This window comes from Archocentrus centrarchus, unplaced genomic scaffold, assembly GCF_007364275.1.
Source record: "Archocentrus centrarchus isolate MPI-CPG fArcCen1 unplaced genomic scaffold, fArcCen1 scaffold_30_ctg1, whole genome shotgun sequence".
In the NCBI taxonomy this organism is placed as follows: domain Eukaryota; kingdom Metazoa; phylum Chordata; class Actinopteri; order Cichliformes; family Cichlidae; genus Archocentrus; species Archocentrus centrarchus.
In genome coordinates this window covers 2,816,222-3,104,579 of record NW_022060259.1, presented here as the reverse complement: position 1 = coordinate 3,104,579, position 288,358 = coordinate 2,816,222, and the positions used below count along the sequence as shown (strand labels likewise).

Sequence of the window (288,358 nt, the reverse complement as noted above, 5' to 3'; positions counted from 1 at the left end):
TTAGTAAACTGTGGTAGCCTTGATCCATACTTGGTAGCTCATTTAGGCTCCAGGATGTAATTTATAGAGTTTTGGCCAGTTTAAAGAAGAGATGATTCCAAGTAGGTGATTGTTTGTTTTGTATCAAGAGAACGTGGGCAGGTTGGAAGATTTTAACGTATCAACCTTCTTCACCTGAAGGACACAGGAAAGCTGGGAAGTTCGTTCAGCCAGTTCTTGTGCCACGAACTTTATTATGATCATGTTGACTGCAGATTCTGACATGTAGAAATCTTTGATCAAAACATTTAACAGTTACTTAATAGTGCTTAACAGTGTTGTGTACACCAAGCTGCTCCTTATACTAGTGTCAGGTACACAACCTGAAAGGACAAAAGGCTGTTAGACCTCACCAACATGCCTGCTACTAATTGTGCAGACAATGGGTGAAGTAAATGGCTGATCTGCTCCACCTCAAGGTGGTCAAGCCTGCTTTATACTTGACTGACCCCTCAGTGGTCAGAGTAGGATGACATAAAGAAATGTTTGCAGAGTTTTGAAGAGCTTCATCGTCTCCATAAAAGAAGTTTTAAGGATGGAGAAAGAGAGCCCAGAAACCAAATTCAAAGACATCCTGCAAACCCTGAAGACATGTTTCATCCAGCTGACATCTTCATCACGCAGCGACTTTATCTAATTATAGTACACAGAGATCTTATCTGGGGCAAGGTCGCAGGGGCATCAGCCTAAGCAGAGAAACCCAGGCTTCCCTCTCCCCAGCCACCTCCACCAGTTCATCTGGAGGGATCCCAAGGTGTTCCCAGGCCAGCTGAGAGAGATAATTTTTCCAGTGTGTCCTGTGTCTACCCCAGGGCCTCCTCCCAGTGGGACATGCCCGAGGAGGCATTCTAATAAGATGCCCAAACCATCTCTCTACTCTGAGCCCCTCCCAAATGGCCGCATTCCTCAAGTTATCTCTAAGGGAGAGGCCAGCCACCCTTCAGAGGAAGCTCATTTCTGCAGCTTGTATTCGCGATCTTATTCTTTCAGTCACTACCCAAAGTTTGTGACCATAGGTGAGGGTAGGAACGTAGATCGACCGATAAATCGACAGCTTCGCTTTAACACTCAGCTCACTCTTCATCACTGCAGACACAGCCTGGATCCATCTGTCGATCTGTTCCCTTCTTCCATCACTCATGAACAAGACCCCCACCCTGCAGGCAGGCCTGGGGAGGGAGCTCAAGGAAGACCTTCTGGTGGCCGGGCATTAGCCCGTGGTGCCCGACCGGGCGCAGCCTGAAGACACGACATGGGTCCGCCCTCCTGTAGGCCCACCACCCGCAGGAGGCATCATAGGGGTTGGGTGCAGTGTGTGTCGGGTGGTGGCCAAGGGCACAGGCCGTGGCTGACTGATCCCCAGCTATGGAGACTGACTATGGGGATAGAATATGTTACCAGCGCAATGATAAGGCCTTGTGATTTCAGACAGCTACACATCAGGTATATTGCCCTGATTATATTTTCTTACTCAAGTTCTTCTTTTGGCCACTTTTTCTTTAACATGGGTTGTTTTCAGACTAATTTTAACTGAAGTTGTTATTTTTCTTTAGTAGTTTTCACCTTGATCAACTTGTGATGATTATATGTATGATGTCACTGATAATGGGCTTACCTGAACACTTAAGTTTTGTGTCGAAATGTGATCCCTGTGATGTTAAACACTCCTTTAGAGAATATTGGCTCTGAACACACTCAGCGTTGATTTCCCATACAGGTCTGTATGGAGACTCAGAGCCTTTTTCTGTGAGAATAGCTGAGCCACAATCCAGATGTGCACAGAAAACAGCTGCTGTCTTCAACCTCCAGTCAGAGACTTCCACTGGTCTCCACTCTCCCAGATGTTTCAGCTCAAGTGTACCTGTACAATGACTGGTTCCTCCCACCAACCTGACATGATAAACCTCTAAATAGGAAGGAGAGAGTCATCAGTGAAATATGGAAGCTTTTTTCTGAATATTTGTTTTGTTCAGTGGCAGAAACAAGCTTCCAAAGTAAAAAAAACAGGCTCTGAACAGAAAGCAGAGAGTCATCAGTAACAGAATAAAGTTTGAACCAAATCAAAGCTGCAGCTCCTCTTCTACCTGAGCAGGTGAGTCCAACAGCTTTGCCAGGTGAGCAGCTGCTTCTAGCTGAGCCTGAGCTTCTACAGTCCAGGAGAGCAGACTCATGGCCTCCACACTGGAACTCTCTGCTCCACACGGGAGCCTCCACTTCTCCATAGAGCGCCCCCTGGAGGACCGAAGGAGGCCCACAGCCAAGCTCCCTACAGACCACCTCTGCATCCTGCTGGTCAAAGTCAGCTTCACACACTGAGGACCAGCTCTGGTTAGACTTCACCTCCAGTCTGCCTGAACACAGACTGGAACCATTCAGCAGCCTGACAGAGTCTGGAGAGATCAGAGAAGATCACACAGAGAGATCAGAGAAGATCACACAGAGAGATCAGAGAAGATCACACAGAGAGATCAGAGACAGCAGACACTGTTGGAGTTATGGTATAAATTCCATTCTATTTATTATAAATTATCATATCTTCTGTTTGTATATTTTCTATAAGTTGTTTTATGTACATATGACTGTTGTTTTTATGTTTGAAATGGGAACACGTGGTGACATTTCTTACAAAGGAAGTTGTAGTTACCTGCAGGCTGTTTCAAGCCTGCAGAGAACACATATAGGATATGTGTCTCGTAAACGCCATGTTACATACGCACATTTCACAGTATGCTTACGACCATATATGGTAAGGAAAAAGCCAAGAATGTTGTTTATTACATGCTGTAAACTGCGTTTGGTGTAACCCACGTGATCTTATTGTGAAAGTCCGAATAAAAGCGCTGCGCAGGAAGCGGTCCTTCAGGACAGATAACTTCCGCTCAGCCGCGAGCTGAGTTCAAGGAACGGATCTCTCCTCCTTGCGCATGTTCAAAAGAGTTGTGTGTTTGTTCTCTGAGTTATTAAAATGATCTGAACCTATCATTTTTTGGTCCTTCGAGAGCCGGAGCGGGACAGTTTGCTGACTGACGCTGGAGGAGAAGAACACCGCAGACTGTCGACAGCCAGGATCATCAGCTGACCTGAAGAAAGTCCTGAAGCTTGAATTCGTGATCAGGCCGGTGATTAGGTTCGCTCCTCCAGCGCCGTTCATTACTCTCCCGGAGTCCGAGGGGACGTAACACCAACAGTAACAAAGGTATGTGAAAGCCGCGCGTTATAAATTAGGTAGACTCGCCGAAAGGGGTCCGTTTTACTAGCAGTTACCGCTGTGGTCTTAGGTTTGGGGACGCACAGGTCTGCTCGGGCTGGAAAACGTAAAAACTCCAGCGGTTACCGCTATACTTTCGAACCTAGGCCCAGAAATTAATTTCTGGACCAGTGAGGTATAGGTCTGCTCGGGCTGGAGAAAATTGGTTATCTTCAGTGGTTACCGCTGCACTCGGGAGGTGCAGGTCTGCTAAGGCTGGGAAGACGGTACTGTGGTTTTACTTTTGTTAAAAAGATAAAGTAAATTGGTAACTCTCGCCGGAAAGAGAGGTTTCCCAAATTCGGACTTTAGAAATTTAAAATAGGCGCCGAAAATACGCGTATGTGTGTGTGAATGTGAGTGAATGAGAGCGTGAAAGCCGCCTTTTGAAGTGGAAGTAATGGCACAAAGGGAGTACACAGTGATGGGAGGATTTGGTATTAGGTCCCAGAAAGACACGTGGTCGGATCGGGACAAAGCACTGGGAGTAAAATGGGGAGTATGGATAGCAAACTGAGTAAGCCTGCCCTGGAAGGGGATTTAAAATATATGGAGAGATACTCTCCGGGCAGCACAATATTTTGTGATAAATGGAAGAAAAAGTATGGTTTTAGTGGAAAGTTGGAGTTAAGGGAATGTGAAGATTTGGTGGGAATTTTAAAAATAAGTGTGGCAACAAAAAAAGGGAAGAGGAAAGTTGAAAAAGAAAGACAGTTAATGGTGAAAAAACGTGGTTTGAACAGGCACAAAAAAGGGCCGCGTGTAGAGAACAAAAGAAGGGAAAACAAACTTCCTGCAGTGGGAATGCTGCTTTGTTAAGGCCTGAGGATGTAGGGTGCAAACCCCACCTCAACCACCTTTTCCAGCTCAACCACCTCCCCCACAGTTACAGGGGGAGTTGGTGCAGTAATTAAATTTAACAGCAGGAAGGATGGGGCGACATCTAAGGATATCTATCTTTTAGGAAAAATAAACTGTAGCATTATTGAGCCATGGGCCTTACCATGCCTCAACAGGGGGGAATGGTAAAGATAAGTAAATACTTCAATGTAAAAGGCTTTAATAACTATTTTAAAAAATAATAAATTGTAGAGCATGTTTAACTTGCTGTAAAAATAATCCACATGCATTCTATAGAATTGAATCAATGTAGGTTGTAAAAACTGTCCAGATGAGCATTCCCTTATCTGTAACCTACACACACCCTTCCTCCCTCAGGATCTCATGTGTTAATGGGGGTCACATTAGTTAGTTTTATTGTCCTTTTGGTTAGTCTCTTTTAGGCAGGAACATGTAAGTGGGGGAGGATCTCCTCTTCTTTATGGTTGGGTTAAGGAGGGGGAGAACATGGGGGTGTAAAAGGGTATAAGTGCATTGTGTTTCTGGTAAGAGGCAGAACTCATATACATTCCTTGGTATGTATGTGACTTCTCCTCGTACGAGTAATAAAGTATGTAAAGGAATCTTCTCTCCCTCATTTGATAAGTAAATTTCTATAACAATTTTGGTGATTGTTGGTAAGATCCAGTGAGTTTTTCCACAAAGATTGACGAGTCTCTGGCCCAGCTGAAGAAAAAAAAAAGCTTCAGTCCTCCTGCATTTGCAAATTATGGAGGAACTCGAATTTTCACTCTTTGCTGGACAGCCACCTGGATTCAAGGACCCTGCCTTAGAGGCACGGCCGTAACACATCGAGTGAGAAAGATTCCAAATAATTTAAAAATAGGAATTAAAAAAAATAAATAAATAAATTATTTAAAAAGTAAATTAAAATTGCATCTGTCACTGTCGGGGTTGAATAGACATTGGGAGTCTGCCTATAGGGTAACACCCATCGCTGAGCGGGTGACACGCAGACTGGGTCACATGTAAAAGAGGTCAAAGACAAATTGTGTTTAACCTAAGGTGATTAGGCTCCTCGAACGTGTCCTTTTTCTCTGTTTTCTTACACGTAGAAAGAAGAAAACCTGTGAGAGACGTCTCACTAGGAAAAATGGGATCTTAGAGCAGTGATGTTAATCCTTCAGTGCCACATGCAAATGATATAAAGAAGAGATATGGATCCAAATAATTTGAATGAGTAAATTATTGGGTTAGAGTGTGCATAGGGAAAAAGTGAAAATCTGTAAAATGGCTGAATATGAAAGATAAATGAAATGTTTGGGAAAATGGAAATGGGAACGTAGGAATAGAAAATTAATAGTTAAAGAACTCGGCGGAGAGCGAGATCTTAGCAGAGCTTGAGCAGCAGAACAGCTGATGCTCTAATTAATGGAGTGGCGGTTTTGGGGCCACCTCCATTTGTTGTTACTTGTGATAACTCATCTCTCTATGCCCTTTTTGCAGGCAAATTTATAAGCGCTGAAAATCTCTGACCCAGATCTGGACTCCAGCCCTCCAATCAGACATCGTCTGGACCAGAATGATTGTCAGTAAAAACGAGACCCACCACCTCCACCTCTTCATTGAGTCGCTGCTGCACCACAACCTGCAGACAAGCAGTACAGCTCCACCTCAGAAGAGCCCTCAATACTGCTCTCTCCTGTATGGAGACAGATCAGATCGGCTGCTCAGAGCAGAGACCTGAAGTGTGACAGCCGTCACACTGAACTGAGCGTCATGTGCAACATGCGCAGGAGATGGTTAATGAGAAGAAGAAGAAGAAGAAGAACCACTAGAAGAAAAAAGGACAAATAAGATGCTGACAGAGAACAGCAACATTGACTCTGTACTGAATCGTTGTCACTAGGTAAAGTGTTGCCCGTGGAAGAAGAAGGGGTGACTTTTCCAGGTGTGTCGAGATGACAGATGTTACAACTGCAGCCTGACGGATCATTGGGGAAACGAATGCCCAAGACTGGTGAAGGGAACACGGAGTAACCAGACTGTATCACACTGATCGGAGAGAAGGACTCCAGACAAGTCAGATGAAGGCGAGTTGCCTGATCAGCAGAAAAGGGAAGTGAGATATCACCATCACACACACACACACGCACACAACTCACACTCATTACTGACGTATGGCGCCTAACACGCACACACAGCTTAACACACACACACACACAACCTGCTCAGCAGGCTTCTTGTAACATATTATTTCAATGCATCCATGCACAGTTGTATCAGAATCGTATAAGGAAATGCCTCGGTTGAATCTAATCATAAATGGGGAAATTTTTCTTTTTTGGTTGATTCGGGAGCAACAAATTCTACTGTCCGTGAATATGCATTATTTGTTTCATTTAAGTTAAGTGGACGCCACATCTATTCAATGTCCACATCTGGGAATACAGTTAAATAAGTTTTGCAGTTCCAAGCTCTGGCAAAACAGTCAGGATAACTGTTCACCCAGTCTTTTAGTGCCTAAAATGTTTTAGCTTTCAGGAGTAAAATTTAGTCTGACTTTGTCTGATTATATCTACCAGTGGAAACTGAGCCAGAACTCATGTTCCAAAATTTATTAGCTGAAGTACATAATCTGGTGAATCCTAATTCTGATTTCATGCCTCTTGATGAGCTACATTGTGCTGCTCATTTCAGTGAAGGCCCCTCACCGGACTTGAGGAGATATGGTATGGATTTCTGTCTGATAAACATACTTTGTCCTGTCTTTTCTGGAGCAGTAACACTTCTGCTTTACAGATCTCCTCATGGTGTCATCCATGTTGGCTCTGTTTCTCTACACAGCCTTTTAATCTCTCTGTTTCAGCGACTCAAGCCTTTGCTACTCAAGGGGAGGGTCATCTTTGAGCTAAGTGTACCTCCACCCTTCGTGGAAAAAAAAAAAAAAAAAAACCTTGTCTGCCTTCCCGTGGTTTGCAAAAATGGAGTCATGGGTCAGACCATGTCTCCAAAGGGGGAATACTAAGAATGATACTTTGAAAAACAAACTAGCCAAATGTTGTGAGGAGACGGGACTTTCTTGGGTTAAAGCTTTGTTATTAGTGGAAATGTACAGGCACATAACACCATCAGAATTAGTACTTACTCCATATGAAATAGAATAGAATGGTTTTACTGTCATTATATAGGATGTACGATGACATTGGAGGGTCACTCCTGTTTAGTGCCATATAATACGAAGTCAAAAATTACTAAAATGAAAATAAAATAATATAATATAATCAAAAATAAAGAAAATAAGAGATGTATAAAATAGACAGTGGTGCATATATACATTCATAAGAAATATATTCATTGTAAGAGAAGGCAGAAGAGAGCTGTGATTTGAGCAAGTGGATGAGGAAGTTTTTATAAAGCTAACAAGTAGCTGATGCTAACAAACTGCCAGAAGCATCTTTTCTCTCCACAGGTGCCACTGATACAGCCAGGAGACTGGGTGCTGGTTAAGGTCATCAAATGGAAGTGCTGGTCGAACCCGAGGTGGGACGGCCCAAATCAAGTTCTACTGACCACACCAACAGCAGTGAAAATCGCTGAAAGATCTACGTGGATTCATTTGAGTCACTGCAAGAAGGTGGAGCCACTTACTTCGGAGTAAAGGTGGAAGTCTGGTTACAAAGGGGGAAATTCCTTATAGTGGTTTTTCCGTCTCAACCCAGTGAAGACAACAACTGATCCCTACTCCTTTAGAATGGCGCCCTTCTGCAGCTTCATAATTATTTTCAGCGTGAGCACACTGCTAGTTTTAGGAGGAACATCTTCATTAAATTACACCCACATGAATATGCAACCAATGAATGGTGGCAGTTAATGAACGTCACAGCTCATGTTAATAATTGGACAAATTGTTATGTGTGTGCACATGTCAGTGGCAGGACACAATACTGGACTGAGGCCTTACAATGTTAGCTGGGAGCGCTCATGGCGTCTCTATGGGTTGGCTACACACCCAGGGAGAAGAGCTAAATGGAGTAAAGCAAATCTTATTATAATTTTTAAAAAGTAAAGGGGGTAAGTTCTCCCATTAACCCCTTAACTGGCAAGGGCCCGCTGACGGGCCGTTTGTAGTCCCTTTTATATGGCAGGCTAGACCCTCCCATTTTTACTGACACCTCATTCGGCCAATCATCTAACTGGCTGCACCAAATCACCTGACAAAGCTACGTGACGCCCTCTGAGTATCACTGGCTCTAGCAAACCCATTTCTTAACATGATTGGCCGAATGAGGTGTCAATCAAAATGGGAGGGTCTAGCCTGCCATATAAAATGCACTTCATTCAGCCGGCGGACCAGACGCGGCCAGTTAATAGGCTATGAAATGGGTTTTTCAGAGCCAATAATGACCAGAAGGCGTTATGTAGTTTTTGTCAGGTGATTTTTTTGCTGCCAGTTAAGGGGTTAATAGTAATTATTTCATGTTAACAGATTTGCCCACCAGGCATCAGGTAGCAACCCCCCTGTCTGATGTGCTAATGTTGAATCATTTGCCAGAGAAAGCTTTTCCAGCATGTGTTATAGATAATGGAACCACCAAGAGGGAGGACTGTCAGTCTGACCTGGCCTACAGAATACAGATGGACGCTGGAGAGCTGAGTCAGTGCTCACGAGTAGCACCAGGACCCAAGGGAACAAGAGTGTTAGCGGACTGGTATTTCATCTGTGGTCACAAAGCGTACGTGTCCCTTCCCTCAGGTTGGGGAGGCCTGTGTAGTGTTGCATATGTGTCAGATCATGTCTTTTTCATGCAGTACCAGGCCAGTCATCCACATCACAAGACGAAGCGACAGGTTGGAGAGTGGCTCACGAGCCATTCAGAAGTCCCAGAGGAGCTCCGGATCTGGGGAGTCGGAGCGAAGATTGCCCAGTCTATCTTTCCAGGAATTGGACTGGGATTTGTGCGTGACCAAGTGGAAATAAATCACTATGCACTCTTACGTCTGGTAAATGCAACCATTGCTCTAGGACAAGGAACTTTAAAAGAGTTAAGTTCACTCAGAGCAATGGTGATGCAAAACAGGATAGTATTAGATCTTTGGACAGCTTCCCAGGGTGGAGTGTGTAAGATCATTGGTAAGACATGTTGTACTTACATCCCAGATGAAGATAATGCTGGTGGAGCCATAAGGGAGGCACTCGACAGACTGACTGAATTACAAAAATATGTATAGCAGCACACTCAGGAAAGCCAAAGTGATTGGTTTTCCTGGCTAAATGCAGGTATTGTTGAAATGCCTGACTCCTGTTTTGTGTGTGTTAGTGTTGATTTGTGTGTTTGCAATGTGCATTCTTCCCTGCATCAGATCCATGATAACAAAGGTTTTCACAGGTTATGTTGTGTCATATTTGCAGCTTCAGATGGTCGACCAAGATGCTGAAATGACTGCAGATATTTTGTAAATATGTAAATATTTGGCAGTGAATGAAACCCACACTGAAAATGTGCAAGCAAGTGGTGTGGAAAAAAGACACCAGTGAAGTTATGATAAACAGGGGGGAAATGTTGGAGTTATGGTATAAATTCCATTCTGTTTATTATAAATTATCATATCTTCTGTTTGTATATTTTCTATAAGTTGTTTTATGTACATATGATACTGTTTTTTTTATGTTTGAAATGGGAACACGTGGTGACATTTCTTACAAAGGAAGTTGTAGTTACCTGCAGGCTGTTTCAAGCCTGCAGAGAACACATATAGGATACGTGTCTCGTAAACGCCATGTTACATGCGCACATGTCACATTATGCTTACGACCATATATGGTAAGGAAAAAGCCAAGAATGTTGTTTATTACATGCTGTAAACTGCGTTTGGTGTAACCCACGTGATCTTATTGTGAAAGTCTGAATAAAAGCGCTGCGCAGGAAGCAGTCCTTCAGGACAGATAACTTCCGCTCAGCCGCGAGCTGAGTTCAAGGAACGGATCTCTCCTCCTTGCGCAAGTTCAAAAGAGTTGTGTGTTTGTTCTCTGAGTTATTAAAATGATCTGAACCTATCAACACACAAGAAGAAGATGGCAGAAAATGAAAATGCACTGATTGAAATCTGAGACTGTTCAAGCTGGGTCCTATTCCAGGAAGCATGTTCAACAAACTGAGTTTAAAATCATAGTCTGAGTTGATCAACTCTGAGATCAGCAACTCTGAACCACCACTCTGATCAGCTGTTCCATAACAGCTGATCAGAGTTAGGTCAATCAGCTATGAGTATGATCACCCTGAGTTAGCGCATACATGAGTAAGGAAAGAAAGCCATCATCAATGCAGTGCCAATACCTGGATTCACCATGGCAACAGGTAAATAAAGGGTGGAGCCTCCATTTTAATCCGATGATGGAGGATCGCACGTGTCAGTGTGGAGCATGACGAGTCACTTTAATCAGCCTGACCCACTCTGACATCATCATAGACAGAATAAAAGTTTGTTATCAAATATATCATTTATTTTATAATATCTGCTGTCATCATTTACACAACTTGAATCTCCATCAGATGAAGCTGAATCCTAATTTCACATTTGATTTATAAAATCTAATAATTCAGCCTGACGGACAAACTGCAGGAGACAGAAAGTGAAGATAAAACTGTGGAGAAACAGTTCAGACTGAGTTTACTGACCGACCTGTGTGTTAGAGACAGCAGCAGACCCTGGAGTGGGCTGACCTCAGGTCAGTTTATTTAATAAAAACTGTTTTTGCTGCAGTTTAAGACTGTTCAGTTTATGACAGTTCAGTTTAAGACAGTTCAGTTTAAGACAGTTCAGTTTATGATCATTTAACAGTTTAAATAATTATTCAGTAAAAATGGAATCTATTGATAGAATATCAACCTCATTTTATTCTTAATTTTAAAAATGAGAATTTCATTATTTCTGCCATTACTGGATAAAAATGAGATTTAGAGAAAAACTGCTTTAATGTTTTTAAAAATGTTTCAACCTCATACGGTGCCCCCTACTGGGCAAAGTATGAAATGTTTTTTTCCTCACATGTCCTATTGTTTTTCTGTTGTTTCCTTCTTATCAGCGGTAGTGCTGTAAAACAGCTGCATGACTGCAGACACCTGTCTCCCAGGACTGTTTGTCTTCTCTTGGACGGGTGTTCTGAAACGGCAAATTTCATTGTATACTTGTGTACAATGACAATAAAGTTCAATCTAATCTAATCTAATCTAATTTAATATTTCCCTAATCTGATTTCAGATCAGCCTCACTGATAGATGACGGCTCTCTGACAGCCACAGCAGAGATGTTTCCCTGAGTTCCTGTTAAAGGTCAGAGGTCAGTCACAGTTTCATGTTCTCAGAAATGTCTCAGCTTTATAGGTTTTAAATATTTCAGTTTGGGAGGATGAGACATTTTAATTAAAGAATGCAGATCGTGTCAGGAAAATGAATCCATTATGAACGGATCCAAACTGGATGAGCTGGGAAATGACTGGAGCCTGAACTGGATCTGGACCTTATCCAGTCTGAATCCCTGATCCTGATCTGTTTGGATCCTCCTGCTGTGCAGATGGACTCAGACACAGTTTGCTTAGGAGATTTTCAGTGAAAATATGCTGAGATTCATACTCTGAATTTCAGACAGCAGAACTTTCAAAATGTTGATTTCAGTCACTTTAAATCCATTTAGTTCAGTTTGAAGTCTTCAGATCATTTCAGCCTCATCTTCACTCAAACATTCCCATCATCTCCAGGATCAGACATTTTCCATCAGTGAGCTTTTCCAACACGACCAATGATCGATCATTATCATTGATCAGTGTGTTCTGTGTCAGCAGCTTCATCCAGATCAGTGTGATGTAACAGTGATGCTGCAGTAACTACAGTAAATGTTTCAGAGGAACTGACTGACAGTCTGACAGCTGCAGCTGCCTCATTATAAATGCGTGACATCATCGCTGTCTCCGTCCTTACAGCCCGTTGACGAGTGAACGACTGTAAAAGCTTCATGTTACAAAAATAACAAACTAACGACTAACTGGGATTTCAGAGCTTGTAGAAACATAAACGTCTGCAGATGAATTCGCTCCTCTGACGCTCTGACAGCCACTTTATGAAGGAGGAAATGAATGGGAGTGTCAGACAGGTGGGTCAGGTGCAGCAGGAGGGGCGGAGTCAGAGAGAGTTTGTTAAACCTGCCAGGTGAGGGTCACAGAGTCTGTTACCATGGTGACTGACTCAGAGTTGGGGTTAGCTCTCCTCCTGAACAGTTTCCTTATTTTAGGGGTACAAACCCGGAGTTGTAGCTAAACCTGCTTCCTGGAATAGAACCTAGGTCTCATCTCCAGAGTCCTTCCTGACACACAGCAGCTCATTACACAACGTGTTCAGCCAGTTCTTGTACCATGAACTTTACTATGAATGTGTTGACTGCAGATTCTGACATGTAGAAATCTTTAAGAAAAACATTTTACTCTGATTAACAGTGATGTGTACACCAGGCTGCTCATTATACTAGTGTGAGGTTCACAACCTGAAAGGACAACAGGCTGTTAGAACATGTTATTGATGCAATATTTAGACCTTGTGATTTCAGACAGCCACACATCAGGAATATTGACCTGATATTATCATTTTTTTTTTTTTTTTGCCTGTCATGTCTGGCAGATCTTGCAAACAGAACTGTGATCTGAATGCATTGTTGTGCCAAACATATTTGCTATTTCAAGATGAGCTCTATAGGTTATCTATAGGCTCCTCTTGTTACTGTGTAATCCTTTATTTTATTTGAATTATTTTTAACATGCTATTTATCAAATTGTGCCATAAATGACAGGCTTAAGAAATAGAAAAGAGAAGAGAAAGAAAAGAGAAAGGGAAAGAGGAAGAAGAAGAAAGGGAAAAAAAAAAGGAGAGAAAATAGAAGACCAGGAAGGTGGGAAAAAAAAAAAAAAAATCCCACCCAACCTGGAAGAAGAGAGCCAGCAGTCCACTGGCTCAGTAGGCACCCCGACCTCCCACACCCCAGCACAGGGCAGGGAGGGGTGAGCCCGGGGCCATGGTGACAGCATCTCAGAGCACTGCAGCACCTGAGACTGGTGCCACCGCCCCCATCATAGAGGGTAGCCCACTCTCACTAGACGCCCATTCACTCAACAATAGACACAAACAAGCGACAGGACATGCTGGCCTGAGTTGGAAATACGGTGCCCCGTCCCCACCAACCACCCCACCGCCGTCCCCACCCCCCACCCCACCCCCGGCAGCGCAGGCACCCCAGGGCCCCAAAAGCGCAGACCGGACGTCCCAACGCAGGTTAGGTCAACCCACCCCACCCCACCCGGTGGCGCGCCCGGGACAGCAGAGACCCCCCAGCGCCAGGGGGGACCCACCGAGAGCCGGCACGGCCCCAGGCCCGGGGCCCCAGGGCCCAGCCCCCAAGCCACCCAGGTAAGACCAGCCAACCGACCGGGGGCCGGAACCCATCACCCCAAACACCCCGGACCACACCCCAGGACCGCAAGGCAGCACCATCCAAGCCCCCACCACCATCAACTAAAACAGGCACACAGACATCACCAGAAGGTTGCCCCAGGACTCCAGTCTCAGGAGGCTACCAGCTACACAGGCCCCCAGAGCTCCCACCCGACCGCCTACAAAGCACCTCAGGGGCAGAACCAACAGCCAACCACCCCCACTAAGTAATAGAGCTGATCAGTGGGAACCAAAGAGAGTCAAATTCCTCCAATTGATCTTTAGATGAAGCAGACATTCTCTCTAAACTAACATAATCTATTAATAAATTTCTGTACTGAGTAATACATAGTTTATTTTTTGACTTCCAATTCATAAGGATAGTTTTCTTAGCGATGCACAAGGCGGTGAGAACTATGTGTGACATATTTGACTCCATCACTAATTCACTGATGTCACCTAAGATGCATAGTCTGGGGGAAGTTGGGACGCGACAGCTAAACCAGGTGGATAGGTCTTTACATATCCTTTGCCAAAATCTCTGAACAGGTACACAAGACCACAGAGCATGTAGATGATTATCCTCTGAATTGCTTGTACAGTGGGTGCATATGTTTGAGTGTGTAAGGCCCATTTGGAACATCCTTTGTCCAGTATAGTGTGTTCTATGGAGAATTTTATATTGTAAAAGTTGTACTTGGGGTCTTTTAGTCATTTTGAAGATATTTAAACATATTTCTGTCCATAAATTTTGATCTAGGTTAACAGAAAGATCACGCTCCCATTTTGCAATTGGGAGGGAAACTGAATCATCAGTTTTCAGTAATAATTTATACAATTTTGACAACAATTTTGGGGTATAGAGGTTAAGAAATTCTGTTACCCATGTAGGTATTTCTAGATTCAACTGATTATGGTTAAATCTTCCCTGTAAAATGGACTTAAGTTGTTGATATTCCAGAAATCTACCGTTGCCAATTCTATATTTTGACATAAGTTCTTGGAATGTAATAAGGTTTCCATCTTGGATAATATGTTCTAAAGTATTTACACTCTTATCACGCCATAACGGAAAATTCAGCATTTTCTTTTTCTGACAAATATCTGGATTGTTCCAAATCGGTGTTAGCTTACAGAGGATAAGTGAAGATTTAGTTATTTTCAGAAATTCCCACCAAGCTGTCAGAGAAGTATTTATACTAAGGCTTTTATAGCAGTTATGATGTTTAATACTAGGGCTAATGAAAGGTAGATTCGAGATTTTTATTTTTCCACAAAACTCCTGTTCTAGATCCAGCCATGGGTTGTCTAATGAATTGGATTTGATCCACTTTGAAATATACTGCAACCTATTGCTTAAGAAATAGTAATAAAAGTTTGGTAATTCCAGACCTCCACTTTGTTTTGGCTTTTGTAAAGTTTTTAAGCTTATTCTTGATGGTTTGTTTTTCCATAAAAATTTTGAGATGTTTGAATCTAGTGACTTGAACCAAGGAATAGAAGGTTTATTAGGGATCAGTGAAAATAGATAATTAATTTTTGGTAAGACCATCATTTTAATGGCAGCAACTCTCCCCATGAGTGATATAGGTAAACTATTCCAACGTGTGAGATCATCCTCTATTGTTTTTAATAAGGGGATATGATTTAATCTTACCAAGTCTGAGAGCCTGGCGGAAAAATTTATGCCTAAATATCTAATATTTCCTGACTTTAGTGGGGCCCTAGGGGTTCTATGGAAATTACAATTCAGAGGCAAAACTGTTGATTTACTCCAATTGATAGAGTAATCGGATATAGATGAGAATTTATCTATCAGTGTGATAGTCTTCAAGAGAGAAGCTTGTGAATTCCCCAGGAAAAGTAATACATCATCAGCATAAAGGCTAATTTTATGGTTCATATTTTCAGTTTGAATCCCTTTAATATTTGCATTTTGACGGATTGCTGCCGCTAGTGGCTCAATGAAAATTACAAAAAGAGAGGGAGAGAGTGGGCAGCCCTGCCTAGTGCCCCTCTGCAGACTGAAGCTTTGGGAAATGAGATCATTTGTCCTAACACGTGCATTTGGGGAGCTGTGTAGTGTTCTGATCCAGTTTATAAAGGATGAACCGAATCCAAATTTTTGTAGAACTGCTAGTAAGAATTTCCAATTTACCCGATCAAATGCCTTTTCTGCATCTAAAGACACGACTGTCGTCTCTAATTTGTTAATAGAACAATAGTCTATTATATTTATCAGTCGACGTGTATTATTGGCTGAGTGCCGACCCTTGATAAAACCTGTTTGATCTGGATGTACAATAAATGGAGTAATACTTTCTAATCTTTTGGCAAGGGCTTTGCAAATTTTTTTAAGATCTACATTAATGAGAGAGATTGGCCTGTAGCTGGATGGGAGTGTGGGGTCTTTGCCTGGTTTAAGAAGCAGGCTAATGTTAGCAGAGTTTAGGGTTGGAGATAAGATGTGATCACTCTGAATCTGAGTTACCATTCTGAAAAAAATGGGAGCTAGCTCTGACCAAAATTCTTTATAAAACTCGGCTGGAAAACCATCTGGACCTGGGGCTTTATTATTTGGGAGGTGCTGTACTGCTTCACTAAGTTCAGATAATGAAAGAGGTAAATCCAGAGCTGCAGCTTGATCGTCATCTAGTTTTGGTAGAATTATATTTTTAAGAAATTCTTCCATTTCAGTATCAGATGGGTTAATCTGTGGTGAGTATATAGCTTCATAAAAGTCTTTAAAAGAGTTATTTATTTGTTGTGGGTCATGAGTAATGTTACCAGTTGAATCTTTAATAGAATAAATAGCTGTTTTTTCTTTATTTAGTTTTAATTGGTTGGCCAGGAATTTTCCAGATTTGTTTCCATGCTCGAAATTTTCCAAACGCAGCCTCTGCAACATAAATTGTGTCCTTTTATCAGTTATTTCATTTAACTCCAGTTTCAGTTTCCTCAGGCTGATAATTGTATGTTCTTGTGGTGAAGCGGCATAGGCAGTTTCTAAAGATTTAATTTTCTGTTCTAATTCTAACACAAGTGTTTTTTCTTTTTTTTTCATATGCGAGCAGTAAGATATTATTTTGCCCCGCATTACTGCCTTTCCTGCTTCCCAAAGAACACATGGTGATATTTCCGGAAGATCATTATTTTCTAAATATGCTGACCACTCCTTTTTGAAATAATTAGTGAAATCTTGTTCTTTAAGTAATGATGTATTAAATCTCCAGTTCCTGGTTGGTGGTGTAACTTTTTTCTGTGTCAGAGAGAGAGACACCGGTGCATGATCACTGATCGTGATAGGATGAATCTGTGTGTCTGTAATGTCCATCATCATGGAGCTGCTAACTAGAAAGTAGTCTATGCAGGAGTGAGAGTGATATACTGGTGAGAAAAAACTATAATCCCTCAGAGTGGGGTGATGTGAACGCCAAGCATCACAAAGACCAAAATCCTTCATGTACTGTTTAAGAATGTCTGCAGACTGCCAGTTCCTCTGATTCACTGCTGCACTGAGCCTGTCAATATCTGCATTAAGTACCAGGTTGAAGTCTCCTCCTATTACTAGTGTAGTGTCAGAGTGATCAGATAGTGAGGTGAAGAAAGTATGAAAGAAGGAGGGGTCATCAACATTTGGTCCATATATGCTAGCAATACATAAATCTGTATTCTGAATAGATAAATTAAGTATTATAAATCTACCTTCAGGGTCTATTGTAGTGTTGCTAATGTTAAAGTTTATCTTCCTGTTAATCAGTATAGCTACACCTCTTTGTTTGGAGTTGTAGCAGGCTGAGTAAGTGTGAGGGAACTGTGGAGAGGAGAGAGTGTGCACAGATATTTTGGACATGTGTGTCTCCTGTAAAAGAACAACATCTGCTTTTAAGTCTTTTAACTGATTAAAAATTTTTAGTCTTTTTTCCCTCGAACCAGCTCCGTGTACATTCCATGAGACAAATCTGAGTGTGCTCATGTTTAACCTAACTAATGGGCTGTTGTGTGCTCACTAAAGATGTGTGTGTATATGCGCTGTATGTTGGTGGGTGTGTGTGTGTGTATGTGTGCGTATGCTCTGTATGTTGGCGTGTTGGCGTGCCAATTGCAGAAATAAAAAAGACGTGAAAAAAGTGACCTGAGTGACATAAGACTGAAATAAGAAGAGGAGGAAAAAAGAGGAGGAGAAGAAGAAGAAACATCTTTTAAACAAAACAAACAAGTGGTCACGGCACTATGCTCATTAATCGGCGTTATTGGTACTATTTAGACAGTTGAATATACATTTAGAGAACTGCAGAGAAAGTAGAAAAAGAAACAAAAAAAAAAAAAAAAACTCAGAAAAGAGCGTTAATATGGACACAGATCACCTGAACGATCAGTAGAGCCATGGCGTGGTGCTTTTGTCGCGGTAAAGCTGTCCGTTTACATACAGTTTGTCCACGGCGATTACAGCCCGGGAGCCTCCCTGCATGAGCTTCTTCCGGATGGGGAACAGGACCTTGCGTCGCTCCAAAATCTCCTTCGGAAACTGGTCGTTGACGCTGAAGTCCGTCCCTCTCAGCTCCCGGCCGCGGCTCTTCACCAGCTCTTTTTGTTTAAAGTGTTCGAATTTGGCCACGATCGGTCTGGGTCTGCGTGCTCCGGGTCGCTTTCCTCCCAGGCGGTGGACTCTATGGAAGGCGATGGTCTTCACGGTGTCATCCGGGAGCTTCAGGTGAGTTTGGATAAACTCCTTCACTGTAGCCTCCGGGTCCTCCTCTGCCTTTTCCGGAATACCTGAAAACACAAGATTTTCTCTCATGCTGCGGGCATGAAGCTCGATAATAGATTCTTTAATTTTCTTATTTTCAGCTGAGAGCCGGGTCGTTTCCTCGGTGAGGGAATTTACCGACTCTCTGAGGACAGCGTTTTCAGCAGCCAGTGTTTCCACCTGATGCTGCCTGAACTCGACTGACTCCCGCAGGGCCTGAAACTCCTTGTGGAGGATTTCAACCAGGGCCAAGCGGGCGTCAAAGCTTGACAGCTTGTTGTCAATGGACTCCAGAATGCCCACAATATTAGTGGTGGGTGGCGATACCGCCTCTAGGGAATCTTCGGGGCGGCTTCTTTTCGTGCACGGAGTTCCCTTGCTGGTGGAGGGAGTCGACGTCTTGTCAGGTTTCCCCATAACGACTCGCTCAAAACACCCGTCAATGTAACGCAACAGACTGTCCAGGTCCTCTTCACAGTCCTCCAGATTGCTGCAAAAAATTTAAGTTAGGCTGAAAAAACTATCTAGATTTGTTAGTTTTAAGCCTGTCTACTTTATAAATTGGCGGAAAAAAAGCTAATCACTCAAATGTTTGCAAATGGAATCACGCCGCCATTGGCGATTCTGCCGAGATTCACAAAGTCTCGCGTGACTACAGCATAGCCTCCTGACTACAGCATAGCCTCCTGACTACACTGCAGTGCAGTGACTTCTGACTTCTGATGTTATCATTTTTTTCAAATGTACTCAAGTTATTCTTTTAGTCATTTCTTGTCTAACATGAATTGTTTAATTTCACACTACTTTTAACTGAAGTTATTTTTCTTTAGTAGTTTTCACCTTGATCAACTTGTGATGATTATATGTATGATGTCACTGATAATGGGCTTAACTGAACAGTTAATTTTTGTGTCGACATATGATTCCTGTGATGTTACACACTCCTTTAGAGAAGATCGACTCAGAACACACTCAGCTGTGATTTCCCATACAGGTCTGCGTGGAGACTCGGAGCTTCCTTCTCTGAAAACAGCTGAGCCACAATCCAGATGTTCACAGGTAACAGCTGCTGTCTTCAACCTCCAGTCAAAGACTACCAATGGTCTCCATTCACCCAGATGTTTCATCTCAAGTTTACCTGTACAATGACTGGCTCCTCCCACCAACCTGACATGATCAACCTCTAAATAGGAAGCAGAGAGTCATCAGTGAAATATGGAAGCTTTTTTCTGAATATTTGTTTTGTTCAGTGGCAGAAACAAGCTTCCAAAGTAAAAGAATACAGGATCTGAGCAGAAAGCAGAGAGTCATCAGTAAGAGAATAAAGTTTGAACCAAATCAAAGCTGCAGCTCCTCTTCTACCTGAGCAGGTGAGTCCAACAGCTTTGCCAGGTGAGCAGCTGGTTCTAGCTGAGCCTGAGCTTCTACAGTCCAGGAGAGCAGACTCATGGCCTCCACACTGGAACTCTCTGCTCCACACCGGAGCCTCCACTTCTCCATAGAGCGCCCCCTGGAGGACCGAAGGAGGCCCACAGCCAAGCTCCCTACAGACCACCTCTGCATCCTGCTGGTCAAAGTCAGCTTCACACACTGAGGACCAGCTCTGGTTAGACTTCACCTCCAGTCTGCCTGAACACAGACTGGAACCATTCAGCAGCCTGACAGAGTCTGGAGAGATCAGAGAAGATCACACAGAGAGATCAGAGAAGATCACACAGAGAGATCAGAGAAGATCACACAGAGAGATCAGAGAAGATCACACAGAGAGATCAGAGAAGATCATCATCTACAGATTTCTTTATTCTGTTCCTTCTGCTCAGCTACTACAGAATCTGTGCTTTTAGCCCAAACAACTTCAACAGTTGGCCTCAACGTATTTCTGAGAAGAAAATTCCAGAGTTTTATTCAGAATAAAACTCTGTTTAGAAAATGCCAAAGATATAACCATGTTGATTTAAATAGGTGCTCAGGCTGAAGGAGAAAGTGCTGATCGGAGCAGATGAAAGTTGTGGCTAGTAGGTCATTGATGCCTGTCACCATGGCAACTAAAGGAGCTGCTGCTGGAAACCATCAGCTAAGAAAGCTGGTGTATGTGTCAACCTGGAGCATTAATATCAAACATGATGACACAGATTATGTAACTAATGGGCTCACCTGAACAGGTGAGATCCAGAATTCTAGAAGAATAATCTGATGCTGCACACTCCATCAGAGCAGATCCAGAATCAACACAGTCTGGTTTAATCTTCCACACAGATGTGGGGTGCTGGGGTCTCCGTCCGAAAGTGAGAGCAGAGCCACAATCCAGATGTGCACAGACAACAGCTGCTGCCTTCATGGTCCAGTCAAAGTAGTCCACTTGTCTCCATAATCCCCGATGTTTCACCTCCAGTGTTCCTGCACAGCGACTGGCTCCTCCCACCAGCCTGACATCATCAAACTCTGAACAGAAAGCAGAGAGTCATCAGTAAAGAAATGAATTTACAAAGATTAAAGTCAGACTTTCCCGCTGATGCAGAGTCTTTATTTTTCTCAGAGGTCTCTGTTTACCTGCTGAATTGTGTTTCCCTTCAGCTCGGACTCCTGAAGAGAAAAAACAATTAATATTGACTCGGTGTGTAACTTTGCAAAAACAATGTCGGACTCTGTAGTTTTCTCTGGGCTCATTCCAATCGGACCAGGAGCGACATGTTTAGCTGCATTTTCTCCTTGAATCGCTGGCTGTCTGAGCGGTGTCCAAAAAACTACGTGGACTTTATAGGTAATTGGGAAAGTTTCTGGGGAAAACCTGGTGTTGTTGGGAGAGACGGCATCCATCCCACTTTGGATGGAGCAGCTCTAATTTTTTTGTGTCAAGACGCTTGTCTCGGTCACTTGATATGTTACCGCTTAAATGAAACTCACTGGTTCCCATCCCTGTCTAACACACTAGGTTGATTGACCTACATAACACATGTACTTAAGTCCTCAACCAGAGCAGGAAAGTGTTATTTAAGAACTAGTCCATTCACACGGGTATAGTACTGAGGGGGACCCGCTCTGCAGTCACTCTCCACGTGCTGGCTGATAGTTAGAGAGGCCGATCCCAGCCAACCCACAAGCTAACATAAATGAGTTGCAGAGAAACACGCTCAGGGCTCACACTGATTCAGTGTTATGGTGAGTTTTGTTTTTGTTTTGTTTATATCTTATTTTAAAGGCATTTTAAATGTTACCATGGCTACCAGAGAGCATTGGGCCAGAGAGGATGTTCCTCATGTTGTTGGCACAATGTTATGAGGACGCTGCTGATAATGTTGCATACACATACACAGTGGTTCACATTTATTATTATTTTTAGACAATATTACAGTTTTTATGCCGGTCGTATCATTTATTTGGTTGTGTTTATCTGCCACATCTTAAAGGCCAATCCATGAAAATATTGTCTGGCATTAAACCGGTCGGTGGTGCAAAAAGGATGGGGGGGCCGCTACTCCAAGCCATCAACATATCTATTAGACCCCATTCCTACAAGACTGTTCAAAGAGATCCCACTTTTAATCTTAAATGTGATCAGTCTGTCTTTATTAGTTGACGATGTACCACAGGCCTTGTAAGAGCCATATACAACTTAGTGGTGTTATGGTGGACATAGAGCGTTGCATGTATATGCCTGGGATTACGGTAGGCATGTAGGTCACGTGGGAGGTGTTTGGTTAATGGGTAGGAAGTATAATCACCTGGGCACTGGTGGGTCGACATGGAGTATCGGTGAGTAGGGAGAATGTATTTTTGTTGACTGCTTTTCAAGGACTTTCTTCATGTTTTCTATGTACTTGTCAATAGTGATGAGAAAATGAAGCTTTTGTGAAGCACTGAACCACTTGAGCCAAATGGTTTGAAAATAGATTCATTACTCGAAGTTTCAATTATAGCGCCCTCTCCTGGAAAAGTGCAATGCTTTCAATTACACACTGTTACGGCCACTGCCGTAGTGTTAGTGGTATGTGTTATTGGTTGTGTACGTGTCTGTGTTTCAAGCATGTTTCCGCAGGGGTTTTGTTGTGATCGGTGGTCCCGCCTCCTTCGCTGATGGTTGGATGACCTGGGGGGATTGGCGCTCCATCTGGCGTTTGGTGATTGGCTCCGAGGACCAGCTGATGACCAGCTGATGACCAGCTGACAGCTCAAAAGCTCTTTGCGTCTGACATCCCAGGAGGGCGGCCCAAGCTGAGCATATTGTGCGCCGGACCTTGCCTCAGCTACCTAGTCGCCGTGCAGAGTACTGTGTTTTTCTTTTATGTGTTTTAGGTGCGGAGCGGAAGGGGTGAGCTGCCATTTCGGTTTTGGGATTGTTTCTCCTGTTTTTTTGATTAGGGAGTTAGGGGTAGTAATTGTCATTTGTTTGTTTTGTTTGGGTAGGGTTTAGGTAGTTTTTCTCCCCTGGGTTAGCTGTTTTTGTTTGTTGTTTTGGCCTTGGCTCACCCCCGAGCCAATGTTGTCGCACATACAATAAATTACACATGGATGTCTGACTCGCTTGTGATGTGTGGTGTTTTGGGGGCTGAGGCAAGGGGGCCGCCTGTCTAACCTCTGGTGTTATGCCCTAGCCCTAGACCGGGGGCGTAACATTAAGTGGGGGCTCGTCCGTTTGTTTTCTCTTGCGTGTGCTGGGTTGTTGTTGTTGCTTTCTGCTTGGCGGTTTTTTCTTTTGGTGGGGGCGGTGGTTGGGTATTGGTTTTTGTTGTCGGCTGGTGCGATGTCGTTTGATATGGATAGCTTTGCGCAACAGCCCACCCTCGATAAGTTGGAGCGGTGCACAAAGGCGGATTTGTTGTTGGTGGCGAATTTGTTTAATGTTGCGTTGCCGTTAAACGCTCGGGTGGCAGAGATGAAGCAGTGTTTGTCTGAGCAGCTGGTTAAGCGGGGGATTGTCGGCCTGTCAAAAGAGGGGGGTGTTTCCCCGGGGTTGAAGGCGGAAGAGGGGGTGGAGGCTGCCGCACAGGCTGCCGGCGGACAGGTGGCGGCTGGTGGGGAGGCTTTCGAGACCAGTCTGGGTACCGCCACGGGCCCTGCCAGTCTTTTGCAAGCAGGTATGGGCACAGAGGGCCTGCGGTTAACATTGCAGCTGAAGGAGGTGGAGCTCCAAACGAAGGTTAAGGAGGTTGAGTTAATGCATCTGCGGTTGCGAGCTATGGAGCTGGAGCCGTCACGGCATTCTGACGTCACGTCTACACCTGTAAGTGTCCCTTTTTCTGCAGCTGTCCCTGAGCAATTCAGTGCCAGCAAAAACATTGCGTTAGTGCCACCTTTTAGGGAGAGCGAGGTTGATTCCTACTTTAGCGCTTTTGAACGTATCGCGACTGCACTGCGATGGCCTAGAGATGTGTGGAGTTTGCTGTTGCAATGCAAACTGGTGGGAAAAGCGCAAGAGGTATGTGCAAGCCTATCCATTGGCGATAGCCTGGATTATGACCTCGTTAAGACCACTATTCTGCGCGCATATGAATTGGTCCCCGAAGCGTACCGTCAGAGGTTTAGATCATGTGAAAAATCCGCCAACCAAACGCATGTGGAATTTGCCAGGGAAAAATCCCACTTGTTTGACAAATGGTGCTCCGCTTTTAAGGTTGATGACTTTGCTAAGCTACGTGAACTGATCCTCCTGGAGGAGTTCAAAAAGTGTTTGCCGGAAAGTGTGGTGTTGTATCTGAATGAGCAAAAGGTGGAGTCTTTGTCAAAGGCTGCTGTGTGCGCGGATGAGTTTGTGTTGACGCACCGCGGCACGTTTTTATCTGCGCGTCCCGAGTTTACACCGGCGTCCAAACCCGTGAAACAAGGGAAGATCTCACCTGTACCCTGTACCCGTGGCTAACCGTGAATGTTTTTATTGTCACGAGATCGGGCATCTAGTAGCTAACTGTCCCTCGCTCCAGCGTAAAGAACATGACCAGAGTGCTAGGAGGCCAAAGAGCATGGGTTTTGTCCAGTCTGCCCCCGTAGCTCCGCTGGGCCCAAACGGTTGCGAACCGGATGGAGGCAAGGTGGGGGATGGCTATCGGCCTTTCGTTACAAAAGGGATGGTTTCACTGACGGGGAGGGAGGACGATCGGGTACCTGTAACCATCTTGCGCGACACTGGGGCTGCGCAGTCCCTTATGCTGCAGTCCGTGTTACCTTTTTCTGATGAGTCGTTCTGTGGGGCTGACGTTCTAGTGTGGGGCTTGAAAATGAGTGTGGTGAGAGCCCCGTTGCATAATATTCACTTATGCTCAGCTATTGTGTCGGGTCTGGTGAAGGTTGGGGTGCGCCCGCAATTGCCTGTGCCCGGGGTTGCGCTAATTCTAGGTAATGATTTGGCCGGAGAGAGGGTGTTTCCGTCCGCCGAAGTGATCGATAACCCTATTGATTACGTTAACATGCCAGGCTGCGCTGCTGCGGATCCATCCCCAGCGTTTCCTGCCTGTGTCGTCACGCGCGCGCAGAGGCGTAAATACGGTGATGTTGACTTGTCTGACACTTTTTTGGGTTCGATAGATGGCCCTGGGGAAAAGGAGCGTCCCACAGAGAAAGCGGTGTCAAAACTCCTGTCGCCTGCCGAGGTTGATTTCACTTTTGACCTAAACAAGGCTGAGCTTGTGCACGCCCAACAGTCCGACCCCTCGCTGGCTAAGTGTTTGTCTGCTGCGCTCTCCAGCGCCCAGAATCCTTGTGTGTACAGGTTTGAGGATGATGTGCTGATGCGTATGTGGCATCCTCCTTCATCTGATGAATTAGGCTGGAATGTGTTTCGCCAAGTAGTGGTACCGCAGAGGTTTAGACTCCAAATTCTTAGCCTCGCTCATGATATGTTCTCCGGTCACTTAGGAATAAAGAAGACGTATCACCGAATTTTGTGCCATTTCTTTTGGCCTGGGCTTAAGAGTGATGTGGTTCAGTACTGCCGCTCTTGTCATGTATGTCAGTTGGGGGGAAAACCAAATCAAACCATACCCCCCGCACCGCTGCATCCAATCCCTGCGATCGGAGAACCATTTGAACGCGTTCTGTTCGACTGTGTGGGTCCGCTTCCACGAACAAAGTCAGGACACCAATACCTCCTGACTATAATGTGTGCTGCCACGCGATACCCTGATGCTTTTCCATTGCGCACTCTGAAAGTCAAAGCAGTGGTTAAAGCTCTCGTGAGGTTTTTTTCAGTGTTTGGGTTACCGAAATCGATCCAAACGGATCAGGGTTCCAATTTCACATCTAGGATGTTTGCCCAAGTCCTGCAAACATTATCTATAAAACACCGTAAGTCCAGTGCATATCACCCCGAGTCACAAGGTGCACTCGAACGTTTTCACCAGACACTAAAGTCGATGATGAAAAAGTTCTGCCTGGAATCCGGCAGGGAGTGGGATGATGGTCTGCCATTGCTTCTTCTAGCTGTACGGGAGAGCGTGCAGGAATCCCTTGGATTTAGTCCTGCAGAGCTAGTGTTTGGGCACACGGTACGTGGCCCCTTGCAGTTGTATAAAGAGCAATTTTTTTCGGATCCCGTGTCTACCACGCGAAATGTGCTGGATTATGTGAGTACATTTCGGGAGCGCCTGCATAAGGTGTGTGAGCTGGCGCGTAGTGCTCTTTCGTCTTCCCAAGGGAGGATGAAAAAAAGGTTCGATAGGAAGGCAGTACCGAGACAATTCCGAGTCGGGGACAAGGTTTTGACTCTTCTGCCTGTGGGTGGATCGTCCCTCCAAGCGAGATTCTGCGGACCCTATACGGTGGAAGAAAAGTTAAGTGAAACAGATTATGTTGTGGGTACCCCAGATCGCAGGAGGAAAACGCGAGTCTGCCATGTTAACTTAATGAAGCCCTACGTTACTCGTAGTACAGAAACGGAGACGACACCGTCCCGAGCGAAGCCCTCGGCTATAGCTGTGGCTGTACCAGTGGCTCCCGCTCAGTATAATCCTGAAAGTGATAATCTGTATTTCGCCAGCGCGGAGACCGTGTTCCGTCTCCGGAACTCAGAGACAACAGCTGACTTAAAATCTTACTTATCTCACTTAGACGAGTCTGCACAGCGCGACGTGTGCCACCTGTTTTTTTTTTTTTTTTAAAGCCTGTCATGTCTGGTAGATCTTGCAAGCAGAACTGTGATCTGAATGCGTTGTTGTGCCAAACATATTTGCTATTTCAAGATGAGCTCTATAGGTTCTCAATAGGCTCTTCTTGTTGTTTTAACCCTTTATTTTATTTATCTGAGTTATTTTTCCACATACTATGTAACAGCCAGAGCTGACAGGCTGAAGAAGAGGAAAATAAAGAGAAGAAAAAGGGAGAGAGAAAGGGAGCAAAAAAAAAAGGGGAAAGAGCACAAGTCTATTAATCAGATACTTCATCACTTTAACATATAAAAAAATACTATCAATACTTGCAAAAATAAATTTGTGTGTGCAAAACAAAACTAACAAAGCATGTTACGCACACCAACAATTTTGTTGAGTTGTGATTGAGTGGGCGTTTGTGTCTGTGTCATGTTTGTGTCTGTGTCATGGAACGTACTTACCAATGAGGGCAAAACGCTGCAGCTCCACCCATCAGAAGCCAGAGGCAGGTACGGAAAGCCCCCGGAACCCCAGGCCACCAGCAGCCCACCAAGAGCCAGGAAGACCCCCGGCCACTCAGTCCAAAGACAACCGCACACCTACCCCAGCAGACGGGAGAGGGTGGTCTCAGACGGAGCCCCCCCAGTCGAGGAGCGAGGGCTCCAGGGAACCCAAGGCGATGAGAAGCCAGCCCCCCCCCCAGCGGCCAGCCCCCTGCACTGGCCGGCGGCAGGGCTCCCGGGCCCACGGCACCCAAGGACCGCCCGACCCTCCACAGAGCCCCCCCCGACGCCGAAGAAGCCAACGCAGCCCCGCACCGCACCCCCAAGGGGGGCAGGCCAGCACCCACGCCAGAACACCCAGCCCCACCCAGGAACCCCGAGGCACCCCCATCCCAGGGGGGTAGGGGGGAGGAGGCAACCAGCAAGGAGCGGCCAGGAGGCAAGGCACAAGGCCCAGACCCAGGTCCAGCCATACGTACAAACACACCCAGACACCCGTGTACACATTTATACACAGATACTCATACATGCCCATACATACTTACCCACACACAGATATGCCATACATACACATTCACTCACCCACCCATACTCACGGAGACGGTGACAAATACACAAAGACACACATTCATCCATAGCTACCCACCCTCTGAAGGCGGGGCAAGTGGAAACCACCCCAGGGCCAACAGCGACCCCAGGACGCCACCAGCCCGGTCCCCAAGGAACCACCCGACCCCTACCCCGGGCGAGACGCAAGAAATCGGGGTGTAAGATGACCCATCCACCCCTCCTCCTCCCCAACTTGTAGGTCTATGTGTTAATGTTTGTGAGTGAATGAGGTGTATAGGGTGCAGTTAAAATTGAGGGGACAGTTATGCCACAAGCGCTAACTGTTGGTCGTCAGTGCTTGCCCACACTGCCCCCCCAAAACCCTCCATGTCTAAAGTGCAAATAAAATTTGGAGACAGACAGTGACGAGGATCCGAGTGGGGCCACCTCAGCGGCCCATCTCATCAACCTCTGAGTAACATGCCTGCCCCAAAGGTCCTATGTGTATCAGGTTGTAAGTGTGTATGTGTTGTGAGTTATAATGACTAAAGTGCAATTAAAACGGAGAGGCAAGTGGTGGTGCAGCTCTCCACGTGGCCTCTCCATCCTACATCTGTGAGTGATGTGTATTCTGTGTGTGTGTGTGTGTGTGTTTGTGTATGGGGAGGGGGGGGGGGGGCATATGACCAGGAAGAATCCTGGAAGAAGAGAGCCAGCTGTCCGCTGGCTCAATAGGCACCCCGACCTCCCACACCCCAGCACAGGGCAGGGGGAGGTGAGCCCGGGGCTGCGGTGACAGCATCCCGGAGCACTGCAGCACCCGAGGTTGGCGCCCTGGCCCCCACTGCAGAGGGCGGCCCGCTCCTCCTAGATGCCCATTCACTCAACAATAGACACAAACAGGCGACAGGACATACTGGCCTGGGCATGGAAATGCAGTGCCCAGTCCCCACCAACCACCCCACCGCGGCCCCATCCCCCACCCCACCCCCCTGCAATGCAGGCACCCCAGGGCCCCAAAAGCGTAGACCGGACATCCCGACGCCAGGCCAACCCACCCCACCCAGCGGCGCGGCCGGGACAGCAGAGGCCCCCCCCGCGCCAGGGGGGGCCCACCGGGAGCCGGCGCGGCCCCAGGCCCGGGGCCCCAGACCCCAGCCCCCAAGCCATACAGGGAAGACCAGCCAACCGACCGAGGGCCGGCACCACCCCCCCAAGCACCCCGCCCACACCCCAGGACCGAAGGCAGCACCATCCAAGCCCCCACCACCATCAACCAGGACAGGCACACAGACATCACCAGAAGGTCGCCCCAGGACCCCAGTCTCAGGAGGCTACCAGCTACCCAGGCCCCCGGAGTCCCCCCCCACCCCCCCACAAAGCACATCAGGAGCAGAGCCCGCAGCCCACCACCCCCACTAAGTAATGGAGCTGAGCAGTGGGAACCAAAGAGAGTCAAATTCCTCCAATTTGTTTTTAGAAGAAGCAGACATTCTCTCTAAACTAACATGATCTACTAATAAATTTCTGTACTGAGTAATACATAGTTTATTTTTTGTCTTCCAGTTCATGAGGATCATCTTCTTAGCGATGCACAAGGCAGTAAGAACTATGTGTGATATATTTAACTCCATAATTAATTCACTGACATCACCTAAGATGCATAGTCTGGGGGAAGTTGGGATACGACAGCTAAACCATGTGGATAGATCTTCACAAATCCTCTGCCAAAATCTCTGAACTGGTACACAAGACCACAGAGCGTGTAGATGATTATCCTCTGAATTGCTTGTACAGTGGGTGCATATGTTTGAGTGTGTAAGGCCCATTTGGAACATCCTTTGTCCAGTGTAGTATGTTCTATGGAGAATCTTATATTGTACAAGTTGTATTTGGGGTCTTTTAGTCATTTTGAAGATATTTAAACATATTTCTGTCCATAAATTTTGATCCAGGTTGACAGAAAGATCACGCTCCCATTTTGTAATTGGGAGGGAAACTGAATCATCAGTTTTTATTAATAATTTATATAATTTTGATAACAATTTTGGGGTACAGAGGTTAAGAAATTCTGTTACCCAAGTAGGCATTTCTAGATTCAATTGATTAAGGTTAAATCTTCCCTGTAGGGCGGACTTAACTTGTTGATATTCCAGAAATCTACCATTGCCAATTCTATATTTTGATATAAGTTCTTGGAACGTGATAAAATTTCCATCTTGGATAATATGTTCTAAGTTATTTATACCCTTATCACGCCATAACGGAAAATTCAGCATCTTCTTTTTCTGACAAATATCTGGATTGTTCCAAATGGGTGTTAGTTTACAGGGGATGAGTGAAGACTTAGTTATTTTTAAAAATTCCCACCAGGCTGTCAGAGAGGTATTTATACTAAGGACTTTATAGCAGTTATGATGTTTAATACTGGAACTAATGAAAGGTAAATCTGAGATTTTTATTTTTCCACAAAACGCCTGTTCTAGATCCAGCCATGGGTTGTCTAATGAATTGGATTTGATCCACTTTGAAATCTACTGCAATCTACTGCTTAAGAAATAGTAATAAAAGTTTGGTAATTCTAGACCTCCACTGTGTTTTGGCTTTTGTAAAGTTTTTAAGCTTATTCTTGACGGTTTGTTTTTCCATAAAAATTTTGAGATGTTTGAATCTAGTGACTTAAACCAAGGAAGAGTAGGTTTATTAGGGATCAATGAAAATAGATAATTCATTTTTGGTAAAACCATCATTTTAATGGCAGCAACTCTCCCCATGAGTGATATAGGTAAACTGTTCCAACGTGTGAGATCATCCTCTATTGTTTTTAATAAGGGGATATGATTTAATCGTACCAAGTCTGAGAGCCTGGCGGAAAAATTTATGCCTAAATATCTAATATTTCCTGACTTTAGTGGGGTCCTAGAGGTTCTCTGGAAATTACAATTCAGAGGCAAAACTGTTGATTTACTCCAATTGATAGAGTAATCAGATATAGATGAGAACTTATCTATCAGTGTGATAGTCTTCAAAAGAGAGCCTTGTGAATTCCCAAGGAAAAGTAATACATCATCAGCATAAAGGCTAAGTTTATGGTCCATATTTTCAGTTTGAATCCCTTTAATATTTACATTTTGACGGATTGCTGCTGCTAGCGGCTCAATGAAAATTACAAAAAGAGAGGGAGAGAGTGGGCAGCCCTGCCTAGTGCCCCTCTGCAGACTGAAACTTTGTGAAATGAGATCATTTGTCCTAACACGCGCATTCGGAGAGCTGTGTAGTGTTCTGATCCAGTTTATAAAGGATGAACCGAATCCAAATTTTTGCAGAACTGCTAGTAAGAATTTCCAATTTACCCGATCAAATGCCTTCTCTGCATCTAAAGACACGATTGTCGTCTCTAATTTGTTAATAGAACTATTATAGTCTATTATATTTATCAGTCGACGTGTATTATTGGCTGAGTGCCGACCCTTGATAAAGCCTGTTTGATCTGGATGTACAATAAATGGAGTAATACTTTCTAATCTTTTGGCAAGGGCTTTGCAAATTATTTTAAGATCTACATTAATGAGAGAGATTGGCCTGTAGCTGGATGGGAGTGTGGGGTCTTTGCCTGGTTTAAGAAGCAGGCTAATGTTAGCAGAGTTTAAGGTTGGAGATAAGATGTGGTCATTCTGAATCTGACTTACCATTCTGAAAAAAATGGGAGCTAGCTCAGACCAAAATTCTTTATAAAACTCGGCTGGAAAACCATCTGGGCCTGGGGCTTTATTATTTGGGAGATGCTGTAGGGCTTCACTAAGTTCAGACAATGAAAGAGGTAAATCCAGAGCTGCAGCCTGGCTGTCATTTAGTTTTGGTAGATTTATATTATTAAGAAATTCTTCAATTTCAGTATCAGATGGGTTAATCTGTGGTGAATATAAGGCTTCATAGAAGTCTTTGAAAGAGTTATTTATTTGTTGTGGGTCATGAGTAATAATACCAGTCGAGTCTTTAATAGAAAAAATAGCTGTTTTTTCTTTATTCAGTTTTAATTGCTTGGCCAGGAATTTTCCAGATTTATTTCCATGCTCAAAGTTTTCCAAACGCAGCCTCTGCAACATAAATTGTGTCCTTTTATCAATTATTTCATTTAGCTCCAGTTTCAGTTTCCTCAGGCTGATAATTGTATGTTCTTGTGGTGAAGCGGCATAGGCAGTTTCTAAAGATTTAATTTTTTGTTCTAATTCTAACACAAGTGCTTTTTCTTTATTTTTCCTATGCGAGCAGTAAGATATTATTTTGCCCCGCATTACTGCCTTTCCTGCTTCCCAAAGAACACATGGTGATATTCCTGGAATATCATTATATTCTAAGTATGCTGACCATTCCTTTTTGAAATAATTAATAAAATCTTCTTCTTTAAGTAATGATGTATTAAATCTCCAATTCCTGATTGGTGGTGTGACTCTTTTCTGTGTCAGAGACATAGACACCGGTGCATGATCGCTAATAGTGATAGGGTGAATCTGAGTGTCTGTGATATCCATCATTATGGAGCTGCTAACTAAAAAGTAATCTAAGCGGGAATGAGATTTGTGTACTGGTGAGAAAAAACTATAATCTCTCAAAGTAGGGTGATGTGAACGCCAAGCATCGCAAAGACCAAAATCCTTCATGTACTGTTTAAGAATGTCTGCAGACTGCCAGTTCCTCTGACTCACTGCTGTACTGAGCCTGTCAATATCTGCATTAAGTACCAGGTTGAAGTCTCCTCCTATTACAAGTGTGGTGTCAGAGTGATCTGAGAGTGAAGTGAACAAAGCATGAAAGAAGGAGGGGTCATCAACATTTGGTCCATATATACTAGCAATACATAAATCTGTATTCTGTATAGATAAATTAAGTATTATAAATCTACCTTCAGGGTCTATTGTACTGTTGCTAATGTTAAAGTTTATCTTCTTGTTAATCAATATAGCTACACCTCTTTGTTTGGAGTTATAGCAGGCTGAGTACGTGTGAGGGAACTGTGGAGAGGAAAGAGTGAGCACAGATGTTTTGGACACGTGTCTCCTGTAGAAAAACAACATCTGCTTTTAAGTCTTTTAACCGATTAAAAATTTTTAGTCTCTTTTCCCTCGAACCAGCCCCGTGCACATTCCATGAGACAAATCTGAGTGTGCTCATATTTAAACTAACTGATGGACTGTTGTGTGCTCACTAAGGATGTGTGTGTGTGTGTACATATGTTCTGTATGTTGAAGTGTGCCCTTTATATTGATGTGTGCGTGTGTATGTGCGCTGTATGTTGGTGTGTGTGCATCTGCGCTGTATGTTAGTGTAGTAAACTGTAGCATTGTAAGTGACGTAAACATATTGCTGAGTGCAGAAAGAAAAAAGACGTGTAAAAAGTGACCTAAGTGACATAAGAATGAAATTAGATGAGGGGAAAACAAAACAGAACAAACAAACAAACAAACGATCACGGTACTATGCTGACTCGTCGGCGTTAATGGTACTACTTAGACAGATTTAGACTATTTAATGGTACTGTTTAGATGGTTGAAAAAAAAAACTCAGAAAAGAACGTTAATATGGACACAGATCACCTGATCGATCAGCAGAGCCATGGCGTGGTGTTTTTGTCTCGGTAAAGCTGTCCGTTTACATACAGTTTGTCCACGGCGATGACAGCCCGGGAGCCTCCCTGCATGAGCTTCTTCCGGATGGGGAATAGAGCCTTGCGTCGCTCCAGAATCTCCTTTGGAAACTGGTCGTTGACGCTGAAGTCCGTCCCTCTCAGCTCCCTGCCGCGGCTCTTCACCAGCTCTTTTTCTTTGAAGTGTTCGAATTTGGCCACGATCGGTCTGGGTCTGCGTGCTCCGGGTCGCTTCCCTCCCAGGCGGTGGACTCTATGGAAGGCGATGGTCTTCACGGCGTCCTCCGGGAGCTTCAGGTGAGTTTGGATAAATTCCTTCACTGTAGCCTCCGGGTCCTCCTCTGCCTTCTCCGGGATACCTGAAAACACAAGATTTTCTCTCATGCTGCGGGCCTGAAGCTCGATAATCGATTCTTTATTTTTCTTATTTTCTTCTGAGAGCCGGGTTGTTTCCTCGGTGAGGGAATTCACCGACTCTCTGAGGACAGCGTTTTCAGCAGCCAGTGTTTCCACCTGATGCTGGCTGAACTCGACTGACTCCCGCAGGGCCTGAAACTCCTTGTGAAGGATTTCAACCAGGGCCAAGCGGGCGTCAAAGCTGGACAATTTGTTATTAATGGACTCCAGAATGTCCACAATATTGGTGGTGGGTGGCGAAGTTGCCCCTGGGGAATCTTCGGGGCGGCTTCTTTTTGTGGACGGCGTTGCTTTGCTGGTGGAGGGAGTCGGCGTCTTGTCTGTTTTCCCCATGACGACTCGCTCAAAACACCCGTCGATGTACCGCAGCAAACTATCCAGGTCCTCTTCACCGTCCTCCAGATTGTTGAAAATAATTTAAGTTAGGCTAAGAAACTACCTATATTTTTTAGTTTTAAGCCTGTCTAGTTATAAATTGGCGAAAAAAAAAAGGCTAATCACGCAAATGTTTGCTGATAGAGTCACGCCGCCATTAACGATACTGCCGAGATTCACAAAGTCTCGCGTGACTACAGCATAGTCTCCTCTGACCTCTTTGCTCCTTTCTTGCCACCTGGTTAATAGCCATTATTCCCTATTCGCTGACACGCCATCCTGTACATCTGTGCTACAGCATGACATTGATGTAGGGGCTCAGCCCCCGATCAAACAACATGCTTACCGGGTTAACCCCACAAAACGTGCGCAACTCCAGCAAGAGGTCACTTACCTGTTGGAGAATGGTTTGGCTGTTCCCAGCTCCAGTGCCTGGAGTTCTCCTTGCCTGCTCGTGCCAAAACCTGACAAAACGCCACGGTTTTGTACTGATTTCCGCAAAGTAAACAGTGTCACCAAACCCGACTCCTACCCGCTACCGCGGATGGAGGACTGTGTGGACCGTGTGGGATCAGCAAAATATGTCACCAAACTCGATTTGCTAAAAGGATATTGGCAGGTGCCGCTGACACCACGTGCCTCTGACATTTCAGCTTTCGTTACCCCTGACCATTTTCTGCAATATACTGTAATGCCTTTTGGCCTCCGGAACGCTCCTGCCACATACCAACGCCTTATGCACACCGTTCTGGCTGGAGTGAAAGGCTGCGAAGTATATCTAGATGATGTCGTCGCATATTCTGGCACCTGGGCTGAACACATCGACATACTTCGTCACATTTTTGGCCGGTTGGCAAAAGCTTCCCTTACTCTAAACCTAGCCAAGTGTGATTTTGGCCGAGCAACCGTAAACTATCTGGGCAAGCAGGTGGGACAGGGTCAAGTGCGCCCCCTAACGGCCAAAATACAAGCCATCCTAGACTTCCCCGTGCCTTGAACCAGGCGTGAGCTTCGCCGTTTTCTTGGGATGGCGGGCTATTATCGTGGGTTCTGTCGCAACTTTGCTGAGATGGATGTGCCCCTCACTAACCTCACTAGTGTGTCACGACCATTCATATGGTCCCCTGCTTGTGTGCACGCTTTCCAAGCCGCTAAGGCCCTTCTTTGCAGTGCCCCTGTTCTGGCCGCGCCCGATTTCACTCGCCCGTTCAGCCTAGAGGTGGATGCCAGTGCGAATGGTGCAGGCGCTGTGTTGCTGCAGGAGGACAAAAGTGGCATTGATCACCCTATTAGCTACTTTTCCAAAAAGTTTAACATCCATCAGGTTAAATACAGCACAATCGAAAAGGAAGCTCTCGCCTTATTGCTGGCGTTGCAGCACTTTGAGGTGTACATTGGGTCCAGCACCTCTCCACTCTTGGTGTACACCGATCATAACCCTCTCGTATTCCTTGCCCGAATGCAAAACTCGAACCAGCGGTTAATGCGGTGGTTACTCCTAGTCCAAGACTTCAATCTCGAGATCCGCCATAAAAAGGGAACAGAAAATGTCGTTGCGGACACATTATCTCGTGGTTTTGACAACCCTCCTTGAGAAGGAGGTTGTGTCTTGGGGAGGGGGGTGTTACGGCCACTGCCGTAGTGTTAGTGGTATGTGTTATTGGTTGTGTACGTGTCTGTGTTTCAAGCATGTTTCCGCAGGGGTTTTGCTGTGTTCGGCGGTCCCGCCTCCTTCGCTGATGGTTGGACGACCTGGGGGGATTGGCGCTCCATCTGGCGTTTGGTGATTGGCTCCGAGGACCAGCTGATGACCAGCTGATGACCAGCTGACAGCTCAAAAGCTCTTTGCGTCTGACATCCCAGGAGGGCGGCCCAAGCTGAGCATATTGTGCGCCGGACCTTGCCTCAGCTACCTAGTCGCCGTGCAGAGTACTGTGTTTTTCTTTTATGTGTTTTAGGTGCGGAGCGGAAGGGGTGAGCTGCCATTTCGGTTTTGGGATTGTTTCTCCTGTTTTTTTGATTAGGGAGTTAGGGGTAGTAATTGTCATTTGTTTGTTTTGTTTGGGTAGGGTTTAGGTAGTTTTTCTCCCCTGGGTTAGCTGTTTTTGTTTGTTGTTTTGGCCTTGGCTCACCCCCGAGCCAATGTTGTCGCACATACAATAAATTACACATGGATGTCTGACTCGCTTGTGATGTGTGGTGTTTTGGGGGCTGAGGCAAGGGGGCCGCCTGTCTAACCTCTGGTGTTATGCCCTAGCCCTAGACCAGGGGCGTAACAACACCTGCATGCACATGCTCACACACCTCAATAATCTGAAGCATCTTTGCATTGTTTGAGGCACACAAATGACCAAATATCATGGTATCAGGTTCTATTTGCAAGTAAAGATGGATGAATGTGTGTTGTGTTATTGCGCAGAGTGCTGGGAAAACATGGCATTAACTGGGTGTGCTTGTGTAACTACCGCTTTTGTGTTAATCTTGATACGACAGCGTCCGTCATCACGTTGAAAGGACGAGCCAGCAAAGGTTGTCTTTAATTCATAACTCAGCAGTAACTGTTGGCCAAAAACAACGCTGAAACCGTGCGAGTATGAACCAGATGACTGCCTCGCTCTCGCTCCTTCACTCGTAATCAGCGAATCACCTGAACCAGTCAGCTGATTCAGTCTGAGAATGAAGCAGTTGCTGCTTCGGACCTCATATGTCACATGATTTTTTTCGCTCTGACGCAAGCTTCGAAGCAGTGGTTCTCTGGAGTTGTAAGCCCAGGGTTCGAAGCACGTATCGAAGCTTCGGTTTCACACTCTCATCAATACTTGACAATGCCTTGCTTTGTATGGAGTGCCATGAAGTAGCCTGCATGTGCTCGGGCTTGACTGCTGTGTGGATCGTTAAAACATGCAAATAAACAATCTGAAGTGCAATGTTGGAACTGAATGCTTGTTGGTTAAGCGAGTCAGGGGTGCAGATTTCCCTGCTCAATGGTGTGGTGGCAGAAGGTTGTTGAGTCGCTACATAACAGGCCTTCAAGGTGGCTGTTATTAAACCTCTACTTAAAAAGCCATCACTGACCCAGCTGTCTTAGCTAATTATAGGCCAATCTCCAACCTTCCTTTTCTCTCAAAGACTCTTGAAAGAGTAGTTGTAAAACAGCTAACTGATCATCTGCAGAGGAACGGTTTATTTGAAGAGTTTCAGTCAGGTTTCAGAATTCATCACAGTACAGAAACAGCATTAGTGAAGGTTACCAATGATCTTCTTAGAGCCTCTGACAGTGGACTCATCTCTGTTCTTGTCCTGTTGGACCTCAGTGCAGCTTTGATACTGTTGACCATAACATTTTATTACAGAGATTAGAGCTTGCTATAGGTATTAAAGGTACTGCACTGCAGTGGTTTGAATCATATTTATCGAATAGACTCCAATTTGTTCATGTAAATGGGGAGTCTTCTTCACACACTAAGGCTAATTATGGAGTTCCACAGGGTTCTGTGCTAGGACCAATTTTATTTACATTATACATGCTTCCCTTAGGCAGTATTATTAGAAAGCACTGCGTGGGAGGCAGAGCCTTCAGCTTTCAGGCCCCTCTTCTGTGGAACCAGCTCCCAGCTTGGATTCAGGCACAGACAGACACCCTCTCTATTTTTAAGATTAGGCTTAAAACTTTCCTTTATGATCAAATTTATAGTTAGAGCTGGATCAGGTGACCCTGAACGATCCCTTAGTTGCGCTGCTCCAGGTCTAGGCTGCTTCTGTCATGGCCCTGCGTCCTTTGACGTTTTGAGTTGTCTCCTTGTGTTAGTGTCATTCTGTTCACCTGTGTTTCCCTGATGTGTCTTGTTCCCTCGTCAGCCCTTGTGTATTTAAATCCTGTGTTTTCCCCTGCTTGTTGTCGCGTCCTTGTAGTTGTCATCGTGTGTTCCTTGTGGTTTTTGTGGTTTCCAGCAATAAAGCTGAGATTTCTGAGTTTACTCCAGAGTAAGTGTCCTGCACTGAGGTCCTCATCCTGCCTGCTGCACACCGCCACATGACAGCTTCTTCATTTACATCTTTTCACTCTGTTTATACCCCACTCTGCATTTAATCATTAGTTATTATTAATCTCTGTCTCTCTCCCCTCAGCAGATGACCCCCCTCCCTGAGCCTGGTTCTGCTGGAGGTTTCTTCCTGTTAAAGGGAGTTTTTCCTTCCCACTGTCACCAAGTGCTGCTCATAGGTCCTCAATTTGACTGTTGGGTTTTCTAAGTATTATTATAGGGTCTTTACCCACAATACAAAGCGCCTTGAGGTTACTGTTTGTTGTGATTTGTGCAATATAAATAAAGTTGAATTGAACTTCTTGCATGTGCCAGATCAATGAGTGGAAGCTACATGTGTGGAATGAACAGTGCATTTTAAATGGTCATGAGTGGAATTCCTAATAGGTTAAATCAGCAGGAGCAATGCAGTTAGACAGAATCATGAATCTGTGATTTTAAATTCTAGCACATCAGAGTAAAACTGCTGCACAATAACCTTTTACTCTAAAGAAGTACACATGCTTTCTGAGCACATTCACTTCCAGCCAGGGGAGGGAAATGGCCCCCTGCCACACATGTGAGACCTCCAAAGATCCAGTAGAGGGCGCTCTCAGCATATTTTTAGTCAGAGATTAATGCTGGGTTCAAATTGATCGATTTTTTCTTCTTTTATTTTCTTTTGATGATCACGTGAGTGTGTATGTGTGTGTGTGTGTGTGTGTGTGTGTGTGTGTGTGTGTGTGTGTGTGTGTGTGTGTGTCTGCTCTTTTCAAAGTGCTTTATATCCAAAAGATGAGAGAAATAAGATGCAAATGATGAATATAAAATAAATGCAGAGCAGTTTAAAACAGTATTTAAAGAAGCATAAAAATGGGAGACATGAATCTGTGGGAAACAGTCTTATGATCAGTATTTAAATGAATTTATCACCTATGCAGAAACCTACTAGAGATCAAACTCTTCATCTGGATCTCTTATTAAAGTGTGAACTTTACTGTTCTGTTTCTGAAATAAAAGAGAACTTTCTAGAATTTAAATTGCCTTCAGAAATGGGAAAATAGAGAAATTATGAAGGTTTACATTGTTGGTGAAACTGAAAAAAGATTTTCAATAATTAATTACTTATTAACATGAATTTTTAACATCACGTATCCTTTTCAGCGTCTCGGGGGGGCTGGAGCCGATCTCAGCTGTCATAGGGTCAGACTTGCTCTCGGCGGAGGTGGACATCCTTTCTTTCTTAAACTTAGATTACACACAGTCACCATCTTTACATTACTGTTATTCTTAACCCTGTAATACTCACAAGAGTTTTAGTGAGTATTTGAGACCTCTGCATCATTAGTGCAAAAAAAAAAAAACCCTAAAATAAATAAAAATAAATTGATTAAATGCCAGATCTAGCAAATATGATAAAATTTAAAACAAATATATGCAAATTGAGATTTGTTTTTGTCAGAAGGTTCAATAAACAGTCCGGTTTTAAAACAATATTTCATGTTTTAGAGGGTTTAGAGGGTTAATAATCTCATCTTTCTTTTCTCCCTCAGTGCGCAGACAGCAGCTCTGTGTCAGTCATTTGGTGAAATCCTCCAATCAAATCAGTGAATGCAAACAGCTGATCTTTAAACCAGAGTCCTACCTGAGCTCCACAGCAGCAGCAGCACAAACAGGTGATCCATGTCCAGGTAGACTTCTCTCTGTCTGCTCACTGCTCTGATCATCACATGTTCTGTCCTCAGTAAATATCTGCCTGCAGGAAGAGGCGGAGCTTCACTCCATTACATCAGATTAAATTTTTTTCTAACCTAGACAGCAATGCACAATCATTTTACTGTCAACTGTTTATGTCTGCAGTGCTGGAGTCTATCACAAGAGTAAAATAGCAGACACAGGTATTATTATTATTATTATTAATGAAGTTATTATTGTTCCACATTCAAACATCCAGGTGTGAAAAGTGAACAGATTTCAATAAACAGAAAATAAAGACTCCTGGTCCAACACAAACTAATTTAATGAGGTGATCACCTGCTTGAAGACAGAACCCCTCAAACCTCTATGAGCAGCCAAGGCCTATAGCAGCATAACTAAGGGAGGGTTCAGGGTCACCTGATCCAGCCCTAACTATAAGCTTTATCATAAAGGAAAGTTTTAAGCCTAATCTTAAAAATAGAGAGGGTGTCTGTCTCCTGAATCCAAGCTGGGAGCTGGTTCCACAGAAGAGGATCCTGAAAGCTGAAGGCTCTGCCTCCCATTCTACTCTTAAGTATCCTAGGAACCACAAGTAAGCCAGCAGTCTGAGGTGCCGTTTACACGAAGCCGATTTCACTGGAAACGGTGTCGTTTTGATGCGTTTCAGTCTTTCGTTTACACGATGACATGTGAAACGATGAAAACGATGTAGTTCCCATGCCAGGCCACAAGTTGGCGTTGGTTTTCTCTTTGCAAAGTTTGTTTATGCAAGACGCGCATGCGTGGAGTGATACAGTAGGTAGTGCAGCAAATTGTTCATTACTTACAAAACGGCCAATGTGAGAGGTTTTGTGTGGACTGACGATGAGGTTGGATCGCTGGTGCACACAAGGCTGAATTACAAAACGGTAAAACCACAAGAAAGGCATAAGAAGCACTCGTGAATCCGCGAGCACTGTTTGTCAATTTGCGCGTGCACGAAAAACTGTGGCCGTCGCAACCATAGTGCGCATGTGCGAGTCGAGCGTTTTCAAATCACCCCGGTTTCAAGTGTTTACACGAGAACGCGAGCCAGTGCGTTTCTGAAACGCTCCACTCTGGAGCCCGTTTCCGAAACACATCGTTTTCACTCTGTTGTCGTGTAAACAGAAGGGCGAAACGCATCAAAACGACACCGTTTTAAAATGAAAACGGTCTCGTGTAAACGGCACCTGAGAGTGAAGTGCTCTATTGGGGTGATATGGTACTATGAGGTCTTTGAGATAAGATGGGGCCTGATTATTTAAGACCTTGTATGTGAGGAGAAGGATTTTAAATTCTATTCTAGGGTGCCGTTTACACGAAGCCGTTTTCACTGGAAACGGTGTCGTTTTGATGCGTTTCAGCCTTTCGTTTACACGATGGCGTTTCAGAAACGATCCGCGTTTACACGAGGACATGTGAAACGATGAAAACGATGTAGTTCCCATGCCAGGCCACAAGTTGGCGTTGGTTTTCTCTTTGCAGTTTGTTTACGCAAGACGCGCATGCGTGGAGTGACACAGTAGGTAGTGCGGCAAATTGTTCATTACTTACAAAACGGCCAATGTGAGAGGTTTTGTGTGGACAGATGATGAGGTTGGATCGCTGCTGCACACAACGCTGAATTACAAAACGGTAAAAACACAGGAAAAGCATAAGAAGCACTCGTGAATCCGCAAGTACTGTTTATCAGTTTGCGCGTGCGCGAAAAACTGGCCGTCGCAACCATAGTGCGCATGTGCGAGTCGAGCGTTTTCAAATCACCCCGGTTTCAAGTGTTTACACGAAAACGCAAGCCGGTGCATTTCTGAAACGCTCCACTCTGGACCCCGTTTCTGAAACACATCGTTTTCACTCTGTTGTCGTGTAAACAGAAGGGCGAAACGCATCAAAACGACACCGTTGTCGTGTAAACGCAAGGCCGAAACGCATCAAAACGACACCGTTTCAAAATGAAAACGGTCTCGTGTAAACGGCACCTAGATTTAACAGGGAGCCAATGAAGAGAAGCCAATATGGGAGAAATCTGCTCTCTCTTTCTAGTCCCTGTCAGTACTCTAGCTGCAGCATTTTGGATCAGCTGAAGGCTTTTCAGGGAGCTTTTAGGACAGCCTGATAATAATGAATTACAATAGTCCACCCTAGAAGTAATAAATGCATGAATTAGCTTTTCAGCATCACTCTGAGAAAGGATGTTTCTAATTTTAGAAATATTGCACAAATGCAAAAAAGCGGTCCTACATATTTGTTTAATATGTGCATTGAAGGACATATCCTGGTCAAAAATGACTCCAAGATTTCTCACAGTGTTACTGGAGGCCAAAGTAATGCCATCCAGAGTAAGTATCTGTCATGGTCCGTGGTCCTTTGGACCCTGTGTGTTTTTGTTTTGTTTCATTTTGTCTGTTATGTTTTGGGTTTCTTTTGGTTGTGGGGTTTAATTGTTATTTCTAGTCCCTGGTGTTCTCTCTGTATTCTGTGTCAGGTCTGCGTCTCTGTTCCATCGTCTTACTTCCTGTTTTATTTTGATAGTCGTCCAGTCCCTGTCTGTTGTGTTCAGTTTTGCTTCCCCTGGTCTCGTCAGTGTTATCAGCATCACCTGTGTTCCCACCTGTTTCCTCTTCCCTCATCAGTCCTCCTGTGCATTTAAGTCCAGTGTTTTCAGTGCTTGTTGTTGTGTTGTCATCTTATTCTACGGTTCCCCGTGCTCCCCATTTACTCCCCATTTACATGAACAAATTGGAGTCTATGAGATAAATATGATTCAAACCACTGCAGTGCAGTACCTTTAATACCTATAGTATGCTCTAATCTCTGTAATAAAATGTTATGGTCAACAGTATCAAAAGCTGCACTGAGGTCCAACAGGACAAGAACAGAGATGAGTCCACTGTCAGAGGCTGTAAGAAGATCATTGGTAACCTTCACTAATGCTGTTTCTGTACTGTGATGAATTCTGAAACCTGACTGAAACTCTTCAAATAAACCGTTCCTCTGCAGATGATCACTGTGCATGTGATGAATAAACATTATCTTATCTTAAGTTTGCATCTGAAAGATTCTGAATTTCTTGTCTTTTTAAGCAATGCATCCAGTGTGTAATGACCTTCACAGTGAAAATATATGTAATGCATTCTAATAATAGTGCCTAAGGGAAGTATGTATGATGTAAAAAAAAAAAAAGGTCCTAGCACAGAACCCTGTGAATCTCCATAATTAACCTCAGTGCATGAAGAAGACTCCCCATTTACATGAAAAAAAAAATTGAAGTCTGATTAGGATGCCTCCTGGGCTCCTCTTGGGTGAGGTTTTCCAGGCATGTCCTAGCAGGAGGAGGCCCCCGGGGCAGACCCAGGACACACTGGAGAGATTATATATCTCAGCTAACCTGGGAACACCTTGGGGTGAGCTGGTGGATGTGGCTTGGGAGTGGGAGGTCTGGGCTTCTCTGCTTGGACTGCTGCCCCTGCAATCCAGCCCTGGATAGACAGAAGAGGATGGATGGATGGATGGATGGATGTGATTATAGGGAAGAGTTATACAGCAGAATCAGGGCAGCAGATTGAGGTCTGATCTGGTTCTGGTTCCTGCTGGTTGTCCCTTTGAACAATGTAAAAATGTCCTTTACAGAGAAGGTTTTCACTCTGAATTCCTGTTAACATATCTGATCTTCTCTTTCTGAGAAATTCAATTTAACTTTGATAAACTGTGATCAGATTACACTAGTGTTACCATGACGATCAGGATAGACTGAGCTGCAATTATCAGATCAAAATTATCAACTTGTGCTGATCTTACTGCTAATATTTGCTTAGAGGAAAAAAACAGCTCAGCTCAGTTTTTTTTCATTTTTTTATGAAATATGATTCTTACATAATTTATTATTATTTTAACCCTCAGGAGGTTCTTTAAAAAACTTACATTAGTGATGGACAAAAAATCCAAACACTGCTTTAAAAGTATTATAAAGTAATATTTTTTCCACTTTAAATGATCTAGTCTTTTAAAACTGCTTCAGCCTGGAATATAAATATCAAATATTATATAGTTTTAAAACATTTTAACCCTTTATAGGCCAGTATTCTTACATACGCCACTGTTTTTTTATCAGAAATCCAATCAACTAAAATAATTTACATAAAATACATTTTACAGAGGAGAGGAACGTGTCGGTGCAAAGGTTAGCACTGTTGGCACACACCATGATTGCAAGAAGGTCCCGGGTAGGAAGGAGTTTACTATTGGGCGGTACATCGGAAACCTGACAGACTGAGAGTCCAGCTCAGGTAGAGCAGAGACTGTAAATGGACAGATTGTGGTCGTCTTTGCATGTAAAGTTCCCATATTTGCATGTAAAAGTCATGCTGCTTCCTACTTCTGCATTTACTAATGAGTGAGGGGCCTGCAGCAGTATCTTGTAGATTTGAGTTGATTTATTTTTTGACCTGTAAACACCGGCCAAAGTGAGCAGCTCCATGTAAGCCTACAGTTCCTCTCTGACATCGGGTCACTAATTTGGGCCTCAGTCTTCATACTTCAACTTTATAAGTCTCAGGATCAAGCCTCTGGCTACTGGGACATAACAGAGTCATAGTGGGAGGCTGTGGGACAACAAATTATTTTTCATTTTTTAAAGTCCATTCTGGCACGACTTCATCCATCTCCCCTGCACAGCCATCTTCAGATGAGTCAGAGTTGGACTCAAGTTGGTCTGTTTTGACCTCTGAGGATCCTCCACGTCAACCTCAGAGTCCTTGAAGGAGAATGAGGACCCATCAGAGAGCATGATTGTTTCCAGAGCCTGCCATGTGCTGTAAAATCTTGTCCTCTCCAAAAGGGCTAATCCTGCACTACTGTTCATCCTTATAGCCATGGCTGCAGTGCAGGTGCAGAATCTACCTGAGCAAGAACCAAAACAAAGTCCAGGTTTGGTTCTTGCTGCTGAGGCCCTCTTTGAAGGACTGAAAGGTCCCTCATTGTTTATTATTATTGAATTATTTTTATAATGCAGAACGCGGCCTTCAAAGAGAAAAGACTTGAAGTTGGACATCACACACACACACACACACACGTGCACATGCATGCCCGTGCACACACATACATTATAATACAACATCAATAGTGTCACACACTTATTATTTCAGCTGCAAGAAACCCTTGCTGAAAACAGAAAAAAGTGTGAAATTTTGATACGTGCATTGAATGGTAAAAAGTAGCGCCACCTGGTGGAGTAATATGAAAATCAAACATTCAAAGTCAGTTTTCCAAAATAAAATCTTAATGGTTTTCAAAGGTTTGTTGGACTGAACGGTGTTTTTATTGGCCGGGCCGTTCTTCCTCTGCAGCAGATTGTCTCCTCTGTGGCTCTTTTACCCCCAAAGTGGAGTTCAACACACCACATTGGTATGAAGAGGCGCATTTTCACCCAAACATTTTCCCCCTGAACTGAACCAAGTAGGTTATAGTAAGTGAAAGAAAGCTACAATAAAAGGTCCTCCATAAATGAGTGTTTGTTCATCACTGTTGAAGTCTTAACTAAACTTACTGAAACTGCTGAAAAGCTTTGAAATGTTCTAAAAGCTAAAAATAAAGAGAAAAGTGTTTGTGGGGAACAAAGGTCCGAACTTCCTGAATATGATTAAAATTTATATTGGAAAAAAGCTGATCATTTTAGAGCTAGACAAATATTGAATGTCAGCTTTACATAGCTGTACATTTTTTATTAACAGCTTAAAAACCACATTTTCAGGCCCCCTGTGAACTGATGATAAGAGCTGAAACAGACTTTAAAATCATTTTAAACAGACAGCAGCAGCTGTTATCCAGGGTCCATCCTGCTCCGGTCCAAACTCCAGACTAAATGCTGCTCTCCACACTCTGAGTCACCAACAAAGCTGGACCACAAACTCCAGGAACAGACTGTAACAGGAGGATGATCACTGAACTTAGTTTGGGACCCATCTCACACATTCCTGCAAACAGTGAGGCCAGCACCACTGACACCGACAGCACAAGAGTGAAACTTCAGCTGCCTCCCTCAGCACCACGATGGCCAATCAAAGGCATGAAGTGGTTTCATCCTCGGTGATGGAGGAGCCGTCTGTTTATCAGGCAGTGAAGCCTTTGAAATAAAAACCAGAGTTTTCAGTAACAGAGGCTCTTTGTCTGTTTTGTTGTGGGGTTTGAGCCAAACATGGATTTCATTTTAATTGATTTCATGAAGACACAAACAAGCACATAATCATTATTACTATGTGCAAATGATTTTTATTTTGAGTTTATTACTCCAAATCAAAATTCCAAGCTGTACCTGCTGACCTCTGACCTCTGAGTTAAACCAACAGAACATTTCCTGCAGCTCTGCTTTAAAACACATTTTTCTGTTCAATAATGTAATTAATTAAATAAAGTAATTAATTGTAAGCACTGTAAGAAATAAACATGTGCAAAACAAAACATGTGACTGCAGTAATTTTCTGGGAGAAATACTTCATTTTCTGTAAAAATTTCAGGGGTACCAACATTTTTGGCCATGACTGTGGCCCCACCAGTGGCACCCACCCCTGAGCCTGAGACCCTTTTATTTAGACAGAAGACATTTCACAGAAGAAACTCCTGAAACATTGCTTTATTTAGATATTTATGCAATATATGTATAAAATCAATTTCTTAAGGAAAACACATCAATATAAAGGTGAGAAATGTTAGTCAAAATTACACATTTGAGGTAAAAACTGCAATTTTTTATACATAAAAATGAGAAAAAATTACTGCAAGCCTCCTTCTTGTTCTGTAAGTAAAATCTGGAGTTACAAAAAATGAAAATGACTCAAAATCCTTAAAAAGAAAGTCCTGATTTACAAAAACTAACAAGGCCTTGAACTCTGGTTGTTCTTGTTCCTGAAAATCTGACAGTCAGCAGAAAATGATCCATGTAAACAACAACAGAGCCAGAAACATGTTTTGGTTAATATCTCACTAATATGATTAAGCTCACTTATTCTTAAACTAAAACTTCACTGTCACCATATTTGATCCACCAAACCTGGACTTCTTCTAAATGAACAGATCCATCTGTAGGTGGCGCTGTAATGTGACATGTGGTGTAACCTAAAGCATATTTAATAAAACACCTGTGATGAAGGTAAGCTGTAAGCTGGTCGGTCTCAGCAAGCATCTCTATAATCCATCAGACTCAGGCATATGTGCATCTTTTATATACAGTCTGTGCTCTCTTCATGCTGCCTGTCAGAGAGCTACAGGATGATTCCAGCCTTGTGGTTAAAGTCAAATCCTTGACTGAGCTGATGGTCGCTTCTGTCCCTGCTCACAAATTTATCAGGATGTCCGATGAGCTGCTGGGACGTCCTCCTCCTCTCCATGAGCTCCTTCTTCAGCCGGCCCTCCTTCAGCTGCACAAGCACCGAGTTTACGCTCCACCAGCTCAATGTGCTCCCGTCTGCCTGACTTGCGCCCCCTGCTGGCCTGAAGAGGAATGACGGCACACAGATTAGACCGACTGCATCGCTCCTCACTTCAGTTCAATAAACAGACTGAGGGCTTCACTGTGAGCTGCAAAGAGTTGCTCAGTACCTTACAGTAGAAGTACAAGACAACGTTCTCCAACAGCAGAATCAGCGGCAGGAGGACCACTCTGATGATGAGACCTGTGGGATCTGATCAGATACATTCACAGCCATCATCAGTCCAGCAGCTCTCATTAAACTCAGACTGCAGCAACCTGAAAATGACCTGTTTGATTCAGTTACACTTTGGACCGAACTTCAGTGACTTAGTGTCACAAATTTGTACTACAGCTTCATCTCTTGTGTGTAAAAGTGAACAAAGGGATCTCTGTCTCTTGGACCTTTTCATTACAACTTGCTAGTTAAACTGAAGCTTATAATGTGCAGATCGATCAGAGTCGTTTGCTGTGTCACGTCACACAAATACACTATAAACTCTTCTTAATACAGTTAGACCAAAGGCTTTAACTCAGTGGCAGAAATTCAGAACAACAGCACATGTGTGTCTCCAGCTGACTCTGGAGTTGTTGTATTTTCCAGGAGGAACCACAGCGTTGGAGGGAGAACATTTTTAAAGATTTTAGCTTTAAATTGTGGCACTGGATGTAAAATTTAACTGGATGAAGTTTTCACAGTTTTAATGTGTTTCTCACTGCAACACCAACTTCACTTCTGTTGGTGTTTTTGGCCCAAAGAATCTGAACTCTGGATGGTGTTACTTTGGCCTCCAGCACTCCTGCGAGGAACTATGGCTTCACTGTTGACTCCCTCAGCTGCCACATCAAGGGCTGCCTTCTTTCAGTGTTCAACATTGTCACAATTAGGAGCAGCCTGTCTCAGAGTGATGCTGGAAAAATACTTTAATTTTAGTACATCTGCACTTAGGCAGGACTCTTATAATTCATTATTATCAGTTTCTTCCTAAAAGCCCCTGAAAAGACTCCAGTCATTCCAAACACATCACAGCAGTGAGAGTACAAACAGAAAGTGTTCCTCCCACACTGGCTTCTCTTCAGTGACTCACTGTTAAATCCAGAACTGAATTTTAACTCCTTCTCACACACAAAGTCTTGAATAATCAGACCTGTAACATCTTAATGACCTCATGTTTTCAAATGATCTAACGGAGCTCTTTGTCTTTGACTGCAGCTGTGGTTCCTCGAGGTTCTAACAGCAGGATGGGAGGCAGAGCCTTCAGCAGCTGTTAGGTCCACAGGTTTTTAGAGAATGACATATTTCTGTAATTTTCCCCTCTGTACACACTGCAGTGGGTTTCATATCAAACAGTGAAGATGAGTTTGAAGGGCGGACAGTTAGCTTTAAAGTGGATGTGAAATGCTGCATGTATGAAGGCTAATTTACAGCATGGAGCCCTGCTCTGAACACTGTCAGATTTAACTCTGTGACGCTGGATCCAAGAAATAAGTGCTTAAAGTTTTTAGTGCACATGTAGCGCCATCTTGTGGCAGGATAGAACATGACATCACTGGATTGGCTGGTTGCCTCTAACAGACTTAGATTAGTTTATTTTAGCTAACTACAGTGGTATGATAATTTTGATTATTTTCCTTCATAAATCATTGGTTGTTCGGATCAGCAGTTTCAGTTAAATCTATCATATAACAGATGAACACAGTGATATTTGAGAAGTGAAATGAAGTTTATAGGATTTACAGAAAGTGTGCAATAATTATTTAAACTAAATTAGGTAGGTGCATAAGTTTGTGCCCCCCAACAGAAAAATGACATCAATATTTAGTAGATCCTCCTGTTGCAGAAATAACAGCCTCTAAATGCTTCCTATAGCTTCCAATGAGAGTCTGGATTCTGGTTGAAGGTATTTTGGACCGTTCTTCTTTCCAGAACATCTCCAGTTCAGTCAGGGTTGATGTTTCTGAGCATGGACAGCCCGCAGTTCTTTTTCCTCCATACACGCTGCCCCTTGTTATGTCCAAATAACTCAGTTTTAGTTTCATCAGTCCACAGCACCTTATTCCAAAATGAAGCTGGCTTGTCCAGATGTGCTTCAGCATACCTAAAATGACTGTTTGTGTCGTGTGTGCAGAAAAGGCTTCTTCTGCATTACTCTCCCATACAGCCTCTCCTTGTGCAAAGTGCGCTGAATAGTTGAACGATCCACAGTGACACCATCTGCAGCAAGATGATGCTGTAGGTGTTTGGAGCTGCTCTGTGGGTTGACTATGACTGCCCTAAACCAGGATGCTGAACAATCTTTGTTTTCAGGTCATTTGAGAGTTGTTTTGAGGCTCCCATGATGCCACTCTTCAGAGAAGATGCAAAGAGGAGAAACACTTGCAATTGGCCACCTTTAACCCATTCTCATAATTGGATTCACCTGTGTATGTAGGTCAAGGGTCACTGAGCTCAAATCAATAAAATGACAAGGGTGCCCAAACTTATGCACCTGCCTAATTTTGTTTAAATAATTATTGTACACTTTCAGTAAAACCTATAGTTCATCTACTATATGATATATTTAACTGAAACTGCTGATCCGAATGATTTATAAAGGAAAATCATGACAATTATCAGGGGGGCCCAAACTTTTGTATACCACTGTAGTATCAGAACTGATAATTCAGTGGAAAACAAGCAAACTAAAGAGCAGTCTCAGAGGTCACTCTGTGCTGCCCCCTGGCTGCAGCAATGAGTTCATGTTAAATCCAAGGATATACTGTTCACTTTCACTGTATCTGAAGCAGTAGCTGTTGGCTAGCTGCTCTGACACAGGAAAATCCACCTATTAGCAGCAATGTTCACATTTGCAGAGCTCTGTATGAATGAGGACTGTGTGGAGGAGAGCCTGTTTGAGTCACAGTCACACACTCTGATTTTGCTTCGGGTCAGGTGACCCAAGTGGTTCAATCAGGTGACAGAGCAGATGTCCACAGGATTCAATCAGCTCTATTTTATGCAAAGTCTCAATTTGATCCAAATTTCAATTGTATCACTACCAACACTTGTATTGGTATTGGATCGATATAAGCGTGATAGGATCGATGCTTTAGTTTGTCTCCTGTAAGTTCGGTTTGTTGCTCAGAAAGGAGACATGTCTGTGCAGACACCTTTCATGCAGGCACACCTTCCTGAGAGAGAAGAAGCTTCATTTTGGTGAGGATCTAACAAACGGTGAGAAGGAAGCCAGAGCGACGCCGTGGCCTGCTGTGGAAAAAGCACGCAAAGACGGGCAGAAAGCATACTTCATCGGTCTGAGGGCTTTCATCAACAGGAAAGAGATTCGGCCAGGCTAAAAAGACAATAACACATGATTTTTAAAAAAAGAGGGCTTTTGTGGACAATCACCCCTTCACACACTTCTATGGACCTTCTTTGAAAATTTTCCCCCGTCTCCGGTCCGCTAGCTGACCAGAACCGACAATGCCAGAGGACTGTTAAGGTCATAACTGTAAGACTTGGAGCCATCTTTCAGCATGGGTGTTTCTCCGTGGTGTCTCACATCCACATCTTTATAGTTCAGTTTTCTACTGTTGTTCAAACTCTAAAGTATATTGTTACAAAATGAAAGCACTTTAATAGAGTTATATTTGCACAGGTTTACACAATTAATGTAGGAGCTGTTTATCTGTTTATTTGTTGACTATCTGAGTAATATTTAGGTTCTTCTATGGAGTTATTGTTAATTTCCGTTAACACAAGAGGTTTGCGAGACTTGGTAAAGAGAAAAGCCTTCTTTCATTTTTGCAAAGAAATGAAAGCAGATCTAGTTCTGCTACAGGAATGTCATTCATGCCCAAATGATCTAAATTTCTGGAAAAATCAGTGGGGTAATGATATTTGATTGGCACATGGATCTAATCACTCTGCTGGGGTCGCCACCCTCAAAGGCAGATTCAGTGGAGAAATGTTAGAATCAAGAAGTGATCCAAAGGCCCCTGGCTTTTTCTTGTTATTGAAGTGACAGGAGATCAGTTCATACTGGGTACCATTTATGGTTATATCTCTCTTTCAGGAAACACTATACTGCTTGAAGAAATAGAAAAACATATTAACTCCCTTTCTGAAAAATATTCCTCAGAAAAACTTATCTTAGGGGGCGACTTTAACATGGTTTGGTCCAACATCTCTGATCGCCGTCCATCAAGAGCAATTAATTCAGAAAACAAACTAATCAGTTTCTGCAACAGGACAAACCTATTGGACATATGGAGACATCGGCATGCAGAAGACAGGCAGCTCACATGGGCAAACAAAGACTCTACTATTCAGTCTACGATCGATTTTTGGTTGATTTCAGCAGAACTTGAACAAAGTGGAAGTGAGATAGAAATCTCTTCTGCTATTCTGACCAACCACAAAATGGTAACGTTAAGACTAAACTTTAATAAATGTAACAATAAAAGGAGTGTTGGTTACTGGAAATTTAATAACTCACTCTTAAAAAGTGAAGAGCTAATTTCAGATATAAACTATCTTATAGGAAACTTTTGGAATGGGGCATTGATAAGCAAAGAATATGGGAAATACTGGGAATTTTTAAAATTTGAAATCAGAAAAACAACCACTGCTTAATGACATATCTGCACTAAGTTTACATGATAATGCAGAGGATGAAAATCATGATGTCACACTAGAAAAACTACAACATGAACTAGAAGAAATTTATGTAGAAAGAGCTCGAGGAGCTTTTGTGCGCTCTCGGTGTAAATGTTAGAGGAAGGTGAAAAAAACAGCAGATACTTTTTTAGTTTAGAAAAGAGAAATTCAGAAATAAATATGATAACTGAATTAAAAATTGGAGACATAATTTGCGAAGACAGTAATACTATAGCTAAATATATATCTGAATACTATGCCAATCTCTATCTCCCTACTAAGTGCCTTGAAAGCTCTAATATTCTGAACTCAATCAAAAAACAATAAGTGCTCATTTCAACAGAGAATGCTCTAAAGAGATCACTTTAGATGAAGTATCAGCAAGCATAAAAAGTCTATTCTATTCAACGTCCTACTTGTGAAACAGCTTTTTAATTGTGAAGGGCTTCCATATTCTTATGATGATTTTGTACAGAAATACAGCTTTCCTGTCTCCCAAAAAGGAGCACAGAATTGTAATAAATGCTCTGTCATCTGGCATCATATCTCTGTCACATGCAGTACAGATTTGTGTGACTCTGTTACTTTCAATAACTTTCACGTCACAGTTGAAGGCGTCTTCATCTTGGACAAAAAGTCTCTCAGTCCCAGATCAGGAACAGCAGTCAAACACAAATGGATCGAACAAACAATTGAGGACAGTATCTGGAACTCTGTTTTACTCTCCCTTATAAATATGTGTTGCCCAAAAAGATTAAAGAACTGTTGTTTAACCCTCTGCACTGACTCTCCATTTCAACATTTATCGAAAGAGCAGACTTCAATCTATGTACCAGTTTTTAGATTTCGTTGATAGGTAAAGTAAAACCAGAGTTATGTCCAATGTTAGGCGACATGAGCTACGCAGAGGTGGGGGAAGGTGACGATAATATGAAGGCTAACCGCTCACTTCCGGCCTTTGCGGTCTTCGTGGGGTGCGTAGGACCCGGTCTATGGAGGACGGGTCATTTGAAGGATGAGGCCCCTGAATATTGGCCATTTCTCAAACCTCAAGTATGCAAGTATGAACTTGCGTACTTGACAAGTACGGACTTCCGATGTACAGGGATTATTTCTCAATTGGAACACCAGCGTACTTGATGACATCACAGCTCAGCTCCAGTATTTCTTTTGCCTTCCAGCTTAAATTTACTGACTGCTTGGTTTTAAAAACTTCATCTCTGAATAAAAACATTATACACAGCTCTTATGCTTACTTTACAAAGTCAGGTCAAATATTAAAATTATATTATTTTTATTCCAGAACACTTCCACCACTTACGACATTTGTTTAGAAGACAGTCAAATAAATATTAACACTTTAAAACATATAATTTGATCATTTCTGGAGCAGGCCGGTCGTCCTGAGTAAAATATTTTTAATATCAGTTTTATTGATTTGCACAGGGACAATTGAAACGCCGAAATAAACCAAACATCAGCCATTAGAGATAATCTGAGTGTATTATATCTGTGTTTAACTTCCACTCAGCAGTGAAAACCAGCAGGAGTTTTGAAATGATGTGCCGGCAGTCTGGAGTTCTCCCCGCATACAGCGACCGTCGTTCGGCCGGCGAGCGGACAGCTGCTGTTAGAGCAGCGGAACGGACATCTCCGGAAACGTCGGAGCACATTTGAATTCAAGCAATATCTTGATAAACTGAGCAGATATTTGATGTTTACACATCTACATTCTCGCCTGAAAACACCGTAAAAGTCTGTTTTGTGTCACAGAAGCGGTAATATTTCAAAATTCACTCTCACTTTTAGCCGCTCTATTCTGCCATTATTAGTTTTGAGTTTTGTTCGAAATGCATTCTGGGATACTTGGCTGCACCAAGTCCACACAAGTCACCACCGATGCAGACTCGATAAAAGGGGCGGAGCAAGAACACATCCGGGTATTTTGAGCGAACTTGCCTTTATGCGTACTTAGGTTTGGAACAGAACTTGGGCTGAGAGTGATGACGTTTCACAAGTTCACGAGTACAGAAGTCCGCACAAGTACGCATACTGAGAAACGGCCTTGGACACAGCTCATCATTCTTATCACATTGTGCGTCGACATAATCTGTATGCCTGGAACTCGTGCACTGAGAAACGTTCCACTGTGCAAAGGGCGATTAAAAATTTTAATTCGCTATTTTCCCCGTAATTAATTCATTGAAATTAACAAGTTAAAGTCCCACCCCTAGTTTTTATGTGTGCCAGTGTGTTAATACAGTATGCCAAAATGAAAGAATAACTATGCAGTCACACACATGAGGTGGTTCTGAAAATAATGATAAACAAGGCAAGGTAAACACTTTGTAAGGTCAACTATAGAGGAAAAACCAAACTACATGGTAGAAACTGTAGAACACGTTTTTGTTCAGTGTGTGCATGTGACTCTGTTTGGGAAAGATTTCCAGGTAGATCTGGAAAGATGCTTTGCTAAAGATGTTGTACTTAGAGAGCATGATATATTATTATTCTTTTCCAGTGTACGTTTTTCCAGCAATGAGCAATATATTGTCAATTTATTATTATCCTAGCCAAATGCTACATGCATGAAATGAAATAAAAAAAACCCTTATATTCGATTTTTAAGCAAACAGATATTTTAAAACATTATCACATCTGAAAATTTATCAAAAAAAATTGATTAAAACTATTGACCTATGCAAAAAGTACAAAATTATGTCTCATTAAGCAACCCTCTTGTAAGAGGGTATGGTTTTGTTCCTTCATGTTTTTGTTTATTGCAAAGTACTGTATAGTGCATACACTGCCTACCTCTACATGCTTCTATATATAGAGGTGTGTATATATATTTCGACTTGGCTGTATATGGATATTTTGATATTGTTAATAAAATAACTAATGTAAATCTTTAACTCAATGTAATAAAAATAAAAACTTTCATGCAGGCACACTTTGCCCCACCCCCTCCTCTGATGTGATTAGTTGTGCTGTGGTCACATGACTCTGCGGCACTGAGCAGAACCATGTAGGTTGCAGTGAGTGAGAAAGCAGCAGAAGTGTAGAGGTGCTTTAATTTGATTCAGTTCAATTTTTTTATATAACAGCAAATCACAACAAACAGCTGCCTGAATGTGTTTTATATTGTAAAGAGCCGACAATAGCTACAGAGAAAACACAAAATGACCCCCTATGAGCAAGCAGTCAGTCATAAATATGGATTATGTTCTAGGTCTTGAGTGATGTTGTGTGTGCCTGTGCTTCAACTTTAATGAGACAAATTCTATCTTTTCTTTTAATCTAGTATTATATTCATCTGTTACTTTGCACTAATTAGCAGGTGTCTGTGCAGTGGTCGATGATCACAGCTTATCAAAGATCAAAAAGCTCATTAGCGTTAGCTAATTAACTAAGCACTACAGCTCCAGAATATCAACAAGACAGTTCTCATTAACATTAACTATAATTTCCCCATTGTGGGACCAATAAAGTATCATTCACTCATAAAAATGAAGTGGAGGCTTCAAAATGCAACATTTACAAACTAAGGGTGTTTACACAAAGGTTGCATCTGTCCTTTATGTACAGTGAATGGCCCCTTAATTACCTGAGCCCCTTAATTACCTGAGCAGGTGAGATCCAGTACAGAGTTCAGCAGACGTGGCTCTACACAGTCCCTCAGTGCAGATCCAGACTGAAGACACAAAGGGTGAACAAACCATGCATCTCTGTATGAGGACAGATTTGTTCGTCTGTAAGAAACCACAGAGCCACAGTCCAGATATTCACACAAGGTGGCTGCTTCCTTCAGGGTCCACTCTTCAAATTCCACAGACCTCCACACTCCCATTTTCATCTCCAGTGTTCCATCACAGCGATTGGCTCCTCCCACCAACCTGACAGGCTCTGAACAGAAATCAGAGAGTCATGAGTAACAGAATAAAGTGAGTTTGAACCAAATCAAAGCTGCAGCATTTCCATCCATGAGTGAGTTTCTGTTTAGCAGCAATAAAGTTGAGTTTTTTGTGTTTAAATTTGTCTCTGGAGTCTGCCTTTGGGGGTCCTACTCTTCCTGCCACAGCAGTTCATGACAAGGTGACCCTGAACCCTTAGTTATGCTGCTGTAGGCCTAGGCTGCTTCTTCATTTACTTGTTTTCACTCTGTTTATACCCCACTCTGCATTTAATCATTAGTTATTATTAATCTCTGTCTCTCTTCCACAGTGTGTCTTTTGTCCTGTCTCTCTCCCCTCAGCCCTAACCAGTCAGCAGATGACTGCCCCTCCCTGAGCCTGGTTCTGCTGGAGGTTTCTTCCTCTTAAAAAGAACTGAGACTGTTTTTAAAGAGCTCATGCAGCATCTTCACATAAACAGATACATCTTTATAACAGGAAATTAGCTGAAGTATTTTTTTAATTAGTCTTTCTAACCCATGTATGCCACATCTTCTTACCTGAACAGGTAAGATGCAGGAAATCGTAAAGGATTGCTGATGTTACACACTCCCTCAGATCAGATTTAGACTGAACACAGTCATCACTGAGCTTCCATGAAAGTATCTCACTGGAGTAACGTCTCTTTCGTACAGAAGTCACAGAACCACAGTCCAGATATTCACAGTAAACAGCTGCTCTCTTCATTGTCTCATCATAGTTACCAACAGGTCTCCACTCTCCTACATGTTTAATTTCCAGTGTTCCATCACAGCGACCGACTCCTTCCACCAACCTGAAAGGCTCTGAGCAGAAAGCAGAGAGTCATCAGTAACAGAATAAAGTGAGTTTGAACCAAATCAAAGCTGCAGCTCCTCTTCTACCTGAGCAGGTGAGTCCAACAGCTTTGCCAGGTGAGCAGCTGCTTCTAGCTGAGCCTGACCTTCTACAGTCCAGGAGAGCAGACTCATGGCCTCCACACTGGAACTCTCTGCTCCACACCGGAGCCTCCACTTCTCCATAGAGCGCCCCCTGGAGGACCGAAGGAGGCCCACAGCCAAGCTCCCTACAGACCACCTCTGCATCCTGCTGGTCAAAGTCAGCTTCACACACTGAGGACCAGCTCTGGTTAGACTTCACCTCCAGTCTGCCTGAACACAGACTGGAACCATTCAGCAGCCTGACAGAGTCTGGAGAGATCAGAGAAGATCACACAGAGAGATCAGAGAAGATCACACAGAGAGATCAGAGAAGATCACACAGAGAGATCAGAGAAGATCACACAGAGAGATCAGAGAAGATCACACAGAGAGATCAGAGAAGATCACACAGAGAGATCAGAGAAGATCACATAGAGAGATCAGAGAAGATCACACAGAGAGATCGGAGAAGATCACACAGAGAGATCAGAGAAGATCACACAGAGAGATCAGAGAAGATCACACAGAGAGATCAGAGAAGATCACACAGAGAGATCAGAGACAGCAGACACACAAGAAGAACATGGCAGCAAATGAAAATGCACTGATTGAAATCTGAGACTGTTCAAGCTGGTCATTGGTGAGGATGGTATCATCCTGCTGTATCTGGGTGGGCTGGTAGAAATAGCAGCAGAGTAACTTGTGCAATAAGAGGCTCAGAGTTTAGGGAAGCAGAGCAACAACCCAAATGATTCCAGTTTCCTTCATCACCAAAGCAAACATCATTGTCCAGCAGTAAAGACTTCCAGTTATCTTATGTTCACTCCAGAGCAGGGACTGAGGAAGGAATACAGGCTCACCCTTCTGATACGTATCGAGCCCTCAGCTGCATGAATTATTTGAATTCGGTGGATTAAAATGCCTGAGTTTCTTTCCTTGTGGCTACATCATGGGCTTCCTCAGAGAAGCAGTTGTTACCCTGTATTCCATCTGTGCACAGCACTGACTGGGCCGAGGTCATTCAAACGACACAGAACATGGAGATTTTACTATGTTAGTGGACTGACTGTAAGAATGAAAGTACAGCTGCCAAATAGCCCCACCAAGGAGGAGCCTCCTTCCTGTTGTTGTATATTGAGTTGTACACAAACACTGATGGAGAATTTCATCATATAATATTAGTCAGTGTAGTGACACAGTGACCTGCAGTCTGTGGTTCATGTTAAGATAAATCTCATTAACAGAATTCAGTATTTCACAGTATAGTATATGTATATGTAGTATAGAACAGGTTCTGTATACTGATGTGTTGTTTCATAGTAGCTATGATACAATGCATGTTTTAGATACATTCAGTTATGTACAGGGTGTACCCCACCTCCTGCCCAATAAGAGCTTGAAAGGGCTCCAGGTTCTCACCCTGAATTAGATAATAGTTATGAAGATGGATGGATGGATGGATGGCTGGATGGATGGATGGATGGATGATGGATGGATGGATGGATGGATGGATGATGGATGGATGGATGGATGGATGGATGGATGATGGATGGATGGATGGATGGATGCATGGATGGATGGATGGATGGATGGATGGATGATTGAAAGACTAAAACTAAAAACATTTTCTGCATATTTTTACAAGTTTAAAAATTTTAAATGCATTATATCTACTCAGTGAGTTTTTTCTCTTTCCTAATATCCAGCTATATATTTTAATTTCAAAAAAGTAAAATATTTTCCTACTTTTAGTTTGGTTTTAGTAAACTGTGGTAGCCTTGATCCATACTTGGTAGCTCATTTAGGCTACAGGATGTAATTTATAGAGTTTTGGCCAGTTAAGATAAGATAAGATAGATAAGATAGTGTTTATTTGTCACATGCACAGTTATACACAGTACAATGCACAGTGAAATGTATTTTGTACCTGCAACCTTATATACACACACATATAAATAAGAAGAATAAAAATAAAAAAAAGTAATTCACACTATACACTATACTCTATATACTATACACTATACACACTTTTTAAATTATAATATTTACATTGTGCAATAATGGTCCAGTTAGGGCTCAGAGTTGAGCAGACGGATGGCTTGTGGGTAAAAACTCTTCTTCAACCTTTCAGTCTTAGTCCTCAGGCAGCGGTAACGCCGGCCTGATGGGAGCAGGGAGAAGAGAGAGTGTCCGCGGTGGCTGGGCTGTTTTAGGATCTTCATGGCCCTCAGCCTGCACTGCTTGGTGTAAATGTCCTGCAGGTTGGGGAGGGTGGTTCTGATGGTCCGTTCAGCTGAACGAACCACCCTTTTTAGGGCCATGAAGTCCTGCTTGGTGCAGTTTCCCATCCAGGTGGTGATGCTCCCACGCATGATGCTCTCGATGGTGCAGGTGTAAAAGTTCCTGAGCACCTTGAGTGGGAGCTTGAAGTCTCTCAGCCACCTGAGGAGGTAGAGACGCTGTCTGGCCTTCTTCACAGTGATGTTTATGTGATGAGTCCAGGACAGGTCCTGTGAGATGGTCACTCCCAGGTATTTGAAGGTGTCCACTCTTTCCACCTCAGCACCACTTATGACAAGTGGATGGTAGTCCCTCTGCTGCTTCCTGCTGAAGTCCACGATCAGTTCCTTTGTTTTGCTGACGTTGAGCAGGAGGTGGTTCTCCTGGCACCAGTTCTCCAGGCGGGAGACCTCTCTCCTGTAGGCTGTCTCCTCATTGTGAGAGATTAGTCCCACAACAGCAGTGTCGTCAGCAAACTTGATGATGACGTTGGACTCTGACGTGGCCTCGCAGTCATGGGTGTACAGTGAGTACAGCAGAGGGCTGAGCACACAGCCTTGGGGGGATCCAGTGTTGAGGGTGAGCAGTGGCGGTCCTAGCCTGTTTGGCGCCCTGGGCGAGCATCCCCGCCGGCGCCCCCCCCCACACACACACACACAATAGCGATCGCCGCACTACTACACTTGGGGGGGTAATGAGCGACTGCTGTGTGGTGTATGTAGCTTTCTGCCATGGTCTGACAGACAGGCTTTAACAGAAGGTCCCCCCACCATCACAGGCACACTCAGAATTTCTTTTAAATTTTTATTTGAAAAAACATGGAAGAAACTGAAATATTACACAGCTTCTGCTTACCTTTATCTTTGCTTGTTTCTCCTCTTCTTCTTTTCTCTTTTTCCTAAACTGTGCACCTGATGGCTTTGACCTTTTCCTTTCCATCTGCCACAATTCGCCACCACCACCGCCCATCCCCAGGGTTGTCAGATCTGACTGACAGTTGCCAGCCCAACACAACAAAACCTCCACTGAAACTCATGTTAATAGCACCAGGTGTGATATATATTTAAATATACAAGCTTTGGGTAACTTGTTAAAATTTTGGCTGCTTTTCACCATATTTGGTAGGTTTTTAGGAAGTTTTTATTGTAAAATTATATATCTATATAATTTTATAATTATATAGAAATATCTATATAATATTCCACCCCAATGTGTTCACAAGCTGCCCAATCTGGCAACACTGCGCCATCCACCAACATTTGTCCAAACTGTCTAGATTCGTATTTGTGTTATTTTTTTTATCAGGATTCGGGTTCACACAAATACTGTGATTTAATGACCATATTTACAGTATTATAAATGAAATTGGCTTTGTGTTCTATCAGTTGTGTGCATCTAATTTTATTAGACGCACAGATTCATTCTGTGGAACATGGGAGGAAAAAAAAAAAAAAAAAGAGTCAGTTTTGCATATCTCGCAAAAGTTTTGCGAGATCCTGAGTTACTTTTGCGAGATCTCGCAAAACTTTTCAATATTAGGACATACACTTCGCGTTAATCTTGATATGGCAGTGTCCGTGAGGATGAAAGGTTTGGCGAGAGACTGCCAGCAAAAGTCGCCTTTATTTATAATTCAGCGGTTACTGTTGGCTGTAACCAGGCCCAAACTGTACAGGCATGAATGAATGAACCCGGCTGACAGTCTCACTCTCACGCCATCACTGCTTCACTCGACTCGCACCCCAGGCTGAGAGGAGAAGGGGGCGGGGCAGCGCTGTGTGTGTGACGATCGAGTGAAGCAGTGACAGCGAGACAGAGAGAGAATCCCCCGCCTGCCCTTTTTCTTCTGTTACAACCTGTCTGACCATGGCAGAAAGCTACATGCAATACACAGCAAGCAGAGGGCGCCCATTATCCCACAAGTGGAGCAGTGCGGTAGGCGTTGCTGCGGCGATCGCAATACGTTGGGGGGAGGGGGGCGGTCATGCCGCCCTAGATGAAATGCCGCCCTGGGCGGCTGCCCATGTCGCCCATATCAGAAACCGCCACTGAGGGTGAGGGAGGATGAGGTGAGGTGACCCACTCGTACCACCTGTGGTCTGCTGGTCAGGAAGCTGTGAACCCACCTGCACAGGGATGGGCCCAGGCCCAGGTCCAGCAGCTTAGAGACCAGCCTGGAGGGAACTATGGTGTTGAATGCTGAGCTGTAATCTACAAACAGCACTCTCACATAGTTCCCCTTACCAGTGTCTATGTGTGAAAGGGTCTTGTAGAGGAGGAAGGATATGGCGTCATCTGTGGATCTGTCTGGCCGGTATGCAAACTGTAGTGGGTCGAGGGTGGTGGGCAGTGAGGAGGTGATGAATGTCTTGATGAGTCTCTCAAAACACTTCATCACCACAAAGGTGAGCGCTATGGGCCTGAAGTCATTGGGGCTGCTGGGGTGTGGTTTCTTTGGGACAGGGACTATGATGGACTTTTCAAAGCAGGTGGGAATCACACACAGTTTCAGTGAGAGGTTGAATATCAGCGTAAACACAGGTGCCAGCTGGTCAGCGCAGGTCTTAAGGACACGTCCACTAATACCGTCTGGTCCAGCCGCTTTCCTGGTGTTTACACGTCTAAACGCCCTCCTCACGTCGCGCTCCGTCACAGTGAGTGTCTCCGCCCCTCCGGCCGGGAGCGCTGCGGGCTGTCGGCTTCCCGACTCAAAGCGCGCAAAGAAGATGTTGAGTTCATCAGCCAGAGAAGCGTCGGCACTCACCGGGTGTGTGTGTGGTGCTTTGTAGTCCGTGATGGTGCGTAGTCCCTGCCACAGTCCCCTGGAGTCAGACTGTTGTAGTTGCTGTTCCAGTCTGCGGCCGTAGCGATGTTTAGCCTCTTTCACCGCTCTGCGGACGTTGTATGATGCAACCTTGTAGTCCTCCATGTTCCCAGAGGCGAGGCCGGAGTTGTAGGCAACGGTGCGGGACCTCAGGGCGTCGCGGACAGATTTATCCACCCACGGCTTCTGGTTGGGAAAAGTCCTGATGGTCCTCCTAAGTGAAGTGTCTTCAACAACTTTCCCAATAAATCCCACAACAGTTTCCGTAAACTCCTCGATGTCTCCGCCCGCGCTGCTGCGAAACATGTCCCAGTCGGTTGAATCCAACGCACCCTGCAGAGCGGCCTCTGTTTGATCAGACCACCGTGTCACTTCTCTCACAGCAGGGGGTTCCTGCCTGAGCCGTTGTTTGTATTTCGGCATGAGAAGCACAGAGGTGTGGTCAGACTTCCCAAAAGGCGGAAGAGGCTTTGCTTTGTAGCCATCTTTGAATGTAGAATAGCAGTGGTCTAGGGTCCTCTCTCCTCTGGTGGGGTTTAAAGAAGTTTAAAGAAGAGATGATTCCAAGTAGGTGATTCATTGTTTTGTATCAAGAGAACGTGGGCAGGTTGGAAGATTTTAACGTATCAACCTTCTTCACCTGAAGGACACAGGAAAGCTGGGAAGTGCGTTCAGCCAGTTCTTGTGCCATGAACTTTACTATGATCATGTTGACTGCAGATTCTGACATGTAGAAATCTTTGATCAAAACATTTAACAGTTACTTAATAGTGTTTAACAGTGTTGTGTACACCAAGCTGCTCCTTATACTAGTGTCAGGTACACAACCTGAAAGGACAAAAGGCTGTTAGACCTCACCAACATGCCTGCTACTAATTGTGCAGACAATGGGTGAAGTAAATGGCTGATCTGCTCCACCTCAAGGTGGTCAAGCCTGCTTTATACTTGACTGACCCCTCAGTGGTCAGAGTAGGATGACATAAAGAAATGTTTGCAGAGTTTTGAAGAGCTTCATCGTCTCCATAAAAGAAGTTTTAAGGATGGAGAAAGAGAGCCCAGAAACCAAATTCAAAGACATCCTGCAAACCCTGAAGACATGTTTCATCCAGCTGACATCTTCATCACGCAGCGACTTTATCTAATTATAGTACACAGAGATCTTATCTGGGGCAAGGTCGCAGGGGCATCAGCCTAAGCAGAGAAACCCAGGCTTCCCTCTCCCCAGCCACCTCCACCAGTTCATCTGGAGGGATCCCAAGGTGTTCCCAGGCCAGCTGAGAGAGATAATTTTTCCAGTGTGTCCTGTGTCTACCCCAGGGCCTCCTCCCAGTGGGACATGCCCGAGGAGGCATTCTAATAAGATGCCCAAACCATCTCTCTACTCTGAGCCCCTCCCAAATGGCCGCATTCCTCAAGTTATCTCTAAGGGAGAGGCCAGCCACCCTTCAGAGGAAGCTCATTTCTGCAGCTTGTATTCGCGATCTTATTCTTTCAGTCACTACCCAAAGTTTGTGACCATAGGTGAGGGTAGGAACGTAGATCGACCGATAAATCGACAGCTTCGCTTTAACACTCAGCTCACTCTTCATCACTGCAGACACAGCCTGGATCCATCTGTCGATCTGTTCCCTTCTTCCATCACTCATGAACAAGACCCCCACCCTGCAGGCAGGCCTGGAGAGGGAGCTCAAGGAAGACCTTCTGGTGGCCGGGCATTAGCCCGTGGTGCCCGACCGGGCGCAGCCTGAAGACACGACATGGGTCCGCCCTCCTGTAGGCCCACCACCCGCAGGAGGCATCATAGGGGTTGGGTGCAGTGTGTGTCGGGTGGTGGCCAAGGGCACAGGCCGTGGCTGACTGATCCCCAGCTATGGAGACTGACTATGGGGATAGAATATGTTACCAGCGCAATGATAAGGCCTTGTGATTTCAGACAGCTACACATCAGGTATATTGCCCTGATTATATTTTCTTACTCAAGTTCTTCTTTTGGCCACTTTTTCTTTAACATGGGTTGTTTTCAGACTAATTTTAACTGAAGTTGTTATTTTTCTTTAGTAGTTTTCACCTTGATCAACTTGTGATGATTATATGTATGATGTCACTGATAATGGGCTTACCTGAACACTTAAGTTTTGTGTCGAAATGTGATCCCTGTGATGTTAAACACTCCTTTAGAGAATATTGGCTCTGAACACACTCAGCGTTGATTTCCCATACAGGTCTGTATGGAGACTCAGAGCCTTTTTCTGTGAGAATAGCTGAGCCACAATCCAGATGTGCACAGAAAACAGCTGCTGTCTTCAACCTCCAGTCAGAGACTTCCACTGGTCTCCACTCTCCCAGATGTTTCAGCTCAAGTGTACCTGTACAATGACTGGTTCCTCCCACCAACCTGACATGATAAACCTCTAAATAGGAAGCAGAGAGTCATCAGTGAAATATGGAAGCTTTTTTCTGAATATTTGTTTTGTTCAGTGGCAGAAACAAGCTTCCAAAGTAAAAAAAACAGGCTCTGAACAGAAAGCAGAGAGTCATCAGTAACAGAATAAAGTTTGAACCAAATCAAAGCTGCAGCTCCTCTTCTACCTGAGCAGGTGAGTCCAACAGCTTTGCCAGGTGAGCAGCTGCTTCTAGCTGAGCCTGAGCTTCTACAGTCCAGGAGAGCAGACTCATGGCCTCCACACTGGAACTCTCTGCTCCACACCGGAGCCTCCACTTCTCCATAGAGCGCCCCCTGGAGGACCGAAGGAGGCCCACAGCCAAGCTCCCTACAGACCACCTCTGCAGCCTGCTGGTCAAAGTCAGCTTCACACACTGAGGACCAGCTCTGGTTAGACTTCACCTCCAGTCTGCCTGAACACAGACTGGAACCATTCAGCAGCCTGACAGAGTCTGGAGAGATAAGAGAAGATCACACAGAGAGATCAGAGAAGATCACATAGAGAGATCAGAGAAGATCACACAGAGAGATCAGAGAAGATCACACAGAGAGATCAGAGACAGCAGACACTGTTGGAGTTATGGTATAAATTCCATTCTGTTTATTATAAATTATCATATCTTCTGTTTGTATATTTTCTATAAGTTGTTTTATGTACATATGACTGTTGTTTTTATGTTTGAAATGGGAACACGTGGTGACATTTCTTACAAAGGAAGTTGTAGTTACCTGCAGGCTGTTTCAAGCCTGCAGAGAACACATATAGGATATGTGTCTCGTATACGCCATGTTACATATGCACATTTCACAGTATGCTTACGACCATATATGGTAAGGAAAAAGCCAAGAATGTTGTTTATTACATGCTGTAAACTGCGTTTGGTGTAACCCACGTGATCTTATTGTGAAAGTCCGAATAAAAGCGCTGCGCAGGAAGCGGTCCTTCAGGACAGATAACTTCCGCTCAGCCGCGAGCTGAGTTCAAGGAACGGATCTCTCCTCCTTGCGCAAGTTCAAAAGAGTTGTGTGTTTGTTCTCTGAGTTATTAAAATGATCTGAACCTATCATTTTTTGGTCCTTCGAGAGCCGGAGCGGGACAGTTTGCTGACTGACGCTGGAGGAGAAGAACACCGCAGACTGTCGACAGCCAGGATCATCAGCTGACCTGAAGAAAGTCCTGAAGCTTGAATTCGTGATCAGGCCGGTGATTAGGTTCGCTCCTCCAGTGCCGTTCATTACTCTCCCGGAGTCCGAGGGGACGTAACACCAACAGTAACAAAGGTATGTGAAAGCTGCGCGTTATAAATTAGGTAGACTCGCCGAAAGGGGTCCGTTTTACTAGCAGTTACCCCTGTGGTCTTAGGTTCGGGGACGCACAGGTCTGCTCGGGCTGGAAAACGTAAAAACTCCAGCGGTTACCGCTATACTTTCGAACCTAGGCCCAGAAATAAATTTCTGGACCAGTGAGGTATAGGTCTGCTCGGGCTGGAGAAAATTGGTTATCTTCAGTGGTTACCGCTGCACTCGGGAGGTGCAGGTCTGCTCAGGCTGGGAAGACGGTACTGTGGTTTTACTTTTGTTAAAAAGATAAAGTAAATTGGTAACTCTCGCCGGAAAGAGAGGTTTCCCAAATTCGGACTTTAGAAATTTAAAATAGGCGCCGAAAATACGCGTATGTGTGTGTGAATGTGAGTGAATGAGAGCGTGAAAGCCGCCTTTTGAAGTGGAAGTAATGGCACAAAGGGAGTACACAGTGATGGGAGGATTTGGTATTAGGTCCCAGAAAGACATGTGGTCGGATCGGGACAAAGCACTGGGAGTAAAATGGGGAGTATGGATAGCAAACTGAGTAAGCCTGCCCTAGAAGGGGATTTAAAATATATGGAGAGATACTCTCCGGGCAGCACAATATTTTGTGATAAATGGAAGAAAAAGTATGGTTTTAGTGGAAAGTTGGAGTTAAGGGAATGTGAAGATTTGGTGGGAATTTTAAAAATAAGTGTGGCAACAAAAAAAGGGAAGAGGAAAGTTGAAAAAGAAAGACAGTTAATGGTGAAAAAACGTGGTTTGAACAGGCACAAAAAAGGGCCGCGTGTAGAGAACAAAAGAAGGGAAAACAAACTTCCTGCAGTGGGAATGCTGCTTTGTTAAGGCCTGAGGATGTAGGGTGCAAACCCCACCTCAACCACCTTTTCCAGCTCAACCACCTCCCCCACAGTTACAGGGGGAGTTGGTGCAGTAATTAAATTTAACAGCAGGAAGGATGGGGCGACATCTAAGGATATCTATCTTTTAGGAAAAATAAACTGTAGCATTATTGAGCCATGGGCCTTACCATGCCTCAACAGGGGGGAATGGTAAAGATAAGTAAATACTTCAATGTAAAAGGCTTTAATAACTATTTTAAAAAATAATAAATTGTAGAGCATGTTTAACTTGCTGTAAAAATAATCCACATGCATTCTATAGAATTGAATCAATGTAGGTTGTAAAAACTGTCCAGATGAGCGTTTCCTTATCTGTAACCTATACACACCCTTCCTTCCTCAGGATCTCATGTGTTAATGGGGGTCACATTAGTTAGTTTTATTGTCCTTTTGGTTAGTCTCTTTAGGCAGGAACATGTAACTGGGGGAGGATCTCCTCTTCTTTATGGTTGGGTTAAGGAGGGGGAGAACAGGGGGGTGTAAAAGGGTATAAGTGCATTGTGTTTCTGTGTAAGAGGCAGAACTCATATACATTCCTTGGTATGTATGTGACTTCTCCTCGTACGAGTAATAAAGTATGTAAAGGAATCTTCTCTCCCTCATTTGATAAGTAAATTTCTATAACAATTTTGGTGATTGTTGGTAAGATCCAGTGAGTATTTCCACAAAGATTGACGAGTCTCTGGCCCAGCTGAAAAAAAAAAAGCTTCAGTCCTCCTGCATTTGCAAATTATGGAGGAACTCGAATTTTCACTCTTTGCTGGACAGCCACCTGGATTCAAGGACCCTGCCTTAGAGGCACGGCCGTAACACATCGAGTGAGAAAGATTCCAAATAATTTAAAAATAGGAATTAAAAAAAAAAAATAAATAAATTATTTAAAAAGTAAATTAAAATTGCATCTGTCACTGTCGGGGTTGAATAGACATTGGGAGTCTGCCTATAGGGTAACACCCATCGCTGAGCGGGTGACACGCAGACTGGGTCACATGTAAAAGAGGTCAAAGACAAATTGTGTTTAACCTAAGGTGATTAGGCTCCTCGAACGTGTCCTTTTTCTCTGTTTTCTTACACGTAGAAAGAAGAAAACCTGTGAGAGACGTCTCACTAGGAAAAATGGGATCTTAGAGCAGTGATGTTAATCCTTCAGTGCCACATGCAAATGATATAAAGAAGAGATATGGATCCAAATAATTTGAATGAGTAAATTATTGGGTTAGAGTGTGCATAGGGAAAAAGTGAAAATCTGTAAAATGGCTGAATATGAAAGATAAATGAAATGTTTGGGAAAATGGAAATGGGAACGTAGGAATAGAAAATTAATAGTTAAAGAACTCGGCGGAGAGCGAGATCTTAGCAGAGCTTGAGCGGCAGAACAGCTGATGCTCTAATTAATGGAGTGGCGGTTTTGGGGCCACCTCCATTTGTTGTTACTTGTGATAACTCATCTCTCTATGCCCTTTTTGCAGGCAAATTTATAAGCGCTGAAAATCTCTGACCCAGATCTGGACTCCTGCCCTCCAATCAGACATCGTCTGGACCAGAATGATTGTCAGTAAAAACGAGACCCACCACCTCCACCTCTTCATTGAGTCGCTGCTGCACCACAACCTGCAGACAAGCAGTACAGCTCCACCTCAGAAGAGCCCTCAATACTGCTCTCTCCTGTATGGAGACAGATCAGATCGGCTGCTCAGAGCAGAGACCTGAAGTGTGACAGCCGTCACACTGAACTGAGCGTCATGTGCAACATGCGCAGGAGATGGTTAATGAGAAGAAGAAGAAGAACCACTAGAAGAAAAAAGGACAAATAAGATGCTGACAGAGAACAGCAACATTGACTCTGTACTGAATCGTTGTCACTAGGTAAAGTGTTGCCCGTGAAGAAGAAGGGGTGACTTTTCCAGGTGTGTCGAGATGACAGATGTTACAACTGCAGCCTGACGGGTCATTGGTGAAACGAATGCCCAAGACTGGTGAAGGGAACACGGAGTAACCAGACTGTGTCACACTGATCGGAGAGAAGGACTCCAGACAAGTCAGATGAAGGCGAGTTGCCTGATCAGCAGAAAAGGGAAGTGAGATATCACCATCACACACACACACACGCACACAACTCACACTCATTACTGACGTATGGCGCCTAACACGCACACACAGCTTAACACACACACACACAACCTGCTCAGCAGGCTTCTTGTAACATATTATTTCAATGCATCCATGCACAGTTGTATCAGAATCGTATAAGGAAATGCCTCGGTTGAATCTAATCATAAATGGGGAAATTTTTCTTTTTTGGTTGATTCGGGAGCAACAAATTCTACTGTCCGTGAATATGCATTATTTGTTTCATTTAAGTTAAGTGGACACCACATCTATTCAATGTCCACATCTGGGAATACAGTTAAATAAGTTTTGCAGTTCCAAGCTCTGGCAAAACAGTCAGGATAACTGTTCACCCAGTCTTTTAGTGTCTAAAATGTTTTAGCTTTCAGGAGTAAAATTTAGTCTGACTTTGTCTGATTATATCTACCAGTGGAAACTGAGCCAGAACTCATGTTCCAAAATTTATTAGCTGAAGTACATAATCTGGTGAGTCCTAATTCTGATTTCATGCCTCTTGATGAGCTACATTGTGCTGCTCATTTCAGTGAAGGCCCCTCACCGGACTTGAGGAGATATGGTATGGATTTCTGTCTGATAAACATACTTTGTCCTGTCTTTTCTGGAGCAGTAACACTTCTGCTTTACAGATCTCCTCATGGTGTCATCCATGTTGGCTCTGTTTCTCTACACAGCCTTTTAATCTCTCTGTTTCAGCGACTCAAGCCTTTGCTACTCAAGGGGAGGGTCATCTTTGAGCTAAGTGTACCTCCACCCTTCGTGGAAAAAAAAAACAAAAAAAAAAAACCTTGTCTGCCTTCCCGTGGTTTGCAAAAATGGAGTCATGGGTCAGACCATGTCTCCAAAGGGGGAATACTAAGAATGATACTTTGAAAAACAAACTAGCCAAATGTTGTGAGGGGACAGGACTTTCTTGGGTTAAAGCTTTGTTATTAGTGGAAATGTACAGGCACATAACACCATCAGAACTAGTACTTACTCCGTATGAAATAGAATAGAATGCTTTTACTGTCATTATATAGGATGTACGATGACATTGGAGGGTCACTCCTGTTTAGTGCCATGTAATACGAAGTCAAAACTTACTAAAATGAAAATAATATAATCTAATATAATCAAAAATAAAGAAAATAAGAGATGTATAAAATAGACACTGGTGCATATATACATTCATAAGAAATATATTCATTGTAATAGAAGGCAGAAGAGAGCTGTGATTTGAGCGAGTGGATGAGGAAGTTTTTATAAAGCAAACAAGTAACTGATGCTAACAAAGTGCCAGAAGCATCTTTTCTCTCCACAGGTGCCACTGATACAGCCAGGAGACTGGGTGCTGGTTAAGGTCATCAAATGGAAGTGCTGGTCGAACCCGAGGTGGGACGGCCCAAATCAAGTTCTACTGACCACACCAACAGCAGTGAAAATCGCTGAAAGGTCTACGTGGATTCATTTGAGTCACTGCAAGAAGGTGGAGCCACTTACTTCGGAGTAAAGGTGGAAGTCTGGTTACAAAGGGGGAAATTCCTTATAGTGGTTTTTTTCGTCTCAACCCAGTGAAGAAAACAACTGATCCCTACTCCTTTAGAATGGCGCCCTTCTGCAGCTTCATAATTATTTTCAGCGTGAGCACACTGCTAGTTTTAGGAGGAACATCTTCATTAAATTACACCCAGTACCCACATGAATATGCAACCAGTGAGTGGTGGCAGTTAATGAATGTCACAGCTCATGTTAGTAATTGGACAAATTGTTATGTGTGTGCACATGTCAGTGGCAGGACACAATACTGGACTGAGGCCATACAATGTTAGCTGGGAGCACTCATGGTGCCTCTATGGGTTGGCTACACATCCAGGGAGAAGAGCTAAATGGAGTAAAGCAAATTTTATTATAATTCTTAATGTAAAGGGGATAAGTTCTCCCATTAATAGTAATTATTTCATGTTAACAGATTTGCTCACCAGGCATCAGGTAGCCACCCCCCTGTCTGATGTGCTAATGTTGAATCATTTGCCAGAGAAAGCTTTTCCAGCATGTGTTATAGCTAATGGAACCACCAAGAGGGAGGACTGTCAGTCTGACCTGGCCTACAGAATACAGATGGACGCTGGAGAGCTGAGTCAGTGCTCACGAGTAGCACCAGGACCCAAGGGAACAAGAGTGTTAGCGGACTGGTATTTCATCTGTGGTCACAAAGCGTACGTGTCCCTTCCCTCAGATTGGGGAGGCCTGTGTAGTGTTGCATATGTGTCAGATCATGTCTTTTTCATGCAGTACCAGGCCAGTCATACACATCACAAGATGAAGCGACAGGTTGGAGAGTGGCTCACGAGCCATTCAGAAGTCCCAGAGGAGCTCCGGATCTGGGGAGTCGGAGCGAAGATTGCCCAGTCTATCTTTCCAGGAATTGGACTGGGATTTGTGCGTGACCAAGTGGAAATAAATCACTATGTAATATTGCGTCTGGTAAATACAACCATTGCTCTAGGACAAGGAACTTTAAAAGAGTTAAGTTCACTCAGAGCAATGGTGATGCAAAACAGGATAGTATTAGATCTTTGGACAGCTTCCCAGGGTGGAGTGTGTAAGATCATTGGTAAGACATGTTGTACTTACATCCCAGATGAAGATAATGCTGGTGGAGCCATAAGGGAGGCACTCGATAGACTGACTGAATTACAGAAATATGTACAGCAGCACACTCAGGAAAGCCAGAGTGATTGGTTTTCCTGGCTAAATGCAGGTATTGTTGAAATACCTGACACCTGTTTTGTGTGTGTTAGTGTTGATTTGTGTAGTTACAATGTGCATTCTTCCCTGCATCAGATAAATGATAACACATGTTTTCACAGGTTATGTCGTGTCATATTTGCAGCTTCAGATGGTCGACCAAGATGCTGAAATGACTGCAGATATTTTGTAAATATGTACATATTTGGCAGTGAATGAAACCCACACTGAAAATGTGCAAGCAAGTGGTGTGGAAAAAAGACACCAGTGAAGTTATGATAAACAGGGGGGAAATGTTGGAGTTATGGTATAAATTCCATTCTGTTTATTATAAATTATCATATCTTCTGTTTGTATATTTTCTATAAGTTGTTTTATGTACATATGATACTGTTGTTTTTATGTTTGAAATGGGAACACGTGGTGACATTTCTTACAAAGGAAGTTGTAGTTACCTGCAGGCTGTTTCAAGCCTGCAGAGAACACATATAGGATACGTGTCTCGTATACGCCATGTTACATGCGCACATGTCACATTATGCTTACGACCATATATGGTAAGGAAAAAGCCAAGAATGTTGTTTATTACATGCTGTAAACTGCGTTTGGTGTAACCCACGTGATCTTATTGTGAAAGTCCGAATAAAAGCGCTGCGCAGGAAGCAGTCCTTCAGGACAGATAACTTCCGCTCAGCCGCGAGCTGAGTTCAAGGAACGGATCTCTCCTCCTTGCACAAGCTCAAAAGAGTTGTGTGTTTGTTCTCTGAGTTATTAAAATGATCTCAACCTATAAACACACAAGAAGAAGATGGCAGCAAATGAAAATGCACTGATTGAAATCTGAGACTGTTCAAGCTGGGTCCTATTCCAGGAAGCATGTTCAACAAACTGAGTTTAAAATCATAGTCTGAGTTGATCAACTCTGAGATCAGCAACTCTGAACCACCACTCTGATCAGCTGTTCCATAACAGCTGATCAGAGTTAGGTCAATCAGCTATGAGTATGATCACCCTGAGTTAGCGCATACATGAGTAAGGAAAGAAAGCCATCATCAATGCAGTGCCAACACCTGGATTCACCATGGCAACAGGTAAATAAAGGGTGGAGCCTCCATTTGAATTCAATTCAATTCAATTCAATTTTATTTATATAGCGCCAAATCACAACAAACAGTCGCCTCAAGGCGCTTTGTATTATGGGTAAAGACCCTACAATAATACAGAGAAAACCCAACAGTCAAAACGACCCCCTATGAGCAGCACTTGGCGACAGTGGAAAGGAAAAACTCCCTTTTAACAGGAAGAAACCTCCAGCAGAACCAGGCTCAGGGAGGGGCAGTCATCTGCCGCGACCGGTTGGGCTGAGGGGAGAGAAAGACATGCTGTGGAAGAGAGCCAGAGATTAATAACAATTAATGATTAAATGCAGAGTGGAGTATAAACAAAGTAAATAAGGTGAATGAGAAACAGTTCATTATGTGAACCCCCCAGCAGACTAGGCCTATAGCAGCATAACTAAGGGATGGTTCAGGGTCACCTGATCCAGCCCTAACTATAAGCTTTATCATAAAGGAAAGTTTTAAGCCTGATCTTAAAAATAGAGAGGGTGCCTGTCTCCTGAATCCAAGCTGGGAGCTGGTTCCACAGAAGAGGGGCCTGAAAGCTGAAGGCTCTGCCTCCCATTCTACTCTTAAGTATCCTAGGAACCACAAGTAAGCCAGCAGTCTGAGAGTGAAGTGCTCTATTGGGGTGATATGGTACTATGAGGTCTTTGAGATAAGATGGTGCCTGATTATTCAAGACCTTGTATGTGAAGAGAAGAATTTTAAATTCTATTCTAGATTTAACAGGGAGCCAATGAAGAGAAGCCAATATGGGAGAAATATGCTCTCTCTTTCTAGTCCCTGTCAGTACTCTAGCTGCAGCATTTTGGATCAGCTGAAGGCTTTTCAGGGAGCTTTTAGGACAGCCTGATAATAATGAATTACAATAGTCCAGCCTAGAAGTAATAAATGCATGAATGAGCTTTTCAGCATCACTCTGAGAAAGGATGTTTCTAATTTTAGAAATATTGCGCAAATGCAAAAAAGCGGTCCTGCATATTTGTTTAATATGTGCATTGAAGGACATATCCTGGTCAAAAATGACTCCAAGATTTCTCACAGTGTTACTGGAGGCCAAAGTAATGCCATCCAGAGTAAGTATCTGGTTAGACACCATGTTTCTAAGATTTGTGGGGCCGAGAACAAGAACTTCAGTTTTATCTGAATTTAGAAGCAGGAAATTAGAGGTCATCCAGGCCTTAATATCTTTAAGACATTCCTGCAGTTTAACTAATTGATGTGTGTCATCTGGCTTCATTGATAGGTAAAGCTGAGTATCATCTGCATAACAATGAAAATTGATGCAGTGCTTTCTAATAATACTGCCTAAGGGAAGCATGTATAATGTAAATAAAATTGGTCCTAACACAGAACCCTGTGGAACTCCATAATTAACCTTAGTGTGTGAAGAAGACTCCCCATTTACATGAACAAATTGGAGTCTATGAGATAAATATGATTCAAACCACTGCAGTGCAGTACCTTTAATACCTATAGCAAGCTCTAATCTCTGTAATAAAATGTTATGGTCAACAGTATCAAAGCTGCACTGAGGTCCAACAGGACAAGAACAGAGATGAGTCCACTGTCAGAGGCTCTAAGAAGATCATTTGTAACCTTCACTAATGCTGTTTCTGTACTGTGATGAATTCTGAAACCTGACTGAAACTCTTCAAATAAACCGTTCCTCTGCAGATGATTACTGTGCATGTCATGAATAAACATTATCTTATCTTAAGTTTGCATCTGAAAGATGAAAGACATTAAGGCCTGGATGACCTCTAATTTCCTGCTTCTAAATTCAGATCAAACTGAAATTCTTGTACTCGGCTCCACAAATCTTAGAATCATGGTGTCTAACCAGATACTTACTCTGGATGGCATTACTTTGGCCTCCAGTAACACTGTGAGAAATCTTGGAGTCATTTTTGACCAGGATATGTCCTTCAATGCACATATTAAACAAATATGTAAGAAGATCATTTGTAACCTTCACTAATGCTGTTTCTGTACTGTGATGAATTCTGAAACCTGACTGAAACTATTCAAATAAACCGTTCCTCTGCAGATGATCACTTAGCTGTTTTACAACTACTCTTTCAAGAATCTTTGAGAGAAAAGGAAGGTTGGAGATTGGCCTATAATTAGCTAAGACAGCTGGGTCAGTGATGGCTTTTTAAGCAGAGGTTTAATTACAGCCACCTTGAAGGTCTGTGGTACATAGCCAACTAATAAAGACTGATTGATCATTTTTAAGATTGAAGCATCAATAATTGGAAAGACTTCTTTGAACAGTCTAGTAGGAATGGGATCTAATAAACATGTTACTGGTTTGGAGGAAGTAACTATTGAAGTTAACTCTGAAAGATCAACTGGAGCAAAAGAGTCAAAACAAATACCAGCAGTGCTGAAAGCAGCCGAACATGAAGAATAATCTTTGAGATGGTTATGAATAATTTTTTCTCTAATGTCTAAAATTTTATTTGTAAAGAAATCCATGAAGTCACTACTAGTTAACGTGAAAGGAATAGTCGGCTCTACAGAGCTCTGACTCTTTGTCAGCCTGGCTACAGTGCTGAAAACAAACCTGGGGTTGTTCTTATTTTCTTTAATTAATGATGAATAGTAAGATGTCCTAGCTTTACGGAGGGCTTTCTTATAGAGCAACAAACTCTTTTTCCAGGCTAAATGAGCATCTTCTAATTTAGTGAGACGCCATTCCCTCTCCAGCTTTCGGGTTATCTGCTTTAAGCTGTGCCATCCATCCATCCATCCATCCATTTTCTTCCGCTTATCCGGGGCCGGGTCGCGGGGGCAGAAGCCTAAGCAAAGAAGCCCAAGCTTCCCTCTCCCCAGCCACCTCCTCCAGCTCATCCGGAGGGACCCCAAGGCGTTCCCAGGCCAGCCGAGATACACAATCTCTCCAGCGTGTCCTGGGTCTACCACGGGGCCTCCTCCCGGTGGGACATGCCCGGAACACCTTAAGCTGTGCGTTTGTGAATTATACCACGGAGTCAGGCACTTCTGATTTGAAGCTTTCCTTTTCAGAGGAGCCACAGTACCCAAAGTTATACGCAGTGAGGATGTAAAACTATTGACGAGATAATCGACCTCACTGGGAGCAGAGTTTAGGTAGCTGCTCTGCACTGTGTTGGCACTGAAGAGCATAACAATGAAGGAATTAGATCCTTAAACTTAGTTACAGCACTTTCAGAAAGACTTCTACTGTAATAAAACTTATTCCCCACTGCTGTGTAATCCATTAAAGTAAATGTAAATGTTACTAAGAAATGATCAGACAGGAGAGGGCTTTCAGGGAATACTGTTAGGTCTTCAGTTTCTATGCCATATGTTAGGACAAGATCCAGAGTATGATTAAAGTGGTGGGTGGGCTCCTTTACATTTTGAGAGAAGCCAGTTGAATCTAACAATAGATTAAATGCAGTGTTGAGGCTGTCATTCTCAGCATCTACATGGATGTTAAAATCACCCACTATAATTATTTTATCTGAACTGAGCACTAAATCAGATAAAAAGTCTGAGAAATCAGACAGAAACTCTGAGTAAGGACCAGGTGGACGATAGATAATAACAAATAAAACAGGTTTTTGATTTTCCCAATTAGGATGGACAAGACTAAGAGTCAGGCTTTCAAAAGAATGAAAACTTTGTCTGGGTCTTTGATTAATTAATAAGCTGGAATTAAAGATTGCAGCTAATCCTCCTCCTCGACCTGTGCTTCGAGCATTCTGACAGTTACTGTGACTCGGGGGTGTTGATTCACTTAAACTAACATATTCATCCTGCTGTAACCAGGTTTCTGTAAGGCAGAATAAATCAATACGTTGATCAATTATTAAATCGTTTACTAATAGGGACTTGGAAGAGAGAGACCTAATGTTTAACAATCCACATTTAATTGTTTTATTTTTTGGTGCAGTTGATGAAGCTGTATTATTTATTGTTTTTGAATTTCTATGCTTAAATAGCTTTTTGCTGATTTTAGCTTTGGTTTTTGGTGGTCTGGGAGCAAGCACCGACTCTATGGGGATGGGGTTTTGGGGGGATGGCAGGAGGAGAGAAGCTGCAGAGAGGCGTGTAAGACTGCAACTCTGCTTCCTGGTCTCAACCCTGGGTAGTCAGTTTTTAGGAGGGTTAATAAATTTGGCCATATTTCTAGAAATGAGAGCTGCTCCATCCAAAGTGGGATGGATGCCGTCTCTCCTAACAAGACCAGGTTTTCCCCAGAAACTTTGCCAATTATCTATGAAGCCCACGTCGTTTTTTGGACACCACTCAGACAGCCAGCGATTTAAGGAGAACATGCGGCTAAACATGTCGCTCCTGGTCTGATTGGGGAGGGGCCCAGAGAAAACTACAGAGTCCGACATCGTTTTTGCAAAGTTACACACCGAGTCAATATTAATTTTAGTGACCTCCGATTGGCGTAACCGGGTGTCATTACTGCCGACGTGAATAACGATCTTACCAAATCTACGATTAGCCTTAGCCAGCAGTTTCAAATTTCCATGAATGTCGCCTGCTCTGGCCCCTGGAAGACATTTGACTATGGTCGCCGGTGTCTCTAGCTTCACGTTTCTCAAAACAGAGTCACCAATAACCAGAGTTTGTTCCTCGGCGGGTGTGTCGCCGAGTGGAGAAAAACGGTTAGAGACGTGAACAGGTTGGTGGTGTACCCGGGGCTTCTGCTTAGGACTACGCTTCCTCCTCACCGTCACCCAGCCGGCCTGTTTTCCCTGCTGCTCGGGATCTGCTGGGGGGGAGCTAACGGCGGCTAAGCTACCATGGTCCGCACCCGCTACAGGGGCCTGGCTAGATGTAGGATTTTCCAGGGTGCGGAGCCGAGTCTCCAGTTCAGAAAGCCTGGCCTCCAGAGCTACAAACAGACTACATTTATTACAAGTACCGTTACTGCTAAAGGAGGCCGAGGAGTAACTAAACATGTGACACCCAGAGCAGGAAAGTGCAGGAGAGACAGGAGAAGAAGCCATGCTGGTAGTGAGTCGGCTAAGGGCTAAGCTACTAGCTGAGCTAAGCTAGCGAATTTCTAAAAACAAATAAAGTGAGTAATGTGAATACAGGTGATTCAGCAAAGAGTATGCTATTTAAAGTAGGTGAAGATTACACTAAAATATGTTATTATCCAGATAGATCGAGTTATACAGATATAACAGCTAACAGACAGCAAAACACTAATCCGATGGATGGAGGATCGCACGTGTCAGTGTGGAGCATGACGAGTCACTTTAATCAGCCTGACCCACTCTGACATCATCATAGACAGAATAAAAGTTTGTTATCAAATATATCATTTATTTTATAATATCTGCTGTCATCATTTACACAACTTGAATCTCCATCAGATGAAGCTGAATCCTAATTTCACATTTGATTTATAAAATCTACAAATTCAGCCTGACGGACAAACTGCAGGAGACAGAAAGTGAAGATAAAACTGTGGAGAAACAGCTCAGACTGAGTTTACTGACCGACCTGTGTGTTAGAGACAGCAGCAGACCCCGGAGGGGGCTGACCTCAGGTCAGTTTATTTAATAAAAACTGTTTTTGCTTCAGTTTATGACAGTTCAGTTTAAGACAGTTCAGTTTATGACAGTTCAGTTTATGACAGTTCAGTTTAAGACAGTTCAGTTTATGATCATTTAACAGTTTAAATAATTATTCAGTAAAAATGGAATCTATTGATAGAATATCAACCTCATTTTATTCTTAATTTTAAAAATGAGAATTTCATTATTTCTGCCATTACTGGATAAAAATGAGATTTAGAGAAAAACTGCTTTAATGTTTTTAAAAATGTTTCAACCTCATACGGTGCCCCCTACTGGGCAAAGTATGAAATGTTTTTTTCCTCACATGTCCTATTGTTTTTCTGTTGTTTCCTTCTTATCAGCGGTAGTGCTGTAAAACGGCTGCATGACCGCAGACACCTGTCTCCCAGGACTGTTTGTCTTCTCTTGGACGGGTGTTCTGAAACGGCAACTTTCATTGTATACTTGTGTACAATGACAATAAAGTTCAATCTAATCTAATCTAATCTAATCTAATTTAATATTTCCCTAATCTGATTTCAGATCAGCCTCACTGATAGATGACGGCTCTCTGACAGCCACAACAGAGATGTTTCACTGAGTTCCTGTTAAAGGTCAGAGGTCAGTCACAGTTTCATGTTCTCAGAAATGTCTCAGCTTTATAGGTTTTAAATATTTCAGTTTGGGAGGATGAGACATTTTAATTAAAGAATGCAGATTGTGTCAGGAAAATGAATCCATTATGAACGGATCCAAACTGGATGAGCTGGGAAATGACTGGAGCCTGAACTGGATCTGGACCTTATCCAGTGAGAACCCCTGATCCTGATCTGTTTGGATCCTCCTGCTGTGCAGATGGACTCAGACACAGTTTGCTTATAGAGCCTCTGATCACAGATTTAGGAGATTTTCAGTGAAAATATGCTGAGATTCATACTCTGAATTTCAGACAGCAGAACTTTCAAAATGTTGATTTCAGTCACTTTAAATCCATTTAGTTCAGTTTGAAGTCTTCAGATCATTTCAGCCTCATCTTCACTCAAACATTCCCATCATCTCCAGGATCAGACATTTTCCATCAGTGAGCTTTTCCAACACGACCAATGATTGATCATTATCATTGATCAGTGTGTTCTGTGTCAGCAGCTTCATCCAGATCAGTGTGATGTAACAGTGATGCTGCAGTAACTACAGTAAATGTTTCAGAGGAACTGACTGACAGTCTGACAGCTGCAGCTGCCTCATTATAAATGCGTGACATCATCGCTGTCTCCGTCCTTACAGCCTGTTGACGAGTGAACAACTGTAAAAGCTTCATGTTACAAAAATAACAAACTAACGACTAACTGGGATTTCAGTGCTTGTAGAAACATAAACGTCTGCAGATGAATTCGCTCCTCTGACGCTCTGACAGCCACTTTATGAAGGAGGAAATGAATGGGAGTCTCAGACAGGTGGTTCAGGTGCAGCAGGAGGGGCGGAGTCAGAGAGAGTTTGTTAAACCTGCCAGGTGAGGGTCACAGAGTCTGTTACCATGGTGACTGACTCAGAGTTGGGGTTAGCTCTCCTCCTGAACAGTTTCCTTATTTTAGGGTTACAAACCCGGAGTTGTAGCTAAACCTGCTTCCTGGAATAGAACCTAGGTCTCATCTCCAGAGTCCTTCCTGACACACAGCAGCTCATTACACAACGTGTTCAGCCAGTTCTTGTACCATGAACTTTACTATGAATGTGTTGACTGCAGATTCTGACATGTAGAAATCTTTGACAAAAACATTTTACTCTGCTTAACAGTGATGTGTACACCAGGCTGCTCATTATACTAGTGTGAGGTTCACAACCTGAAAGGACAACAGGCTGTTAGAACATGTTATTGATGCAATATTTAGACCTTGTGATTTCAGACAGCCACACATCAGGAATATTGACCTGATGTTATATTTTTTTTCAAATGTACTCAAGTTATTCTTTTAGTCATTTCTTGTCTAACATGAATTGTTTAATTTCACACTACTTTTAACTGAAGTTATTTTTCTTTAGTAGTTTTCACCTTGATCAACTTGTGATGATTATATGTATGATGTCACTGATAATGGGCTTACCTGAACAGTTAATTTTTGTGTCGACATATGATTCCTGTGATGTTACACACTCCTTTAGAGAAGATCGACTCAGAACACACTCAGCTGTGATTTTCCATACAGGTCTGCGTGGAGACTCAGAGCTTTCTTCTCTGAAAACAGCTGAGCCACAATCCAGATGTTCACAGGTAACAGCTGCTGTTATCAACCTCCAGTCAAAGACTACCAATGGTCTCCATTCTCCCAGATGTTTCATCTCAAGTTTACCTGTACAATGACTGGCTCCGCCCACCAACCTGACATGTGCAACCTCTAAATAGGAAGCAGAGAGTCATCAGTTAAATATGGAAGCTTTTTTCTGAATGTTTGTTTTGTTCAGTGGCAGAAACAAGCTTCCAAAGTAAAAGAATACAGGATCTGAGCAGAAAGCAGAGAGTCATCAGTAACAGAATAAAGTTTGAACCAAATCAAAGCTGCAGCTCCTCTTCTACCTGAGCAGGTGAGTCCAACAGCTTTGCCAGGTGAGCAGCTGCTTCTAGCTGAGCCTGAGCTTCTACAGTCCAGGAGAGCAGACTCATGGCCTCCACACTGGAACTCTCTGCTCCACACCGGAGCCTCCACTTCTCCATAGAGCGCCCCCTGGAGGACTGAAGGAGGCCCACAGCCAAGCTCCCTACAGACCACCTCTGCAGCCTGCTGGTCAAAGTCAGCTTCACACACTGAGGACCAGCTCTGGTTAGACTTCACCTCCAGTCTGCCTGAACACAGACTGGAACCATTCAGCAGCCTGACAGAGTCTGGAGAGATCGGAGAAGATCACACAGAGAGATCAGAGAAGATCACACAGAGAGATCAGAGAAGATCACACAGAGAGATCAGAGAAGATCACACAGAGAGATCAGAGAAGATCACACAGAGAGATCAGAGAAGATCATCATCTACAGATTTCTTTATTCTGTTCCTTCTGCTCAGCTACTACAGAATCTGTGCTTTTAGCCCAAACAACTTCAACAGTTGGCTTCAACGTATTTCTGAGAAGAAAAATCCAGAGTTTTATCCAGAATAAAACTCTGTTTAGAAAATGCCAAAGATATAACCATGTTCATTTAAATAGCTGCTCAGGCTGAAGGAGAAACTGCTGATCAGAGCAGATGAAAGTTGTGGCTAGTAGGTCATTGATGCCTGTCACCATGGCAACTAAAGGAGCTGCTGCTGGAAACCATCAGCTAAGAAAGCTGGTGTATGTGTCAACCTGGAGCATTAATATCAAACATGATGACACAGATTATGTAACTAATGGACTCACCTGAACAGGTGAGATCCAGGATTCTAGAAGAATAATCTGATGCTGCACACTCCATCAGAGCAGATCCAGAATCAACACAGTCTGGTTTAATCTTCCACACAGATGTGGGGTGCTGGGGTCTCCGTCCGAAAGTGAGAGCAGAGCCACAATCCAGATGTGCACAGACAACAGCTGCTGCCTTCATGGTCCAGTCAAAGTAGTCCACTTGTCTCCATAATCCCCGATGTTTCACCTCCAGTGTTCCTGCACAGCGACTGGCTCCTCCCACCAGCCTGACATCATCAAACTCTGAACAGAAAGCAGAGAGTCATCAGTAAGGAAATGAATTTACAAAGATTAAAGTCAGACTTTCCCGCTGATGCAGAGTCTTTATTTTTCTCAGGTCTCTGTTTACCTGCTGAATTGTGTTTCCCTTCAGCTCGGACTCCTGAAGAGAAAAAACAATTAATATTGACTCGGTGTGTAAATTTGCAAAAACAATGTCGGACTCTGTAGTTTTCTCTGGGCTCCTCCCCAATCAGACCAGGAGCGACATGTTTAGCTGCATGTTCTCCTTGAATCGCTGGCTGTCTGAGCGGCAGAGGTGGCAAAAGTACTGACATTCTGTACTTAAGTAGAAGTACAAGTACCTATGTTAAAAAATACTTTAGTAAAAGTCGAAGTACTGGTTCAACTTCTCTACTTAAGTAAAAGTAAAAAAGTACAGGCTCTGAAATGTACTCAAAGTAAGAAAGTAAAAGTAGTTCTTTGGAGGATGTTTCTACCTGCTATTTTTGTGTAAAACTAACCGAACCTCATTATATATTATTGTAATAATATAAAATAATATTACATGAGAATACAAACGTTATTCCAATCTAAATTTTAATCCTAATGAATGCACTCAGCTTGAAACTGTTATGTAGGACACAAACTGTTAAAGGGAATTTAAACACAGCTCTGTTCTCTGTGTCCTCCATAGTAGAGGGTGACTGTGCCTCCACCTAAACACCAACATGAGGATACTCAGGGGTTACAGTGGGATTCAGAAGGTGGAGGAACCCTAAGATCAGCTGTAGTGGCTCTGCATGGGGAGAAGAATCACAGCTTTCTATTGTGAGCTGCAGTAAATGATGTTGGTGTGCAGGCTGTGATCAGCTGACCTGCTGCTGCTGCTCTGAGGTTTACTGCTCTGTGTGGATGAACTGAATTCACAAAGATGTAACCCAGTATTTCACAGCTATCTGAGCTGATCTCCATCCCCTACACTGACAGCATACAGGCTGTAGAAATGTTGGATTCAGTGAATGAATCTCAGCATCAGCAGCTTTGATTCAAACTCATCTCTGCTGCACTGATGTAACCTGTAACTCTGACCATCAACACAAACACTGTGCTCCAGTCCAACACAGAGCTTTACTGTAAATACAGTACAACAAGCTAACCTAAACTGCAGTATTTTCATACAATCTTTGAATTACACAAAGTCAGCATACTTCAGTTTATTTTCCAGTCCTTACCTTTAAATCTAACCTCTCTTCTTCCTCTCCTGTCCTCTTTCTCCATCTCTGAGTGAACTTCTCTCTCTTTGCTCTCCCTGAAATACAGCAGCTCTTCTTTTAGCTAGCAGACACACTGTCTGACAAACTGCACACACTTTGTGTGTTTGCTGATATTTGTTGAGCATTTAAAAACGTTGCATTTACCTGCCACACGTTACTCCCTTCATGCTCGCTCCTCTTCAGTAGCGCTAGCTAAGCTGTTTATGTGCCGCAGCGCAACTTACGGACTCGATCCGGCCCGATTATAGCGCTATAAATGATACATTAATTATATGGGTTTGCGTATTTAATCCCTTTGTACGAGATAAGCCCCGATGATGGAGGATACGCAGTACGATTGTCTCTTATGTGTTATTATTCCTCCGTTTAGGCTCAAATCGTTTGATGTTTGACGGCGCACTGACCGGAAATGCAAACTTCTCTCTGACGTGTTAAAAAGTAACGAGTCTGTTTGAAAATGTAAGAAGTAGAAAGTACAGATACTTGTGTAAAAATGTAGGGAGTAAAAGTAAAAAGTAGTCAGAAAAATAAATACTTAAGTAAAGTACAGATACCTGAAAAATCTACTTAAGTACAGTAACGAAGTATTTGTACTTCGTTACTTCCCACCTCTGCTGAGCGGTGTCCAAAAAACTACGTGGACTTTATAGGTAATTGGGAAAGTTTCTGGGGAAAACCTGGTGTTGTTGGGAGAGACGGCATCCATCCCACTTTGGATGGAGCAGCTCTAATTTTTTTGTGTCAAGACGCTTGTCTCGGTCACTTGATATGTTACCGCTTAAATGAAACTCACTGGTTCCCATCCCTGTCTAACACACTAGGTTGATTGACCTACATAACACATGTACTTAAGTCCTCAACCAGAGCAGGAAAGTGTTATTTAAGAACTAGTCCATTCACACGGGTATAGTACTGAGGGGGACCCGCTCTGCAGTCACTCTCCACGTGCTGGCTGATAGTTAGAGAGGCCGATCCCAGCCAACCCACAAGCTAACATAAATGAGTTGCAGAGAAACATGCTCAGGGCTCACACTGATTCAGCGTTATGGTGAGTTTTGTTTTTGTTTTGTTTATATCTTATTTTGAAGGCATTTTAAATGTTACCATGGCTACCAGAGAGCAGTGGGCCAGAGAGGATGTTCCTCATGTTGTTGGCACAATGTTATGAGGACGCTGCTGATAATGTTGCATACACATACACAGTGGTTCACATTTATTATTATTTTTAGACAATATTACAGTTTTTATGCCGGTCGTATCATTTATTTGGTTGTGTTTATCTGCCACATCTTAAAGGCCAATCCATGAAAATATTGTCTGGCATTAAACCGGTCGGTGGTGCAAAAAGGATGGGGGGCCGCTACTCCAAGCCATCAACATATCTATTAGACCCCATTCCTACAAGACTGTTCAAAGAGATCCCACTATTAATCTTAAATGTGATCAGTCTGTCTTTATTAGTTGACGATGTACCACAGGCCTTGTAAGAGCCATATACAACTTAGTGGTGTTATGGTGGACATAGAGCATTGCATGTATATGCCTGGGATTACGGTAGGCATGTAGGTCACGTGGGAGGTGTTTGGTTAATGGGTAGGAAGTATAATCACCTGGGCACTGGTGGGTCGACATGGAGTATCGGTGAGTAGGGAGAATGTATTTTTGTTGACCGCTTTTCAAGGACTTTCTTCATGTTTTCTATGTACTTGTCAATAGTGATGAGAAAATGAAGCTTTTGTGAAGCACTGAACCACTTGAGCCAAATGGTTTGAAGATAGATTCATTACTCGAAGTTTCAATTATAGCGCCCTCTCCTGGAAAAGTGCAATGCTTTCAATTACACACCTGCATGCACATGCTCACACACCTCAATAATCTGAAGCATCTTTGCATTGTTTGAGGCACACAAATGACCAAATATCATGGTATCAGGTTCTATTTGCAAGTAAAGATGGATGAATGTGTGTTGTGTTATTGAGCAGAGTGCTGGGAAAACATGGCATTAACTGGGTGTGCTTGTGTAACTACCGCTTTTGTGTTAATCTTGATACGACAGCGTCCGTCATCACGTTGAAAGGACGAGCCAGCAAAGGTTGTCTTTAATTTATAACTCAGCAGTAACTGTTGGCCAAACAACGCTTAAACCGTGCGAGTATGAACCAGCTGACTGCCTCGCTCTCACTCCTTCACTCGTAACCAGCGAATCACCTGAACCAGTCAGCTGATTCAGTCTGAGAATGAAGCAGTTGCTGCTTCGGACCTCATATGTCACATGATTTTTTTCGCTCTGACGCAAGCTTCGAAGCAGTGGTTCTCTGGAGTTGTAAGCCCAGGGTTCGAAGCACGTATCGAAGCTTCGGTTTCACACTCTCATCAATACTTGACAATGCCTTGCTTTGTATGGAGTGCCATGAAGTAGCCTGCATGTGCTCGGGCTTGACTGCTGTGTGGATCGTTAAAACATGCAAATAAACAATCTGAAGTGCAATGTTGGAACTGAATGCTTGTTGGTTAAGCGAGTCAGGGGTGCAGATTTCCCTGCTCAATGGTGTGGTGGCAGAAGGTTGTTGAGTCGCTACATAACAGGCCTTCAAGGTGGCTGTTATTAAACAACTACTTAAAAAGCCATCACTGACCCAGCTGTCTTAGCTAATTATAGGCCAATCTCCAACCTTCCTTTTCTCTCAAAGACTCTTGAAAGAGTAGTTGTAAAACAGCTAACTGATCATCTGCAGAGGAACGGTTTATTTGAAGAGTTTCAGTCAGGTTTCAGAATTCATCACAGTACAGAAACAGCATTAGTGAAGGTTACCAATGATCTTCTTAGAGCCTCTGACAGTGGACTCATCTCTGTGACTGTCCTGTTGGACCTCAGTGCAGCTTTGATACTGTTGACCATAACATTTTATTACAGAGATTAGAGCTTGCTATAGGTATTAAAGGTACTGCACTGCAGTGGTTTGAATCATATTTATCTCATAGACTCCAATTTGTTCATGTAAATGGGGAGTCTTCTTCACACACTAAGGCTAATTATGGAGTTCCACAGGGTTCTGTGCTAGGACCAATTTTATTTACATTATACATGCTTCCCTTAGGCAGTATTATTAGAAAGCACTGCGTGGGAGGCAGAGCCTTCAGCTTTCAGGCCCCTCTTCTGTGGAACCAGCTCCCAGCTTGGATTCAGGCACAGACAGACACCCTCTCTATTTTTAAGATTAGGCTTAAAACTTTCCTTTATGATCAAACTTATAGTTAGAGCTGGATCAGGTGACCCTGAACGATCCCTTAGTTGCGCTGCTCCAGGTCTAGGCTGCTTCTGTCATGGCCCTGCGTCCTTTGACGTTTTGAGTTGTCTCCTTGTGTTAGTGTCATTCTGTTCACCTGTGTTTCCCTGATGTGTCTTGTTCCCTCGTCAGCCCTTGTGTATTTAAATCCTGTGTTTTCCCCTGCTTGTTGTCGCGTCCTTGTAGTTGTCATCGTGTGTTCCTTGTGGTTTTTGTGGTTTCCAGCAATAAAGCTGAGATTTCTGAGTTTACTCCAGAGTAAGTGTCCTGCACTGAGGTCCTCATCCTGCCTGCTGCACACCGCCACATGACAGCTTCTTCATTTACATCTTTTCACTCTGTTTATACCCCACTCTGCATTTAATCATTAGTTATTATTAATCTCTGTCTCTCTCCCCTCAGCAGATGACCCCCCTCCCTGAGCCTGGTTCTGCTGGAGGTTTCTTCCTGTTAAAGGGAGTTTTTCCTTCCCACTGTCACCAAGTGCTGCTCATAGGTCCTCAATTTGACTGTTGGGTTTTCTAAGTATTATTATAGGGTCTTTACCCACAATACAAAGCGCCTTGAGGTTACTGTTTGTTGTGATTTGTGCAATATAAATAAAGTTGAATTGAACTTCTTGCATGTGCCAGATCAATGAGTGCAAGCTACATGTGTGGAATGAACAGTGCATTTTAAATGGTCATGAGTGGAATTCCTAATAGGTTAAATCAGCAGGAGCAATGCAGTTAGACAGAATCATGAATCTGTGATTTTAAATTCTAGCACATCAGAGTAAAACTGCTGCACAATAACCTTTTACTCTAAAGAAGTACACATGCTTTCTGAGCACATTCACTTCCAGCCAGGGGAGGGAAATGGCCCCCTGCCACACATGTGAGACCTCCAAAGATCCAGTAGAGGGCGCTCTCAGCATGTTTTTAGTCAGAGATTAATGCTGGGTTCAAATTGATCGATTTTTTCTTCTTTTATTTTCTTTTGATGATCACGTGAGTGTGTGTGTGTGTGTATGTGTATGTGTGTGTGTGTGTCTGCTCTTTTCAAAGTGCTTTATATCCAAAAGATGAGAGAAATAAGATGCAAATGATGAATATAAAATAAATGCAGAGCAGTTTAAAACAGTATTTAAAGAAGCATAAAAATGGGTGACATGAATCTGTGGGAAACAGTCTTATGATCAGTATTTAAATGAATTTATCACCTATGCAGAAACCTACTAGAGATCAAACTCTTCATCTGGATCTCTTATTAAAGTGTGAACTTTACTGTTCTGTTTCTGAAATAAAAGAGAACTTTCTAGAATTTAAATTGCCTTCAGAAATGGGAAAATAGAGAAATTATGAAGGTTTACATTGTTGGTGAAACTGAAAAAAGATTTTCAATAATTAATTACTTATTAACATGAATTTTTAACATCACGTATCCTTTTCAGCGTCTCGGGGGGGCTGGAGCCGATCTCAGCTGTCATAGGGTCAGACCCTTGTTCTTGCTCTCGGCGGAGGTGGACATCCTTTCTTTCTTAAACTTAGATTACACACAGTCACCATCTTTACATTACTGTTATTCTTAACCCTGTGATACTCACAAGAGTTTTAGTGAGTATTTGAGACCTCTGCATCATTAGTGCAAAAAAAAAAACCCTAAAATAAATTGATTAAATGCCAGATCTAGCAAATATGATAAAATTTAAAACAAATATATGCAAATTGAGATTTGTTTTTGTCAGAAGGTTCAATAAACAGTCCAGTTTTAAAACAATATTTCATGATTCAGCTTCTAGAGGGTTAATAATCTCATCTTTCTTTTCTCCCTCAGCGCGCAGACAGCAGCTCTGTGTCAGTCATTTGGTGAAATCCTCCAATCAAATCAGTGAATGCAAACAGCTGATCTTTAAACCAGAGTCCTACCTGAGCTCCACAGCAGCAGCAGCACAAACAGGTGATCCATGTCCAGGTAGACTTCTCTCTGTCTGCTCACTGCTCTGATCATCACATGTTCTGTCCTCAGTAAATATCTGCCTGCAGGAAGAGGCGGAGCTTCACTCCATTACATCAGAATAAATTTTTTTCTAACCTAGACAGCAATGCACAATCATTTTACTGTCAACTGTTTATGTCTGCACTGCTGGAGTCTATCACAAAAGTAAAATAGCAGACACAGGTATTATTATTATTATCCATCCATCCATCCATCCATTTTCTTCCGCTTATCCGGGGCCGGGTCGCGGGGGCAGAAGCCTAAGCAGAGAAGCCCAAGCTTCCCTCTCCCCAGCCACCTCCTCCAGCTCATCCGGAGGGACCCCAAGGCGTTCCCAGGCCAGCCGAGATACATAATCTCTCCAGCGTGTCCTGGGTCTACCACGGGGCCTCTTCCCGGTGGGACATGCCCGGAACACCTCACCCAGGAGGCGGCCAGGAGGCATCCTAATCAGATGCCCGAGCCACCTCAACTGGCTCCTTTCGATGTGGAGGAGCAGCGGCTCTACTCTGAGCCCCTCCCGGATGGCCGCACTCCTCACCTTATCTCTAAGGGAGAGGCCAGCCACCCTTCGAAGGAAACTCATTTCTGCCGCTTGTATTCGCGATCTTATTCTTTCGGTCACTACCCAAAGCTCGTGACCATAGGTGAGGGTAGGAACGTAGATCGACCGGTAAATCGAGAGCTTCGCTTTTACGCTAAGCTCCCTCTTCACCACGACGGACCGGTGCAGCGTCCGCATCACTGCAGAAGCAGCCCCGATCCGCCTGTCGATCTCCCGTTCCCTTCGCCCATCACTCGTGAACAAGACCCCGAGATACTTAAACTCCTCCACTTGAGGCAAGAACTCGTTCCTGAGCCGGAGATGGCACTCCACCCTTTTCCGGCTGAGGACCATGGCCTCAGACTTAGAGGTGCTGATTCTCATGCCAGCCGCTTCACACTCGGCTGGGAACCGTTCCACTGCGAGCTGGAGGCCCCCCCCTGATGAAGCCAACAGAACCGCATCATCTGCAAAAAGCAGAGATGAGACTCTGAGGCCACCAAGGAAGAAGCCTTCCGCCACCTGGCTACGCCTAGAAATTCTGTCCATAAAAATTATGAACAGAATCGGTGACAAAGGGCAGCCCTGACGGAGTCCAACACCCACAGGAAACAAATCCGACTTATTACCGGCTATACGGACCAAGCTCTCACTGTGGTTGTACAAGGACTGAATGGCCCGCAACAATGGGCCAGACACCCCATACTCCCGCAGAACCTCCCAAAGAACACCCCGAGGAACACGGTCGAATGCCTTCTCCAAGTCCTCCTCCGTGAATCGCCACCTTATCGTGGTGGAGGGGTTTGTGTGTCCCAGTGATCCCAGGAGCTATGTTGTCTGGGGGCTTGTCCCCCTGGCAGGGTCTCCCATGGCAAACTGGTCCTGGGTGAGGGTCCAGACAAAGAGCGGTTCAGAAGACCCTTATGAGTGAAAAAACAAGGGAACAGTTTACCCTGCCCGGGATAGGGTTACCGGGGCCCCACCCTGGAGCCAGGCCTGGGGAGGGAGCTCGAGGGAGAGCGTCTGGTGGCCAGGCATTAGCCCGTGGTGCTTGGCCGGGCGCAGCCCGAAGAGGTTACATGGGCCCGCCCTCCTGCAGGCCCACCACCCGCAGGAGGTGTCGTAGGGGTCGGGTGCAATGTGTGTCGGGCGGTGGCCGAGGGCGGAGGCCCTGGCGGACCGATCCCCGGCTATCGAAACTGGCTGTTGGGACATGGAATGTCACCTCTCTGGTGGGGAAGGAGCCTGAGCTAGTGCGTGAGGTTGAGAGATACCAGCTAGACATAGTTGGGCTCACCTCAACGCATGGCCTGGGCTCTGGAGCCAGTCTCCTGGAGAAGGGCTGGACTCTGTTCCAGTCTGGAGTTGCCCTCGGTGAGAGGCGGCGAGCTGGGGTGGGTATTCTTGTATCCCCCCGGCTTGCTGCCTGTACGTCGGAGTTTTCACCGGTGGACGAGAGGGTAGTTTCCCTGCGCCTTCGGGCTGGGGAACGGGTCCTGACTGTTGTTTGCGCTTATGCGCCGAATGACAGTTCAGGGTACCCACCCTTTTTGGAGTTGCTGGGTGGGGTGCTGGAGAGTGCTCCATCTGGTGACTCCATAGTCTTGCTGGGAGACTTCAACGCTCACGTGGGCAATGACAGTGAGACCTGGAGGGGCGCGATTGGGAGGAACGGCCTGCCCGATCTGAACCCGAATGGTGTTTTGTTATTGGACTTCTGTGCAAACCACAGTTTGTCCATAACAAACACCGTGTTCGAACACAAGGATGTCCATAAGTACACATGGCACCAGGACACCCTAGGTCGCAGGTCGATGATCGATTTTGTAATCGTATCATCAGATCTGCGGCCTTATGTTCTGGACACTCGGGTGAAGAGAGGAGCTGAGCTGTCAACTGATCACCACCTGGTGGTGAGTTGGATCAGGTGGCGTGGGAAGATGCTGGACAGACCTGGCACACCTAAACGTATTGTGAGGGTGCACTGGGAACGCCTGGCAGAAGCCCCAGTCCGGGAGATCTTCAACTCCCACCTCCGGCAGAACTTCGACAGCATTCCGAGGGAGGCTGAGGACATTGAGTGCGAATGGACCATGTTCCGCACCTCCATTGTTGAGGCTGTTGCTCAGAGCTGTGGCTGCAAGGTGGTTGGTGCCTGTCGTGGTGGTAACCCCCGAACCAGATGGTGGTCACCGGAGGTGAAGGGAGCCATCAAGCTGAAGAAAGAGTCCTATCGGGCTTGGTTAGCCTGTGGGACTCCGGAGGCAGCTGACAGGTATCGACAGGCCAAGCGGAATGCAGCTCAGGTAGTGGCCAAAGCAAAAACTCGGGTGTGGGAGGAGTTCGGTGAGGCTATGGAAAAAGACTTTCGGACGGCATCGAAGTGATTCTGGCAAACCGTCAGGCGACTCGGGAGGGGAAAGCAGTGCTTCCCTCACACTGTTTATAGTGCGGGGGTGGGGGGGTGCTGCTGACTTTAACTGAGGCTATAGTCGGACGGTGGAAGGAATACTTCGAGGACCTTCTGAATCCCACTGACACGCCTTCTGTAGTGGAAGCACCGTGTCCCTCGGGGTGTCCTTTGGGAGGTTCTGCGGGAGTATGGGGTGTCTGGCCCATTGTTGCGGGCCATTCAGTCCTTGTACAACCACAGTGAGAGCTTGGTCCGTAAAACCGGTAATAAGTCGGATTCGTTTCCTGTGGGTGTTGGACTCCGTCAGGGCTGCCCTTTGTCACCGATTCTGTTCATAATTTTTATGGACAGAATTTCTAGGTGTAGCCAGGTGGCGGAAGGCTTCTTCCTTGGTGGCCTCAGAGTCTCATCTCTGCTTTTTGCAGATGATGCGGTTCTGTTGGCTTCATCGGGGGGGGGGCCTCCAGCTCGCAGTGGAACGGTTCGCAGCCGAGTGTGAAGCAGCTGGCATGAGAATCAGCACCTCTAAGTCTGAGGCCATGGTCCTCAGCTGGAAAAGGGTGGAGTGCGATTTCCGGCTCAGGAACGAGTTCTTGCCTCAAGTGGAGGAGTTTAAGTATCTCGGGGTCTTGTTCACGAGTGATGGGAGAAGGGAACGGGAGATCGACAGGCAGATCGGGGCTGCTTCTGCAGTGATGCGGACGCTGCACCGGTCCGTCGTGGTGAAGAGGGAGCTTAGCGTAAAAGTGAAGCTCTCGATTTACCGGTCGATCTACGTTCCTACCCTCACCTATCGTCACGAGCTTTGGGTAGTGACCGAAAGAATAAGATCGCGAATATAAGCGGCAGAAATGAGTTTCCTTCGAAGGGTGGCTGGCCTCTCCCTTAGAGATAAGGTGAGGAGTGCGGCCATCCCGGAGGGGCTCAGAGTAGAGCCGCTGCTCCTCCACATCGAAAGGAGCCAGTTGAGGTGGCTCGGGCATCTGATTAGGATGCCTCCTGGCTGCCTCCTGGGTGAGGTGTTCCGGGCATGTCCCACCGGGAAGAGGCCCCGTGGTAGACCCAGGACACGCTGGAGAGATTATGTATCTCGGCTGGCCTGGGAACGCCTTGGGGTCCCTCCGGATGAGCTGGAGGAGGTGGCTGGGGAGAGGGAAGCCTGGGCTTCTCTGCTTAGGCTTCTGCCCCCGCGACCCGGCCCCGGATAAGCGGAAGAAAATGGATGGATGGATGGATGGATGGATTAAGAATTGATTTTGAGCTAATTGCAAACTGCTTGAGCTGAAACCTGCATAATAAAGATTTGACTCTAAAAAGTCAGTATAATTCCTTGAGACTTATTTCCCTTTTAACGGTACATTTGAAGTCCATGAACCAGTAGAATAATAGGCAAGTTAAGCTATAACATCGGTTCTATCGGTACACACTAGTCATATGAAACCCACTTCATCTTTACATATGTCCCTTGGGCTCACTGTCCGAGCCGATAAAAGAAATCTGGTCAGTAACAAGTGCACTGATCAAGGGGCTGGCTGCTACAACTAATTGGGCCATAATTTGGGGTCGGCTGCGTGAGCCTTCTTGACCGACGGCATCAGATTACGGAGGGAGCGGGGCAGCTGTTAGGATTATTAGCAGTTAGAGCCAGACGAGCAGCCCCGCCACAGCTTAAGTAGTGTCACTGAGCTCGGAAGTGGGTTATACCCTGCCGGCCCAAGCGATCAGGACCCTATGAAAAGGAGTAGCTGTCACAGAGGTAAATACCTGTGGGATCAAACAAAAGAAATGAAAGCAGATCTAGTTCTGCTACAGGAATGTCATTCTTGCCCAAATGATCTAAATTTCTGGAAAAATCAGTGGGGTAATGATATTTGATTGGCACATAGATCTAATCACTCTGCTGGGGTCGCCACCCTCAAAGGCAGATTCAATGGAGAAATGTTAGAATCAAGAAGTGATCCAAAAGGCCCCTGACTTTTTCTTGTTATTGAAGTGACAGGAGATCAGTTCATACTGGGTAACGTTTATGGTTATATCTCTCTTTCAGGAAACACTATACTACTTGAAGAAATAGAAAAACATATTAACTCTCTTTCTGAAAAAAATTCCTCAGAAAAACTTATCTTAGGGGGCGACTTTAACATGGTTTGGTCCAACATCTCTGATCGCCGTCCATCAAGAGCAATTAATTCAGAAAACAAACTAATCAGTTTCTGCAACAGGACAAACCTATTGGACATATGGAGACATCGGCATGCAGCAGACAGGCAGCTCACATGGGCAAACAAAGACTCTACTATTCAGTCTACGATCGATTTTTGGTTGATTTCAGCAGAACTTGAACAAAGTGGAAGTGAGATAGAAATCTCTTCTGCTATTATGACGACCACAAAATGGTAAAGTTAAGACTAAACTTTAATAAATGTAACAATAAAAGGAATGTTGGTTACTGGAAATTTAATAACTCACTCTTAAAAAGTGAAGAGCTAATTTCAGATATGAACTATCATATAGGAAAATTTTGGAATAGGGCATTGATAAGCAATGATAATAGGAAATACTGGGAATTTTTAAAATTTGAAATCAGAAAAATAGCCACTGCTTAATGACATATCTGCACCGGGTAATGATGGGCTCTCTGCTGAATTTTATAAAGTATTTGCCAACTGACTCGCTACATTTTTGCCCCATCATTGAAGCAAGGACTTCTTACTCTAATCCCCAAACTAACAAAGATCCTCTACTTATTGATAACTGAGGCCAATAACACTCCTCAACAGCGATTATAAAATTATGGCCTCCTTACTAGCCAAACGTGTAAAACCAGGCTTAAATGAAATATTTAATGAGTCTCAATGTGGATTTATGAGTAGACGTCATATCTCTAATAATATTCGTCTGGTTCTGGACTTGGTTAACTACAGAGAACTTATTGATGGTAGCCCCCTGATTCTTTTCTTGGATTTTCAAAAGGCATTTGACACAGTTTTCCATAATTTTATTTCTGACACACTGGCTTTTTTCATAATTGATGACTTTTTTATAAAGGCAATAAAACCTTATATAAAGGAAACAATAGTTCAGTGAAACAGCCCTCGTCAGGGCTGTCCCATCTCACCTTACCTCTTTTTACTGGTAGGCCAAGTCCTGAACCTTTTAATAACCCAGCATCAGTTTAAGGGCATTAGCTCTGATGGCAGACAAATAAAAATATCACAGCTAGCTGATGATACTACCATATTCTTAGAAGGCAAAAGTGAAGTCCTCCCAGCATTATCCATCATTAGAGAGTTTTTCTGGAATATCTGGTTTACACCTTAACTTAAACAAACGTGACGTTCTTGCTCTAAAAAACATCACTGATACAGAAATATCTCAGTCAGACATACAGACAAGCTCTCCTGTGCTGGTCCCGCCTTTACAAGCACAACTATTCTCTCTGTTCTGGCTCCTTATGAGCCATTATTGTTTGTTCAATGTGACATTGTTTGCCTTGTTGTATTTTACATTGTTTATTCAGTTTAATTCTGAAAATCGGAAAACCGGAAGTCACAGAGTCAGCACTTCCTGTTTAGCGATGCGCTACGTTAGCAGCTTCGTTTAGGCGGAGCACAGCCTGTAAGTTCATAAAGTTTTACTCTGACCAATGGAGTATTGAATAAAGCTCAGTAATGACAACTATTCATGCTTCATCATTGGGAAGAGTTATCTGTCTGTCTAGCAACCAGAGCGAGGGCAGAATAGTAAAAAGGCTACTCCAGAAGGAACACAGTACAAGGCTGCACTGTTTGCTACGCAGAAAATGGATGCTCCAAGGGGATGTAGCAGAGAGGCTTCTCCGCAAGCAACGGTGCATACCTCAGCGGCCACAACAGTGAAACAGCCATCTGAAGAGGACAAGCTGGAGGTACGGTCAGTCTGCTCGGGGTCAGTCAGATCATCTAGCTCAAGAATTTCAATGGCAGCAGTCGAAGCACGCGCAAGGGCTGAAGCTGCACGCGCCAGAGCGGAGTATGCACGCAAAGAGATGAACTTAAAAATTAAGCAAGCAGAATTAACAGCCACATTAGAAGCACTGAGAGAACAGAAGGAAGCAGAGGCAGCTCTTGCTGAAGCCAGTGTTTTTGAGTCAGCAGCCGCAGCAGAAGAGACTCTCAGTTCCCAATTCCCAATTATCGCAGAACAACAAAGTGTAGACCCACAAAGAGTCAAACTAACTCCACAGACGCTCAGTCAACTTCCTGCCTCAGCACAAGGGGACAACTACAGTTTACTTACTTACCTCAACCAATCACCAGATCACAAGGATATAGAACAAAGTGACTACAAATATCAAATTCAATCAAGGTGTCCTCCTCACATAACAAACACAATTTCAGGCCCAGCACAACCAGGAGAACATGAGCGGCATGCTTATCATCAGGATGTACAAACTGGGTTTAGTACTCATCTGCCTCCCTTCACGCCCACACAGGCATACAACTATGAGAATGAGAGTACAAGACAGGCCCGACCAAAAGGCTCCCTTGCTCCATACAGTCCCTCACGCCAGCCGAATCTGTCTAACACTTTGCACGGAGACAGTGACATTGTTAATCTGGCTAGATATTTAGCAAAAAGAGATTTAGTCACAGATGGCCTAACAAGGTTTACAGACAAGGCAGAGGACTACTGGGCATGGAAAGCTTCTTTCAACAACACAACAGAGGGGTTAGGTCTGAAGCCTAGTGAAGAGTTAGATCTGCTCACCAGGTGGCTGGGGGACGAGTCCTCTAAACATGCTAAACGTATCCGCTCAGTGCACCTCAATAATCCAGCGGAAGGTTTCTGCAGGGTTTGGGCTCGATTAGAGGAATGCTATGGTACCCCAGAGGCAATAGAAGGGTCCCTTCTGGAAAGATTAGACCACTTTCCTAGAGTTACAAATAGGGAACCACAAAAGCTTAGAGAGCTTGGCGACTTGCTGTCGGAGATTGATGTAGCAGCTAAGGATGGCATTTTGCCTGGCTTAGCATACTTAAACACCTCACGTGGCATTGCTCCAGTAGTAGAAAAGCTTCCCATCAATCTGCAAGACAGGTGGATGTCAGAAGGGTCAAAATACAAGCAAAGGTACAACGTGACCTTCCCTCCGTTTTCATTTTTCTGCCATTTTATTCAAGACGAAGCAAAAATGAGAAACGACCCCAGTTTTAAGTACCAAGTACTGGCTCCCACCCCATCTTCTCGCAACAGCTACAGCAGTAGATTAGAAAAGCCCAGAAACCCTGTTGCAGTTCACAAAACTGAAGTAAATAAATCACACAAACCATCCACCACTGTTGAATTCACAAACAAGGAATGCCCCATTCACAAAAGGCCGCACCCACTTAAGAGGTGCAGAGCCTTTAGAGAAAGAACATTAGAGGAGCGCAAAGCGTACCTCAAAGAACACAACATTTGCTTCCGGTGCTGTGATTCATCCACGCATCAAGCGAGAAGCTGTAGAGCTGAGATCACATGCTCAGAGTGCAATAGTGACAAACACATTGCAGCACTTCATGCAGGTCCAGCACCCTGGACAGCACAAAACACACATACTGAAGGCACTACATCAGGCCAAGGCGGGGAGCAAAGGAAGGAGCATGGTGGGGAGGTAAATATAGCCACTCCTGATACTACCTCAGCATGCACGCAAATATGTGGAGACACCGCTGGGGGGCGCTCCTGCGCCAAAATATGTCTCACCTACGTGTATCCAAAGGGGCACCCAGACAGGAAGATCAAAGCCTATGCTATTATAGACGACCAGAGCAACAGGTCATTAGCTAGGTCGGCCTTTTTCGATGCCTTTAACATGTCGACGGGGTTTGCAACGCCATACACACTGAAGACATGTACCGGGGTTTCCGTGTCCAGTGGGCGCATAGCCAATAACTTTGTCATACAGTCAGTAGATAGTCAGTTGAACTATCCTCTCCCCTCATTGCTTGAGTGTGACACATTGCCAGATAACAAGTCAGAAATCCCAACTCCAGAAGTTGCGCAAGCTCATCCCCACCTTAAACATCTAGCAGGTAGAATTCAACCTCTTGACACAGAGACAGACATTTTGCTCCTGTTAGGGCGAGACATGATTCAGGTGCACAAGGTGTACGAATGAGTCAATGGCCCAGATAACGCTCCATTTGCTCAGAGACTAGCACTTGGGTGGGTTATTGTAGGTGAAGTATGTCTGGGGGGAGCCCACAAGCCAACCGCCGTGGGTACATACAACACCTGTGTGCTGGAGAATGGACATCCCAGCCTCCTACCACCTTGTCAAAATAGTTTTCAGGTCAAGGAGCAGTTTCAGACCCTTAGTAAGTCCTGGGATAATAGCAGCTCACGTCAAACTGGGGAATGTATCTTTCAGCGAACAGAGCAGGACGAAAAGCTAGCCCCTTCTCTCGAGGACCAAACATTTTTGCAAATAATGGAACGAGGCTTCCACCAAGACAGCACAAACAGTTGGATAGCTCCACTTCCTTTCCGTTCACCAAGAACCCGCCTTCCTAATAATAGGAGCTTAGCCGCCAGTCACTCCTCCGCAGCCTAGAGAAACGTCCAGAAATGAAAGGACACTTTATGGACTTTATGCAGGGGTTGTTTGATAAAGACCATGCAGAGCCAGCTCCAACCCTGGGAAAGAAGGAAGAGTGCTGGTATCTGCCCTTTTTCGGCGTTTACCACCCACAGAAACCGGGGAACATTAGGGTGGTATTTGACTCTAGCGCCAAGTACCAGGGAGTGTCTTTGAACGATGTACTGCTAACAGGCCCAAACATGAACAACAGTCTTGTGGGGGTACTTGTCCGCTTCAGAGAAGAGGCAGTGGCGGTTACAGCAGACATACAACAAATGTTCCACTGCTTTCTTGTGCAAGAGAGTCACAGGAACTTCCTACGGTTCCTCTGGTACCGGAACAATGACCCAAAAGGCGAAATCGTGGAATATAGGATGAAGGTGCATGTGTTTGGCAATAGCCCTTCCCCAGCAGTTGCTACATTCGGACTCAGAAATGTGGTGTGCCAGCCGAACACATGTTACAGCCACACCGCAAAACAGTTCATCCAAAGACACTTCTATGTCGATGATGGACTGAAATCTGTTCCCACAGCGTCTGAAGCAATCAAGCTCCTTAGAGACACACAAGAACTGCTCGCTGCTTCCAACTTGCGGCTCCATAAAATAGCCTCCAACAGCCCTGAGGTTATGAGGGCATTTCCCTGCGATGATCTTGCAAGTGGGCTCAAAGAGCTAGACCTCAGCACTGAATTTCCACCTATGCAGAGGAGTTTAGGAGTAGGTTGGGATATCGAGAGAGACACATTCACCTTTCGAGTTTCTAAAACTGAGAAACCCTACACAAAAAGGGGCGTCCTATCCACAATTAATAGTCTGTTCGATCCATTGGGGTTCGCAGTGCCTGTGAGCATCAAAGGGAGGGCACTGTTACGAGAACTTACCAAAGACACTTGTGGGTGGGATGATCCACTCCCAGAGACCATGTTACAGGAATGGCTAGAGTGGAAGGATGCTCTTAACCAACTTGAACAAATACACATTCCAAGGCCATACTGTACCTTTTCTATCGGCAATGTGAAGCACAAAGAAATCTGCATCTTCTGTGATGCATCAACCCAAGCAATAGCTGCTGTGGCCTTCTTGAAAGCAACTAACAGTGACGACAAGATAGAGCTTGCATTCGTATTTGGGAAAGCCAAGCTTGCGCCAAAACCTGAACTAACCATTCCAAGGCTCGAGCTGTGTGCCGCAGTGTTAGCAGTGGAAATCGCAGAACTAATTAGAGATGAAATGGACATCCAAATCAGTTCTATGCGTTTCTTCTCAGACAGCAGGGTTGTCCTCGGCTATATTCACAACGAGCCTAGGAGGTTTCAAGTTTTTGTCAACAACCGTGTGCAGCGCATTCGACGGACGACAGAACCAACTCAGTGGAACTATGTACCGTCCGAGTGTAACCCAGCAGACCATGGTTCTAGATCTCTCCCAACAATCAAACTGTCAGCCAGCACGTGGTTGGTGGGACCAGACCTGCTCCTCAAACCAGCGGAGAGTAGTTCACAGGACCCTGAAACATTTGACCTTCAGAATCCTGATAAAGACATAGAAGTTCGTCCTTTGCTGACATCCGTCCCACAAGTGTCACAGTCTGTTTTGAATACTAAAAACCTGAACTCATTCTCCAGCTGGCGTTCACTCAGCAGAGCCATTGCCAGGTTGGTGCACATTGCACATACCTCCTCAGTGAAGGGGCGCAGTGAGAAATGTAATGGATGGCACATGTGCAACAAAGTCAGTGTTTCAGATTCTCAGAAAGCTACAGAGACAATAATAAGGGCAATTCAACAAGAAAGATTCCCAGAGGAGCTCAAGGCAATCAAAGAAGGAAGGAACTTGTCCAGGGGAAGCCCTTTAACAAAGCTCTCTCCCTACATAGATAAGGCTGGTCTCCTCAGGGTCGGTGGACGCCTTCTCCAGTCAGACCTTGAAAGTGTTGAGAAAAACCCCTACATTATGCCACGTAGTTGTCACATCACCAACCTGTTGATCCGCCACTACCATGAGAAAATCAGGCACCAAGGGCGCCACCTCACAGAGGGTGCTTTGAGATCTGCAGGTTACTGGATTATGGGGGGTAAATGCCAGATTAGCAGTCTCATTCACTCTTGTGTAGCTTGCCGCAAGCTAAGGGGTGGGACACAATCTCAAAAAATGGCTGATCTACCCCCAGAACGCTTGAGCACCGATCCTCCATTTTCCTATGTGGGGCTTGATGTGTTCGGGCCATGGATGGTCACTTCACGCCGCACCCGAGGTGGCCTCGCAAACAGCAAACGCTGGGCAGTAATGTTCACCTGCATGAGCACAAGAGCCGTTCACCTGGAGGCCATAGAGTCTATGGACACGTCCAATTTTATCAACGCTCTTCGCAGGTTCCTTTCTATAAGGGGGCCTGCAAAACAACTGAGATCAGACTGTGGGACTAACTTCACAGGGGCGTGCAAGGAGTTGGGGTTTGACATCAAAATCTCTTCTGACCCAAATGTCAAGGCATTTCTCAACGACAGTGGCTGCACGTGGATTTTCAACCCTCCGCACTCATCACATATGGGAGGTAGTTGGGAGGGGATGATTGGAATCGCACGTAAGATCTTGGACACCCAGCTTGCTCAACTTGGAACTCAACACCTCACTCATGACGTTCTGATCACCTTTTTGGCAGAGGTGGCTGCAATCATGAATGCTTGACCGTTGGTTTCGGTGTCAAGTGACCCAGATTCCCCTCTCATCCTTACTCCAGCCACGCTTCTCACTCAGAAGGTCGGAGCTGTTCCTGTACCTCAAGGCGACTTTGGAGAAAAAGACCTTTACAAACGTCAGTGGAGACAAGTTCAGAGTCTGGCTAACTCCTTCTGGCATCGTTGGTGGAAGGAATACCTTTCAACACTGCAGTGCCGACGTAAATGGAAGGAGCCTAGACCCAACCTTCGGCAGGGGGATGTTGTTCTCCTGAAGGACCCATTGGTAAAGAGGAACCAATGGCCTATGGGGGTCATAGTGAAAGCTCACCCCAGTAGCGATGGACATGTTAGAAAGGTCGAAGTTAAGGTGATAAAGGATGCAAAGGATATGTTACTAAGGGTGTGACATTTTACTAATGTCAGGCGGGGAGTGTTCTGGCTCCTTATGAGCCATTATTGTTTGTTCAATGTGACATTGTTTGCCTTGTTGTATTTTACATTGTTTATTCAGTTTAATTCTGAAAATCGGAAAACCGGAAGTCACAGAGTCAGCACTTCCTGTTTAGCGATGCGCTACGTTAGCAGCTTCGTTTAGGCGGAGCACAGCCTGTAAGTTCATAAAGTTTTACTCTGACCAATGGAGTATTGAATAAAGCTCAGTAATGACAACTATTCATGCTTCATCATTGGGAAGAGTTATCTGTCTGTCTAGCAACCAGAGCGAGGGCAGAATACTCTCACAAATACTTTATATGGAACAATGTCAACATCACACACAGAAACAAATCATTATTTTTTGAAAATTGGTTCAGAAACAAAGTCCTACTTATGAAACAGCTTTTTAATTGTGAAGGGCTTCCATTTTCTTATGATGATTTTGTACAGAAATACAGCGTTCCTGTCTCCCAAAAAGGAGAACAGAATTGTAATAAATGCTCTGTCATCTGGCATCATATCTCTGTCACATGCAGTACAGATTTGTGTGACTCTGTTACTTTTAATAACTTTCACGTCACAGTTGAAGGCGTCTTCATCTTGGACAAAAAGTCTCTCAGTCCCACATCAGGAACAGCAGTCAAACACAAATGGATCCAACAAACAATTGAGGACAGTATTTGGAACTCTGTTTTACTCTCCCTTATGTGTTGCCCAACAAGATTAAAGAACTGTTGTTTAACCCTCTGGAGTCCACGACATCACCGATTTGAGATGACGTAACATCGGGACGCTGCTGCGCTGAGTCTCCGTTTCAACAGGCATCGAAAGAGCAGACTTCAACTTACGTACCAGTTTTGAAATTTCGTTGATAGGCCAAGTAAAACCAGAGTTATGCCCAATGAATTACACCATGCTTTTTCCTGTATATTGTCCTCACCTTTGATGCGCGTTTTGTGCAGAAATAAACGGCGAAAACTGGAGTTTCGCTAACAGGAAGTGCTTGCTAATAAAAACAAAACAAAACAAAACAAAATAAATCCCGACAACCCCTTTCCTATTAATGAAAAAATTCACCATTTCAACCAATCAGGAAGTTATGCGGTACCATGATGCATTTGGGTGCATTTGGCTCCTGAGGAGCAGGTGAAAAAGTGGTAAAAGAGACAACATTGATGGCAAGTTTTGCCTGTGATGGCCCCTCAGTCTTGTGGAGGACAGAAACTGGTTTTTGAGGTGGCATAAATAATTTGTGTAGCATCTTATTGTGAGTCCTAATTGCTCTGCAAATAGTTGTACAGAAAAACGCCTGATGCCTTTCCTGCATTTTAATGTGAATAGTTGCATATAACTTTATTATTTACTATATTTTTACACAAGTTTTGAAAATTTACAACTTATATTTGAATTTTAAGTTTATAAAATAATTCGTTAAGCATGTTTGTGATTTTTACAGTAAAAAAATCATTTTTTTTACTACTCGGATTTTACGTTTTTATGTTATTTTTTAGTCCAGTGTGTCAATACCGTATACTATATAGTCTATACAGTCACACACATGAGGTGATGTTGAAAAGAATGATACCAAAACAGGCAAGGTAAACATGAACAGTAGAGGGCCATAACCACCTCCAAGGGACTACACCCACAGGGGTTTAAATACCTGGGTCTCTCCACCATTTGGTTGAGAACTGCAGAAGCTTTTCGGATGAGAGGTGAAACATCTTCAAGAAACAAAAAGAAGTCCAGTCGCCTTTTTGCAAGCTCCAGAGACTGCTATGACCTGGATGAATGAGAATCTACACAGACATACTTTTATATAGAGGTGTGTATATATATTTCAACTTGGCTGTATATGGATATTTTGATATTGTTAATAAAATAACTAATGTAAATCTTTAACTCAATGTAATAAAAATAAAAACTTTCATGCAGGCACACTTTGCCCCGCCCCCTCCTCTGATGTGATTAGTTGTGCTGTGGTCACATGACTCTGCGGCACTGAGCAGAACCATGTAGGTTGCAGTGAGTGAGAAAGCAGCAGAAGTGTAGAGGTGCTTTAATTTGAGTCAGTTCAATTTTTTTATATAGCAGCAAATCACAACAAACAGCTGCCTGAATGTGTTTTATATTGTAAAGAGCCGACAATAGCTACAGAGAAAACACAAAATGACCCCCTATGAGCAAGCAGTCAGTCATAAATATGGATTATGTTCTAGGTCTTGAGTGATGTTGTGTGTGCCTGTGCTTCAACTTTAATGAGACAAATTCTATCTTTTCTTTTAATCTAGTATTATATTCATCTGTTACTTTGCACTAATTAGCAGGTGTCTGTGCAGTGGTCGATGATCACAGTTTATCAAAGATCAAAAAGCTCGTTAGCATTAGCTAATTAACTAAGCACTACAGCTCCAGAATATCAACAAGACAGTTCTCATTAACGTTAACTATAATTTCCCCATTGTGGGACCAATAAAGTATCATTCACTCATAAAAATGAAGTGGAGGCTTCAAAATGCAACATTTACAAACTAAGGGTGTTTACACAAAGGTTGCATCTGTCCTTTATGTACAGCGAATGGCCCCTTAATTACCTGAGCCCCTTAATTACCTGAGCAGGTGAGATCCAGAACAGAGTTAAGCTGACGTGGCTCTACACAGTCCCTCAGTGCAGATCCAGACTGAAGACACAAAGGGTGAACAAACCATGCATCTCTGTATGAGGACAGATTTGTTCGTCTGTAAGAAACCACAGAGCCACAGTCCAGATATTCACAGTAAACAGCTGCTCTCTTCAGGGTCTCGTCATAGACACTGACCGGTCTCCACTCTCCTACATGTTTCATCTCCAGTGTTTCATCTCCATCTCCATCACAGCGATTGGTTCATCCCACCAACCTGATAAACTCAGGATCTGAACAGAAAGCAGAGAGTCATCAATAACAGAATAAAGTGAGTTTGAACCAAATCAAAGCTGCAGCTCCTCTTCTACCTGAGCAGGTGAGTCCAACAGCTTTGCCAGGTGAGCAGCTGCTTCTAGCTGAGCCTGAGCTTCTACAGTCCAGGAGAGCAGACTCATGGCCTCCACACTGGAACTCTCTGCTCCACACCGGAGCCTCCACTTCTCCATAGAGCGCCCCCTGGAGGACCAAAGGAGGCCCACAGCCAAGCTCCCTACAGACCACCTCTGCACCACCCTGCTGGTCAAAGTCAGCTTCACACACTGAGGACCAGCTCTGGTTAGACTTCACCTCCAGTCTGCCTGAACACAGACTGGAACCATTCAGCAGCCTGACGGAGTCTGGAGAGATAAGAGAAGATCACACAGAGAGATCAGAGAAGATCACGCAGAGAGATCAGAGAAGATCACGCAGAGAGATCAGAGAAGATCATCATCTACAGATTTCTTTATTCTGTTCCTTCTGCTCAGCTACTACAGAATCTGTGCTTTTAGCCCAAACAACTTCAACAGTTGGCTTCAACGTATTTCTGAGAAGAAAATCCAGAGTTTTATCCAGAATAAAACTCTGTTTAGAAAATGCCAAAGATATAACCATATTCATTTCTGTCACTTGGTGTTGGCTCTCACTGCGGTATTGTATCACTTCCTGTTCCTGTTTCGGAGCACAGTGTTTTGCTGTCTGTTAGCTGTTATATCTGTATAACTCGATTTTAGTGTAATCTTCACCTACTTTAAATAGCATACTCTTTGCTGAATCACCTGTATTCACATTACTCACTTTATTTGTTTTTAGAAATTCGCTAGCTTAGCTCAGCTAGTAGCTTAGCCCTTAGCCGACTCACTACCAGCATGGCTTCTTCTCCTGCACTTTCCTGCTCTGGGTGTCACATGTTTAGTTACTCCTCGGCCTCCTTTAGCAGTAACGGTACTTGTAATAAATGTAGTCTGTTTGTAGCTCTGGAGGCCAGGCTTTCTGAACTGGAGACTCGGCTCCGCACCCTGGAAAATCCTACATCTAGCCAGGCCCCTGTAGCGGGTGCGGACCATGGTAGCTTTGCCGCCGTTAGCTCCCCCCCAGCAGATCCCGAGCAGCAGGGAAAACAGGCCAGCTGGGTGACGGTGAGGAGGAAGCGTAGTCCTAAGCAGAAGCCCCGGGTACACCACCAACCTGTTCACGTCTCTAACCGTTTTTCTCCACTCGGCGACACACCCGCCGAGGAACAAACTCTGGTTATTGGTGACTCTGTTTTGAGAAATGTGAAGCTAGAGACACCGGCGACCATAGTCAAATGTCTTCCAGGGGCCAGAGCAGGCGACATTCATGGAAATTTGAAACTGCTGGCTAAGGCTAATCGTAGATTTGGTAAGATCGTTATTCACGTCGGCAGTAATGACACCCGGTTACGCCAATCGGAGGTCACTAAAATTAATATTGACTCGGTGTGTAACTTTGCAAAAACGATGTCGGACTCTGTAGTTTTCTCTGGGCCCCTCCCCAATCAGACCAGGAGCGACATGTTTAGCCGCATGTTCTCCTTGAATCGCTGGCTGTCTGAGTGGTGTCCAAAAAATGACGTGGGCTTCATAGATAATTGGCAAAGTTTCTGGGGAAAACCTGGTCTTGTTAGGAGAGACGGCATCCATCCCACTTTGGATGGAGAAGCTCTCATTTCTAGAAATATGGTCAAATTTATTAACCCTCCTAAAAACTGACTACCCAGGGTTGAGACCAGGAAGCAGAGTTGCAGTCTTACACGCCTCTCTGCAGCTTCTCTCCTCCTGCCATCCCCCCAAAACCCCATCCCCATAGAGTCGGTGCCTGCTCCCAGACCACCAAACACCAAAGGTAAAATCAGCAAAAAGCTATTTAAGCATAAAAATTCAAAAACAATAAATAATACAGCTTCATCAACTGCACCAAAAATAAAACAATTAAATGTGGATTGTTAAACATTAGGTCTCTCTCTTCCAAGTCCCTATTAGTAAATGATTTAATAATTGATCAAAGTATTGATTTATTCTGCCTTACAGAAACCTGGTTACAGCAGGATGAATATGTTAGTTTAAATGAATCAACACCTCCGAGTCACAGTAACTGTCAGAATGCTCGAAGCACAGGTCGAGGAGGAGGAGTAGCTGCAATCTTCAATTCCAGCTTATTAATTAATCAAAGACCCAGACAAAGTTTTCATTCTTTTGAAAGCCTGACTCTTAGTCTTGTCCATCCTAATTGGGAAAATCAAAAACCTGTTTTATTTGTTATTATCTATCGTCCACCTGGTCCTTACTCAGAGTTTCTGTCTGATTTCTCAGACTTTTTATCTGATTTAGTGCTCAGTTCAGATAAAATAATTATAGTGGGTGATTTTAACATCCATGTAGATGCTGAGAATGACAGCCTCAACACTGCATTTAATCTACTGTTAGATTCAATTGGCTTCTCTCAAAATGTAAAGGAGCCCACCCACCACTTTAATCATACTCTGGATCTTGTCCTAACATATGGCATAGAAACTGAAGACTTAACAGTATTCCCTGAAAGCCCCCTCCTGTCTGATCATTTCTTAGTAACATTTACATTTACTTTAATGGATTACACAGCAGTGGGGAATAAGTTTTATTACAGTAGAAGTCTTTCTGAAAGTGCTGTAACTAAGTTTAAAGATCTAATTCCTTCATTGTTATGCTCTTCAGTGCCATGTGCCAACACAGTGCAGAGCAGCTACCTAAACTCTGCTCCCAGTGAGGTTGATTATCTCGTCAATAGTTTTACATCCTCACTGCGTATAACTTTGGATACTGTGGCTCCTCTGAAAAGGAAAGCTTCAAATCAGAAGTGCCTGACTCCGTGGTATAATTCACAAACGCACAGCTTAAAGCAGATACCCCGAAAGCTGGAGAGGGAATGGCGTCTCACTAAATTAGAAGATGCTCATTTAGCCTGGAAAAAGAGTTTGTTGCTCTATAAAAAAGCCCTCCGTAAAGCTAGGACATCTTACTATTCATCATTAATTGAAGAAAATAAGAACAACCCCAGGTTTCTTTTCAGCACTGTAGCCAGGCTGACAAAGAGTCAGAGCTCTGTAGAGCCGAGTATTCCTTTCACGTTAACTAGTAGTGACTTCATGGATTTCTTTACAAATAAAATTTTAGACATTAGAGAAAAAATTATTCATAACCATCTCAAAGATTATTCTTCATGTTCGGCTGCTTTCAGCACTGCTGGTATTTGTTTAGACTCTTTTGCTCCAGTTGATCTTTCAGAGTTAACTTCAATAGTTACTTCCTCCAAACCAGCAACATGTTTGTTAGATCCCATTCCTACTAGACTGTTCAAAGAAGTCTTTCCAATTATTGATGCTTCAATCTTAAAAATGATCAATCAGTCTTTATTAGTTGGCTATGTACCACAGACCTTCAAGGTGGCTGTAATTAAACCTCTGCTTAAAAAGCCATCACTTGACCCAGTTGTCTTAGCTAATTATAGGCCAATCTCCAACCTTCCTTTTCTCTCAAAGATTCTTGAAAGAGTAGTTGTAAAACAGCTAAGTGATCATCTGCAGAGGAACGGTTTATTTGAAGAGATTCAGTCAGGTTTCAGAATTCATCACAGTACAGAAACAGCATTAGTGAAGGTTACAAATGATCTTCTTAGAACCTCTGACAGTGGACTCATCTCTGTTCTTGTCCTGTTGGACCTCAGTGCAGCTTTGATACTGTTGACCATAACATTTTATTACAGAGATTAGAGCTTGCTATAGGTATTAAAGGTACTGCACTGCAGTGGTTTGAATCATATTTATCTCATAGACTCCAATTTGTTCATGTAAATGGGGAGTCTTCTTCAGACAGTAAGGTTAATTATGGAGTTCCACAGGGTTCTGTGCTTCTCCTCACATACAAGGTCTTGAATAATCAGGCACCATCTTATCTCAAAGACCTCATAGTACCATATCACCCCAACAGAGCACTTCGCTCTCAGACTGCTGGCTTACTTGTGGTTCCTAGGATACTTAAGAGTAGAATGGGAGGCAGAGCCTTCAGCTTTCAGGCCCCTCTTCTGTGGAACCAGCTCCCAGCTTGGATTAGGGAGACAGACACCCTCTCTATTTTTAAGATTAGGCTTAAAACTTTCCTTTATGATAAAGCTTATAGTTAGGGCTGGATCAGGTGACCCTGAACCATCCCTTAGTTATGCTGCTATAGGCCTAGTCTGCTGGGGGGTTCACATAATGCACTGTTTCTCATTCACCTTATTTACTTTGTTTATACTCCACTCTGCATTTAATCATTAATTGATATTAATCTCTGGCTCTCTTCCACAGCATGTCTTTCTCTCCCCTCAGCCCAACCGGTCGCGGCAGATGACTGCCCCTCCCTGAGCCTGGTTCTGCTGGAGGTTTCTTCCTGTTAAAAGGGAGTTTTTCCTTTCCACTGTCGCCAAGTGCTTGCTCATAGGGGGTCGTTTTGACTGTTGGGTTTTCTCTGTATTATTGTAGGGTCTTTACCCACAATACAAAGCGCCTTGAGGCGACAGTTTGTTGTGATTTGGCGCTATATAAATAAAATTGAATTGAATTGAATTGAATTGAATTGAATCCCGCAATAGCGTGTTACCTCGACCAGATCGCGGCTCCTAACCGTAGTAGGGAGACCTCTGGTCTCTACTTCGCTTGGCTCGTGGCTGGTAACTAACTTGCTCATCCATGTGGGTCAGCTTCAGCAAGGTGGAGAAATGCAGCAAGTCGAAGGATTTTAGCAACAGAAATATTATTCCTTTTTCCGCCGCCACCGAACACACTTTTTCCCTCACGCTCGTCTCCCACGCTAGCCCGCATACAAACACACGGGCAGAGAAAAGTGGGTGGTATCTCTCAGCCTAATAAGGCTACATTCTTAAAGGGGAAGGCTGTACCTGTATCCCGCAATACTGAAGAATCCTTAAAAAAATTCCTGGATCCAGATCGTGATTCGGATCACTGCTAAAATTTAATCATGTCTCCCTCTTGTCATTTCCAACCACTCCACAAAATCTGAGCGAAATCTGTTCATAACTTTTGGAGAATCCTGCTGACAAACAGACAGACAAACAAACAAACCAACACGACCGAAAACATAACCTCCTTGGCGGAGGTAAATATACAGAGCTTTGAGTGAGTTGCTAAAATTTTGGCTGCTTTTCACCATATTTGGTAGGTTTTTAGAAAGTTTTTATTGTAAAATTATATATCTATATAATATTACAATTATATAGATATATCTATATGATTTTCCAGCCCAATGTGTTCACAAGCTGCCAAATCTGGCAACACTGCGCCATCCACCAACATTTGTCCAAACTGTCTAGATTCGTATTTGTGTTATTTTTTTCATCAGGATTCAGGTTCACACAAATACTGTGAATTAATGAAATGGGCTTTGTGCTCTATCAGTTGTGTGCATCTAATTTTATCAGATGCACAGATTCATTCTGTGGAACATGGGGGGAAAAAAAATGGGAGGACAAAAAAAAAAGAGTCAGTTTTGCATGTCTCGCAAAACTTTTGGGAGATCTCGCAAAACTTTTCAATATTAGTACATACACTTCGCGTTAATCTTGATACGGTAGTGTCAGTGAGGATGAAAGGTTTGGCGAGAGACTGCCGGCAAAAGTCGCCTTTATTTAAAATTCAGCGGTTACTGTTGGCTGTAACCAGGCCAAAACTATACAGGCATGAATGAATGAACCTGGCTGACTGTCTCACTCTCACGCCATCACTGCTTCACTCGACTCGCACCCCAGGCTGAGAGGAGAAAGGGGCGGGGCAGCGCTGTGTGTGTGACGATCGAGTGAAGCAGTGACAGCGAGACAGAGAATCCCCCGCCTGCCCCTTTCCTTCTGTTACAACCTGTCAGACCATGGCAGAAAGCTACATGCAATACACAGCAAGCAGAGGGCGCCCATTACCCCACAAGTGGAGTAGTGCGGTAGGCGCTGCTGCGGCGATCGCACTGTGCTGGGGGGAGGGGGGCGGTCATGCCGCCCTAGATGAAATACCGCCCTGGGCGGCTGCCCATGTCGTCCATATCAGAAACCGCCACTGTGTGTGTGGACAGCAAGGCTTGGGTCTTTGGCTTGCTGTGCCTTGGCACCTGTGGGACATGGTTGCGGAGGGTGGGAGTCACCCCTCCCTATCACTCCCTACCACTTCCCGCTGATTGCCACTGCCACTCCTGGGGTGTTGGGTGCCCGTAGGTCCCAGGGTTCATGGCGTGGCTCTTGGCCCACTCCCTTGGCGGTTGTGGCCTGGGGGTGACTCGGGCCTCTTTGGCGTGGGGGTGGCTGCTCATCTCTGGACTCTTGCCATGTGACCTTGGGGGGGGTCCTTCACCCCCCATTGGTGAGTACGTTCCATGACAGAGGCACATATACACATTATTTGCAAGCAACAGTAGGATTGTGTGTGTATGTATGTGTATGTGTATAGATATGTATGTGTGTATGTCATTCTTTGATTATTCTTTTCTCCCCTTTGTTTTTTTTTTCTTTCTTTTCTCTTTCTCACTCTTTTTTCCTACCCTTTCCTTTCTACCTGTCAGGCCTGGTGTAAATAAATAAAATTAAATTAAAATACAAACATTAACAGAGCGATTCTTGGAAAAGCAAATATTTTTGGTACACCAGAGCATTCAGATCATATTCTGATTGTGAAAACTGCCAGACATGACAGGCTTTAAAAAAAAAAACAACAAAAAAAAAACTGTGCGATGGATGCTGTGAGAGTCTGTGGCCACATCTTCTCTTAGTGTAGACTCAAACACATCTATTCGGGCCACATAAAGTAATGAGGACGGCTCAGTTTCAACAGACTCAGGCTCCTCACTCTGGTCATTTTCAGCTCTTTAAATGACTCACACTGTGAGAATAGGGACAGGGTTTTTAAGTGGATCCATTCTACAGAAAAACACATGGAAATATTCCAGTTTGAACTGTCAAAAATATGAACATTCAGAGCAAATGTCACTGCATGAAAAGAAGCATATTCGTCCCCGTATACTGACGCGGGCGCCGCTAGTAAACGGCAGCTTTCGTCAGCATACGGGGTAGCATATTTTCGTTCGCCTGAGACGGATATGGTTGTTTACGTACCACCAGAATCAGCGGGGGGTAAAGGTACGGGGGAGCCGGCCCGCGGGAGGTGTTAACGTCTCTACTTTACATATGAATAGCAGCGCTGCAAGCCGAAGCAGTGGTAACAGACCCACGTGGCTTCTCTGTCATTGGATGAAAAAAATGCCATCACAATTCAGCACTCACATGTGATTGGCTGGTAGCTCTGTCCCCCATTGGCCTTTATAAAGACAGGCCTGGGTAAGCCCCTCCCTAATAAATAATAACCCGGTAATAAAAATTATTTTTAATTATTATTTCTGTGATATACCTTGTATGTTATGTTGTATTCATGCCATGCTAATAACCTCAACTAAAAGGAATTAAGAGAAACAAATTGTGAGGCACAATTTTGAATTTCTTTTTTTTTTTTTTTATTTACAAAGCAATATGCACACACACACACACACACACACACACCACACACACACACACACACACACACACACACACACACATCATATATAAGAATACAAAAAAATTATTACATATAATGCTTTGCTACTTCTGGGCCATGTGGTGGTGGCTTTCGCTCAGAGCATGGTCCAGCATACAAACACTTATGGTGCACAGTGTTGTATTTAGGGTGAGCTTCTAGTCTGTCTTGCAGTTTGGCTCAGAGGTCACTGAGCTCCTGGCTGGGGAAGCTTGGGGGTCTTAATCCAGCCCGACACGCCCTCTGAGACGCCATCCTCCTCATCCAACATGAGGTCAGTGGTGACACCGTCCCAGAAGGTAACCTCCTTCACTGCCAGGACACTCGCCCTCGCCTCCAGCAGCTGTTGACACAGAGCACACATCAAGTCATTATGAAACTATATGAAATATTGTGAAAAATCAGGAAACTACACTGAAAGTTTGAGTCTCTTGACTTTGAATGTACACATAGCAGATAAGACCCTGAATGCAAAAAAAAAAATTAATCAGCCCATCTTTGTCATCAGAAACAATGGTTATGTGACAAAGTACCAACTCCTGCATCCTGTGAATAAAAGACAAATGAACAAGTACTTTGAAAAAATGTAACATTGATAAAAGTACTTCAGTGATTTTGGTCATTAACCCTTGAGGCACCTTTAAACTGATTATACACTTTTTATCTTTTAGGTCCCAAAATGTTACAGCTGCTGAAACTATAAACATTCAGTGTTAATTATTTTCACCTTCACTGTATCATCTTTTTATAGACATTTTGGGTTGTTCAAAAGAAGCCAGATTTTATATAAAGTTAAAAAAAACAATAAGTAATATTTCCCAAAAATAAAACTGCATTTCCAAGCTAACTACACAAATACAGCAGACCAACAATACAATCCAACACGTCTTACCGGCTTCCTTCTTGCACGTCACCGGGCAGGATTTTTAATGGCTGCCGCCTTTTCCTGAACGTGAGGCTGACTGTAGCAGAAGCTGCGGCGGACCGTCTGTAGGTTTAACAAGAAGCTGGAAAACATTTTTGTACTGTGGTGTCTGTACTGCTCTGCTAAACTATATATGCATATATGGTCTTTTTGTCTTAGGCTTTATTAATTTGTGTAAAATAAGTAACATGAGCTTGAACATGAAGGCTTGGCCTCAGCTCAAAGAAAGAAGAATGCAGAGGGCCTCTTGCAGATCTCTGGCCCTCCATAAAAGGGAATGACCTTACATACATGCAGGAAACAAGCTATACCTGGTTCTCCATAAAATGCTATATGTGGTACAAGGTCAAAGGTCAAGAATGTGGGTGCTGACTATATAACTCTTGCAAGTCCCTTTGTCTCATGAGCTAGGGCGATTAGAGACTTACCCTCTCCCAGGTCGCAAAGGAAAGCGCCTGTTTTGACACTGTCTGTTTCTTTGCAATAAACTTTTGTATATATGCATTAAGACATTTGTCAGCGAGGATTTTTTCCCAAGAACACATCACTGAATACACCTTAAATTTTGGCGTCACGGATTGAGACAGCTTGTGATGACTGCAGCCTGACGACTCGACGGTCCAGCTTTCTGCTCAGAGGCCAGTAAAGAGGGTGAGTGTGTGCTCCCTTTATTTTGAGCCAGCTGTTTCCCGTTTGAGCGGCTATCAGAGCTGTTAATGTCACACTGAAAAAGCCCTGTGTGTGGGGTTTATAGTGTTTGTGTTTTTTGGGGTGACCTCGTTCTAAATTTTAAGAGAAGGGATGAATATAGTGAAAAGAGAAGTGCACAGCTTATCAGTAATGGTAAAACAGCATTAATTAATACTATGCTTGACAATTAGTGGGCCCATTTTCTGATTGTCTCAGTCATGTGTTTTATTTTTGCTAAGCCTTGAAAACTGAAGCTTGATTAAGTAGTGGATCCAGAAGTGTGTAACCTGGCCAGGGAAGAGATTATAGAGAATAAGAGAAGTGATAAATAAAGGTAAAGAGCATACATGATAGGTATGCAAGTGTTAAGAGAAATAGCCGCTTAATTGAGTTAAGCCTTCTATAATGGAGCTGCTTTAGGCAGGCCTAAATCCTGATTAAACATTAGAATTGGTTAATTAGGTCAGTTTTTTTGTTTGGGAGGAAAACTGGAAGTGCAAAAAGTTCTATGGAAAAGGTTTTCATCACTGCTGACGAGTTGTGTATGATATAACCTTCTATTTGAATTTGCACTTGGTTAAGAGGTAGCATAAATTTGTATCCTAGAACTAGATGAGAAGAAGCGGCAGTGGCAGAGAAGAAAAAGTCGACTAGTCTGTGTATTTCTGTTTCATGTTGAGCGAGACGTGTCTGTGGAATTGGTTTCTTTCTTTTTGTGAGGTTGAGGCCCCACCTGACTTCCCTTGCTCTTTTGTGTCAGTCTAAATGTTTATGTGAATTGGGATGTTGTTTGTCCTTTATGTCTGTGTGTGCGTATGTGTAACTGCAGTACACTATGCACAGATGTGTGTGTATGTTGGATAAGTTGGAGAAATGTGTGCGCATATGGAGAGCAGTAATTTCTGTGTGTGTGTGTGTCAGTGCTAGTGAATTTATGCTTTGTGTGTGAACTGGGTGTGTTGGCATATGTTTACGTGAAGGAAGGGATGTTTAGGTAAGAGTGTGAGACAGCACCCCAATCTTGTGTGTATGTAGGGCCCCCCCCTCCCTTTTCTTTGTTCAGTGAGCAGGAGCTGTATGTATGTGTGTGTGTGGGTATGTGTGTGTGTCTCCTGCATTTGTGACTGACGTAGAATGTGTGTGTGTTGAAATGTTTTTTGTTGAATCTTTTTGATAATTGCTGCTGGACGGTGATTGGAAATAAAGGTTTCTGAATGTTGTTATTACTTAGAATATAAAAAGAATACAATACATGAGCTGCCCTTATTGTTACAAGTCATGAGCCCTTGTGAAGGACAAAATCCATGAGCCTTCACAAGAGAGACATTTGATAGCCATTTTTTCCCTGGGGACTTTTGTTAGTTTTATTATCTGTCATTAAAATATATATATATATATATGCATTTTAAAAAAAAAAGAGAGAGAGCGGGAAAAGAAAGAGAAGTCCTTTAATTGATTGTTATAAAGCCCCATCTATGAGCCCCAAAAACATACAGACTGCTGTGAGAGGTGTTTTGAGTGTGAAATAAACTTTTCTTATTAAAGAAATAAACCTTATTGTCATATGGAGTGTTATATGGAGAAAGAATCTGATGTGCAGAACTGTGTTAAATGTCAAACTAACCTTTGCCCCTTCTCTCCTTCTTTTTGCTTGAGTGAGAGAGAGAGAGACCAAGGGGGGGTGAGCTGAGCTGAGTGAATCCAGATGTGCCTGGACTGAATAGCCCTGCAAGCTGACTTCAGCAAAAGGCCAGTGTTTGTTTTTTCTTGTCAATCAAACTCCTTTGATAAAACACCACTTTCTAAAGTTCTTTAAACACACTTATTTTGCCTTCATTTATATACTATATAGGCACATACTTTGGTTTGGTGTTTTATACAATATATTTGCTTTCATTCTTTGCACAGACTTGGCACAGATTGACCGTATATTAGTGAACACAGTTTGAATTAGTTATTAAAAGTCCATAGGTCTTGAATTTGATTTATCTTGTATTGTGTTTGAGTATTTTGGTGTTTCATATAATATTTGTTTACTGGTTTGACAAATTTATACAGCATTTTGACGAATTTGTTTCACAAAAGACCGCGTGTCAAGTGAAATTTTTCGCAACAGCAGGCTTGCTGTTTCTTCTGGTGTTGGCAAACTTATCTTTACTAATTGTGCTACAATTATTAGCATTAAATAAGGTTGATGATATTAATCGCATAACTGAATAAATAAATAAATAGATTATTAATAAAAAAAAAAAAAGGGGGAGTAAGCCAAAGATTCAAGAAAATTTTTGATTTTAAATCTAAATAAGGGAATAAATATAATTGCTAAAATGTCTAAGAAAGACATTAAAACTAAGCAAACAATCACACCAATTGAAGTGGTTCAGCAAAGTAATCCTTTGATTAAACCACTTATCGTAAAAGTGTCGAATAAATGGAATGAGCGTTGGCCAGATTTGGAAAAACCCTGGCCAAAGGCAGGAACTCTCAACCCAGAAGTGATCAAAACCATGCAGGTGCTTGTGTCCACCTACAAACTAAATCAAAAGAAGGGAAAAACAGGACAACGACGAAAAGAGAAGAGACAAGTGGAGCTTGGAATTTTACAGCTGTTTGACATCGAAGGACAGAAGCTGGTACAAGCTACAAGAGAAGAGAGAGAAAAAAGCTTGAAAGAAATTGAGAAAAATACGAAACAAACGGAGACATTGATGGAAAAAATTAATCTGCCATTTTCAACTGATTCCAGTACAAAACCTACCTCCATACGAACAGAAAGTGGAGTTTGAAGACGTCTACCCACAATTACCAGTACTCAATCAAGATGGCAATTATCACATTAAGGATGACAATGATCGAGTAATTGAAGTGGGACAAGCTGAGACCACTATAAAATTGACTCCAAGTTCTAAAAGTAAAAAGAAGACAGCAACCTTGAAGACTAGGAACAGAAGGATGGAAGGAGAACAAGGTGATGATGGAAACGACTTGGAAAGAACTGTGGGTGGATATGATCCTCAAATCAGGCGGATACTAATGAAAGCAGAAAAGAAAGGAGGAAAGATGAAGAAGAAAGAAGACTCAGAAGACGACACTTCTGAGGAGAGTTTGAATGGAGACAGTGATGAAGAATGGGAAAGTAAAGATTCTTCTTCCAGAAGGTTCCTTCCAGTAGCATCCAGCACAAGAATTGAAGAGGACAGACAAAGAACACTAAGAGACATTGAAAGGAGTATCGATGAGTGCTTGTCATTTCTGGATAAAGCTACTGTTTCAATTAGTCAAACCGCTTTGACAAATCAATTAAAGGAACTGAGGGCTCAGAAGAAAGAGCTTCAGAAGGAAGAATCTCAGAGATCAGCAATGACATTACGTCTAAGGAAGAGAAAAACGCCTGAAAAGATGTGTCCAGTAATCATAAGGGGACAGGCATTGGAGTATAAGCCCTGGCAGAATACGGACATGTCGGACATACTTGAGAAGCTCCCTACCCTTCAAGATGGTGCTCATCCGTGGATCTCAAAGCTGGAAGAGATAATGGTAGGAACACAACCAGCTATGGGAGATGTGAAGAGACTTTTGGCAAGTCTCCTTGGGATACCTGCAATGGAGGAGATTCTGCAGAAAGCAGGACTCAATGAATATGTGACGACTGCAGCAAATGATGCAGACCTCTTTGCTGCAAATAGAGGACGGATGTGGAGAGCTCTGAGAGACACATTTCCTACGAATGTGCACCCAGATAACATCTTTATTGAACCATTGGGACAGGAAGAAAACCCGAGAGCATATGTATCGAGAGCTCTTCAAGTTTGGAGGAATGTTACTGGAAATGATCCTGATTTGAACCAAATGGAACAATCAATTTTGAGAGCCAAGATACAGAAGGGACTACCTTTGCCAGTAAGAAGCAAATTGGCAGAAGTAGTTGGCCTTGGAAGCATGGAGAAAGGAATATACACGGATCACATTGCTCACCAAGTGGAATTATATCGCAAAAAAGAACATGACCAAAAAGAACAAGATCAAGAGACACTCAGGAAGCTCAATCAGATACAACTGGGAGAGAGTAAGAGGAAGGAAAAGAAGCAAGCTGTTGTCATGCAAAGTCAGCCTCCAGTAAACCAACCAGCAATACAACTGCAGCCCAATCAGGCTGAGCCTCAACCATTTCAGCTTTCATCGGTGGTTCTGGTTGCACCCTACCCCCAACCAGTGTTCAATTCAGTGCAGTCCTGGAGAATCAGAGGACGTGGAACACTGGGAAGAGGAAGAGGAGGTAGTTTTAACTCAAATTTACAACGGTCTTCAGAAAGATGCTACAATTGCGGACAATTTGGCCATTTGGCTCGAGACTGTAACAGTTCAGGAGGAAACTTCAGAGGAAATTTCAGAGGAGGATTCAGAGGCCAACCAAGAGGATCCAGGGGACCGGTTAACCCTTTTAGGGGGCCGGAACTAGGATTTTAGGGATGCCCAGAGAATCCGAGTGGGAGGTGTCAGCTGGTAGCATCAGGACCAGAAAAAGATCCAACAGTAAAGGTGGAAGTGAATAATCGCCAATTGGAGATGATGGCAGATAGCGGAACAGCTTTCACCTGTGTGCGACCTGAAGATGCTACACATCTTCCTATGTCTGGACAATATGTGAGGACAATCGGATTTGAGGGAGTAAAGCAGCTGGTTCCTCTTACTAAACCAATTGAGCTCTGCTATAAAAACCTGAAGACCACATTGCCCATACTGGTATCAGAACATACACCTGTGGCACTTTTGGGCAGAGATGCTTTGTGTAAATTAAATTGCACAATTAAATGTACACCAGACGGCTGTCTGGTGGATGTGCCAGAAGATGTGTCTCATCAATTATCAATGACAACAGAGACTGAAGCCTCGTTAGTATTTTGGATCGGAAATCTTGACACCGATTTCCTGGAACCAGTCAGACTATGGGAAAAATTTATTGTGGCAAATATACCAAAAGCAAGACTTCCTGAATACCCATTGCATTGTACACTTAAGTACTTCAAAGATGCTACAAAAGCAGATCCAGAAGAATGGTTGGGTCGTCAACCAGAACAAGTTCAACTTTCTTCAAATTGCATAATTTTGGGACCACAAGGAGCAGCTATGAAGATAGAAAAAAGTGAATTTTTGCAGAAAGAATTCAACGTTGAGAAAAGTGTGCCACATGTAACTTTGCTGGTGTCTGAAGAATACGAGCAGAAGGACCTTGGAGAAATGATGGAAAAAGCAGAAGGAGCTAGTTTTGCTCCACTTAAAGAAAACCATGCCATCTGGATGAGTGAGGATCGTCGATTTATCAAAATCATGATTTTTACTCAAGGAAAAGGACAGCCACAGGCTGTACAAATGACTTATGAATCTATTTGCAGTGTTGAAGTCGACTCACATTTCCTGAAAGAGGAGATGCTACGACAAATTCCAGAATGCTTATGGTCCCAACATAGTACTGACATCGGATATGTGAAATCAGCGCAGCCAGTAAAAGTGGAACTTAGACCTGGAGTCAAACTGCCCTGGAAAAGTCAATATCCATTGAAAGAAGAGGCGATCCGAGGGATTGAACCACAAATTGAGGGACTTTTGAAAGCAGGTGTTTTGGAGATAACACAGAATCCACAAAGCAATACACCTCTGTTACCAGTGAAGAAACCGGATAACTCTTATCGTTTGGTACACGACTTGAGAGCAGTGAATGAAGTGGTTGCTGATTTTCCAGCTGAAGTTCCAGATCTGCATACTTTGTTGACTCAAGTCCCACCGGAAGCAACGCATTTCACAGTCTTGGACTTGTGTGGAGCATTTTTCAGTGTCCCACTTAGTACTGAAAGTCAAAGTTTGTTTGGATTTACATTCAGAGGACAACATTTTGTTTACAGACGGTTACCACAAGGATTTAAGCACAGCCCTCATATCTTCAATAAAGTGTTGAAAGACAACCTGGAAGGAATTGGTCAGGTGCTAAAGAGCACTGTCATTCAGTATGTGGACGACATTATGCTCTGTTCACCTGACGCAGAAACGTGTCACAAGGATTCAATGAAGTTGTTACAGATATTGGCAGAGAAAGGACATAAGGTTTCTCAGAAAAAGCTGCAGTACTGCCAGGAGAAAGTGGTCTACCTGGGACAGGTAATAACCAGAGGACATAGAAGTATTTCTCACAGTCAGTTGGAAGCAATCCGAAAGGCTCCAAAGCCCAGAACCGTCCGAGAGATGATGACATTTCTTGGGATTGCTGGCTATTCTTCAGCGTGGATTGAGGATTATGCTAGTTTGACAGGACCATTGAGAGCTATGATAAAGGACACTGGAAGCTCTAAGCTTCACTCTATGCTCTCTTGGACATCAGATGGCTTTGTAGCCTTTGAAACAATTAAACAAAGATTGCAAGAAGCTCCAGCTTTGGCGCTTCCAGATTACTCCAAGAATTTCTTGCTCTATGTGTCCACCTCTACAGGAGGCAAATATGCGTGTGCAGTCCTATGCCAACCAACTGGCACAGGAACAAATCCTCAGCCGATTTCTTATTACTCGACTGCTTATTCAGAAGTGGAGCAAGGACTACCACCATGCTACAGAGCCTTAGTGGGAGTCTCACTAATGTATGAGAAAGCATCAGCGATCACGATGGGTTATCCAGTGACAATACTTACTCACCATAGCCTTCGAAATTTGTTGAACTATGGTAAGTACACATTGACTATGCCCAGACTTCGAGAATATCACAGGCTGCTGGAGCAAGAAGACGTCACTTTGATGAGGTGCGTCACAACGAATCCAGCTGAGAGCTTGCCAACATTAGAAGACGGTGAACCACATGATTGCGTGCGAGAAGCTGAGAAATATTCTAGGCTAAGGTCAGATCTACAAGCCCTCCCATTGCGTGAAACAGATCTGGAGCTTTGGACCGATGGGTCCTGTTATCGTGTGGGTGATAAGTTGAGTGCTGGCTACGCAGTGGTAAAAGCACAAGGATTAGATTTTGTTGTTGAAAAGGCTGAAGTCATACCTCAGCCAGCATCAGCACAACTTGCTGAACTTGTGGCACTGACGGAAGCATGTTTGCTTGCAGAAGGTAAGCGAGTGACAATTTATACTGACTCTGCTTATGCACATAATGTGTGTCACTTGTTTGGAGCAGTATGGAAAAGCAGAGGTTTTAGAAAGACAGATGGTTCGCCAATACGTCACCATGAACAAATAATTAAATTGTTGCAGGCCATGATGAAGCCTAAAGAAATAGCAATAGCTAAGTGTGCAGCACATAAAGCGGATATGTCAAGGGTCACGCAAGGTAACAAAGCAGCTGATGAAGCTGCAAAAGCGGTGACTGGCGCTAATAAAGTGGGTGAAGTTTTTCTGGTCACTCATGAAGTAGATTTAGAAGACAAAATCACGCTTAGGGATGTGATTTTAATGCAAGAAGCTGTTCCTGACCTTGATAAACAGCTATGGCTTGATCGAGGTGTCACCCAAGATTCTATGGGACTTTGGAGAAACCATGAGGGACTCATAGTAGCTCCCCCAGACCTTTTAGGTCTGATGATCCAAGAAGCGCATGGGTTAGCTCATGTGGCGAGAGGAGAAGTCAAGAGAAAGATCATTAAAGAGTATGGTTTTTGGGCACCATGTTTGCTTGAACAGATTGACTATGTCATAGGCAGATGTGTCATCTGTCTGAAAAACAACGTTCGAAGGGGGGTGACGGTTCTTCCTGGTCACATTCCGACTCCGAGGGGTCCAATGCGTGAACTAGTTGTAGACTTTGTTGACATGATAAAACCAGTTGAAGGTAAGAGATACATGCTCGTAGTGGTTGATAGATTTTCAAGATGGCCTGAGGCCTGCCCAACAAAGCGAAAAGATGCTCAATCGGTTGCCAATTTTCTGTGTAAAGAAGTGATTAGCAGATGGGGTTTTCCAGATCGTATCGCTTCAGATAACGGGAAGGAGTTTGTTGATAAGACAGTGAAACTGATTTTGAAAAAACTGGGGATAAAACAGCGTTTTGGTGCGGTTTATCACCCGCAAAGTCAAGGGATTTGTGAAAGAATGAATGGTGTACTAAAAAACCGTGTCGTTAAAATTTGTCAGCACACAGGCCTAAGAATGTACAGGAGATGTTTCAAGTGACTTTTAAGATACCATTTCAAAAACAGAGTAAAACTGTGAGTGTGAAACATCAACTGTTGCCAGGTAATGTAACTATAGGAAACTTTAAAGATATCTGGTGGGTTTGTGGTGATAAAGCATATTTATTTCTGCCATATGGGTGTACAGGATGCTGTTATATGGCAACTTTGAAATTGCCATATGAGGATTTTACTATGCAGAGGGGTGAAGCACCCAATAAGAACCAATCCAATGAAATTTGGGGAAATAGAAGAAAAAGAGAACTTGCTCAATTTCATAACTTGGAATCTTATCATTGGAGAATAAATTTGGGAGAAAAAATGGGGTATAGGAATTTTTCCATGGTATGGTGTTGTGTTTTTAGCAGATCACATTGATAACATTACATACACTTTACAGGGTTTCGCAAATGAGACCATTAAAGGATTTCAACTTTTGTCAAATACTCAAAGAAGTCACCGACTGACACTGTTGAAGCATGATATGGCTCTTGATTATATTCTGGCCAAACAAGGTGGCCTATGCATGACTTTGAATTTAACAGGAGAAGCCTGTTATACCTTAATACCAGATAGTTCAGATAATATCACTAGTGTCATTGATGCATTGAGACATATTAGAGATGCATTTGGTCCGTCAGAAGGAGCTGGATGGTCAGCTAATGCTTGGTTGCAGGATAAATTGGGACCAATGGGTGCAATATTGGTTCAAATTTTGATTGCAGTCATTCTATCATTATGTGTGATGTTTTGTTTTTGCACAGTGCTGTTGACTTTTGCGAAAGCAATGATATTGAGATGGGTTGGAATAGTTATGCCTAGTGATCGAACTCAGATGCCATTAATACAAACAACTGATATGGATGAGGAGGAAGATGTGATGATAGGAGGAGTGGTGGAAAGATATCCATTTTGATCTTCTTTATTGTACTTTTAATATTTAGCCTTATTATACTCTTAAATATTTACTCTCATATTATTAATTTTCCTTATTTCTTTACTGATGTTTATTATAACAGTGTGATGTTTTCCAAGGGGGGAAAAAGAGAAAAGTAAGATAAATTGGAAATGCAAAAATGGGAAATAGGAAATTTCACATTTATCTAAAAAATATAAAATAAAATTTTTACATTTGATGTTTTCAATGTTATTTCTTGCTTTTACAAAAGATACTGTTCAGTGTTTCTTGTCTCTTTCAGAAAAGGTGTTTGGGAACCCGCTGAGATGAGGGGTTCATATGAAAGGACAATAAAATGGACTGAAATGTCTTGAACCAACACAGTATGGACACCACATGATGGAGCCAACGTGGCTGGAGAACTACAGTTGATATTCTTATGTTTGGCTGAATTTACATGATAATAAATCATTGTTTCATTGTATGTACACTATAACACAATAGTTGGACTTGTGACAGTTTTCTATGTATGCACAACATTTTTGGCTAAATTAATTCAAGAATGATGTCTCTGTCGTTTGGTAAGTACACTGGGACCTCAGAGGTTTTATTCTTTTATTCGATTCTAGGGAGAGAAATGGATAGGCAGGGAGAGGTCCATAAGAGAGGTCCGATGGGTCGACCAGCTGATCTAATGGACATTTTTTTTGATTTTCTTTGCTGAGGCTTTCTTGTGTATTTGCTAAATGGTAATATGACAATCATTAACACTCCCTTTGTCTTTTTGAGTTCCTCTGGGGTACGAAAGGTGATCGCTGTGGGCAGCAGGGTCGTGGGAGAATTTTTCCAGCCTTGATTGTGTTAAGATGGTCATTTAAGAAAGAAAGCTGCCAGGCAGGGGTTTTTTTGCTCCCACACCTCATAGGAAATCAGAAAAGAGTTTTGTTAAAATCATGCTATGGGAGAAACTGTTATTTGGAATAATAATAAGTATCTTTGTCTTTCGAGACTTAGTAGGAAGTCCCGAAGGGGGGAAAATATGTGGTGTCTGTACTGCTCTGCTAAACTATATATGCATATATGGTCTTTTTGTCTTAGGCTTTATTAATTTGTGTAAAATAAGTAACATGAGCTTGAACATGAAGGCTTGGCCTCAGCTCAAAGAAAGAAGAATGCAGAGGGCCTCTTGCAGATCTCTGGCCCTCCATAAAAGGGAATGACCTTACATACATGCAGGAAACAAGCTATACCTGGTTCTCCATAAAATGCTATATGTGGTACAAGGTCAAAGGTCAAGAATGTGGGTGCTGACTATATAACTCTTGCAAGTCCCTTTGTCTCATGAGCTAGGGCGATTAGAGACTTACCCTCTCCCAGGTCGCAAAGGAAAGCGCCTGTTTTGACACTGTCTGTTTCTTTGCAATAAACTTTTGTATATATGCATTAAGACATTTGTCAGCGAGGATTTTTTCCCAAGAACACATCACTGAATACACCTTAGTACATTGTAAATAAAGAGCATAAACACAGTGTATACATAAACATATCCAGGGAAAAAACACACAAACAAACAACACCAATAGATACTTACACACAATTATATCACGGTCCACGCATTAGGAACACTCACACTCGCCTTGTGAGGCGAACACAGTCTGTGGAAAATAAAGGTGAAATCAAATAAGAGTAAAAACATTTTAAGTTCTTCTCTCCTCCACACATTGAATACTGCTGCTTTGTTTCTGACTCTTACCTCTGCAGAGGATCATACCGGCTTTTATTGGATTCAGAGTTGTGCAGGAACTGCTTCCTATAAGATGAAACCAAATAAAAATAAGAAACCAAATCACAATACGTCTGTCAGCTTACTGTGACCATTCCTCCACTCTCAGTATTTTTGTTTTAGAAACGAACAAGTCTTACCGCAGTTTTCGGATTGTGCTGCCATCTTTTCTTTGTTAGAGTCCAGAGAATCGAGTCTCTACACAATAGATGCCATCTTATCTTTCAGCTGCCCTAGTAGAAACTTGAGTTAACTGAGGAGATAACCCACTCACTGCAGCCAGCAGTGTCTTCTTGTCTACAGCGGGGCTGGTTGAAGCTGGCCGGTAGAGAGGCCCGCTTTCACGAGGAGCTTCTGGGGTGTTGAAAATATAGACGATCTCCATTGTCGTACCAGGAAAGCAGCGTAGGCAAAGAACGGTTAGTTAGTTTTTTCTCAGCTCTCAGCGGAGACGGTCGCACTTTTCTTCTTTCCCCAGCCCTTCCTTTTTCCCCTGCTTTGCTGCTTGCTGCTTTAGAGCCTCTCTTCACACAACTTCCGAACTGGAATTTATAATTATGGATCTGGTCAGCTGGTCTCTCAACGCCATTGTTTTTGATCAATTTTTCACCATGAGGAGATTGGGGGAAGGAGAACCCTATTCCCTCTTATCAATTGACATTCCAGCTGGCTACGTTATGGATTCCTGTGTGGTGGGGAAGATGACGTGCCTGGCCGTATTGTCAATGGAATACACACACATTTGGCTTATTGACACTGGGGTTTCTCCGAATTGGACCGGGAGATACCTGGTTTGTCGTTGCAATTCAGGAAGTCTAGGCAGCTGTCTGGCCTTGGTAAGGCTGCTTATGACGGGAACGCGGGAAGGGTACAGACTCAAACTCAGACTCTGTATATCTGGAGCTGATTCTGAGGGGTAAGATCTTGGAGATGTATGTATCTGTTTCTGCACGGCGAAGGAACGAACCAAGAAGATTCGGATGAATTGGATTTTTTGCCACAGAGAGGAGCCAGTACACTCAAAAAAAGGAATTTAGGTTGTCATTACATTAAAAAAATAGTAACATGTTCTTTTAACAAAATAATTTCATGTTTCAAAGGCAAACGTGATAAAATCATGTCAGATAAGCATGAAATTTAACAACCTAACGTTCATGAAATTCAGTCATGTTGAGATAACATGATTCAATGGAGTCAGAATGATCTTGCGCCGAAGACGGAGCAGCGAGATCACGGGAGATCACGCGAGATCACGCGAGATGACATACCATTTGGTGTGCCCGGGAAATTTCGAATGGCAGTTATCAAGCGAAGAAGGAAGTTGGCTGGCGTGCATCATAAAAGGTAAGATTCAGTCTTTTTTTTTCTCGTCCGTCTAAATGCAAATGATAATATGTGAATCAAACCATCAGCAGACTTTTAATCATTTTCCGTAATATTTGGTCGCGTAACATGTTTGTTAGCTAAAGTGACGATAGTTAGCTGGCAATTATTTGTGTTTCTCTACCATTTGCGCCAATGTTTTGCCTGTTCCATGCTTGTATGTGGCACATTATTTTATGTTGTGTGGATTAAATAGGTTAATTTTAGGCACAAACAATGCTTCGTTTTAACTCTGCAGCTCCTGGAGCGATGTCGCTCGCGCTCCATTCATTTTTTCCTATAGAACTTGTGTGATGAGGCCACCGTGGCTTCACACAAGTTCCATAGGAAATGAATGGAGAGGGAGCGACGGATTTCCATCATTTGGACAAAACGACCCTTTAACACGAGTGGATCATCGCGTACAAGTTTTTCCACGCCTCCACAGCTCTGTGCTGTGAGCGTGCATGCGTGTGTTGTGCTCGCTGTGCAGAGGTCAGCTGTTATTTTTTCTTTACGTCAGCTGAAGCCACCGTTAGCAGCCATCGTTCAGTGTTGGTCTTGTGCGAAATTCTGTTCCTGTGTGAAAATCTGTTCCCCCTGTGTTGGGAGCACGCACTGCAGCCAGAGAGGTGGATCGAACTGTCTTCAGCAAACCTCATTTGGTATTTTCCCCAGTGATTTATGTACAACCTTCCCTACCACCCCTAACGTGCCCTATATTTTCAGTTGTTATTATCATGTTGCATTCCAGAGACCTATACCAAAAGTTTGAATACATGTATAGATGCACCTCTGCTCAGGATGAATTAAATATTTTAATGGTTGAAAATTTATCTGATCTCTTTCAGAACATCACTTGTCTGTTGTTCATCTGCATGAGTACCAGTGAAGGGGGTCATCGGCCATCAAGTTTTTGATTTCAGTGGTTAATAGTAAGTTTTACCAGATCTGAAGTGACTGATTCTAATGTTGGAGTGCTTATAAAGCTAAACCTGCATGTGAAGAAGCCAAAAAAAGCAGAAGTAAATTACTGCCCCAGCTATCCAGCCGTGAAACAGCAGAGACACTGGAAGAGTTGAGAGTGACGCTCCTCTCAGAAGTAAAAAAGAGAAACAATCATCAGAAGTTGGCAGAAATGATGGACAAGACCTTTGCACTCAGAAGGCAAGAATGTATTTGGAGAGGCCCCCATGATAGCAACAAGGTGGCGAGCTCTCTTCCATGTTTGTGACATAAGTGGATGAATGCATAAAAGAACAAGCCCCACTGCATGCAATGTGTCACAATACATATTGGCAGACTCCGAGAAGTTACTCATACTGATGTGGATTTACTGAAGGCCAGCAACTGTAGCCTAAGGCTACATTCACACTGCAGCCTGAAGTGACCCAAATCTTTTTTCTTTTTTTTTTTTGCCCTTATGTGACCTGTATCTGATCTTTTCATGTCAGTCTGAACAACATTGGATTTCACAAAAAAATCGGAATTGAGCATTAAGGCCTGCACTGTGAATGTAGCTTTAGTTGGCCTTCTGACAAAGAAAGTTCATGTATAGATAAATACATTTATTATGCATTTACATTTCTTAAACAGAACTGCTATCTCAAACGTTTACCAAAGGTGACGGTACAGTGCCAAACTAAGTTTTGTCTACTTTTTTGGGTTTTTTTTTGGTGAGTGCAGAGTTCGAGAGAATCACAACAATCCATTTGCAGTCAACATTCTTCTCCAGGCTTGATGTTCAATCTGCAAACCTAATGAAGGCGTATGCCAAGAAAGGAGGCGTTCAAGGGAGAAAAATCAAGACCATCCTGGCACCCATAACCCAGGTATGATACCAGTGTAAAAGTGACATTACTGAAAACTTGTCTATTGTAGAAATGAGTGAGCACCACATCCTTTGTTAAACTAGAAGGATGTAAACTGTTTTGGAGTGGTCTACTTTTCACATATTTCAGGCATAAATATTTCTTAGATGACATCTTCAACTAGGTGGTAAAATAAAATGTTAAAATAATTCATTTTAATCATGGCGTGATGAAAGGAAAACACAAAGTAGTAAAAATAGTTAAGTAATAGATTCTTAAAGATCTTTTAAACAGACTATCCCTGATCAAACAATCTAAGCTGTATAAAATGTTAGCCACTGATCACTTTTATATTATGACTTCCTTTGAATTTAGTTAAGTTTCCAAGTGTGTGAACCTACACTGCTGGATTGTTGAAATTGTGTTTTCACTGCTTTCTTCTTTTTCTGATCTGCATATTAAGAATGAAACTATTGAAGTCAGAAGAGAATACATCCTCAAAGGTCTCTGCATGTACCTGAATGAAGACCCAGAGAAGCTGGTGAAGGAATACCTGGTATGTTAATTTACCTATGTGTTTATGATAGGGATGATCAGAGTTGGAGTTAATTGGGCTTCCTGTGTATTCCTATTAGATTTAAAATTATGTTAAGAGAAGGTCATTAAAACTCTTCTTTTTTTTCTTTCTCTTGGTTAAATTTCCAGTTTCCAATTTATTTATAATGCACATTTAAAAATAACAAAAATTTGACCAGACATTTAAAAACATGCACCATACTTTGGCACAATCACAAACCGCCCTTACCTACTAGACATTTACAACCCATTGTTACTCTAAATTGAATCACTTGCTGTCGTTGAGGGTCACTTGAAGAAGGGGGAAGGCATAAGCACTGACTTGTGGGACGTCTTTACTAGGGCTGGGTGATATATCGAGTTTTTAAGAAATCTCGATATATATTTTTATATGCGATATAAGATGAGACAATATCATTTATATCGATATAGTCATGTTACAGTCATACTTGTTTGTCTCTGAACAACTTCACACTGCCTCGCCTTTCTCCCTCACCGCTTCACCCATAAATAATGCAGGAAGCGACAGCATGGCAGTGTTGCCAACTTAGCGAATTTGTCACTAGATTCAGTGGCTTTTCAGACCCCGCTGGTGACTTTTTTTTTTAACCAAAAAGCACCTTGCGACCAATGTAGCGACTTTTCCCGGTGATGTCGCCGATTTTTGGAGAGTTTTGGAAACCTGAAATCCTCCGCTGTCGCTGTGTTTTGTGTACATACAGCCTTCATACTGTGTCCATTTATATGCTTTGGCATTGCCTGGACCCCCAAGAGTCCCTGGCCATACCACAACTAGATAGCATAATTTGGTTTGTACTGTAAGTCATGTGACCTTAAAAGCGGAGGTGGGTCTTTTTTGTGTGCATGCATTGTCATGGCATTTACTCCATCATGGGAACAAGACAGGTTCTGCACATGGAAAATGTTTGGTTTGTATACAGAGTTGCTATGGAGGGCTTTGTACTCGCCCATAAGTATGACTGGTTTGGAATGACAGGCAATGTGGCAGACCCTCCAAGCAAACTTGCAAATTGAGGGTGACTGGCCATGAAATACTGGGCCTGTTTGGGATTCACCCTCTGTCCTTGTCTTTCTGACAATAACAAACACACATACCCTACTTTAGCTCCTAGGTTTTCCTGTAATGAGAGAATATACCTTTTCCAAATTGGAAAATCTAACGCTGGACTCACGATTACCACAGACAGGCCTATGGTGGAGCTTAGTTGTTGGAAGTATTTCACCATGACTCAGTCAAATTTTTATGTTAATTGGTTATTTGATTACATGTGTTTTGTCATGAATATGGATTAGGGTAGTGAAAGCTGTTTTACATACTGTAAAGATTGTGTACTGTAAATATGAATGCAGTGCAAATCAATTTAAGATTCTTTATTCTTTTTTGCAGGATGTCAATGAAGGTGCTCAAACGGCCATAGCAGAGACTTCGTTTGAAATCTTTGTCCTTCAAGCAGAAGGTGCAGAGCCTGGTGATGACCCCATGGATGTTGGGAGTGGAAGTGATGAGTAACTTGGACAGTGTATCTTTTGCTGTAGAGATGTTGCTGGGTCTTGTCTATGTGCTAAGAGAGGCAAGAGAGTTTATTCCTTGTTTAGTAGTCAGCAAGCATCTGCACTGCCCATGTAAAAGTAAATGCATTACATTTTTGGAAATACATTTTTGGAAATACAATTCTATTGTATTTTTTCTAATTTGTTGTGTATTCTTTCCACCCTTTCAACCAGTACTGTTAAAACACTTAATTTATTAACACTAAAAAACTATTCTTTAAGGTAACGTAATTCAATCATGGAAAGTATTTCCACAAGATTAAATTGCTTTCTTTCAGCATAAAGCAAATTTGTTAGGCTAACTTAATTTCCATGAATTGGATCGACTTAATTAAGTAGTGTAGTTATACCACTGTAAAATAAGTTGAATTCAACTAAATTTGAATTCATCTGAAACAAGTAAATTCATTTAGTTGGTCCAAAACATTACAAATTAGTTGGGCTGGCTCTATTAAATTAAATTGGGCCCAACTATAGTAAATAGGTTGAATCAACCTTAATAAATTAAGTTGAACCAACACAGGTGCTTTAAATTGGAGCAACAGAATTACATAATGCTGAAATAAAGTAAAGTAATCATGTGGAAATCTTTTCCATGATTTTTTTATGTTAATTCAATTCAATTCAATTCAATTTTATTTATATAGCGCCAAATCACAACAAACTGTCGCCTCAAGGCGCTTTGTATTGTGGGTAAAGACCCTACAATAATACAGAGAAAACCCAACAGTCAAAACGACCCCCTATGAGCAAGCACTTGGCGACAGTGGAAAGGAAAAACTCCCTTTTAACAGGAAGAAACCTCCAGCAGAACCAGGCTCAGGGAGGGGCAGTCATCTGCCGCGACCGGTTGGGCTGAGGGGAGAGAAAGACATGCTGTGGAAGAGAGCCAGAGATTAATATCAATTAATGATTAAATGCAGAGTGGAGTATAAACAAAGTAACTAAGGTGAATGAGAAACAGTGCATTATGTGAACCCCCCAGCAGACTAGGCCTATAGCAGCATAACTAAGGGATGGTTCAGGGTCACCTGATCCAGCCCTAACTATAAGCTTTATCATAAAGGAAAGTTTTAAGCCTAATCTTAAAAATAGAGAGGGTGTCTGTCTCCCGAATCCAAGCTGGAAGCTGGTTCCACAGAAGAGGCGCCTGAAAGCTGAAGGCTCTGCCTCCCATTCTACTCTTAAGTATCCTAGGAACCACAAGTAAGCCAGCAGTCTGAGAGCGAAGTGCTCTATTGGGGTGGTATGGTACTATGAGGTCTTTGAGATAAGATGGTGCCTGATTATTCAAGACCTTGTATGTGAGGAGAAGAATTTTAAATTCTATTCTAGATTTAACAGGGAGCCAATGAAGAGAAGCCAATATGGGAGAAATATGCTCTCTCTTTCTAGTCCCTGTCAGTACTCTAGCTGCAGCATTTTGGATCAGCTGAAGGCTTTTCAGGGAGCTTTTAGGACAGCCTGATAATAATGAATTACAATAGTCCAGCCTAGAAGTAATAAATGCATGAATGAGCTTTTCAGCATCACTCTGAGAAAGGATGTTTCTAATTTTAGAAATATTGCGCAAATGCAAAAAAGCGGTCCTACATATTTGTTTAATATGTGCATTGAAGGACATATCCTGGTCAAAAATGACTCCAAGATTTCTCACAGTGTTACTGGAGGCCAAAGTAATGCCATCCAGAGTAAGTATCTGGTTAGACACCATGTTTCTAAGATTTGTGGGGCCGAGAACAAGAATTTCAGTTTTATCTGAATTTAGAAGCAGGAAATTAGAGGTCATCCAGGCCTTAATATCTTTAAGACATTCCTGCAGTTTAACTAATTGATGTGTGTCATCTGGCTTCATTGATAGGTAAAGCTGAGTATCATCTGCATAACAATGAAAATTGATGCAGTGCTTTCTAATAATACTGCCTAAGGGAAGCATGTATAATGTAAATAAAATTGGTCCTAGCACAGAACCCTGTGGAACTCCATAATTAACCTTACTGTCTGAAGAAGACTCCCCATTTACATGAACAAATTGGAGTCTATGAGATAAATATGATTCAAACCACTGCAGTGCAGTACCTTTAATACCTATAGCAAGCTCTAATCTCTGTAATAAAATGTTATGGTCAACAGTATCAAAAGCTGCACTGAGGTCCAACAGGACAAGAACAGAGATGAGTCCACTGTCAGAGGCTGTAAGAAGATCATTGGTAACCTTCACTAATGCTGTTTCTGTACTGTGATGAATTCTGAAACCTGACTGAAACTCTTCAAATAAACCGTTCCTCTGCAGATGATCAGTTAGCTGTTTTACAACTACTCTTTCAAGAATCTTTGAGAGAAAAGGAAGGTTGGAGATTGGCCTATAATTAGCTAAGACAGCTGGGTCAAGTGATGGCTTTTTAAGCAGAGGTTTAATTACAGCCACCTTGAAGGTCTGTGGTACACAGCCAACTAATAAAGACTGATTGATCATTTTTAAGATTGAAGCATCAATAATTGGAAAGACTTCTTTGAACAGTCTAGTAGGAATGGGATCTAATAAACATGTTGCTGGTTTGGAGGAAGTAACTATTGAAGTTAACTCTGAAAGATCAACTGGAGCAAAAGAGTCTAAACAAATACCAGCAGTGCTGAAAGCAGCCGAACATGAAGAATAATCTTTGAGATGGTTATGAATAATTTTTTCTCGAATGTCTAAAATTTTATTTGTAAAGAAATCCATGAAGTCACTACTAGTTAACGTGAAAGGAATACTCGGCTCTACAGAGCTCTGACTCTTTGTCAGCCTGGCTACAGTGCTGAAAAGAAACCTGGGGTTGTTCTTATTTTCTTCAATTAATGATGAATAGTAAGATGTCCTAGCTTTACGGAGGGCTTTTTTATAGAGCAACAAACTCTTTTTCCAGGCTAAATGAGCATCTTCTAATTTAGTGAGATGCCATTCCCTCTCCAGCTTTCGGGTTATCTGCTTTAAGCTGTGCGTTTGTGAATTATACCACGGAGTCAGGCACTTCTGATTTGAAGCTTTCCTTTTCAGAGGAGCCACAGTATCCAAAGTTATACGCAGTGAGGATGTAAAACTATTGACGAGATAATCAACCTCACTGGGAGCAGAGTTTAGGTAGCTGCTCTGCACTGTGTTGGCACATGGCACTGAAGAGCATAACAATGAAGGAATTAGATCCTTAAACTTAGTTACAGCACTTTCAGAAAGACTTCTACTGTAATTAAACTTATTCCCCACTGCTGTGTAATCCATTAAAGTAAATGTAAATGTTACTAAGAAATGATCAGACAGGAGGGGGCTTTCAGGGAATACTGTTAGGTCTTCAGTTTCTATGCCATATGTTAGGACAAGATCCAGAGTATGATTAAAGTGGTGGGTGGGCTCCTTTACATTTTGAGAGAAGCCAATTGAATCTAACAATAGATTAAATGCAGTGTTGAGGCTGTCATTCTCAGCATCTACATGGATGTTAAAATCACCCACTATAATTATTTTATCTGAACTGAGCACTAAATCAGATAAAAAGACTGAGAAATCAGACAGAAACTCTGAGTAAGGACCAGGTGGACGATAGATAATAACAAATAAAACAGGTTTTTGATTTTCCCAATTAGGATGGACAAGACTAAGAGTCAGGCTTTCAAAAGAATGAAAACTTTGTCTGGGTCTCTGATTAATTAATAAGCTGGAATTGAAGATTGCAGCTAATCCTCCTCCTCGACCTGTGCTTCGAGCATTCTGACAATTACTGTGACTCGGGGGTGTTGATTCATTTAAACTAACATATTCATCCTGCTGTAACCAGGTTTCTGTAAGGCAGAATAAATCAATACTTTGATCAATTATTAAATCATTTACTAATAGGGACTTGGAAGAGAGAGACCTAATGTTTAACAATCCACATTTAATTGTTTTATTCTTTGGTGCAGTTGATGAAGCTGTATTATTTATTGTTTTTGAATTTGTATGCTTAAATAGTTTTTTGCTGATTTTAGCTTTGGTTTTTGGTGGTCTGGGAGCAGGCACCGACTCTATGGGGATGGGGTTTTGGGGGGATGGCAGGAGGAGAGAAGCTGCAGAGAGGCGTGTAAGACTGCAACTCTGCTTCCTGGTCTCAACCCTGGGTAGTCAGTTTTTAGGAGGGTTAATAAATTTGGCCAGATTTCTAGAAATGAGAGCTGCTCCATCCAAAGTGGGATGGATGCGTCTCTCCTAACAAGACCAGGTTTTCCCCAGAAACTTTGCCAATTATCTATGAAGCCCACGTCATTTTTTGGACACCACTCAGACAGCCAGCGATTCAAGGAGAACATGCGGCTAAACATGTCGCTCCTGGTCTGATTGGGGAGGGGCCCAGAGAAAACTACAGAGTCCGACATCGTTTTTGCAAAGTTACACACCGAGTCAATATTAATTTTAGTGACCTCCGATTGGCGTAACCGGGTGTCATTACTGCCGACGTGAATAACGATCTTACCAAATCTACGATTAGCCTTAGCCAGCAGTTTCAAATTTCCATGAATGTCGCCTGCTCTGGCCCCTGGAAGACATTTGACTATGGTCGCCGGTGTCTCTAGCTTCACGTTTCTCAAAACAGAGTCGCCAATAACCAGAGTTTGTTCCTCGGCGGGTGTGTCGCCGAGTGGAGAAAAACGGTTAGAGACGTGAACAGGTTGGTGGTGTACCCGGGGCTTCTGCTTAGGACTACGCTTCCTCCTCACCGTCACCCAGCTGGCCTGTTTTCCCTGCTGCTCGGGATCTGCTGGGGGGGAGCTAACGGCGGCTAAGCTACCATGGTCTGCACCCGCTACAGGGGCCTGGCTAGATGTAGGATTTTCCAGGGTGCGGAGCCGAGTCTCCAGTTCAGAAAGCCTGGCCTCCAGAGCTACAAACAGACTACATTTATTACAAGTACCGTTACTGCTAAACGAGGCCGAGGAGTAACTAAACATGTGACACCCAGAGCAGGAAAGTGCAGGAGAGACAGGAGAAGAAGCCATGCTGGTAGTGAGTCGGCTAAGGGCTAAGCTACTAGCTGAGCTAAGCTAGCGAATTTCTAAAAACAAATAAAGTGAGTAATGTGAATACAGGTGATTCAGCAAAGAGTATGCTATTTAAAGTAGGTGAAGATTACACTAAAATATGTTATTATCCAGATAAATCGAGTTATACAGATATAACAGCTAACAGACAGCAAAACACTGTGCTCCGAAACAGGAACAGGAAGTGATACAATACCGCAGTGAGAGCCAACACCAAGTGACAGCGCCACCCAGCAGAGTAATCTCTTTTTGAGTGTAAGACTGAAGGCTGTCAACAAATTAATCAGTACAGTCTGTACCAAAACAAGTCCTAGAATCAGGAATTTGGCTCCCTGGCGGCCTTGGACTGCTGCTTATCAAATTGTCTCCGGGATGTTTGTAAACAGATGCTCTACCCCCCTGCCGTCCTGTCTTCTTCTGACCTGTGTTGGACTGATCTCCCTGACCTATAGCCGCTGATGAACTCTACATCTTATCAGAACTGTTAGCTGAGGAGGGAGTTTGAGTCAGCCCCACAGTAGCCCCCACAGTAGCCCCCCCCCCCCCCCCCCCACTCGCCTCCGCTGGCTCCCCTGTCCATCCCTCCCCACCCTAGTGCTCCCATGCTATATGTTTCTGCCATGTCGCAGAGGTTTTTGTAACCTTATACTGTGTATGTGTGAATGTATACAAAGTATGAGAAGATTTTTTTCCTCACTCATCCCTATATGTTTTCACTATTGTTTCTGTCTTTTTAATGGCAGCGCCTCCAGAAGGGGGGCAGCATGGCCACAGTTCACCTATCTCCCCATGTTTGTTCTGTTTGTCTTCTTGGATGGGTGTTCTGTTAACTGTAATTTCCCCATTGTGGGATCAATAAAGTATCATCATCATCACGCCATTCAGTTTGAATGGAAGAGAATGACCGCGCTGATTTCCTTTGGTCTTGCAGACCTTCAGCGTGATCCCGCACGTGATCTGTATTGTCCAATCACAGGCGAGGAAGCTGCCACACGGAATTCAATTCATTTCATTTCAACTCAATTCAATTTTATTTATATAGCGCCAAATCACAACAAACAGTCATCTCAAGGCACTTTGTATTGTGAGTAAAGACCCTACAATAATACAGAGAAAACCCAACAGTCAAAACGACCCCCTATGAGCTGGAAGACACACATCTACTGTCTATTTTTTTTTTTTTACATTTTTCTTATGAAAGTGTTGCTGATATCTCTTATGTACATCCATTTATAGCAAAATAAAAGTTTATATGTTTATATGTTTTCTTATTCCATCTGCCTTGGTAGTCTTTAATGTCATTAATGCATGTGAACATTCACTGAACGTTTATGGCAGCGTTCATGGGATGTTGTCTGAATGTTCAATGCTAGCTGGGAAGCCACTGCACAGAAGAGGATGATGGTGTGACAGACTTTTTGTTACAGTGAATTAGACTGAAAACTGAGTATGCTTTTCAATGAAAATAATGCTTGTAGTGTCACCAAAATCAAGTTATAGCCTTTGTTTATCTCCCTCAGTCCACTAAAGTTCAGGGTTCACAAAAAACTCCATGACAAAGGCTCACAGACAGAAGCTCACAGACAGAAGCTCACAGCCTTATTGGAAAAAGGGACAAAAGCTGAAAACGTCCAAAAGTATATTTCTAACTAGATAATACTAATTTATAAAATAGAATGATTTCTTCTGAGTTTAGTCTTGTTTGAATGTTTCGCTGTATAATTTATGTGTAGTCACATTGTAATGGAAAAAGGCTTAAAAGATGATAATGTAAATTTGATTATATATATCTCAAAATAAAAATATGTTACAACTGTTGGGAGGGGTAGACCTCTGGTGAGTACTGGTGACCACTGGTGAGTAGTTGATTTGCATTTGTATGGCTCACAGAAACCTCCTTTACATATGAGAGCCTGTCCTAGACCTGAGGAGAGGGGGGAGCTGAGGGAGCACTGACACAGAGAGTCCACGGCAGTTTCCCTACAATTTATTGTTCTGGCCAAAGCCTCCTGCTGAGAGCCCTAAAGCTCAAGGCGCGCGGCAATATTACATACAAGAAACTGTCCAAAAACCCACTTTTCATGCAGTGTGTGGTAGGTAGGTATGGGTCTCAACAAATATAAACAGTACATGGCTCAAACTTCTTATGCTTCAGCATAAGTGCCGTAGCAGCAGCAGCAGATTCCTCAGGCCTGACCCAATGTTTGTGGGCCTGTACATTACAGGGGCTGTAAAACTCTCTGTGTGCATCAGCCTACTGGCTGCTCTATTGTGAAATGAGTGATATGTGGCTCTGATGAGCAAAAATGTTTCGTTATGGTGTAGAAATCTGTGTCAATGAAAAAAAAGTATAGATGTATGGTTTATGGTCAATGTGACATTTTGGCTTCCAACAAAAGGGTTGTTATTAAAAGCAAACCCATCATGACTGAGAAGAAGATCAGACTCAGTGTTAATGTGCTGCAGAAAAACAGTATTTCAAGTTGTGATGTTTCCACTGCATCTTCCTGTTCTGACTTTAGACTTTTTCTGTCAGCTACAGTAAAAGGATATGACACATGGTGCTGAAAGCTGCTATAGATCCTTTCAGGAAAGAAAAAGCCGCAGACGGTCCAAATTTAGTGAAAAAGTAGTTTAGGTTTATTTATCCAAAGCGAGGTTAGGCTTAACAATCAGGCTGTGGATTTAAATCATACATAGGAGTGATGGATGGACATAGGGGGTAATACAGAACATTATGGTATTGCACATGTATCATTCAATGCACACAATGGTTAAAGTGTGTGGTAACACATATCTTTAATGATTAAAGGGTCTTCTAGCAGTGTTAGTGTTTTATGAAAATAGCTCCTGATGTTATTCAGCTCCACCTGTCAGGGTTCTTGTCGAGCTTACATTGATCAGAACAACGGGGCATTATAGAATAGCAGCGTATGAGGTTCTGGTTTCTTTTATGAATAAAAACATTTTACAGCTCACATGACAGAGACTTTGGTTTTTTTAGGTGATTATTAGGATGTACAACTAGTTGGGTAATACTATTCTAAACCTGTGATGTTTTACTTTATGTTCTGACTTTATCGAGTCAAACTTATAATGTTAGAAAAGGATGATGAGAACCTAATGCAATAATGCTTTTCACAGTGGTGACGGGTTTATTATGGCTGAATAAAACAGAGTATTCAGAAGTTTAACTATGGATTTAAAAAACAGAAACTAAAGTAACTCAGACCCTGGTAGTTGGGGATGAATGGTTAAAGTATACATGACTGTGAGGTCACCTAATGGTCCTCATGTGAGGCAGACCCTTTGGCCTCTTTGTAACTGCAAATTAGAGTCAGCTAGTGTTTTAAAAAAATCACAGATGTGATAACAGAAATACAAGAAGGCTGTAAGAACCCCCCCCCCCCCCCCCCCCCCCCCCCCCTTAGATAGGAAAATACACAGCTATTGCTTTAACCACCGTTTTTGCTTAGACATAGTATGTGATGTAAATATATTTTTGAAGAGACACAGGCCTCTCTAGTTGGACATGATGGGTTTTTGTCCATGCTTCCCTATACATGACTGTAATCAGGATTATTTTATGCAGTGTGTTTTTTTCCGTGATCACGCAGATACATACATGACTAGATTATGAGGTTATCATTGATTTTTATTTCACCACCATAAAAACAAAATACAGTCAGTGTCACCCACATAATCTGTTTGCCGATCCAATAGTTTTCCACCATGAGAAGCTCTGCTGGTAGGTCATCAAAAAAAAATCCTTTGAAATCCTTACGTGCGTCGAACAGGCTGGCGAACCACGAGAAGCCAGGAAAGAGGCGATCTGACCAGAATTTTTTCATCACTTTGTCATAATGGATGGTGTAGAAGAAATTGGGCTGATCATTGTGTACTGATCATTTTTCCGCTCTCCGAGTTTAAGCTGTGTGCGTGATGCGCTCACCGAGCTGGTCCTCAAAGTAATGGCAGCGGTTTGCCGAGAAAGCGGCAGAGTCCCATATGGAGTTTCTTTGAGTCCGATAATACAGATAGAAGCGTGTCTTGTTGTGAATGATGAAAAATATATGGAACACGTCTCAGTGAGGAAAAAACACCAACATCAAAGTCCACCTGAGAACAAGGCAGCTACGGAAACGCTCTGAACTGACGAGCGTTCACCTCCGGAGAAATGTGACTACTCCTCACTGCCACGCAGCCGCAACGTTGTGATGAACCTGTTCAGTCCTTGTGCGTTTCCGGCTTTCCCTCCTGCTCTGTGACACATTCTATCTCTCTCCCTGCCCTCCCTATCTCTCCTGCTTGCTGCTTGCTGTCTCTTACACACTGTCCAAATAAGATTAAAGGCCTTTTCACACCGGACGCGTAAATTCTGTGCGAATGCTTCGTGCGTTATAAATATTTTTCGGACTCGCCTGTTCTTAATGCAGCCGTTCACACCAACCGCGTCATTTCACAGGATGAACTTGCGGCATTTATTTTTTCGGATCAAGTTAGATTTTTCTGACTTTCGCAAGCGAACAAACAGGACTGACCAATCAGAGCGCTGCATTTAGCAACATGTGAGGTCACAGCTCAAAACGCACACCAATGTACTGAATATACAGTGATGTGGGAACAATAAAATCATAATATTTTACCTCAGACACACAGCTACACGCTGCTCCGGGTCAGTTGGCTCTCTAATATTATCCTCTGCCTCCTCACATGTGATCCCAACTCTGCCAACAAGAGCTCAAACTGTCCCACTGACATCCTGAAATATGTGTGAAAGCATCCGTGATGCAGCTTCAACTCCCGGATCAAACCATGAAACTCTCCCTGCTGCTGCTTTCTTATGAGTTGGATGAACCCATAAACTCTCTTTCTTCCTTCTCTTGTTTAGAAACATCAGGGCCTTATTACATCATCGCTTGAAGTCGACTGCATTTTTTTTTCACCGTGCGTTATATAGGGAGGATTTATTCGCAAAAAGGCAACGCATCCGGTGTGTATATAGGTTACACGACAGGTTTGCATCCGAAAGATTCGGAATTTCGTGTCGTTTTTACGCAACGCATCTGGTGTGAAATGGCCTTAAGGGCAACATGGATCTGGCAAAATGGGCCCTAAACACCATTGATCGAATTTTCTCCACTATGAGATCGGGAAAAAGGGAAGCCTGCGTGTCCAAGTGGAACAGACCCAGTTGGATATGTCATCGATTCTTGGAGTTCGTGGAGACCTGTGTGCCTCTCAGCTCTGGAGATCGAGGACGTTGAAAACGTATACATATTCGGCTATTTGGTAGCGGTATCTGTTCTGTTTGGGCTCGAAGGATACAGATGCAGCCACTGAAAATTTCCGGCCGATCCGTGACGCGACCTTGGCCGGTCCTTGGCCGATTCGTGGCCGAACCTCGGCCTAAACGCGATCCCCCGCTAATGACGTAGGAATTCCGGCCACTGGTGGGAACGCCCCTAAGCAGCATTTGGGGAAAATGGTGGTAATGTCTTGTTTATCCACCAGGAGGAGCAGTAATAGTGGAAGCGCATTCATTTGCAGCCCGCTGTATACTGTACCAAGGATCCTCACATCATTGAACTGTAATTGTAAGCGGAACTGTCCATTAAAAACAATAGAAAGATGAGAGTAAAGCGGTCATTATAGTGGAGCGGTGAGTATTGTCTGGAGGGACGGGCTGGGCTTGAAGTTCAGCCCGGGACCTCGGACAGGCTGTGAGCGCTGCACCGCCAGCGAAACTGGGTAAAAAAATAATTAAAATAATTCTGATCACCAGCCGGTTTGGCCTGGCAATGACCTGGGAAGCCTTATCCTCTCATCAGTGTCACATTGTTCTTCCAAGTCTTCACAATGTTAAGCTTTTTGTTTGTTTATATTTTCCCTTTTATTTTATAATCAAAACTGCGACCAAAATGGCTATAAAAGGCCTTTTCTTAAAGGATAAAGTGGTGTTTGAGCCACAGTTACGACGGAGCGGCGGCTCTTTGAAATGGGACGCAGCCTTCCTGCGGCAGACAGCTAGCAGCAGGAACCGGACGCGCCAGGTTAGCCTAAGAAGCTACTGAGGCGTCCGTGACAACCACCATAGAAACAGCCTTTTAAGACCGTTTTAAAAACATCCTCAGAGTTCAAACGAGCAAAAATATATGATTTGAAACAGTTACAGCCGCAGAGCTGTGGCGGCTTCTTTAAACGTTGTTTACATAGATGATCATGAATGATACGATGTAGCTAGCAGTGAATGAGGTGACGTCATTGTGTGCGCATTTCACAGCTGTCTGTCTCAGTCTGTTGTTATTATTCTAATTAACATGTGTTTACTTTCTCTGGACCATCTCAGGTCCACCGTTACAATTTCAGCCTACAAAATGATTTAAATATGAACACACACTCTAACATCAGTGCGCTTTATGAAGTCCAATCCTTAAAATAAATATTATGTTTGTAAACATTCATGTCTCTGAAATAAGTACAGATGTTCATGTTTGTCATTACCATTTTATTTGTTTAGAGAATTGTGAACTTCACATTGTGTATCTAATCAGAGTCTCAGCAACCTTCAGTCAGAGACTGAGACTGGATCACAGCTTTAACCTCTGCAGAGTCACAGACAGACACAAACCTTCCAAATCACACACAAGCAGCCCAGTCTCATCATTTTTGGATGCCTCTACGGTACACTACACTGTGATCAATATATTAAAAATTATAAATGAAAAGATAACATTCACATAAAGCTGTTTGAAAGTAAAATTAATAGGTACTTTCCAATAATATTTTTAAGGATCTCTGTCAGAGACCAGACAGAGCCATGACTCTCAAGAACCAGAGACTGAAATATGGAAAGAAAAAAAAAATCCCTATGAGAAATAAATGTGCAACAGTAAATATTTTGTGCAGTGGAAAATAAACGTTTTGAATCAAAAGCTTCGGATATCATCAAACCAGAAATATAGAACTCATTTTTTTCTTTAATAACACACCTTAGCATGCAGTAATATGACACGTTTCCAAACAACAATACATAGATTTTATTCAATGTTTTGATTGTGGCAGTGAAAACACATGTTGCTGTGCACTGAGACCATGAAGCCCACTTCTCTGAAGCAGCTTCTTCTTCTTCTTGGCATCAAAACAGAGGTGGGAGAAATCTACCAAAAGGAGAAAGAACATCTGAGGTGAAACCAGTCAGGACAAATGACTAAATTATATATAGTAGTTCAATACAGCCTCTCAGGTAGCTTTGTGCTGATTTCAGCTCACTGATCCTGTCTGTGGACCCGTGGTTTTTATGTTTGTAACCACTTAACTTCCATTCATCTATTTAACTCAGGGAGGAGAAATGTCAGGTTGGTGCAGGCTGGTGAGTTTAGGAGGGAGGTGCGTTTGGTTCTCTGTTGTCATTATCTGAAAGATTTGGTTCACCCTGTGGCTGGGCTGTATCTGGGGTTATGTTGGACCTGTCACACTTAGCAAGTTTCCCAGGTTGGTCTTTATGGTTTAGAACTTCTAGCTCTGGAGCATCATCTGTGGCTGTGTAGGGTCCTGTTGGTTTTTGCTGTTTCTCCAGATCTGCGTTGGAAATTAGGTTATTGATCTCAGTGCATTCCCAAACAGGCTGAACAAGGTTATATATCGTCACCCTCCTAAAAAAATGGTCAAAGACATTTTTAAAATTTTATTTTTGTCTAAATTAAATTTTCAACATTCGGTTCAGTTTTTTGTGTTTTCTGAAAAGCCTGAAAAAAATCAAGGGAGGGTGACGACATGTTTCATGGCTAAATAACATAACTGCTGCAGTCTGATAGTGACAGCAAGATCTGAAGCAGTGGGTGACGAGGAAGAGGAGGAATACAACAATTTGAAGAGATCCCTCAGTCTACAGTCAGCACAAAGGCTACATTAGTGGCTGTTTGAGTTTCCTTCCATCTGCTGTGAACCTGAAGCACGGAGAACACAAAACATCTCTTCCAAATCTGGGATCTCAATTACAAATTTGTTCTTATTAAAGGTGAAATATGTGTTGTGACCTGGCTTTTTATACACCTGGCGACCCTGGGTCATCAGTGGTAACCCATCCCCACCCCCACACCCATCCCACACACATTCCGATCTACTGGCCCCGTGTACATAACAAAAGGTGGCCTAATGAGATGTAAACTGCCATTTGGAGGCGCTTGGTAGAAAAAGGAGTAGTGTGAAAATGCTGGTAGTTATAGTGGTCCAAGTTGTTCACCCACTCTACTCTAAGTCTCAGAGTGGGCTTGCTTTGTGGCCTGAACTTGAGTTCAAGCTTCTCCAAACTCCACTGGTGTTGCTCTGCAGTAGCTGGTCCTCCATCTTCTTTCTGTAGGTGTTTTTTCCATCCCTGATTTTCCTTCTGAGATCCTTCTGCACAGCTCTCAGCTCCTCCTTATTTCCTGATCTAAAGGTTCTCTTCTTCTCCTTCAGGAGAGCCTTTGTTTCAGAGCCACAGTTATGTATAACAAGTAATACTCAAGTGAATGTTAAACATGTATTAAAAGAAAAATGATTCAGCTCAGCTCACAAGAAACTGCTGGATACTATTCTGGAAATGCCTAATGAATACAAGGCCACTGTGAGCAATGACAAACCTTTAAACATGATAATCAAAAAGTACACATTAAGTATCATTGCTCACCTTTATTTATGAGAGTGTCACTTCTCAAAATGATTGCATGCTGTCAGCTCTCATGGGTGAAGTTTGGCTTTGAGGGTTGGAGAAGAAGCTTTCCAGCACCTTTGGATTTCCAATTCAGTTCTGAAAGAGCAAAGACACAAACTACAATGATGTATGAACTGGACATGTTTGATTGTTGCTGCAGCACAAAACAGGTTTATAAACTGAATCAGTAACAAAATTATGGTGTTGAAAGTAAGTAGCCTGATGATTCTAGATTAGTGACTCCAAAGCAGGCTGAGTCAAAACCTGAGATGGAGACTGGGTTTGTTTAAAGCTGAGGACAGTGAATCAGTCCCTGCTCACTGACAGGATTCCCAGAGTCTGGAAGCTTCTCCATGATGGGAATGTAATACACTGCAAGTTTCAGCTCATTCTCAGGTGCTGGCAGGTTTCATGGATCCTCGTGTTTGTCACAGAGGATTAAAGGCAGCCAGACTTTTAGTTTTATGTGTATAGCGCCAAATCACAACAGTCACCTCAAGGCTCTTTCCACAGAGGAGCTGAAGGCTCTGCATCCCATTCTACTCTTAAGTATCATAGGAACCACAAGTAAGCCAGCAGTCTGAAGTATAAACAGACTGCTCTTTGTTTAAATAGTGAATATAAGAAACTTGCAAATATAAGGTTTGTTTACAGTGAATATAAAGAAATCACGGGAGCCTCCCCAGCAGTCTAGGCCTATAGCAGCATAACTAAGAGAGGCTTCAGGGTCACCTGATCCAGCAACTGTGTTCAGACCAGTATCATTTTATTTTACATTGTGATAAGCCTGGGTCAGTTCAGTGCAGATTAAATGAAGCACTGTACTCGCAGATATTGAATATGGATGCACTGAAGCTCATCAGGATATTTATTTGGAATCTGTGGCTGAAAATAATCATTTTACTTAACTAGTAAGTCCAGAAGCTCATATTTCTGTCATAACATTGTTTAAATAGTGAACGCTTTCCTACGATATCCGCTAACATTTGCACAGAAAATTTAAGCTAGCGTCTCAAAGACGGCAAAACCCGCAATAATCTCTACAAATGCATCTCAGAGTTGGGATATCAGCGCTCTCTTACACCACATTAATCTAATTTCAAGTGCTTATTGAACTCACGGCCGTAATAATATCACTATATAAACGCTGTCCATTGAAATCCTCTTACCTGAACACTGCAGCATCCGCCGGAAGTCAGCGAGCATGGCTTCTGTAGTCCTTCTTCTGCAGTCCTTCATCCCTCTGTCAGTGATCCTCCGTTAGAACGATAACTACCTTCTCGACTGACTACGAGGTGCAGACGGCCCTTGCTGGCCCATATTTACAGGCCTGAAAACCGCTAATAAAGTCAGTAATTACCTGATAACACCCGAAGCGGGTGAACTAATGCAATTAGCTGGACAGCAACGGGAATACGCGTGACCATGGTTACGGCCGATGGGGTGATGGGTACTGTAGTTCATTTATTTATTCATCGTTGGTTCATGGATAATGACACAGAGGGAAAACGGCTTCAGACCACGGAACTCACAGAAAAAATTGGACACCGAATATAGCACTAACCATAAACACGTAAATATAAATTTAGACCTAAAAAGCCCCACAAATGTCATCGTTACAACCATAAGCAGCACCCCACATTAAATGAAACGAGGAGAAATTCATGTCAAAAGGAAAAGTGGCGGTTAAGGATCGCAATTAAAGGCATAATTCAGCTTCTGAGCTTCCAGTTCAAAAGAAAAGGGGGGGAAAAAAGGGGGACAGGGGCAAAAAAAAAAAAACTATACTGCAGCTTAGAAGCCGTGCTCAGAGGCACGAACTTTATCCCACTGCATTTCAGGCAGGTTAGAAGTCGTGCCGAGTAACACGAAAAAAAGAGGGAATTCGTGTTCATGAGCCACGAATCAATAGATTAAATTTCGTGACTACTGCACGAACTGCCGTGAGACCGGGTTGGCTCAGCGCAGCACCGCTTCTTTTTTAACCTACTGTATTTATTTACTTATTTAGTTAAAAGATGAAGTGAAACAAAGGAATCTTTTGGTGATTCGCAATGGAAATGTGTGAAAGGTCATACTGACAAAAATTTTAGGCATCTATTTTAGGTTTTCAAAACTTGATACTTCACCAAAACTTTTTTGAATCACAGAACTCAACGTTTTTGTTAAGAAGGCGCCACCTTTTGGTGACAGTCTACAATTGAGGGAAAGGGGTGTGTTCATGCTGGAAAGTAGATACGCCCAGGAGAAGGAGGGGGACTTCCAGCCCGACGACAGCCGGACGTCGGCCAGCTGGGAGCTGGACTTCAGCTGGCCGACGTCTGGCTGGATGCGGCAACATTAGGTGGCTGCATCTGTACCTGATTTACCGGGAAATTAAGAAAATCTGGGCGGCAGTTCGACATCTGCCGAGGCTGCAGACCCAGATGGATGGGCTGTGCAGAGCCGTACAAACTCAGACTCAAAGCCTGTTGGACCTGAGGCGTAAAGCGGAGGGGTAGTCCAGCTGAGAACGTGCTCGCAGGCGAGAGGGGTAAGATCTGGAGATAAGGTTCGATTCTGCACGGTGAGGACGGTAACAAATTAATTTGGAATATTGGATTACTGAATGGGTTCCCCAGTGAGACTGAAGGCTGTTGGAAAAAACAAGCAGCCTTTTCCAAAACAACATCTGCATTATCAGAAATTCGGCTCCCTAGCCGGCCTTGGGCTGGTAATCATATCTCTCCAGGACAATGTGTGATGGTCGCTCTCGCTCTTCCCCTCAGCCCTCTCTGTGATTTGTGAAGCTGGATCTGGTGTACCACGGCCGCTGATGAACTTACATCACCATCACCGAACTGTTATGGCTAGGAGCTGGCATTTGGCTCCACAATGCCCCCACCCTCTCGTCTCAGTCTGTGTCCCAACCTGCCCCCCCTACCCCACCATATTGCTATCCTGGCTTTAAATGTGCAAATATGCTTTGCTAACGTGGTTTTTTGGACCCTGGTATGGTGCTCAAGATGAGCAACATACCAGATGACTTTTTTTTAACCTAACTACCCCATGATGTGTGTTTGTTTCCTTTTTCTGGGGACTGATTGTAGCGGTGGTGCCAGTGAAAAACGGCAGCGGCTGCGGACACCCATCTCCCCTATGTTAGTCTTTTCAATTTCGTTATATTATGACGGAACGTCGTTATATAATTTGTTGTATAATGATTAATTTCGTTGTATGTATAATGACAATAAAGTTCTATTCTATTCTATCTTTATCAGTGAGAGAAAAACAATCAGGAACAATCAATATAAGGACTCACAAATGTCAGCAAATTCCTGGAGGGAGCTGCTAAAACTGTCGGAATGGACGTGAGGGAATGAAGAAAGTGAAAAAACAGGGACAAATATGTTTTCAGCCAAAACACTGAGCACAAAGAGCGAGGATCAAAAGAAGTCCCAGCACCGCATATAAAACACCAGCACACGACTGTAAGGTAATGAACACACACAATCCAGCTACACAAGCAGAAATGCGATATGAGGTCGGCCACATATTGAGCATCTAACCAAGCTAGCTCCAAAACAGAAGCTGTTGTTAATCTGCTGCACTGATGCTGAACTTTATTGGGAGTTTATTGTAGAATTTATTGAGTTTTGGAGTTCATGTTTTTCTTTGTTTCTCCTCAGTTTCTCTGACAAGCTTGCCACTTAAGGGATGACAATGCTGTTCCTCTTGTCATTCTTATTCTCCCTAGTTTGTGTTTGACCTTCTTGCCTGTGCATCTTGGCTGATTTGATGAAAGCCCAGTTGGGATAACCACATGTTTTAAGGGATTTCTTTAGGTGTGTATTCTTTTTGTTTCCCTTCTGCCTTAGAAGGAACATTTTCTGCCCGGTGTTGTAGGGTCCTGATCACCCCAAGTTTGTGTTCCAGTGGGTGGTGGGAGTCAAAGAATATGTACTGGTCTGTGTGAGCGGGCTTCTGGTAAACTTCAATGTTGAGGCTTCCATCTTCCTCATTAAGCACTGCACAGTCCAGGAACAGTAACCTATTATCTCTGGTGTACTTCCTGGTAAACCTTATCTATTTATCCACTTAGTTGATGTGGTCAGTGAAGGGTTCTACTTCTTGGGTTTTGATTTTGACCCAGGTGTCATCCACATATCTGTACCAGTGGCTAGGTGCCATCCCTTTGAAAGAACCAAGAGCTTTACTTTCCACTTCCTCCATGTAAAGGCTGGCTACAATGGAAATTATTCCAGGAAATCTGGAATAAGAGAGCCAGCTGTTCCGATTCCCCACACCCAGCACAGGGCAGGTGCAGGTGGACCCAGGGCCCCAGCGACAGCACCATTGAGCACCACAGCACCCGAGACCAGCACCACCACTGCCACAGAGGGCAGCCTGTGTCGTGTATTTTTATCTTGATGACATCAGTATTTTCTATCAATATTTTTATATCATGTATTGTTATATATATATTAATCACACACTCTAATTAATGGTCACATTATGTATTATTTGTCACCTATATTGTCACTCACACACTGAAGCTCTGCATGCTGTAGACAGGTAAAAATGCTGAGGCCTGCTCTGCAGGCGACCTGGGATTTTTCCATTAAGTAATGCTAGCCCCCACCTTTGTGAGGAGCTGCACCTTTTACACAGTGCACTTTTGACCCAGCTTCTCCCGAGGGGAGGGCGAGTAGCCGGAGTGACTCCCGAGGGGAGGGGCAGAGGCACACCTGGACTTCGGAACGTGGGAAAGTTGGGTTTTTGCTAGCCCCCCCGAGATCAGTTCATAGAACTGTTGCTTAAGGAGCATCTTAATATGTCCCCTCCCCTGATAACAGCTGGAGGAGGTGTGAGATTGGGCTATATAAGGGCATGGCAAACTTGGGAGGGAGCGCTCTTCTTTGCTCTTCCTCTCACCCGTGTTTGCAGCGGCTGCAGGCTCTCACTCCCGAGAGGGCTTCTGTTTTTTATACTCTGTTAAACTCTGGACGTTTATTTCTTTGCTTTTCTACCACCTTATAACAGCACCAAGGCACTCACTCTCGGGAGGCTTTTTGCTTTCTTGCATTTTGTTTAACTTTTGCTATCTTGTATTTTGTTTAACTTTTTGCTATCTCGAACTTTGTTTAACTTTGTGCTTCAATAAATCCTGGAAACGAAACCTGCTCATCTCCAGTGAGTTTCTGTGAAGTGTGGAGCTTTTCTCAAGGTGCATTTGCTTCCATTGGTCTCCCCTCCGCCTGGTAAGAGCAACAGGGGGAGAGAGCCGCAAAAAAACCCGACATCTTGGCGACCGCGGCAGGACTCCGAGATAAGAACAGCTGGAGAGGTACCTAGGGTTTGGACGGAACCTCACGTTGCTACGGAGAACACCAAAAGTGCGCACAAAGTAAGTAAAGCAGTTTTCTGCAACAATGGTGTTGTCCGGGTGACAGTGAGACTTCCGCCCAAGTTCCTGGTTACACTTTCAAAATAAAACAGCTGTCTTGCTCTGGATAAAGAATTTGTAAAATTTAAGGGTTTTGTGGTCGGCTATTTTGAGTTAAAATGGTCTAATCTGGATAAAAGGAGACTCCTGGATTGAGCAGGCGTTGTGTCTGGGGTTTTTATTGCATGGCTGAACTCTAAATGCGTGTTGTGTGTGAGATCGCAGCTGTGAATGGTGTTTGTCTTGTCTGTTCGTCTTGTCGTATCTGTTCTGGGGGTATTTATTGAGAAGCGCTGAAGAGAATAAAGTGATAGGTCCTCGCGGAGATTTACCGCTGAGAATTATCCGGTCCAAACCTTTATCTTGGGCCGGACGAGCTCAGGCTGCTATCTGCCCCGGGAGATATTGCCCAGGTCGTGTATCGGAAGTAAGCTATTGGGGGTCCCATGATTAATATTTTGAGACCTTTGCGGTAACAATGCACTGAAGATTCGGCCTGGAGGATTCACTGTATGAAAAAAAAGGGAGCTAGCAAAAAGTCGCACGGCGGTTACCGCACGTTTCGTCAGAATCCGCTAAAGGTTCGGGCTCTGACGAGCGGGGGTCCACGGTCGGGGTCGACAACCAGGGGCGAGTCAGAGATAAGCTCTTAGGGGTAGCTCTCTGAAGGGGGAAACCTTTGATAATAAGGCATCGAAACTCGGCTGGTGATTATGACGTCAGGCACTGGATGAGTGGTGCCATTTGGTTAAGTTGTGTTTAAATAATGTTTTGTACATATTGCCTGGGCTTGTAGTTATTCCCTGCTGTAAAATCTGCTTTTGAAAAGTATAATTCATTTATCGTTGTTAATTGCTGTAAATTGTGCTTCAAGAATATAACCTGCTGTGGGAGAAGGAGGAGAGAGGCTGCTGCAAGCTGCAAAGGCCTTGGCTGCAGACCTGTGTGTGTGTGTCTGCCTGCCTGGTATGTGTGTGTGTGTGTGGGAGAGCCTGGGATGTGTGTGTGTGTGAGCAGGCAGGGAGTTTGGGAGAGAGAGAGAGAGAGAGAGTGCTGTCGCTGGGCAGTTCTCTCTCTGCTCTAAGAGAAAAAAAGTTGTGTATATGTGAATAAGGAATTTATGAATTGGGGTTAATAGTAACTTTATAACCAGTAATAGGTTAAAGACTGGATTATCGGGAGGAGCTCAAATAAAAATAGCCCTGTGAACAAAACAAAGCTCCTGATGGAGCCAGTAAGTCATTCAAACAATGTTAAATTTGATGTTGGTCAAAAGAAAAGTTGAAAAGAAGTAGATTAGAAAATAGGTCAGTGAGAACAAGTGACACAATTGGGAGAAATTGGTAAAAATAAGGGAGGAAATACTTGGGGAAAACTAGAAGATAGTGGGAAAGTAAATAAAATCTCTAACAGCTGTAGTAGAATAATAGATAACATTATGTAATGGTAACAATAAAATAACTGGGAAATAATCGGAGTGTAGATCAAATAAATTAATAGATGTGTTCATGAACTGGTGGTCAGTGTAGTGGAGGAGTGATCTGTGAAGATGGACCTGCTGCAGGCTGCAAGGCCTCAGCCTGCAGCAGCATACATCTGTTGGTGTGTATATTAAAAGCAGAGCTTGTCTGCTTTTCTATACAATTGGTGAATTAAAGTTTGCATAAAATTGTGGGAAATAAGTGCAAACTAGGAAAATTAATCATTGAGGTTTAAAGTTAATATTGAAGAGTGTAAAAAGTTTAAAAGTAGATAATCTGGAGGGGCTAGAAGTGTTAAATTAGAGACCAAAAGGGGAAAACAGGAACAGTTTAAATACATTTGAATAAAAGAGTAACCCATTTAAAAGTGAAAAACCTCTGATAGAATAATTGGATTGATTAAAGCTAATAATAGAAGTAACATTAACTAGAAAAAGAGTCAAATAAAATTAAAAAGCCTAAGAGAATGGGTAAGGATGAATCATAAAATTGGAAGAATAAGGGGAAATAAATGTTAAAATATTTGGGAGAAAAGGAAAGAAGAGAGAATTAAATAAAAAAACTATAATAATAACAATAGTCTGAATAATAAATAATAATAAAATAGTAATGATAATAATATAGCTTGGACACAAACTGAGCCTAAAATAAATAGATTGAAGTGAAAATATAAATGTAGTAGGTGTGAGTGAGATAAAGGAGCGGTGAGTATAGATTAGAGAGGATGAAATAACAGCTGAGCCTCTGAGGAGATAAAGGAATTTTAGAAACAAAATATAATCTGATTATTAGAAACACAGCTGTGTAACAGGTCTGAGAGACTGCAGGACACCCAGCTGATCAACCTGAAGCTTTGACACCTCACAAGAACCCTAATTTAAAACATAATTCAAGATGAAGTCAAAAGGAGTTCCTAGAAAAAGAAAAATCTGTAAGTTGGTCCTCGGGAAATATTGTTTGGATATTTGTGTGTGTGTTCTCAGTGCAGATGATGTCTTCACCTCAGCACATTCTTTGAATACCGGAGGGTTTAGATGAAGGGGGTAAATTGAGTTGCAATGACCTCTCTGCTGTATATCTGCCTGGTTCCAAACATAGTTATAGAAGTAAATCTGTAAGTTTACCAAATTATTAAATAAACACATTTAAAATAAATAACAAATGAATTAAATAGATTTGATGGTGCTGAGAGATTACTCTGAGTAAAAATTATAGCCAGAGAGACAGTTATTGTTTCACAGTGGACACTGTGTTATTCTCAGAGAGCGAGTGTGGAGCAGGAACACATGGAGACCCTCTAAAACAGGGGGGTGATCCACAGCCCCATGCACACGGTAATAAAACGGTAACATCCTCCTCCAACCAGGAGTGTGGTGTATGCACAATGACAATGATGGATTTCCATCTCTGACTTTCACCTGGTATCTTTTAACATGGCATGTTGCTGAGTCACGTATAGATGAGAATGTGTTTACTGATAGAAAGTGGTTTTGGGGTTATGATAGAGGGGAAATAGATTAAAGCAAAATTTATGGTAAACAAAAATGATGTAATGAAGTGGAGGTGAAACAAAAAAAAAAAAAAAAAAAAAGGAAAATTCCTGAAGTGTCTTTCTCTGCCCCATTGTGGCAGAAAATGCCTCCACTTTATTTTTTAAGTGCTTGAAGATAATTTTTGAGAAGCATGTCCTCTGAGCAAACTGCACACAAGAAGTGGACCTTTAAACAAAAAACCATGAAGATAAAGAGCAGAGTACATGAGCAGAATGCAATCTGTTCTCTTCTACTAACATTGTGTCCAGAGATGATTTACAGATGACGCTGCAGGTCTCCACAGCAACCTTCCTAAACAACAACAATAACAACAGCTGGACAAGGAAGAGGATGGCCTTCCTGCAAAGGAGGCAGGAGCAAGAGGGAGACGGCTGCAGAGGCTGGAAGATAATACACCAGACGGACAGCCAGCAAAGTGACGTCCAGACACACAAGAACTCTTACCTCCTGAATGGGAGGAGGGGGAGCGCAATGTGTCTATGTGCTCCACCGTGAAGGGGGTGAGGTGTGTCTACCCATGAGCCATGGATGCTTATGGACATGGTGAGACTGGCTGATGGACTGTTTTCAACATCACAAAAACCAAGTAAGTCATCATTTCCTTTGGAGAAAATGCTGCAGGAGCTGCTCTGCACTTTGAGACATTTAAGCTCTTTGGGAGACATCCCAGTGAGCTGAGCAGAGTATTCCAGACTAACCTGCCTGATGATGTGAAACTGGAGATGCAACACACTGTATAGTGGAGTTTTTCAGGCAGCAGTATCCTGATGGCAGAGCTCTTCTAAGATAGGAGAAATCCTGACGGAGGAGGAGAGTCCAACAAAAGGGCTGCGTACATTCCAACGGAGGAGAGACTGAGAGCTGACCAATCACAGGAAGGAGAAGGCTAAACACCTCTGATAACTGCACACTGAGGCTCAGGCTGCAGTGCTGACTGCTAACACTGCTCAGAGTCTTGCAGCTTCTTCTCGTTCACCCAGCCTGCTCCTTCTGCTGTCAGCACTACACAGGTAACGAGTGGATTCCCTGCATCAACTGTTCCTAACACTCTAACTGAATCTGCTGTGCCTGTTGTACACATGCATGTTAATCAAGGTGACAATCTGGACTTGTACACCTGAGAGGGAGAAACTAGAAGCAGATGAGAGGCAGAGTGACCTGGCGTGGAGGAAGGAGAGAACTGTCACAGCCAGGACCGCTGCTTGGACTCACTCAGCCTACTCAACAGAGAAACACCTGCTTAGAGGTAACTTCACAGGTCACCTCCAGAGAGACTGCCACATGACCTCTTGGGTTAGACCAGCAGCCTGTTGGCCATAAGGAGGTCCAGAGAGGCCAGAAGAGGAAAAGGAGCAACCTGACGTATCCTTTAATTTGTCAAGTAAGCTGACATTTCAATAAGTCTTATGAGAAAAGACATTCTGTGTTCTTTAGAAGCAAAATCGTGTGCAACAGTGATGAACTGTATGCAAACTGTCAACTGAGGAAGCACACAGAATGATGATGTGCCAACAGACACAGAGACTGTCTGGGTTCAACCTGAGGTGGTTTGGTTGCAGCCAGTGACTGAAGACTCCATGTTAAATGAACGATGGATGAAATGTGGGAGCTCTGGGTACGAATGCAAAGGAGGAGACTGAGGAGCTGAGGAGCCCGGATTGCTCTACATTTACTGTTTGATGAGAAACTGGAGTCCAAAGACTATGGACTGTGCTTTGATGAGCTGATCAATAGGGGAACGTAAAAAGAAAAAATGTTCTTTTGTTGATCAGTTCATTTTTACTGGTGACTACATCTACTTTGCTCCACAGGGTGTGGCTGCTGCACCTGATGGACTGAAAAACTGGTAACAAGTGTCAAATGCTGGGCCACATCTCTTTGCTGATTGCTCGTGGACATACTCTCATGTACTGCACTGAGGTTTAACAAGACAAAGCTTATTTTAGAGGGAATCTAACTACACAATAAATGCATGCACATTTCTAAGGACAAAACACCACCACCAAGTATGATTGAAGTGTGAATGAATAGTTTATTAGATAAACATGTGTAGATCAAATTCAATTATCATTGAACATAAGTAGTTGTTGAAACAGGTTCCATCTCAACTGAGTGAAACAACGCAGTATACTTGGCTGACTACGAGAGAGCCCTGCGCAAAAATTCCAATGTGTCTGGACCTTGCTCCATGCACAAATGGCAAATAAAAATCCTTGAATCCTTGAAATGAGGGAAGGCTCAAATTTGTCCAGTCTGATACAGTTGAGCTGAAACCTGGGGTCAAATTACCTTAATAAATTAGGCAATGTTCATTTAAGTCACATGCCATTGAAGCTATCAGGCTTAATATTGATGAGCTATTGAAGGCTGGAGTGCTTTTAAAGCTCATACACTAAAACCAAAATTCAGACAGTTACATACTGATGCAATTACAGATTCTGATACACTTGTGGTTCCTAATCCATATCTTTGCTTTCTAACAGTGCACCAGATATTAAGTGGTATTTATGTGTAGTACTTAGTACATTCTATGATAACTGTGATAATTGTGATTAACAGCCCTAACATCTTCAACCAAATTTTAGTGTAAGACTTGAAGTATCTGAATATTCTCAGTACTGTCTCACAGCATGCAGCTGATTTGTCGTCCTCTAAAATAACAAAATGAGAAGAATTCCTGCAATTCTGCTAACAAACCACTGAATATCTAGGAAGACAGTTTGGTGGACAGAGGACGCTAATTGTTCTCTCTCAATTAGAAACTGTGATTAAAACCGACAACCGCAAACGGTTGGTGAATGTTGACATGTTTGGAAATGGCAGGATTCAGCAGACGGTGGATTTGTGACTATGTGTTTAAAACTGCATCTCTGCTGCTTCAATAAAGCAGCAGGACAAACTAACTCTGATCCCTAGCTGCAGTGGTCGGTGGGAGCTGAAGCAACATCTGATGCACTGAAGCAGGACACGCAATCTGACCTGGCATTGGGTAATCAGATTACTCGTAACCTTTCCATTTATATGTGGCTAATAGCAGGGGCTAGGTAAGAGCTGCCCTTACGCAGGATCCCATAGTAGGTAAGCGGTTCCTGCCTTATTACAATATAAAACTGGATAACATGAAAGCTGGCTTCTCACCTTGCTATCAAGGTTTGATGGCAGCAGACTTTGTTTTTCAGAAACTAGGATTTTAACTCCAGGTCATCCTGTAACTCTTTGTATGCCACATCAATTGTGTGTTTTGTTTTTTGCCCGAGGTTTGTCATCACTCAAATAAAACTACGGGGTAGGAGGTAAGGTTATCTGCCCCTGAACTATTAAAGATGTAATAATGTTAACCCTGTTTCCAAAATGAACTCCTCATGATTGTGCCACAGATTGACAAATTCAGGAGCTGAGAAAATTAATGTGCATAATGAATTTATTACAGCTGATTTAATACTGCTTTTGGATGGTTCTTGTTTTAGGGATAAGTGTGGCTGTAATGTGGGCTGCACAGTTGTTTAACTTAATTCTGCAGGTGTAAGTTTTTCTGCTCTAGAAGCTCAGAAGGTTGATCTGCTGAGTTCATCGCTGATCTCAGATCAAAAAGCTTTAACAGCAGCTTGTACACTGGCTACAGGTAAGACTTAATTTGTACATTGCTTCAGCCTAGGTTAATGAGGTTTGTCATGCTAATGCTAATATTTAGAAATAGAGAGGATTTCACAGAGCTGAAGGCAATCTTCTAGTATATGGAGAGGCTGTGTTGCAGTTAATTGATGCTTTACAGCTTCCCAGTACAGTGGCCATTATTTTAAAATCAAATGGCCAGGAGATGTCAAAGGTGTGATCGAGGGCATAGCCTGGTCAGAGCTAACTTTGTCTTTCCAGGAGGAGGAGAACTAAAGGGTGACACTTCACTGGACATAAGTAATCTGAATACAGAGGGGGTCAACATGAAGCTGGAGAACAGACAGTGGAGCCGAGGTAGGAAGTTATGGTCAAGCACTCATCAGCCTCAAGGGGGAATAATTGTTGGAGGACATTAGAAAGTGAGGCTGATGATTTGCTATGTCATTAGCAATAATAATAGTATTAATACCGCTCCACATAGGTAACATAGTGCAGAAAGTGAGGTCTTTCTTGTCTAAATATGATAATATGCTTGGGTGCATCAAGTTAATTTAAAATTTATGTTATAGCATATTAAAACAATCTCAAGTGAGCTAAGTGCAGTATAGTTTATATAAAACATGCTTTGTTGATCAGTCACTAAACCAACAATAAATAAATATATACTAAGAATCAATCAAAAGAAAAAAGAAAAAGCTGTGTTAGCACAGTAAAACCAAGGGTACTAAACTCAAATAAATCTGTATGTAAGCAAATATAACATTTTTAAATTTTTAAATGATTGAGAATTTGGGCTGCTCTCATGGGAAAGGGTAAATCACTCCAGAGATCAGATGTCACCACTGTAAAGGCTCTGTTGCCTCTGCTTTTCAGCCTTGAAGCAAACTGAGGAGCACTTGGTTTGTAGACCGCAGGGCTTTGTTAGGAATATAGGGTTTCAAAAGTTCAGTTAAATAACTAAGTAACACCTGATCACATCCAACATATAAAGAATTATAACTAGGTTGAAACAAGAAGTAACAAAAGTATAAATTACTCTCAACAAGTCATGGTGTGGGAAAAAGGTCTTCATTTTTAACTAATTGGAAAAGCTCTTCGTAACAACAGGGTTGGTGTGTTTGTTGAGTTTTAGAACACCATCAAAAATCACCAAGGTTCCACATAACAGAGTGATAATAGGAGGCTAAACAGTCAATAGCGCTCTCATACCCAACCAAGGTGGGGTGGTCCAAATAATATAATTTCTGTTTTGTTTTTATTCGACTTAAGAGGGTTTGTCTCCAGGCCATGAGTACATGTCCCTAAGACAGTTTTGGTGTCTGCATAGAAGCAGAAGCAGTCAGATTATAAAGGTAAGTATATTTGTAGTTCATCTGCCAAACAATGAGAGGCAATGATGTGCCTTTCAAAAGTGGAACCCAGAGGAAGCAAATATAAAGAAAAGAGAGTGTGACCCCAATAGAGAACCCTGGGGAACCCCATAATTGTTTGGGGATACAGATGACAGATACTGTCCTAAATGAACAGAAGAAACTCCTATCAGACAAATATAATGGATGCTTATCTGCTTTAGAAGTCCATCTGTAAAGCAAACAAGGCTTGCTTTGGGTCAAAGTATTATTCTAACCTATGTTAAATTTGAAAGATAAAAGATTATATGACAACCAAAATGATTAACTACAAAGGGTAACTGCATGAAATATTGTACATGACAATGCAAAATAGACTGAGTATATTCTGCCTTATGAAATACACTACCTTGTGATGGCAAGGACTCTCCAGGTAAGATAACAACTGTAGATGCCATCCTTTCTGTTACCCATTATAAAAGCATAAAAATGAAGATAAGTGTAAATATAAAAACAACTTAATAAGAAAAAAGGGAGAAATGGGAGTGCTTTACTTCAAGAAGATCTAGCATTGCATGTTATGGATATTATTAATCTTATGTTTTATGCTATAAGCAGTAACAACAAAACCTGAATGGAAGATAAGGTTCTGACAGTCCCATTCAGCCTCCCCCAGCCAAGAGGCTGCCGAGCCTGGCCTCGTATTGGAGAAAATCTTGCTGAGATCCGTGACCAGCGAAGGCTCGCCCTGTCGTGGAACGGCTAAAGGAGAGAGGAGACTCAGCAGAGCAGGTATCCAGCACGGACCCAGATCTTCTTAGATCTTCTGGAAACGCAGAAGGAGCCATCTCGACCAGAACGCGTTGTGGGCTGACTCCTGGGAGCTGCTTCCCCAGCCAGTGGGAGTTCTGATGATAGCAGATAGCCAGTGCCTCCTAACACCCGTGGCACGAGGTACACCGGGAACAACGCTAACTAGGGGGATCTGAGAGGTCCCCCAGTTCAGGAAGTGCTTAATGCATCATCAAGCAACCAAGTCTGTGAAACAAGTCAGCTAACGGATGAAGCAGCAGAGCTCGACAGTGACACTGATTTTGTCACCAGTAAGTTGGCTACGGCCAGGGTCGTCGATGGAGAGCAAACCAGTGAGATTCAGAAGCTCACTGCTGAGAATTGAAATTGAAGATCATCAACGATTTGCTTAGAGCAACGAAGAGGGAACAGGTGGAATGGAGGAAGTGGTCCTCACAGAAGCCTGAAGAAGATGCTACAACATCATGAGGACTGAATGATCGTCTAAAAGATGCTGACAATGTTATGAAGTCTGTCTAACACTGAAATTGTCTTTGCTATTGCCGCTATTGTTGTGTTTTCACATATATACTATATCTCGAGTGCCTTATCTTTTGTGCCCGTAAGTATAGGTGCCTCTGACCTGTGTGGTGTGCACTGCAATTGAGGATGCTGTGTTGGTAAGATCAGTTAGTTTGTTATGGATTGAGATTTATTACAGCATCCAGAGTGACGAGCACACCATGTGAGTGAGAAGATTTAGTTTGAAGCTTGCAAATGTTTATATCAATAAAAACAGCTCACGCAGTGTGTTGCAATGTTCACCTTGTTTAAACAAATATTTACTCTTGAATTGATAAAAATACGTTGTGTTGATACCAGTAGGCATCAAAGGGGGAAATGTCGTGTATTTTTATCTTGATGACATCAGTATTTTCTATCAATATTTTTATATCATGTATTGTTATATATGTATTAATCACACACTCTAATTAATGGTCACATTATGTATTATTTGTCACCTATATTGTCACTCACACACTGAAGCTCTGCATGCTGTAGACAGGTAAAAATGCTGAGGCCTGCTCTGCAGGCGACCTGGGATTTTTCCATTAAGTAATGCTAGCCCCCACCTTTGTGAGGAGCTTCACCTTTTACACAGTGCACTTTTGACCCAGCTTCTCCCGAGGGGAGGGCGAGTAGCCGGAGTGACTCCCGAGGGGAGGGGCAGAGGCGCACCTGGACTTCGGAACGTGAAAAAGTTGGGTTTTTGCTAGCCCCCCCGAGATCAGTTCATAGAACTGTTGCTTAAGGAGCATCTTAATATGTCCCCTCCCCTGATAACAGCTGGAGGAGGTGTGAGATTGGGCTATATAAGGGCATGGCAAACTTGGGAGGGAGCGCTCTTCTTTGCTCTTCCTCTCACCCGTGTTTGCAGCGGCTGCAGGCTCTCACTCCCGAGAGGGCTTCTGTTTTTTATACTCTGTTAAACTCTGGACGTTTATTTCTTTGCTTTTCTACCACCTTATAACAGCACCAAGGCACTCACTCTCGGGAGGCTTTTTGCTTTCTTGCATTTTGTTTAACTTTTGCTATCTTGTATTTTGTTTAACTTTTTGCTATCTCGAACTTTGTTTAACTTTGTGCTTCAATAAATCCTGGAAACGAAACCTGCTCATCTCCAGTGAGTTTCTGTGAAGTGTGGAGCTTTTCTCAAGGTGCATTTGCTTCCATTGGTCTCCCCTCCGCCTGGTAAGAGCAACAGGGGGAGAGAGCCGCAAAAAAACCCGACACCTGCTCCACTCCAGATACTCATTCACTCAACGAGAGACACAAACAAGAGACAAAACAAACTGGCCTGAGTTGGGAAAACAGTGCCCCGTCCACCCCAGCCACTCCACGATGCAAGCACCCCAGAGCCCCAGAAGCGCAGACCGAGCATCCTGACGCAGGCCGGGCCAACCCCCCCCAGCGCCAGGGGTGACCCACCGGCAGCCGGCACGATCCCAGAGCTCCAGGCCCCAGACCCCACATCCCAAGCACCACAGAGAAGACCGGCCAATCTGGCCAAGGGCCAGCACCCATCACCCCAAGCACCCCGGCCACACCCCAAGACTGTAAGGCAGCACCCAGCCAAGCCCCCCACCACCATCAACCAGAACAAGCACACGGACGCCACAAGAAGGCCGCCCCAGGATTCCAGTCCCGGGGACTGTTGGACACACACAGGCCCCCGGAGTCCGCAACTGGCCGCCCACAAAGCACACTGGGAGCAGAGCCCACAGCCAACCATCCCCACTAAGTAATGGAGGTGATCAGTGGGAACCAGAGAGAGTCAAATTCATCCAATTGGTTTTTAGAAGAAGCAGACATTCTCTCTAAACTAACATGATCTAATAATAGATTTCTGTATTGAGTAATGCATAGTTTATTTTTTGATTTCCAATTCATGAGGATAGTTTTCTTAGCGATGCACAAGGCAGTAAGAACTATGTGTGATATATATGACTCCATCACTAATTCACTGACATCACCTGAAATACATAGTCTGGGGGAAGTTGGAACACGACAGCTAAATCATGTGGATAGATCTTCACATATCCTCTGCCAGAACTTCTGAACAGGAATACAAGACCACAGAGCATGCATATAATTCTCCTCTGAATTGCTTATGCAGTGGGTGCATATGTTTGAGTGTGTAAGGCCCATTTGGAACATCCTTTATCCGGTATAGTGTGTTCTATGGAGAATTTTATATTGTATAAGTTGTAATTGGAGTCATTTTGAAGATATTTAAGCATATTTCTGTCCAGAAGTTTTGGTCCGGGCTGATAGAAAGATCACACTTGCATTTTGTAATTGGGAGGGAAACTGAATCATCTGTTTTTTGCAATAATTTATATAATTTTGATAACAATTTGGGGCTACATAGGTTTAGAAGTTCTGATACCCATGTAGGTATTTCTAAATTCAGTTGATTGAGATTAAATCTTCCTTGCAGGATAGATTTCATTTATTGATATTCCAGATATCTACTGTTGCCAATTCCATATTTTAATATAAGTTCATGGAATGTCATAAGGTTTCCATCTTGGATAATATGTTCTAACTTATTTATTCCCTTATCACGCCATAATGGAAAATTCAGCATTTTCTTTTTCTGACAAATATCTGAATTGTTCCAAATGGGGGTTAATTTACAGGGGATAAGTGAAGACTTAGTTATTTTTAAAAATTCCCACCAGGCTGACAGAGAGGTGTTAATACTAAGGCTTTTAAAGCAGTTATGATGCTTAATACTGGGGCTAATGAAAGGTAGATCTGAGATTTTTACTTTTATGCAAAGTCCCTGCTCTAAATCCAACCATGGGTTGTCTAATGAATTTGAATTGATCCACTTTGAAATGTTCTGCAATCTGCTCCCTAAGAAATAGAAATAAAACTTTGGTAGTTCTAGACCGCCACTGTGTTTTGGCCTTTGTAAAGTTTTCAAACTAATTTGTGATGGTTTGTTTTTCCATAGGAATTTTGAGATGTTTGAGTCTAGTGACTTAAACGGAGCAACAGAAGGTTTATTAGGGATCAGTGAGAATAGATAATTAATTTTTGGTAAAATCATCATTATAATGGCAGCAACTCTCCCCATGAGTGATATAGGTAAACTATTCCAACATGTGAGATCATCCTCTATTTTTTTAACAGGGGGATATGATTTAATTGTACCAAGTCTGAGAGCCTGGCAGAAAAATTGATGCCTAAATATCTAATATTACCTGATTTTAGTGGAGTCCTGGAGGTGTTCTGAAAATTCAAAGGCAAAAGTGTTGATTTAGCCCAATTGATAGAGTAATTGATGTAGATGAAAATTTATCTATCAGTGTGATTGTCTTCAGAAGAGAGGCTTGTGAACTCCCAAGGAAAAGTAATACATCATCAGCATAAAGGCTAAGTTTATGGTCTCTATTTTCAGTTTGAATCCATTTAATATTTGGATGTTGATGGATTGCTGCTGCCAGTGGCTCAATGAAAATGACAAAAAGTGATGGTAATAGTGGGCAGCCCTGTCTGGTACCCCTCTGCAGATTGAAGCTTTGGGAAATAGTATAATTTGTCCTAACATGTGCATTTGGAGAGCTGTATAGTGTTCTGATCCAGTTTATAAAGGATGAACCAAATCCAAATTTGTGTAGGACCGCTAATAAAAATTTCCAGTTTACCCGGTCAAATGCTTTCTCTGCATCTAAAGATATAATTGTGGTTTCTAATTTGTTAATAGAACAATTATCTATTACGTTTATTAGTCTGCGTGTATTATTGGCTGAATGTCGACCCTTGATAAAGCCTGTTTGGTCTGGATGTATTATATGTGGAGTAATATTTTCTAATCTTCTGGCCAGGACCTTGCAAATTATTATAAGATCTACATTAATAAGAGAGATTGGGCGGTAGCTGGATGGGAGTGTGGGGTCTTTGCCTGATTTAAGAAGTAGGCTAATGTTAGCAGAGTTTATATTTGGAGATACATTTTTATATTTTGACACACACACATACGTGCACATATTTGCACATATACAAACATAACGTCGCACTTGCCTCTCCATTTTAATTGCATTACAGCCATTACAAGTGACAATACATTCTGATACACATAGGACCTTCGGGGGCAGGCATGTTACCTATGGGGCGATGAGAGGGGGCCCCACTCTGGTCCTGTGTACTATCAGCCCCCCAATTTTAATGGCACTTTAGACATTAAGGATTTTGAGGGGGTGGTGTGGTCGAGCGCTGACGGCCAGCAGTTGGATGCTTGAGGCACAGCTGTCCCCTCAATTTTAACTGCATCCTATACACTTCATGCATTCACAAACATGAAAACATACACTTCAACATTTATAATTTGGGTGGGGGGTGGGGTGGGCCATCCCACACCCAGGTTTCCTGCACCTCGCCCGGGTTGGGAAATGGGTAGTCCTTCGGTGCCAGGCTGGCAGCGTCCTGGGGTTGCTGTTAGCCCGGGGTGGTTGTCTACTTGCCCTGGCTTCGGAGGGTATGTCAGGCGGTTCTTGGGCACCTGGGCCCTGCCGCCGGCCTGCACAGGGGGCTGGCCTCTGGGGGGGCTGGTTTCCTGTTGCCTCGAATTCCCTGGGGCCTTTGCTCCTCGACTGGAGGGGCTCCATCTGGGACCTCCCTCTCCCCTCTGCTGGGGTGGGCATGTGGTTGTCGGTGGAATGTGCGGCCACAGGTTTTCGTGGCTCTTGATGGGCTGCGGATGGGTCGGATTTCCTGGGTCCGTCTCTGCCTGCCTCTGGCTCCTTATGGGATGAGCAGCGGCTTTCCGCCCTCGTTGGTAAGTGCATTTCATTACACAGACACTAACGCAATCACAACATAATGAAATTGTTGTTCTTATACAATCATGTTTCATTTTGTTATGCCTTTTCCACATAGTTATTTTTCCAGGTATTGCTTGTTCTGTTTTTTTTGGTATGTTGTCTTTTTTCTTTCTTTTGTAGTTGCAGCATTTGAATTGTTTTGTTTAATTTAGTGGTGCTTTGTCCTCTTTTTCTCTCTTCTCCCCTTTCTCTCTCTCTCCTTTTTTTTCTTTTCTTTCTCTTTTTTTTCCTCAGCCTGTCAACTGGAATTAAATGTACACAAATAAATAAATAAAATAAAAACACAAACAGTAACAAGAAAAGCTTATAGAGACTCTATAGAGCTTATCTTGGAAGAATAAATATGTTTGGCACAACAGTGCATTCAGATCACGATTCTGCTTTATTAAAAAAAAAAAAAAGAAACCATTATTGTATTTGAAATATGTTGTGGTAAGGCAGAGGTCTAAAAGTGCACAAATCTGATCTGGTTTAACGCTGGTTCTGTTCTGTAAGGAGTCGTCTTCCTGTAGTCGTTTCCTGACGGTCTCCACTGCCTCAGTTGTGGGTATGCAGGTGAAAAGTGAAACTACATCAAAGGACACCATGGGCTCATCTGGATTTAGTACAAGATTCTGGACCTTGTTGGTAAAATCTGTGGCATTTTCAATGTGATGTGGAGTGTTGCCAACAAGCAGAGATAAGATGGTGGTGAGGTGCTTGGAGATGTTGTAGGTTAGTGGTCCCCAACCTTTTTTGAGCCATGGACCGGTTTAGTATTAGGCAATATTTCCACGGACTGGTACCAAATGACCCACGGACTGGTACAGGTCCGCGGCCCGGGGGTTGGGAACCTCTGTTGTAGGTGACTGAGTTTATACTGCTGATGATGGCTCTGAACGTGACTCTGTCTTTGTGGATCTTCGGAAGTCCTCTTCCTCTCATTTCCAAACATACATTTTTTTTCACTTAGTTTTTGTCCAAGTTTTTAGTGTAACGTGTTCAATATCTTAATGAGTTATTGTATATGAACAATATTAATTTTACTGTACCAGCCTATGTTTTTTTTTAATAGGTTAACTGACCGCTGTTTATACAGAAACAATACATTTTTCATTTTGGTGGAGCTGATTTATTCGCTGATGGTGGTGTGGCGGTTAGCACTGCTGCCTCACAGCTAGAAGGTCTGAGTTTGATTCCACTTTGGCCTTTCTGTGTGGAGTTTGCATGTTCTCACCGTGTCTGCGTGGTTTCTCCGGGTACTCCGGTTTCCTCCCACAGTCCAAAGACATGCAGTTTGTAGGGTTACAGATGCAGCCACCTAATGTTGCCGCATCCAGCCAGACGTCGGCCAGCTGAAGTCCAGCCCCCAGCTGGCCGACGTCCGGCTGTCGTCGGGCTGGAAGTCCCCCTCCTTCTCCTGGGCGTATCTACTTTCCAGCATGAACACACCCCTTTCCCTCAATTGTAGACTGTCACCAAAAGGTGGCGCCTTCTTAACAAAAACGTTGAGTTCTGTGATTCAAAAAAGTTTTGGTGAAGTATCAAGTTTTGAAAACCTAAAATAGATGCCTAAAATTTTTGTCAGTATGACCTTTCACACATTTCCATTGCGAATCACCAAAAGATTCCTTTGTTTCACTTCATCTTTTAACTAAATAAGTAAATAAATACAGTAGGTTAAAAAAGAAGCGGTGCTGCGCTGAGCCAACCCGGTCTCACGGCAGTTCGTGCAGTAGTCACGAAATTTAATCTATTGATTCGTGCTCATGAACACGAATTCCCTCTTTTTTTCGTGTTACTCGGCACGACTTCTAACCTGCCTGAAATGCAGTGGGATAAAGTTCGTGCCTCTGAGCACGGCTTCTAAGCTGCAGTATAGTTTTTTTTTTTTTTTTTTTGCCCCTGTCCCCCTTTTTTCCCCCCTTTTCTTTTGAACTGGAAGCTCAGAAGCTGAATTATGCCTTTAATTGCGATCCTTAACCGCCACTTTTCCTTTTGACATGAATTTCTCCTCGTTTCATTTAATGTGGGGTGCTGCTTATGGTTGTAACGATGACATTTGTGGGGCTTTTTAGGTCTAAATTTATATTTACGTGTTTATGGTTAGTGCTATATTCGGTGTCCAATTTTTTCTGTGAGTTCCGTGGTCTGAAGCCGTTTTCCCTCTGTGTTAAATCCATGAACCAACGATGAATAAATAAATGAACTACAGTACCCATCACCCCATCGGCCGTAACCATGGTCACGCGTATTCCCGTTGCTGTCCAGCTAATTGCATTAGTTCACCCGCTTCGGATGTTATCAGGTAATTACTGACTTTATTAGCGGTTTTCAGGCCTGTAAATATGGGCCAGCAAGGGCCGTCTGCACCTCGTAGTCAGTCGAGAAGGTAGTTATCGTTCTAACGGAGGATCACTGACAGAGAAGGACTACAGACGAAGGACTACAGAAGAAGGACTACAGAAGCCATGCTCGCTGACTTCCGGCGGATGCTGCAGTGTTCAGGTAAGAGGATTTCAATGGACAGCGTTTATATAGTGATATTATTACGGCCGTGAGTTCAATAAGCACTTGAAATTAGATTAATGTGGTGTAAGAGAGCGCTGATATCCCAACTCTGAGATGCATTTGTAGAGATTATTGCGGGTTTTGCCGTCTTTGAGACGCTAGCTTAAATTTTCTGTGCAAATGTTAGCGGATATCGTAGGAAAGCGTTCACTATTTAAACAATGTTATGACAGAAATATGAGCTTCTGGACTTACTAGTTAAGTAAAATGATTATTTTCAGCCACAGATTCCAAATAAATATCCTGATGAGCTTCAGTGCATCCATATTCAATATCTGCGAGTACAGTGCTTCATTTAATCTGCACTGAACTGACCCAGGCTTATCACAATGTAAAATAAAATGATACTGGTCTGAACACAGTTGCTGGATCAGGTGACCCTGAAGCCTCTCTTAGTTATGCTGCTATAGGCCTAGACTGCTGGGGAGGTTCCCGTGATTTCTTTATATTCACTGTAAACAAACCTTATATTAGCAAGTTTCTTATATTCAATATTTAAACAAAGAGCAGTCTGTTTATACTTCAGACTGCTGGCTTACTTGTGGTTCCTATGATACTTAAGAGTAGAATGGGATGCAGAGCCTTCAGCTCCTCTGTGGAAAGAGCCTTGAGGTGACTGTTGTGATTTGGCACTATACACATAAAACTGAAAGTCTGGCTGCCTTTAATCCTCTGTGACAAACACGAGGATCCATGAAACCTGCCAGCACCTGAGAATGAGCTGAAACTTGCAGTGTATTACATTCCCATCATGGAGAAGCTTCCAGACTCTGGGAATCCTGTCAGTGAGCAGGGACTGATTCACTGTCCTCAGCTTTAAACAAACCCAGTCTCCATCTCAGGTTTTGACTCAGCCTGCTTTGGAGTCACTAATCTAGAATCATCAGGCTACTTACTTTCAACACCATAATTTTGTTACTGATTCAGTTTATAAACCTGTTTTGTGCTGCAGCAACAATCAAACATGTCCAGTTCATACATCATTGTAGTTTGTGTCTTTGCTCTTTCAGAACTGAATTGGAAATCCAAAGGTGCTGGAAAGCTTCTTCTCCAACCCTCAAAGCCAAACTTCACCCATGAGAGCTGACAGCATGCAATCATTTTGAGAAGTGACACTCTCATAAATAAAGGTGAGCAATGATACTTAATGTGTACTTTTTGATTATCATGTTTAAAGGTTTGTCATTGCTCACAGTGGCCTTGTATTCATTAGGCATTTCCAGAATAGTATCCAGCAGTTTCTTGTGAGCTGAGCTGAATCATTTTTCTTTTAATACATGTTTAACATTCACTTGAGTATTACTTGTTATACATAACTGTGGCTCTGAAACAAAGGCTCTCCTGAAGGAGAAGAAGAGAACCTTTAGATCAGGAAATAAGGAGGAGCTGAGAGCTGTGCAGAAGGATCTCAGAAGGAAAATCAGGGATGGAAAAAACACCTACAGAAAGAAGATGGAGGACCAGCTACTGCAGAGCAACACCAGTGGAGTTTGGAGAAGCTTGAACTCAAGTTCAGGCCACAAAGCAAGCCCACTCTGAGACTTAGAGTAGAGTGGGTGAACAACTTGGACCACTAGAACTACCAGCATTTTCACACTACTCCTTTTTCTACCAAGCGCCTCCAAATGGCAGTTTACATCTCATTAGGCCACCTTTTGTTATGTACACGGGGCCAGTAGATCGGAATGTGTGTGGGATGGGTGTGGGGGTGGGGATGGGTTACCACTGATGACCCAGGGTCGCCAGGTGTATAAAAAGCCAGGTCACAACACATATTTCACCTTTAATAAGAACAAATTTGTAATTGAGATCCCAGATTTGGAAGAGATGTTTTGTGTTCTCCGTGCTTCAGGTTCACAGCAGATGGAAGGAAACTCAAACAGCCACTAATGTAGCCTTTGTGCTGACTGTAGACTGAGGGATCTCTTCAAATTGTTGTATTCCTCCTCTTCCTCGTCACCCACTGCTTCAGATCTCGCTGTCACCATCAAACTGCAGCAGTTATGTTATTTAGCCATGAAACATGTCGTCACCCTCCCTTGATTTTTTTCAGGCTTTTCAGAAAACACAAAAAACTGAACCGAATGTTGAAAATTTAATTTAGACAAAAATAAAATTTTAAAAATGTCTTTGACCATTTTTTTAGGAGGGTGACGATATATAACCTTGTTCAGCCTGTTTGGGAATGCACTGAGATCAATAACCTAATTTCCAACGCAGATCTGGAGAAACAGCAAAAACCAACAGGACCCTACACAGCCACAGATGCTGCTCCAGAGCTAGAAGTTCTAAACCATAAAGACCAACCTGGGAAACTTGCTAAGTGTGACAGGTCCAACATAACCCCAGATACAGCCCAGCCACAGGGTGAACCAAATCTTTCAGATAATGACAACAGAGAACCAAACGCACCTCCCTCCTAAACTCACCAGCCTGCACCAACCTGACATTTCTCCTCCCTGAGTTAAATAGATGAATGGAAGTTAAGTGGTTACAAACATAAAAACCACGGGTCCACAGACAGGAGCAGTGAGCTGAAATCAGCACAAAGCTACCTGAGAGGCTGTATTGAACTACTATATATAATTTAATCATTTGTCCTGACTGGTTTCACCTCAGATGTTCTTTCTCCTTTTGGTAGATTTCTCCCACCTCTGTTTTGATGCCAAGAAGAAGAAGAAGCTGCTTCAGAGAAGTGGGCTTCATGGTCTCAGTGCACAGCAACATGTGTTTTCACTGCCACAATCAAAACATTGAATAAAATCTATGTATTGTTGTTTGGAAACGTGTCATATTACTGCATGCTAAGGTGTGTTATTAAAGAAAAAAATGAGTTCTATATTTCTGGTTTGATGATATCCGAAGCTTTTGATTCAAAACGTTTATTTTCCACTGCACAAAATATTTACTGTTACACATTTATTTCTCATAGGGATTTTTTTTTTCTTTCCATATTTCAGTCTCTGGTTCTTGAGAGTCATGGCTCTGTCTGGTCTCTGACAGAGATCCTTAAAAATATTATTGGAAAGTACCTATTAATTTTACTTTCAAACAGCTTTATGTGAATGTTATCTTTTCATTTATAATTTTTAATATATTGATCACAGTGTAGTGTACCGTAGAGGCATCCAAAAATGAGGAGACTGGGCTGCTTGTGTGTGATTTGGAAGGTTTGTGTCTGTCTGTGACTCTGCAGAGGTTAAAGCTGTGATCCAGTCTCAGTCTCTGACTGAAGGTTGCTGAGACTCTGATTAGATACACAATGTGAAGTTCACAATTCTCTAAACAAATAAAATGGTAATGACAAACATGAACATCTGTACTTATTTCAGAGACATGAATGTTTACAAACATAATATTTATTTTAAGGATTGGACTTCATAAAGCGCACTGGTGTGTGTTCATATTTAAATCATTTTGTAGGCTGAAATTGTAACGGTGGACCTGAGATGGTCCAGAGAAAGTAAACACATGTTAATTAGAATATCAACAACAGACTGAGACAGACAGCTGTGAAATGCGCACACAATGACGTCACCTCATTCACTGCTAGCTACACTGCTAGCTACATCGTATCATTCATGATCATCTATGTAAACAACGTTTAAAGAAGCCGCCACAGCTCTGCGGCTGTAACTGTTTCAAATCATATATTTTTGCTCGTTTGAACTCTGAGGATGTTTTTAAAACGGTCTTAAAAGGCTGTTTCTATGGTGGTTGTCACGGACGCCTCAGTAGCTTCTTAGGCTAACCTGGCGCGTCCGGTTCCTGCTGCTAGCTGTCTGCCGCAGGAAGGCTGCGTCCCATTTCAAAGAGCCGCCGCTCCGTCGTAACTGTGGCTCAAACACCACTTTATCCTTTAAGAAAAGGCCTTTTATAGCCATTTTGGTCGCAGTTTTGATTATAAAATAAAAGGGAAAATATAAACAAACAAAAAGCTTAACATTGAGAAGACTTGGAAGAACAATGTGACACTGATGAGAGGATAAGGCTTCCCAGGTCATTGCCAGGCCAAACCGGCTGGTGATCAGAATTATTTTAATTATTTTTTTACCCAGTTTCGCTGGCGGTGCAGCGCTCACAGCCTGTCCGAGGTCCCGGGCTGAACTTCAAGCCCAGCCCGTCCCTCCAGACAATACTCACCGCTCCACTATAATGACCGCTTTACTCTCATCTTTCTATTGTTTTTAATGGACAGTTCCGCTTACAATTACAGTTCAATGATGTGAGGATCCTTGGTACAGTATACAGCGGGCTGCTAATGAATGCGCTTCCACTATTACTGCTCCTCCTGGTGGATAAACAAGACATTACCACCATTTTCCCCAAATGCTGCTTAGGGGCGTTCCCACCAGTGGCCGGAATTCCTACGTCATTAGCGGGGGATCGCGTTTAGGCCGAGGTTCGGCCACGAATCGGCCAAGGACCGGCCAAGGTCGCGTCACGGATCGGCCGGAAATTTTCAGTGGCTGCATCTGTAGGTTAACTGGTGATAGTAGTATAGGGAGGTGGACCTTTCACACCTAGGTGTGAAAAAAGCCCCGCGCGTGCATGAGAGGGCGTGTGCGCATGCGTGTGTGCCCGTGCGTGATTGCGCTGATTTATGATAATGACATACAAGGTGTCCGATCAAAACAGTCGACCTCACTGTCTCTTCCTCTTGCCTCTCGTTACAAGGGTTTTTCCCAGACGATCAACAAAGAGGTTGAATCTCACAACACAGTGGTTAATTAAAAATACAAAGGTAAATAATCTAATATCCAAACTCACCTGTCGAGCATAAAACAGACAAGACAGTACTTAATTAAAATATTATGGCGAAATAATAGGCAATGTCCGAGCTCACCGCTGGGCTGTTACGCTACATGTTCGCGATCTGACAGTAACACTGGAGGCAGAGTACGGAGATCCAAACTGCCAATGACAGCGTACTCGGGCAAAAGATCTGTAGGAGTGCTGCAGGAATGAGGCAGAGGGTTGCGAGATAGTGCATCCGGCACTCTGTTGTTCACACCGGATTTGTGCACTATGCTGAAGTCAAAGACTTGGAGTCGTAAGAACCATCGGGCTAGTCGGCCGGAAGGGTTAGGCCGGGACATTAGAAACTTGAGGCTGCTGTGATCAGTAAAAACAGTCACATGAAGGCCCTCAACATAAGGTCTGAAATGTTCAAGAGCCCAAATAATAGCCAAACACTCCTTCTCGGGGGTAGAGTATGGCTTTTCCGCTTTGTGCAGAGAGCGACTTGCATAAGCAATAACAACTTCTCGACCCTCTCTATCCTTCTGCATCAAGACTGCCCCAAGGCCAATATCACAAGCATCGGTGTGAATGAAGAAAGGGCGTCCAAAGTCAGGAAGTCTGAGGACAGGTGCCGAAGTGACACTTTTTCAAGAGATCCATGGATTTCTGACACTTATCATCCCAGTGGAAAGCTGTCTTTCCGGGTGAGCGCGTGAAGTGGCTCAGCATGGCGTGCATAGTTCTCTACGAACCTGCGATAGTACCCTGTCAGGCCAAGAAACTGCCTGACATGTTTGACGCTGGATGGGATGCCAAACTCCAACACGGATTTGACTTTGTCTTCATCAGGCTTTATGCCATAAGGAGTGATGCGATAGCCGAGGAAGGTGAGCTCACTCAAGCAGAACTGACATTTCTTAAGTTTCAAAGAAAGACCTGCAGATTTGAGCCTTTCGAGCATTTCCCCAAGATCAGCCAGGTGTTGTTCAAAAGTGGGGGAAACAACCACAATGTCATCCAGGTACACAGCACATGTCTTGTATACAAGACCTGCGAGGACAGTATTCATTAGCCTCTGAACGGTGGCTGGTGCATTGCAGAGACCAAAGGGGAGTACACAGAACTGGAAAGACCACAGTGGGATATAAAAGCAGTTTTCGGTCGGGACTCCTCCACAACCGACACTTGCTAGTATCCACGGGCCAAATCCAGTGTTGTGATAAACCGCCCTCTCGCCAGGAAGTCAAGTGACTCGTCAACACGTGGCAAAGGGTACGCGTCTTTCTGTGTGACTTGATTTACGCCCCTAAAATCCACACAGAATCTCGGATCAGCCCCAGGCTTGTTCACAATTACAACTGGGGCAGCCCATGGGCTGGTGGAGGGCTCAATGATGCCATCCTGCAACATCTTATCCACCTGCTCTTCAATAAGCTGTTTTTTTGCTGGGGAGGTGCGATACGGGGGGAGACTTATAGGTTTTGCATCCCCGGTGTTGATCGTGTGTTCAGTGAGGGAGGTGTGGCCTAAATGACCATCAAACATCTCCCCAAAGTGGGTGAGGAGGCTGACCAAAGCTGACTTTTGGCCCTTCTCAAGGTTTGCCTCCGCAACTGTAGAGACAAGCGCTGTTTCCAGTGAGTCAAGGGACATGATCATCCCTCTTTCAACAAATAAGTCAGCCGCTTCATCCTCCTCTTCGCTCACCACAGGACACGGGATGTTGTCCATGTATACAGTTCTGGAGGGGATATGGATGGTTAATGAAGCTCTGATCATGAAATCCATCCCCAAAATGAAAGGGGTCGTCAAGTTATGAATTATGGCAAAACTGTGGTAAAAACGTTTGTTCATGAAGCCGATGGTTAGCCAAGCAACACCATCAGGGGAACAACAAGCATTGTCTGCAAGGATCACAGGGGGGCCTGTCCACTGCTGAGTTTTGCAAGGGTAGGAATTGTTCACTTTGACAAGGTCAGCTCGTACAGCAGAAAGTGATGCCCCTGTGTTAAAGTTTACTAAGGTCCTCAGTGGTGTGTTCCAGGGTGCCTGAGAAGCTGTATCCTCCATATGACCCAGAACAATTTGCTCTTGTGGGGTCATGGCATCTGGGTGAGGCTCAATCAATGCCTGGGGGGAGGGTTGCCTCGGTAAAATGCCCCCCCCCCTTTCGGTTTCCCGCCTGCCTGGTGGATATTTGGTCAACAGCTGTGAGCCTGTGTGTTTCGGCTTCAAGCTCGTCCACATTCGCAGACGGAGTTACTGAGGAGGCTCCGACAAGTCTAGGTCGGGAGTGGGACATGTTAGATTCAGTGTGGGTCACGATGGTGCAGCTTGGGCATGTGCAGGACGTGAACCCAGGCCGAGAGCACTTAAAGCAGTGAAGCTCGTTGTCCCGCTTGCCTCTGAAGCGTGCAGGAGAGGACTGATGACCACTAGGCCCAAGGACTGCATGGAGCTCATGAGCCCGCAGCAGCAAATCCATAGCTGAAGGGACAGGTGTGCCATACAGTGCAACCCTGTACTTTTCCAGAGAATGTTTACATATCAATTCAATCTGCTTTTGTTCTGGTGGGGGACACCTTAATTTGTTAAACTCACCGAGCATGTGAGCCACAAATGTAGGGAGAGGCTCCTCTGGTGACTGGACACGGTCAAGTATGCCTCTTAGCACCCGTTCCTGGTTGTCAGATGGTAGAAACACTGTTCTAAAAAGCTGGCAGAATTGTGTCCAAGACACAACATGTGAGCTAAGTGCCTTAAACCATTTGCTGGGTTCTTTTGCAAGAAAATGAGGCAGTTCATTCAAAATCTGTGCATCAGTTAAGTTCAAAGAGGATCTGTAGGTGTCGACGGCCTGCAACCAGTCCTCCGGGGGCACCCCTTTATCGCCTGCAAATACTGGAGGCTCCAGCTTAGCATGGTGCAAAGCAGCAGCAATCATCCTGGATGTGTTGTTCAGTTCCAGGGAATGTTGCTACAGGAAAGAATAGGATTTTGTGTCCTGGGATGGGGACACTGTCTTAGTCACAGCTGGTGAATATGGAGTTGACGAGGCTACAGGGTTAGAGGTTGGTTGTTGTGCTGCATGTGTGTCACAGTCTTTCTTGTCACACTGATCCCAGCATTTCAATATACAGTACTCTTCTGCAGGCAGAGGGAGTCTTGTAGACATTCTTGTAATCTTTCAACCTCTGTTTGTAACTCTTAAACCTGTTGGTTAAGCTCAGAAGTTATAGGTTAGGGAACCAAGTACTGTGTTAGACTAACAATGTCCATGTCGGAGTGACAGTCAACCTCATCATCCATTATATCCAGATTGCATGCCATTCTGCATTGATTTTTTTGGGAATTTGCACCTTAAATCAGCAATACAGTGTTATTAGAGTGTGTTATTAGAGGCCAGAAGTCTGTAGTCTATAAAACCACTGAAATCTCAAATCTCAGTGACTTAAAGCCAGACAATCAAACATCAAATTCAGCAAAACACCCCAAAATACACTGCCCTGCAAAGAACAATAGTTGACAATGAATGAAAGAAGCAAGGTTCACCATAACATGAATTAATCACAGCAAAATAATAATAAAAAAAACTAACACTGTAGGTACTAGTAGGTAAATGTCTTCTTTTTTTTTTTTCTCTTTCCAGCTATATGCGGAGTCTGTACACTTCACAGTCAGTTAATGCTGCAGTGGGAAGTTCCAAAATAGTCCTTAAATCCAACACGGTAAAAGAAAAACCTTCTGGTGTACTTCTTGTAATATACCTCAGTTCTCCAGCATAAATAAATTACTTTGTGAATATCCGGCGTGCCACAGTCGTATAATCCATCACACCCAGTCGCGGTCACACCAGAGGAGGTTAGCTTTGCTTTCATGGACGAGCTGGACAAAAAGCAAATTATCCATGGCTGGCGATCGGGAAATCGACTGACTCCAGTCCAAACCTCGGTCGGTGTGCTCGAGAAGAGGTCCAAGAAACAATGTTCGGGCGCCAATTTGTAACAGGCGGCTGGTGCGGGTGGAGAGACTAGCGAAGTTAGCTAGGGCTAGCACTAGCCATGCCTGGGTAACTCATAAACATAGCTGACAAGATTCCGAATACAGTGCCTTTATTTGGCAGAACTTACGACCATCAAACGCCAGGTCTCCACGGCTCTACATAGCCAGATCATACATGACAATAGGCAGAGAGAGCGTCCCGCGATCAGCTTGTCACAATGTAGAGCTCGCGCTCCAAGATGTCGGCTGGGTGGGCATCAGCGGCGTTCTGCTGTGGTTCTCAGTCCAACACACACAACAAGGAAGAAGCACCACCTTGTGGCATCATTCAGCCTTGCAACATATCCCATCCCTGTTGCTCTGGCTGTTATAGTATCATAAACAGCAGCCATCTTTGGTTGATTTATCATATGTTTCACCAATACCTCAAACATAGCGCAGAATGTGCACCTACTCAAACATCTGTTTTACTCCCATATTCATCTATTTATAAGTCTGTGCGTTTTAAGCAGAAATTAAACGTGTAGTCCTAGTTTCTGTTTCAGCACCGATGCTGTTTCACTGAGCTTGATAAAACCTGACAGTTTGGTGAAATCATTATAGCTGCAGAATCTCATCCTTTTTCTGACCGTTCCACACAGCTTACCCAAAGCACGATTCAAAGTCACAACAGAATATCACACAGGAGGAAATAATGTCTCAGTGACGTGTATAATCCTATTTTTGTGTAAGTCAAAACGATGCACGGATTTACCCATTAACTATGTTTCTATTCTTTTTCATCATTAACAGAGGATCTTAGTTTGTTAATGAAACATCTCTGCACAGTTTGTCTTCATCAGAATCAACTCAATAGAATACAGCAGAATAAAAGTTTATTACAGGGTGTTGTTAAAACACACCAATTCGACTAACATGTTTAAATCAACTCCCACTCCTAAATAACCTTTTATAAAATAACAATGCTAACAGTCCCTGTGTCTGCATCGTGCAAAAGGATTAGGGTGTTGATAAATCAGATCATACAGATTAGCACGTTTTTTTTTTCATGTGTAAACTGTTTTTTTCTGTATCGTAGTCTGCATAGTGCACACAGGGCTAGCGTCAGTCAAGGATGGGACTCGTCAGAGCAAAGGATCATGGGAGTTCTCATTTCGGGGTTTATGTGTTTAGTTACAATGTTATCGGTTATGTTTTGCTGCTCTCTCATCGATATTATTAGTTTGAGATGTGAATTACGCACATTGTCAGGTATGGAGGACAGCTAGTAATAGAAACCCGTGACTGAGATGGGTGTAGCTGCTAATGGCTTACGGGCACCATGACTGATTCAGAACACGCCTGTGCTGTGTGTGAATAAAAGCTGCAGTACCTACACATGACCAGTAGGACAAGGTTGCGAGCTCCAAAGGCAGTTATAAGCTTGTCCCTGCAGCTTTTGCACAGTGTGAGGATTCTACAATGTCACAGGAGTACGATCTGGTGGAGGTGCGTAACTTCCCTGTGGAGACGTGTCAGCTACACGCGGTCGTGCTCGACTTTGTGAAGCTTACCGTCAAATCTGTTCTAAACATGCTTATTCAAAAACACAGAAGTCAATTTGCAATGAATTTCAAATGAGAGGCGGAACTGCTGAGAGGATGCGTCACTGCTGAGATCACGCGAGAGCTGTGCGTAAGTAATATGGCGGTATATTAAACAAACTGGTCCAACTCAGGTAAATCAAACCAATATATTTATACCAAAATAGAATTATTCCTAATACTAACCTCTGCCTATTAATTTTTTCAATATAACAAACTGGACGAGGAAACATTGGACAGCCTGGAGAGCTATGTCGACGAGTGTTTTGTCAACTTCGTGATGGGCAAACCACAAAAAAATCCCGCTACCACGGCCACACCAACGTCTAAACGCACTCACTCCGAGTGCTCAACAAGCACATCCACATTATCCCCAGAGAAAAGCTTCATTGATGTCCTGGACTCCATCGACAAGAAGCTAACTAGCCTAGATGCCCGACTTGTCTTGGTGGAGGTTCTCCACAAGGAATTCCAACAACTGAGGGTGTCTCTGGAGTTTAGCCAAGAGCAGGTGGCATCGCTCGCCGTCGAGAACCAAACGCTGAGGGATACCGTGAAACAACTCACCGATGGGATGACACAGCTGACTGGGGAAAACAAGAAAATGAGGGAGACCATTCTGGACATCCAAGCTCGGAGCATGCGGGACAACCTCGTCTTCTCCGGGATCCCAGAGCAAGCAGAGGAGGATGCCGAAGCCTCGGTTCGTGAATTCCTCCAGCATCAGCTGAAACTCCCGAGTGAAGCGGTAAAAAATATAACTTTCCATCGTGTTCACCGGCTCGGAGGTAAGAAGCCCGATAACAAACGGCCTCGGCCAATTGTAGCTAAATTTGAACATTACAAGCAAAAAGAGCAGGTCAGGAGTCGGGGCAGAGAGCTGCGTGGAACACACTACAGTGTTAACGAACAATTTCCAAAAGAGATTCTCGATCGGAGGCGAGTATTATTTCCAATAAGGAAGAAATACATCACTGAGGGCGTCAGAGCTACGGTGGCTGTAGATAACCTTTATGTTAACGGTCAGCTGTACAGGGATCGGGAGGTTACCCCATAGCTTTATTAGGAGCAACTTCAAGTTAATCTAAAGCATGTAATTGATTAGATAAGAGGTAAACTTAAACCGCGGCCGGTCTACAGGTCTGTATATAACAATTAATGCACAGCGCATTGTTTTGTTATCATGTTGAGTTTTTTTAATATTTTGTCACTTTTGAACGGCTCTTTGGTGTTTGCACTGTCTCATTTCTCTCTCACTTTACACTCCTTTTCTTCTTCCTTTTTTTTTTTTTTTTGCACCCAACATGTTTGCCACACGGACATACAGCACACACACTGCCATACAGGATACACAGTCATGCGGGACAAGTACACATGCGTACACAAGGTCATGCAGGACACATGCGAGGACGCGCGCACACATCTTTAGAAAACACACAACACTTCACCTGTTAATCTAAACATGAGCACACTCAAGTTTGTCTCATGGAATTCAGTTCAATTCAATTTTATTTATATACCGCCAAATCACAACAAACTGTCGCCTCAAGGCGCTTTGTATTGTGGGTAAAGACCCTACAATAATACAGAGAAAACCCAACAGTCAAAATGACCCCCTATGAGCAGCACTTGGCGACAGTGGAAAGGAAAAACTCCCTTTTAACAGGAAGAAACCTCCATCAGAACCAGGTTCAGGGAGGGGGGGTCATCTGCTGAGGGGAGAGAAAGACATGCTGTGGAAGAGAGCCAGAGATTAATATCAATTAATGATTAAATGCAGAGTGGAGTATAAACAAAGTAAATAAGGTGAATGAGAAGAAACAGTGCATTATGTGAACCCCCCAGCAGACTAGGCCTATAGCAGCATAACTAAGGGAGGGTTCAGGGTCACCTGATCCAGCCCTAACTATAAGCTTGATCATAAAGGAAAGTTTTAAGCCTAATCTTAAAAATAGAGAGGGTGTCTGTCTCCCGAATCCAAGCTGGAAGCTGGTTCCACAGAAGAGGCGCCTGAAAGCTGAAGGCTCTGCCTCCCATTCTACTCTTAAGTAATCACATGGTTTCTCCAAACATGAACTCTGCTAATATTAGCCTACTTCTTAATTTCTATTGGCACAATTGCACTAAATCATTGGAAAGAGCTGACTGCTGTTTATTTTAAATATCTGTCAACCAAGCTAGTGAAGGTATTGTTGTTTCTCTTATTTCAAATTATATTTAGAATTCCTGAACCATTTCAAAGGTTTCTTGCAGTTTATTTTTTCATGTTTGACCAAGGTTTTGAACCTATTGTTTTTGTCAGTTTCAGGTTCTTTGGTATTATTTATTTTACATTTGATGTTATACTCATAATTGCACTGACTGAACAAATGCAAGTTGTGTTGTTTTTACATGTTTTTATGTGTGTTTAAGTATGCTGTACTGGTGTAGAGTTTTAAATAAATTTGTAATTCAGTATGTCTGTGTTTTAAAAAAAAAAAACGAAATGTTTGAAGTCGTTTCAGCACTGTTTTTCTCTATCAGATCGGTATCGGATCGGTATCGGCCGATACTATGCCTCAGATATCTGTATCAGTATCGGAAGTGAAAAACGTGAATTGTGCATCCCTAATAAATATATCAAAGTTACTATAAATGAAAAACTTCTACTATGAAAGGAAGAAATGCCACGGCTGATGTGTTCACAAACCATTACTTATATGCAGTGCATCTCAACAATGCTATGGTTTAATTTTAAACAGAGGTGGCAAAAGTACTGATATTCTGTACTTCAGTAGAAGTACAAGTACTTGTGTGAAAAAATACTTTGGTAAAAATCGAAGTACTGGATCAACATCTTTACTTAAGTAAAAGTAAAAAAGTACAGGCTCTGGAATGTACTCAAAGTAAGAAAGTAAAGGTAGCTCTTTGGAGGATGTTTCTACCTGCAATTTTTGTGTAAAGCTAACTGAACCTCATTATATATTAGTGTAATAATATAAAATAATACATGAGAATACAAACGTTATTCCAATCTAAATTTTAATTCTAATGAATGCACTCAGCTTGAATCTGTTCTGTAGGACACAATCTGTGAAAGGGAATTTAAACACAGCTCTGTTCTCTGTGTCCTCCATAGTAGAGGGTGACTGTGCCTCCACCTAAACACCAACATGAGGATACTCAGGGGTTACAGTGGGACTCAGAAGGTGGAGGAACCCTAAGATCAGCTGTAGTGGCTCTGCATGGGGAGAAGAATCACAGCTTTCTATTGTAGCTGCAGTAAATGATGTTGGTGTGCAGGCTGTGATCAGCTGACCTGCTGCTGCTGCTCTGAGGTTTACTGCTCTGTGTGGATGAACTGAATTCACAAAGATGTAACCCAGTATTTCACAGCTCTCTGAGCTGATCTCCATCCCCTACACTGACAGCATACAGGCTGTAGAAATGTTGGATTCAGTGAATGAACCTCAGCATCAGCAGCTTTGATTCAAACTCATCTCTGCTGCACTGATGTAACCTGTAACTCTGACCATGAACACAGCCTCTGTGCACCAACACAGAGCTTTACTGTAAATACAGTACAACAAGCTGACCTGTTTATCACACACTAAACTGCAGTATTTTCATACAATCTGTGAATTACACAAAGTCAGCATACCTCAGTTTGTTTTGCACTCCTTACCTTTAAATCTAACCTCTCCTCTTCCTCTCCTGTCCTCTTTCTCCATCTCTGAGTGAACTTCTCTCTCTTTTCTTTCCCTGAAATACACCAGCTCTTCTTTAGCTAGCAGACACACTGTGTGACAAACTGCACACACTTTGTGTGTTTGCTGATATTTGTTGAGCATTTAGAAACGTTGCATTTACCTGCCACACGTTACTCCCTTCATGCTCGCTCCTCTTCAGTAGCGCTAGCTAAGCTGTTTATGTGCCGCGAGCATAACTTACGGACTCGGTCCGGCCCGCTATGACCTCTGATTATAGCGCTATAAATGATACAGTAATTATATGGGGTTGCGTATTTAATCCCTTTGTACCCGATAAGCCGGTGATGGAGGATACGCCAGTACGATTGTCTCTTATCTGTTATTATTCCTTCGTTGAGGCTCAGATCGTTTGATGTTGGACGGAAATACAAACTTTTCTCAGACGTGTTAAACATAAAGTAACGAGTCTGTTTTGAAAATGTAAGAAGTAGAAAGTACAGATACGTGTGTAAAAATGTAGGTAGTAAAAGTAAAAAATAGTCAGAAAAATAAATACTCAAGTAAAGTACAGATACCTCAAAAATGTACTTAAGTACAGTAACAAAGTATTTGTACTTCGTTACTTCCCACCTCTTATTTTAAATAATTTTGAAAGTTAATCTTCAAAAGTACAGAAGCTCCGCTAATGCATATTATTTTATCGTTAAACTTGCCCCTGAATGAAATTCATCATCAAATCATGCAGACGATCGCATTCCACCTTTCTCTCATCTGATCATTAGAATTCTATTCTTCACATTGATCATGTATACCTAGATTACTTACTTTCAACCTCGGACGTGGGCTTGAACCATTTCTTAAGCCCAATCATCTGGTCCCCATGCCTGGCGGCCACTTGTGACGGCTCTTATTTCCTTACGTGCATGAGAAGCCATGACGGCAGCAGACGATATGAATACTCACGTGGCAGTCGTGAACCAATCAAATGGCTCAGATTAAAAGAATGTAAATATTGCCACGAGCGTCCACATGGCTCTGGAAAAGGAGACGCGGATGCGCAAAATTTTTTTTTTTAGGAAAATTAAAAAGTAGACGGCGCAGAGTGGTGGAGTGGGCAGAAAATGCGCCTGCCGCTGGCTTAATTTGAAAGCCCTGCTTATTCACGTTTCATAATTCCTTCGGTGTCATAAAGCTTTGAGTACTTTGACCATTCTTACATCAGTCATATCCTAGTCTGCCTCTACTGATCAGATCCTCCAATGACTCCTACACAGTCAGTATTAGATAACTGCTTCAGCTAGCTGACATCAGTTTGCTGGTGAACCATCAGATGAGTAATCAGCTGTTCCAGTTACAGTCTCCATTCCAGCTGCATTTGATTTTTCACACGACTCCAATATGAGCTGCTGATGAAGCTCCTGAACAAACAGAAAGAGGTACTTACAGTTAGCATGTGGTGAATCCAGTAAAGTGTCCATCTGAGCCAGCCTTGCATTGGCACAGCCACCGCTACCAGCAGGCTAATGTGACGCTGTTAGAGCGAGTAATAAGTGCCAGCGGACCTGAACGCAACCCGCCTGTGAGCCTGCATGACGGTGAAAGAGCCCTCGATTGCGGACAAATCTGTCACAGATTCTGCAGCGTCAGAAGTGTAGCAAAAGTCATGTTAAAAGAGCCAGTTGTAAAGCTTGGCGGCCTGACGTGTGTTTTCAGTGACTTGAGAAAAACTTTAAGACTTTGCAACCATTAATATCTGCGCTGCAGATTTCTTTGCACATTTACAAATCTGATTACAGACACACAGATCCACTTATGCACACACAAATCTCCACACATGTGGATTCATTTATGGACACAGAACTTTTGCTACAATAATAGCGCCATAACAGCTCTGGGCAATCACCCACTGTCTAGATCCTGGTGACTGATCTACTAATATACATAGCTATAATAATAGTCACAGTATTTCTTTTATTTATTACTGTGAATGCTGTTAAGCATTTTTTTAGTGTTTCTGCTGCTGTGAACTCTCAGATGGCACAAACTAATTTTTTTTCTCTGTCTATCAGACTAGTAGAAACCCGTCTGCTTTTGGTGCTGTTCGGTAAGTAAGGGTATATTGTCAGTAAAACAGACCAGTTAAACATAATTTACATTTTACAGTTAAATTATTTTAGACCGTGGAAGTGGAGGGGTGTTCTGTTTTGGTAGGGCTATCCACCCACTGTAATATACTCTGTGTGGCCCAAACAAACACAGTAAAGGTACACAAGACGAGGTCTCTCTCGTCTTGTGAGGAAATATTTGTATGTTGACATATAAAGCAGATTTTTCAGCAGATGTTAATTAGTCAACATAATTGGTTTCATATAAGCTGATGACATTTACTGGCAATTTAATCTTTCGCCTTAGACCTGCTGTTCTGCTGTATTGTCCAGATAAACAAGCATCACTGCAAATGAACATTTGTATAAATATATTCAAATCAGTCCAGCAGTCTGAAATATTCCTGTTTGATAATAATTATGATGGTTTAATGTCAGCAGACACACACAGGAGTCTGGCCATGAGTGTGTGTGTGTGTGTGTGTGTGTGTGTGTGTGTGTGTGTGTGTGTGTGTGTGTGTGTGTGTGTGTGCATGGCTGTGCACATTATAAATGGAATTGGACATGAAACTGTAGTGAGGCAGATTTTAATAATAATAATTCTTGTATCACTTGAATGCATCAGTGCTGACAGTGACTTCAGTGAGTGAAATCACAGAACAGAAAACTGTATTACAGCACCTTTTACATTTTGACCTGTATATATTTTAAATATAATTGAAATGAACAATTTCATTTTCAAATTCAGCACGGTGGCGTAGTGGTTAGCACTGCTGCCTCACAGTTAGAATACCATCTGGAAGGCCTGGGTTCGATTCCACCTTGGCCCAGGCCTCTCCCTCTCTCTGTGTGGAGTTTGCATGTTCTCCCCGTGCTTGCGTGGGTTTCCTCCGGGTACTCCGGTTTCCTCCCACATTCCAAAGACATGCACTTACTGGGGTTAGGTTAATTGGCTACTCTAAATTGCCCATAGGTGTGAATGTGAGTGTGAAAGGTTGTTCGTCTTTCTGTGTTGGCCCTGTGACAGGCCGGCAACCTGTTCAGGGTGTACCCTGCCTCTCGCCCTATGACAGCTGGGATAGGCTCCAGCCCCCCCGCGACCCTGACCAGGATAAGCGGAAGCGAATGGATGGATGGATGGATGGATGGATGGATGAAATGAACAACTAGACAATCTGTCATGAAAAATGAACAAATACCATTTCAGAGTGAAGTCAATCATAGCTGCAGCCTCTTCAGGCAGTTTGAATTATAAAATGGGGGGTGGGGCTGTCAGCTCCCTAGACTGTTCCTCATTTGGGTTGTTAGTTTTAATAATATTGCACACATGTAAATATTTATTTCCTCTCTCTTACAGAAACCTGACTGCATTTGGTGCTTTGGCTGGTAAGTGTAGGAATAGATTATTAGAGATTTAATAGAATTCAAATAGACTGAAAAAGCATAATTTGACCTGCTGCTAATCATTCAAACATAATTTATTACGGCCATGAAATGAAATGTTACTCAAAAATACTTGAACAGTGTTTGTATTTTAGTGATGAATCATCACTTCAGCAGTGACTGAAACTATAGTCAGAATTAAAATATTGGATTATGCTATTAAAGCAGAGGTCAGAGGTCATTAACAGAAAACTACAGCTACTGGAATAATATTTGTAGGATAGTTTTAAATGATGTATAATACAGAACTCATCATGTGCACTGATCCATGCAGTACCACAGTTTTATTCACTACACCAACAATTTGGCACTACTGCAATAGAAATTCATGCAGTCGTGTTTCACTGATCAGCTCTGTAGAGCCTGAGGGAACTTTGCACAGTCACATTTTAAAAAGAAATTTCTCCACAGGGAAGGATCTACAGCACGTCCAGGTTTAAAGACAATGAGATTTATCACTAAGGAACAACCTCTAGTGATCTGTTATCTCTTCAGTGCACTTTCTGGTGCACTGTTATGCAGACTTCATGCTCCTTCATGCTTCATGTTGTTTCTCTTTGAGCACACACTGATGGAGTTTACGTACTTGTGGTCCTCTGGGCCTTATGGTGGCTATAATATTCAAATAATATTCAAAGCTCAGAGTAGCACCTACACACCAACATAGTCATTTTGCATGCTTAACTTTTGGTTCCTTTAGATTTTCATAGAAAATCTCAGAGTGGGTCAATTTTTACACAGCTGACCTGTTATGAAAAGGCAGAAACTCACATCCTCACATAGTTGGAGAAAAAGGTTCTGGTTGAACAGAGGAAGATGATTATGGTGTTTTCTAAGGAGCATTTTTATTATTATTCCAGGAAGTAAATCAGGAATATAAATCATAGCCGCTCAGAACTATGAAATAAGTTGAACAGCTGGAAATGCTGTCTTAATTGGACTATATGATGATAGAACAGTTTAGTGACATTTAATGATTTATTTTGGAAACAGCAGCTTAACTGATGTCTTTGTGTTTTTCAGGTATCCTGCTGACCACCATCTCCAGTGTCCCCTCTCTCTATCAAAGCTGTCTTTCCTGGCCATCTACCAAGCTCTGCCTGATTTTTGGAAATTCTCTCTTTCTTTACCGCTTCTCTATCCCCGCTCTAATTGAAATGCCATTGAAAACACCATTTAAAAGGCCTTTCCACCTATCTGTCCCTCTCCTCTATCCCCGCTCTGTCTAATTGAAAGAGATTCCTGCTGTGAAAAAGGCACAACTTTCATTCCTACTGTGAAAAGGCAGAGTTTTCATTCCCGTTGTGAAAGACCAAAAATTTCAATCCCGATATAGAAGGATTGTGGTTACTGCTTCCACGTTTCTGGATACAAGTTTTGTGGATACAAGTTCCGCTTTTCTGGATACAAGTTACACTTCTCTGGACACAAGTTCTAACTACCGTATTTTTCGGACTATAAGTCGCTCCGGAGTATAGGTCGCACCAGCCAAAAAATGCATAATAAAAAAAAAAAACATATATAAGTCGCACTTTTTTTTTTTGGGAGGGGAGGGGAGGGGGGGGGGGGGGGGGGGGGGGGGGGGGGGGGGGGGTGTTATTTGATAGAATCCGAGACTCAGAGCAGAAATTCCATCTTGAAAGGCAATTTAAAATAATAATGGATTAAAGAACAGGGCGAACACGTTTACACCTACGTTATGCTAAGGTAACACATTCAGCTACATGACGCACAATGAACAGAGTACATGTCTGGTATGTTAACGTAACATTAACAGTTATTCAGATAACCATAGCATAAAGAACATGCTAACAAGTTAACCAAACCATCAATCCATTGAATTCTTCATCCTCGGTGTCACTTCTAAACAACTCCGCACACTCCATAGGTAGACGAAGCGCCGCTTCCTCTTCTGTGTCGCTTTTGTCAGACTCGTCGTCAGCTGTAGTTCCAATTATTCCAGTCTTTCTGAATCCCAACAGGATGGTTTGGTTGTCACTGAAGCCCATGTTTTCTTGATCCATCCAATGACTTCCAGGAAAGTTGGGTGGCGAACTCTCCCAGTTGCCGTTAAGCTGTGCTCTCCGTTCATCATCCACTGCGCCCTCAGGTTACGCAAGACTGCCTTAAAGCTGCAGTTCACGGAGATGTCAAGTGGCTGGAGTATTTTGGTTCATGTGTTATAAATGTCACATATAAGTCGTTCCGGAGTATAGGTCGCACCCCCAGCCAAACTATGAAAAAAAGTGCGATTTATACTCTGGAAAATACGGTAAGTTACAAGTACTCCTGTCTTTCTGGTAGCCTATCTCAGTTTTTGAGATATTTTGTTGGCAAGAAAAAAGTGCCAAAGTTTTTCTCCTAACTGATTTTAAGATTTAAATATTTAGGAGAAAACACGGAAATTTAATTTGTGAAGAAGAAAAGTGTTTCACAAAATTCGAAAGAAAAAAAGATTATAGAAATTCATTTTGAATATAAAATAAATTTGTTTTCATAAGAAATTTGGCTTTTTGACTGAGATCAGAGGAAATCCAGATCTCCAAATACATAAATTTTTGAATACAGTAAATACTCAGTGAATATTACCAGATAAATATTTACCAGAATTCAATAATTGGACTGATCTGAAACATTTCAAACTTATTTTCAGTCCTTTGATCTCGACTGCAGTTTAGTACCCAGTCTGAGGTGTTTGATTGGACATATATATTAACTTTATTCAGTCACTGAGTGCATATTCAAGTGTTTTGCTGTTTTGTGAATATTCAAATAAAAAAGAGAAGACATCTGTAAGGAGGACCTGCAGTTCTTTGGAGTGGTTGTTTCCTGTCTCAGCTCAACGAGACGGAGGAGAAAGCCTGCTGCTGCCAGAAGCCCTCACCTGCCATCCTACTGCTACACCTGTGCTGCTGATTGAATCTACACCTTAAAATATAAGCCAGAGTTTATCACACATAGTTCAGTTCGTTCTTATTAAATCTTTATCAATTATTTTCTGCTGGTGAGTGAAAGCACTTGAGGATCAGGACAGAGTAGCTGATACTGAACTACTGAGAAATATTCTGTTAATATAAGTGAAATATAAAGTATTTGATAGAGCTGCACTGCAGGCTAACAGCTTTATACTGAACTGCTATAACAAGTACAGATAACAGTTTTTGGCAGAGTACAATAAAAGGAAACAGTTTGATATTTTGGTTCATTGAAAAGTTAATTTTTAAATTTTATCTGTTAAAGCTTCAGTGTTATCCTGGTTATAGTGATCAGTGATTTTGTATTAGAGTTTATACAGACAATTTTTGTCAGCAGACAGTGAGTGTGACAGTTTAATCTTAGAACCCTTCAAGAAGTTTGTAATTTGTGCTAAAGGAAATTTGAATCTTCTTTAAAGGTAAACCGTAGACTACAGTCAGTTCCGTGGTTGTGTCTGAATTATAGAAATACGGGAATAAGACGAATATTTGTGGTTTTGGAGAGCAACAATGGGTAGGTCAAGCAACAGGTCCCGAGCTGCAAAGAAATGCTGGCAGACATCAGACATCCAGACGACATCAACAAGTGAGCAACAAGGAGAAGTTGGTCCCCAGAAGTGTGCATCAGAGAACGTGTCTCCACAGCCAACAGGTGAAAGGGTCAAACAGGGAGGTCAACGAAAATCTGTACGTGTACCAGAGGTGACCTACGCCGATGTTATGAAGCGTGATGTTGTGTCTGTAGCAGGACCTTCTCAGAGTCATGTAAAGCACAGAGGTCAGAGCAGAACTGCAGTTCGTCATGGTAGTGATGATACATGTGTAGCAGGACCTTCTTATTTTTAGCAGGTAAACCAGAGATCAGGACCATCCTTTGTGAATGTGGGAAATCAGCCTTCAGAAACACACGTCTGTGCATCTCGCAGCCAGGCTCATCGCAAATATGGTAAATCTAGAAACAGCCAGTGCACATGTAACTCTCTGACTTTCCTGGCATTCCTTTATGAGCATGAAAACGTTACAACAGCTGACCTGAATCGAGTCCTGGATAAAGGTGATGTGATGTACAATGAGGCCAGGAAAAGGTTTCCTGACAGTATCCATATGGCAACTGATGAACTCCCAGACATAGTTGATGCGCGCAGGTGTACGTATCACGTAGACATGACACAGCCTTCCAGGTATGGCACATATGGAGAACCTCCAAAAGAAGCTGCAGATACCTTTCTGATCCTAGAGGCAGGACTGAGCTGCTTGTTGTCAGACATGCAGTATGCATTGCTGATTATGAACGCGTTGTGCATCGCAGTGTTCAGATCCAGATCAGGCAAATATGGTTTCTTTGATCCACACTCCAGGACAGCCAGTGGTCTTCTTCTGCCACCAGAGTCACGCAATTGTGGTAAAGCTGTGATGCTGAAGTTCACACGTCTGAGTGACATGATTAACAGACTCTTAACTTTGTATAAAGAGATGGAGGTACCTCTTTCCCGTGAATACGAGCTGAAGCCAGTGCAGTTTTACACTTTGAGCCCAGTAAACCTGAGTGATGCTGTCCCAGACACAGACTGCACACCTACAGTTAACACTACTGCTGCACCTGCTCTGTTGGATGAAGCTTACAAGGAATCAAACTCATCAACTCTAAAGAGAATCACAGAGAATGATATTTCTGAGAGCATTTCAACTGCATGTGTAAGTCAACAAGAGGTCATGCTTACTGAAAGTGAAACTGAACCAGAACCATCAGGTCAGTTTAGTTGCTCTTCACCATATGTCTGTGTAGATTCTCAGTCATCCAGGTCATAGTAGTCTCTGGAGCTTGAAAAAGGCGACTGGACTTCTTTTTGTTTCTTGAAGACGTTTCACCTCTCATCCGAAAGGCTTCTTCAGTTCTCAGTTCCAGAACTGAGAACACCCCGTGAGTCGGCAAGAGGCGCTGATGAGAAGAGAGTGTGTGCATGCAGAAGCTCCATGAGGTCGCTGTACTAAATTTGCGTTTATTCACACAGATGTGGGGGGAATAAACCTGCCTCCGTCGGCAAAGTAACAGACAACTCCTTTAATTCTTTATCGCCAACACAACGCAGAGGGGTTGCCGCAGCCTAGAGTGCAGAGGCAGTGTGGCGCCGGTTACACAAAGACGTAAAAATGATAAGCCTGCTGTCATCAGATTTCACCGCTGCTCACAAGAAAAACATCCAGAGCAATATTACGGAAGACTGCTGAAACTCTACGTTCCTCATCGTTCAGATCACCTACTGAAGAGACCATCTTTGCCAACCTATGAGTCTTTCTACAGTGCCGGCTATGTACAGCTACGAGGTGCAGACCGCCCTGAGTATGTGCAACACATTGTGAAAAGAAACAGAGAGAAGTATGAGGAAAAACAGGAGCGCAGGGACAGGGGCTCAAACCAGCAACCCTCCGGCTACAAGACAAGCACCTACCCACTGTGCCACTGCCACATATAAAGGCATTCTATTCTATTCTATTCTATTCTATTCTAGCATCTGCTAAGAAACTGAGCTACTGCTGCAGCTCACTATGATCCTGTTTCTCCCTAATAAAATGCTAATAATGCTATGGATGTTCAGTTCATCAGGATTCTTGGAGAAGGATCAATTGGACTTCTTCTGAAGCTCTGGATCTTCACCTGATGGTGTGACTCCCTCAGGTGGCACAAGAGCACTCAGTAGAGCACATACCTCGCCCAGCCCACATTTTCTATGTGCTAATACTACGCTGCAATAGATACCACCCAATGTTGAAATACTCCTTCATAAAAGTCAAGGCCACAAATGCTAGAAATGAATTTTCTTGTCATTTGTAAAATATAATTTGATATTTTGATTTAAAAAAATGAAATGAACAAATGATAGGTGGGTGGAAGGTTGGACACGCCTTCTAATTGTAAATGAACACTAAAGTCATCCAAACTATGAAGAAATACATATGGAATTATTTAATGAACAAAAAAGTTTTAAACAAACCAGAATGTGTTTAATATTTCAGATTCTTCAAAGTTGGAAGACCAAGAGGCTCCTCTGATGCACAGGATCAGAAACTGCACATTAACAACACCCCAGATAAGAGCCCACTAAGTGCTTCACCAAGTTCAAGCAGGAACATCAGCTGTTCAGAGAAGACTGTGTGAATCTGGACTTTCTGGTCGAATTGCTGCAAAGGAGCCACTTCTAAGAAATGGAAATGAGACCAGTGGAAATCTGTCCTTTGGTCTGATGAGTCCAAACACCATCATGTCTTTGTAAGATGCAGAAAAGGTGAGCAGATGGTTCCTACATGTGTAGTTCCCACCGTGAAGCATGGAGGAGGAGGTGTGATGGAGGTGCTTTGCTGGTGACGCTGTTGGAGATTTATTCAAAATCCAAGTTAGACTTAACCAGCAGGGCTACCACAGCATTCTGCAGAGACATGCTGTCCCATCTGATCTGAGCTTAGTGGCACCATCATTTGTGTTTCAGCAGGACAATGACCCCAAACACACCTCCAGGCTGTCTAAGGGCTGAAAGAGGGTGATGGAGGAGAAACGGGCTGTGAGCACAAACCTGACCCCCTCCAGAGCATTCATTCACAGCTGTGGGTTTGAACTCTTTCAGGCATTTCAAAAGCCAAAATCAGCCCACACCCCCAACTTTTCATCAATCACTGAAAATGGATCCAGGTTGAATTTCTCTGAAATAAAGCTCAGCATCCACAAACACTCTGTTTATTTTCCCTTCAGAAATCTCAGTCATTCAACATAGTTTCACTGCAGACTTTCCCTCGGTGTCCACACTCCACCTGCAGTGGCTCTGTGCCCCACCAGTGGCACCCACCCCTGAGACCCTTTTATTTAGACTGAAGACATTTCACAGAGGAAACTCCTGAAACATTGTTTTATTTAGATATTTATGCAATATATGTATAAAATCAATTTCTTAAGTAAAACATCAATATAAAGGTAAGAAAAGTTACTCAAAAATGACACATTTGACTAAAAAAAACAGCAAATTTTACATATGAAGATGAGAAAAATTACTGCAAGTCTCCTTCTTGTTCTGTAAGTAAAATCTGGAGTTACAAAGAATGAAAATGACTCAAAATCCCTAAATAGAAAGTCCTGATTTACAAAAACCTTGAACTGAAGTGGTGAACTCTGGTTGTTCTTGTTGTTCTGAAAATCTGACAGCAGAAAATGTACCTTGTGTTGGCGTGGCAGTGGTGCTCACCTCGCAACCGGAGAGTCGTTGGTTCGAGTCCCTATCTGAGCGCATGTTGCCCATACCTGGGCAAGACACTTAACTTATGTTGCCTAAGTGTGGTTGGTGTTTGGTGGGAGGGGCCGTACATGTGAATGCCTCAAGGCAGCTGTGGCTACATTAGTAGCTTACCACCACCAAATATGATTGAGGTGTAAATGAATAGTGTGTGAAACTGTAAGGTGTTGACTACCTTGAAAAGCGCTATCTAAATCTAATGCATTATTATTATTATTAAACCACAACAGAGCCAGAAACATGTTTTGGTTAATATCTCACTAATATGATTAAAACTTTTTTTTAAACTAAAATTTCACTGTCACCATATTTGCTCCACCAAACCTGGACTTCTTCTAGATCGACAAATCCATCTGTAGGTGGCGCTGTAATGTGCTATGTGGTGTAACCTGGAGCATATTTAAAAAAACACCTGTGATGAAGGTAAGCTGTAAGCTGGTCGGTCTCAGCAGGCGTCTCTATAATCCATCAATACATGAACACAGGGATTCAAAGAGGCCCAGACTTTGCTGCAGGCAGCTTGTGTTTGTGCTCAGTGACTTTCTTCAGCTCCATCACCTCTGCTCTTCATGTTCCACTGACTGTTTTACTCACCAACCAACATCAGGAAGTGTTACTGAGCTCAGAGAGCAGCTGAGCAGCAGGCTCATTTTCTCTTCTATACAATCAGATTTCTTTTTGCAACCAGAGGAGTCTCCCCCTGCTGGACATTAGAAGGAATGCAGGTCAGATTCAGATATATGTGCATCTTTTATATACAGTCTGTGCTCTCTGCATGCTGCCTGTCAGAGAGCTACAGGATAATTCCAGCCTTGTGGTTAAAGTCAAATCCTTGACTGACCTGATGGTCGCTTCTGTTTCTGCTCACAAATTTATCAGGATGTCCGATGAGCTGCTGGGACGTCCTCCTCTCCATGAGCTCCTTCTTCAGCCGGCCCTCCTTCAGCTGCACAAACACCGAGTTTACGCTCCACCAGCTCAATGTGCTCCCGTCTGCCTGACTTGTGCCCCCTGCTGGCCTGAAGAGGAATGACGGCACACAGATTAGACCGACTGCATCGCTCCTCACTGCAGTTCAATAAACAGACTGAGGGCTTCACTGTGAGCTGCAAAGAGTTGCTCAGTACCTTACAGTAGAAGTACAAGACAACGTTCTCCAACAGCAGAATCAGCGGCAGGAGGACCACTCTGATGATGAGACCTGTGGGATCTGATCAGATACATTCACAGCCATCATCAGTCCAACAGCTCTCATTAAACTCAGACTGCAGCAACCTGAAAATGACCTGTTTGATTCAGTTACACTTTGAACTGAACTTCAGTGACTTAGTGTCACAAATTTGTACTACAGCTTCATCTCTTGTGTATAAAAGTGATCAAAGGGATCTCTGTCTCTTGGACCTTTTCATTACAAAGAAGAACCAGCTCAGTTAATTCTGCCTCTGGGTTGAGGACACTTGTAAAGTCTTGATTTTTAGGCTCCAGAGTTTTTACCTGCTAGTTAAATTGAAGCTTATAATGTGCACTCAGATCAGAGTTGTTTCCTGTGTTTTGTCTTTTCCACTTTTTTCTTCTGTCCTCAGACTGAATGTGTGAATATCAGCAGGTTGATGTTGATGGCTGAGCTCTGCTTCATCTTACCTGAGACAGTGACAGACAGCAGGCGGCTCTCAGAGGAGAAGTTATGGGAAAAAACGTAGACGTCATAAACACAGCTGTAACTTCCTTGGTGGGCGGGCTCTGCTGCAGGAAACAGGAAGTGTGCAGAGTGATTGACAGCTGCCTGTGTGTATTTGTATACTTTGTTAAAGGTGAGGTGGAAGGAGCCTCCTGGGTACTGTGGCTGGATGGAGCAGCTGATGGTGAAGTTGGAGCTTCTGGACACCAGAAGCCCCTGCTGCCCCTCGGAGACCCCGTCCATGGAGGACAAAGAAATGATTGGCTGAACCAGCAGGTCTGTAATCACACACACACATGATGGTTAGTAAGAGTACAAGGTGCACTCAGTTTCCTCCAGGTGTGTCATCTCAGGTGATGTTCAGCAGTCCATGGAGGGTTTGAAGCTTCCAGAATCTTTTCACTTCATCCCAATAAAAAACACTGACTGTCATTGGAAACAATCTGAAGAAAGCTATGGATTACATTCGATCCTTGCCATAAGAATGACACTCACGGTTGACGAGCTACACACTGGGCACTCATTACTTATGTGGATTGGTGTAAGTGTGAAAAAACAAAAATAATATAACCCAACTGAAGATCTCAGTAAAGATGCTAAAACTGAATTCAAAGAAATCAGACTCCCATCATGGAATAATAATTTTTTTGCCCTGAGCTCCTCCGAATCAAACGCACCCCATCCACTACTAACTGTATTACTTTATTTCAAAAGGGCGTCTTTCTCTCAGCATATTAAGGACAGTTATGAATCACCCATACAGAGTTGTGTGTTTACATTTAAATCCCTGAATAGCTGCTCTAAACTCTTATACATTTCCTTCCATGCAGAAGTTTCTCTTTTTGGGACTGTTTGACTGATTTTAGTCACCGACCAGGAATATTCTGTTACTTGAGGTGCTGTTCGTGCACCAGAGGGTGGCTAGTGTTTTTTACCACCCCAAATTTGTTTTTCCAAACTTCCACCTGTTCTTGTTTTTATTTACTTATATTCCCCCCTCCCCTGTCTGTGGTTGGCCATATGGATCTTGCCCACTCATCGCTGTTCTTTTGATATCAGGAATACCACACCTTGCATCTGTATGTTGGATACAGATTCCATGACAATGGAAGGCCACAGATTCAAGGCCACAGCATGATATTGATCAATATCTATGCACCAAACACTGACAATTTAACATTTTTTGGACAACTAGAGTGTAGAATTAGTGATATGGGTGATTATCCAGTTCTACCTGCTGGAGATTTTAACGTGGTTATGGATGGAATATTGGATCGAAGCACCCCAGCGCAGTGTCATTCTAGTTTGGCTTTGATTCTTTTAAAAATGTGCAGGGCCTTAGGCTTAAGCGATGTCTGGAGATTGCTTAATCCCTCCATGAGGGATTACACTTTCTGCTCTGGCCCAGGATAGATTACTTTTTGATGTCAAATATTGTTATGAATGAATGAATGAATGAATGAAGTTTTATTGCCATGTGGGTGAACAAGTTCACACATTGGAAATTGCAGTTACAGAACACCATCCAAGAATACACAAACACAACACACATAGGGGGATATGTGTCCTCGGGTCATGCAGCCGACTTGCAGCGCTACCTTTGGCAGGAGGAGAAAACAACACATCATGGGGAAGTTAGGTTAAAAAAAGTCATCTGGTACAGTGCTCAAAAGAGCACTATACCAGGGTCCAAAAAAAACCACCTTAGCAAAGCATTTGCACATGTAAAGCAAGGACAGCGGCGGTAGGTGAGGTCAGGTCAGGAGGGGATGCAGACGGAGACGAGAGGTGGGGGCATTGTGGAGCCAGATGCCAGGTTCCAGCCAAAACAGTTCGCTGATAGCGGTGGAATTTCATCAGCGGCCGTGATACACCAGACCCAGCTTCACAAATCACAACGCGGAGTGGGGGAAAGAGCAGCCGCACACAGAGCCCTGGAGAGAGATATGGTTGCCAACCCAAGGCCGGCAGGGGAGCCGAATTCCTGATAACAAATGTTGTTTTGGAACAGGCTGCTTGTTTTTCCAACAGCCTTCAGTCTTACTGGGAAACCATTCGAAATCCAATATTCCAAATTCGTTGATTGCCGTCCTCACTGTGCAGAACCGAACTATATCTCCTGATCTAACCCCTCTCGCCTGCGAGCTCGCTAATCTTGCGGCTCAGGTCCACCAGGCTTTGAGTCTGAGTTTGTACGGCTCTGCTCAGCCCTTCCACCTGGTTCGGCAGCCTCTGCAGATGTCGAACCGCCGTCCAGATTTTCTTAATTTGCGAGTAAAGCAGGTATCCACCGAGCCCAAACAGAGAAGATACTGCTACCAAAAAGCCGAATATATAGGCGTCTTCCACGTCTTCCACTCCAAGGGCCGAGAAGCACACAGGTCTCCACGAGCTCCAAGAGTCGATGACGTATCCAACCGGGTCTGTTCCACTCGGGCACGCAGGCTCCCCTGTCCCGGATCTCATAGTGGAAAAAATTCGATCAATGATGGAGAATGCCCAGTTTGCCAGATCCATGGTTCAATCTTGTTCTTATTCGGACAGTGTGTAAAAGACGCTCTCACAGCAAGCAGCAAGCGGAGAGATGGGGAGGGCAGGGAGAGAGAGATAGTGCGACCGTCTCCGACAAGAGCAGGAAGAGAAGATCCTCAGCTGTATCCTACTCAATTGGCAGTATACTCCTATCTGACCATGCCCCAGTTATTTTACATTTAAAGCCATTCAGCAGCTCTCCCAGACCTTTAAGATGGAGTCTAAATTCGAGCCTCCTGCAGGACTCTTGCTTTCTTAGCTCCATAAGAGCTCAAATTAATCTTTTTATAGAGACTAATCTCAATACAGCTCCCTCTGCTGGACTACCTTGGGAAGCTTTAAAAGCATATATCAGAGGGTTCCTTATACAACATGCTTCATACAAAAAGAAAACGACACTTGCCAAACAGATGGCTCTAGAGAGAGAGATCGCTACAGTGGAAGCCTCCTTTAAGGCAAACACAAGCCCTACAAATTTGACGTGTCTAACAAGACTGAAGTATGAGCTCAATCTGATCCTCATGCAGAGAGCAGAATTCTCTCTTTTCTGTGCTAGACAGAAACGCTTCGAGGATGGGGATAAACCCAGCAAATTTCTGGCTAGATATATCAAACAAAAGGAGGCACAGACTGTTATACCAGCAGTAAAAATGCAGGACAACGGCGTGGTGACAAACCCCACTAAAGTGAATGAGGCATTTAGGAATTACTATATGCAGCTCTATTCTTTAGAACTGCAGGCAAGTGCGCAGGAAATTGACATTGCTGGATCTTCCAACCCTCTCGGAAATGCAAACTGAATCATTAGATGCTCCAGTTTTAAAGGAGGAGATCATAAATACAATTAAAAACATCCCAGCAGGTGTGGGAGGTCGGGTTGCCTATTGAACCAGTGGACAGCCCCCCCCCCCACACACACACGCAGAATACACATCACTCACAGATGTAGGGTGGAGAGTCACTTGCCTCTCCTTTTTAATTGCACTTTAGTCATTATAACTCACAACACATACACACATACTACTTGATACACACAGGACCTTTGGAGCAGGCATGTTACCCAGAGGTTGATGAGATGGGGCCGCTGAGGTGACCCCACTCGGATCCTCATTACTCTCTGTCCCCAGATTTTATTTGCACTTTAGACATGGAGGGTTTTGGGGGGGAAGTGTGGGCACTGACGACCAGCAGTTGGTGCTTGTGGCACAACTGTCCCCTCAATTTTAACTACACCCAATACACCTCATTATAAATCTTGAAGTACCATGACCACAACTTACAAACATCTGCACTGTTCTCTGCAACCCCAGAGAACAGCACAATAAATGATGCATAAATTATCTGGGTTTTGCCTCTTTCATCTCTTTTCTATGCGATAACCTGCGGTGATGGAGGAGACACAGTATGATCGGCTTTTATGTGTTATTGTTCCTCCATTTAGGCTCAGATTGGTTTAATGTTTGAAGGGACAGTGATGGGGAATAAATCTTCGCCCGTTACGTTAATCCTAAAATAAGTTTTGAAATTGTAAGGAGTAGAAAGTACAGATATTTGTGTAAAAATGTAGAGAGTAAAAGTAAAAAGTAGTCAGAATAATAAATACTGTATTTGTACTTCATTTCTTTCCACCTCTGCATCTGAGTGGCTGAAAGTTATGGCCTGTGGGTCACTGGTATCTGTTATAATGGCAGTTATAGAAGCTGCTGCTGGAAACCATCAGCTAAGAAAGCTGGTGGATGTGTCAACCTGGTGCATTAATTAACTAATCAAACATGATGACACAGATGGGCAGCACGGTGGTGCAGTGGTTAGCACTGCTGCCTCACAGTTAGAATAACATCTGGAAGGTCTGGGTTCGATTCCATTCCAGAGGCCCAGGCCTCTCCCTCTCTCTGTGTGGAGTTTGCATGTTCTCCCTGTGCTTCCGTGGGTTTCCTCCAGGTACTCCAATTTCCTCCCACATTCCAAAGACATGCACTTACTGGGGTTCGGTTAATTGGCTAATCTAAATTGCCCATAGGTGTGAATGTGAGTGTGAAAGGTTGTTCGTCTCTCTGTGTTGGCCCTGTGACAGGCTGGCGACCTGTTCAGGGTGTACCCTGCCTCTCGCCCTATGACAGCTGGGATGGGTTCCAGCCCCCCCGCAACCCTGAACAGGACTTGTGGAAGCGAATGGATGGATGGATGATGACACAGATTATGTCACTAATGGGCTTACCTGAACAGGTGAGATCCAGGATTAAAGGAGAATAATCTGATGTTGCACACTCCATCAGAGCAGATCCAGAATCAACACAGTCTGGTTTAATCTTCCACACAGATGTGTAGTTCTCCAGTCTCCATCCAAAGGTAAGAGCAGAGCCACAGTCCAGATGTTCACAAGCAACAGCTGCTGCCTTCAGGGTCCAGTCAATGTAATCCACTGGTCTCCATTCCCCCAGACGTTTCAACTCCAGTATACCTGCACACCGACTGGCTCCTCCCACCAGCCTGACAGGCTCTGAGCAGAAAGCAGAGAGTCATCAGTAACAGAATAAAGTGAGTTTGAACCAAATCAAAGCTGCAGCTCCTCTTCTACCTGAGCAGGTGAGTCCAACAGCTTTGCCAGGTGAGCAGCTGCTTCTAGCTGAGCCTGAGCTTCTACAGTCCAGGAGAGCAGACTCATGGCCTCCACACTGGAACTCTCTGCTCCACACCGGAGCCTCCACTTCTCCATACAGCGCCCCCTGGAGGACCGAAGGAGGCCCACAGCCAAGCTCCCTACAGACCACCTCTGCATCCTGCTGGTCAAAGTCAGCTTCACACACTGAGGACCAGCTCTGGTCAGACTTCACCTCCAGTCTGCCTGAACACAGACTGGAACCATTCAGCAGCCTGACAGAGTCTGGAGAGATCAGAGAAGATCACACAGAGAGATCAGAGAAGATCACACAGAGAGATCAGAGAAGATCACACAGAGAGATCAGGGAAGATCACACAGAGAGATCAGAGAAGATCACACAGAGAGATCAGAGAAGATCACACAGAGAGATCAGAGAAGATCACACAGAGAGATCAGAGACGATCACACAGAGAGATCAGGGAAGATCACACAGAGAGATCAGAGACAGCAGACACACAAGAAGAAGATGGCAGCAAACAACTATTCACTGATTCACACTCAGCACAACTCCAACATGAGCTCATCATTAACAGCAGAACACATATTAATAACCACACACAATGGAAACATGTTAGCCCATCCATCCATTCATTCATTTTCTTCCACTTATCCAGTTCCAGGTCACAGCGGTAGCGGCCCAAGAAGAGAAGCCCAGACCTCCCTGTTCCCAGCGACCTCTACCAGCTTATCTGGAGGGACCCCAAGGCATTTCCTGGCTAGCCGAGAGATATAATCTCTCCAGTGTGTCCTGGGTCTTCCCCGAGGACTGTTCCACATAAGACATGCCTGGAACACCTCACCCAAGAGGCGCCCAGGAGGCATCCTAGTCAGATGCCCAAACCACCTCAACTGGCTCCTCTCAATGTGGAGGAGCAGCGGCTCTACTTTGAGCCCCTCCCAAATGGCTGCACTCCTCACCCTATCTCTAAGAGAGAGGCCAGACACCCTTTGGAAGAAGCTCATTTCTACCACTTGTAATTGTGATCTCATTCTTTCAGTCACTACTCAAAGCTCTTGACCATAGGTGAGAGTAGGAACGTAGATTGACCTGTAAATTCACAGCGTCACTTTTACACTCAACTCTCTCTTTACCACAACAGACCAGTGCAGCATCCGCATCACTGCAGATGCAGCCCCGATCCATCTGTCAATCTCCTGCTTCCTTCTCCCGTCACTCATGAACTAAACCCTGAGATTCTTAAACTCCTCCACCTGAGGCAGCAACTCGTCCCTGAACTCGAGTGGGTGCTTCACCCTTTTTTGGCTGAGGACCATGGCCTCAGACTTAGAGGTGCTGATTCTCATGGCAGGAACTTCATACTCAACTGCGAAACATGTTAGCAGGAAATTTAATACACAACATCGTTCCACTACAAGGCTCCATCCTTGATCCACTTTTGTTTTTAGTATACGTGCTTCCTTTCAGTGAGATCATCAATGTTGCTCATCACTGCTATGCAGATGACACACTGTTATATGTCCTTCTGCTGTCCAGCAACCTTCAGCAACCTTGATATTAATTTCACCTAGCTGTGATGCTGGCTGTCCCAAAACTTCAGATTTAACAATGACAATTCTGAGGCGTTACTTACTGGGCCAAAAAAAATTCTTCTTCCTTGGTATTCAGTAAGCTTGATTCATTGTCCAAAAATGTTCCTAACCTGGGAGTATTTTTGACACTGAGCTCGGCTTCAATGCTGAAGTAAAAATGTTCAGGCTTTGGCTTCATTGAGGCTAAAAATAATACCAGAATTCAATCATCATTGTTTACTATTGAATCATGCATTTATTTATTTTTCTTCCTGCCTGAACTATTGCAGTGCTCTCCAGCATCAGTCAGAGCTCACTTCACCGTCTCCAGCTGAGTCAGAGCGCTGCTGCCCTGATTTTAACTGGTACCAAGAAAAATGAACGTTATTGCTGTACCGGCAGATTTACACCAGCTGACTCTTAAATTTTGTGTTGATTTTAAATTCTTGCTCATCAGTTTTAAAGCATTACGTGGCCTTTCTCCAAAGTACCTTAAAGACTTATTAACCTCTTATGTGCCTGGGTGTTTCCTTAGATTTGGGAACTGGGCTCTGCTGGTTATTCTGAGGTCTCAGCTAGTAAACAGAGGTAAGCGGGCTTTTGCCATCACAGCTTCCAAACTGTGAAACAGTCTGCCCATTGAGACCAGAATCAGACCCTCTTCATTGGCTTTTATATCTCTTATTAAAATGTTGTAATTTTTTTGTTACCTTGAATGAGCTCTGTTCTCTGGAATATAAGAACAGGAAACATTACTCATTACATAAAAATACTCTAAGATATCCTGATGTAACCACTGTTTACAAAATGAGTACAGCATATTTTTCTGCTTTGAAGTTGTGTCTGCTGTCATAAAGAAGCTGAAGCTGCGTCCATGTTATCTATGAACTTACTATCAGAACTTAGACTTGCTGAGGCGTTATCCAGTCTGTCCTGAGTCTGCCCCGGGGCCTCTTATCAGTTGGACACACATGAAACACTTCCTAGGAGGTGCCCAGGAGACATCCTCAAGAATCAAGAATCAAGAATGCCTTTATTAGTCCCACAAATGGGGAAATTGCAGTTAACAGAACATCCATCCAAAACAAGCATAAACATAACACAGACAGGGGGGACAGATGTCTGAGGTCATGCAACTGTTTCTCAACGGCGCTACCTTTAGCAGAGAGACAGAAAGAGATACATTGGGATAGTTAGGTTCAAAAAATCATCTCATACTGTGTTCATAAAGAACACCTTACGAGGTTCCAAAAAACACCTCAGCAAAAAGCATATTGCACATATAAAGCCGGGATAGCAGTATGGTGGGTAGGGTCAGAGTCAGGAGGGGATGCAGACGGAGACGAGAGGGTGGGGGCATTGTGGAGCCCAGATGCCAGCTCCCAGCCAAACAGTTCGCTGATAGTGATGGAAGTTCATCAGCGGCCTTGGTACACCAGATCCAGCTTCACAAATCACAGAGAGGGCTGAGGGGGAGGGCGGCCATTACGCATAGCTCTGGAGAGATATGATTGCCAGCCAAGGCCGGCTAGGGAGCCGAATTCTGATAATGCAGATGTTGTTTTGGAACAGGCTGCTTGTTTTTTCAACAGCCTTCAGACTCACTGGGAAACCATTCAATAAATCCAATAATCCAAATTCATTAGTTACCGTCCTCACTGTGCAGAACCGTACCTTATCTCCAGATCGAACCCCTCTCACCTGCTACTCCCCAAGTCTACGGCTCAGGTTCATCAGGCTTTGAGTCTGAGTCTGTACCATTCTGGTCAGCCCATCCACCTGGGTCGGCAGCCTCTGCAGATGTCGAACTGCCATCCAGGTTTTCTTGATTTCTCGGTAAATCAGGTATCCTCCGAGCCCAAACAGAAAAGATACCGCTACCAGATAGCCAAATATGTAAGCGTCTTCCACGTCTTCCACCTCGAGGGCCGAGAAGCACACAGGTCTCCACGAGCTCCAAGAGTCGATGACGTATCCAACCGGGTCTGTTCCACTCGGACACGCAGGCTCCCCTTTCCCAGATCTCATAGTGGAAAAAATTCGATCAATGGTCTTGAAGGCCCAGTTTGCCAAATCCATATTGCTCTCAATCTTATTCTTATTCGAACAGTGTGCAAGAGACGCTCTCACAGCAAGCAGCAAGCAGGAAAGATAGGGAGGGCAGGGAGAGAGATAGAATGCGACCGTCCCCGTCAGAGGCTGGAGCAAGAATCCTACTCAGGTGACCAAACCGCAAACTTCTAGTTCTGGTCCCGAGCCCAGATGAATGGGAGAGCTGTATAAGGAGGGGCATGCAGTGTAAAATCTGTGCCAAATGAAGCATGTTGATCCATTCACAGTGACAACCATCTGGGGAATAAGTGAGTGAAAGTACCTGACAAAGAGAAGCCCTGGTGGAGTCCAAGACCCACTGCGAATCAAGGTTATTATCATTAACAGAAATGAAAGAAATAATGAAAACTGAAATTGAAAAAACATTTTTGTTTACTGAATATTTTTTAAAAAAAAGGTAATTAAAAGGAATAAATAATAACTGAAACTGAATTGTGGGTTTTGTTATAAAAATAGTTTCTGTGCTAATTATAATTATCATGCTTATATAAATTGTTGTATAAGTTGTTATATGAACAGAGATGTGTCTGTGTAAAGAGGTAACCTTTGAACCTGTTGGAGACAGGGACTAGTGAGCTGCAAACCACCTTTAAATTGTTCCTGTCTCCATAGCCGTTCAGGAGCTGGGGATTTCAGAGACATCAACATCACATTCCAGTTCTGTGGGAAGTTACAGAGCCTGTTTTCTGTCCTTACCTGGCTCCCAGGCCTGGCAGTTTTATTGTATGCATTCTATTTGTATAAAGAGTGACTTGCTGGGACGGCCCAGTGTGAATTCACTGATGCCTGAGCTGAGAGTGACTGCTCCTCTTGCAAGAATTAAACTCTTACTACAAAAGGTGGTCGAGTGGGCCTGATTATTAGTGCTCTGTTGGGGTGATATGGGACTATGAGGTCTTTGAGATAAGATGGGGCCTGATTATTCAAGACGTTGTATGTGAGGAGAAGAATTTTAAATTCTATTGTAGATTTAACAGGGAGCCAATGAAGAGAAGCCAATATGGGAGAAATCTGCTCTCTCTTTCTAGTCCCTGTCAGTACTCTAGCTGCAGCATTTTGGATCAGCTGAAGGCTTTTCAGGGAGCTTTTAGGACAGCCTGATAATAATGAATTACAATAGTCCACCCTAGAAGTAATAAATGCATGAATGAGCTTTTCAGCATCACTCTGAGAAAGGATGTTTCTAATTTTAGAAATATTGTGCAAATGCAAAAAAGCGGTCCTACATATTTGTTTAACATGTGCATTGAAGGACATATCCTGGTCAAAAATGACTCCAAGATTTCTCACAGTGTTACTGGAGGCCAAAGTAATGCCATCCAGAGTAAGTATCTGGTTTGACACCATGTTTCTAAGATTTGTGGGGCCGAGTACAAGAACTTCAGTTTTACCTGAATTTAAAAGCAGGAAATTAGAGTTCATCCAGGCCTTAATGTCTTTAAGACATTCCTGCAGTTTAATTAATTGATGTGCCCATCTGGCTTCATTGATAGGTAAAGCTGAGTATCATCTGCATAACAATGAAAATTGATGCAATGCTTTCTACACTGAAAAAAGTAAACCTGCACTGTCATTAGTGTAATGTGTTTATTTGGATTCCAATAAATAAAAAATATTAGTTTGCTCTTTCAAACTAATCTGTTTAATTTATGCTTATACGTGAATTAAACATTTTTACCTTACTATAATGGTACTGATAGCAGGGCACCAAAGTGAGTTTTTTAAATTCAATGAAAGCACTTTTTTAGGTTCAGTATGATTTGCTCATGCGCAGTCTTTAAAACTAAGTTCTGGCGGTATAGTTTTACTTCCGCCTGAAACCAGAGCTTCCATTTCGGCACAAAGTTGTTACGGAACGGCGAGATTGGGATTGAAGAAAGGGGCAGCTTCTGTTGAGAGGTAAGCATTAAACTCTGATAAAACGCTGTTAAATCTGAACGGAAATATTCTGTATTAGGTCTATATGGGCTAAGTTAATATGAGATGATATAAGTTCCAGGGGGTGAGCGGTGAAACCTTGTGCTATGAATTGTTCTGATCAGCTTTGCAAAGAAACCACACCGACAGGGTTCTGCTACCGGTTCCAGCGCGTTTCCCACCGCGAACGCACTCGGTCCTCGGCCGAAAAATGGGTTCAACTCGGGCCCGCAAGCTAGCTGGTCTTGACACAAGAAAGCTTGACAAGAGCAGCAGAGCAGTTCACAGAAAAATGGTGGAAACGCAGGCTCGTTCTTGAGCTGTTTGCAGGTGCAAGCACTGGCATGCGAAACGGCACCTCAGCGGTGGTGCATCAGCTAACAAAAGGCATGCACAGTTAGCTAGTCAGGATTATGTATTGAGTCTGACAGTGGTGCTAAATAATTAATTGACTCAAATATAACTCAAATAGCAACAAAATTAATCAGGAAACAAAGGTTTCTGAACCACAGAATCCATGTGAAGGTGCTCAATTTTAAGCATTTTTTATACAAGCGAGTTGTCTTGAAACAGGATGGTATTGGTATGTATAACAATAAAAATTGTATGCTCTTTTTTTAATCACAGCAAGAAAGTGTGTTAATGTAAAATTAAAATACTCAATATTAAATAATCTTTTCTCTTTTAACTTCAGAAAGTGTCCACCAGTTAGGGTTTGGGGGGGTTGGTGTGCAACCAACTTGGAAGTTCTGGGTCAACCTGTGGTAAGTTCTTTGTACAATGTGCATTTGTGATAATTGGATTATCTTTTGATAACCCTGTTCTCCTTACACCTCAACCCTTGTGTTTTTCCTCAGTTATCCATGCATGTGGAAATGTAAAGACTGTGACCATTCATATTCAAGAAGATCTTAACTTCTAAAACATTACAAACTTGATCATCTCAGAGCACCATGGCAGACATGGCACCTGTTCGATTGCTGATCGTTTTAAGTGAAGGCAACAGTGTAAGAACGGAGCTGTGCAAAGGGATTCCAAACTCATTGGAAGAGCTTATTGATGAGGGTAAGAATACGTGTGGATTAGAGGGACACATAAGGCTGCAGTATAAGGACACCGATTTTGGAAACATATTTGTGAATCTGACCTCTACATCTGTGGTTAGGGATCTTACAATTCTCAAAGTTGTTCAGTTATACCCTCATACCACAACTGTTGTCTTGTACCCGGTTGATCCCTCAATAAGTATCAACACTTCTGTAAGTGGCCTGGACAGTGATGACTCATCCGTTTCTGCACATACAGATGACACAGTGTTGCTTAGCAGCCCCTCACCAGACTCACGAAGGACACAACAGTGGCCACAAGTGTTCCAAATCCCAAACTTCTCCTATGACACAAAATGCCAACTGCAGAAGACAAATGTGGAGTACATGAAAAGCCAAACAAAACTGACTCCTAGTTCAAAAATGTTGTCAGACATATTGGAGAAATTAGCTGAAAGTATGTATGCATACCCACCATATCCTGAAGATGGTCACTACAGCGATGTTGCTGAGGCACTCACAAGAAAGCACCCCTGCCTTAGAGAGCCAAGTTCTTTCAGTCAGAGCTATGGGTGGAAACAGAGGCTCAAGATAAAAATGGCCAACTACCGGGCCCAACTCAAGGCACATGGCACGTCTGCTGAGCTCACAGTGAATTCTTTAAAAGCATCCAGGGGATGCCTTTCTGGCAAAGAATGTGAAGAGACCTAGACAAGCTGAGGTCAACCGTTTTCCATCTTTTCCAATTGGTGAGACTACAGAAAGCTTGGAACAAATGCAGAAAAGAAACAACCAGCAAACAGTAAAAGCAAAGATGGCAAAGACATTTGGATACCGAAGACAGGAAATCGTACAGAAGCAGCCCACCGCTGAAGACATTTTGGTGAGATGGCCAGCACTTTACCTAATGGAAGAGGTATGCTTTGTTGTTGTTGTTCTGAGCAGTTCATTTATTCATGTACTAATGTTTATACTGTAAGAATAAAGATAAGCAATTTTTGAGAAGAGATAAATTTATTAATATTAATTGCACATTCAAAAAAAGCTGATCTTGAAGCAGTGTGATCAATCCCATAGATGTTTTTTGAAAGAAAATTTCAGTTCTGTCTGCATGCTCATTTTTGTTTTGCAGATCAATGCTGAGTTCCTGCGAATTACAACAGTTCCTTTGGAGGCTAAGTTTTTGGCACAATTAGACAAGCGCTCCACCAAACGGCTGGAGGTCATTAGAAGGAAGGGAGGACGTGTGAAAGAGCAGACCTCCAGGATCTTACAAGTTGTAGATGAGGTATCTGAGAAGACTCAGTGGGATTTATAGCTGAATAGTTGTTTTGTGTAGGAGTGAGTTAGATTTTAATTAATAATTATTGTTCTTACTCAGATTGTTGACATCACCATCAAAAGAGAAGCTGTCCTTAAAGCTCTTATGATCTACCTGGGTGAGCCTGTTGAGCATCTTTTTTGTTTTATTTGTTATTATCTATCGTCCACCTGGTCCTTACTCAGAGTTTCTGTCTGATTTCTCAGACTTTTTATCTGATTTAGTGCTCAGTTCAGATAAAATCATTATAGTGGGTGATTTTAACATCCATGTAGATGCTGAGAATGACAGCCTCAACACTGCATTTAATCTATTGTTAGATTCAATTGGCTTCTCTCAAAATGTAAAGGAGCCCACCCACCACTTTAATCATACTCTGGATCTTGTCCTAACATATGGCATAGAAACTGAAGACTTAACAGTATTCCCTGAAAGCCCCCTCCTATCTGATCATTTCTTAGTAACATTTACATTTACTTTAATGGATTACACAGCAGTGGGGAATAAGTTTAATTACAGTAGAAGTCTTTCTGAAAGTGCTGTAACTAAGTTTAAAGATCTAATTCCTTCATTATTATGCTCTTCAGTGCCAACACAGTACAGAGCAGCTACCTAAACTCTGCTCCCAGTGAGGTCGATTATCTCGTCAATAGTTTTACATCCTCACTGCGTATAACTTTGGATACTGTGGCTCCTCTGAAAAGGAAAGCCTCAAATCAGAAGTGCCTGACTCCGTGGTATAATTCACAAATGCACAGCTTAAAGCACATAACCCAAAAGCTGGAGAGGGAATGGCGTCTCACTAAATTAGAAGATGCTCATTTAGCCTGGAAAAAGAGTTTGTTGCTCTATAAAAAAGCCCTCCGTAAAGCTAGGACATCTTACGATTCATCATTAATTGAAGAAAATAAGAACAACCCCAGGTTTGTTTTCAGCACTGTAGCCACGCTGACAAAGAGTCAGAGCTCTGTAGAGCCGAGTATTCCTTTCACGTTAACTAGCAGTGACTTCATGGATTTCTTTACAAATAAAATTTTAGACATTAAAGAAAAAATTATTCATAACCATCTCAAAGATTATTCTTCATGTTCGGCTGCTTTCAGCACTGCTGGTATTTGTTTAGACTCTTTTGCTCCAGTTGATCTTTCAGAATTAACTTCAATAGTTACTTCCTCCAAACCAGCAACATGTTTGTTAGATCCCATTCCTACTAGACTGTTCAAAGAAGTCTTTCCAATTATTGATGCTTCAATCTTAAAAATGATCAATCAGTCTTTATTAGTTGGCTATGTACCACAGACCTTCAAGGTGGCTGTAATTAAACCTCTGCTTAAAAAGCCATCACTTGACCCAGCTGTCTTAGCTAATTATAGGCCAATCTCCAACCTTCCTTTTCTCTCAAAGATTCTTGAAAGAGTATTTGTAAAACAGCTAACTGATCATCTGCAGAGCAACGGTTTATTTGAAGAGTTTTAGTCAGGTTTCAGAATTCGTCACAGTACAGAAACAGCATTAGTGAAGGTTACAAATGATCTTCTTACAGCCTCTGACAGTGGACTCATCTCTGTTCTTGTCCTGTTGGACCTCAGTGCAGCTTTGATACTGTTGACCATAACATTTTATTACAGAGATTAGAGCTTGCTATAGGTATTAAAGGTACTGCACTGCAGTGGTTTGAATCATATTTATCTCATAGACTCCAATTTGTTCATGTAAATGGGGAGTCTTCTTCACACACTAAGGTTAATTATGGAGTTCCACAGGGTTCTGTGCTAGGACCAATTTTATTTACTTTATACATGTTTCCCTTAGGCAGTATTATTAGAAATCACTGCATCAATTTTCATTGTTATGCAGATGATACTCAGGCCTGGATGACCTCTAATTTCCTGCTTCTAAATTCAGATAAAACTGAAATTCTTGTTCTCGGCCCCACAAATCTTAGAAACATGGTGTCTAACCAGATACTTACTCTGGATGGCATTACCTTGGCCTCCAGTAACACTGTGAGAAATCTTGGAGTCATTTTTGACCAGGATATGTCCTTCAATGCACATATTAAACAAATATGTAGGACCGCTTTTTTGCATTTGCACAATATTTCTAAAATTAGAAACATCCTTTCTCAGAGTGATGCTGAAAAGCTCATTCATGCATTTATTACTTCTAGGCTGGACTATTGTAATTCATTATTATCAGGCTGTCCTAAAAGCTCCCTGAAAAGCCTTCAGCTGATCCAAAATGCTGCAGCTAGAGTACTGACAGGGACTAGAAAGAGAGAGCAGATTTCTCTCATATTGGCTTCTCTTCATTGGCTCCATGTTAAATCTAGAATAGAATTTAATATCCTTCTCCTCACCTACAAGGTCTTGAATAATCAGGCACCATCTTATCTCAAAGACCTCATAGTACCATATCACCCCAATAGAGCACTTCGCTCTCAGACTGCTGGCTTACTTGTGGTTTCTCGGATACTTAAGAGTAGAATGGGAGGCAGAGCCTTCAGCTTTCAGGCACCTCTTCTGTGGAACCAGCTCCCAGCTTGGATTCAGGAGACAGACACCCTCTCTATTTTTAAGATAAGGCTTAAAACTTCCCTTTATGATAAAGCTTATAGTTAGGGCTGGATCAGGTGACCCTGAACCATCCCTTAGTTATGCTGCTATAGGCCTAGTCTGCTGGGGGGTTCCCATAATGCACTGTCTCTTCTCATTCACCTTATTTACTTTGTTTATACTCCACTCTGCATTTAATCATTAATTGATATTAATCTCTGGCTCTCTTCCACAGCATGTCTTTCTCTCCCCTCAGCCCAACCGGTCACGGCAGATGACCCCCCCCCTCCCTGAGCCTGGTTCTGCTGGAGGTTTCTTCCTGTTAAAAGGGAGTTTTACCTTTCCACTGTCACCAAGTGCTGCTCATAGGGGGTCGTTTTGACTGTTGGGTTTTCTCTGTATTATTGTAGGGTCTTTACCCACAATACAAAGCACCTTGAGGCGACAGTTTGTTGTGATTTGGCGCTATATAAATAAAATTGAATTGAATTGAATTGAATTGAATTGAAATTAAAGAGTACCAGGTAAGGAGATCTGTTGCACTAACACTAGTAACATCCACAGACCATATTTTGTGTTTGAAATTCAACATTTCCATAGATATCTTTCTCCTCTTATTTTTGTCTTTTTGTAATGGAACTGTTTATATTTAGGCTGTTATGCTTTGGTAGAGGTCTGTACTCTTTTAGTTGTCATAAATATTTTTTTCTTGATGTGTCTGCAGGATGAGCAGGAGGATGACCAACTGCAGCTGGAAACCATGGCGATCTTTGTCACTGGGAGAGAGGATCCTTTCCATCCACCCAAAGACATCAAGATAATCCTCGATGGAACACAGGTCCTGGATGATGTGCCTTCTGTTGCAACAGCTGTTGCCATGTTCTATGGGCTCATATATGCACTCAACCTAAAATATCCCAAAAATCTGCAGTACACTCTTGAATTCTTTCAAAAAATCCTGATGGAGCTTGGTGGAAAAAATATGTCCTCAAAGGTTTATAGGCTGAGTACCCAACTTCACAGCTGTTAAATTTGACTTAGTCACTTGATTTTACTTTTCCATTGGTTCTTCTACAGTACATTCAAGACATTCATTTACCTTTTATGAGGTTCGCATTCGCAGATTTAAATTGCACGATGACCTGAGTTTAGAGACATCGTCACTGTGCTGAAAAACTGAAGAGCAATTGGATTTGCAGTGTTTGTTTTTCAGACCATGAAAGGGGCTGGACCTTCCCCACCCATATGTTTGAAAGTTATGGAACTGATGATAATTCCTTTTGGAGTAGCTCTCACTTTATTATTTTTCATAACATATTTTATGTTGACCATTTTGAAGAGGGGGCAACTGCTGATTTTGTTTTAGGAAGACAAGGACAATATGTACCCATTATATGTTAACTAAAACTGCAGACATATTTTAATTGTTTTTTTTTCCCTCTGAATTTATAATGCAAAGCATTTTTGTTCAAAATGCCTGTTAATGTTTACATATATTTGAAAATGTATAATGTTGTGGATGTTCACTGAACCATAAATGTTTATGTAAAGAAATGTTTTGTATTTAAATCAAAATTTTAATAAATAAAAGTTTCTGAAATGCTTATTTGATTCTTAATATACATTATGAACAACTTATAACATTATTCAAGCCAACTTAAAAAGAAATAATATGCTCAAACATTTCAACATGGTTTACATCAGCTTAAAATTTTCAGGTTAGATTTAGTAGAATATTTACATTAAGTAATATAGTCAATGTATTTATTTCAATTTAGAACAATTTGAAAGAATTGGTTCTCTTCACCTTTATAAATTAGTTTACATGAATTTAAAAATTTTAGGTTACACTAAAAGTTTTATTTACATTTGGTCAATGCAAAAATATTAGGTGTTTCAGTGTAATAATACTGCCTAAGGGAAGCATGTATAATGTAAATAGAATTGGTCCTAACACAGAACCCTGTGGAACTCCATAATTAACCTTAGTGTGTGATGAAGACTCCCCATTTACATGAACAAATTGGAGTCTATTAGATAGATATGATTCAAACCACTGCAGTGCAGTACCTTTTTTTTTTGGTGCGCATGCGCGGAAATGTGCATGCTGCCCGTTACAGCGCTCCGTTTGTGTTTATCGATTTTTGTTCTTTTCTTTTCTTTAACATTGTGATATTTATTTATATAGATAGGGTAACTTAGTGAACCCATGCCCTCTCGAAACATGAGAGCAGAGAGGGTTTTGGTCTGTTTTTTCGTCGTGAAAGTGCTTCTTTCACTTTCCTGGTCCGCCGTTGCTCAGCAACATGTCCGCTTGCTCAGCAACTTTGGAGACGGACACACCGAGGATGCAGAGGAGGAACACAACAGCGCACAGGAAAAGCAAGGGCCAAGCGTCGGAGACTTATGGAGAAGACGGGATATAAGCCGCGTCTCCCCTCTCTCATCATGGGCAACGTAAGATCGCTGGCTAACAAGATGGACGAGCTTACAGCGTTAGTCAGGAGTCAGAGAGAGTATCGGGAATGCAGCCTAATGTGCTTTTCAGAGACATGGCTACACCAGGATATTCCAGATGACAACGTTTCCATTGATGGTTTTCAAACTATTCGAGCTGACCGGAGCTACACTGAGAGCGGTAAGCGCAGAGGAGGAGGGCTAGCTGTTCTAGTTAATAACCGCTGGTGTAACCCTGGCCACATTACCATCAAGGAACGTGTGGGTTGCCCGGATATTGAGCTGTTGGACTGAGGCCATATTATTTACCAAGGGAGTTCTCCCATGTTATTATTGTGGCTGTTTACGTCCCCCCCTCTGCCAACCCGACGTCGGCGTGTGACGTCATTCACTCAACATTAGCGTGTTTACAAACTCAACACCCAACTGCCCTTATTGCAATTTCAGGTGACTTCAATCATGTCACCATGGAAAAGACACTCTCAAACTTCACCCAGTACGTGAACTGTCCCACCAGAGAGGAGAGAACACTGGACCTGCTGTATGCTAATGTTAAGGATGCATACAGCTGCTCCCCCCTCCCCCCTCAAGGGAGGTCAGACCACAACTTGGTGAAGCTCAGCTCCCGCTATGTGCCACTGGTGAAAAGTCAGCCTGTGACCACACGGTCAATTAAGGGATGGTCTGACGACACTTATGAAGCACTGCAGGACTGCTTTGAGGTGACAGACTGGCCGGCACTCTGTGAGCCTCATGGAGAGGACATCGACAGGCTCACAGAATGCATCACAGACTACATTAACTTCTGTGAGGACACCATTGTTCCTACCAGGATTGTAGAATGCTACCCAAACAACAAGCCGTGGGTAACAAAGGACATTAAAGCACTTCTCAACAATAAGAAGAAGGCCTTCAGGGCTGGCAACAGGGAGGAGGTGAGAACGATCCAGAGGGAACTCAAAACAACAATTAGGGAGGCTAAAAACAATTATAGGAGGAAGCTGGAGCTGAAACTCCAGCAGAACAACATGAGGGAGGTATGGAGTGGAATAAGAACCATCACTGGTTTCAGGACCAGCAACAACAGGGGAATGGAGGGCAGTGTAGACAGGGCCAATGAGCTAAATCTGTTCTTTAACAGGTTTGACACTGCAGGCTCTGTCATCCCTCGTCCAGACAGCTCTGCTGCCGGTCTCCAGAAGTCCACTCCACCCCCACCCACCCCCACACTTCACAATAGCCTGCTTCCTTTCTGTGATGGCCCTCTTGACGTCTCCACCCCTCCCCCACCCGCCACCTCTACAGTTAGTCTCACTGCTGACCAGGTGAGAAGACAACTTAGGAGACTCCACAAAAACAAGGCTGCAGGCCCTGACGGGGTCTCCCCCAGGGTGCTTAAAGCCTGTGCCACCCAGCTTTGTGGAGTACTGCACCATGTCTTCAATATGAGCCTGGATCTTCAGAGGGTCCCTGTGATGTGGAAGACATCTTGCATCGTTCCGGTCCCGAAGATGACGCGACCCATTGACGTCAAGGATTACAGGCCAGTGGCACTGACTTCCCACATAATGAAGACCATGGAGAGGCTCGTCCTGGATCAGCTCCGGCCCATGGTCCAGTCATTTCTGGACCCCCTCCAATTCGCCTACCAGCCCCGCCTGGGAGTTGAGGACGCCATTATCTACCTGATAAACCGAGTCTATGCTCACCTAGATAAGCTGGCCAGCACTGTGAGGGTCATGTTCTTTGACTTCTCAAGTGCATTCAACACCATTCAGCCTGCTCTTCTGGGTGATAAGTTGACAGCGATGCAGGTAGATGTCCCCCTTGTGTCCTGGATTGTTGACTACCTGACTGGCAGACCACAGTATGTACGGCTGCAGCACTGTGTGTCTGACAGAGTAGTTAGCAACACTGGAGCCCCACAAGGGACTGTCCTCTCTCCCTTCCTCTTCACCCTCTACACCACAGACTTCAGCTACTGCTCAGAGACCTGCCATCTTCAGAAGTTTTCTGATGACTCTGCAATAGTTGGATGTATCAGCAGGGGTGATGAGGATGAGTACAGGAGGACAGTGAAGGACTTTGTCACATGGTGCAAGCGGAACCATCTAGAGCTCAATGTGACAAAGACAAAGGAACTGGTGGTGGACTTGAGGAAAGACAAGGCACTGGTGGCCCCTATGTCCATCGGAGGGGTCAGTGTGGACACCGTTGAGGACTACAAATACCTGGGAGTACACATTGACAACAAACTGGACTGGGCTAAGAACACTGATGCCCTATACAGGAAGGGCCAAAGTCGCCTCTATTTTCTGAGACGCCTGAGGTCCTTCAACATCTGCCGGACTATGCTCAGGATCTTCTATGAGTCTGTGGTGGTGAGTGCCATCCTCTATGCTGTTGCATGCTGGGGCAGCAGACTGAGGGCGGCAGACGCCAACAGACTCAATAAACTGATCCACAAAGCCAGTGATGTGGTGGGAGTGGAGCTGGATTCGCTTATGGCAGTGTCGGAGAGGAGGATGCTGTCTAAGCTGCAGGCCATTATGAACAATGGCTCCCACCCACTCTACAACACAGTGATGGGACACAGGAGCACATTCAGTGCAAGACTCATCCCACCAAAATGCACCACAGAGCGCCACAGGTGGTCATTTCTACCTGTGGCCATCAGACTCTATAACTCCTCCCTTAATAGGTGACATTGTGGTTCATCAGTGTCATTCACTTATCAGTATTCAATTGTACATAAAATTGTTTAAATTTCCATATACATTGTACATACACTTATACATTGTACAAAAAAGGACTGTGCATATATATATATATAATGAAACCTATTTAAAATTTTTGCACTCACAATTTTCATATGTGTATAGATTTAGATGTGTATATAGTCAAAATATCTCTTTAGTCTTTATACTTTTATGCCTTTAGTGTATGTTATTGTGTTTTAGGTTTACTCGTTTAAATGAAACGGTTGCAGCTGTAACAATAGTAATTTCCCTTTGGGATCAATAAAGTATTCTGATTCTGATTCTGATTCTATAGTATGCTCTAATCTCTGTAATAAAATGTTGTGGTCAACAGTATCAAAGCTGCACTGAGGTCCAACAGGACAAGAACAGAGATGAGTCCACTGTCAGAGGCTCTAAGAAGATCATTGGTAACCTTCACTAATGCTGTTTCTGTACTGTGATGAATTCTGAAACCTGACTGAAACTCTTCAAATAAACCGTTCCTCTGCAGATGATCAGTTGGCTGTTTTACAACTACTCTTTCAAGAATCTTTGAGAGAAAAGGAAGGTTGGAGATTGGCCTATAATTAGCTAAGACAGCTGGGTCAAGTGATGGCTTTTTAAGCAGAGGTTTAATTACAGCCACCTTGAAGGTCTGTGGTACATAGCCAACTAATAAAGACTGATTGATCATTTTTAAGATTGAAGCATCAATAATTGGAAAGACTTCTTTGAACAGTCTAGTAGGAATGGGATCTAATAAACATGTTGCTGATTTGGAGGAAGTAACTATTGAAGTTAACTCTGAAAGATCAACTGGAGCAAAAGAGTCTAAACAAATACCAGCAGTGCTGAAAGCAGCCGAACATGAAGATAAATCTTTGAGATGGTTATGAATAATTTTTTCTCTAATGTCTAAAATTTTATTTGTAAAGAAATCCATGAAGTCACTACTAGTTAAAGTGAAAGGAATACTCGGCTCTACAGAGCTCTGACTCTTTGTCAGCCTGGCTACAGTGCTGAAAACAAACCTGGGGTTGTTCTTATTTTCTTCAATTAATGATGAATAGTAAGATGTCCTAGCTTTACGGAGGGCTTTCTTATAGAGCAACAAACTCTTTTTCCAGGCTAAATGAGCATCTTCTAATTTAGTGAGACACCATTCCCTCTCCAGCTTTCGGGTTATCTGCTTTAAGCTGTGCGTTTGTGAATTATATTTGTGAATTGAGTCAGGCACTTCTGATTTGAAGCTTTCCTTTTCAGAGGAGCCACAGTATCCAAAGTTATACGCAGTGAGGATGTAAAACTATTGACGAGATAATCGACCTCACTGGGAGCAGAGTTTAGGTAGCTGCTCTGCACTGTGTTGGCACTGAAGAGCATAACAATGAAGGAATTAGATCCTTAAACTTAGTTACAGCACTTTCAGAAAGACTTCTACTGTAATAAAACTTATTCCCCACTGCTGTGTAATCCATTAAAGTAAATGTAAATGTTACTAAGAAATGATCAGACAGGAGGGGGCTTTCAGGGAATACTGTTAAGTCTTCAGTTTCTATGCCATATGTTAGGACAAGATCCAGAGTATGATTAAAGTGGTGGGTGGGCTCCTTTACATTTTGAGAGAAGCCAATTGAATCTAACAATAGATTAAATGCAGTGTTGAGGCTGTCATTCTCAGCATCTACATGGATGTTGAAATCACCCACTATAATTATTTTATCTGAACTGAGCACTAAATCAGATAAAAAGTCTGAGAAATCAGACAGAAACTCTGAGTAAGGTGGACGATAGATAATAACAAATAAAACAGGTTTTTGATTTTCCCAATTAGGATGGACAAGACTAAGAGTCAGGCTTTCAAAAGAATGAAAACTTTGTCTGGGTCTTTGATTAATTAATAAGCTGGAATTGAAGATTGCAGCTAATCCTCCTCCTCGACCTGTGCTTCGAGCATTCTGACAGTTACTGTGACTCGGGGGTGTTGATTCATTTAAACTAACATATTCATCCTGCTGTAACCAGGTTTCTGTAAGGCAGAATAAATCAATACGTTGATCAATTATTAAATCATTTACTATCAGGGACTTGGAAGAGAGAGACCTAATGTTTAATAATCCACATTTAATTGTTTTATTCTTTGGTGCAGTTGATGAAGCTGTTTTATTTATTGTTTTTGAATTTGTATGCTTAAATATTTTTTTGCTGATTTTAGCTTTGTTTTTTGGTGGTCTGGGAGCAGGCACCGACTCTATGGGGATGGGGTTTTGGGGGGATGGCAGGAGGAGAGAAGCTGCAGAGATGCACTGTTTGGTAAGGTTTAATGCTGAAGGTGATTTCTGGCATGGGGAAAAATGTATTCCCGCATCCTGGGTGTGTACACCAAATGAGTGAGGAGATTTGGGGTGGAACTTATATGATTAGGTAATTTTTGAAGCTTGCGAAGATAATATTAGAAAACCAGCTCACGCAATGTTTTGAATGTTCACCTTGTTCAATAAATATTTACTCTTGTTTTGATAAAAATATTGTGTATTGATACCAATAGGTATCAAAAGGGGGAATGTTAGATATCTATATCATCTGATATTGGTATTTTACTATATCATTTATTAGTACCTATATTAATCTGAATTAATGGTCACATTATGTATTATTTGTCACCTATATTGTTGCTCACACACTGGAACACTGCATGCTTTAGGTGAGTGGAAAGGACTGAGGCCTGCTTAGCCCAGGGCCTTGGGTTTTTTCCACTAGTAGAACTGCATTCATTCATATTTAGAGGCTCACCTTTGTACACAGTGCACTTTTGACACAGTATTGCCAGTGTGAAGGTCAAGTAGGTAGTGCTCCGGTGGGAGGTGTTTTCACATGGGAAAGTTGGTTGTTTTGGCAGCCCCCAGAGAACAAGTCATGGAGCCATTGCATGAGGATCAAACTAGTATGGTACATAGTGAATTGGGAGCATCCTTCTATGCCCACTGGTCCTGATAACAGCAGGGGGAGGTGTGAGTTTGGGCAATAAAAGGCAATAAAAGTGGTAAAGTTGGGAGGGAGCGCACTTTTTGCTCTTCCTCTATCACCTTTGCAGCGGCTCCAAGGCTCTCACTCCCGGGAGGGCTTTTTGCTTTCTTGTACTCTGTTTAACTCTGGACTTCTACTTTTTCTTTCTCCTCTTCTTACTCACTTTTTTCACTCATTACTTTCTTCCACTCTTTTGTACTTTACTTCTCCCTTCTTACTTTTTAACTTCACTCACTTACAGTCCTTTCCTCTCTTCCTACTCTTTTTGTTCCTGCATCTTTCTGTGTGTGTGTGTGTGTGTGTGTGTGTATTTCTCAGTCTCAACTATGTTACTGTCTGTGTTTTGGTCTTGGTCTGTGTTTTGTGTAACTAAGATGTCTAATAAACAGCCTGCACTGGAACATGTTCATCCCAGTGATTTAGTGGAAACTTTGGATTCAGTGGGGTTGGACTTTTCGGCCAAAAGGAACATGGAGACCTTTAAAAATGTTACCGACAGTACAGTTCAAACTACTGCATAGAGTATATTGGTCACCATGTAGGGCAAACCTTATACAATCACCTAAATGCTGTCGATGCCAGACTGAGACGGACACACTGATCCACATGCTATGGAACTGCCCCGAAGCACAGGATTTCTGGAAAGTAGTTTACAAATGTGTCAAATCAATTATACAAAAGGAAATTCAGTTCTCTCCAAAATTATTCATCTTTCCTTAAACATTTGAACATTATTCCACTCTTATCAGGAACTGTTTAGTCAAGGACAGCTGGAAGGCTCCACAGTATCCTGGACTTCTCGCCTCAGCTGGCTCCCCCTGCCCCGCGCTACCCTGTTGCTTTTCCATGCATTTATGCTGTATGTGCTTACTATGCAGAGGTTTTTCAACCTCATACTGTGCCCCTGATTATGGGGCAAAATGTCAGATGATTTTTTTTCCCTCACCTATCCTATTGTTTTTTCACTTTGCTTTCCCTCCCTGCTACGGTAGCGCCTGTATAACGGCTGCAGGACCGCAGACACCTGCCTCCCCCTGTTTGTTCTGTTGTTTGCATTCTTCTTTGATGGGTCTTATGAACGTACTTTTTGTTGTATACTTGTGTACAGTGATAATAAATCTAAATTTGCCATCCAACACCGCTGAATGGGTCCAGACTGCATTAATGTTGGGGTGTGAACTAATTATCACCTCTATTCCACCCATTACTTTATGGTATAACCAACTAGGAAGGCTAGCTGCACTGGAATGCCTTTCATACAGATTACTAAACAAAACAGAGATTTTCCTCCTTAAATTTGACCCGTACATACTCAGACTGCGGGGGCCAAACTAAGGGTCATGGTGGTGGAGACATGAGGTCTCAGTGGGGTTTGATCTGGCAGCGATGGGTGGGCAATGCCCTGTGCCCCATCTAAACAAAACTGGCCAACCTGTCCCATTAATTTTTGAAGTATGTGAATAGGGCCCCCCACTTTTTTTCCTTTTTTAAAATTATTATTTAAGAAGAAGAAGAAGAAAGAAGAAACAGCCTTTATTGTCCCACAGAGGGGAAATTTGGGTGTAACAGCAGCCGCAGTTATTATAAATATAAATAAAGATATAATAATTCACACTATTAAGAAAAGAATATATATAAAATCAACAAACAATATTAACCTTAATACTACTAATAATAATAACACTATATACAATGTGCATGATGTGCCGGACTATTTACAGTATATTATTATTATTATTATTATATATTATCCTACATTGTGTAGGCTATTGTGGTTTTTGTTGGGAGCAGTGATGGTTATAAAGTCTTACAGCTGCTGGGAGGAAGGATCTGCGGTAACGCTCCTTTGTGCATTTAGGATGCAGCAGTCTGTCACTGAAGGAGCTCTCCAGCTCAGCAACAGTTTCATGCATGGGATGGGAGACCTTGTCCATCAGTGATGTTATTTTGGTCAGAGTCCTTCTGTCTCCCACCACCTGCACTGAGTCGAGAGGACATCCTAGGACAGAGCTGGCTTTCCTGATGAGCTTGTCTATCCTCTTCCTCTCAGTTGTAGACAAGCTGCTGCTCCAACATACTGCTGCATAGAAGATGGCTGATGCCACCACAGAGTCATAGAAGGTCTTCAGGAGTGTCCCCTGCACTCCAAAAGACCTCAGCCTTCTCAGCAGGTAGAGTCTGCTCTGACCCTTCCTGTAGAGCGCATCAGTGTTATGAGTCCAGTCCAGTTTATTGTTTAGGTGAACACCCAGGTACTTATAAGAGTCCACTATCTCAATGTCCACTCCCTGGATGTTCACCGGTGTCCGTGTGGTGGGTCTGCGCCTGCGGAAATCCACCACCAGCTCCTTGGTTTTAGCGGCGTTGATCAGGAGGTGGTTCCGCTGGCACCAGTCCACAAAGTCCTGAGTCCACTGTCTGTACTCTGAGTCATCCTCACCTGTGATGAGGCCAACTATGGCAGAGTCGTCAGAGAACTTCTGCAGATGGCAGCATGGGGAGTTGATGGAGAAGTCTGCAGTGTAGAGGGTGAAGAGGAACGGTGCCAGCACAGTTCCCTGTGGGGCCCCCGTACTGCAGACCAGCCTGTCAGAGACACAGCCCTGTGTCCTCACGTACTGTGGGCGGTCAGTGAGGTAGTCCAGTATCCACTCGGAGATGTGGTGGTCCACTCCTGACAGTTCCAGCTTGTCTCTCAGAAGTCCTGGCTGGATGGTGTTAAAAGCACTGGAGAAATCAAAGAACATGATCCTCACAGTGCTTCCAGGCTTCTCCAGGTGGGTCAGAGCTCGGTGCAGGAGGTAGATGATGGCGTCATCCACCCCGATGCCAGGCCGGTAGGCGAACTGCAGCGGGTCCAACGAAGACGACACCATGAGGCGTAGATGGTTGAGGACCAGCCTCTCGAGGGTCTTCATTAGATGCGATGTCAGGGCTACCGGCCTGTAGCTGCTAAGATCCTTTGGATGTTTGGTCTTTGGTACCGGTACCACACAGGAGGTCTTCCACAGTTGTGGTACTTTCCCCAGCTTCAAGCTCAGGTTGAACATGTATCCCATGATGCCACACAGCTGATCTGCGCAGCACCTCAGAAGCCTGGAGCTGATGCCGTCTGGACCAGCAGCCTTTCGCACCTTGATCTTACGTAGCTCCTTCCTCACATGATGAGTTGAGAGGGACAAGATGGAGGTGGGGGATGGGGGTTGTGAGATGGAGTCCTCAGAAGTGAAGGGGGTGGGTGATGGCTGAGAGCTGAGAGGTGTGAGGTCCCAAGAAGAAGAAAGGTTGGCAGTCATTAAAGATGGTGGGGCTGACAGCAGGGGGGACTGGGCTGGGGGAGGGGTGGGTGGCTGGTCAAACCTGTTAAAGAACTGGTTCAGGTTGTTAACCCACTCTAAGTCTCCCACAACCCTAGGGCTTGGTTTGTGGCCTGAAATTGAGTTCAAACTCCTCCAAACCCCACTGATGTTGCTTTGCTGTAGCTGGTCCTCCATCTTCTTCCTGTAGATGTTTTTTCCATCCCTGATTTTCCTTCTCAGATCCTTCTGCACGGCTCTCAGCTCCTCCTTATTTCCTGATCTAAAGGCTCTCTTCTTCTCCTTCAGGAGAGCCTTTATTTCAGAGTTGATCCAGGGTTTGTTGTTTGAAAAACACCGTACCCTCCTGGTGGGCACAGTGTTTTCCACGCAGAAATTGATGTAATCAGTGATGCAGTCCGTGATGCTGTCGATGTCCTCCCCATGAGGGGCACAAAGCTCTTCCCACACAGTGGAGCTAAAGCAGTCTCTCAGAGCTTCTTCAGTCTCCTCAGACCATTTCTTCACTGTGTGTGTCACAACTGGTTCTCTGTGTACCAAGGGTTTGTACACAGGCTGGAGATGAACCAGGTTGTGATCTGAGCCCCCCAGGGGAGGCAGAGGTGATGAGCTGTATGCCTCCTTGATGTTGGCATACAGTAGATCCAGTGTGTTGGTATTCCTGGTGTGGCAGGTGACATACTGGGTGAAGGTGGGGAGAGTGGAGGACAGGGAGACGTGGTTAAAGTCCCCTGAGATCAGAAAGAGGGCCTGTGGGTGCTGTGTTTGGAGTCTGCTGGTAGTAGCATGGAGGACATCGCAGGCTGCAGCAGCGTTAGCAGAGGGCGGCACATACACAGTTATCACAATAACATGTGAAAACTCCCGAGGAAGATAGTGCGGTCTCATACCAACAGCGAGCAGTTCAATGTCCTTACTGCAGAGCGTCTCTTTGATGGTTAGATGTCTGGAGTTGCACCATCTATCGTTTACAAACACAGCCAGACCCCCGCCCCTCTTCTTACCACTCTCCTTGGTTCTGTCGGCACGGATCAAATGAAAGCCGTCCATGTTTATGTGTGAGTCCGGGGTTAGCTCGGTTAGCCACGTCTCCGTCAGGCACATGAGGCTGCTCTCCCGGTAGCTCCTTTGATGTCGCGTTAGCGCCGCCAGCTCGTCCACTTTGTTGGGAAGAGATCTCACGTTTCCCATGATGATGGACGGGATGACGGGCCTGTACCTTCTCCCCTGGCAACGACGACCTATGCCCGCACGTCTCCCGCGTCTCTTCCTTCTCAGTTCGCGGGGAATATCGAGTCGTTCAGCAGGAGTAGGCACAGCGGAGCGCCCGATGGAGATCAGCTGGTCCCGAGAGTAAACAATAGGAGCGTGGCCACTCTCGCAGTCTCCAAACATAAACACCATAAAAAGGGTAAATAAAAACAAAGTTTTCCAGAAAAAAGTCTGCTCCATCATGAGGAAAAAGAGCAGAAGATACAGAAACACAAAAACACATCTAATACTAAACAAAATGAGAAAAAACACGGAATTAGTGCGGAGCTGCTGAAACTGGCTGCCTGCTCGCGCGGCGCCGGAAGTGGAAATTATTATTATTATTTTTTTTATTAATTTTATTACTATTATTATTATTTATTTATTTATTTCAGATCCTCAGAGTTCAGTTTGTTCTCATTTCTAATGTTTCTGTGTTCTGATGTTTTAAACCACACGGAGCTGATGTTAATCTGCTGCACTGAAGCTGGAGCTGCATCTACTGCTCGGCACTCCAATTTATTCCTCAGTTATTTATGAGATAAATATTTTTCTGAATATTTTTCAATTTTCGAGATACATATTTTTGAGATAAGAGTTTATTGGGAGTTTAAGTTTATTGGATTTTTCTTTATGTTGCTCCTTGTTGATGTCTCATGATGTTCATGTGTGTCCTTAATGTTATACACATTTAGCACATAATGCTGCCATCTTGTGAACAGTTGGTTGTTGAATACAATTTATTTTTAATGGTATAATTTGAGGTCTTATTACACAATAACTACTGTTGCACCTGACAAAGTATGAAAAACTAAACTAATGAAAACTAAACTAAAACCAAGTGTTAAACAAAAAATAAAAACCAATTAAAATGAGCCAAACCCACTAAAAGTGAAGTGAAATTAACTGAATTAGAGAAAAAAAGTTACAACAAAATCAAACTGAACTACAATGTAAAATCCAAAACTATTATAACCCTTCTGGGAAAGAGTCTGATTTATCGTTGAATAGCCCACATTAACAGGTTCAATAAAGGAACATGTTTGAGTTAAAAAAATCCAAAAAAGCTCAATTACTGAGTCAACTTTTTTACTCAATTAAAAGTGAAAGTACAGGCTCTGAAATGTACTCAAAGTAAGAAACTAAAAGTAGCTCTTTTTATTTTGTGCAAAGCTAACTGAACCTTGATCTATATCAATACAGCAATAAAATTATTACACAGGAATACAAAAGTTATTCTAGTCTAAATTCTAATCCTAATGAATGCACTCAGCTTGAATCTGTCATTTAGGACATGAACAGTGGAAAGAAATTTATTAGCAGCTCTGTCTTCTGTCACCTACATTGTAGAGGGTGATTCTGCCTCCACACCTAAACACAAACAGCCGGTTTCCCAGTCATGGATTAAGCATGGTCCTAGACTAAAAGGAAAAAGTCAATGAACACCACAATCGGAAAAAGCATTTAGTCCAGGATTAGACATAATCCCTGTACGGGAAACTGAGCCAAAAAGTATAATCAGGGGTTAAAGTGGATTCTGCAGGTTTGAAATTACCTGCAGCATGTTACTCCCTTTATGCTCCTCTTCTGTAGAGCTAGCTAAATCTTGAAGTACCACGACCACAACTTACAAACATCTGCACTTGGTCCGGCCCACTGCAACCCCAGAGAACAGCACAATAAATGATGCATAAATTATCTGGGTTTTGCCTCTTTCATCTCTTTTCTATGCGATAACCTGCGGTGATGGAGGAGATACAGTATGATCGGCTTTTATGTGTTATTGTTCCTCCATTTAGGCTCAGATTGGTTTAATGTTTGAAGGGACAGTGATGGGGAATAAATCTTCGCCCGGGTGCGTTAATCCTAAAATAAGTTTTGAAATTGTAAGGAGTAGAAAGTACAGATATTTGTGTAAAAATGTAGGGAGTAAAAGTAAAAAGTAGTCAGAATAATAAATACTGTATTTGTACTTCATTTCTTCCCACCTCTGCATCTGAGTGGCTGAAAGTTATGGCCAGTGGGTCACTGGTATCTGTTATAATGGCAGTTATAGAAGCTGCTGCTGGAAAGCATCAGCTAAGAAAGCTGGTGGATGTGTCAACCTGGTGCATTAATTAACTAATCAAACATGATGACACAGATGGGCAGCACGGTGGTGCAGTGGTTAGCACTGCTGCCTCACAGTTAGAATAACATCTGGAAGGTCTGGGTTCGATTCCGGGTACTCCGGTTTCCTCCCACATTCCAAAGACATGCACTTACTGGGGTTCGGTTAATTGGCTACACTAAATTGCCCATAGGTGTGAATGAAAGCGTGAAAGGTTGTTTGTCTCTCTGTGTTGGCCCTGGCGACCTGTTCAGGGTGTACCCTGCCTCTCGCCCTATGACAGCTGGGATGGGCTCCAGCCCCCCCGCAACCCTGAACAGGACTCGTGGAAGCGAATGGATGGATGATGACACAGATTATGTCACTAATGGGCTTACCTGAACAGGTGAAATCCAGGATGAAAGGAGAATAATCTGATGTTGCACACTCCATCAGAGCAGATCCAGAATCAACACAGTCTGGTTTAATCTTCCACACAAATGTGGAGTTTTGCAGTCTCAATCCAAAGGTAAGAGCAGAGCCACAGTCCAGATGTTCACAAGCAACAGCTGCTGCCTTCAGGGTCCAGTCAATGTAATCCACTGGTCTCCATTCCACCAGACGTTTCAACTCCAGTATACCTGCACACCGACTGGCTCCTCCCACCAGCCTGACAGGCTCTGAACAGAAAGCAGAGAGTCATCAGTAACAGAATAAAGTGAGTTTGAACCAAATCAAAGCTGCAGCTCGTCTTCTACCTGAGCAGGTGAGTCCAACAGCTTTGCCAGGTGAGCAGCTGGTTCTAGCTGAGCCTGAGCTTCTACAGTCCAGGAGAGCAGACTCATGGCCTCTACACTGGAACTCTCTGCTCCACACCGGAGCCTCCACTTCTCCATAGAGCGCCCCCTGGAGGACCGAAGGAGGCCCACAGCCAAGCTCCCTACAGACCACCTCTGCATCCTGCTGGTCAAAGTCAGCTTCACACACTGAGGACCAGCTCTGGTTGGACTTCACCTCCAGTCTGCCTGAACACAGACTGGAACCATTCAGCAGCCTGACAGAGTCTGGAGAGATCAGAGAAGATCACACAGAGAGATCAGAGAAGATCACACAGCGAGATCAGAGAAGATCACACAGAGAGATCAGAGAAGATCACACAGAGAGATCAGACAAGATCATCATCTGCAGATTTCTTTATTCTGTTCCTTCAAGACTAATTAACCAGAATAAAACCCAATGATATAACCATGTTCATTTAAATAGCTGCTTAGGGTGAGGAGAAACTGCTGATCAGAGCAGATGAAAGTTGTGGCCAGTAGGTCATTGGTGTCTGTTATAGTGGCAGATAAAGAAGCTGGAGCTGGAAACCATCAGCTAAGAAAGCTGGTGCTTCAATGTCAAACATGATTGTGTCACAAATGGGCTCACCTGAACAGTTGAGATCCACAATTAGAACAGAATCATGTAATAATGTTGCACACGCCATCAGACTAGATCCAGACTGAACACAGTCTGGATTAATCTTCCACACAGATGTGTGGGTCTGCACTCTCCATTTGAAAGTAAGAACAGAGCCACAATCCAGATGTGCACAGACAACAGCTGCTGCCTTCATGGTCCAGTCAGAGTAGTCCACTTGTCTCCATAATCCCCGATGTTTCACCTCCAGTGTTCCTGCACAGCGACTGGCTCCTCCCACCAGCCTGACATCATCAAACTCTGAACAGAAAGCAGAGAGTCATCAGTAAAGAAATGAATTTACAAAGATTAAAGTCAGACTTTCCCACTGATGCAGAGTCTTTATTTTTCTCAGAGGTCTCTGTTTACCTGCTGAATTGTGTTTCCCTTCAGCTCGGACTCCTGAAGAGAAAATCAAGGAAACCATCAGCATGAAGCAGGACTTTGATCGAAGCTCAGCCCAAGAAGAACAAACTCTTTGAGGTTCTGCTGTCAAACATTTTCTAGCAGCACAGAAACAGCTGAGTAAATTCATTCAGTGCTGGCAGGGATGAAGAAAGACGACCCAAGCTTAGAAGAAAGAGGAGAAAGGCAGGTGGAGTAAACTACACCCTCTGATAGAATACAAATCCTCGTACCTGAGCACATCTGAACTGCAAGCTTTAACTTCATGCACGTGCCAGATCAATGAGTGCAAACTACATGTGTGGAATGAACAGTGCATTTTAAATGGTCCTGAGTGGAATTAATAATACGTTAAATCAGCAGGAGCAATGCAGTCAGACAGAATCATGAATCTGAGAATCTGTCATTTTATTTTCTAGCACATCAGAGTAAAACCGCAGCACAATAACCTTTCTTTGAGTCTAAAGAAGTACACATGCTTTCTGAGCACATTCACATCCATCCAGGGGGAGGGAATTGGCCCCCGTGTGAGACCTCCAAACATCCAGAAGAGGGCGCTCTCAGCATGTTTTCAGCTGTGCTACTTGAATTGATTTCCCTGCAGTGAATCTGAGAGATTAGAGTCGCCTTCTCCTCTGTGTTATATGGCTGCATCACCTCCATCACTCACAGTCAGAGGTCGATGTTGGCTTAAAGAAAAAATGTTACTTTCCTTTGATCATCAGATATGAGTGTGTGTGTGTGTGTGTGTGTGTGTGTGTGTGTGTGTGTGTGTGTGTGTGTGTGTGTGTGTGTGTGTGTTTGTGTGTGTGTGTGTGTGTGTGTGTGTGTGTGTCTGTGATGTTACTGTGTGGGTCTGTTATTCTAAGCAGAGGTTATCCAAAGTGCTTTAAAGCCAAAAGATCAGATAAATAAGATGCAAATAATGGCATCACAGCTGGGATAGGCTCCACCCCCCCCCCCCCCCTCGACCCTGAACAGGATGAGCGGAAGCGAATGGATGGATGGATAAAGAAATATAAAATTAATAGGCAGCAGTTTAAATGAGTATTTAACAAAGCGTATAAATGGGTGATATAAAGCTGTGGGAAACACTGCAAACCAGCTCAACCAAAATAAAACAGTTATTGTTTCTGTAGAAACAGAAGTCAGTTAACCTATTAAAAACATAGCCTGGTACAGTAAAATTAATATTGTTCATATACAAAAAGTCAGTAAGATATTGAACAAGTCACACTAAGAAACTGAGAAAAAAAAACCTGTGATGTCAGTGACAAAATGAATGTTTGGAAATGAGAGATGGAGGAATTCCACATGTCCAAGATCCATAAAGGAGTCCCACTCAGACCCATTATCAGCAGTATAAACTCGGTCAACATTTCCAAGCACCTCACCACCATCTTGTAGGTAACACATCCCATCACAATGAAAACTCCAAGATTTTACGAAAAAATTCCGTAATCTTACACTGAATCCCGATGAAACCACGGTGTCCTTTGATGCAGCTTCACTTTTCACTTGCATAACCACAACTGAGGCTGTAATGGAAAATTTGTTTTTCAGCTCTAATAAGCTCTGTGTACCTCTTTGGTATGTAATTGTAATTTTCTAGTACAAAGACCAAGTGTGCAAAGATGAGGAAACAAACTTCTTTGTAGGCTGTGTCCGAGGCCACAACGCACTTATTATCAGGCTGATGCTACATGGTGGTGGGAACTTGAACTCCCCACAGCTAACAGAACAAGACTGTATCAACACAATGAGCACAAAGGAACTGTGGTTATTTTATGCTCATTGACTGTTCGTTGACTGTTCACCGCTGAAATCTTAATTGATAAAGAACTCAGAGTGGAGAGCGGGTGAGACCAACTTGATTTTCTGACTGTACTATAATTTTAAGGACAAATATTAAATTAAAATTTGAAATTGTTCTGTGTTTGGTAAGAGGGTCCACCATTCAGAGAAAAGTTCTGTAAACACAGCTGATCTGGGATCAACACTGTTGACTTGGGCTGATCGCCACCAGCAGACGCAAATTGACATATTTAATTTGGGCTGATCGCTGTGGGCACACACAAACTAAGGCTGGTTTGCGCTGATTGCGCAGACGCAGGTTAACAGCATTGTGGGTTACATAAGTGATGACTTACTGGGGCCGAATCACAAATAGGCATTGATGTGTTTGAAAATCTAGAGAGTGGCTCTCTGAGATTAAAGTGAATACCGCCAGGAACTAAATGGGGAACTCAAAATCCAAAACAGAAAAGCCGGCACAAATGAAGTATAACCAAAACAGTCCAAATGTGCAATTTATGAAGAACAAACATGGTGAGGAAATTTTGCAGCAATTTAATGTGTGGGTAAAAGAACATGGGTTTCCAGAAGAAGGGTCCTTTAGTATAAGGAAATTAAATGCACTAAAACAATCACTAGAAAAAAGAGAAAGTGAAGACAGAAAAAGTCAAACAATTGAAGAAAAAAAAGAAGTTTGTTCCTTTTCATGCAGAATGGAAAGCTTTTTTTTGTGGCTGGATGAAGCAAAACTCAGGGAGAGAAAGTGTGGACGGGTCAAGAAATGTTACTAATCAAGTGTCTCAGTGTGTCAAAAGCAGGGTAGACCTGGACCTGGATCAAAACAACAGACCAACACAACCAACATCATGTTATCCAGTATCAGACCGGGGAGAACCCAACGCAGCTTCACCTCCACCTTACTCTGACCTTAGAAAACAAGCATCACTGCTAACCAACCTCCCCCAGCCTACACGAGAGATTGCTGGAGCAACTGCACCACCTCTGTCCCCTCATGTCACCAGATCGGGAACAGAATTTAATCCAGGAATGAGTGAACAGGCTATCAGTTTGGATGACAGCATTACGACCGTGCCCATGATTGAAGTTATGGGTACAGATGGAAATATAGCTTTGGTTTACCGACCGTGGCCTGAAAATGATATGAGAGAAGCCGCAGAACACCTTCCAGACCCCAAAGAGGACAGCGAGGACTTTGTGGCCCAGTTCTGTTCCTTTCTTGTGGAGTTTAAACCAACAACAGCAGAGATAAAAAGACTGATCATTTTAAAATGGGGACAAAGCGTCTGGTCAAGCGTCAGCAACGGCTGGCCGGATAACAATGTCGCCCCAAACTTAACTGGGGGACGAGCAGCATATGCCAACGCCATAACTGTGACAACTTCACTACTGCATGGCCATGGAGATTAAACCTTTCCAAGGTATCTGCCTGTGTTCAGCAGGACAATGAGACAGTGGATTATCTAAACCGTCTGATGGAAAAACATTCAAAACACAGCGGTTTGGACACCCCGGCGGCAGGATGGAGACACGCACCCCAAATCACAAACTGGGAAGTACATCTCAGAGATCGCTTTGTGAAAGGACTAAGACCTGAAGTGCAAACGTATGTACACAAACACTGTGTGCAGTGGGACTTGGCAAGACTGTCTGAGGTTGAGAGATTTGCCATTCATGGAGAAAAAATGGCAAAGGAAGAAATGGAGCGAGATAACAAGAGGAAAGTCAAAACTGAAGGAAAACTCCAGTTGGCACAAACACGGAGCACTGCAGGACGTGGGAGAGGCCGTGGGAGAGGCAGAGAGGAGCTGGAGGGAAAGAAGTTGGGGTGGGGGGGTAGAAAGAGCCGTGTTCAGTGCGGAGCTACAGGAGCTACTGCCCTGAAAAGCAGGAAACTGGGGCTGACGGACTCGGGGCGGAGGCTGAGAAAGGGAAGGGTACCCAGACATCGCATCAAAACGTAAAGGATGAAAACAAGATACACACACACACACACACACGCGCACACACACACACACACACACACACACACACACAGACGCACAGACGCGCACACACACACACACACACACTCACACACACACACAGACGCACACACACACACACACACACACACACACACACACACACAGACGCACACACGCGAACACACACACACACACACACACACGCACACACACGCGCACACACACACACGCACACACACACACACACACACACACACACACAGACGCACACACGCGAACACACACACACACACCCACACACACCCGCACACACACACGCACACACACACACACACACACACACACACACACACGCACACACACGCACACACACACACACACACACACACACACATCTGATTACAGGGCAGCAGACTCATTACATGTAACAGCACATGTGTGTGAGGGAGCTGATGAGCAGTTTGAGATAGAGTGGTACAGAGAGAGGCAGAACACTGAGAGAACGAATAGACAGTGTGTTTTGGACTAAAGATAGATGTGCAGCTAAAATTATTCTCACAGATGAACAAAACAGCATCATGACAGCATTCCACATGTTTCTCTTTCCAAAGCTGAACAAGATGATCGGCAAGATTTGGGGCCGTGGCTAAAACGAGTGCAACAGTTCAAACAATGGGAAGAAACTGACATTCCAGGAGTAAAACACTGCAATGGGGTGTTTGAGAAGCACCTGACAGCAGTAGTTTGTGTTATGAGGACTGTGCAGCTGCTAACAAAAACTTGTCTTTATGTCCAGCAGGTGGAACCATCCCAGCTGACCCCAGACTCTCCAGAACTGCGTGATATCCCGGAGCACTTGTGGGCAACCAGTAAATATGATGTGGGGGAAATGAAAGGTGCCCCCCCTTTGGTGGTGACTCCTAAGTCTGACTTCAGACCATGTAAGCATGAGTATCCATTAAAGCCAGAAGCTGTTAAGGGTATTACTCCTGTGTTCAACTCTTTAGTGAAGGCAGGAGTGATCATCCCCTGTGAGGACAGCCCAGTGCGCACACCAATATTTCCTGTAAAAAAAATAAGGGACAAAGGGCAGCCTGAAGAATGGAGCTTTGTGCAAGATCTTCAAGCAGTGAATGCAGCAATACATGCCAGGGCACCTGAAGTTCCCAACCCCCACACCATATTGGCACAAGTTCCACCAGAAAGCAAATACTTTTCTGTGATTGATCTGGCTAATGTGTTTTTCAGTATAAAGGTTCATCCTGCCAGTCAGCTTTGGTTTGCTTTCTCTTTCCAAGGGAAAAGTTATACTTGGACACGTTGCCCCATGGGCCTGAATGAGGCCCCCACAGTTTTCAACAGTGCACTGAAAGAAAACCTGTCAGGTTCCACAGGGTTCCACATTGTTGCAATATGTTGATGATTTGCTGATCTATTCCCCTTCTAAGCAGGCCTGCGAGACAGACACAAGAGAGTTGTTAAAATACCGCACTGAAAACGGTCACAAGGTGAGCCTCTCCAAATTACAGTGGGCTTCGGAGAAGGTCGCCTATCTGGGACACGTGATCTCATCAGACGGTCAGTCCCTCTCCACAAAAAGGATTGCAGCGATTCAATCCATCCCAAAACCACAAACAAAGAAACAAATGATGAGTTTTCTTGGCATGACGTCATATTGCTGTCAGTGGATACTCTGCGCGAGAGGCTCCACTGTCAGCAATGATACATGGGAGGGGACTGACTGCACATGACAGACTAGACTGGACTGAAGATGCTGCCAAAGCTTTCATGACTTAAAACTGACCCTGCAGACTGCTCCGACTTTAGGATTACTAAATCCTGATAAACCATCCACCCACACAGTGTCATGGTCCTGAGCCACGTGCCCAGTGTTTTGTGTTTAGCTGTTTTCACTGAGTTTTGTTATTTCCTAGTTACGCTAAAACCATTCAGTTTCAATTCCGTGTTATTTATATAGTGCCAAATCACAAAAGTCGCCTCAAGGCACTTTGTATTGTGGGTAAAGACCCTACAATAATACAGAGAAAACCCAACAGTCAAAACGACCCCCTATGAGCAGCACTTGGTGACAGTGGGAAGGAAAAACTCCTTTTTAACAGGAAGAAACCTCCATCAGAACCAGGCTCAGGGGGGGGGGGTCATCTGCTGAGGGGGGGCTGAGGGGAGACAGGACAAAAGAAGAGAGAGCCAGAGATTAATGACTAATGATTAAAATTAAATAGATGTTGATTTGTTTGTCTCGATTCTTGATGTGGAAACTTTAATAGAAGTAAAAGTTGTCAAAAATCTGTGACATGGTTTTAATATCTTATGTTTCTGACTAATGTTTGTTAGATGCGTCAAAGGAACTGTGAGGATGAATTTAAGATAAAATTAACAGTTGGAGTTTTAAGCATTTATTTTGCTCTGTTCAAATCAAACATTCATGAAATGAGATATTACTGAGGTAAGTAAAACTTTATTATTATTGTGTATCTGTTGAGTTTCAATACCCCATACTCCTGAAACATCCCCCACAGGACACCCACATGAACATGTTTGAATGTCTTCTCCAACTCCACAAAACACATGTGGACTGGTCGGCCAAACTCCCATGTAGCCTTTAATATTCTCAGGAGGATAAAGAGATGGTCCAGTGCTCCACAACCAGGATGAAACCTGCATCGTTCCTCTAGAATCTGAGGTTCAACTAACAGATGGAATCTCCTGTCTAGGACCTTCTGAGGGAGGACTGTGATGTCCCTGAAGCTGGAAGATACTCTGCAGTCAACTTTCATGAAGATATGAGTGACCACCCCACTCTGCCAATTCAGAGGACAGTGCCTCTGAACTGGCAGTGGTAATCTTACAGGAGTGTGACCCACCAAGACTGGCCCCCAGAGAGTTGAGACTGACACCTATTTCTTGAAGTTATACTATCAACTCATCTGCTGGATGGCTTCCATGACACACTGGATCCATCTCTACTCTACTCCCCTTTCTTTGTTTATATAGCACTATTGCAGGTCATTCATGCCCTGTCTGCAATACTCTACAGATATCTGACTCTGGATCTTTCTGATATATATTTAATGCCCTCACCACTGTGATCATTTTCTTTTCTATCTTTTCTTTCCTCTGACTCCAACCACATGAGGCAGATGGCATCACTGACACACACTGTAGTTTAGATCCAGATGAAGAAAATTATTTTGATTGGATTGACAGGCTTACCTGTGCACTGGAGATTTATCATGGTGAGTGATACTTTCAGTGTTGCACACTCCAGTAGACTAGATCCAGATGTAACACAGTCAGAGCTTGCTGTCAATATAAAGACACTAGGGGACTCGCTCCATCTTACAGAAACAGCAGAGCCACAATCCAGATGTTCACAGACAACAGCTGCTTCCTTAATGGTCCAGTCAGAGCCCTCCACTGGTGTCCATTCTCCCAGATGTTTCACCTCCAGTGTACCTGCACAGCGGCTGGCTCCTCCCACCAATCTGACAGGCTCTGAGCAGAAAGCAGAGAGTCATCAGTAACAGAATAAAGTGAGTTTGAACCAAATCAAAGCTGCAGCTCCTCTTCTACCTGAGCAGGTGAGTCCAACAGCTTTGCCAGGTGAGCAGCTGCTTCTAGCTGAGCCTGAGCTTCTACAGTCCAGGAGAGCAGACTCATGGCCTCCACACTGGAACTCTCTGCTCCACACCGGAGCCTCCACTTCTCCATAGAGCGCCCCCTGGAGGACCGAAGGAGGCCCACAGCCAAGCTCCCTACAGACCACCTCTGCATCCTGCTGGTCAAAGTCAGCTTCACACATTGAGGACCAGCTCTGGTTAGACTTCACCTCCAGTCTGCCTGAACACAGACTGGAACCATTCAGCAGCCTGACAGAGTCTGGAGAGATCAGAGAAGGTCACACAGAGAGATCAGAGAAGATCACACAGAGAGATCAGAGAAGATCACAAAGAGAGATCAGAGAAGATCACACAGAGAGATCAGAGAAGATCACACAGAGAGATCAGAGAAGATCACACAGAGAGATCAGAGAAGATCACACAGAGAGATCAGAGAAGATCACACAGAGAGATCAGAGAAGATCACATAGAGAGATCAGAGAAGATCACACAGAGAGATCAGAGAAGATCACACAGAGAGATCATCATCTGGAGATTTCTCTATTCTCACTAATTTAGCAGATGTTGAAAAGAGTTTGTTGCTCTATAAAAAAGCCCTCCGTAAAGCTAGGACATCTTACTGCTCATCATTAATTGAAGAAAATAAGAAGAACCCCAGGTTTGTTTTCAGCACTGTAGCCAGGCTGACAAAGAGTCAGAGCTCTGTAGAGCTGAGTATTCCTTTCACTTTAACTAGTAGTGACTTCATGGATTTCTTTACATATAAAATTTTAGACATTAGAGAAAAAATTATTCATAACCATCTCAAAGATTTATCTTCATGTTCGGCTGCTTTCAGCACTGCTGGTATTTGTTTAGACTCTTGAAGATAAAACTTACTTACTCTGGGTGGCATTACTTTGGCTTCCAGTAACACTGTGAGAAATCTTGGAGTCATTTTTGACCAGGATATGTCCTTCAATGCACATATTAAACAAATATTTAGGACTGATTTTTTCCATTTGCGCAATATTTCTAAAATTAGAAACATCCTTTCTCAGAGTGATGCTGAAAAGCTCATTCATGCATTTATTACTTCTATGCTGGACTATTGTAATTCATTATTATCAGGCTGTCCTAAAAGCTCCCTGAAAAGCCTTCAGCTGATCCAAAATGCTGCAGCTAGAGTACTGACAGGGACTAGAAAGAGAGAGCAGATTTCTCCCATATTGGCTTCTCTTCATTGGCTCCCTGTTAAATCTAGAATAGAATTTAAAATCCTTCTCCTCACCTACAAGGTCTTGAATAATCAGGCCCCATCTTATCTCAAAGACCTCATAGTCCCATATCACCCCAACAGAGCACTTCGCTCTCAGACTGCTGGCTTACTTGTGGTTCCTAGGATACTTAAGAGTAGAATGGGAGGCAGAGCCTTCAGCTTTCAGGCCCCTCTTCTGTGGAACCAGCTCCCAGCTTGGATTCAGGAGACAGACACCCTCTCTACTTTTAAGATTAGGCTTAAAACTTTCCTTTATGATCAAGCTTATAGTTAGGGCTGGATCAGGTGACCCTGAACCATCCCTTAGTTATGCTGCTATAGGCCTAGGCTGCTGGAGCATTCCAATGATGCACTGAGTGTCTTTTTTCATTCACCTCTTTTAGCTCTGTTTATACCCCACTCTGTATTTAATCATTAGTTATTATTAATCTCTGTCTCTCTCCCCTCAGCTCCCCCTCCCTGAGCCTGGAACTGCTGGAGGTTTCTTCCAGTTAAAAGTCAGTTTTTCCTTCCCACTGTCACCAAGTGCTGCTCATAAGGGGTCGTTTTGACTGTTGGGTTTTCTCTGTAATTACTGTGGGGTCCATACAGTATAAAGCACCTTGAAGCCATAGTTTGTTGTGATTTGCCACTATACAAATAAAATTGAACTGAATTGAATTGTTCCTTCAAGACTAATTAACCTGAATAAAACCCAAAGATATAACCATCACCATTTAAAGAACTGCTCAGGGTGAAGGAGAAACTGATGACCTGAAAGTTGTGGCCAGTAGGAAACTGGAAACCATCAGCTAAGAAAGCTGGTGTAGGTGTCAACCCGGTCAACATGATGTTACACAGATTATGTCACTAATGGGCTCACCTGAACAGGTGAGATGCAGGAGTACAGTAGAATAATCTGATGTTGCACACTCCATCAGACTAGATCCAGACTCAACACAATCTGGTTTAATCTTCCACACAGATGTGTCGTTCTGTACTCTCCATTTATAAGTAAGAGCAGAGCCACAGTGCAGATGTGCACAGACAACAGCTGCTGCCTTCAGGGTCCAGTTAAAGAAATCCACTTGTCTCCATTCTTCCAGATGTTTCACCTCCAGTATACCTGCACAGCGACTGACTCCTCCCACCAACCTGACATCATCAAACTCTGAACAGAAAGCAGAGAGTCATCAGTAAAGAAATGAATTTACAAAGATTAAAGTCAGACTTTCCTGCTGATGCAGAGTCTTTATTTTTCTCAGAGGTCTCTGTTTACCTGTTGAATTGTGTTTCCCTTCAGCTCGGACTCCTGAAGAGAAAATCAAGGAAACCATCAGCATGAAGCAGGACTTTGATCGAAGCTCAGCCCAAGAAGAACAAACTCTTTGAGGTTCTGCTGTCAAACATTTTCTATGAGCACAGAAACAGCTGCAGTAAATTCATTCAGTGCTGGCAGGGATGAAGAAAGACGACCCAAGCTTAGAAGAAAGAGGAGAAAGGCAGGTGGAGTAAACTACACCCTCTGATAGAATACAAATCCTCGTACCTGAGCACATCTGAACTGCAAGCTTTAACTTCATGCATGTGCCAGATCAATGAGTGCAAACTACATGTGTGGAATGAACAGTGCATTTTAAATGGTCATGAGTGGAATTAATAAAAGGAGCAATGCAGTCAGACAGAATCATGAATCTGAGAATCTGTCATTTTATTTTCTAGCACATCAGAGTAAAACTGCAGCACAATAACCTTTCTTTGAGTCTAAAGAAGTACACATGCTTTCTGAGCACATTCACATCCATCCAGGGGGTGGGAATTGACCCCCTCGTGAGACCTCCAAACATCCAGAAGAGGGCGCTCTCAGCATGTTTTCAGCTGTGCTACTTGAATTGAATTCCCTGCAGTGAATCTGAGAGAGATAAGAGTCGCCTTCTCCTCTGTGTTATATGGCTGCATCACCTCCATCACTCACAGTCAGAGGTCGATGTTGGCTTAAAGGAAAACTGTTATTTTCCTTTGATCATCAGATATGAGCATGTGTGTGTGTGTGCCATCTCTCGCGTGCGCGCGTGCGTGTGCGTGCGTGCAATGTCAGTGTGTTGAGATTATTCAAAGTGCTTTAGAACTAAAAAGAAATGAGAAGATGTAAATAAATAAAAATAAAAGTTTCCATTCAAATCAAAATGTTATCATTCATTTTTAACATGTAACAGAGCCAATGGGAAAAAAGAGAAATGTTTTAATTTTATCCCCTCATCACTCAGCCTCGTTTACGCTGCTTGTCTCCTACTGTTACTGTTTTTATCAACTGTCTTATTAATGTCTGCTTATTAAAGTCTGGTTTTCTCTACTGAGCTAATGGTAGTGAACATAAGAGTGTGTGGAAGATGAACAATCATCTATATAGACTTTTATTTTGACAAATTATTTTAAATTATGCACACATACTCATATCAAATTCATACAACATCAAACAAACCTAAAAAAAAGAAACATGAACTCTGTTTTAATACAAATGAAAGGTTTGGGGCTTTAAGGGCCATCTCCAGCTGTTTCCTTTTTGGTGCATGTATGAGCTGATTAAGGAAATTATTTTGTAGAGGAGTTCAGTGTTGTTCTTGTGCAACAAGAAAAACTGCACTGTACTTCTGCTTCAGCAAGAACAGGAAACTGAGGCTACATTTCATATGGGTTCACCATAAAGTGGGCAACAAATGAAAAATGTTGCCTGGCCTGATGATTTCTTCTGCAGCATTCAGATGGTTGAGTCAGAATTTGGTGTAAACAACATGAATGCATGGATCCATCCTGCCTTGCATCAGTGGTTCAGTCTGGAGGTGGTGTAATGGTGTGGGGAATATTTTCTTGGGACAGTTTGGGCTCCTTGGTACCAACAGAGCATTGGTTTAACACCACAGCCAACCTGAGTATTGATGCTGACCATGTCCATTCTTTTACGTCCATAGTGTACCCAATCTTAAATATGAACAATCAGGCATTACTTAAAAGCCGTTACTGGGCCCAGCTGTTTCAGCTACTTATAGGCATTTCTATTCAGTTCAGATCAGTTCAGTTTTATTTACATAGGGCCAAATCACAACAACAGTCACTTCAAGGCCATAAGAAGATCATTTGTAGCCTTCACTAATGCTGTTTCTGCACTGTGATGAATTCTGAATCCTGACTGAAACTCTTCACATAAATCATTCCTCTGCACATGATCAGTTAGCTAGAAATAAAAGGAAGGTGAGAGAGCAGAGCATCTTTGGGATGTGGTGAACAGGAGATTCTCATCATGGCTGCAGCAACTGTGCGATGCTGTCATGTCAAATGGACCAAAATCTCTGAGGATTATTTCCAGCACCCCGTTGAATCTGTACCATGAAGAATTACTGCAGCTCTGAAGGCAAAAATGGGTTCAACCAAAGACATAAACGGCATGTATGTTCAAACTATCGTAAAGTTAATATGTGAACTCCTTCAGAACAGTTTGTTACCTTCGGTCAAAGAAACACCATTTCTTGTTGTGCTTTAGGAGATGTGTGAGAAATTTGAACAAACGATTGTTTTCTTGTGTCAACAGAACTCAATTTAAGAGAGAGAAAATGAAGAGTTGCAGTTTTAGGCGTTTATTTTGCTCTGCTCAAATCAAATATCCACAAAATGAGATTTTATAGAGGTGGGTAAAGCTTTTTCTGATTGTGCTTCTGTTGAGCTTAAGTGTATATAAATGGAAGCTGCAGCACAGATCTAAGAGTTGCAGTAACCCATTCCTGTTAGGATTCTAGCAGCAGCATTGGAAATGTGTCCTGGTCTTGTTGGAGCCATCAAGCTGCTTTGCACTAGTCCCCTTCTCATCTGGGATATCAGAGTGATGATTTTGGCTCAGCGTTCATACAGTAACTGAAACTTTAATCTACACCAAGATGACCCTGAGATCATTCATATTTGTGTTACTGATATATTTGCATATATTTGATTTTCTCAGCGTGCACACAGCAGGTCTGAGTAAGCGAAAACATCCAATCAAATCAGTGAATTCTTTGAGCAACTCTTTAAACCAGACTCTTACCTGAGCTCCACAGCAACAGCAGCAACAGCAGGTGATCCATGTCCAGGTAGACTTCTCTCTGTCTGCTCACTGCTCTGATCATCACATGTGCTGTGCTCAGTAAATATCTGCCTGCAGAAAGAGGCGGGTCTGATTCTTTTTTAAAAAATCCTGAAAAGGAAGTGCTCTTGCTGCACTGACACGTCACATGTTCAGCTTTTCCTGAGTGTTTGGATTTTGTCTGCACAGCTGGAGTCGGTCACAAGAGTAATAACACAGACACAACAATTATAATTATTATTGTGGTGGCTGTGGCTCAGGAGGTAGAGCAGGTCATCTACTAATTGAAAGATTGGTGGTTTGATTCCTGGCTGCTCCAGTCTGCATGTCAAAGTATCCTTGAATAAGCTACTGAACCCCAAGTAGCTCTCTGATGCAATTGTCGGAGCATGAATGTGTGTGAATGTTAGATAGTAAGCACTTAGCTGTAGAAGGAAGTGCTTGTGTGAATGGGTAAAGACAAACGTGTTGTATAAAGCGCTTTGAGTATAAGAACTACTCCATCTACCATTTAATAAAGTTATTACTAACATATGGGAATAAACAGGGAGAACAAACAGACTCAAGTTTCTTCGCGAAAGCAATCACCACCCTGAGCTCACATACTGTAACTGTACAACACCCACATCTCTGTGCAATATTATATCATTTATACTGAACAACATCTATCACTCTTATATTGTGTAATATCCAATATTGATCCACTAGTGCAATACTCACCATATTCATTATTATATGTATATACTTATTTTATTTTTTTCCAATGTTTATATTTTTATACATTGTTTTATTTTATGTATACTTTTACAAGTTCTATTTTATATTTTAGGAAGTGTGACTTTCTACAGCATGGCACTGAACAGGAGTGGCCCCCCAATCTCATTGTACATTCTGTATAATGACAATAAAGGCATTCTATTCTATTCTATTCTATTCTATTCTATAAAAATAAAATAAAGACTCGTGGCCTGACACAATAACCTAAGGAGGTGATCATCTGCTTTATAGATGGAACCCTGCATTTGCCTATGAGCTGCCTGAAGCTGTAGAAGCCTAAGAACTGACAGCAGTAAGATAGCTGCACCGACTGACCCACATGAAGAGTTTTTTAAAGCCTCAGCCTCAGCTTCAGAAGACCCCTATGGAAATGTCAAAACGGGCCTAAGCTAGTGTGTGAGGTTGAGAGATACCAGCTAGATATAGTTGGGCTCACCTCAATGCATGGCCTGGGCTCCAGAACCAGTCTCTTGGAGAAGGTCTGGACTCTGTTCCAGTCTGGAGTTGCCCTTGGTGACAGGCAGTGAACTGGGGTGGGTATTCTTGTATCCACCAGGATTGTTGCCTGTATGTTGGAGTTTTCACCGGTAGATGAGAGGATTGCTTCCCTACGCCTTTGGGCCGGGGATTGGGTACTGACTCTTATTTGCGCTTATGCGCCGAATGACAGTTCAGAGTACCCACCATTTTTGGAGTCACTGGGTGGGGTGGTTGAGGGTGTTCCATCCGGTGACTCCATCGTCCTGCTGGGAGACTTCAATGCTCACCTGGGCAGTGACAGTGAGACCCAGAGGGGCATGATTGGGGTAATGGCCTGTCCAATCTGAACCCGAATGGTGTGTTGTTTTTGGACTTCTGTGCAAACCACAGTTTGTCCATAATGAACACCATGTTCGAACATAAGGATGTCCATAAGTGCTCGGGGCACCAGGACACCCTAGGTTGCAGGTCGATGATCGACTTTGTAATCGTTTCACCAGATCTGCGGCTGTATGTTCTGGACACTTGGGTGAAGAGAGGAACTGAGCTGTCAACTGATCACCACCTGGTGGTGAGTTGGACCAGGTGGTGGGGAGGGTGAGAATGCACTGGGAATGCCTGGCAGAGCCCCCAGTCTGCAAGACCTCCAATTCCCACCTCCGGCAGAACTTTGACAGCATTCTCAAGGAGGCTGAAGACTCCAAATGGACCATGTTCTGCAACTCCATTGTTGAGGCTGCTGCTCAGAGCTGTGGCTGCAAGGTGGTTGGTGCCTGTCATGGTGGTAATCCCTGAACCAGGTGGTGGTCACCAGAGCTGAAGGGAGCAATCAAGCCGAAGAATTAGTCCTATTGGGCTTGGTTAGCCTGTGGGACTCCGAAGGCAGCTGACGGATACCGGCAGGCCAAGAAGAATGCAGCTCGGGCGGTGGCCGAAGCAAAAACTCGGGTGTGGGAGGAGTTCAGTGAGGCCATGAAAAAGACTTTCAGATGAAGTGATTATGGCAAACTGTCCGGCGACTCAGGAGGGGAAAGTGGTGCTCTAATCACACTGTTTATAGTGCGGGTGGAGTGCTGCTGACTCCAGCCTCAACAGGCTTTAGTCAGGCAGTGGAAGGAATACTTTGAGGACCTCCTTAATCCCACTGACACACCTTCTGTAGTGGAAGCAGAGTCAGGGGATGAGGGGGATGACTCGCCCATTACTGGGGGTGAGGTCACTGAGGTGGTTAAACAACTCCTTGGTGGCAGGACCCCTAGGGTGGATGAGATTTGCCCTGAGTTCCTGAAGGCTCTGGATATTGTAGGGCTGCCTTGGTTGACACGCCTTTGCAACATCACGTGGCGATCTGGGGTGGTGCCACTGGATTGGCAGACCGGGGTTGTGGTACCCATCTTTAAGAAGGGAGACCGGAGGTGTGGGCCTGGCCTTGCTCAGGTGAACAAGAATTGTAATGGTACCACATGTTTATCTGCCCCAAGACACCCGCTGTCCTTTCAAATGGTAATTCAATTACCGTATTTTTCGGACTATAAGGCGCACTTAAAATCCTTAAATTTCCTCAAAAACCGGCAGTGCGCCTTATGTATGAATTCTTGTTGTGCTTATGACCTTGAACCAATTTTATGTGACACACTGCACTCAAAAATCTTTAAAAATGTTTTAGTGCGACTTTGGTAAGGAACGCTTCACAAATATCCACATTTTCCAGAGCATACAAAGTGTATGACGGGGGGGGGGGGGGGGGTGACACCCAGCGTACGCTTTTCAAACAGTAAGAAAATGTCCGTAATCTGGCGATCAGCACTGTTGCCAACTTTTGTGCAACAAAACTCGCTGTCGGCTGTCTCAAAAGTCACTAGTGCTACTTTCCCACCGCCGAGGAGTTGGTGCTCGTGCCACTGCTCGTGCTGTTCCCAATGAATGAGCGAAAAGCTTAAGAACGGGCCCGCGTTTCCACCGCGTTTCTGTGAACTGCTCCTTTACGTATGAGTGTGGGTGGGTCCTCATCTGGACACTAAAGCTGAAGCTCACAAAAGTGGGAGAACACGCTCCTCTTTGCTGCAAATACGTTTTAGGGTCCAAACCAAACTACTGCAGCATCTGTGTGCAGCACAGAGGGAAACACAGACAGCGATTAGAGCAAGACGACAAGTACGCACTTTGTGTCCTTTTATCTGTGATATGAACTGATACAAAGCAGCAAGTTCAGCCTTAGAGCCCAACCTAATTCACAGCTGTGAAAATTGCTGCGCTTTTCTACTGTAATACACATGTAATATGGTAGAAAACTTGATGTTGAAATGGCAGAGTCACGCCCTTCTGCCGCGTTGAACCCGTTTTTCGGCCGAGCACCGAGTGCTTCCATGGTGAAAAACCTGCCGAATGGTTCAAATAAATGCACCGGCTCTAGAACCCTGTTGGTGGGAAAGAGGCCTAGAAGTAGCTAAAGGACGAATCCAGGTCCGGGGGTGTGTGTGCTGTCTCCCTTGGTGCCAAAGAGAGGTCTGGGCGATACCACAGCGTATGAAGGGACGCAGTACGAGCGCTGTATGTACACAAAACACGGTGACAGCGGAGTTTTCAGGTTTCCAGTGTTGTGCCAAAAAGGGATTTCCTTTTTTTTTTTTTTTTTTACTATTTTTTCTTTGCTTACATCGGTAAATATACAGGTGCACAGGATTTATGAAGGGCTTATATATAAAATGAAGAAATTACTTGTTTTTACCCTCATTAATAAAGAATATATCACAGTGTCAGTTAAGACATTGAAGAAGATGGTGAGAGATTGCCAGCAAAAGTTGCACTTTTTTAAATGGTTGCTGTGTGACGCAACCAAAAAAAACAGTAACAACAACGAGACTGACTCGGATAATGAAGAGAGGGAACCCGGCATGCTTGATGCTGAAATCGCCCAACTGTTCAACTCAGACACTGAAGATGAGGAATTTGATGGATTTGTTGAAGATGAGTGATTTAAAATATGAGGGTATTTTTCTGTATTTGTTACAACTTAATAATATTCTGAGTTATTGTGAATGAGTTGAATAAAGTTCAGCTTACCTGATGCTTTTGTTTCGTTCTACATATGTTTTATCATGCGCCTTATAGCCCGGTGCGCCTTATGGTCCACAAAATATGGTAAATTCAACTCAATTCAAGTTGCCTCAAGGCACTCTATATTGTAAGGTAACGACCCTACAATAATTACAGACAAAACCCAGCAGTCAAAATGACCCGCTATTAGCAAGCAGGTTTTCCTTCTCACTGTCACCAGTGAGAAGGAAAAACTCCCTTTTAACAGGAAGAAACTTCAGCAGAACCAGGCTCAGGGAGGGGGGGGTCATCTGCTGCGGGGAGAGAGCCAGAGATTAATGATAACTAATGATTTAATGCAGAGTGGGGTATAAACAGAGTCAAAAACTGGGAACCCCCCAGCAGCCTAGGCCTACAGCAGCATAACTAAGGGAGGGTTCAGGGTCACCTGATCCAGCCCTAACTATAAGCTTGATCATAAAGGAAAGTTTTAAGCCTAATCTTAAAAATAGAGAGGGTGTCTGTCTCCTGAATCCAAGCTGGGAGCTGGTTCCACAGAAGAGGGGCCTGAAAGCTGAAGGCTCTGCCTCCCATTCTACTCTGAAGTATCCGAGGAACCACAAGTAAGCCAGCAGTCTGAGAGAGAAGTGCTCTGTTGGGGTGTTTGAATAGTGATATGATTGTAACCACATGTACCTACTTGCTTGAATAAAATATTTGATGTCACATTTAAAAAAAAAAAAAACACACAGAAGATTCATGTGATTGAGATTTAGTTAAAAAGATGATGAAATCTTCTGGTTAGTGTTGCATACTTTTTCCATGAAAAGGTCATTCTAATATATGAAATAAGACCACTGCTGGTTAGAGAGATAAAAATAGCAAATAGTTGACAGATCGGCCTAAAATGATACTTTTTTGTCCTCCAGTCTCCCTTATTACCCTTGAAACTGCCTTTGTTGATGTCAAAACTACTACTGCTCAGATTGTGAATATGTCCACAATTTGACAATAGCCAGTTAAAAAGATTAGATACAGTAACAAAAAAAAACAACAGATGGTGGCACAATCCTCATATTTTAACAGCAGGACTAAAAATGTTTTGGTGTCTTGGTTTACTGACAGAACAAACAGCCTGTGCCAATCTGTGTCATCTTTTTATTAAATCCTTTTATTAAACTGATAACTCCTGCCAGGAGTAACTTAGAGGGCATGAGCTTACTCATAAATGTCAGATGGAGTTTGTGCTTGTGTTAACAAATCTCTCAGCAAACACATCAAACTGGTGACTTTTAAGAAACTGAAGAAGGAAGGCGTTAATGTAAGAAACAAAAGTGTGGAAAAATCACTTATTTTGAATATACAAGTATATCATCCAAAAGAATTCAAATGTAGGATTGTTACCACAAAATAAGTGAACAACAGTAACTGTATTTCCATCTGAACATATGACCAAGGTTCCTATTTAAAGTTTAAAATGTTACATTTTAGTAAAAAGCAGCACAACCTTAGTGTGTGTGTGAGTGCTTATTGTGCCAGATGTGTTACTGCCATTACAGATGCTGTGGATATTTAATGCTGTGCTCATTTTCCCACAAACCCCTGCTGTTGTGTAACATTCCCACCTGACAACTTTAGAGGACATTTGAAATACAATAAGTCTCCTGATCAGCTGCAAATATTGACACATTTACTTTACTGTCTCATCAAAAACTGTTATTTTAAACACTGTTATTGAACCAGATCTGATTTTGATGCCCAACAAATCTTAATTTACCATCCTCACAGGATCATAAGCAGAAATCTGTAGAGGCAGAAAAACAGTAAGTGTCTTAGAAGAGGATAACCTGTAACCAGATGATCTGTGTTGAGACATAAAGTGTGTTTTTGTTATGTCTGACCAGCTTTTGGAGGACGGTTGTGTTTTTAGTTTATCAGTGTACAGAAATGTTTCATTCTGAACTACAGGTGTCAACAATATGGGTACTCAAGGCAATCTGAAAGGGTTGAACATAAATATATAAACCTCAGAAAAAAAACAGTGTATAAGAGAAGATAAAGTACAGACAGTATGAGGCTTTAGTATGACTGAAGAGCAGATTATTGATGACTGCAGGACTGAGTGGACTCTGAAGGAGGACAGAGGATGTTTCTGTGCAGTGATGCTCTCTAAACCCTTCGACTAAACTGTTCCTCTGAAAATCATCACTCTGCTGTTTTACAGTAACTCTGGAGAAGTTTTGAAATGAAGGGAAGGTTGGCTTGTTTCCTACATGCAGAAACATGCTGACACATAGCATATTAAATATCAGCTTGGTTCATTCAGGCCCCCTCATTTAACCCTTGGTGAGATAGAGCAGGCTGGAAGCTGATTTTAATCTGTTTCCTGGTGACCCAGCTGATTTTCTATTTGTGAGAACATTTCTGCTGAACTTTAATTTGATAAGAAGCTGCTGTCAGGGCTGCGGTTTGCAGCAGGAAATGAAGCATTTGAAAATAAGAATCTCTTGAGTGTGTCCTGGGCTGATCCAGGCAGCATTAACCCAGCACAGGAGAAACCTGCAAAGTCCATGCAGAAGGGCCCAACCCAGGTTTGAGCCCAGGTTTGAGCCCAGGTTTGAGCCCAGGACCCTCTTGTTGTGAGTCACTGCTGTAATCACTGAACCACCATCCTGCTGCTATTGAGTTACCATGACGACCAGAGTAAGCTGACGACCAGAGTAAGCTGCTGTCATCAGATTAAAGCTGTCAGCGTCTGTTTCTTATTTCAGCTACAGATGATAGCATCTGCTAAGAAACTGAGCTACTGCTGCAGCTCACTGTGATACTGTTTCTCCCAGAAACTGCACATTAACAGATCCCCAGATAAGAGCTGTAGGATACATTTTAGGGGTCTCCATGTTCCTTTTTGACAGCAAATTAAAACCCAATTAAAACCATAGTTACCAACAAATCACAGGGTTGAGCAGGTTCTGATGCAGGCTGTTTATTAGACATCTTAGTAGCACACAAATAGTTAAAAAGACACAGACAGTAGCAAAGTGAAGACTGAGACACACACACAGAGTAACAGAAAAGAAGAAAGAACCTGTTGAACATATCCCGGCTTCCTCATCACTCCCTCCGACCGAGGAGAGCCCGTGCTGAGATTAAGTATGAGTCCAAATAAAATCAAACTGTCCAAATGATCCATGGCGATGAGCAAGCTCTGTTGCAAATATATATAAGTATATTTCTAAGTACTATACTACTTAGAAATATACAAACACAAAAACAAAGCAAGAAGCCCTCCCGGGAGGTTGTGCCTTAGTAGTTGCTGGAAAAACGGACAACACGGACAAAGACAGTCGCTACATCTTCTCTCCTCTCTTCTCCTCTTCTAACCGTGGTATTTATACTCTTTCCCTTTCTTTGTCTAAGATTTGCGCTGAGTCTGCACTTTGTAAGCATACATTAGAAACTGTCATTAATTCTACTGACATTATCTGAAAAGGCACAAACATCCCGGAGCATCTTCAGTACATCAACAAGACAGTAAGAAAAATTCATCACAATAATTGTCAGAAACAACCTCCTTGTGGCCGTCCTATGGTACTCCTGGAGAAGGATTTACAGCTGCCCACACTTACAGAGGCCAGATATGAGGCAGAAAGTGGGGCCCATTTTGCCCCTGGACTTGTTGCACAGACAGATTTGCACTTTCTTGATTTGCATTTCCAAAATCTTTGGCTGTGCTACATAAGCAAGGAAGCCTATGGCTAGGTCCACTGGACAGATTTATCCCTATTACCAGTATAAATCAAAAAATGGGCAAACAGGATGACTGGTGTCCTATACATGAACCCAAAATCGGGCAGCTTTATGAGCTGAGACCCCTAAGCATGAATTTGACTGAGCAACAGGTTCATCACAGGGCTAGAGCCGAAGATGAGTATGCTTTGAATATGATCTGAGAGGGCCTGCTTGGCCACAGCAGACTGTTAGGGAGGGGTAGGAGAGCTTCTGGTGCCTGAAGACAAATAAGAGCAATTCAAACAGGCCTCAAATCTTCCTACTACTTTTAGACACACAATATGCATTTATTACAGTGTAGAAAGCAGTTTAGTTGCAAATAAACAGAAGTAGGAATAATAACTTTAAATGTCAGCATTGGGTGATAAAAATATTTCCCAACAGAGCCCACCTAAATGCTTCACATAGTTCAAGCAGCACACACGTCTACACATCAGCTGTTCAGAGAAGACGGTGTGAATCTGGACTTTCTGGTCGAATTGCTGCAGAGAAGCCACTTCTAAGAAATGTAAATGAGACCAGTGGAAATCTGTCCTTTGGTCTGGTGAGTCCAAACACCATCATGTCTTTGTAAGATGCAGAAAAGGTGAGCAGATGGTTCCTACATGTGTAGTTCCCACCGTGAAGCATGGAGGAGGAAATGTGATGGAGGTGCTTTGCTGGTGACGCTGTTGGAGATTTATTCAAAATCCAAGTTAGACTTAACCAGCAGGGCTACCACAGCATTCTGCAGAGACATGCTGTCCCATCTGATCTGAGCTTAGTGGCACCATCATTTGTGTTTCAGCAGGACAATGACCCCAAACACACCTCCAGGCTGTCTAAGGGCTGTGTGACCAAGAAAGAGGGTGATGGAGGAGAAACGGGCTGTGAGCACAAACCTGACCCCCTCCAGAGCATTCATTCACAGCTGTGGGTTTGAACTCTTTCAGGCATTTCAAAAGCCAAAATCAGCCAAAATCAGCCCACACCCCCGACTTTTCATCAATCACTGAAAATGGATCCAGGTTGAATTCCTCTGAAATAAAGCTCAGCATCCACAAACACTCTGTTTATTTTCCCTTCAGAAATCTCAGTCATTCAACATAGTTTCACTGCAGACTTTCCCTCGGTGTCCACACTCCACCTGCAGTGGCTCTGTGCCCCACCAGTGGCACCCACCCCTGAGACCCTTTTATTTAGACTGAAGACATTTCACAGAGGAAACTCCTGAAACATTGTTTTATTTAGATATTTATGCAATATATGTATAAAATCAATTTCTTAAGTAAAACATCAATATAAAGGTAAGAAAAGTTACTCAAAAATGACACATTTGACTAAAAAAACAGCAAATTTTTATACATAAAGATGAGAAAAATTACTGCAAGTCTCCTTCTTGTTCTGTAAGTAAAATCTGGAGTTACAAAGAATGAAAATAACTCAAAATCCCTAAATAGAAAGTCCTGATTTACAAAAATTAACGTGGCCTTGATTCCTGAAAATCTGACAGTCAGCAGAAAATGATCCATGTAAACCACAACAGAGCCAGAAACATGTTTTGATTAATATCTCACTAATATGAATAAACCCATTTTTTCTTAAACAAAAACTTCATTATCACCATATTTGATCCACCTACCCTGGACTGGGCTATATAATCCCACCCCTCTCCTGTTACCTCAGGTGTGCCTCAAGGCTCTGTCCTGGGGCCCCTCCTTTTTATCACTTGCCTTCTTCCTCTTGGCAATATTTTCCGTAAATTCCAAATCCATTTCCATTGTTTCGCGGATGACACCCAGCTCTATTTATCCACCAAGCTTAACTCTTCCCTCCCACCCTCCTCCCTCACCACCTGCTTATCTGAAATCAAATCTTGGTTCACCTCAAACTTCCCTAAATTAAACAGTTCACAGAAATCCACCCTATCCAAAGTTGGCAGTTTCTCCCTCACCATCAACAGCTCCTCAGTTTCCGCCTCCCTTCAGGTTAAGAGTCTGGATATCATCCTTGATAGCACTCTATCCTTTCACTCCCATATCAATAATATTACCCAGTCTGCATATTTCACCTATGAAACATAAACTCCTCCGCCCCTCCATCTCCCCGCATACCAACTCCATCCTTGTTCATAGTCTCGTTACCTGCTCGCCCTCGAGGCCTGGAGTTGGCCACCCCTGGACTATTGTAATTTCCTTCTAATTGGCCTTCCTTTACAAATCCCTCCAGAAGCTTCAAATAGTTCAAAACTCAGCTGCTTGCATTATCACCACAACCCCCTCATTTCACCACATCACCCCAGTCCTACAGCAGCTCCACTGGCTTCCATTTAAGTTTAGAATTCAGTTCAAAATTCTCCTGTTTGCATTTAAGGCCATCCACAACCTCGCCCCTCCTTATCTAGTCGATCTTCTTCACATCACCTCCTCATCTTGCACTCTCCGCTCCTCCTCCTCTATCCGCCTTACTGTTCCTCCTGCCCGCCTCAGTACTATGGGAACAGAGCTTTCTCCCACTCTGCTCCCCAGCTGTGGAACTCTCTCCCACCATTGACAATATCGACTCTTTCATATTTTCATATGACAACTCAAAACTGACCTGTTCCAAACTGCAAATCACTTTAGTTCTTTTGCTCATTTTAGTTTCTTTTAGTTGCTTTTGTGGTTTGTCTTGTTTTCTACCGTGTAAATTGTCCTTCGGTGTCATGAAAGGCACTTAAAAATAAAATGTATTATTATTATTATTATTATTATTATTATTATTATTATTATTATTATTATTATTATTATTATTATTATTATTATTATAGCTACGGCTGACTGTGGACCTCAAAATCGGTGTAATAATAAAACACCTGTGATGAAGGTAAGCTGTAAGCTGGTCGGTCTCAGCAGGCGTCTCTATAATCCATCAATACATGAACACAGGGATTCAAAGAGGCCCAGACTTTGCTGCAGGCAGCTTGTGTTTGTGCTCAGTGACTTTCTTCAGCTCCATCACCTCTGCTCTTCATGTTCCACTGACTGTTTTACTCACCAACCAACATCAGGAAGTGTTACTGAGCTCAGAGAGCAGCTGAGCAGCAGGCTCATTTTCTCTTCTCTACAATCAGACTTCTTTTTGCAACCAGAGGAGTCTCCCCCTGCTGGACATTAGAAGGAATGCAGGTCAGAATTAGGCACATGTGCATCTTTTATATAGAGTCTGTGCTCTCTGCATGCTGCCTGTCAGAGAGCTACAGGATAATTCCAGCCTTGTGGTTAAAGTCAAATCCTTGACTGAGCTGATGGTCGCTTCTGTTTCTGCTCACAAATTTATCAGGATGTCCGATGAGCTGCTGGGACGTCCTCCTCTCCATGAGCTCCTTCTTCAGCCGGCCCTCCTTCAGCTGCACAAACACCGAGTTTACGCTCCACCAGCTCAATGTGCTCCCATCTGCCTGACTTGCGCCCCCTGCTGGCCTGAAGAGAAATGACGGCACACAGATTAGACCGACTGCATCGCTCCTCACTTCAGTTCAATAAACAGACTGAGGGCTTCACTGTGAGCTGCAAAGAGTTGCTCAGTACCTTACAGTAGAAGTACAAGACAACGTTCTCCAACAGCAGAATCAGCGGCAGGAGGACCACTCTGATGATGAGACCTGTGGGATCTGATCAGATACATTCACAGCCATCATCAGTCCAGCAGCTCTCATTAAACTCAGACTGCAGCAACCTGAAAATGACCTGTTTGATTCAGTTACACTTTGGACCGAACGTCAGTGACTTAGTGTCACAAATTTGTACTACAGCTTCATCTCTTGTGTGTAAAAGTGAACAAAGGGATCTCTGTCTCTTGGACCTTTTCATTACAAAGAAGAACCAGCTCAGTTAATTCTGCCTCTGGGTCGAGGACACTTGTAAAGTCTTGATTTTTAGGCTCCAGAGTTTTTACCTGCTAGTTAAATTGAAGCTTATAATGTGAACTCAGATCAGAGTTGTTTCCTGTGTTTTGTCTTTTCCACTTTTTTCTTCTGTCCTCAGACTGAATGTGTGAATATCAGCAGGTTGATGTTGATGGCTGAGCTCTGCTTCATCTTACCTGAGACAGTGACAGACAGCAGGCGGCTCTCAGAGGAGAAGTTATGGGAAAAAACGTAGACGTCATAAACACAGCTATAACTTCCTTGGTGGGCGGGCTCTGCTGCAGGAAACAGGAAGTGAGCAGAGTGATTGACAGCTGCCTGTGTGTATTTGTATACTTTGTTAAAGGTGAGGTGGAAGGAGCCTCCTGGGTACTGTGGCTGGATGGAGCAGCTGATGGTGAAGTTGGAGCTTCTGGACACCAGAAGCCCCTGCTGCCCCTCGGAGACCCCGTCCATGGAGGACAAAGAAATGATTGGCTGAACCAGCAGGTCTGTAATCACACACACACATGATGGTTAGTAACAGTACAAGGTGCACTCAGTTTCCTCCAGGTGTGTCATCTCAGGTGATGTTCAGCAGTCCATGGAAGGTTTGAAGCTTCCAGAATCTTTTCACTTCATCCCAATTTAAAAAAACACTGACTGTCATTGGAAATATGAGTGTTATTCATAATGTCACAGACTTACCTGAGCAGGTGATATTCATGATGGAAGAAGAGTAATTTGATGCTGCACAGTCCCTCAGAGCAGATCCAAACTGAACACAGTCATGTCTGATCACCCACACAGCCAAGGGTGAGGACTCCTCTCTCCATCCTACAGAAACAGCAGAGCCACAATCCAGATGTTCACAGACAACAGCCGATTTTTTGATCATCCAATCAGAGCCCTCCACTGGTCTCCAGTCTCCCAGATGTTTCACCTCCAGTGTTTCTGCACAGCGGCTGGCTCCTCCCACCAACCTGACATCAGGTTCTGAACAGAAAGCAGAGAGTCATCAGTAACAGAATAAAGTGAGTTTGAACCAAATCAAAGCTGCAGCTCCTCTTCTACCTGAGCAGGTGAGTCCAGCAGCTTTGCCAGGTGAGCAGCTGTTTCTAGCTGAGCCTGAGCTTCTACAGTCCAGGAGAGCAGACTCATGGCCTCCACACTGGAACTCTCTGCTCCACACCGGAGCCTCCACTTCTCCATACAGCGCCCCCTGGAGAACCGAAGGAGGCCCACAGCCAAGCTCCCTACAGACCACCTCTGCATCCTGCTGGTCAAAGTCAGCTTCACACACTGAGGACCAGCTCTGGTTAGACTTCACCTCCAGTCTGCCTGAACACAGACTGGAACCATTCAGCAGCCTGACAGAGTCTGGAGAGATCAGAGAAGATCACACAGAGAGATCAGAGAAGATCACACAGAGAGATCAGAGAAGATCACACAGAGAGATCAGAGAAGATCACACAGAGAGATCAGAGAAGATCACGCAGAGAGATCAGAGAAGATCACACAGAGAGATCAGAGAAGATCACACAGAGAGATCAGAGAAGATCACACAGAGAGATCAGAGACAGCAGACACACAAGAAGAAGAAGATGGCAGCAAACAACTATTCACTGATTCACACTCAGTACAACAACATCAGTTCATCATTAATAGCAGTACACATATTAAATCCCGCACACAATGCAAACATGTTAGCCCATCCATCCATCCATCCATCCATCCATCCATCCATCCAGACCCAGACCCCCAGTCGCCTCCTCGAGGTCGTCCGGAGGGACACCAAGGCATTTCCAGCTGACAGATACAATCTCTCCGGCGTGTCGTACGTCTGCCCTGGGCCGTCCTCCTGGTAGGACATGTCCGGAACACCTCACCAAAGAGGCGCCCTGGAGGCATCCTTGTCAGATGCCCGAACTACCTCAACTGGCTCCTTTCGATGTGGAGAAGCAGCAGCTCTACTTTGAGCCCCTCCTGAATAGCTGCACTCCTCACCCTATCTCTAAGGGAGAGGCCAGACACCCTTCAGAGGAAGCTGATTTCACTACCCAAAGCTCATGAACATAGGTGGGGTAGGGACTTAGATTGACCTGCAAATCTTTTACACTCAGCTCTCTCTTTACCACAACAGACCAGTGCTGCATCTGCATCACTGCAGATGCAGCCCCGATCCGTATGTCAATCTCCGGCTTCCGTCTCCCGTCACTCATGAACAAAACATTGAGATTCTTAAACTCCTCCACCTGAGGCAGCAACTCGTCCCTGAACTCGAGTGGGTGCTTCACCCTTTTCGGGCTGAGGACCATGGCCTCAGACTTAGAGGTGCTGATTCTTATGCCAGCTGCTTCATACTTGACCGCAAAACATGTTAGCAGGAAATTTAATACACAAGATCGTTCCACTACAAGGCTCCATCCTTGATCCACTTTTGTTTTTAGTATACGTGCTTCCTTTCAGTGAGATCATCAATGTTGCTCATCACTGCTATGCAGATGACACACTGTTATATGTCCTTCTGCTGTCCAGCAACCTTCAGCAACCTTGATATTAATTTCACCTAGCTGTGATGCTGGCTGTCCCAAAACTTCAGATTTAACAATGACAATTCTGAGGGGTTACTTACTGGGCCAAAAAAAAAATTCTTCTTCCTTGGTATTCAGTAAGCTTGATTCATTGTCCAAAAATGTTCCTAACCTGGGAGTATTGTTGACACTGAGCTCGGCTTCAATGCTGAAGGAAAAATGTTCAGGCTGTTGCTCTTTTAGGTTAAAAAAAAGAATTCAATCATTGTCTTTAATTCCTGCCTGAACTATTGCAGTGCTCTTCATACTAGCATCAGTCAGAGCTCACTTCACCGTCTCCAGCTGAGTCAGAGCGCTGCTGCCCTGATTTTAACTGGTACCAAGAAATATGAACATGTTATTGCTGTACCGGCAGATTTACACCAGCTGACTCTTAAATATTGTATTGATTTTAAATTCTGGCTCATCAATTTTAAAGCATTACGTGGCCTTGCTCCAAAGTACCTTAAAGACTTATTAACCTCTTATGTGCCTGGGTGTTTCCTTAGATTTGGGAACTGGGCTCTGCTGGTTATTCTGAGGTCTCAGCTAGTAAACAGAGGTAACAGAGGCTTTTGCCATCAAAGCTCCCAAACTGTGAAACAGTCTGCCCATTGAGACCAGAATCAAATACTCTTTATTGTCTTTTATCTCGCTTACTAAAATGTTGTAATTTTTTTGTTACCTTGAATGAGCTCTGTTCTCTAGAACAGAGGTCCCCAACTTCCGGGCCCTGGACTGTTACTGGTCTGTGGGTCATTTGGTACCGGGCCACACTAAAAGAAAAAATAACTTACATTATTTCAATTTTACATACTATCTGAAGTTGAATGATGTTTTATTTTGAAAAATGGACAGATTCTCTCTGTTCCATCCATCTTGACTTCCTCTTGATGCACATCAAGACGCTTGTCTCAGTCACGCAATATGTCAACCCCTAAAATCAAACCCACAAGCTGGCAAAAATGAGTTGCAGGGAAACAAGCTCAGGGCTCATGGTGATTCTGCATTATGGTGAGCTGTATTTTTCATGGGGTTTATACAGTAAAAATTGCCTGAGTCGAAGTGGCACGAATTAGATTTTTACTCTAGTCGGATGGCATCTGTAGGTCACAATTTCTCCTAACATTAATTCCAATGAAATCATCTCCTAAATCAGTCTGATTTTCACCTACCTCGGATAGAAAATCTAGTCCAAATTTAATACATTTCCATTTAAATGTGATTCATTAGCTGGATGAGTTTGGTGCTAAACTCCTCCTCAGCTCCCATCCATCACTACGATGCATCAGCTCGTTCATGCACAACTACAGTGGGGCAAAAAAGTATTTCGTCAGCCACTGATTGTGCAAGTTCTCCAACAAAGAAAGATGGGAGACGTCTGTGATCCCCATCATAGGTACACTTCAGCTATGAGAGGAAAAATGAGAAAAACAATTCAGGAAATCAAATTGTAGGATTTTTAAAGAATTTATTTGTAAATCATGGTGGAAAATAAGTATTTGGTCAATAACAAATAAGATTTCTGACTTTCACAGATCTGTAACTTCCTCTTTAAGAAGCTCTTCTGTCCTCCACTTGTTACTTGTATTAATGGCACCTGTTTGACCTCGTCATCTGTAAAAAAGACACCTGTCCAGAGTCCCCAAACTCAACCATGGCTAAGACCAAAGAGCTATCGAAGGACAAAAGGAAGAAAATTGTGGACCTGTACCAGGTTGGGAGGAATCTACAATAGGCAAGCAGGTTTGTGTGAATAACTCAACTGTGGGAGCAAGTGTAACTAAATGGAAGACATGCAGTACAAGATCATTGATAATCTCCCTTGATCTGGGGCCCCACGCAAGATCTCAACCCATGGGGTCAAAACAATCATGAAAACGGTGAGCAAAAATCCCAGGACTACATGGAGGGACCTGATGAATGACCTGCAGAGAGCTGGGCCTAAAGTAACAAAGGCTACCATCAGTAACACACTACACAGAGAGCAACTCAAATCCTGCAGTGCCAGGCGTGTCCCCCCTGCTTAAGCCAGTACATGTCCAGGCTCGTCTGAAGTTTGCCAGAGAACATATGGATGATCCAGAAGAGGATAGGGAGAATATCATGTGGTCAGATGAAACCAAAAGAGAACTTTTTGGTAAAAACTCAACTCTTTTTTGGAGGAAGAAGAATGCTGAGTTGAATCCCAAGAACACCATACCTACTGTGAAGCATGGGGGTGGGAACATCATGCTTTGGGGCTGTTTTTCTGCATTGGACAGGACGACTGATCCGTGTTAAGGAAAGAATGAACAGAGCCATGTATGGTGAGATTTTAAGCCAAAACCTCCTTCCATCAGTGAGAGCATTGAAGATGGGACGTGGCTGGGTCTTCCAGCATGACACTGATCCCAAACACACCGCTCAGGCAACGAAGGAGTGGCTCCATAAGAAGCATTTCAAGGTCCTAGAGGGGCCTATCCAGTCTCCAGACCTCAGCCCCACAGAAAATTTGTGGAGGGAGTTGAAAGCCTGTGTCACCCAGGGACAGCCCCAAAGCATCACTGCTGTAGAGGAGATCTGCATGGAGGAATGGGCCAAAATACCAGCTACAGTGTGTGCAAACCTGCTGAAGACTTACAGGAAATGTTTTACCTCTGTCATTGCCAACAAAGGTTATGTTACAAAGTATTGAGTTGAACTTTTGTTATTGACCAAATACTTATTTTCCACCATGATTTACAAATAAATTCTTTAAAAATCCTACAATGTGGTTTCCTGGATTGTTTTTCTCATCTTGCCTCTCATAGTTGAAGTGTACCTATGATGGGAATCACAGACCTCTCTCATCTTCCTATCCAGGAGAATTTGCACAATCAGTGGCTGACTGAATACTTTTTTGCCCCACTGTACACTCACTAACAACACCTGGAGATCACTTTAGTGTTCAGTTCATTTCACCAGAGATGATCATAGCAAATGCAAGAGGAAAGCGTGAGCTACAAACGCACACTTATGTGCAAAATTGTGAGATTATAAAATTTGCAGAAGCAAATCCAGAGATGAAGCAGAAGCAATTGCAGCAAAATTTGATATTAGACCCCAAACTGTTGGATATTTTCAAGAATCAGATTTTATCTGACTTACATTTAAGATGGATTTTTTACAAGTCAGATGAACTTTCATGGGTCATTTGAATCCGACTTAGGCGATTTCTACTGTATTTGTGTATCTTAGTTTAAATGTTACCATGGCGATCAGCGAGCATTGTTGGCAGATAGGATGTTATTCATGCTGTGGCGAGATGTTAGGAGGACACTGATGATAGAGCTGCATACAAATACAGTGGATTCCCATTTATCATTATACTTAAAAAATATCACACTTTTGATTACTGTCACATCATTTATTTTGATATATTTATCTGCCACACCTTAAAGGCCGGTCCATGGAAATATTGTTTAACGATAAACCGATCCGTGGCTCAAAAAAGGTTGGGGAGCTGTTGGGACTTGTTTTTACTCAAATAATAATTCAGCAGCTGGCTCAAAACGCTAAAGGGCAGAGGGGAATTAAAAACTATTATTTGACTTAAATAATGATTGAACTAAATAACTATGCAGTGTCTGAAGCAGTGAGCTAAACAATTCAAATAAAGAGACAGAGACACAGAGAGCAGATAAAATGTGAAATCAGAGGTCAGAGTGTTCTCACAGCTATAAAAAGATCTCGGTGTTCAGCCGAGCCATCACGGCTCAGGAAAAATATGTCCCGTATAAGAACCTTGGTAAATTCAGACTTCAGTGATGCACTAATCTTGTTGCTCAGCTGTCGTGGCTGGGATAATATGTTTGGTACGTAAAGTCCCTGATAAAATCGCTAAAACACTGCAGTATTAAAGTGAGGTGAACAGTAAACATCACCCCCCTCCCACTGCTTCAGGAAAATGCAAAATAGCCACGTTCCGAGAGCGAGGTCTGCTCTGTAGGTGTTTTCCTTCCTGTTTAGGGTTTCTAGGCTGCCGATTGGATGTGCCAAGAGGCTGGGACCAGCTTGTGCACCCACGAAGGGGCGGGCTAAAAGTTTAAACCACAGCCCACCCCCACCTGTTTTGTGCTGCCGATTGGACGAGCCGTGCCAGGGGGCTGGGACCAGCTCAGGGCACCAACAAGGGAAGGCAAGGTTCTAAACCAAAGCCCGCCCCCACCTTTTGAACCAATAGGGTTGTGAGTAGTAGTGACATAAAATGTTCAGCTCAGAGGAAGCCATCTTCTCTGGTGAGGTTGGTTGCAGGTAACTGCTTGCAGACTGCGATTTTACGAACTGAGAGGATCCATGTACCGTATTTTTTGGACCATAAGGTGCACCACATTATAAGGCGCAATATCAATGAACGGGACTATTTTCATACATAAGCCGCCGGGTTATAAGGTGCACGATAAAACATATGTAGAGTGAAACAAAAGCGTCAGATAAGTCGAACTTTATTCAACTCATTCACAGTAACTCAGAATATTGTTCAGTTGTAACAAATACAGAAAAATACACTCACATTTTAAATCATTCATCTTCAACAAATCCATCAAATTCCTCATCTTCAGTGTCTGAGTTGAACAGTTGGGCAATTTCAGCATCAAGCATGCCGGGTTCCCTCTCTTCATTATCCGAGTCAGTCTCGTTGTTCTTCCCGTTTTGTTTTGGTTGCACACAGCAACTATTTAATTGTTAATAAAAGGGCAACTTTTGCTGGCAATCTCTCCTCATCTTCTTCAACATCTTAAGAGATGCTACAATATATTCTTTATTAATGAGGGTAAGAACAAGTCATTTTTTTCATTTTATATATAAGCCCTTCATAAATCCTGTGCACCTGTCTATTTACCGATATAAGCAAAGAAAAAGATTTTTTTAAAAAAAGGAAATCCCTTTTTGTCTCAACACCGGAAACCTGAAAACTCCGCTGTCACTGTGTTTTGTGTACATACAGTGCTCGTACTGCGTCCCTTCATACGCTGTGGTACCACCCGGACCTCTCTTTGGCACCGAGGGGGACAGCACACACAGACCTGGACCTCGATTCATCCTTCAGTGACTTCTAGTGACTTTTGAGACAGCCGACAGCGAGTTTTGTTGCACAAAAGTTGGCAACAGCACTCAAATATACGGGCCAGCATAGATGAAAACAGACCAGGAACATGTAGAATAAAATTCATCATCGTTTTCTGCGGTTTACTGGGTACGGTTTCTATTTTTGGAACAATGCTTCTTGTTGAATTTATCTCCGGCTGCTTTCCATACCTGCTGTGCTGCACTAGCAGCTTGTTCCTGTCTAATATCGTCAGTAGAGTCATTTTGTGAATCTATGATGGACTATTTTAGAGAATTCAATGAGGCCTTTGAACTGATCTGCCAGACCGGAGGAAATATCGCTGCAGTCCACGCAATGGTGGGGTGGTGTGGATGCCTCGGCCATCGGCGGTCAGACGGCAGCGCTCAACTATTTGAAAAGCATACGCTGGGTGTTACCCCCCCCCCCCCCCCCCCCCCGTTGTACGCTTTGTACGCTCTGGAAAATGTCGATATTTATTAAACGTCCCTCACCACTAAAATGCACTAAAACATTTCGACAGATTTTTGAGTGCAGTATATCACATAAAATTGTTTCAAGGTCAGTAAGCACAACAAGAATTCATACATAAGGCGCACCGGGTTATAAGGCGCACTGCCGAGTTTTGAGGAAATTTAAGGATTTTAAGTGCGCCTTATAGCCTGAAAAATATGGTACGTGTGGTTTTTCTGATTCTTCAATATATAAAACTCTTGCATGAAGACTAAATTGTTTGTGATTCATTTATTCACAAGCAAAAATTCATGCACTAACAGACCACTGGTTTAGAATACAGGAACAGGAAACACTGTTTGTGCCACAAAGGTACTCATTACATCAAAGTCAAAGTGAACTTTATTTTCAATCAAACCATGTAATAGTACATTACACAGAAGACTGAAATTTCATTTCTCCAAACCCCAAAATGTGCAGTATTAAAAACAAAAATGACACACAACTAAGCATAAAAACCGAAGCACAGACTAAATATAAAACACTACTAGACATAAAATGTAAATAAATAAATAAATATTAACAGATGAGACAACATAAGACAGGCAGTGGGGATACAGTTACAGGCTAACACAGTGTACCAGAATGTAGTCAGGTTGAGGTATGTTACTCGAGTGTAGTGGTAATAGCACAGATTATTTTGCAGACGTTGAGTCTGCCATTTTCACAGTTTGCTGGTCATTTTATGTGTGTTTTCATGAGTGAGTTGAGCAGCCTGATGGCCTGTGGGAAAAAGCTATTACTGAGTCTGGTAGTCCTGCCATGCAAAAGGCTGTAGCGCTTGCCAGATGGTAGGACGGTAAACAGTTCGTGTGAAGGGTGTGTGTGGTCTTTGATGATGTTGATGGCTCTTTTCTGGCAGCGGTATGAGTATAGGTCCTGGATGGAGGGTTGGGCTGATCTGGTGATCTTCTCTGCTGTTCTCACCACCCTCTGTAGGGCCTTCTGTTCAGCAACAGAGCAGCTGCTATACCAGACTGAGAGACTGCTAAAAATACTCTAAGATATCCTGATGTAACCACTGTTTACATAATGAATACAGCATATTTTTCTGCTTTCAAGTTGTGTCTGCTGTCATAAAGAAGCTGAAGCTGCGTGCATTTTATGTACGAACATACTATCAGAACTTAGACTTGCTGAGGCGTTATCCAGTCTGTCCTGAGTCTGCCCCAGAGCCTCTTATCAGTTGGACAGGCATGAAGCACTTCCTAGGAGGTGTCCAGGAGGCATCCTACTCAGGTGACCAAACCGCAAAATTCTAGTTCTGGTCCCGAGCCCAGATGAATGGGAGAGCTGTATCAGGAGGGGCATGAGCGCTAGGGTGGAGGAAAGGAGGGAGCCAGTGGAGGAGAGTGGGTTCAGGGTTACTGTGTATACTGTATAGCTGGCTCAGCTCTCCCTCGACTAAACAGTCCTGATAAAGGTGGAATGTTCATCAGCAAACGGTCGCGAGGAATACCAGTTCACAAAGATCACAAGACGGATGGTGCTGGGGAAGAGCATCTGTTTACATAACTCCCAGAGAGGATAAGATTCCCAGCTATCCAAGGCCAGGCAGGGGAGCCAAATTCCGGATTATACAATTGTTTAGGTACAGGCAGTCGCTGCTAATTTACTGACTGCCTTGAGTCTTATTGAAGCCTCTCATTGGTGTATTTCTATCAGCCAAATTCTCTTGGTTCTTCCTCACCTCACAGAACAGACGCTTCTCCAAGATTAAACCATTTCGTCTGCGGTCACCACTGAAACTGGCCTATGAGCTACAGGTATCGCTTCCAGCTCACGCTTCAGTTTCTGAGTCTGAGTGTGTAATGTCTGTGTAGATTCTCAGTTATCCAGGTCATAGTAGTCTCTGGAGCTTGAAAAAGGCGACTGGACTTCTTTTTTGTTTCTTGAAGACGTTTCACCTCTCATCCGAAAGGCTTCTTCAGTTCTCAACCAAATGGTGGAGAGACCCAGGTATTTAAACCCCTGTGGGCGTAGTCCCCTGGACGTGGTTATGACCCTCTATTGATCATGTGCTTGAACACATGTGCCCAGGTGTGAAGGGGGCGTGGGTCATATTTAATCAGTGGTTTCAGTTGAAACCAATTTAGGACTCCGCTCCATTGTTTCCTGTGGCCTATTGAGGTCACTGGAACAAAGGTGTGAATGGGGGTTGAGACGTCTGGGAAGGGAGCTCAGGACAGCACTGTAAGCGGGGGAAAGTTGGTGACGTAATCCACCTCCTCTGTTCAATGATGGTTGTTCACAGTGGACATAGATGGCTTCTTTCACTCCTCTTTCAAACCATCTGTTTTTCCTGTCCAAAATGTGGACATTGGCATCCTCAAAAGAGTGCCCTTTTTCCTTCAGATGCAGATGTACTGCTGAATCTTGTCCTGTCGAGGTGGCTCTTCTATGTTGAATGAATGAATGAATGAATGAATGAATGAATGAATGAAGTTTTATTGCCATGTGGGTGAACAAGTTCACACATTGGAAATTGCAGTTACAGAACACCATCCAAATACACAAACACAACACACATAGGGGGATATGTGTCCTCGGGTCATGCAGCCGACTTGCAGCGCTACCTTTGGCAGGAGGAGAAAACAACACATCATGGGGAAGTTAGGTTAAAAAAAAAGTCATCTGGTACAGTGCTCAAAAAGAGCACTATACCAGGGTCCAAAAAAAACCACCTTAGCAAAGCAATTGCACATGTAAAGCAAGGACAGCGGCGGTAGGTGAGGTCAGGGCAGGAGGGGATGCAGAAGGAGACGAGAGGTGGGGGCATTGTGGAGCCAGATGCCCGGTTCCAGCCAAAACAGTTTGCTGATAGTGGTGGAATTTCATCAGCGGCCGTGATACACCAGACCCAGCTTCACAAATCACAACGCGGAGTGGGGGGGAGAGCAGCCGCACACAGTGCCCTGGAGAGAGATATGGTTGCCAACCAAGGCCGGCAGGTTGTTTTGGAACAGGCTGCTTGTTTTTCCAACAGCCTTCAGTCTTACTGGGAAACCATTCAAAAATCCAATATTCCAAATTAGTTGATTGCCGTCCTCACTGTGCAGAACCGAACTATATCTCCTGATCTAACCCCTCTCGCCTGCGAGCTCGCTAATCTTGCGGCTCAGGTCCACCAGGCTTTGAGTCTGAGTTTGTGCGGCTCTGCTCAGCCCTTCCACCTGGATCGGCAGCCTCTGCAGATGTCGAACCGCCGTCCAGATTTTCTTAATTTGCCAGTAAAGCAGGTATCCACCGAGCCCAAACAGAGAAGATACTGCTACCAAAAAGCCGAATATGTAGGCGTCTTCCACGTCTTCCACTCCAAGGGCCGAGAAGCACACAGGTCTCCACGAGCTCCAAGAGTCGATGACGTATCCAACCGGGTCTGTTCCACTGGGACACCCAGGCTCCCCTGTCCCGGATCTCATAGTGGAAAAAATTCGATCAATGATGGAGAATGCCCAGTTTGCCAGATCCATGGTTCAATCTTGTTCTTATTCGGACAGTGTGTAAAAAGACGCTCTCACAGCAAGCAGCAAGCGGAGAGATGGGGAGGGCAGGGAGAGAGAGATAGTGCGACCGTCTCCGACAAGAGCAGGAAGAGAAATGTTGTGCCATTCGTTTGTGAAGAGGCTGTTTGGTTTCACCAATGTAGAGGTCCGAGCACTCTTCACTGCACTGAACAGCATACACTACATCGCTGATCTTGTGTTTGGCGGGTTTGTCCTTGGGATGAACCAGTTTTTGTCTTAGGGTGTGACTTGGTTTGAAGTATACTGAGATGTCATGCTTGGAGAAAATTCTTCTGAGTTTCTCTGACAAGCCTCTGACATCTTTATGGACTCCCAAAGATCCACAAAGAAGGAGTCCCACTTCGACCCATTATCAGCAGTATAAACTCGGTCACCTACAACATTTCCAAACACCTCGCCACCATCTTATCACCGCTTGTTGGCATCACACCCCACCACATTGAAAACTCTACAGATTTTACTAACAAGGTCCAGAATCTTGTACTGGATCCAGATGAAACCATGGTGTCCTTTGATGTGGTTTCACTTTTCACTTGCATACCTACAACTGAGGCAGTGGAGACCGTCAGAAGACGACTACAGGAAGACGATTCCTTACTGAACAGAACCAGCTTCACCCCAGATCAGATTTGTGCACTTTTAGATCTCTGCCTTACCACAACATATTTTAAATACAATGATGGATTCTACAGACAGAAGCATGGATGTGCCATGGGCTCCCCAGTGTCTCCCATTGTAGCCAACCTTTACATGGAGGAAGTGGAAAGTAAAGCTCTTGGTTCTTTCAAAGGGAAGGCACCTAGCCACTGGTACAGATATGTAGATGACACCTGGGTCAAAATCAAAACCCAAGAAGTAGAAGCCTTCACTCGTCACATTAACTCAGTGGATAAATACATACGTTTTACCAGGGAGGACACCAGAGATAACAAGTTACCATTCCTGGACTGTGCGGTGCTTATCGAGGAAGATGGAAGCCTCAACATTGAAGTTTACCGGAAGCCCACACACACAGACCAGTATCTCCTCTTTGACTCCCACCACCCTCTGGAACACAAACTTGGGGTGATCAGGACCCTACAACACCGTGCGGAAAGTGTTCCCTCTAAGGCAGAAGGGAAGCATAAGGAACACACACACATTAAGAAAGCCCTCAAAACATGCGGTTACCCCAACTGGGCCTTCATCAAATCAGCTAAGATGCACAGGAATGAAGGCCAAACACAAACTACAGAGAATGGGAAGGACAAGAGGAACAACATTGTCATCCCATATGTGTCAGGCTTGTCAGAGAAACTCAGAAGAATTTTCTCCAAGCATGACATCTCAGTATACTTCAAACCAAGTCACACCCTAAGACAATAACTGGTTCATCCCAAGGACAAACCCGCCAAACACAAGATCAGCGATGTAGTGTATGCTGTTCAGTGCAGTGAAGAGTGCTCGGACCTCTACATTGGTGAAACCAAACAGCCTCTTCACAAACGAATGGCACAACATAGAAGAGCCACCTCGACAGGACAAGATTCAGCAGTACATCTGCATCTGAAGGAAAAAGGGCACTCTTTTGAGGATGCCAATGTCCACATTTTGGACAGGGAAAACAGATGGTTTGAAAGAGGAGTGAAAGAAGCCATCTATGTCCACTGTGAACAACCATCATTGAACAGAGGAGGTGGATTACGTCACCAACTTTCCCCCGCTTACAGTGCTGTCCTGAGCTCCCTTCCCAGACGTCTCAACCCCCATTCACACCTTTGTTCCAGTGACCTCAATAGGCCACAGGAAACAATGGAGCGGAGTCCTAAATTGGTTTCAACTGAAACCACTGATTAAATATGACCCACGCCCCCTTCACACCTGGGCACATGTGTTCAAGCACATGATCAATAGAGGGTCATAACCACGTCCAGGGGACTACGCCCACAGGGGTTTAAATACCTGGGTCTCTCCACCATTTGGTTGAGAACTGAAGAAGCCTTTCGGATGAGAGGTGAAACGTCTTCAAGAAACAAAAAAGAAGTCCAGTCGCCTTTTTCAAGCTCCAGAGCCTGAGTGTGTAATGCTCTGCACAAACTTTCATATTGACCAGGCAGTCTTATCAAGGCCTGGATGGGTGCCCAGACTTTCCAAATTTCCCAATAAGTCAGGTACCCTCCAAGTCCAATCTGAGAGTATCTTGTTACCAAAAGGCCAAATATGTAGGCATCTTCCATGTCTTCAAAGGACAGACCCGCCAGGCACATTATACTCCAGTGTCCCCAGGAGTCCAATATGTAGCCAGCTGGGTAAGCTCCAGCCGGACAAGACAGTTCTCCTTTTCCCAGTCTCGTTGCCGAAAAAGTCTGATCAATAGCGTTGAGAGACCAGCTGACCAAATCCATAGTTTTATTTTCCAGTTCAGAGATGTGTGAAGAGAGGCTCTTGAGGCACAAGCCAAGCAGCAAGCAGGGTAGATAAGGAGAGGGTTGGGAGACAGAAAAAAAAGCAAAAGGAAAAACAGGAAGTTTATATACCTCTATTGCAGGTCATTCATGTCCTCTGTCTGTGACACTCAGATATCTGACTCTGGATCTTTCTGATATATATATATATATATTTAATGCCCTCACCACTGTGATCATTTTCTTTTCTCTCTTTTCTTTCCCCTGACTCCAACCAGATGAGGCAGATGGCATCACTGACACACACTGTAGTTTAGATCCAGATAAGGAAAACTATTTTGATTGGATTGACAGGCCTTACCTGTGCAGTAGAGCTTCATCATGGAGGAAAATGGGCTCAGTGTTATACACTCCTTTATACTAGATCCAGATTTAACACAGTCAGAGTGTACTGACACCAGATTCATTCCAGCGGCCTCTTTCCATCCTACAGAAACAGCAGAACCACAATCCAGATGTTCACAGACAACAGCTGATTCCTTAAGGGTCCAGTGAGGGACATCCACTGGTCTCCAGTCTCCCAGATGTTTCACCTCTAATGTACCTGCACAGCGGCTGGCTCCTCCCACCAACCTGACAGGTTCTGAGCAGAAAGCAGAGAGTCATCAGTAACAGAATAAAGTGAGTTTGAACCAAATCAAAGCTGCAGCTCCTCTTCTACCTGAGCAGGTGAGTCCAGCAGCTTTGCCAGGTGAGCAGCTGCTTCTAGCTGAGCCTGAGCTTCTACAGTCCAGGAGAGCAGACTCATGGCCTCCACACTGGAACTCTCTGCTCCACACCGGAGCCTCCACTTCTCCATACAGCGCCCCCTGGAGAACCGAAGGAGGCCCACAGCCAAGCTCCCTACAGACCACCTCTGCATCCTGCTGGTCAAAGTCAGCTTCACACACTGAGGACCAGCTCTGGTTAGACTTCACCTCCAGTCTGCCTGAACACAGACTGGAACCATTCAGCAGCCTGACAGAGTCTGGAGAGATCAGAGAAGATCACACAGAGAGATCAGAGAAGATCACACAGAGAGATCAGAGAAGATCACACAGAGAGATCAGAGAAGATCACACAGAGAGATCGGAGAAGATCACACAGAGAGATCAGAGAAGATCACACAGAGAGATCAGAGACAGCAGACACACAAGAAGAAGATGGCAGCAAACAACTATTCACTGATTCACACTCAGCACAACTCCAACACGAGCTCATCACTCAATTCAATTCAATTAATTCAATTTTATTTATATAGCGCCAAATCACAACAAACAGTCGCCTCAAGGCGCTTTGTATTGTGGGTAAAGACCCTACAATAATACTGAGAAAACCCAACAGTCAGAACAACCCCCTATGAGCAGCACTTGGTGACAGAGAAAATGAAAAACTCCCTTTTAACAGGAAGAAACCTCCAGCAGAACCAGGCTCAGGGAGGGGGGGTCATCTGCTGTGACCGTTTGGACTGAGGGGAGAGAGACAGGACAAAAGACATGCTGTGGAAGAGAGCCTGAGATTAATGATAACTAATGATTAAATGCAGAGTGGAGTATAAACAAAGTAAATAAGGTGTGTAAAAAGAAATAGTCTATTATGGGAACCCCCCAGCAGCCTAGGCCTATAGCAGCATAACTAAGGGATGGTTCAGGGTCACCTGATCGAGCCCTAACTATAAGCTTGATCAAAAAGGAAAGTTTTAAGCCTAATCTTAAAAATAGAGAGGGTGTCTGTCTCCCGAATCCAAGCTGGGAGCTGGTTCCACAGAAGAGGCGCCTGAAAGCTGAAGGCTCTGCCTCCCATTCTACTCTTAAGTATCCTAGGAACCACAAGTAAGCCAGCAGTTTGAGAGTGAAGTGCTCTGTTGGGGTGATATGGTACTATGAGGTCTTTGAGATAAGATGGTGCCTGATTATTCAAGACCTTGTAGGTGAGGAGAAGGATTTTAAATTCTATTCTAGATTTAACAGGGAGCCAGTGAAGAGAAGCCAATATGGGAGAAATCTGCTCTCTCTTTCTAGTCCCTGTCAGTACTCTAGCTGCAGCATTTTGGATCAGCTGAAGGCTTTTCAGGGAGCTTTTAGGACAGCCTGATAATAATGAATTACAATAGTCCACCCTAGAAGTAATAAATGCATGGATTAGCTTTTCAGCATCACTCTGAGAAAGGATGTTTCTAATTTTAGAAATATTGCGCAAATGCAAAAAAGCGGTCCTACATATTTGTTTAATATGTGCATTGAAGGACATATCCTGGTCAAAAATGACTCCAAGATTTCTCACAGTGTTACTGGAGGCCAAAGTAATGCCATCCAGAGTAAGTATCTGGTTTGACACCATGTTTCTAAGATTTGTGGGGCCGAGTACAAGAACTTCAGTTAGATCTGAATTTAGAAGCAGGAAATTAGAGGTCATCCAGGCCTTAATGTCTTTAAGATATTCCTGCAGTTTAACTAATTGATGTGTGTCATCTGGCTTCATGGATACATAAAGCTGAGTATCATCTGCATAACAATGGAAATTGATGCAATGCTTTCAAATAATACTGCCTAAGGGAAGCATGTATAATGTAAATAAAATTGGTCCTAACACAGAACCCTGTGGAACTCCATAATTAACCTTTGTGTCTGAAGAAGACTCCCCATTTACATGAACAAATTGGAGTCTATTAGATACATATGATTCAAACTACTGCAGTGCAGTACCTTTAATACCTATAGTATGCTCTAATCTCTGTAATAAAATGTTATGGTCAACAGTATCAAAGCTGCACTGAGGTCCAACAGGACAAGCACAGAGATGAGTCCACTGTCAGAGGCTGTAAGAAGATCATTTGTAACCTTCACTAATGCTGTTTCTGTACTGTGATGAATTCTGAAACCTGACTGAAACTCTTCAAATAAACCGTTCCTCTGCAGATGATCAGTGAGCTGTTTTACAACTACTCTTTCAAGAATCTTTGAGAGAAAAGGAAGGTTGGAGATTGGCCTATAATTAGCTAAGACAGCTGGGTCAAGTGATGGCTTTCTAAGTAGAGGTTTAATTACAGCCACCTTGAAGGTCTGTGGTACATAGCCAACTACTAAAGACAGATTGATCATTTTTAAGATTGAAGCATCAATAATTGGAAAGACTTCTTTGAACAGTCTAGTAGGAATGGGATCTAATAAACATGTTGCTGGTTTGGAGGAAGTAACTATTGAAGTTAACTCTGAAAGATCAACTGGAGCAAAAGAGTCAAAACAAATACCAGCAGTGCTGAAAGCAGCCAAACATGAAGAATAATCTTTGAGATGGTTATGAATAATTTTTTCTCTAATGTCTAAAATTTTATTTGTAAAGAAATCCATGAAGTCACTACTAGTTAACGTGAAAGGAATACTCGGCTCTACAGAGCTCTGACTCTTTGTCAGCCTGGCTACAGTGCTGAAAACAAACCTGGGGTTGTTCTTATTTTCTTCAATTAATGATGAGTAGTAAGATGTCCTAGCTTCATGGAGGGCTTCTTTTATAGAGCAACAAACTCTTTTTCCAGGCTAAATGAGCATCTTCTAATTTAGTGAGACGCCATTCCCTCTCCAGCTTTCGGGTTATCTGCTTTAAGCTGTGTGTTTGTGAATTATACCACGGAGTCAGGCACTTCTAATTTGAGGCTTTCCTTTTCAGAGGAGCCACAGTATCCAAAGTTATACGCAGTGAGGATGTAAAACTATTGACGAGATAATCGACCTCACTAGGAGCAGAGTTTAGGTAGCTGCTCTGCACTGCGTTGGCACTGAAGAGCATAATAATGAAGGAATTAGATCTTTAAACTTAGTTACAGCACTTTCAGAAAGACTTCTACTGTAATAAAACTTATTCCCCACTGCTGTGTAATCCATTAAAGTATTATGTAAATGTTACTAAGAAATGATCAGATAGGAGGGGGCTTTCAGGGAATACTGTTAAGTCTTTAGTTTCTATGCCATATGTTAGGACAAGATCCAGAGTATGATTAAAGTGGTGGGTGGGCTCCTTTACATTTTGAGAAAAGCCAATTGAATCTAACAATAGATTAAATTTAGTGTTGAGGCTGTCATTCTCAGCATCTACATGGATGTTAAAATCACCCACTATAATTATTTTATCTGAACTGAGCACTAAATCAGATAAAAAGTCTGAGAAATCAGACAGAAACTCTGAATAAGGACCAGGTGGACGATAGATAATAACAAATAAAACAGGTTTTTGAGTTTCCCAATTAGGATGGACAAGACTAAGAGTCAGGCTTTCAAAAGAATGAAAACTTTGTCTGGGTCTTTGATTAATTAATAAGCTGGAATTGAAGATTGCAGCTAATCCTCCTCCTCGACCTGTGCTTCGAGCATTCTGACAGTTACTGTGACTCGGGGGTGTTGATTCATTTAAACTAACATATTCATCCTGCTGTAACCAGGTTTCTGTAAGGCAGAATAAATCAATACGTTGATCAATTATTAAATCATTTACTAATAGGGACTTAGAAGAGAGAGACCTAATGTTTAACAATCCACATTTAATTGTTTTATTTTTTGGTGCAGTTGATGAAGCTGTATTATTTATTGTTTTTGAATTTTTAGGCTTAAATAGTTTTTTGCTGATTTTAGCTTTGGTTTTTGGTGGTCTGGGAGCAGGCACCGACTCTATGGGGATGGGGTTTTGGGGGGATGGCAGGAGGAGAGAAGCTGCAGAGAGGCGTGTAAGACTGCAGCTCTACTTCCTGGTCTCAACCCTGGGTAGTCAGTTTTTAGGGTTAATAAATTTGGCCAGATTTCTAGAAATGAGAGCTGCTCCATCCAAAGTGGGATGGATGCCGTCTCTCCTAACAAGACCAGGTTTTCCCCAGAAACTTTGCCAATTATCTATGAAGCCCACGTCGTTTTTTGGACACCACTCAGACAGCCAGCGATTCAAGGAGAACATGCGGCTAAACATGTCGCTCCTGGTCTGATTGGGGAGGGGCCCAGAGAAAACTACAGAGTCCGACATCGTTTTTGCAAAGTTACACACCGAGTCAATATTAATTTTAGTGACCTCCGATTGGCGTAACCGGGTGTCATTACTGCCGACGTGAATAACGATCTTACCAAATCTACGATTAGCCTTAGCCAGCAGTTTCAAATTTCCATTTAAAGAGCTGCTCTGGCCCCTGGAAGACATTTGACTATGGTCGCCGGTGTCTCTAGCTTCACGTTTCTCAAAACAGAGTCGCCAATAACCAGAGTTTGTTCCTCGGCGGGTGTGTCGCCGAGTGGAGAAAAATGGTTAGAGACGTGAACAGGTTGGTGGTGTACCCTGAATACAGTCTGGTTTAATCTTCCACACAGATACGGGGTGCTGGGGTCTCCGTCCAAAAGTAAGAGCAGAGCCACAATCCAGATGTTCACAGACAACAGCTGCTGCATTCAGGGTCCAGTTAAAGTAAACCACTGGTCTCCATTCTCCCAGATGTTTCGTCTCTAGTGTTCCTGCACAGCGACTGGCTCCTCCCACCAGCCTGACATCATCAAACTCTGAACAGAAAGCAGAGAGTCATCAGTAAAGAAATGAATTTACTTGTTCAACGATTAAAGTCAGACTTTCCCGCTGATGCAGAGTCTTTATTTTTCTCAGAGGTCTCTGTTTACCTGCTGAATTGTGTTTCCCTTTAGCTCGGACTCCTGAAGAGAAAATCAAGGAAACCATCAGCATGAAGCAGGACTTTGATCGAAGCTCAGCCCAAGAAGAACAAAGTCTTTGAGGTTCTGCTGTCAAACATTTTCTATCAGCACAGAAATAGCTCTGTAAATTCATTCAGTGCTGGCAGGGATGAAGAAAGACGACCCAAGCTTAGAAGAAAGAGGAGAAAGGCAGGTGGAGTAAACTACACCCTCTGATAGAATACAAATCCTCGTACCTGAGCACATCTGAACTGCAAGCTTTGACTTCATGCACGTGCCAGATCAATGAGTACAAACTACATGTGTGGAATGAACAGTGCATTTTAAATGGTCATGAGTGGAATTAATAATAGGTTAAATCAGCAGGAGCAATGCAGTCAGACAGAATCCAATCTGCTCAACGCTCTCAGCATGTTTTCAGCTGTACTGCTTGAATTCCTCTCACAGTATTTTCTGCAGTGAATCTGAGAGATAAGAGTCACCTTCTCCCCTGTTATATGGCTGCATCACCTCCATCACTCACAGTTAGAGTTCATTTCCTTTGATCATGAGATATGAGTGTGTGTGGGTGTGTGTGTGTGTGTATGTGTGCGTGTGTGTGCGTATGTGTGTGTGTGTGTGTGTGTGTGTGTGTGTGTGTGTGTGTGTGTGTGCGTATGTTTATAATACCTTGTGGGGACAATGTTCCTGACATATACTACGTTGTGGGGACCAATTGCTCCTTGTGGGGACTGGAACCTTGTCCCCACAAGGGGAAACCCTGTTTTTGGGTCAGGGGTCAGAGTTAGGGCTAAGGTATGAATTGAGTTTAGGTTAGGGTTAGGGTTAGGTATGTGATGGTTAGGGTTAGGAAAAGGGTAAAGGTAAGGTTTAGGCTGTAGAAATGAATGGAAGTCAATGGAAATTCCCCACAAAGATAGCAAAACACACTTGTCTGTGTGTGTGTGTGCGTGTGTGCGTGTGTGTGTGCGTGTGTGTAATATATAGGGGGTTTTTTTTGTATAAAAGGTTTGAATTGACGCAAACTGTTCTCTCCCCATCTCTCATTTAGCAAAATGATCTGGATCCAAGCTTCACTGATTGGTGCCTCAGCTCAGGTAAAAATCTACCAGCAGCATTTTCACAGAGAACAGAGGATGAAAACCTGTCAGACCAGAGTCCAGAGTCGGCATACAGATGCTCAGTGAATGTGGTGCTGAAGGTGTGGAGGTGGATCAGAGTGTCAGAGGTGAAGCACAGAGTGCCAACAGTCCACATACACTGATAGTCTGTTAGAGGCAGAGGAGGAGGAGGGGACATGGATGTTTTTGTAGTAGACACAGGAACCTGCAACCTCCAAGCTGTTCACACTCCAGGACTGGTTGTTCAGCCAACCCTGCTGACATCATAATTTCCTCTCATGATTCCTATGAAACTGATCAAAATCAGAACTCCTCCTCTCCACTCGACCTCCCAGTGACTTGTTAGAGTGTATGTGTGTGTGTGTGTGTGTGAGTCTGTTATTCTAAGCAGAGGTTCTTCAAAGTGCTTTAGAGTCAAAAGATCACAGAAATAAGAAGATGCAAAAATGAAGCATGTGGGGAACAGTCTTAAGATTAGGGCTGGAACGATTTGACGTAATCGATGATGTCGAATACAAAAATTTGTCGACGTGGAATTTCATCATCGAAACGAAAATGAATAAAATGATTTTATTTTAATATTTCAAGATCACAATAATGTTCCAATTTAAAACTACAACAAAAACCGAACTGACAAAAATAAAATGCACTTCAATTGGATACTTATAATTTACTTCCGCGAACCGCACAGAGCCGCAGATTAAGCTGAAAGAGCCGCATGCGGCTCCGGAGCCGCTGGTTACCAAGCCCTGCTCTAGTGGAACAGAGAGGAGGGAGGAGAAAATGAAAGAAAATGGAGACAGACTGTCAAAGGTGTGGGACCGTTTGACAGAAACCAAAAATAAACCTGAATGCAGAGCAGAGCTTTCCTTCCAGCAGCATCGCTGCAGTGCTGAGCGTTTAAAACTCCGGCACCCTGGAGCTGTGACGTCAGCTCTGGATGGGTGCGTTAGTGCGTCATAGATACCTGTTAATATTTGTACAGTAACGTTTCTGTTAGTTTACCTGTGAGAAACAAGCTCTCATGGATGATGCTTGCTAAGCACCGCCATTTCAGTGATGTTAGCTAAAGGACAATAAGAGCTACGTTGACTCCTATTTTCTGCCGTCATATTATTATCAGCATTCATCATGAATAATAAACCTCTGTATGAACTGACTCATCTGTAAACTATTCAGCTGTTTTGGATGGAAAAATCTTTTTGATTTATTTTGAAGCCTTATTTGAACTTTTGGACAGAGGCCAGTTTTTAATTTGCAGATTATATTTTCATTTATAAAATAAAAATTCATTCACTTTGATATGCGTTTTGTTATTTGATATTTATTGTGATGTCACATTAATGTTAATACATTTGATTCGTTTCAAACTCGTATTTTTATCGGTAATTATTTTAATTAAATAATTAATTATCCCAGCTGCCCTATGACAGCTGGGATAGGCTCCAGCCCCCCCCGCGACCCTGAACAGGATAAGCGGAAGCGAATGGATGGATGGATGGAATTATTTTAATTGTGAGAAGAGAACAAGGTGATGTTAACAGGTGGGCAGGCTTGAACAGGTGAGTTAAGATTGAAATAATCATCGACTAATCGACTAATTGATAACAAAAATGACAGATTATTTGACTATCAAAGTAATCTTTAGTTGCAGCCCTACTTAAGATCAATATTCAAATGAATTGATCACCTTTGCACTAATCCTACTGTAGATCAAACTCTTCTTCTGGAACTCTTATTGATATTTTTGCTCCTTTAGTAAAGTGTGAACTTTACTGTTCTTTTCTACTTTGCAGAATTGATTTTGCCTTCAAAAATGAAAAAGTAGAGAAATTATGAAAGCTTAGATTGTTGGTGAAACTTTGACCAGTTTATGGAGCTGATTGATTATGTTCCATGAAACTGATAATAATCTCTCAGTGATGGGGAATTAGCATACTTGTATTTAACAGGTGGTTTCCCCTGGTCCATATGGATATAAAAATACTCTAAAAAAATAAGAATGTCAGAAACCTCGATATATTTCTCCTCTCCACATGTGTAAATCTTACCAGTCAAGAAACAAATCTCAAATTAAATTCAGCCATTTAAGTGTAGATGAAAAATTAAATATTTCAATAATTATTTTCTGGTCAAAATTAAGATTTAACATCCGTGAAAAAACCTGTTCCCACAACATGAGAAATAAAACTTGTTTTCTATGGAATTAGCAGTCAGTTAACCTATTAAATAAGTTAATAAATATGAAAATAAATAAAACAATGTCTGGTACAGTAAAATAATATTGTTGATATCATTAATACTGAGAAAGGTACACTGAGAAAGTGATTAAAAAAACAAAGAAAGAAAGAAAACTGTAATGCCAGTAAAAAAAAGTTTGAAAATGAGATGAAGAGGAGCTCACTTCTGCTGTCGGCTTCAGTTTCTGACACAAAACCACAAATCTGTATCATATTTGAGGTTCAATAAACATTCAGATTTAAGAAAAAATATTTCAGGTTTTAGAGGGTTAATAATCTCATCTTTCTTTTCTCCCTCAGGGCGCAGACAGCAGCGCTGTGTCAGTCATTTGGTGAAATCCTCCAATCAAATCAGTGAGTTCTTAGAGCTGATCTTTAAACCAGAGTCCTACCTGAGCTCCACAGCAGCAGCAGCAGGTGATCCATGTCCAGGTAGACTTCTCTCTGTCTGCTCACTGCTCTCGTCATCACCTGTGCTGCGCTCAGTAAATATCTGCCTGCAGGAAGAGGCGGGTCAGAATCTTTTTTTCAAGAACCTGAACAGGAAGTGGTCATGCTGCACTGACACATCAGATGTTCAACTTTTCATGAGTGTTTGGATTTTGTCTGCACAGCTGGAGTCAGTCACACAGATACAACAATGATAATTACAATTAATGAACTTATTATTGTTCCACATATGAAAATAAAAACAAAATAAACACCCCTGGTCCAACGCAATAACTTAGGGAGGTCATCATCTGCTTTATAGATGGAACCCTGCAGTAAGATGGCTGCACAGCCCCGACTGACCCGCATGAAGAGCTCGTCAAAGCCTGGCCCTGCTCGGGTGAACAAGGACTGTAACGGTACCACGTGTTTCTCTGCCCCAAGACCCCTGCTGTCCTTTCAAACCATAAGTAACTTTATAGCTGTGTAACAGTACTGAACACAAACTAATGTGTGAAACATTTCCTTCAGATTTACAAAGTTACTGATTTAATAAAGATCTTTTTATGTTTTCAGCTTGATGCCAAACAAATGAAAGAAGCTTAAGCATAATTATGCACTGAAAGTCACAGTGACATAAGCATGCTGTGTAAATGCAGCCTCTGGTACCACACAACACCACAACTGCACAACACCACACAACACAGTTACAGTGAGAAACTCAGTATTAGATGCCATCATTCACAGCCTGGGGGTATGAGCAAGAAAAGTTTGGAAAAAAATCACTCATTTTGAATATACACGTATATCATCCAAAATAATTCCAATGTGGGATTATTACCACAAAATAACCGAACGACAGTCACTGTATTTCCATCTGAAAATAGGACCAAAGTTCTGATTTAAAGTTTAAAATGTTGCTCTGGAAAAACAAATTTATGATCTCGAGAAAACACATCAAAATGCCCAAACTAAGGACATATTTAGACAATTGGTGAATTTGAAACTATAATATAAGATTATGAATACATATCAAACAGAGAGGGCAATAATTAAGTCTAAACAACAATTTTATGAACTTGGGGAAAAGCACATAAAGTATTAGCATGGCAACTTAAAACTGAGGAAACCAAACAAACAATTAATGCTATAGAAAAACAGTCAAAACGTATAATGTATAATCCCAGAGAAATGAATGAGGGTTTTAAAAAATATTATTTGGATCTTGATACATCACAATCTGAGGGGGATTTAAATGAAATTGAGTCCTTTTTATCCTCCACTGAACTGCCATGTTTGTCAGAGGAGGATAGAGTGAGACTGGACAAGCCTTTTGTTAAAGCTGAATTACTGGATATTATCAATTCACTTCCTAGAAATAAATCACCTGGTGAGGATTATAAAGAATTTCAAGACCTTCTTATACCACTGTTGATGGATGTCCTCGAGCAAAGTAGGAGAGATGGGTACTTTCCAGACTCTTTTTCTCAAGCTGTTATAAAAGTCATCCACTAAAAAGAGGAAGAGAAAGTGTTCCTCCTATAGATCAATCTCACTCCTCAATACAGATTATAAATTAGTTACAAAAATGATAGCAAGGAGGTTGGAAAGCTGTTTACCCCTTCTTGGTCTCTGGAGCTTGAAAAAGGCGACTGGACTTCTTTTTGTTTCTTGAAGACGTTTCACCTCTCATCCGAAAGGCTTCTTCAGTTCTCAACCAAATGGTGGAGAGACCCAGGTATTTAAACCCCTGTGGGCGTAGTCCCCTGGAGGTGGTTATGACCCTCTATTGATCATGTGCATTCAGCAGTACATCTGCATCTGAAGGAAAAAGGGCACTCTTTTGAGGATGCCAATGTCCACATTTTGGACAGGGAAAACAGATGGTTTGAAAGAGGAGTGAAAGAAGCCATCTATGTCCACTGTGAACAACCATCATTGAACAGAGGAGGTGGATTACGTCACCAACTTTCCCCCGCTTACAGTGCTGTCCTGAGCTCCCTTCCCAGACGTCTCAACCCCCATTCACACCTTTGTTCCAGTGACCTCAATAGGCCACAGGAAACAATGGAGCGGAGTCCTAAATTGGTTTCAACTGAAACCACTGATTAAATATGACCCACGCCCCCTTCACACCTGGGCACATGTGTTCAAGCACATGATCAATAGAGGGTCATAACCACCTCCAGGGGACTACGCCCACAGGGGTTTAAATACCTGGGTCTCTCCACCATTTGGTTGAGAACTGAAGAAGCCTTTCGGATGAGAGGTGAAACGTCTTCAAGAAACAAAAAGAAGTCCAGTCGCCTTTTTCAAGCTCCAGAGACTACTATGACCTGGATAACTGAGAATCTACACAGACATTTTACCCCTTCTTATTAATCAGGATCAAACAGGTCTTATTATAAATAGATTTTCTTTATATAATACATTTTGCAAATAAAAAAAAGATACGAAGTGTACAGTAGAAGCCACTCAAAGTTGCCTCCAGCTGACAGCCAGCTGGAAGTCCCCCTCCTTATTCTGGGCGGATCTACTTCCCAGTATGACCACACCCCTTTCCCTCAATTGCAGAGTGTCACCACGAGAGGGCGCTTCACAAAACTCTTTTGAATTCACAAAACTTCAGAAAATCTTCACAAAAACTTTGACTTCTGTGATTCACAAATGTTTTAACATTTCATGCTGAAGTATTTTCACTGTCTAAAACAAAGCTGCAACCAGTGGCGGAACAAGTTTGAAAAATCTAAAATAGATGGATAAATTTTTAGTCAGTGTCATGTCCTGGGCTGGTGGGCCAGTGTTTTATGTTTTCTTAATACTATTTCTCTAATTTTCTCGGATTATGTTTTGTTATCTTTTGTATTTGTCCTCAGGTTGTTATTCCTAGTCCCTTGTGTTTCCATGTGTCAGGTCTGTGTCCTTGTTCCCCTGTTTGACTTCCGGTTTTATTTTGATAGTCATTTGGTCTCTGTCAGTCATGTTCAGTTTTGCTTCCCTTAGTCTTGTCTGTATGATTACTGTTTCCTGTGTCCCCCAGCTGTTCCCACTCCCCTCGTTTTCCTGTGTCTGTTGTTGAGTCGTCGTCGTCTGCTCCCCGGCTGTCTACCTTCCGTGTTCTTCTTTGGTTTTCTGTTCATGCCCGGTAGTATTTCAGTTTTGTTAATTTTTGCTCCTGGCTTTACCCTGCACTACGCCTAATAAAGACTGTTTACCAGCGGACAGCTGGCTCTCTTCTTCCAGGATTCTTCCTGGTCATATGCCCCCCCCCCCCCCCCCCCCCCCCCCCCCCCCCCCCCCCCCATACACAAACACACACACACACACACACAGAATACACATCACTCACAGATGTAGGATGGAGAGGCCACGTGGAGAGCTGCACCACCACTTGCCTCTCCGTTTTAATTGCACTTTAGTCATTATAACTCACAACACATACACACTTACAACCTGATACACATAGGACCTTTGGGGCAGGCATGTTACTCAGAGGTTGATGAGGTGGGCCGCTGAGGTGGCCCCACTCGGATCCTCGTCACTGTCTGTCTCCAAATTTTATTTGCACTTTAGACATGGAGGGTTTTGGGGGGGCAGTGTGGGCAAGCACTGACGACCAACAGTTGGTGCTTGTGGCATAACTGTCCCCTCAACTTTAACTGCACCCTATACACCTCATTCACTCACAAACATTAACACATAGACCTACAAGTTGGGGAGGAGGAGGGGTGGATGGGTCATCTTACACCCCGATTTCTTGCGTCTCGCCCGGGGTAGGGGTCGGGTGGTTCCTTGGGGACCGGGCTGGTGGCGTCCTGGGGTCGCTGTTGGCCCTGGGGTGGTTTCCACTTGCCCCGTCTTCAGAGGGTGGGTAGCTATGGATGAATGTGTGTCTTTGTGTATTTGTCACCGTCTCCGTGAGTATGGGTGGGTGAGTGAATGTGTATGTATGGCATATCTGTGTGTGGGTAAGTATGTATGGGCATGTATGAGTATCTGTGTATAAATGTGTACACGGGTGTCTGGGTGTGTTTGTATGTATGGCTGGACCTGGGTCTGGGCCTTGTGCCTTGCCTCCTGGCCGCTCCTTGCTGGTTGCCTCCTCCCCCCTACCCCCCTGGGATGGGGGTGCCTCGGGGTTCCTGGGTGGGGCTGGATGTTCTGGCGTGGGTGCTGGCCTGCCCCCCTTGGGGGTGCGGTGCGGGGCTGCGTTGGCTTCTTCGGCGGGGGGGGGGGCTCTGTGGAGGGTCGGGCGGTCCTTGGGTGCCGTGGGCCCGGGGGCCCTGCCGCCGGCCAGTGCAGGGGGCTGGCCGCTGGGGGGGGGGCTGGCTTCTCATCGCCTTGGGTTCCCTGGAGCCCTCGCTCCTCGACTGGGGGGGCTCCGTCTGAGACCACCCTCCCCCGTCTGCTGGGGTAGGTGTGCGGTTGTCTTTGGACTGAGTGGCCGGGGGTCTTCCTGGCTCTTGGTGGGCTGCTGGTGGCCTGGGGTTCCGGGGGCTTTCCGTACCTGCCTCTAGCTTCTGATGGGTGGAGCTGCAGCGTTTTGCCCTCATTGGTAAGTACGTTCCATGACACAGACACAAACATGACACAGACACAAACGCCCACTCAATCACAACTCAACAAAATTGTTGGTGTGCGTAACATGCTTTGTTAGTTTTGTTTTTCACACACAAATTTATTTTTGCAAGTATTGATAGTATTTTTTTATATGTTAAAGTGATGAAGTATCTGATTAATAGACTTGTGCTCTTTCCCCTTTTTTTTTTGCTCCCTTTCTCTCTCCCTTTTTCTTCTCTTTATTTTCCTCTTCTTCAGCCTGTCAGCTCTGGCTGTTACATAGTATGTGGAAAAATAACTCAGATAAATAAAATAAAGGGTTAAAACATCAACAAGAAGAGCCTATTGAGAACCTATAGAGCTCATCTTGAAATAGCAAATATGTTTGGCACAACAACGCATTCAGATCACAGTTCTGCTTGCAAGATCTACCAGACATGACAGGCTTAAAAAAAAAAAAAAAAAAAAAAAAAAAAAAAAAAAAAAAGACTGTTTACCTCTTACCTCGTCTGCCTTAGGGTCCCCTTCCTGCCTACTACACAGCTGATCCTTGACAGTCAGTATGACCTTTCACACATTTTCCACTGCAAATCACCAAACATTCTTTTGATCAATTTTTCAGTGAATCTAGTAAATAAGTAAATAAATAAATAGATTTTTTGTTAAGTATCGCTGAACTGAGCAATCTAAGCTCTCTCCCTTTTGAGTCTCCTGTTAGAAGTTCCATGAATGCAGCTTCAAGCTGCACTTTCATCAATTATAAAATTATTTTTAAAGCTACCTACTAAAGGTAGCTTATAACGTATCATCGGCATTAATATGAACACCCACCACCTCCTCCCACTTCTGCTGCCTGATGTCAAACCTGATTTACATGACAGTATTGTCCTTCCACCATCAGACAGATGTGCCTTCTCAGAAATGTGTACTGAAGATAAACTGATTGATACTCATCAATCCTGCTTTTTGGAATTTTTTTAAAGGCTCTTAAAAATAAATTGTGAATTTCTCAAAAATGGCACTTAACAATGGGTTTTATAGAGTGATGAACACAAATTGGGAATTTTTGTTCAAATTATAATCGATATGCATGGATGAGATCAGGAGGGAGGTGCAACAGTGAGCGTCTACAGCTGTCTGTAAAACACAGTGCAGGTTCTGTCATGGTTTGGGGCTGCATTTCATCCACTGGTGCTGAGATCTTGTCAAAAATCATTTATCAGCACAGAAAAGTCTCAAACACGCTGGCAATGCAGTAAAAGCATGCCTGGATAGAAAAACACACGATGGAACACTCTCAGTCATGGATTGGCCTCCCCAGAGTCCAGACTTCAACATTATTGGAGCAGTGTGGGAGCGTCCTGACAGTGAATGCAACAAAAGGCAGAAACCTTCAAGAAGCCTGGAGAACTGTTCCTGAAGACTGCTGTCTCACTCAATGCTGAAAAGGCATTCGATATGGTTGAATGGCAATATCTCTTTTTGGTCCTTAAGAAATTCAGCTTTGGTGTGGGGTTTATTGATTTGATACAATCTCTTTATAGATCCCCTCAGGCTAGAGTTACTACTAATGGGATTACTTCTGATCCTTTTCAACTGTACAGAGGCAACAGACAGGGAGAGCCAGTAAGTCCCGCTCTTTTTGTGCTTGCCACTGAACCCTTGGCAGAGGCCATTAGAATAAATCCTAATGTTTGTGGTTTTGAGATGGGTACTGATATACACAAGATTTCACTTTTTGCAAATGATATAATTTTATTTTTGACTAATCCAGAACACTCTCTTTGTTCCCTTCAGGAACTACTGGGTAAATCCAGTTCATTTTCTGGAATTTGGGGAGCCTACTTCAGAGAGTGAGTGAAGACTTGAGAAAATGGGTGGTTTTACCTCTCACATTACTAGGTAGAATTAATGTCATAAAGATGAATATCCTTCCTAGATTCCTATATATGTTTCAGTCGCTTCTAATTCATGTCCCAATAACATTTTTTTTCTTCTCTTAAAAAAATAATCAGGAAATTTATTTGGCAAGGTAAGATACCAAGACTGCAATGATAAATTATCATTGCAGTATGAGGATGGAGGTCTCAATCTCCCTAATTTTCAGTTGTATTATTATGCTGCTCAATTTAGGTTTTTGGCACAGATGTTTGACATGGAAACTTCTCCTTCATGGCTCAGAATCTAAACACTAGAGATGAAAGAGGAGTCACCAATATATTTATTGTATAAATGGGATACAAAAACTATTAAAACAGCAACTGATATTCCCTTAATTATCCAATCAATTCAAATTTGGTATAAACTTTTTGAATTGTTTAAGTTAGATGGGTTTCTTTCTCCTAAAAGCCCTTTATGGGGAAACAGACTGCTACCGAAGATTTGTCAAACTGGTAACTTTCAATCTTGGCAGGAGAAAGGTATTAGCCGATTAGAACACTGCTATAAAGATGGAGTGTTTATGTCCCTAGAACAGTTAAAAGAGAAATTGATAGGTTCAGATCATTTTAATAAACTCAGAGAACAAACACACAACTCTTTTTTTAACTTGCACAAGGAGGAGAGATCTGTTCATTGAGCTCAGTTCTCGGCTGAGCGGAAGTTATCTGTCCCAAGGGACGGCTTCCTGCGCAGCGTTTTTATTCGGACTTTCACAATAAAATCACGTGGGTTATACAGAACTTAGTTTACAGCATGTAATAAACAACATTCTCAGTTTCTTCCTTACCATATATGATAGTAAGTGTACTGTGGAATGTGCATATGTTAACATAGCGTACGTGAGATACGTAGGCTTGAAACAGCCTGCAGGTAACTACAACTTCCACGTGTTTCCATTTTAAACATAAAAACAACAGTATAATATGTACATAAAACAACTTATAAAAACGTACAAACAGAAGATATGATAATTCATAATAAACAGAATGGAATTTATAGTATAATTCCAACAGAAATTTACATTGACAAATAAGGATTTTTTAAATTATCTCTGTTTACGTGATTTTATTAGAACTAATCAAAAAGGAAATTGGAAGTTACCTCTCATGTCTCCGGTTGAGTATTTGTGTCATGCTGGTCAGCCATTATTCAGAATTATCTCAAGGGTGTATACAGCCCTTATGTGAACTTTAACAATGATAGATATGGATAGTTCAAGAATTAAATGGTAGAAGGTCCTGGGAATATCTGTTGAGAAGCAGTTATGGAATAATTTGTGCAGAGAAGGCGTCACCTTTAAATGCTCAATTTAGGCTCATACAATTCAAGTTGCTGCATCAGTTGTATATTACCCCATATAAATTATATAAATATAATTCTAATATACACCCTCATTCTTTTAGATGTGACACGGCAGAGGGAACGTTCCTCCACGCTACCTGGCAGTGCTCTACATTGCAGGGGTTCTGGCAGGGGGTGTGTGAAACTTTATCGAACATCCCTGGGGTTACGATTCCACTGGACCCTGAGATTTGTCTTTTAGGGAATTTGGCGAATTCCAATCTAGAGACAAATCATGCTGAGAAACTTACAGCAGTTCTCTTGGCAATTGCTAAGAAATGCATTGTGACAAAGTGGTAATCAGAGCCCCCCCCAATTAAAATATGGCTTTGTGAAATTAATAACTGTGTGAAAATAACCTACTGGATGAAAAATAGAAGTACGACTTTTTATAAAATATGGCAACCATTTTTGAGACAGATGCAAAACCTACCAGCACACTGGATTGATTAACTTTCCTGTTTTTGAGGATTTATGAACAATAGCGTTACTATCTGTCTCTCAATGTGTGTTTTTTTACTCAAGAGATATGGAGATGGTTCCTGAGTAGATTTTGTCTTGTTAGTTTATAAGTGTAATATTGTTTTAGAAAAAGTAAAATAAAGTATTCTAAAATGTTACATTTTAGTAAAAAGCAGCACAAACTTAGTGTGTGTGAGTGCTTATTGTGTCAGATGTGTTACTGCCATTACAGATGCTGTGGATATTTAATGCTGTGCTCATTTTCCCACAAACCCCTGCTGTTGTGTAACATTCCCACCTGACAACTTTAGAGGACATTTGAAATACAATAAGTCTCCTGATCAGCTGCAAATATTGACACATTTACTTTACTGTCTCATCAAAAACTGTTATTTTAAACACTGTTATTGAACCAGATCTGATTTTGATGCCCAACAAATCCTAATTTACCATCCTCACAGGATCATAAGCAGAAATCTGTAGAGGCAGATAAACAGTAAGTGTCTTAGAAGAGGATAACCTGTAACCAGATGATCTGTGTTGAGACATAAAGTGTGTTTTTGTTATGTCTGACCAGCTTTTGGAGGACGGTTGTGTTTTTAGTTTATCAGTGAACAGAAATGTTTCATTCTGAACTACAAGTGTCAACAATATGGGTACTCAAGGCAATCTGAAAGGGTTGAACATAAACATATAAACCTCCAGAAATAAAAGGTGTTAAGAAGATGAGGCACACGTTTTAGTATGACTGAAGAGCAGATTATTGATGACTGCAGGACTGAGTGGACTCTGAAGGAGGAAAGAGGATGTTTCTGTGCAGTGATGCTCTCTAAACCCTTTGATTAAACCGTTCCTCTGAAAATCATCACTCTGCTGTTTTACAGTAACTCTGGAGAAGTTTTGAAATGAAGGGAAGGTTGGCTTGTTTCCTACATGCAGAAACATGCTGACACATAGCATATTAAATATCAGCTTGGTTCATTCAGGCCCCCTCATTTAACCCTTGGTGAGATAGAGCAGGCTGGAAGCTGATTTTAATCTGTTTCCTGGTGACCCAGCTGATTTTCTATTTGTGAGAACATTTCTGCTGAACTTTAATTTGATAAGAAGCTGCTGTCAGGGCTGTGGTTTGCAGCAGGAAATGAAGCACTTGAAAATAAGAATCTCTTGAGTGTGTCCTGGGCTGATCCAGGCAGCATTAACCCAGCACAGGAGAAACCTGCAAAGTCCATGCAGAAGGGCCCGACCCAGGTTTGAGCCCAGGTTTGAGCCCAGGTTTGAGCCCAGGTTTGAGCCCAGGACCCTCTTGTTGTGAGTCACTGCTGTAATCACTGAACCACCATCCTGCTGCTATTGAGTTACCATGACGACCAGAGTAAGCTGCTCTCATCAGATTAAAGCTGTCAGCGTCTGTTTGTTATTTCAGCTACAGATGATAGCACGAGGTGTAGATGTCCCCTCCCTGATGGACATCTACACCTCCTGCAGCATCAGCAGAGCAGGAACACCATCAAGGACAGCTCACACCCTGGCTTTGACCTGTTTGACCTGCTGCCCTCTGGCAGGAGCTACAGGAGCATCAAAGCCAGAACAAACAGACTCCAGAACAGTTTCTTCACCAGCGCAATCACCACCCTGAACTCACAGACTCACCACTGTAACTGTGCAACACCCACATCTCTGTGCAATATTATATTATTCATACTGAACAATATCTATCACTTCTATATTATTTAATATCCAATATTCATTCACCAAGTACAATACTCACATTTTCATTATTATATGCAGATACTTTTTGAATTTTTTTATTTTCTGCATATTTTTAGAAGTTTTATTTTATATTTTAGAAAGTCTGACTTTCTAAAGCATGGCACTGAACAGGAGTGGCCCTCCAATTACACTGTACATTCTGTCTAATGACAATAATGAGATTAGATTCAACTCATTGTCATTGTGCGCACAAGGAACACAACAAAATGATCATTCCAGATTACTCATCGAGAGACGAGCATCTGTGGTCATGCAGCCAGAGACCAGTGCTACCATTAGGCAACGCGGTTTAAGTATCTTACCCAAGGACACGACGCAGCGCAGGGACAGGGGCTCAAACTAGCAACCCTCCGGCTACAAGACAAGCACCTACCCACTGTTCCACTGCCACATATAAAGGCACTCTATTCTATTCTATTCTATTCTATTCTATTCTATTCTATTCTATTCTATTCTATTCTATTCTATTCTATTCTAGCATCTGCTAAGAAACTGAGCTACTGCTGCAGCTCACTATGATCCTGTTTCTCCCTAATAAAACACTAATAATGCTATGGATGTTCAGTTCATCAGGATTCTTGGAGAAGGATCAATTGGACTTTTTCTGAAGCTCTGGATCTTCACCTGATGGTGTGACTCCCTCAGGTGGCACAAGAGCACTCAGTAGAGCACATACCTCGCCCACCCCACATTTTCTATGTGCTAATACTACGCTGCAATAGATACCACCCAATGTTGAAATACTCCTTCGTAAAAGTCAAGGCCACAAATGCTAGAAACGAATTTTCTTGTCATTTGTAAAATATAATTTGATATTTTGATTTAAAAAAATGAAATGAACAAATGATAGGTGGGTGGAAGGTTGGACACGCCTTCCAATTGTAAATGAACACTAAAGTCATCTGAACGAAAAAGTGTTAAACAAACCAGAATGTGTTTAATATTTCAGATTCTTCAAAGTTGGAAGACCAAGAGGCTCCTCTGATGCACAGGATGAGAAACTGCACGTTACCGACACCCCAGATAAGAGCCCACTAAGTGCTTCACCGAGTTCAAGCAGCACACACGTCTACACATCAGCTGTTCAGAGAAGACTGTGTGAATCTGGACTTTCTGGTCGAATTGCTGCAAAGGAGCCACTTCTAAGAAATGGACATCAGACCAGTGGAAATCTGTCCTTTGGTCTGATGAGTCCAAACACCATCATGTCTTTGTAAGATCCAGAAAAGGTGAGCAGATGGGTCCTACATGTGTAGTTCCCACCGTGAAGCATGGAGGAGGAGGTGTGATGGAGGTGCTTTGCTGGTGACGCTGTTGGAGATTTATTCAAAATCCAAGTTAGACTTAACCAGCAGGGCTACCACAGCATTCTGCAGAGACATGCTGTCCCATCTGATCTGAGCTTAGTGGCACCATCATTTGTGTTTCAGCAGGACAATGACCCCAAACACACCTCCAGGCTGTCTAAGGGCTGTGTCACCAAGAAAGAGGGTGATGGAGGAGAAACGGGCTGTGAGCACAAACCTGACCCCCTCCAGAGCATTCATTCACAGCTGTGGGTTTGAACTCTTTCAGGCATTTCAAAAGCCAAAATCAGCCAAAATCAGCCCACACCCCCGACTTTTCATCAATCACTGAAAATGGATCCAGGTTGAATTCCTCTGAAATAAAGCTCAGCATCCACAAACACTCTGTTTATTTTCCCTTCAGAAATCTCAGTCATTCAACATAGTTTCACTGCAGACTTTCCCTCTGTGTCCACACTCCACCTGCAGTGGCTCTGTGCCCCACCAGTGGCACCCACCCCTGAGCCTGAGACCCTTTTATTTAGACTGAAGATATTTATATGCAATATATGTATAAAATCAATTTCTTAAGTAAAACATCAATATAAAGGTAAGAAAAGTTACTCAAAAATGACACATTTGACTAAAAAAACAGCAAATTTTTATATATGAAGATGAGAAAGATTACTGCAAGTCTCCTTCTTGTTCTGTAAGTAAAATCTGGAGTTACAAAGAATGAAAATGACTCAAAATCCTTAAATAGAAAGTCCTGATTTACATAAACTAAGGTGGGCTTGAACTCTGGTTGTTCTTGTGGTTCTGAAAATCTGACAGCAGAAAATGTACCACGTGTCTGACGTGGCAGTGGTGCAGTGGGTAGGCACTCACCTTGCAACGGGAGGGTCGTTGGTTTGAGTCCCCGTCTGAGCGTATGCTGCCCATACTTGGGCAAGACACATAACCTATGTTGCCCAAGCGTGTTTGGTGGTGGTCAGAGGGGCTGTAGGTGTGAATTGGTGCGCCTAGGGAGCTACATTAGTAGTTCACCACCAAGTATGATTGAGGTGTGAATGAATAGTGTGTGAAACTGTAAAACATCATCGACTACCTTGACAAGTGCTATAAAAGTCTAATGCATTATTATTATTAAACCACAACAGAGCCAGAAACATGTTTTGGTTAATATCTCACTAATATGATTAAGCTCACTTATTCTTAAACTAAAACTTCACTGTCACCATATTTGATCCACCAAACCTGGACTTCTTCTAGATCAACAAATCCATCTGTAGGTGGCGCTGTAACGTGACATGTGGTGTAACCTGAAGCATATTTAATAAAACACCTGTGATGAAGGTAAGCTGTAAGCTGGTCGGTCTCAGCAGGCGTCTCTATAATCCATCAATACATGAACACAGGGATTCAAAGAGGCCCAGACTTTGCTGCAGGCAGCTTGTGTTTGTGCTCAGTGACTTTCTTCAGCTCCATCACCTCTGCTCTTCATGTTCCACTGACTGTTTTACTCACCAACCAACATCAGGAAGTGTTACTGAGCTCAGAGAGCAGCTGAGCAGCAGGCTCATTTTCTCTTCTATACAATCAGACTTCTTTTTGCAACCAGAGGAGTCTCCCCCTGCTGGACATTAGAAGGAATGCAGGTCAGAATCAGGCATATGTGTATCTTTTATATACAGTCTGTGCTCTCTTCATGCTGCCTGTCAGAGAGCTACAGGATAATTCCAGCCTTGTGGTTAAAGTCAAATCCTTGACTGAGCTGATGGTCGCTTCTGTTTCTGCTCACAAATTTATCAGGATGTCCGATGAGCTGCTGGGACGTCCTCCTCTCCATGAGCTCCTTCTTCAGCTGGCCCTCCTTCAGCTGCACAAACACCGAGTTTACGCTCCACCAGCTCAATGTGCTCCCATCTGCCTGACTTGCGCCCCCTGCTGGCCTGAAGAGAAATGACGGCACACAGATTAGACCGACTGCATCGCTCCTCACTTCAGTTCAATAAACAGACTGAGGGCTTCACTGTGAGCTGCAAAGAGTTGCTCAGTACCTTACAGTAGAAGTACAAGACAACGTTCTCCAACAGCAGAATCAGCGGCAGGAGGACCACTCTGATGATGAGACCTGTGAGATCTGATCAGATACCACAGCGTTGGATGGAGAACAGTTTTAAAGATTTTAGCTTTAAATTGTGACACTAGGTATGTTACAAACCCTGCCTATGCGCTTTGTTGATTTTTCCACTGTCTGCACACACAGCATTCAGCTACGGCACAGGGGTCTCTCAGCAATTAGGGTTTTTGAATGGCTTACGAGGGGTTATTTCCTTGGAATTTCTGGTATTATGTAGAGGAATTCCTCCTCTTCTGCCTCGTTTTAGTTTTACTTTGTTCGGTTCAAGATTTCAATCTGCTTGGTCCCGTCGAAGATTTGGCTCTAATTCAATCAACATAAAGTCACACTTCATATAGGACTGATTGAAAGGTATGCAGGAATTTAATCCAGCCTTTTTTCCTTCTGTTGATGAAGTTTCATTAAAATCTGTAGATGCTAAAGTGGTTTTTGGAGCGATGGAATTTAGGAGGTCTGACCGGCTGGTTCATGGCCATCGGAAAATCAATGAAAAATGCGTATGATTTCTGCCCAATTACACCAACACATATTCATGAAATCTGCTATATACTGCATCATCATGCTGTAAGAACATCTTAAACTGACAATTATAATTTCATTTATAAATATTAATGCATTATATGCTCAATGATCGGTGAGTTTTGTAAGGATATTTTATGATTAATCACTAAATATTTGGTTTAAAATTGTACTGACATGTCCTTATTAAAAGCTAATTACATTCCACATTTCATTTGATTCTGTTGGTAAATATGGAAGTTATGGCCATTTAGCTCTAGAGATCACAGACTTTCTTCAGTTAAGCAGTAAAACAGGAGGAGGAAAGTGCCTATTTTTTCTTCAATTAAAATGTCATAACTTCCTTATTTTTTAAACCAATTTTAGCATAGATGGTGTCATTTTGTTTGTATTCAAAGGCTCCATCCAGTGGTGTGAATTTTTAAGCCATTTGGCAACTTTTTTGTAACATACCTAGTATTATATTCATCTGTTACTTTGCACTAATTATCAGGTGTCTGTGCAGTGGTTGATGATCACAGCTTATCAAAGATCAAAAAGCTAATTAGCATTAGCTAATTACCTAAGCACTACACTTCTAGCTCCAGAAAATCAATAAGACAGTTCTCATAAAAATGAAGTGGAGGCTTCAAAATGCAACATTAACAAACTAAGGGTGTTTACACAAAGGTTGCATCTGCCCTTTACGTACAGTGAATGCTTCTAGCAGACTCCTGGCCCCTTAATTACCTGAGCAGGTGAGATCCAGAAAGGAGTTAAGCTGACGTGGCACTACACAGTCCCTCAGTGCAGATCCAGACTGAAGACACAAAGGGTGAACAAACCATGTAGCTCTGTATGAGGACAGCTTTGTGTGTCTGTAAGAAACCACAGAGCCACAGTCCAGATATTCACACAAAATGGCTGCTTCCTTCGGGGTCCACTCTTTAAATTCCACAGACCTCCACTCTCCCATTTTCATCTCCAGTGTTCCATCACAGCGACCGACTCCTCCCACCAACCTGAAAGGCTCTGAGCAGAAAGCAGAGAGTCATCAGTAACAGAATAAAGTGAGTTTGAACCAAATCAAAGCTGCAGCTCCTCTTCTACCTGAGCAGGTGAGTCCAACAGCTTTGCCAGGTGAGCAGCTGCTTCTAGCTGAGCCTGAGCTTCTACAGTCCAGGAGAGCAGACTCATGGCCTCCACACTGGAACTCTCTGCTCCACACCGGAGCCTCCACTTCTCCATAGAGCGCCCCCTGGAGGACCGAAGGAGGCCCACAGCCAAGCTCCCTACAGACCACCTCTGCATCCTGCTGGTCAAAGTCAGCTTCACACACTGAGGACCAGCTCTGGTCAGACTTCACCTCCAGTCTGCCTGAACACAGACTGGAACCATTCAGCAGCCTGACAGAGTCTGGAGAGATCAGAGAAGATCACACAGAGAGATCAGAGAAGATCAAACAGAGAGATCAGAGAAGATCACACAGAGAGATCAGAGACAGCAGACACACAAGAAGAAGATGGCAGCAAACACCTATTCAGTGCTTTAAGCTCAAATTCCAACCTGAGATCATTCATGCTCATTAGTGACAGGGCCAATAATAGCCTACTGTGTCTGTGTAGGCTGGTAGAAATAGCAGGCAGGCAAGCTTGTAATGTAGAAATACAGAGGATAGGGCACCTGAGATATAGCACTAAGGCAGTCTCAACCACACTTATGTTTGTGGAGAAAAAAACCTGTCTCAGAAGCTGTCCAGATTCAGGGGCTGCATCCTTCGAAGGACCCGTCCTATGCAGACCGGGTCTTTCGCAGCCCACAAAGACCACAAAGGCCGGCTGTGAAATTGGACGGTCTAGCTTTCATATCAGCGTCGCCTGCCCCCACCTCAGTGTAGCTCATTTCACCTCATAACCATGACAATGTGAAGCACAGCTGTGGAAAAGCAGCTGTTATTATGGAGCCGAACTTTTGCTTCTTTCTGTGGTTTAATTTTAAATCTTTAATTCAAAATAAGCTGTTAAAACAAGCGTAACACATTTCAACATCAATGAATATAATTGAGCCAATGATTAATTTCCAACTATATTAAGTGAGACATTAATGTTGAATAAAACTATCCAGTT

At 43.1% G+C, this 288,358-nt stretch overlaps 1 protein-coding gene across 1 annotated transcript; it reads right to left on the bottom strand.

Annotated features, from left to right (window-relative positions):
- Positions 1 to 55,441: 55,441 nt before the first annotated feature.
- On the bottom strand, positions 55,442 to 272,225 carry LOC115776288 (scavenger receptor cysteine-rich type 1 protein M130-like). The gene is made up of 23 exons (XM_030723904.1): positions 272,192 to 272,225; positions 268,406 to 268,438; positions 268,110 to 268,291; positions 263,443 to 263,761; positions 263,083 to 263,364; positions 249,710 to 250,015; positions 249,344 to 249,631; positions 231,288 to 231,593; positions 223,480 to 223,770; positions 222,810 to 223,115; positions 222,450 to 222,731; positions 196,605 to 196,910; positions 196,245 to 196,526; positions 191,458 to 191,772; positions 81,287 to 81,574; positions 80,472 to 80,777; positions 80,002 to 80,292; positions 64,309 to 64,614; positions 63,840 to 64,130; positions 56,580 to 56,885; positions 56,328 to 56,501; positions 55,555 to 55,669; positions 55,442 to 55,457 (listed from the first exon to the last, which is right to left on the bottom strand). The coding sequence occupies exons 1-23, from the start codon at positions 272,223 to 272,225 to the stop codon at positions 55,442 to 55,444; spliced, it is 5,625 nt and encodes a 1,874-aa protein (XP_030579764.1).
- Positions 272,226 to 288,358: the final 16,133 nt, after the last annotated feature.

Bases quoted from the DNA above. Each gene is read 5' to 3' on its own strand.
- LOC115776288 (XM_030723904.1), bottom strand. From the start codon at position 272,225: ATGGATCACCTGCTGCTGCTGCTGTGGAGCTCAG. The intron at 249,632-249,709 runs GTAGAAGAGGAG...CTTTCTGTTCAG, and splicing joins TGCTGGACTCACCTGCTCAG to AACCTGATGTCAGGTTGGTG. The intron at 80,293-80,471 runs GTAGAAGAGGAG...CTTCCTATTTAG, and splicing joins TGTTGGACTCACCTGCTCAG to AGGTTGCACATGTCAGGTTG.